This window comes from Acinonyx jubatus, chromosome D2 (assembly GCF_027475565.1).
Source record: "Acinonyx jubatus isolate Ajub_Pintada_27869175 chromosome D2, VMU_Ajub_asm_v1.0, whole genome shotgun sequence".
NCBI lineage: Eukaryota > Metazoa > Chordata > Mammalia > Carnivora > Felidae > Acinonyx > Acinonyx jubatus.
Genome location: NC_069393.1, coordinates 55,615,583 through 55,895,612, shown reverse-complemented (window position 1 = coordinate 55,895,612; position 280,030 = coordinate 55,615,583). Strand labels below are relative to the sequence as shown.

Below are 280,030 nucleotides of genomic sequence, written 5' to 3'. Positions count from 1 at the left end.
TCCACGTAGTTGCAAATGGCAAGATTTCACTCTTTTTGATTGCCAAGTAATACTCCATTGTATATATAAACCACATCTTCTTTATCCATTTATCCGTCAATGGACACTTGGGCTCTTTCCATACTTTGGCTATTGTTGATAGTGCTGCTATAAACATTAGGGTGCATGTGTCCCTTCGAAACAGCACACCTGTATCCCTTGGGTAAGTACCTAGTAATGCAATTGCTGGGTCATAGGGTAGTTCTATTTTTAGTTTTTTGAGGAACCTGCATACTGTTTTCCAGAGTGGCTGCACCAGTTTGCATTCCCACCAGCAGTGCAAAAGGGTTCCTCTCTCTCCACATCCTCGCCGACATCTGTTGTTGCCTGAGTTGTTAATATTAGCCATTCTGACAGGTGTAAGGGGGTATCTCATGGTGGTTTTGATTTGTATTTCCCTGATGATGAATGACGTTGAGCATTTTTTCATGTGTCAGTTGGCCATCTGGATGTCTTCTTTGGAGAGTATCTATTCATGTCTTTTAGCACATACTCTTTTACCATGTCTACTTCTACTTGAATGACTCACCATCACGTCTCTCAGGGTGCAGCTGCTGTCCAGGCAAACATTCCCTCAAGGAGAAGGAACTCAGGGGACAAATGGAAAGGAGAGAAAGAGCATCTTAGCACAAAGAGGGAAAGTTCCCCTCCGTTTAGTGACTTCCCGTCTCTGCCTTGTGTCTGTGGAAGATAACATTTGGCCCAGACCAAGATACAGGATCGATTGATCTGGCTCGGCACTACAGGTAACCTTGGCTCCTACAAGCCCCCAGCATGCCCTCCGGCTGAGCAAGGGGGATCAAGCTTCCCCTAAGTGATGACTGCAAATTGGCCGTGGATCTGGCGATGGGCCCCTTGTTGACTTCAGAATGTAAAACTCTTACAAGGATAAATAAGTCAGTGCCATATCATTACCTGATTTACAGTTGCCCGTTTCCGCAGAGCAGTAGGGAGCACTTCCTCTGAGGCACAATGGTGTAAAAACCCGAAGTGCATGTGAACCTCACCTGGTTAAGTCATTAGGTAACATGCCAGCCCCTCCTGCTCTCATGGCCCCTGGGTGATGGTGTCCGGAGTCCGGGTGAGAAGTGAGGTTTATAGCTCTGGGAGGAATTTAGGCGTCCTCGTCGGAGAGATGACAGATGTGGCTGGCCAAGCCACCTGCGGGCCTAGTGAATGTGCATTTTTCTCACACATGTTCTGTCTGCAAAGCATTGGACGATGCTGGGTTTTCCGTGGGATGCAGATATTACTTACCTCCATGGTAAAAGCAGAGATGAGACTTGTCGGAGCATAGGGCAGCATTCTGTGGGTGGTGGGGTAATGTGAAATAAAAAGGAACATGAAATGCAAATGAGAAGAAACTCAAATGGACAGCAAATCTGAAAAATATTTAACCTCACCAGGAATCAATGAAATGCAATTAAAACTAAACCATCATGTTTTACCTATAAAATTGAGAAAAATTATTGTAATAGAAAATTACTAGTGTGGGCAGAGAAGACACTCTCATAAATTGTTGGCAGCAGCATAAATTTGTATTCGATAATTGGATTCAAAAACGAGCATCTGGAAGTCAACCCATTTGGTGGGTTATTCAACCTCTTGTCACCTACCTTAAGGAAGGTATCAGAGATGCCCATAAGGGTTTAGGCGTAAGCACATTCACGCAGTGTTACTTGCAATGGCAAAATATCAGAAACAGCTTATATGTCCCAAAATAGAGAATTAGTTAAAAGAGTCATAATAATTGCATGTGATGGTATCCCTAATACATATGTATGTGTATGTATACATCTACATATAAGAGATGTATGTATAACATATATATCATACATATACCGACAGAGATACAGAGAGACTGGCAGATAGAAAGACAGAGATGGGGGTGGGGGGGCACCTGAGTGGCTCAGTTGGTTAAGCGTCTGACTTCAGCGCAGGTCATGATCTTCCAGTTCACGAGTTGGGGCCCCACGTCGGGCTCTGTGCTGACAGCTCAGAGCCTGGAACCTGCTTCAGATTCTGTATCTCCCTCTCTCCCTGCCCCTCCCCCACTCACACTCTGACTCTCTCTCTCTCTCTCAAAAATAAACATTTAAAAAATTTTAAAAATAATTAAAAAGAAAAAAAGAAAGATGGAGAAGAACAGAAAACAGAGAGACAGATGAGAAAGAACCAAGTACACCCAAATGTTAGCAATAACCTGAAGTCTTTCTGGCCACTTGGTGGCAGTTTGGAAAATGTTTCTTATTAGCTTCATACAACCTATCTCAGCTTAAGAACAAGCCCAGAATAAATGGATGGGGCTTTGACATTTTGTTTAAAATGATGAACCAGGCCGGATCTCAATGACTTGTGAATTACTTGTACATTGATGTATATTTATTGATCATAAATCAGGATTTCAGACATGGTCAGGGTCTGAGATTTTCTTAGTGGGAGGGTGGGGATCTCCCTCCCCTAAAGTGCCATTAACATCACAAAGGGGAAGGGCAGCGTGTTGTCAGTGTTTCAATAGTCCAGTAGAAACCCTGCGTTCTTGTAAGGAGACTACAGAGGTGAACCCAAACCTGGACTATCTTTGGCCTTATCTGAAATTACATCAGCTCTGTTAGGCAGGTTGTCAGATCAGCAGCTCAGTAGCTGGTTAGATATGTCCTTGACTAATAAGAGAACTGGAAGATGAATTAAATGATACTGAGCCAACAACATTTGCTTAGTAGCTTGGTAGGCAGAAATCTTCCAAAACAATGGGTCTCTTAAGAAAAAGTAATAACGTTGTCAGTAGTGAAAAAGTGCCAGAGCCAGACCTCCACTTTCTCCACAGTGCCAGTTGGCCTTTCCTCCTCTTTGATCTTCCAGCACCTCTGCAGGAAGTGTAGGTCTGGTCACATGCTGCTGTGCGTAAAGGGGCTAGAGATGCCTTCTTCATAGAGGGGAGGGGAGGATTATATATATAAACATAGCTCACCAAAATATGTGTGCCCTCCAATCCAGCAATCCAGTCCCTGGTATATATCCAACAGAAGTGCTGCGTATGTGTGTTCATTAAAGACCCACACTAAGCCACTCACAGTGGCACTATTTGTAACACCTCCAAACTGGAAACTACCTACATGCCCATCAACAGTAGATTGAATAAGTAAACTGTGCTATATCCACACAATGGGAGCCTATTCAACAATGAGAAATGAACAACCTAGAACCACATGCCACAATACTGTGTTGAGTCAAGAAAACCAGACACAAAATGGTACAGGCTGTGGGATACCGTTTATTAAATGTATAAAAACAAGGAAAAAAAGTAATCTGTGCTGTTAGAGATCCACCTTTGGGAGTGTTAGGGACTGGAAGGGAGACTGAGGAGGGCTCTGGGGTGCTGGTAATAGTCTGCTGTTTGGTTTGAGTGATGGTTACATGCATATGTTGTCTACAAAAAATTCATGGAGCTCTACACTTAGGATGTTACAGTTTTCTGTATGTATGTTATACTTGAATAGAAAGTTAAAAAGGAAACTAGCTTTTTTTTCCTGGAACAAAATGATATTACTTATTGGCATCATTACTGTAAAGCTCTTACTAACTGGCAAAGCCCTAGCTCTGAGTCTAGACTAGGATGAGAAGGTAAGAAAGGAAAAAAAGAGGGGAAAGAACAAGAAGGATGTGGTGGACAGACCCTCAAGTTGCCTCTACCCACGATCCCTACTTCCTGGTGTTCATGCCCTTGTGCGACCCCTCCAAGTGTGGGCAGGACCTGTGACTTGCTCCTAACCAACAGAATATGACAAAGGTGGTGGAATGTATGTGATTGTGTCACAAAAGATAATGATGCCCATCTTGCAGGAAGCTCTCTCTCCCTTGGTGGCTGTGGGGAAGCAGGGACCACATTGGGAATCCCTACATGGCAAGTAACTGAGGTGGTCTCTAGGATCTGAGAGCAGCCTCCAGCCAAAAGCTAACAACAACAACAACAAAATCCTTAAGCTCTCAGTCCTATAGTCTGAAGGAACTTAATGCTGCCAACAGCCATGTGAGCAGGGAAATGGATCCTTCCCCAGTTGAGTCTCCAGATGACAGTGCAGCCCTGGCCAATGCCTGGATGGCAGCCCTGTGAGACCATAAGCAGAGGATCCAACTATACCTGCCTGGAGTTCTGACCTATAAAAATTGTGAGATAATAAGTGGGTGTTGTTTTAAGTTTGTGGTAGTTAGTTATACAGCAGCATATAATATAAGAGAGGTCAAACAGCCAGATCTGGGTACAAAATGTAAGTGATGATACAAACTTAAGTTGTGGCCCTCGATTTCAAAATATTTCCATTTAAAATGATCCTGTGATATGGAAGTCTCTCAATGAGGCTAAGCCTGGACTCAGCCATCACTGAGGTCAACAGTCAGACACACCTGGGTTTGGATCCTGACTCTACTGACATTTGAACTTGGGAAAGTTTCTTTACTCTTCTGAGTCTCAGTTTCTTTTGATGAATGCGGATTGTGATATTTTGCATGGCACAGGCACACAACAATGACTAGTTTTCCTTCTTCCTTACAAAATGACATGTTGCCTCACTCAGAAGCAGAGTGTTCAGACAGGATGAGAGGCATTCTGGAGCATTCTGGGCCCACCTGAAGCAAAGGACTGAAATTAAAGCTACCACATGGAGAATTGCAACGAGATTTCCTTCGGTTTCAGGTTTGGAGATCCCTCAGAAAGAAGGCCCCCAAGTTAAGAGCTTCCGTTCTGAGACAGCACACACACACACACACACACACCCCTCTACAATAAACTACACCAACTCACACACACAGATCAATATGTCAGGGCAAGAGAGAAGGAAGCAGGCAGGGCAGATTGCCAAAGACAGAATCGGTGTGTGGGCTGTTGAGCTGTATTTCTGGTCCAATAAATCAATCTGCCTTGAAAGAGTTCCTCCGACTCCATGACTGTAATTGGAACTACCTTCCTCAGGGGCTGTTTGTTACGTTCAAGGTCAGGTGACAAGTACAGGTTTTCAGAGTCAGGCACAGTCAATCTTCACCTGCCTCTGGGAAGAGCTCTGCTCTATCTGGAGTATCAGCTAAAAATGAGTCCATCTGTGAGCTGTTGAAAACTTGGTAGAAATAGAATTGAGTTAGCCTCCGATTTCTCTCCTTATTTTATTTCTAAACTCACTTCAACATTCTCTCTAGGATGCCTCCGCTAAAACCAACATCTCCATTAATTTGCAATTTGTTGAATCTTGCTGTAGCAGAAGCATCTGGGCACCGGTCCCCCCCCAAAACAGAAAATACTAAGTGGTGCTGTTTATTGAGTCCTGAATGTGTCAGGCACTGCACCAACCATGCATTTCACATGCATTACTTCACTTAAAGCCACAACAAACCCAGGAGTCAGTTACACTAGCTGTCTGCACTCATAACTGAGGGCACAAGCCAATGACATTAACATGCTTACCTCAGGTCACAAAGCTGGGAGTTGACACAGTCAAGATTTGAACTGAGGTCTTTCTCACACCAAAAGTCATGTTCTAAGCAAGAAGCTACACTCTGGATCCAACTAGTAGACAACTGGTTATATTGTAATCAAGTCCCACTAATTGTTGACTGATTTATGTATAGGACTGTACATGAATGTGAAGCAATGATCCCTAGTCTCAAAGCATTTACACTCTAGTTGGGGGAGACAAAGAACACGCATATAAAGGATCATGAACATCTCCAGAGTGATGTGATTCTGCACAGAGCACACCAATGAAATGTGACAGAGAGACAGCTGCCTGTGAGCAGGTAGGCTCAGGGAGTGTTTCCTCCAGCAGAGGGGCTTGAGCTGAAGTGAGATTGCCCTGCACTTGGTGGGTGAGGAGGCTTGTTAAGCCAAAAGGATGAGGAGGGCATTCTGCTTCCTCCAGGGTGCTGTGTGGCAAAGGCAGGGGGGTGAGAATGGGCAGATACAGTGGCTGTGTTTCCACTGGAGAAGCCACGTAAACAAGCTGGGGAACACACAGTTGGCTGGGAAGAGGATCTGTGAAGAGCAATGATGGAAAGTAGGCGGGGCTGAAGGCTCAAGCTATTGGGAACCTTCATGTCTGGCTGAGGGCAGGCTTCGTTCTACAGACAACATGGAGTTTGTTTGAGAAGATGTTGGGGATTTTACACAAGTTGGAGAATGGCCAGTCCCTTAACTTGTTTAAGTGGCCACATTCACAGTGTTGGCAGAGACCATCCAAGGCAAGTATTGGGCTTCCCTCACCCCTTCTCTTGGCTCTCTCCTGAAGCACTCACGTGACCTGTTCAGAGATGGAAGTGAACCAGGAATGGAACATTGATCCCAGGAGGCTAGAACCAGTTTTTCAGACCATCACACCAGGCTGTGTGCCCCAGCCAGGAGCTTGGCATAGGGGGTGTCAGCAGGAAGCCAGCAGGGATTCTTCTGGTCTCTGTAGAAAGCCCTGTCACCAGCAGCCTCAGTGCCAAAGCCTCCTTGTTCACCCCCTGACACAAGAAATCTGTGAGATCCTGTCTATGCGACCCAGATTTGGGGAGCTTCAGTTGGCAGCCCCTGATTTTTTGTTAGAGGTGTTTGTAACATCTTGTAAGTAATGACCCCCAGCTGACCTGCATTTCATCAAGGTTCGGGGCAGGTGAAATCCCAACGGCTAGCTTTCCCCTGGAGCAGGGGAAGAGACTCATCTGCACCCTGCATGAACTGGAGCAGCCCATATTCGGAGCTGGGAAGAAGGTTAATAATAGTAAACAAACTTCCTTGAAGGGATGGCCTAAAGGGGAACTAGTTATTAAGAGGGGAAAAAAAAACCCAACACCACTGCTTTTATAGTAACTCTTCTCAGTCTATAATGAGAAAACCTCCCTTCTGTATAAACGACCCCCTAATGTGAGTCACCCCAAGACCCAACTCTTCGTCCAGGAAGCAGGAGTATAATGGCGCAGTCAGGTGTAAATTACAGGAGCCCGCCAGGGCAGGAAGCAGGGTGAGTTATAATAGTAGAGTAAATTAATTTCACATAAGTGGGATTAGCAGTTAAATAAATAGCAGCCCCACCACTAACCCTGTCTGGAATGCTGAGCGTCTGTCCTCTGCCAGGGGGCAGAAACCTTATGGCTGAGTAGGAATTAGGTCACAACATGGTCGCTACCCACTTTTAAGGACAACTCCTCTAGGAATGTAAGGCAGAAAAATGTTTGTGTTAGAACAGCATTCCAAGTTAAAAAAAGATGAGATGTGACCTGCCTCCATTGATGGTTCAGCCACCGCTCTTGGTGGCCCCGGTGCCCCATGAGTCATCAGAGACCTAAATGCAACCTGAGCAGTGGGGGAGGGATCACCCAGGATTTGGGGTAAATTGGGGGCAATGAGGTCTACGGATGGACCCATGAGGAGCTTCCGTTCTAGGCTGAGAACTTGTTGGTTTTATTTTTAAGTTGTCAACCTCCCGATGGCTTGCTTGGGCTTTTTAAAGCTTTGGCCCTCTCATAATTTGACAGTGACCTCTGTTCAGGTGAGTGGAGTGCCAGGGTTTGGGGGACCGCAGAGTCTGTGGGCTGTGGTGTGGACACCAGGGTTTGAGCTCATTCAGACGAAGGCAGGTGGGCTGGAATTTCAACACAGCCTCCTGATATACAAGGTAGGGTCAGTCATACTTCATGGAGCTGTTGTGAGGTCTAAATTACATTAAGTCAAAAGCAAAAGGCCTCTAATCCTAGTTCTGACATGCTGAAGAGGAACAGTAAATAAATGGCAGCTCTCCTTCCTCTTTTTCCCCATGATACAGTAGAGCCAAATAAGAAAGTCCATATTGGACACCATCCAAAGGAGACTGTATCAATGATGAAATCTTCCTAAGGTAGGGGAGAATTAACAATGCTTTAGGTAATTCTCAGTAAGGACCTCTAGGAATGTTTCATGAAGCTGTGATTCTTTCTCTGCATTTGCTTAGGACCTTGAACCAAGTCAAAGTGGACTCCCAGTGTTGGCTGCAGCAGGGAGGGGCATTATCATGAGTCTTTTACACAGCTTCGTAAACGTTTTTGACTATACCCACTTGGACGGAGCCAAAGATCACCAACACCCCACCTATTCCATGTCTCTTCTGAATTTGGCAAATTATGGGGATGGGGTTCAGGGGAAGGAGATGAGAATTGCAGAGGAACCAGATGAATCAGTGGTACTGAACTTGTTGAACATGCAACATTCGTGACTCATTTCCTATTTATGTGAGAAGAACCTGACATTTTCTACTTGATTATAAATGAATGCCCTCTGGCCTCAAAAATAGCCCTACTAATTTTACTCTACTAACCTGGAGTGTAAGATAAAAATTGTTAGAATAGCATAAATCTACAGACAAGCTAGACACCAATGAAGTGTCCCTAAATAATAGGGGAATAATCATGCCAGCCTGCCTAGATTTTCCTGGTTTTAGCACTGAAAGCTCTGCATCCCAGAAAAACCCTCTGTCCTGAGCAAATTGGGATGACTGGTCACTCTACCATACCAGCCAACTGTAAGGGATTATGTACATATCTCCGTTAGCAATACGGATATATGAGCCATGGCTTGCTGAGTTGCAATTCATTTATATACAATGTCTAGATAGTGGGCAATTTTATAGGCCAAAAATATCCACTCAGGGCAAACAAAAACCTGTCATCTGACTAAAATGGATAATGAAGGCACAAAATCAATAGTAATTTATAAATAAAAAGTATGAATAATAGCAACTGAAAGCCGCAACAGCTCATAACAACTGCTGAAAAACCAACTGAAAAGAATCCTTCCAAAAATTGGAGAAATTCCTATGCAAAGTAGAGGAGGAAAAACAAATTTGAGTCCTTAGTAAACTGTACAAACACTAATTTTAGTTTACGAATACCAAATTTTTGTGGGTTACTGGCAAATAGCCTTTAGTTCTATGTGAGGAGGAAAGTCCACGAAACATGTCTGTGAGTCACCTGTAGGAACCACAGAACAGATTTGCATTCTTGGATCAGTTCAAAGTTATCAGAATGACACGTAATTTCTACCAGGATATTTTGGCCAACACCTTGGAAGTCGCTGCTTCAGGCGCCTGGGTGGCTCAGCCGGTTAAGCGTCTGACTTCGGCTCAGGTCATGATCTCACGGTTCGTGAGTTTGGGTGCCACATAGGGCTCTGTGCTGACAGCTCAGAGCCTGGAGCCTGTTTCGGATTCTGTGTCTCCCTCTCTCTCTCTGCCCCTCCCCTGCTTGTGCTCTCTCTCAAAAAAATGAATAAACATAAAAAAAAATAAGAAAAAGAAAGTCACTGCTTTAGCTTGCTTAATAAATGAGAAAACCAAGGCCCAGACAAGTTAAATGACTTTTCCAAAGCTATAATTGTCATGAAGGCACACAAAAAAGATTTTCTGCATGTTATTGAGCTGTGTAAGGAAGGCAGAATTGTAGGATTTTTAGATACTTAGTCTGTCATATATGGTCATCTCTCCAGATGTATCTGAAATAGTGAAAAGATAAATTCAGTTGGCCTCCACAAGGATGTGTTGAAGCTCTCACTCCCAGTATCAGTAAATGCAACCTCCCTGGGATAGAGGGTCTTTGCAGACACATCAGGTGAAGATGAGGTCACTAGGTTGGGCCCTAATCCAATATGACTGGCGTCCTTATAAGAAGAGGGAAATTCACACACACATGCACACGCTCACGCGCACACGTACACGGGACCGTGCTATGAGAAGATGCGGACGCAAGAGGGAGGTGGAGCTCTGAGTCAGGCAGCCACAAACCGAGGAGCACCTGGGGCTACCAGACCCCAGAAGAGGACCCCAGAAGGATCCTCCCCTAGCGGCCTCTGAGCACTCATGGCCCTGCTGGCACCTTGATTTCAGACTTTGAGCCTCCATTCCAATGAGAGAATAAATCTCTGTTGTTTTAAGCTGTCTAATTTGTGAAATTTTGTGACAGCAGCCCAGGAAACCATTACAGGACCCCGAAGTGGCTCCCAGCTCCCAGGGACTGGGTATCTCCCTTCTCGCACCTCTCCTGGCAGCTGGTTGGGAACAAAAGAGAAGAGGCCGTCCTCATCAGCCTCTTTATTGTGTCCTTCCTGCCTGCCACAGCAGCATCAGAGAGCTTGGGGCCTCCCTACCCACTGAGTGGGCACACATCTCAATCACGGAGAGGGTGGCATAATGTCAGTGCCTGTATCTGGGCACTCGGGTGGGTGAGGAAACCCTGGTGGGCACCCCCTCCCTTCTCCATGAAGGCACTGTTCTGGCCACGTGCTTCCAGCGTGACCACTTGACATTTTCCTGTTCACACGCCATTTGACAAGGGCAAGAAATTTGATGAGCCATCCTGCCCTTCGCTGTTTTTCCTAGGACAAAAGCAAAGAGCTCATCAGATTACGGGGGGAGGGCTGCCACCTCGGAAACTGAGAAGTTTGCACATTATCTCGCTTTTTTGCCTAACATCTTTTTTAGATGCAACACGCAGACTTGGTTGGTTTACAAATTACTGTGCCCATAAACTTCCACCCAGAGAAGAGAGTAAGCTTCCCCAGGGTGGGGGTGGCACCAGCCAGTGAGGCTGATGGCTATAGTCACCAGATGCAGAGTATGATCCTAATTTTATCAAATAAATGCACTTAAATGTCTATCTGCATATGAAAGTATCTGGAAAGAAAACACCAAAATGTTATCTATCCAGGATAGAATTATGAATGTTTTTATTTTATTTGACTTTTATTTCTTTTCTAATATTGCTACATTAAACAACAAGGAATGATGTAAGAAAACTAGCCAAAGAAAAATTCACCCGTGATTACAGCTCTTGAGCACAAATACTATGAATATTCTGGTGCCTGATAGAAGAAAACTCCAAGAGTTATAATAACATAGCTGCATATGATATATAACACGAATCTTTTCTTCCTCCAGCAAGGTATAAAGAGAGCTTTTTTTCCAGCGAAGCACTTTTTTCCCTAGTTGGGATCATCCTGTGTTTACAAAACTGTGGTTTCACTTAAAGTCATAACAAGCATTTTCCCATGTTCTAAACCCTTCCATCCACAATAATCATAATATCTAATAGGTGCATAATAGTCGCATCAGATATACAAACCTTCATTTACCTGGGGTTTCCTTGTGTACGTGTGAACCTTCATCCAGTCTGATTTGCCATCATGGAATGGCAACTCCCCTTCTGCTAAAGATGAGATAGTTTGCAGAAATCGGTTGAGAGCCAAGATTCTCCTAAATGTCTGGCCCATACCACTGGCCCAAGGGAGGAGGGGTCTTGCTGTCCACCGCCTGCCTCCTGTGCTCCTGCCAACACTCGTGAGTTGGAGATCAGCCGAACTGGGTTGAGGTTTGGCCAATTTTTGGATTTAGGTCTGTTTTGCCCTGTGCCCTCCAGGTTGTGACCAGACACTCCTGCTATTTTTCACTTTGCTACTAACCTTGTGGGACTGAAAGCGATTTTTGATATCAGTTGATATTGAGTCACAAACATTATTTTTGCTACCAGGTCTCCACTTTCCTAATCTACCAGTGATATTTTCAGCTTGAATCCTTCCCTCCCTTCACTCACGTGGCATCCCTGTCTTTCTGCAAGGAGGCAAATATAGGGCATGTCACATCGCTCCTCATTCCTCTCCTGTGGCCAAATCACCAAATGGTCACCACATTCTTTCCAGCAAAGCCTGGCCATGGCACTGATTGGCATGGTGCCTGAGATACAAAACTATGTCGTGCCAGGACCCAATAATGTTTAGTGCCTCTTCTAGCGCTGATATTCTGTGAACCCGACCCAAATCTCTCCACTTTCACCTTTTTAATTTAAAATCTGAAATGTGTAGAATTGCAAACGGAAGGTATAGATCTTGACGCGAGGAATCTTGGTACAAGGAAGGGAGTCTCCCAGGACTGACCAGTGTGGGGCAGGAACAGCCTAGAAGCTCGAGTAAGAGGATCAGCAGCGCATAGATGATAAATCCAAACCAGGTGAAAATGGAAACACTTCCTTAACCGCTCTTGGCTGAGGATTTTCACCAATCCTTGGTGAGGTGTGACTGGAAATTAATATCAGAAGCCCGCTGTGTATCCATAGTTCACAGTATATAATTATACTTAAGTTTACTTAACAGTAAGCTGTCTATAATACTCCTTCCATAGTGTAGGTTCAGACAGTCACAAACAATTCTTTTGTTGTCTTTAGAAATTCTACAATAAAAACCTTAGTGGATATCATTATAATTATAAATCTGTACTGGAAGTTGGCCTAAGTGACTCTGGCAAACAAGATTCCAATTCCCAAAGTGAGGGGACCAGGTTAACAAACCCCTTTCCAGAATGCTGCTTTTGCTCTTCTTATTGCTTGCTTGCTTGCTTGATTGATTGATCGATTCATTTATTTGAGAGAGGAGAGAGAGAGAGAGAGAGAGAGAGAGCTTGCATGCAGGTGCGCACAAGCAGGGGAGAGGCAGGGCGAGAGGGAGAGACAGAATCTTAAGCAGGTGCCCAGCATGGAGCCTGACGTGGGGCTCGATCTCATGGCTGTGAGATCATGACCCGAGCCAAAATCAACAGTCAGACACTCAACTGACTGAACCACCCAGGTGCCCCCCTGAATGCTGCTTTTGATAAAGCTTAGTTCTGGCTGGGGGTGCTACATGGTGCAGCTTTGGAGGGCACATGTGTGTAGGCATTCTTTCATTTCACAAGCAGTTACTGACTCTTGCAATGGGGCACGCGCTGTACTAGGTTTCAGCAATACAGCACAAAATAAAAGAGTCCATAACCTCAAAAAGCCTCCTGGAAGTGCATAAGCAATAAAGAGATGAGAGGGAATAGGGTTTTAAGAAGAGAAGATCTGGAATAATCACTAAGGGACACGGATGAGGAAGACAGTGAGAAATTAGTAGAAGGCCTAATGTAAGACCAGGCCCATACTGGGACAGACTAGATCCCTGGAACCTGTATTAACACTTAGAATAAAGAGATGAGAGGGATTTCTTTTTGTTTCATGGTCCGGGAGCATAAATAGCATAAACAGTGAGGTTCTGGAGGATTTGGATGGTTTCGAACATCAAGACATCAGATGGCAAGCCCCTGTAGTTTGCGCAGATGGCTTGAAGTGGGCATGTGAGTGAAGACAGGAATTCGCATCCTCCCGGGCAGGGGAGGTGGAGCTATTAGCAGCCACGATTGAAGTGCCCATCTCGGAGCGCAACTGCAAGAAGGACAGCCAACAAGACGCAGGCAGGCAGGGAGCGCTCCATCGGGTCCCATCCTTGTGCCATCCCAACCTGCGAAGGCAAAGACGGCTGCCCGGAGGGACCCCACCTTTGTTAATGCTCAGCCTCAGGATCCTAATTGCCAGAAAGGGTTTAGCAGTTGGATTCTCAGTGAAGGAGACGGAGCTTAATCAGCTGCAAAATTGCTGGTAGAATCTAGAACCCCGCCCTCAGGCCATTTGGCCTTGGGGTGTGTGACAGAGGCTAGCAGAGCCTCAGCTATTCCCAATGCTTGAGGTTGAGAGCGATCAGAAAGTCCAAAAGATTGCATCCTCCAGACTCCCATCCCCCACCCTCAAACCTCCACTCGGGTCCTATGGCTTGCAGCCGCTTTTCCGGGGGTTTATCCCAAGCAGCCTGGCCTCACTTGACAACAATGAAAATTGTAACAATGCCTCCTTGTATCTGGATATAGCTCACAGCTTACAAACTTCTGACAATTTTTGGCTCATTTGAGAGAACAACGCAGAGTACACAATATTATTCCCCCATTTTAGAGCCGAACAAATTGAGGCTCAGAGAATAGGTGGGTATTTTCTCGGCACCTGACAGCTGGTGAATGGTGCTAAGACTTCCAGCCCAAGTCGCTTGACCATAAAGACCCCTGCAGTATGAGTGGTCTTTATGAGACAGTGTATCTACACAACCAATGAGAAGCTGCTGATTGGTCTTCAACCTTGTGGTTGAATCTTGTAAGATTTTTTTGGAGAGAAGGAGATATGCTCCCTCCCAGCAGTGAGGTTTGGAGTATGTGGGGCCCAGCTCATCTCTGCTAGAGAGAAGGAGATGGTAGCTATCCCAATGGCATGACTTAGAGTCAACCTGCAGAGCCTGCCCCAGCCCCAACTCGGTTTAGGGTGGCTAGAATCTTAGCTCCCCATACCTGGAACATTCTAGTGTAGTGGTCATCTGCTGTTTGGGCACTCAGCATCTTTCTTTTTCATTTGCTAATTGCATTTGGGGTTAGATGTCTCTCCCTCATGTGTGTCATCTCAGGTCTCTTGTCTTCCTGGCTTACAGGTACACATGAGGTCCCAGGACAACCAATCAGGCTCTCTCCTGGGATTTTGACAATTGCAGAGCAAAAGGGAAATAATTAGAGCAAATTTATTCCAGGGGCAGGGCCCCAAGGAAGCTATTAATTAGTTTCTCCTGCCCAGACCTTAGATCACTCTGGTTCTTGTCCTTTTTGAAGCCCTGCTCTCCTACATCCTACAGGATTCTGAGCCATCCGGTGGCCCTCCAACAAAAACCTTTCCCACCTAAGTCTCTGTGTCTTGCAACCAGAGAAGAATTGATGGCCTCCATCTTCCTTCTACTCCCCATGCCCTCTTTCTCCTCTATCTCCCTCTTGGGGGGAAGTAGAATCATATAAAGGAAAGGGCCTTAGAATCAAAGTGAAGAACTGAGTTCAAATCTAGACTCTGCCAAGACTTTGACTTACCAGCAAGGTAAAAGGGAGTTACAGGAGCACAGGGCACTATCAATGGTGTTTTTGTCAATAGATCGTGAGACATCGGGTCCATTAAAAATAGCTCCTAAGATAAGGAAGAATTCATAAAAGAATAAGGAAGGAATTCATAAAATAAGGAAGAATAAGGAAGGAATTCATAAAAGCTGAGGGTAAAACTGTTTATCCTGAGGGAAGAAGACGGAACTAGAGCAGGATCCACAGTCCTGCCTTGATCTGTAAGAGGATCTTTGTCCTAGACACTTTGCAAGAAAAAGAAGGCAGGTCCAGAAATAATTCTCTATGAAGAAGAGTAAACAAGCTGGCACCCTGGGCACCAACCAGACAACCACCCCTTTTCTCCCGGGGATAATAGAGGGCACTGAGTTTGTGAACATACTGAGGGTGGGTTCAGGTGAAGTCGGAAACTCCAGCTAGGTCGGGCTGGCTCCGAGTTGGGTGCCGTGTTTGGGACCGAACAACCCTTTCCTGTTGTGCATTTGTCTCCTGCCTCACACTGTGTGTAGAAAGAGGGGTCACTGGGGCTGTGTGCAGGCCTCCTGTGTTACCTAGAGGGATGCATTGGTCCCTGGGTGGTAATTAGCCTTCAGGGAGTCAGCAGGCTGCTGAAAGATCAGGGAGGACCTGACTCAGACTTTTGAAATGTGCAGGCAAAGCCCCAGGACATACTGGACTTGACCCTGCCTGTTTGGGTCACTGGCCACCATCATGCTCTGTGCTCTTCTCTGCCTTCTTCCATCTGAGTTCCTTTCCACTGAACTTGAAAGCGGCATTTAAAAGTTTTTTTTGGTCTTAGATGGTAATGAACTATTGACTTGGCCCCACGCAGCTTCTGACAGCCTTCAAGGCTGGAGCTTCTTAGGTGGGAATGACAGAAGTTCCACTGGTTTGTCCTGACCTGCTGGTCTTTTGTCCTCTGATCTGTTACTGGTTAGATGCGTGTGCCTAGGTGAGCACTACAGATTGGCCTACATCGATAGGCTTTCTGAGATTTTAGATCAGATGAGAACTATCTGAATTTGGCCATGAGTGTGGCCCATCTCGAGTCGCGTTTTTACCCTAGCACTTTCAAAATTGTTAAAATTCTGTGTGTGAAAATGCAGAGGTTTTGGTGACTGACCAGTGAGTCCTCCGAGAGCAAAGCCTGACGTTGAAGAGGGCAAGAAAGAAGAGGTATTCTTCTGATGCCCCCATTGCTGAGGCCATCAGCTCTGAACACTGGTCCCAAAGAACACATTGCTTCCCTTATCCCTCCTTCTTCTCTTCATCTACCATTGTGAGGGATAGAGAACCATGGGCACCAGTGGATGTCATTGCTAGTGACTAATGTCTGCCCAGAGACTGACTGTGCCCTCTTAGGTAAGGAGCAGGATCTACTTGGTAGCTCCATTGAGATATTTGATTTGGGTGGACCTCAGTGTTGTCTCAAGCATGTCCTTACTGTGATTAACTTATGTTTCTCTCTGAGGGGTAGGTTCCACCTAGCTCCCCGGCTACACATGTTTACATCTCTGCTCCCACATTTGCTAACTGCATGGGCAAGTGATTCAGTGTCTCCGAGTGAGCTTGCTCCTCCCTAAATGAGGGAGCCAGTGCTTCAGAGAGCGACGATGATTAAATAAGACAACAGGTAAAGCATCTGGCACAGTCCATGACATACAGTAGGTGCTTAATAAATGTTAATCCCCTTCCTGTGGTTGGTTGATGGTAGAAATAGCTACTTTGTTCCCTGACTTCAGTCCCCATGGAAGTGCCCTCCCCTTCTCAGGCTGGGCTTGGCCACGTGACTGTCTTTAGCCAGTGCGACAGTAGCAGATGGAACACAGAAACTTGAAGGGTGCTTGCATAGAGGGGCTTGCCTTCTTGCTGCTCCTGGAAGCCCCCTGCCACAACTCTGTGACCCACACTGTGCTGGCCCAGTGGAGGGGGAGAGACCACAGGGAGGGGATTGAGGTGGCCCCACCACTTGCTATCAGCTTTAGCTTGCACAGACAGAAGTCTTTAGATGATTTACTTCAAACTACCATTGATCTCCAAATGTGCAGTATTTTAGGGTTAGTCTCTTATTGGTCCCCCAGCTTTAGCTCATGTTGGAATTCTTTGGACAAGATGATTGACTTAATATTTGGATTTTTGTTCAGCTGTCTTGCATCTTGTAGATTTGCTTCTCAGATGCCTAAAAAAAATGGCAAAAATTAAAGTTTTGGAAAAGAAACTTTCTGAAAATTAAGCTAAATTCACTATCCAGACAAATCCACAGACCATGGAGAGGAAAGTGCCCTGATGTCCATTTGGCCAGGCAAACTCAGTAAGGGTCTAACCCAGGAGAGTTAGACTGGGCCAAGCAAGGCCATTGCCCAGGGCCGACAGGGCAGACAGGGCAGCCCTGGCCAGAGGTAGGTTCAGGGCACACATCCCAGTCACAGTGGTTCTGCTAGTGCTGATGGGGCAAGGAGGCCAGAAGCAGACAGTTGGGCCATAAGGTCACAGTCTGGGAAAATTCAAAATACGTGGGAAGTAAAGAGCCAAGAGGATCATATTAAATGGTTTTTAGGACAAGAACCATGTTTACTGTGAATGATTTGGAGGCTTCCCCAATTTCATCATCTTGGAGCAGTTGACTTTTGGTTTTTGAATTATCAGAGGCCCCCTCAAGGCTTGGCTGAATATGATTTTAGCAGATTAGTGAATGGGTGGGTACTAATGAAGCACCAACCATATCTCATGGTTGGGCTAGGCACTCTGAGGAATGTAAGAGCAGGCTAAACCCCCTGCCCTCAAATGGCTTTGCAAGGTCCCTTGGAAGCCATGCCAACCAGATCCAGAAAAGTATATTTAGAACAGTGAGTGCAGGAATAAATGGGAGTTGAATTGTTCTGTACTGATTTCTGAAGGAGAAAGGCTTAATTTAGACTGTAAGGAATGGCTATCATTTAACAACAAATAAACTTTTTGGCTTCCCATCAAGACAGGACAGTGTGAAAGAATGCCATGATTGATGAGTGAAGTCTGCACGAGCACAGGAATGGCATCTATTTACCATCTCTGACCTAGATGATATTTAAAGTCCCTTTGATCTTTGATGGTCCGTGACTAATGGCATGTGTTTTAAGATACAGCCATGGCACCGAGAATTCCTGATACTTAGGGTGGTCATGGGAGGGCAGAGACAGGGATTATACTTTTCTTGTCTAGATTTCTCACCCAGAAACCTGAGAAATTGGTTAGTCTAGTCTAGAATCTTCCCCATGGCAAACATGCTGGTCACTATAAACAGACAAACAAACAAACAAACAGCCAGAAATCTCAGAAAAAAATGGATGGAAAGAAAAGTAAGGGAATGATTAACATAAAATTCAGAATTACTGTCAAGAGGAGAGAGGGGAATTCCATTGGGGAATGCATACAAGAGTAATATTCTTCGTAATATTTTATTTTTAAAGCTGGCTGGTAAGTACTTGAGTGAATGGTATGCGAATATTTTTTGTATATATTCACTGAGTTTGCAACTATCACCACAAACAATTTTAGGACATTTTCATCACCTCCGAAAGAAAGCCCATTTCTCCCTAAGCCCCACAGCTCTAGACAACCAGTAATCTACTTTCTATCATGTGGATTTGCCTATTCTGGACATTTCACGTTAAGTGCAATCATGCAGTATGTGTTCTTTTGTGATTGGCTTCTTTCACTTAGCATAACATTTCAGAGGTCATCCTTGTGGCAGTGCATCAGTACTTTGTTCCTTTTTATTGCTGAATAACATTTCATTGTATGGATATACCACATTTTATGTATCCATTTATCAATTGGTAGACATTTGGGTTGTTTCCACTTTTTCACTATAATGAATAATGCTGCTATGAACATTCATGTACAAGTTTTTATGTCAACATATATTTACATTTCTCTTGGATATATGTCTAAGAGTGGAATTCCTTGGTCATATGGTAACTCTTTGTTTGCATTTTCCTCATGACTAGTGTTGAGCATCTCTTCATGAGTTTATTGACTGCATGTATATTTTCTTTGGAGAAATGTCTATTCATAGCCTTTGTTCATTTTTTAGTTGGGTTGTTTGACTTTTTATTATTGAATTGTTAAGAACTCTTTATATAGTCTAGGTACAAGATCCTTTTTTTTACGTTTATTTATTTTGAGAGAAAGAGACAGACAGACAGAGCATGACCGGGGTGGGGGGGAGGCAGAGAGAGGTGGAGATACAGAATCCGAAGTAGGCTCCAGGCTCTGAGCTGTCAGCACAGAGCCCAACGTGGTGCTCGAACTCATGAACTGTGAGATTATGACCTGAGCTGAAGTTGGACGCTTAACCAATTGAGCCACCCAGGCACCCCTACAAGATCCTTTTCAAATATAATTTATAAAAATTTCTCCCATTCTGTGTGTTTTGTGTTCATTTTCTTAATCTCAACAGATCAGACTTTGATCTTGAAGCACAAAAAGTTTTCATTTTGATGGTATCCAATTTATCTATTTTTTCTTTTGTTCTTTGTGCTTTGGTGTCATATTTAAGAAACCATTGCCTAATCCAAGATCGGACAGATTTTCTGTATGTTTTAAGAGTTTTATAGTTCTAGCTCTTCCATTTGGTCTTTGATTCATTTTGAGTAAATTTTTGCATATGGTGTGAGGTAAGGATCCAACTTCATTCATTTGCATGTAGACACATTGTATTTTATGACAATGTCAGAAGTGACTTATTTTTTTTCTGCCATAGTCTGTTGGCCATAAAGGCCAGTTCTGGTTACAATGTAGAAAGAGGCTATATTTCCTCCTCTGGTCATGAAGACCAAGAGAATCATTGGGCACCGTCTTGGAAGCTAATTACCACACTACAGACTTTTAATGTTTCTAAATCAGAGAAATCCCTTATATTACCTTTACTGAATAACAGAACAAGATTACAAAATATTCCCTCAGCTACAATTGATAACTATTTATTCCTCTGTTATTGATTTACTTTCTTGTATGTCCTGTTAATAAAATTTATCATTTCTTAAACAAATTACTTGGTCCCCTGCACACAGCCAATTTTCCTAGCCATTATTTCTAGTCCCCACTTATTGCTGGGTATTAGAAACAGGATTTTTTTGCTGATTTTACATATTTATTGATTTAAAAAAACCTAAGGAGAGAGAGGAGTTAAGTGACATGTCCCAGGTCACCCAGGAAGTGGTAGTCGAGTTCTAAAACCTTGGTTCATCAGACTTCAGAGTCCTTCCTTTCCCCTCCTCAACCATTGTCCAAAAAGCACCTGGGTATGCACATCAGGGCCGGGCCTCTCCTATTTCTCTGCTCCCTCCATGCACAACACGGTCATTCCACAATAACCTGTTCATTCTTAATATCAGTCTCCTTGAAACACTCAGAAATGAACACTGAGGAGCCATCAACATTAGTTTGTACTAGATCGAGCTGCAGAACTTGGGGAGTGGGGGCAATGGGGGGCGATGGGCCCTGTGGGGTCTGCTCTGTTTAGCCACAGTTCTTGTTGCAACAGCAGAACTCTAAGGTGTGGTGCCAAAATTCAAAATATAATCGAAGTACATTTTTATTTTCCTTTTATAATTTATTCTGAATAGCTGAACGCCTTAATAGTTATCTAAAGTGTATTTTCCTTTAAAAGCACACTTTAAAATGTTTCACAGCATCCAATATGATTTTATTGCATCTTGGAATCCAAATGTTTTCTAAAATTAATGTCTGGTTTTATGACTCAAGACTATCAGAAAATAAGCCTAGTTACATTCAAAAATTACATCACTGAATTCTTTTATGTGTTCCCATTCCAAAAGGAGGTGGGACAAGATTCTCTCCCTCCCTCCCTCCCTCCTTTCCTCCCCCACCCCCCCCTCCTGCCCCTGCATTTCAAAGAGAGTCTGAGAGTAACTGATGGGCATAGAGACAACAGAATATTTTTGGCCCCTGAAGAAATTTAAAACCACTCTCAAACATTAAGTTCCTTGTACCTTTTTGGGAAGATGAGATATTGCAATCTGGGGCTTTTTCACTGTTTAAGCATTTGCCATTAAAAAACAGCTGCTGTTTTTCTCCTTTAAAACACACACACCAAACCTCACAGCCAGGGGGTTCTCCCTGTGCTCCAGTCATTTCCATCCCACCTCCTAACCCCTGGGGATTTTATGTTTCTGAGACAGGCAACACATTGGAAATCTAATTCACCTAGCAAACTTCAGGCAGACATAGAGAAAGCAAACATCGCCATAAAAGTGGCTCATTTATTTTGCTGTATTTAGTTGCTTCGTAGCCCTCAGGTGGCTCTCAAGTCCCTCCAGGTCACAAAAACAAGTCTGTAGCTTTAGAGGGATGCCTGCAGCTCCAGCAGGCCTTATAAATGCAAACACAAAGGCCCCCTTGTTTGCAGGAGATAATCTGTGTGGCTGGAAGGCAGCAACTGGTTTAGGAAACTCCTAACTGGCCTTCCTGCCTCCAATCTCCCTACCTCTGCCCAGGCTGCACTCCACAGAGAGACCTTTCTGAAATGCCTAGCTCTTCTCTTCCCGGTTTAAAATCTCACTGATGGCAGGAAGGGAGACAACCAGGCTTTCTGAACCTCCTGAAGTAGTCTTGGAAAAAAACAAAGAATCAAACTTACCTCTGATAACATCTCTAGCTCTAACTCCCAATTTACAGGAAGCATGCGGATAAAGGCACATGTTTCATGACACCATTGGCCTGCAGCCCACAAAATCCAGATTATGGAAGACTCTACAGGACAAATGACCAGGTTTCGTCAACAGAAAATTGCAAGGGGGAAATAAAAAGAGATGAAAGGGGAACCTTTGAATTAAAGGGACTTTAAAAAGCTATCTACAAATTTTATATGAATTAAGTAAACTATTTTAAAAGGGAAGGGGGAGAAATGTGAACACCTGACTGGATATTTGATGATATTAAAGAAATATTGTTAAACATTTTAGATGACTTAAGAGTATTGTGGTTGTGTTTGGTTTTTTTAAGAGTCTTGGGGTGTCTGGGTGGCTCAGTCAGTTAAGGATCTGACTCTTGACTTTAGCTCGGGTCATGATCTCACGGTTTGTGGCGTTCAAGTCCCACATCAGCTCCATACTCACAGTGCAGAGCCTGCTTGGGATTCTCTCTCTCTCTCAAAATAAATAAACTTAAAAAAAGAGAGTGTTTATCTTTTAGAGACACATACTAAATATTTATAATCAAAACAATGTGATGTCCGAAATTAGCATCAAATTAATTCAGGAGGGGGAAAAGGGAGGTACAGTGGAAACTAGACTGACCACGAGCTGGACCTTGTTAAAGGTAGGATATTGAGTCCTTTATATTGTTCCCTCTACTTTTGGTATGTTTGGAAAACCTCTGTAATAAATAATATTTTTATTTTTTAATTAAAAAAAATTTAATGTTTATTTCTGAAGGAGAGAGAGACAGAGTGTGAGCAGGGGAGGAGCAGAGAGAAAGGGAGACACAGAATCCAAAGTAGGCTCCAGGCTCAGAGCTGTCAGCACAGAGCCCGACACAGGGCTCGAACTCACAAACTGTGAGATCATAACCTGAGCCGAAGTCGAATGCTTAACCGACTGAGCCACCCAGGCGCCCCTGTAATAAATAATATTTTTAAATGGGAGCAACGTTCTGATGGGTTCCCAGGGTCTATATCAGCAGTGATGCATCTCATTGAGACTCTGATGAAATGTATAGTTTCCACTCAAAAAAATGCATGCACACTCAGATATGTCCATACGGTTTGGGAGACCACAGACCCCTGTGATGCCACTTACACTTCTGGACTTCAGGATCAAGTATATTAACCAATGCCCTTTGTGGTCCGGCCCCAACTACCTCTTCAGCTTGGCCCCAACTGCCTTTCCAGCTTCTCTCCACCACCTGCCGCAGGCATTGCCCACACTCGCTCTTCCAGGCCTCTACTCCTGAGGTCCCCTCTGTCTGCAGCAGACCCTTTCCTAAGAAGGCCCACATCAAATCTCCCCTCCCCTGGAGTTCTCTGGACCAGCAGCACACCCACTGCCCTGGCCCCTGCCCTCTCCAGTGGGCAGCTCACTCACCAGCCCCATGTCCAGCCCTGTACTAGAAGCCTGGACTTACAGGTTTGTTCCTGTTATACCGTGAGGGCGAGTTCCCCCGGGGCCAATTCACCGTTTTCTTTTCTATGCTGAAAGCCCAGAGCTTTGCACACAGCCAATAAATGTTGGTTAAAATGAATTCAATGGAAAATTTAAAGCCCCAGGGTCAGGGGAGAGCTAATGGGATCTCACTAGCTCCAATACTACATGTCAAAGCAGGCGAATGAATAAAACGCTGAGCTCATTGCCGGCAGGTCTTGGTCACATTTGTCAGGTGAGAAGTCTGTGCCCCAGGGTGGCAGGGGTGGAAGGGGGACTTGGCCCAGTCCAGCACCCAGCAAGGCCTCAGCCCACAGGGAATCCACTCTTGGTCTCAGCTAAAAGGTGAAGCCTGCCAAAGCCTGGGGGCCCATGTGAGTCCCATATCTAGCACTTCATTCTATCCCCGGACAACCTGGAAAGAATGTGTCTGTGGGGTGAGGAAGGGGTCCTCCTGGACAAGGGGCAATCACGCTGCTACGGAAGGTGTGTGCTGGCCTAGAAGCCTGGTGCCTGTGCATTCACACCACCTGCCACCCTCCAGGTCTCATCCCTCCTGTACTTCTCGGCTGCAAATACATTCCCGAGTTAAGCCTCATTCACCCTTCAGGGTAAATAAGTGCAGTCTACTCGGCTGAAGTGAGATGGGGAACTTTGCACATTTGAGAGACAGTCTGAGACCCGAGGCTTCGGGAACTGCGAAAGCCAGACGCTGCGGAAGAAAGAGCTCAGAAGAGGAAGGGCCCAACCAGGAGAGGTGGGCAAATGTTAAGTCTAGGGCAGACTCGAAGAAACTAGTGAAACTAGTTTCACTAGTTAAAAGTAGGAAAGAAGCCACCAGGCCCCAGAGGAGCAAACCAGGGGCTCGGTCAGGAGCACACAGGGCCAATGACAAAGCCAAAAGGTAGACCCCGGGGGCTAAGCCCCCACTGCCCACCATTTGCCGGCTCTTGGTATTTCTTTTAAGAGGTTTAGCCTCTCCCACTTTCTAAAAGGCACCCCCGGGCTTGGAAAGATAGGAGAGGGCCAAAGGGGAATCGTGTGACTTTTCTGAGCCTGCATCGATGTGAACTAAGACTCTATCTGCCTTTCCAGGGACCTTGGTTGCCCTTCCTGCTCTGGAAAGGAAGGGCTTTCTTGAGTGAAGTACTGGGGAATAATCCCGGGCATGGCACCTGTTGTCTCAGGCGCTTTTCCCCGTCACCCTCTGAGGGAGGTAATGTCACTCCCATTTGATAGTTGAGAAAACTGAGATTCGGCAAGGCAACGGAGGGGTCAAGTCTGTTTCCGAGGAAACGTGGTTAGCAGGGATCAGAAGCCAGGTCTGATGTGCTTACGAGCCCAGGGTCTGTCACGACCATCCTCTTAGAGGCTCCGGTCTGCTTCAGGGAACATGCTTGTGCCTCAGTTTCCTCTATCAGCCGTCACCACTGATGGTAGTGCTGCTCGAACACCAGTCCCGGCATCGAATACAAGCTCTTGAAGATGTGACATGGTATGGAGCAGGGAAGTGACCACCAGGCTCACCCCAGGAGGTGAGTGTGGGCTTGGCCAGCCTTTGCTCTCTCTCCAGCTCCCCTCCCCTCTGGATGCTGAGACACCAGTTGCCTGGAGAAAGTTCCAGAGTCCTTCCTCTGTGTCCAGGGCTCCTGTGTCCCTGGGCAAGGTTTCTGATATGAAAATCCCTTCTTTCCCCTTCTGTCAGTAGCATCTTAGAGGGGACCCCCAAATTGTGTTGCAGCCGCAGTCCTGCCCACATTCTCTGACAGATCTGGAAATTGCTCTTCTTACCTTCTCATTATGTCATTAGGATGTGGTTGTGACTTGCCCCGTTTCTTCCTTCAAAGCTCCTCGCCTCATTCGCCTCCTCCCTCCTCCGGGACCTGAGGCAGGAAGTGCTGCCGGGAGAGCAGAGGCCTTTCCTCCCCCTCCTTTCTTGTCTGCAAGTCGTGAATTCTTACTATTTGTTCTCTCCTTTCTGCTTTAATCACGGACCTCCGCGGCCTGATGCACATACTTGCCATGTTTCCGCTTGGCTCTTTGAAGACTTTCCTGGGCTCTTCCTGAGCCTCCTAAAGCTGTTCTGTCCAGAGCTCATCCTGTGTGGGTTTCAGTTATTCCCTCTGTTGCGATTTTAACCCCTCTGCAGCAATTCCAGGCATCTGGAGCATCGCTCCTTTCTTCTCCCCCGGGAAAATGCCCCCAGGCTGCGGACCTCTGTTTCTCCATCTGTTGTGATAGCAATCTGAACTAAAATGTGGGAGGTGTCCAGCGTTCAAAGCCCGCTCCCTGCCCCAGGTGACCCTCCCAGCAGCCCCAAGCCTATTTCACAGCCGGGAAACAGGTTCAGAGACTGTCCGAGGTTGCTTGGCCCCCATGTGAGCCACTGTGGTGCCTGCATTTTGGAAGTGCCTGCTCCTTTTGCCTCATCAGTTGTGACCAGCAAGAGCCCAGGAATGTAAGATACATTGTTACTCTGGAAAGACCTAGTTGTGGACATGTGTGGATTTCTCAGATTGAAGTCCAAAAGCATTGTTCCGTGCCCACCCAAGCACCTGTGAGTGTTTCTGTATATGCTCAGCAACCATGAAAGGGGAGAATTGGGGTCACCTGCTTGTTACTCCTGCAAAGCCTGGGTGCTATCAGCCCTTCTTTGTCTCAAGTCTCTAGGCTTCAGGTGTCTTCTGCTTTGTGGGAGACAAATGAGAGGAAAAAATGGAGGTGAGAGCCCCTCCGTATCCTTGTGTGCCACCAACCTCCCCCCCCCCCCACCGCCAGTGGGGCCTCGTCCAGCAGCGCTCCCACATCCTTCCCACCTTCTCAAAATCTAGAGGTGTCTTCCCTGCAGAATGCATCAGCCCCTGCATTTTATGGTTACCACAGATAGAGTCTATGTGTTCCTTTCTGAACATTTTAAAGCACTTTATACCACGTGTGACTTGCACCTGAACATCCTCGATACCCTTGCCCCTGCCTGTCTACCTCCCCTCCCCTCCTGAGCCTCTACATCTTTCCTGATTGCCTGTAATTTCTGGACTTTAGCCCTAGCTCTTAACACCTGTAGAACTTACCAATGTTTTCAGTTCTTCTTTTTTTTCTTTTTAATGTTTACTTATTGCTGAGAGAGAGAGAGAGAGAGAGAGAGAGCAGGGGAGGGGCAGAGAGAGAGGGAGACATAGAATCCGAAGCAGGCTCCAGGTTCTCAGCTGTCAGCACAAAGCCCGACACGGGGCTTGAACTCACGAACTGCGAGATCATGTCCTGAGCTGAAGTCGGACGCTTAACCAACTGAGCCACCCAGGTGCCCCGGGTTTTAGGTTCTTCTTAACTGACGCTTTCCTTCTTGACTGCAACAGACGCGGGACATTTTCTCATCCTCGCTGTAGCTGAACTCCATGGCTTGAGCTACCACATCTTTCAGAGACAGGATTTCCATCCGGGCTGAGGTCATGAGCTTGGCCCATCCCCACAATCCAGAGCCTGTGGCAGCCAACAACAGCACCCGTCTTAGTCTGCTCTGGCTGCTGTAAGAAATTACCGTAGAGCGGGAGGCTTACACAAACATTTATCTCTCACGGTCTTGGAGCCTGGGAAGTTCAAGATCAAGATTTGGTGTCAGGTGAGGGCCCACTTCCTGGTTCATAAGAGGCCATCTTTTCACTGTATATCATCACATGATAGAAGGGGAGAGGGAGCTCTCTGGGGGTCTCTTTTATAAGGCCACTAATTCCAGTCATGAAGGCTCCCCCTGACCTAACCACCTCCCACAGACTCCATGTCCAAATACCATCACGTTGGGGATTAGGTCTCAACATATGAATTGGGGGGGCACACAGACATTGAGTCTTGGCAATACCTGCAATCTACCCTTGCTACCCTCTGGGGCCCTCTGTGCCACCCTCTGTGGGACTGGGGAGCGCCCAGCTCACACAGCGAGACAGTCCTTCCTGGCACGGGGTTCTCTCTGTATCACTCTCCCCCCAGTCCTGGGGCCTCCCTGAGAAGCCAGAACACATGGAGTGTCTGTCTCGTGGGCATGGGGCGGGGGTGGGGACTGCCCGTGGATGCATTGCTCGGAGACAGCTCCTGCAGAGATAGGATGAAGGCAAAACTCTCTGGGAGACAGTCACGTGCCCTCCACCAAGGGTCATGGTGATGACCGCCAAAGGAGAAAAGGAAAGCAGGGTCAGAAGACAGAGCTATGGAATCACAGGGTAAGGTAGTTCAGGAAATTAAATTGCAAAACTGATTCGCCTCAGGAAAACAAAAAAAAAGGAAACTATGTGAGGTGATGGATGTGTTAATTAACTTCATGGGGGGATCTTTTCATAATGCATACATCTATCAAATCATCACTTCGTACGCTTCAGTTATCTTACAATTGTATTTGCCAATTTTACCTCAATAAAGCTGGAAAAAAATAAAACAGACAGACAAATAACTAATAAAACTCTATTCATAGCTATTCCCACCCCACCTCTTCTTTACCTTTCTGGTTTGGTATTTTTTTTTTTTTTATCTTGAAATAACTATAGATTCCCAGGGAAGTTGCAAAATAGTACAAGGATGTACAAAACTTCATTTTGCAGATCTTTATTTCAAAAGAAAGCACAAAACTTTACCTAGTTTCCCCAAATTCTTACGTAATTATTGCACAATCTCCAAACCAGGAAACTGACATGAAGCCAGTGTGTGTCTATGGTTTGATGCCATTTCTCATGTGTGGGTTTGTGTAAACACCATCACAATCAAGATACAGAGCTATCCCATCTGTATGAAAAATAGAGCTTCCCTTCTAATGGGGTTCTAAACATGTTGCAGGTGCTATGCTAAGCAGAATCTCCTTTACTTCCTCTAACACCCTATATACCCAGAGAGAGCCTATAACTGTCTCCTGAATTATTAATTATGATAAAGAAAGCTGAAGCACAACATGAACACGTTTCTTACTGAGGGTCTCACCGCTAGTAAGGAGCAGGGAGAACGGACTCAAGTCGGGGTCTTCACGTCTCCATCGCGCAGCTAACCATTCAGTACCACCTCAGGGCATGGGTCTGGAGCCCCTTTAGCCTACACCCGTTGAGTACCAGGCTAGCCTGGACACTTTGAACATAGGGACTGAGGAGAATATCATCCTTGCATCTGCCTTGTCTGATCTCATCGCCAGAACTTGACACTCTTCTGGTTCACATCAGCAAACATTTAGTGGGGAAGATGGTTTGTGGCAGAAAATTGAGAGACAACATAATTTAAGGAGAAGTCTACCCTAAATGGAAGAAAGGATTTGTAACAGGACAGGATTAAGTAAGAAGAATGTCTTCTCCGGGTTAGCCAGGAAGGGCAAGCAGAGGTGGGAGCCGGAGGCTGAAACAGAAGAAGGGTGAGCCATGTAGCATCGGGTTGGAAGGGCACGGCCAAAACTCCTTGGGAGAGGGGTAGGAGAGCTGAAGCATCTGGAAGGTGTGCTCAGGCAGGGGCTACAGATACACAGTCCCGCAAATCTCCCTCTTTTCCCCACCACCGCAGCTGTGATGCTGTTCAGAGCAGACTCCAGGGTACTTGCCTCAGTTCCTGCCTCATTCCTACTCCATCCTGTAAAAGAACTTTCCACCTGCAGCCTCATTTGCCATGGAGATAGTGAAACTGGATGCTGTGTTTCACCCCCACTGGTTCCAACCAGACAAAACCAAAAAAGGACTGTGGACTGTGAGCAACCCCAGTGCGCTGTGCCCAAAGGAAGACCCTCCTCAACCGTGAAAAGTGATTCCTTTTAACTCATCTTGCACAGACTAATGGATTCATCATCATATATTTGATAGTATGGATTCATTGATTCATCACATATGGACTTATGGATTCAGAGTATGGGTTTATCACATATGGACTTACGGGGTAGATTACTCCACCTTATCCAGGCTGTAAGCTTTATTCTTCCATTAGCATATCTACAATGAAACTCCCTTTTCTAGGACATCAGCTCCCCAGACCATTTTCCACCCTGGAGCCACTCTGTGAATCTCTCCCCTTGTGTGAGTTCCCTCACAGAGCAAGCGGATTATCTCTCATTTAGTTGGTCACTGTTGTGGCCTCTGTTTCTCCTTTAACAATGTATTTCCCTCCTGCTCAGGCAATCACTTCAGAATATAAGGGGGATGATGATGTGTATTACAGAGAAATCTCAAATACGGTTTCTTTCTTTCTTCCCCCCAGCGTGGTTTCTTTACATCTGAAAGAAATGAGTTGTAACATATCATGCCTGATCATGACAACGTGGTTGAGAATGAATCAACTGCCACCATTTTTCCTGCAGGATGCATCACATTTTTTAAAGTCAGATGCAAGGATGTCTGAGACTCTAGGAAGTTAACTGTGGTCAGATTCTCTGTGTAGTCAGTGTGGCTGCTGGCAGAATGTCACTAATTTTGAAATGCCTTAAGGTGGTTTCCACTTGGCAAGCCAGATCACTGCTGTTTAGTGAGATGGTGCTTTTGGAAGTGGCTTGTTGTGGCCATCCACGCAGCCATTACTTACACGTAACCTCTTTCCCTTCTTTTTTTATGGCTCCAACATTTTATAGTTACATGGTAATCGCATTTTCTACTCCCTTCTCCACTAAGCTCAGCCCAGGCAGCGATATGTTTAAGAGCCTCCTCTCAGCACGAAGCAAGGATGCCTGAATTCTTAGCTGACAGCAGCTTGCAGACTTGGAAGTTTTCCCTCTGTTATCCTGGAGAATGTGGGCTTGTTTGAGGTCAGGATGCGGGAAGTATCTGTGTTGGCCAGACCTGCTGGGTCCCCGGGGAGCCATACTTCAACAGCAAGAAAAATGTATAGTTCTTGCTTAGTTGCGAGTCCAGATGTGCACACTCTGAAGAGACAGCACGCTGAGCAGTGTTCAAGGTGAACACTCAGGGCAGCTGCTGTTCAGAAGCAAGGCCTGTAATTCGGCACCACACACCCTCTCCTGCTGTTTGTCTGGAATTGATATTGTTGGTCAGGGTGTTTTGAGATAGGCTATAAATCTCTCCCTGCCTCTGACTGGATCTAGCAAACTACCCACACTCATGGGACAAGCAGGTAGGTTGGCCCCTCCGTGGGGTACCCCCAGCCGTCCTTCAAGAGGGTGGCCTCAGGGAATGAATTATGGCCCCGAGGCCATGATCATTACTTGGAAATTCTGCACATGGAATTGTTACCTATGCAGGGCCCAGAAGGGCAGAAGAACTTAAATGTTCCAGCAGATGGGTTGATTCACTTAGCTGCGATCCAGAAATTCTATGGAGAAGAACATGCGAAGTTCTTGGACGTGAATGTCAAGAGACCTAGGGGAGGCTGGTGTTGATGGGTGAGGACCACTCTTCCACCAATCCAAAAGGCAACTGATAAAACAGTGGGAACCTCAAGTTCAATGTCCAGAGGAGGCGGCCCTGGTGGGGACAGGTGGTTTCTGTTATGGCTGTTGTTTTTTGCTTCCGAGTGATCACACCATAGATGTTCTTGTCTCAAGATAAGAGCGTCTTCTTTTAAATCTAACATCATCTAGGATAAAGTTCTGCTGTGTCCCAGATACCCTACATAAGACTTCTCACTTAATTCTCATAATAGCCCTCTGTCACAGGTGTTGTGATCCATGTTTCCCAATGGCTACAGGGGCGTCTGGATGGCTCAGTCGGTTAAGCAGACAACTTCAGCTCAGGTCACGATCTCGTGGTTCATGGGTTCGAGTCCCACATCAGGCTCTGTGCTGATAGCTCAGAGCCTGGAGCATGACAGCTCAGAGCATGGAGCCTGCTTTGGATTCTGTGTCTCCCTCTCTCTCCCTGCCCCTCCCCTGCTCATGCTCTGTTTCTCTCGGTGTCTCAAAAATTGAATAACAGTGTTAAAAATTTTTTTGAAAAATAACCAATGGCTACAGTGAAGCTCGTAGAAAACAAAAGATTATGCCCAAGACCCCTCAGCTAGTAAGTGGCAGAACAGAGTTTCAATTCATCCATCCTTCTTGAAGTTACTTTACCTCTAAAAGGATGCATTAATCTGCTTGGTCTGCTATAACAAAATATCATAGACTAGATGGCTTAAACAACAGAGATTTATTTCCTCATAGTTCTGGAAGATGGGCAGTGCAATATCAAGGTTCTAGCCAATTCATTTACTGGTGGAGCCCCTCTTGCTGGCAAAGAGGGCTCCCTGCTGTGTCCTCCCTGCTGTGTCCTCACACCACAGAAACAGAGAGAGAGAGAGAGAGAGGGAGAGAGAGAGAGAAAGGGAGAGAGAGGGAGCAAGAGGGGAAGAGAGAGAGAGAAAGAGAGAGTGTGCACATGCTCTGGTGTCTCTTCTTATAAGGACACTAATCCTGTTGGATCAAGGTCCTACCCCATGACCTCATTCGACATCAGTCACTTCCTTATAGGCCCCATCTCCAAATACAGCCACACTGTGGGTTAGGACTTCAACATGTGAATTCATAACAGAGGGCTATCAATCCCTGCTTGATGGGAGTATGTTGAGGTCATGCGCGAAAAGCCCCCATGTCCAGCTGTCTTGCTTACACCTGTTCTAAGGAGAACAGGTGGAGAACTGTGCCTGGGAGGGTCTGCTGAGAGGGGTGGCTGAGAACTGGGGTTACTGGAGTAGAAGGCTAGACCCAGGCCACGCATCCCGGTGAGATGCATAAGTCTGGCCGGAGAAGGAGCACGTGAGCCGTGGGTCCCTCTGAGATGGTGTGGGTGGTCTGAGGTTCCCCAGGCGGGACTTGGGATTGGACATGGAAGAGATTCTCAAAGAAGCAAAATGGCAGAGGTCCCTCTTTCTTTCCCTCCTTCCCCTTTCTTTCCCTTTTCCCTATTATTTTATATGATTTATTTATTTTGGTCTTTGCCTCCAGGGTCTGACAGCTGGGATTAATTGGGGCCACGGAGACCATCTTCTACCTCGTCTAGTATCATAGCAACTCATTCACCTATAACATAAATGCCACAAGTTCATTCAACCTCTTCTTGAGTACCTCCCCTGACGAGAAACTCACCATCTCCTGAGCCAGCCCATTTTCAAATATTTGTAACTGAATCGAACTCCATCTCCCTGCAGGCCCAGGTTCTACCTGCTGGGGCAACACAAATGGTGTCAGCCCATTAGACGACATTCAGAACAAATCTCTCTACTCAAAATTCTTGGTTCCTCTACGTGTTCTTCATGCCCAGTGTTTCTACCCATATCTCCACCCCTAAGATGAACTGGCCAGTTTCTAAAATATATTTTATTTCTACACCAGTAGCAAGTTCTTTTTTTTTTTTTTTTTTAATTTTTTTTTTCAACGTTTATTTATTTGTTTTGGGACAGAGAGAGACAGAGCATGAACGGGGGAGGGGCAGAGAGAGAGGGAGACACAGAATCGGAAACAGGCTCCAGGCTCCGAGCCATCAGCCCAGAGCCTGACATGGGGCTCGAACTCACGGACTGCGAGATTGTGACCTGGCTGAAGTCCGACGCTTAACCGACTGCGCCACCCAGGCGCCCCTAGCAAGTTCTAATTAAACAAGCACACGTTCACCGGAATTAAGCCCATTTTAATCACTCCTTCCATCGCTTCCTTCTGGACCAGGGAGCTGCTGTTCGTACACTCGAAAACTACCTCATGAGCATCATCTATGTGCCCAGACTTCCCAAGACATCAGGACTACAGCTGAGTGACATGGTCAGAATTCCTGCTCTCCCAGAGCTTTGTGTCTAATAGAGGAGACAGATCAACAACTAAGAACGTGAGGTAGGAAATGCCACAAAATAATAACATTTTCCTTCATGGTCAAACTACAGTTTTCCAGTCTAGTGAACACATATCTTGAGCAAGGCACTTTGCTGATTATGAAACAAGTAACCTTGTGTGCAAGTACAGGGCTTTTTTTTTTGTTTTTTTTTTTTTTTGGTATAGGTTTCATACAGCTTTATGATTTTTCTTTAAAAATGTTTTAATGTTTGTTTATTTTTGAGAGAGAGAGAGAGAGACAGAGCACGAGTCAGGGAGGGGTAGAGAGAGGGGGAGACATAGAGACACAGAATCTGAAGCAGGCCCCAGCACAGAGCTCTTCGCAGGACTCGAGCTCTTGAACCGTGAGATCATGACCTGAGCTGAAGCGGTACACTTAACCAACTGAGCCACCCAGGCTCCCCTAGCTTTATGCTTTTGGAGCCTCACAAGAACCTGGTAAAGTAAACAAGAATGTGCACTATTTTGAGGATTAAGCCCATTTTGCAAAGGAGAAAACTGAGGCTTGTTTTAGCAGCAACCTGGCAACTGGCAAGGGCTTCCCAAGCTAGCTCTTCTTAGGGCATTAGCAGCACTGGATGTCAGTTTTTGACAAATGCATGCATTCATATATTTATTTGATGCCTTTCGTGGTTTAGAAGATGTCTCTTGCATCGCGCCATCATAATCAGCCTTTGTAGGAAGGACACTGATGTGGGGAGCCAGGAAGAGGCTTGCCTGGATCGGGGGACATCATCACAGAGCAGGGTCAGGAAGTGCAGGGTGAGACATCTGGGGAGGTCATGCGGCCACTGTTGGACAGCCAGGACTTTGGGGCCAGCGGGAGCCCTGGGGGGGGGGTTGGGGGGGGTCAGGCTGAGCCACAGGGGCTGCAGAAGGAGCAGAATGAAAGTCTCCTAACAATTGAGGAGGCGGCTGCATTTGGCAGTCTGCTAAATGAGGTGACAAAAAGTGCTTCTGGCTCCCTTGGCTGAGTCTCCACCTTCGCCTTAGCGGGTACTCTCAGCCCTTCCTTCCTCCTTGCACCCACTAACCACGGACAACTCCGAGCACAGTGCACTCATCTTTCTTCAGATTTCTCATTGTTAGTCTTTTAGGCTTAAAAACAAACAAACAAACAAACAACAACAACAATCCTACACAGGACATGTTTTATTCATTCTCTGATTGTTTCTTTAATCATTCTGCTGCGTAACTTCTCTGAGATGCACACGAGTATGGATATATATATCACCAACCCCTCGTGCTTGCGTGGAGTAGGCTAGACCAGGGCCCAGACAGGGAAGCTCTTGCCACAGAGACGGTGCACGGCTCCATCAAAGACATCTGGATAAAACAGGGGTGGCGGGGAGGGGGCTCTGCACAAGAAACCAGAGAAAATCGAAGGAAACCCTGACTTGCGCAGGAGGGAATGCAGGTGCTGGACTCCAGGGAGCAGAAGCCCCTCATCTTCTTCCCCACTCCCCCCCCCCAGGCTTGGCAGTGGGCTGCTGACTCTGTAGAAGGTCATCTTTTCTGAAACAGCTTGCCCCCCACCCCCCACCCCTGCCCGCCCCACGGCAGAGACTCAAAGGTAATTAGTACTCTTAGGAAGACAACAGCGTCTGCTCGCCCCTGAGTGAGCTCCTGAGCCACACTCTCCACGGTTAGACCTCTTTTTTCTATCGTGAGCAGCTTGATTTGTCCTTAAAATGACATGTGGGATGACAGTAAAATGTAAACCAGGGGGGTAAAGAACAAAGTAAAAATGTAAATCCGAGGAGTCCAATTCATACAACCTTTGATTGGTTCATGGCATTTGATGTGTTCTTTAATTAGACACGCGTGACTGAATCCCTGTGAGGCCATTTCCTTGTCTGCAACATGACGGGAGGTCAAATGATCCCTGAGATCTCCCCGAGCTCAGACATACCTGGTTCCCCTGATGAAGCTGCAAGAGAAATGAGAAAGCCGAGGAATGCTTGCAAAGAATTCTTCAAAAACGCTCGAGGTTTTCAAGTCTTGCTAATTTCGCCTGCTCTCATAATCGCACTTCCCAGTTTCCAGTGTTTTCACTTATATGAGCTCCCTCGTTAAGTCCTCATGGGGGCTGCACGCAGCCTCCCTTCACCGACGAAGATACGGCTCCGTGCATGGAATTAACTGAGTTGACCAAGGTGACGTGCATCCCAGAACCAGCACGGAAACCCAGGCTGTCTGACCTGGACGCCCTTGTTGTTCCTTGTCTGGGCTTGAACCTGCCACATCATCCTGCTTTGTTCACTTTATCTGTTCCTCATCTCGCACACTCTCAACGTTCGACCTTGACCCCAGCCTGTGGGTCATATTCATCCTCTGTCCACATGGGACTGGGCTTGTTCTCTTTTTATCACTTCTGGGCTCCCTTCATCACCACAATCCATAGTTAGCCTCGGACTGTGTTTTTTTGTTGTTGTTGTTGATCCGGGCAATACTCAGCTCAGACCTGGTGTGCAATGGTGTGACTGGTATCCATGAGAAAGGAATTCAAAGATACCGCACAAAAGAATTATGCACACACAGCAAGAGGGTCTTTCTGCCACATCTCCGAACAGGAAAATCAATTCAACAAATATTTATTGAGCACTTACTCTGTGCAAGGCATGGTCTGTATATTAAAAAGAAAAATGGTACAGCCTTGAGGTGGTGGAGAAAATAAAAACATGGTTCAACCAATTTGTAAATGTCTGAGAGACTACAGGGAACAAGGTAGGCTCCGTAAAGTGCTTGTCCAATCAGACTATCTCTATTTATTCCAAAATAAGAATAATGACATCTCGAAGGATATGTCATCCCTCTGGACAGCGGTATGACTTCTGTTCCAGAAACCAAACAACGAGCTACATCAAAAAGTGGCACTGTGCCTGGGGGAATGAGCCAGGTGATCAGAAGGCAGCCCAGGGAGGTGGCCGCGGGCAGGCACATGGCTGAGGGCAGCTCCCAGTGAAGTGGCTTCCAGGGTTGAAGGCAAAGCTTAGTTGGGAACACTTGCGCTGTTTGCTTCTCCTTGGCCAAGTTTCCAGGAGTCCCTTCCCCTTTCCACTTTTAGTACTCAATTTGGCTCCATGTGTATCTTACATGTTTGTTTCCTTATGGAAGGACCATTGTCCAGACCTTGGCACCGAGAACTCAGAGATTAACTCAAAGCTCCTAGGGTAGTACTTGACTGACCGAAATTGGAGACAAAGATGAAAGAAAGCAGATGGTGACTAGGCCCCTGAAGAATACCCCCCTTAGCAGTCAGGCTACAAAAATGTGCCTTCAGGGCATCACACGAAGTCATAGGACTGCAGGGACATGGGACACTGAAGTCCCCGACACCATTTCCAGAAGAGGGCACTGAGCTCAAAACTCAGCACTGGTCATCGTTCCCCATGCTGGCCGACCAGCAGGTGGTTGGGCTACTGCGCCCATTAGCACACTGTCTCTCAATGCTCATTTCCAAACTAACTTCCACTCTGTGATCATAGTGTCTGGCCCTCGGGGCCATAACGAACAAGCATAGCGCCTCCATTTTTCAGGGTCTGGGAATCTAACGTAAGATTAAGAGCTCCTCGACTGTAGGGACCAAATTAAACATTTGAGATCCTCTTACGATTATGAAAGAAAGACAGCTCCCTCTATAAAATTCGAACCACAGACTCTCCCTTCACCCCTTCCCTTAGGATAGCTGCTATGAATAGTTTGGTAGGTATGCTTCCAGACCTCTTGTTATGCATTTCCATTGATCAAGGGTGTGCTTTCCACTTTTAAAAAGCTCTCTCTGGCTGCAGGGTGGAGAATGGACTCCTGGAGGAGCCAGGAGCAAAAACAGGAAGACGAGGTGGAAAATAATGGCTGTCTCGGCAAATAGGGCAGCAAGGGGGGTGGAGCCAAGTGGGCAGATGCAGTGTATTTTGGGGAGGTAGAACCAGTAAATAATTGTTCAGTGACTCACTGAACCAATGTTTGAGGTGACCTTCCTTTTGCGGTGCTCCACTTTTGTCCACCTTCTCCCCGGCAACGGTCAGAAAACCAGAGAGCGTTAAAAATACATCCAAGCTTCCCCTCACCTGCCATCTAAACACTGTCCCTGGACAGCAGAGCAAACGATAGCGCAGGGAACGGCCACTGCTCATCGCACAGGCAACTTTTCCTTTCAAATCCCTATTTTTAAACACTGAGCTCTTACTAGAAAGTGACCTTCCAGCGTGTACGTATATTTAGTTCTTGATGGTTTCCAACCCCAGGCCAGAATTTGAAGAGGCCGGATATTTGGGAAAATCACCAACTCCTACCACCTTTTGAATTGCCCCAGATTTATCCGTGGGGTGTGAGCCTATTTGCAGATTTCTTTTCTCTTCCCACTTGTTTTTAAGTTGCTGAGTTGTCCCTATACATAGTCAGGGAAGAGGCTGGCTTTGCCACAAAAATAACCGCTTAGAGAAACAGAGCAATTTGGAATGAGCAAAAATAGATCTTTGCGGTAAACTTGAGTGTCTCATTTTCGGTATTGATTTCAGTGCCCTCTCGAGTGTGGTTTTCTGGAATCGCAGGTGGAGGCAGGTCCTGGCACCACCCTTGTTTATTTCCTGGTCCACACAACACACGGTGGCCCTCTGGTCACTTACATTTAGGATGTTGAAATAAACCCAGGGACCAGATTTATTTTCACGCGTGGTCAGAAAACCTGTAGGTGCCACGTTCATCATGGCCCCATGGATGTCTTACACTGTATTTCAGACACCACAGAACATCCCATTTTCTTTTACAAACGTGATTCTTACCACTAGGTGCTACCTGAATTCCTTTTGCTTTCGTGTTCACCGTGCAAGTGACTTTTGGAAATTAGTGGCATTGCTTTCAGAACAGTAGTTTTCAACCACACCACACCTCAGACCTAGGAATCCCTGGGGATGGGGTCTGGGCAAAGTGTAATGTGAAAAGGCGGCCTGGTTTGAGCCTTTTCAGTCCTACTGCTTTGGAACCATCTGCACTTGCATGCTACTGGGACACCGGGAACATCTGAGTAATCAAAATGCAAGTAGTAGAAACCCCAGGCCACGGCAAGTCTGTGCCTAGAAATCCTAACAGAGACCTTAAAGAAGCACTCCATGGACCTGCGTCTCTCACTGGGAAATACTTTGTCCACTATGTGTGGAAGAAAAGGACATCCCCCCAAAACAAATCAGTAACAGATAAGATGGATGAATCTCAAAATAATTATGTTGAGTAAGAGAAGCCAGACCCCCCCCCAAAAAAATAAATAAATAAGTGTATATAGTAGGATTCCATTTACAAAAATCCTAGAAAGTGAAAACTAATCTATTGTTACAGAAAGCAGATCTTCATTTGTTGGGGAACAAGGAGGGAGGAGGGTAGGGATTAGAAAAGGGCACAAGGAAACTTCTTGGGGTGATGGATATTTTCATTATCTTCATTGTGGTGATGATTTCATGAGTAGATACATATGTCAGAGTTCATCAGATTGTACCCTTGAAGTATGTGCAGTTTATTGTACATTTGTCGTACTTCAAAAAAGATGGAAAAAAGTAAGACTTCTCCAAAAGAATTAGATAGGCTATGCTGTTCTGTACTCTTGAGCCTTAGGAAGAACATCAGACTACAGGAATAGCTCATCTTCAGCACCATGCAGAGCCAGTGCCAAGCCTTTACATGCATTATCTCATTTAATCCTCATAACAGCCTTAGCAGGAAAAGCAGATGTAGAGACAATGAGTAGTTTGCTCAAATTCCTTCAGTGCATAAGCGATAGATCTGGAGTTGGGCTCATGTCAAAATGACTCCGCAGCCTAATCTCTTAAATCCAAAGAAGTATTTAGTCCTGGCTTTGCCGCTAAACAGCCAAATAACTGAGTTGGGAAGGTCCCCAAGCAAATATCCTTTTGAGGGCCTGAACACCCCTTAAGTGTATCTCTTTATAATCTCTTTATAATAAGAGATATTTCCCTTTGAGGGGGAGGATTCACCAAACTGTTTCCAAAATTAGTTAAAGCCTGCTTGTAAATCTTAAATAAAAAGCTAGCTGATGCCATTTACTATAAGTGCCAATGTGAATGTAAGAGTCACTATTTTGAAATGTAAAAATGCATTTGACTTTCCACTTCGTACTTTTAAAAAAATGGGTGGGTTACTGGGGCCCCTGAGCGACAGTCTCTCACAGCCACCTGTCAGGGCAGCTGAGATAACGGGCTGCCCACATGGTCAGTGCTGCTGATGCTAAACACAGGGAAGAGCTGCTCCTTGTCCATACCAGAGGAGAAAGTACAGAATCTTAGAGCTCTCAGCTCTTCTCCATATCCCGGTGCTCCATCCTGCCTGGAGGAGTTAAGAAGCTTTTCCTTCTCTTCACTGAGTCTTGGGCTTGTTGTGCCCACACCTCATAAGCCTGCAAATATCCAAGTCTCCGTTTTCCCCTGTTAGTAGGAAAAGAACCCGCTGCTAACTTCCCCCTAAAACTAAAATAGTAGCACTTCATCAGACAATGCCGTGACCTTGAGAAAGTCACTTCATTCTTCCCTGCACCAGTTCCTTCCGCTACAAGAAAAATAACAATTCATTAGTCAAAGACATCGGGCAAATCATCTAACCTCTCTGTGCCTCATTTTTCTCATCTGTGAAATGGGACTACACATAGTTGTCTCGTGTCATAGAGTCATTTGACTTATATAAGCGTTAAATGAAATACTGTAAGTAAAGTGCTCAGAACAGAACCCGATACATAATACACACCTGTTCAGCTGTGACTGAATTGTAGTAATGACATTCATTACTCTGCCAATTACAAAGAGCTTTAGGTGTTAATTTTATACCCATGTTTGCAGAGGAGGGACCCAGTATCCAAGAAAGTTAAGTACCTTGCTTAGTTAGTGAACGAAAACTAGAACTTGAGCCTGGAATTGGCCACCACCAACCCCCGCTGACTCTAGCATTAGGTGATTCTTCTTTTTGACACCAGCAATGTTAATTCTGTGATATCCTTCCTACAGGGTCTCCCAAATCCCACTTACAATTCTTGGATTGTCATGGGGGGTGAAGAGAGAGTGGGCAAAAGGATCCCCACTGTAGGACATCACCTCCTGTTGGCCAGGAAGCGGAGGTGAGAGTGGCAGGAGGGACCCCCAATGCCCCTGTTGGCAAGTCAGCTAAACCTCAGGAGCTTCCCTAGTTAACACTTTCCTTCTGCTCACGTGCAGTCCACCGCCTCCAGCAAAAGAGGTTAATTTTCCACTTGCAAAAGTATCTTCAGTGAGTGAGTCTGAAAACTTTCTTCTGATTTGAACTCTGAAGCTATTTGGAACCGGATGTAAAGCATCCCCAGTAATCTTGAATCAACAGCAATCCTGAAGGACACTCAGACACTTGATTTAGAAGCATCTTTGTGAACCAGACTAAAAATCTGGGATAGCAATGCCAAAGCTATAACTTCTGAATCTTCTTTATTTACTACTGCAAAATCCCAAACCTTATCTGTCAGTTCAGTGGTCTGGTTAAGAGGAACATTTCTCAGGGACAAAAATGTTGAACTGAGTTTGCCTTCAAAATTGAAAGAGGGAAAAACAGCTAGTGTGTGCTCATTGTCAGTGCCTTACTACTCAGAGTGTTGGCTTCCTGGTACCAAAAAAACAAACAAACAAACAAACAAACAAACAAAAAACCCAAAAAACAAAAAACAACCAGAAAGCCACTTGGCCTAATTTAAATAAAAAAGTTATGGAAAGAGTGAGGGGAATCTAAAGGTCACAGGGTTATATACTAATATCCATATTCTTTTTCTTAAAGAGTATATTCTTAGAGTTGCATACGCTTCGGGCCCCACAAAAGCCGGACTGTTCCTGTGCTCCATGCTTTGGTTCTCTGCAGAATGGCCTCCTCTTCTGGCCTACCTACCTGTGTGCGGTGTCTGAGGCGGCTGCCTGGGGCCAGAGTCTGTGTGCCATTCAGTACAAGGCCTGGGTACCTCTTCTGGAGTTACCGCTACCTTTAGCTCAAGTCCTGAGTGGAAAGGATCTCACCAGTTATTGGCCAACCAATGCCTTGACTTTCCCCCATCCAATCACTTGGAAGAGTGTAGGGGAGGGGAATCCACTGGTATAAAAATCCAACTGTTCTTTTAGCACAGCCTTTGAGTGAGGCGGATTCCCAGAGAAGATAGCCCCAGATTGTGTTAACCACAGTGGGAAGCAACCTATAGCGAAAGACCCTGAAGAAAATAATCGAAGTTTCAAGTTTGTCTTCTTCCTCTTCTTTCTTTTTCTTTCCTTTGTCTTCCCTTGGAGGTGGCAGTATAGCAGGGGCTGCAAGGCAGCAGGACCAAGGAGGTGGAGCATGGCCGAAGGGCAAGGAGGCTGCTATGGGCTGAGATGGTGGAGGCAAGGCTGGAAACTCAGAGGCTGCTGGCCTCATTGGGAGATGGGAGACATAAGGGGCAGTGAGTGGAAAAGTAAATATATTGAGGCTGATTGGAGCTCAGATTTTCACTGTTGGAGAAGGGATTTTCAAATAGGGAACAGAGAAAGACAGAAAGAATCCTGGGCTGTGGTTGGAAGTGTCGGTGTAAACTTGTGGTGGTAGAAAGAGAGAGACAGAGACAGAGAGAAAGAGATGATGGACAGAGATAGGTAAGCAAGCAAGTAAATCAGAAGAGGTGGCTCTTCTTTACCTTAAGATGTCAAACAGACAAAAGTAGAGGGGACAATGGCAATTATCACTGTTTGGCAGTGATTGTAGGGGTTGCTGGCAAAGTCATGAACAAATGCTAAGGCTGGGTAGAGGTTTCCTGAGGAATAAGATATTGGCATAACCTTAGACTATTTCCCCAACCATATTTTGTGATTGAAAACTACTTGTCAACCTCAGAGGGGGAAGTGGTGAGTTGACAGTAGAGAAATCTGGCAGGCACCACCTTGACCAGATAGAGGATTGAGGATTCATCCCAGCGATGTGAAGAATTGACCACAAGCCCCCTGATGAGATGCGCCCCCACCTTCATTTCTGTGCTTTCCCTGTTAAAACACATGGCTTGAGTCTGGGCACGAGGAAACATTGGAAAACCCCAATGAGAAATCCAAACTCTTTATAAACAGTCAAGGTCAAGAACAAGAGGAAAAGACGAAGAACTGTTCCATATTGAAAGGAAATAAATGTGATAAACAGAGGCAGCGTGTGATCTTGGATTTGGTCTTAAGCCAGACAAGAAAAGGAACCATTGCTGGAACAGTGGCAAATTCGGGATGAGACCTATGAGTCCGATGGTCCTGTGGCAGCAGTTAGCTCCTGATTTGGAGGATTTGTGGCTGTTACCGAGGAGAGTGTCCTTGATTTAGGGAAGTACACGCTGAAGTACTCAGGGGTATGAGGGATCATGTCTGCAACTTGTCCACAAATAGTTCAGGAAAAGAATGATGGTAATGAGTAGATACATGGAGACAGAGACGGTAGTGGAGCAATGGGGTAACACGTTAACAGATGGCGAATCTGGGTAAAGGCGTAATGAAGTATGTATTTACAGGTATATAAAGTATACAGAGAAGGCATCTAAAGGAAATTCCTGGTACTCTTCTTGCAATGTTCCTATAAGTTCGAAAGTACTGCAAATTATAAAAATGTGTTTAAAAAGCAACCGCGGCCTAAAATTTCTTTTTTTTTTTAATTTTTTTTTTTCAACGTTTATTTATTTTTGGGACAGAGAGAGACAGAGCATGAACGGGGGAGGGGCAGAGAGAGAGGGAGACACAGAATCGGAAACAGGCTCCAGGCTCTGAGCCATCAGCCCAGAGCCTGACGCGGGGCTCGAACTCCCAGACCGCGAGATCGTGACCTGACTGAAGTCGGACGCTTAACCGACTGCGCCACCCAGGCGCCCCCGCGGCCTAAAATTTCTATCCATGCCCTCAGACTCTTCACAAAAGGAAGGGAATGCGTCTTCACTGAGCTGAGCAGAGTCTCTTAAAAAGTGCTAGCCATTATCCACGTCAGTGAAGCGACTACATCCCCCTCTTCTGCTGACCACTGCAAAAAATGACAACAACAACAACAAAAAGCAAACTAAAATAAATTTTTAAATCTCTCCTGAGAATAAGTGAGAAACTGGTCCTGCTTTGGTAAGACAGTATGAAGTAACCCTTTGTTTACATACTCAAAAGCAAACAACTGATGCACGCTAAAAATAGAAAGCATTTAAAATTTTACAAGTGCCTCTTGTGGTGCGCCTAGGTGACTCAGTTGGTTAAGTGTCCGACTTTGGCTCAGGTTATGATCTCCCAGGTTCGTGAGTTCAAGCCCCGTGTCGGGCTCTGGAGCCTGCTTCGGATTCTGTGTCTCCCTTTCTCTCTCTGTCCCTCTGCTGCTTGTGCTCTGTCTCTTTCTCTCTCTCTCAAATGTAGATCAATATTAAAAACAAAAGTGCCTCCCTTTTGGGATGAGCACTGGGTGTTGTATGGAAACCAATTTGACAATAAATTTCATATTAAAAAAATTAAAATGTAATAATTAAAAAAAAAAAGTGCCTCTTGCAACAGTTGGAGCTGATCAGTGCTGAGCAATGTCATTGTCCTTAATATTTTCATCTACTTCCGTCCTGTTACAAACATTGACACCGAAGGAGACAGCGTGGTGGAACATAAGGACCTCACGCTTCGGAGTCAGACGTGGCTGGGCTCGAATTCAGACTCCACTTCTCAGCTGTATGTCTTCAGGCAGGTTGTTCAACCCTTCTGTACCTTGGTCTCTTCAACTGACTGTAGGGTGTGGATAAAAATAGCAGCTTCCTACGGTCATGGTGAGGCTTGACGAGACGTCATATTCCAAGCATTCTGCATTTGAAAGACCCTCACTAAATCCCTGTCTCCTCACTTTCTGTGAAACACAGAAAAACTTCAAGGCCCACCTGCATCCCTCGGCCATGCTTTGAGAACCACGTCCACAGAGAGGAGGCACTCTGTCAGCTTCATTTGCATCTCACACAGCCAGGACTCCTGTAGGCTGTGATCTCTTGCCTTCACCCGAATGACATTTTTTTCTGCCTGTCTTTATTTCAACCAAACATCCCTTCATCTCACAGCACAAAGTCCAGGCAACACTTCTGACATGCCCAAATTTATTCTTTTCCCTTGAAGACATTTCCCTTCACTCCTCATGGCTTATAAGCTATGGAGACCAAGAGGAAAAATGTTTGTCCATCGCAGCCTGTCTGCAGAGAGGAGCAGCACCATAAGAAATTGGACTGAGATGAATCTTCAAAGGGCCGAACTTAATAGCAAAAAGCCAAATAAATCTCAAGGAGTGGATACACAAGACCCAGGGCAGTGCTTTGGGTCCTTGTCTCTTAGAGGCTGGTTTATCTGGGAAAGAATGTGTCATCTTTTAAAAGCCAGCTTGATGTCAGGCCCAGCAATTGCTCTTGGTCTGTCCTCTCATCGTTTTTCACGCACCGTAGGGGGATGGCTCAGAAGCTGCTGGGTGGGGACAGGGCCTCATAACCATCTCGTGGCCGATCCCTTACCATCACATCAGTTGGGGTGAGAGAGGCAGGAGAGAAGGATGCACCCGCTGGGGTTTCAGGCTCTCACACGAATTGCTTCAAACCGAGTGGGGGACAGAAAGGAAAGGACCGTGTAGACAAATGGCCTAGAGATGCTCTGATTCTGTTCAGAGCCCACTTACTCTCCTGAAGTGGCGAAATTCTTCCAAATATGCTTCTTAAAGAGCATCCTGACACTAAGGAGATTCTTCTAGTTTTCCTCCAGAATATAGAACTATGAAACAGTACTGCTCTTTAAAAGTGCTTCTCCCCCTTTGTTCTCATTACCAAAGACATACATGAAATTTTAGTAAATATAGATAAGCCCAAAATAGGGGGAGGGAAAAGAAAGCAAAATAATCCATAATCTTACTGATATCAACATTTTTCTTTTTTCCCCCAAAATGAATGGTCCTGTGCCTGATCTTTTACAACCTCCATTTTTCATTGAACAAGAACCTGCAAAGCATTATCCCCTGCCATTAAAAGCCTTTCCAAGCTATTCTTTGTGGTAGTTGTTCTACGTTCCTCAGGGACGCAGTGTATTTAACTAAATCTCTAATGGTGAATATTTAGGTTGTTTCCACATTTTACTATATAGATAATGCTGTAAGCAATACTTTTACAGCTCAGTCTTCACGTGCAGCCATGATTATTTCACTAGAGTAAGTTCCCACAGACAAAATTAGCATAGCAATAGTAAGCACATTTTATTTTTTAAATGTCTATTTATTTTGAGAGAGAGAGAGAGAGAGAGAGAGCAAGCGGGGGAGGGGCAGAAAGAATCCCAAGCAGACTCTGCACCCACAGCCCAACACAGGGCTCAATCTCATGAACCATGAGATCATGACCTGAACCAAAATCCAGAGTCAGACACTTAACCAACTGAGCCACCCGGGCGCCCCTAGTATGCACGTTTTCAAAACTTTTGCAACGTGCTGCCAGTTTTCCTGCCCGAAAAGTTGTACCAGTGAAATAACACATTCTTACTTGCAGAAGATTGAAGCTGCCAGGGTCTTCCATCACTTTCTTTACCTCATTGCAGAATTACTGCATGTGATTTGTTTGCACAACTTGGAAAAGCGGGGTTAGGTTTAGTAGCTCGTGAGAGAAGTAGAAGCAGGGATGGAGAGCATGCTTTTCCTAAAAGTGCAGACGCCCACCTGCTTGAAAGAGCACTGTTGAAGCAAACGTGGTCTGTGGCTGGTGGTTCCCATCCACCACTAGGACCTCCAGAATCAGGATTTACAAAGCAAGCTTTCTCCTTCTCCCCCGCCCCCCCTCTCCCTTTTCTGTTTACAAAAGTTACACAAGCTCAATCCTAAAGATTTGGGGAGTAAAGCAAATTATTCGCAAAAGAATCCTCCAAGTTTCCACCACCCAAAGGTTAGCACCAAGAACATTCCAGCAGATTTCCTTTCAGTCGTTTGCCTTTGCGTGTATGCTTTACCTGCGTAAATGAAATAATACTGGTTTTATTCCGTGTTGTGGTCTGTTGTCACATTTTGTCCTTTACCAAGGGCTTTCCCTACCTCCCACCACTCAGGACACGGCCTTGCTTGTCTCTCACGCTTTCAGGGGTACAAGGGCAAGAGAGCGTCAATGGGGGAGCACTTTCTTAGCCCACTCCCAGGGGGAAAGCCACACATCTCCCTCAAGCCCTTGACCTCTGGCCTTGACCCTGGCCTTCTGGGCCTGCCTCTATAACAATCTGTAAGCCATTAGCAGGGGCTACATGAAATCTAGAAGGGTTCATCACTAAGACCTCAGCTTTTATCCAGGGTCAGTATAATAAACCACCATCTGAAGAGTGTTTCTGCATTTCCTGCAGAGGTCTTTGAAGAGAGTGTGTATTATGCGCCTCCCTGTCCTTATATTGAGATTCTCGTGATAAATTTGTGCTCACATTGAGTGTCAGGGAAAAGTTTGCCTCTCCTGACAAATGGCTCTACTTCCTTTCATCCAATAACTCATCATATCTCCCCTTTCGCTTTAGCTCAATTTAATGCGCAATTGCAGTAACTATCTTCTGCTAGGTTTCTGGTTTAATCATTTCCTCCCTTCATCCATATGACTTTGGATATTTCATCTCTAATCCCACTGTCCAGGGCCTATATTTTTAATTTCCAGTCATCTCAAATTTCTTTGGAAGTTGGTAGGAGCACTGGTCATAAATAAACAAATAAGAATCTTGACCTGTAGGTCATCTCTTTAAGGTCACATCTGCCTTAGTAATTAATAATTCCCTTCATTAACTCCAAGTTCCTTCCTGGTATTTCCAGGCAGCTGCACTCAGAGATATTATAAGATACAGTTGGGTACATTAGGCTCGAATGAGAGGAATTGGATTATGTTAGGAATAAATTATAATATGTTGGTGTCACTTAGTCATTTTCCTGTATAACTGAAGTCCTGGGAAGCCTCTCTGGTCAAATGCACTTCTTACTGTTGTGACAGTACATTATTTCCTTGCAAGGACGGTAGCCTGGACACTGCCGTGCCCTCCCACTTGGCGACTGTTGAAGTAAAATGCAAAGGGCCTTATTGGTGTGTGTCTCTCACTTTGGTGTATGTCACCGTGGTGCTTTCTCTATCTCCTAAACTCCCCCCATCAGGGCCCACCCTCTAAGTGGTAGACTAGAGACCACAGTGCTTTGCCCCTTCCCTGCAAATCCACCCTTACTCTGGCCTCCACACGGGCGAATGCCCTTCCCCATTGTTTGACGTCATGCTTGTCCCTCCCCGTCAGGCGGCTCGCTTTGGCCAATAGAATAGGGGCAGGAGTGACAGGGTACCACTTGCAAGCCAAGGCCTTAAGAGGCCTGGCAGTCTTCCACTTGCTCCCTGTGCTTCTGCCGTGGCTGTGAGAAGAGCTTTGGGAAACTGCTGCCCCTTCAGCCTGGGGTCCATATGAAGCAGAGCTTCCCCAGGTAACTTATAGACCCACGAGCAAAGTAAGTACTTATTGCTGTGTGCCACTGAGATGCTATTGTTGTTTGTTATGCACAAAAGCTGACTGATGCACTCTGTGACAGATCCTTCTGGGAAGATCTGGTTCTTTTCTTGCCCTTCTCCTTTGGCCTTGATTCTGGAGACCATTCGGTTGATCCCCAGGTGCCCCAGAAATTCGACTTAACTCTCACGTGCTGTCCCAACCTGTCTCAAGCACCCCAGCTGAGGCACGAGTCTCGAGCCCCCTGCTCATCCCATGGCTAGAATCTCTAGGACAGGCAGCTGTAGAACGTGTGCCTCTCTATCCCTGGAATTTGGGTCCTCGACACTAAAGATAGTTAACTGTTACCGAATGTGTGCTAACAACGCCAGAGGCCCTGCACTAAGTGCCTTCAGGTGTTAGGTCAGATACTCCTCAGATTTCTGTGTCAGGCATTAGCTTCCTGTCTGCTGTACGCATGAGGAGGCAGATGCACTCAAAGGAAAGGAACTTGCTCAAATCTCCTGGGAGATGGAGGGGGAGCTCAGACCCACCTCTGTGCTGCTGCAGAGCCCACATCACGCCGTCACCCTTTTAGCTGCCTAAATTGTGTGAATCACTCTGTGCCATCCCAGCCAGGCTGGCAGACAGGGCAATCTCGGTCCTGCCGGGCTCTCCCCGTCTCCACGCTCGGGACCTGAAGGCTGGCTGAGGGGCCGTGTCCTGGGACGGGTAGCTGCCATTCTCACCATTGCTCCCTCCCCCAACTCCAACCGCCCCCCACCCCGCAAGTGGTCTCCTACATGGGAGTCGTGACAGGAACCTGTGTAGGGCCTGCATAGGACCCTCTTGCTGTGTGCTGCTGAGCAGGAGCAAGGCCTTAGGGAGTGGAGGCTAGAGAAGCCAGAGGCAAGGGAAAGATGGATCATCAGGAAGGCTATCCAGAAGCTTCAAGGAGGTGTTCCACGTGGCTTGTGTGAAGGATCACACTTGCCCTTCCAAGTCAGTGCCTAAGCCCCCACTACAGCCCCTAAGCATAGAACCCCAGCGAGGTAGAGCTGGATAGGGCCCTGAAGAACTTTGGTTACAGAGGGGCAAACTGAGGCCCATTTCTTTACACTGCAGGATCTCACTCCTCACTTCCCAGCAGCATCGGCAAGAATTACACTGCCAAGGTAGCATGGTGGTCCCCTTATTAAGACTTATGAGGGGCGCCTGGGTGGCTTGGTCGGTTAAGCGTCCGACTTCGGCTCAGGTCATGATCTCACGGTCCGTGAGTTCGAGCCCTGCGTCAGGCTCTGTGCTGACAGCTCAGAGCCTGGAGCCTCTTTCAGATTCTGTGTCTCCCTCTCTCTCTGCCCCTCCCCTGTTCATGCTCTGTCTCTCTCTGTCTCAAAAATAAATAAACGTTTAAAAAAAATTAAAAAAAAAAAGACTTATGATAAACCTTTGTCTTTAACTTAATTTGAGATCATATCCCTTAATCCGAATTCTGCATCATGCTCATTACTGTTACTGTGATAATTCATTCAGCTGACACAGGAATGTGCCCGACTTCCACCAACCAGACCCTCTCTGGGCCCTACACGATCCAAGGTGCACATCTTGCTTCAGACACGCTTACAGATCTTTTGTTTAGGTGTATATATTTACATCATGAAAACCTGTCCCTCCCCCACTCCACAGCCCCAGGGACAGTTGAATTTGCCCCTCCCCAACGAAGTCTCTTGGGATGGGAATGTGTTTCTGAGCAGACATGTGCCAATGTCATCCTGAAGAGAAGGGGCTCCTGTCCCTTTCGCTTGTTTTCCAATTCCCACAAGTCCGCTTCCCACCTTGCAATGAGGTGTCTCCCCTGAGAGATGACGTTTTCTTCCTAAGAGACTAACTCCTTGGAATGGAGACCAAAGGAGGGCACTACTTGTGGTTGAGTGCTTCATCTATCTTTTATCAACCCCTGGGAGAAAAGAGGGTCAGTCACTGCATTCATATCTTTACCCTCGCCCCTGACATCTGTGCCTCCACAGTGATCTTAAGCACCCGAAATTCCTCTCAGGGAGGGAGGCCTGAGACCCACTCAGTAATGTCCCCAGAGGCCACCACTCAGCTGTCTCTCGGCTGGGAACACGTGTCCCCACTGTCCTTCGACAGGTCTGCCAGAGGTGACGGGCTTGCGGTCCTCCGGCTTTCGGAGCTGCCCAGTGCCTCTCTCACCCCTCCCCTGACAGGTGTAAATTGGCTCACAAATCCTGCAATTCGTTTAGCCCATGCTCCGCCGAGTTTCCTCGGCGATTTTCTGGTTTATTGCCCGTTGCCTGGTTGCTAAGATTCCTTGTAAATTGCATCGCCCTCTGCTCTGCTCTACCATTTGTCCAGGCTCCACATGGAAGCTGTTGTCCCGGCATGTGCCCTGCGCTGGCTGTGAATCGCTCTAAAGTCGAAACTCTGCTGCAGGCAGGCCGCCACCTGAATGGCAAGGAGGCGGCGCGGTGAGACAAAACCCCAAGGGCGCAGAGCTAATTTATGCCACCAGGCAGAACTCATCTTTCTTGCCTGTCTCATTCCGGAGGAGGAATCAATATATTGAGGTGGTGGGATCGCTCACTGCTCTTGAAATGTTTCTCGACGCCATCCCATCACACTCTAGGGACTGCAGATGACTGAAAGACAGACAGATGGCCCTCCACTGGCACTACAGAGACTGACAAGATGTGACTGGGAAGAGGCTGAAAGTACAGGCTCTCCTTAGATATTCTAGGTTCAGATGCAAGCTCTTTCACTTCCTGGCTGTGTGACCTTCAATAAGTTACTTAAGTTCTCTGTACTTTAATTGTTCTTCTGTAAAAGAGAAGTAACAAGAACACCTACTACATTGGATTGTTGTGAGGTTTAAATGAGATAATATTTGTAACTCCTACTCCCTGGCATGTAGTAAGTGCTCAATAAGTGTTAACCTATTATTGCTAATATCATCGACAACATCATCATCCTGGAGCAGCACGTTGGAAGCCAGTGAACATTGCACCCTTCATGTCCCTTCACCCAACTGATTTGTTCCAAGCTGCAACACCGTTATTCTGACGACTCCGTTGGCTCCATGTGTCTTGTTAGTTCTGTCCCTTGTCTGCCTTCCTTTCCAGCTTCCTCTGGTTGGCACGGTGGCTTCATATTTTCTTGCACCCTTTAATTGGAAGAAGCCAGCCACTCATCATAATGAAAAGAGGGGCTTTTGCCCCCACCTCTTCAGAGAAGAACTATAAATCACACATCACATTTCTGTAGATGCCATAGAGCTATATAAATTACAGGCAATGTTTTTCCAACATGTACATATGAGCCTTTATATAGATAAAATATTTATGTAGGTTCCTATAGAAAGGCTACTGTGCATTCTCCTGACACAGACCATTTCTCAAGGTGTTCTCAGCGGCCACCAGAGTCCAATGCTGGGGGCTTAGAAGCCACTTTTGGGGAGTTGTCACAGGAACTCAGAGGTGGAAGAACTCTCAGGAGTTACTGGACCCAAACTCTCGTCATGTCCGGGAGTCCCATTTCCAACAAACACTAGTCAAAGGATACTGCGGATCTCCATAGAGAGAACTTGTTTGTCGATGGGCAGCTCAAGATATTAGACAGTTTTTTTTTTAATTTTTTAAATGTGTATTTATTTTTGAGAGAGAGAGAGAGACAGAGAGCGAGTTGGGGAGAGGCAGAAAGAGAGAGAGAGACACACAGAATCCAAAACAGGCTCCAGGCTCCAGGCTCCGAGCTGACTGTCAGCACAGAGCCTGACATGCGGCTCAGACTCACTAGCCATGAGATCATGATCGGACGTTCAACCAACTGAGCCACCCAGGTGCCCCTAGACAGTTATTTCCTAAGTCGAACTGACATTTGTCCTCTCACAACTCCTCACCTCACACCCTCTTGGACAACATTGAAAAAGAACAGACCTTTTCAACACAACAGGCTTTTTAAATATTTGAGTCTCCCCTCCCATCTTTCCCTCGCCCTGTCTTCTCCAGGCTAAAGAAACTAAATTCTCTCAAGTATTCCAGGTCCAGCTTCTAGACTCTTCTCCGTCCTAGTCACTCCCCTCAACCACACACTGGGTGTGTGCACTAGCATTAATCTGCTCCTTAGAGTGAGGAGCCCAGCCTGGAATGCCGCCATCTAGATGTGGCCTGACCAGCCCAGTGGCTGTCACATCCCTTACTATGATACCATAAGGAATTCAGATTCGTTCTGTAAGTTAAGATTTGAATTGGCTTTTCAGCTGTAGCTTTGACAACTTAAACCTCGTCCGGTCTTTGTTCACCAAGACTGATACTCAGCCATGGCTCCCCTAACCTGCATTTGCAAAATTGATTTTTTTAACATAGAATTGGAACTTTATACATTTGTTCCTTGCAGTCTTTGGCTTTGCGTCTCCATTTCCTCGACCAAGCAGGGATGCATGCATAACGGGGATGGCCTCAACCACTCCAGCACTTAGAGAAGCAGGAATCTTTTTTTTCAATTTTTTTTAATGTTTATTTATTTTTGAGAGAGAGAGAGCACACAAGCAGGGGAGGAGCAGAGAGAGAGGGAGACACAGAATCTGAAGCGGGCTCCAGGCTCCGAGCTGTCAACACAGAGCCTGATGCAGGGCTCAAACCCACAAACCGTGATATCATGACCTGAGCCAAAGTCAGACACTGAACTGAGCCAGCCAGGTGCCGTGTGAAGCAGGAATCTTAACAGTGACCCTGCATCACTTATTTCTCCTTCCCCATCCTCTATCCTGGTGCTGTGTATGCAGTAGGTGCTCGGTAAGAGCTAATTCTGCATCTAACCTGTCATGTCACCCCCAAATCGCAAGCTCAGATATGTGACATATGTGAAAGATTTTGAATATTGCCAGGTACTGTAAAGATATCAGTTATTGTTAATGTTGCTCTTATTACAGTGACTGAATGTCTGTGGAAGTCAAGAGCCAAGGTTGTTTTCTCTGTCTCCATAGTGGCTGGAATGATGTCTTTCACACGGCAGGTCCTCCATAAAATTTGTCGGTTGAATTGAACTGCAGCAGCTTGCCCAGCATCTTAGATGTAGACTTAAAAGAAGAGAGTCTAAACCTGAAACAGAAGGTTCTAGCCAGGTTGTGACAGGAGTGATGAGGGTATAGGATTAAAAGGGGAAGAAACAAGAGAAATGGGGACCATACTGAGCTTGAAGGGGCTCATTTCCCGGGTTTCTACATTGGGTCAGCTATCACTGCACAAGCAGTCCATGGCTAAATGGCTTCAAAGCAACAAGCATTTATTATTGCTCATGAGACCGTGGGTCAGCTTGGCAGGTCAAAGCCAGGCTCGGCTGGCCTTGACTGAGCTCCATCATGCACCTGCAATCGCGGGTCAGCTGGAGTCCCCTCATGCACATGTCTGGCGGTTGACTGACTGTAGGCTGGGGTGATGGGGTGACTGGGTCGTGTGTGTCTCAGCATCCAACAAGCTAGCTCCCACTTATTCACTTGGCCCCTCAGCAGAGTTCTTTTTTTATTTTTAATGTTTATTTATTTTTGAGAGAGTGTGTGTGAGCAGGGGAGGGGCAGAGAGAGAGGGAGACACAGAATCTGAAGCCGGCTCCAGGCTCTGAGCTGTCAGCACAGAGCCTGACATGGGGCTGGAACTCACAGACTGTGAGATCGTGTCCTGAGCTGAAGTCGGACGCTTAATCAACTGAGCCACCCAAGCGCCCCATAGAGTTCTAAAGAAAAGGCAGAAATGCCCAAGATGTCTTGGGGCCTTGGTGCAGAACTGGCCACTGTCACTTCCACTGGCTAAAGTAAGTCACAAGGCTACCCCAAATTACAGAGTAAGGGTGGGGGAACCTCCACCTCTGCATGTGAGGAGCCGAGAAATTACATTGCAAAAGGTGCATATATAGGGAGGTATGAAGAATTTGGGACATTTTAATAATTTACCCCTTCCTTGCTTCCTTCCTTCAATCCTCTCTTCCTTCCTTCCTTCCTTCCTTCCTTCCTTCCTTCTTTCCTTCCTTCCTTCCTTCCTTCCTTCCATCTATACACATTGCCAGGATATTGACTATAGGACAGAACCATCCTAAGCGCTGGAGACATGGCTGGGAACGTCCATGTTAGTGCCATGAGCCCTAGACCTCAGAAAGGGCTTCCAATCTGAAGAAAGCCACCACTGAGGCAGATTAGGAGGAGGGCTGCCGATAGCCACAGAGTTGCTTCCATGGGCGTGAGCAGCCTCTGTCTTGCTCTGGCCACAGGAAGATGGTCCCCGTGCAGATGCTCCACTCACAGTCGTTTGCTCTTGTGACCAGGCTGAACCCTGATGCCCAGTCAGCATTGCTGCAGCTGCTGCCAGCATCCTGAACAATTTATGAATTCAGTCAGTCACCGTGAGTGTTGCCACACCGCATGTCAATCTAGCCCTGGCAAGGACATAAACAACCTGATGGGCCTCTTGAGGATTCGAGGAGCCTGGCTGCTAAGTTAGCTGCAGAGCTCTCCCAGGGTGACTCGGGACAAGGCGAAGACCGCCAGGCCGGGCGCAGCCTAGGATAGAAAGCCCTGTGCAGAGCTCTTGGCAGGGCACTATTATAGCTCAGTTTTATGAGCTCTTAAATCTCCACATTTACTAAAATGAGGGAGCCCGGCAGGAAGATTAAGCACTGTTGGGCTCTTTAAATCATCAGCACCAGCCATCCTGGGGGCTAGATTTGTTTTAGGCCCTGGCATGATCTCTGTGTCAAAGACCCAGGGAAATGAGCAGTAGTTAAGGGCTTGGACTCCTTGCCAAGTTCTGCCACTTACCAGCTGTATGACCTTGAGCAGGTGACAGAACATCTCTGCGCCTCAGTTTCCTCTTCTGTAGGTGGGGCTGTAAGCACTTGAAAGAGAATGCCTAGGAAGTTCAAGGGTGCTATTATGTGATGCAGTGACCCTGGGGACTTCTGGTAGCTTCCAGCCCCGGGAAGAACCCCTCTCTGCCCACCTCACTCCACCGTGACCTGGAATGCGGGAGGCCCAGGACTCACGCTTCTCTAGAAGCCCTCAACTCTTACTTAGCCAGTCAGAAAGAGATGCCCTGACTCAACCATGGATGGCCCCGGCCCTGGAATGCTCCCTAATCACTCAGAGTTGCCCTGGGGCCCAGGGTAGAGATAGCCACCGCTGCTTCATGCTCCAAACTTGCTGAGTGACTCTGGACAAGTCACTTAACTCTCTGAGCCTTATAATGCTCCCAGGGACTTTGGCAGAATAAATAGTGCATCAGGCTGAAAGTCCTTTAGAAACTGTAAATCTCTGTGTAATTCATTCATTCATTCAACAGTCACTGAACACCATGAACCAAGCTCTCTGCCAAGCTTTGGGTATGGAAAGAAGAGCGAGCCTCCCTCCTCACCAGGTGCTCAGCGCTGTGTGAACAAGCAGGCAGTTGGCAAACTCCTGTCATCAGGACAGGGTCTGGGGGAGCCTGGGGGACAGTAGCCGGTGTGCCTGGGTGTCAGGGAGCCTTCCCGGAGGAGGCAAGAACAGCTAAAGCATGACCACTCAAAGGGTTAAGCCAGGCCAAAGAGGCTGAGGGAGAGCAGCAGGGGAAGGACAGGAAGGATGAGGCTACCACGTGGAAGGTGACCGTGATGGGCAACTGCACGCTGACTGGTTGGGGCCTGGGGGAGCAGATAAGTGAGTTTACGGAGGGCCTTAAGGGGCGGGCTCAGGGGGCTGGATCCAACCTGAGGTCACGGGGTGTCCATCGGCATTGGCAGCAGCAGCAGCAGGGGCTCTTGGAGGCGCTAACTGTGCCCACACATGTCCTGAGCCAGCCTGTCCTGAGCGCTTACTACGCGCAGAGCACGGCGCTAGCACACGTCCCCTCCCGCGCAATCACCCTAAAGGTAGAGCCTTTATCTGCACTTTGCAGGTGAGGCAACTGTGATCCAGCCTGAGGCCACCCAGCGAATCAGAAGCAGAGCTGGCTCCAGACCCCGGCAGTGATGCGTGACTGCCTCTGGGGGGGACCACAGGTGGAGGGCGTCCCCGCCGCCGCCGCTCTCCCCAGGACCCTCAGAATGAGCGCCTCCTGGGGCAGCCCCTAACAGGGGCTTGCTCATCTACACCTGCTGCGCTTCTCACTCCCGCTCACGCATCTCCAGCTCTGAGAACAGGCACCACCTGATCCGAACTTAACCTCCCCCCGGGACCTAGCATGGAACCTGCCAGTAAACTCTGTCCCCAGAGAGGGCACTTTGAAATCCTCTTCATTAGACTCCTAATGTGGGAAATTAAAACTATGAGCTTGAAGCTTTTCAGGACAGCAAATAATATTTACGGTAATACTGTTTCAGAAGATCAAATATTTATAATAGGGTAGACTCCATCATGCTACCCGTCGTCTGAGCTTCTGGGGCTGCAGCAGCTGCATTATGGATGGGACCAGTCATTAAAACGCTTTCAAAACCATTTGTGCTCCCGAGTGCTCCTCTCCAAGGGGCAGGGCTTGGCCCAGTGCGAGGCCCAGGGCTCAGTGAGCCAGGGTTCCTTCCATAGTTACCAGTGACTGCAGCGGTGTCCGCCCTGTCCCCTCCTTCTCCGTCTAGGGGAATGCCTCTTGCTCAGGTTCTAGGTATCCCATGGTGACCTTTCCCACCATTACAGCCGATCCCGTAATTACCACCTTTCTTTCTGGATTCCCACCTAAGGGTTCGTTCCTCAAAGAGCAGACAGCATGTATTTTCAGCATGCTGTTTCCTTGGGGTCTAGCACAGAGCCTGACACATGGCAGGGGCTGAATTAATTATTACTAAAGGAGTACCATGCCCCAATCTCATAATTGTCTTTAAGAGCCTATGGTGGATCCATGAAAGAGGGATTTTGCTGAATCTTTTTTTTCTCTAGCTATGTTTTCTGCGTAAGTTTTCTTGTAAGATACTCCATTTTACAAGGCAGTATTTTTTTTTTTTTTGTCTGATTTACAGTCATTTCTTCCAGGTCCAGAGTGTATCCCTTGCCTACTGGTTCCCTTTTAACCAGTTTCTTCTTTCTCATCCTCATCTTATGATAATATTATTAAAAGAATTTTATTATTTTTTAAAAATGTTCATTTATTTATTTTGAGAGAGAGAGAGAGAGAGAGAGCAAGAGAGAGCACGAGCAGGGGAGAGGCAGATAAAGAAGGAGAGAGAGAATCCCAAGTAGGCTCCATACTGTCAGTGCAGAACCCAACGCAGGGCCGGGCTCAATCTCACAGACGGTGAGATCGTGACCTGAGCTGAAATCAAGAGTCAGATACTTAACCGACTGAGCCACCCAGGCACCCCAAAAGAATTTTATTATTTGTACAGTCTAATCATTCTTTTTCTTTCTCTGTCTTCTCATCCCAAATCATCACCCTCTTGGTCTTCTGGAAACTTTTCCAGCTGTCTCTGATTTGGGGATATCCAGTGACCAAGATGCAGGCCACCCTCCACTATGGCTAGTTCACTGCTGAGTTCACAGGTAGAACAATGTTTTCTGGCAGGAGGCCAAGCAACGTCCAGGCCTTTGCAGAATGTCTCCCTGTAAATAACTGCAGAGACTCCGCAGGGACCCCGGGTCCCTTTTCTGGGTGTTATTTGACAGCTCAGTAGGATGTAATTTAGGTCAGGGAGACAATGGTCCTGATCCCAGGATAGTCCCTTCCCCAGAGGGTACTTCCCAAGGCAACTGACCAAGAAGTGGGGTGTATGGACTCTGGAGCCTAAGGCCAACATCTGTGATATGTCCCTTTGCATGGACAGGTGGAGACAGATGAATGAAAGTGCAGCCAGGGAGTAATGGGGCTATGTTTGGCTAATGAAATGAAGCTGATTTTCTGGTTTTGCTCTGAAGGCCAAAAGAGGTCTTCAGGAGTGTCTCATATTAACCCTATTAGACATGAAGTCTAATGAGATACTTTTTGAAAATTTTAAATACCTTACATTTATCAGTTTGCCCGGACCTGTGATAGTTTCCACCTCCCCAAATACTGATGAATTAGTGACAAATGGCTTCTTTCAAACATCCTGCTTACTTATGTGTTCGATGATTTTACCCTTTATTATAGATCAGTGGTTCTCAAACTTGTCCATGTGGCTGAGCACCTGGAAGTTAAGGGCTTTTTGCGGAACACCATGAAATACTGATATATTTAATCCCATTATATGAGCCAGGAACAATTTTACTAGCAGAAAATATGACTACATTAATGTGTGCAATATAATATCACAACCACAAACACACGTGTCCCAAAAGAAAAAAAAGCTGCCAGGCTGAGATTGGCTGTGTGCACAATTTCTTTTTAGTATTTGCTCAGTATTGTTCATTCATGCTGTTATCTTCGGAGGCTGGCCCAGCAGGCCAACAGCAGTAAGTACCAAAGCCTTAAGAAGGGACTTGAGGATGGGGGTAAGACCGAGCAGGTGTGAACAGGAATCCAGTCCATGAGGGTCAGAAGGCCCCTTCCCGCCACCCTGACAGGGGGCTATGGTGTCTGCAGTGCCCCAGAGACTCCGGCAGCCCCTAGCCCTGAGGCTACTGAGATCTCTGGCTGAAGCCCTAGGTTCCAGGGTGAGTTGCCAGAGGCGGAGGCCGAACCCTTGCTATCTCGTGTACTTATACAACCTTAAGTTGCCTGGGCAAATCCCTCCCTTGTGACCAGGACAAGCCAGATAAGCGTAACTGGAAGGATGGAGAGGCAGGAAGTCACCACCTGACAACCCACGTCGTGCCGAAGAGGCTCCACCCGGATAGTCTAGGATGATCTCACCCCTGGCCTGAGCACATACCACCTGAGGAAGGTGAGAGGCTCTTGATTTTTATTCCCTTCTTCCCCACAACAGCCCCACCCTGTGCTCTGAGAGCCCCAATCTTTATGGATTCCGGTCTTCCACCAATGTCTTCACCACCTAGTTCTGAACCCCTCCTGTCAGTTTCCTAGGGCTTCTGTAACAAATGAACACAAACTTGGGGTCCTAAAACAGAAATTTATTTTCTCGTAGTTCTGAAGGCCAGACATCCAAAATCAGTATCACTGGGTCAAAATCAAGCAGGGCTGCACCCCCTCCAAAGGCTGTAGGAGAGAATCCTTGCCTCTTCCAGCTTCTGCTGGCTCCACGTGTTCTTGTGGTTGCGTGATTCCGTTCCCTGCTTCTGTCTTCTTCTTCTCCTCTTCTGTCTCTTATAGGGTTTGGGGTCCACCCAGATAATCCAGGATGATCTCATCTCAAGATCCTTAATTTGATCACAACTACAAAGACCCTTTTCCAAATAATGTCACATTCGTAAGTTCTGGCAATTAAGACATGAACATGTCTTTGAGAGTAGGGGCTCAATTCAGCTCCCTACACCCAAGACAAGATCACCCAAGATTATCAGCAGGGATGATGCTAGCTCACCCATACAGCCCTCCTCTGTGGATTCCCTTTCTCCCAGTCTGCTTCCCCATCCCACTCTTATCCTCAGTCTTAGCTTAGATTACTGTAGGATCTAGATCGTGCCTGGAGCCGATAGCAGCCACCCCAAGGAAGGAACAGTCCCACCAACAGGTAGACCTAAGAATTGCATTTGGCTTCTCTCCCATCTCATTCTGAGACCAGCACACTTGACCTTCTAGAAGGAAGTAGATTTTCCATACCGATTGCGATTTACCCCAAAATGAAAAATAAATTATTTGTTTAGTTTATCTTCTTAAAGCTAGCTCCTGAGATTTCCAGGGCCACTGGAAAGTCTCAGCCCCTCTGCCCCTGGGGAAATATTGTCCTTAAGACTGTGAAAATAATAAAGCAGGTGATGCTTGAGAACTGAGTTCCACCTCTGGGTGATTCTTCCAGGTGCAACACAATGGAAAGATGAAGCCTCTGCCAAGTCTAGACAGAACCCCGCCCAGAGGAATTCCACTAGGGCGGCGAGTGACGGTCCCCAACTTCACCCCTCCAATCCTGTTCTGCTTTGTTGCTTCTGAAATGCTTATCATCTGCCAGAGGATTATCATTTCATGTGCTGCTTGTCATCAGGCTGTTAAACTTCTTGCTCTCATATATCCATTTTGGCCATTTGGATTTTCCATCTCATTGTCTCTTATCTGCAATGCGGAATTGTGAAGAAGCTTCAGAAGCTCTTTCCAATCCCAACAGTTTTTCTTCTCCTTTCAAAAGGTGAAACTGAAGCAAGGTGGCGAGAGCCCCGGTCCTGGACCCCTCACACCCTCAGGGCTCAGGACGGAGGGATCGCTTGTGGAGGGACCCACCTCCGGCACGAAGCAAACAGCATGACCTCAGTGCATCTCAGAGAGCAGGGAGCAGGAAATTCTGACACTACTCCTAGGTGAACCTCAGCATCACTTCCTGGCCGAGTCGTTAGGAAATTATCTGGTGTGTGTGTGTGTGTGTGTGTGTGTGTGTGTATGTGTGTGTGTTTTTTTTTGTTTTGTTTTGTTTTGTTTTATGTCTTGTGTCTCACCAGACTGTGAACTCCCAAGGACAGAGATAATAATAGCACTAATAGCTACCATTTATTCAGCTCTTACTATGTGCCACGCACTGTTCTAAGCATTTAATGCACATGACCTCGTCTAATCCTCATTACAGCTCGGTGAGCTGGGTACTGCTGCTGTCTTCATTTTGGACATGAGGATGCTGATTTGCAGGGAGGTTAAGTGGCCCAGGGAAGGAGCTGGAGTTGGAATCCAGTCGGACCGACTCAAAACCTCTGTTTTTAACTCCCAGCACCAACCACAGTGCCTGTCACACAGTAGGCACTTAAGAATAAGTGATGAAAGGAGCAAGTGGAGACATGGATGCCTTCTCCCTGCTTCCCTGCTCTGCCCAGGCTCAGCACCTCCATCCCGTCAGCTCTTCTCAGCACAGAGCCCGCAGCCTGGCCTTTCCAGCCAGGCCTCAGATCTGTGCCTGGTTCCTGCTGAAGAACCCGGCCCCGTGCCTTCTGTGTTGCTGCCATGTGATTCCAGGGGGTGGGGAAGAGCTAGTCACAGCTCTGCACGGTGAAAATCCAGAAGACAAGAGGAGAGAGAAACCAAGGTTCTCTACTGAGACTATTGTGGGTGCGGCCATCACAGGTGTAAGACAGGTGATTGGGGTCGCCTCATCAACACATTTCCCCTTTCATGGTTACCCCCCACCTTTCCCTTGGTAGATCACCTGCCCCTGGCCTTGGCTGCTGAGGAAAGAGGCATAAAGTAGATGTGAGAGGCCTGGTCCCCAGGGTGCCCCCTGAGACCTGGTGTACCTGGATCTTTCCAGGAATCAGAGCCTCAGAGAGCAGAGGGCTCCTAAGGATGACCAAGATGTAGAGGGACAAGAGGGCCTTTGGAGCAGGCAGACTTGACGCTCCTTCCCAGCTGGGTGGCCCCAGAGAAGTCTCAGCATTCAAAGCTCGCATTTCTTCATCCGTAAACACAGGACAGTAACACCTTAATTATGAGGATTGATAAAATACAAATACGTAAAGGGCCTAGCTGGTTCTCTCCAGGCCTGGCCCAGGGACTGACCTGAGTCTTTCCCCTCTGGCCTCCGGTGGGTCTGAAACACAGCATTATATGAAATGGTGCTTCTGTGCACAGGCCCTAGGGCCAGATGTCATGCCTTAGGGCCTTTGCTCTGAAGCTTGCTGGCTGCATGACTTCACAATTTTTCTCTATGCCTCAGTTTCTCCTGCTGTAAAATGAGGTGTTCACTTTTCCCTCCTTCACAGTTGTGAGGGTAAAATGAAGCAAAGGGCTGGATAAATGTTCCTGTGACTAGTAATGTCACAACGGCAGTAGGGGTGGCATTTTCAGGATGACCCCAACCTCATCACCAGAAATAGTGCACTGTCTTCTGCAAGGACTAGAGTAAGAAGGGCCCTCCTCATTCTCTACTCCTCACTCTGGAGCACTGGACATCAAAGACCCTAGGAAAGAATCTGGAGCCCCTAGAACCCTGTGCCCTCCTTCAGAATATTCAGAGCCCCCGACACCCTCCACAGAACACTTCTGCCCTCGCAGAGATTCAGGGACTCAAGTTCAGGGCTCTGTAGAGAGCCAACAGGGCAAGAACCCAAGTTCCATGACATGTAACCATAAACTAGTTACTTAACCTCTCTGGGTCTCAGTTTCCTCATCTGTAAAGTGTGGGGAATCATAGTATCCAACCTCCTAGGGTTGAGGCTTAAATGAGATAATGCACGTAACCCATTTAGAACAGACCCTGACAAATCACGAGCCCTCGGTAGAGTCTGGCTCTAACCCTTTCTATTTGTACCGTGCTTTACGCTGGTTAGAAAACGTTTTCACATACAGTCTGTCCTTTTGACAATCTAATCGTAATGGCAGACCCCCGGAGCCTTCAAATTCAAGTGCTAGACGTTCCAAAGTAGGAATTATCCCTGTTGGACGAAGAACTCAAGGCTCAGAGAGAACACATGACAGGCCCAAGGCAGGGCCAAGCCTTATGACACCGGAGAGCATCTTCTTAATCGTGGTGCCAGGCTATTTCCCAACCAAGGAAAAAAATGTCACCACACCCATGGGGCCATTTAATATTGTTACAGCCCTGGGGATCTAAGTCACCTCTTTGCCCTGGATCTGCTGGGTAAACAGCTCGGCTACATGTCGCCTCTGAGAAGAGGCCACTGTTATAAGGCCAAAGCTTGGATGTTGACATGCTGCAAACAGCTGCCCACCCATTTTCATCCTGCAAATAAATGCCTGGAGTCTGGCCAGGGCCAGGGTGACCTCAGTATCGATGAAAGCAGAACCCTGTTGACAACCCGCACCCCAAGTTGGAGGCAAACGGCCCCTCCTCTGTTGTTTTCCAGTATCTTCTCCCTATTAAAATGCAGGCTGCGTCAATCCCCTGTTGGAAATTGTGCTTTTGCATATATAATGAAAGCCGTGACCGTTCTCATGTTCCCCAAACACCCATCTGCTGACCCGAAGGATCCCGTTAGCTAAAAGTCTCAAAGGCCTGAGTAATCCCTCAGTTTCAAAAGAGACCCCTTTAAGAAAGCAGCCAAAGGTAAAGCCAGGCATTTGCAGACACGTCTTCTGGAGGAGAGCAAAGAGTGACAAATACCAATAGCCCCAAACAGAGATCCTTCTAGTTTGTTCTAAAAGAAGAGAATGTGTTCATTAGCCTCCCAGCCCCACCATGGAGTTGCCCCAGGCCACCGTGTCCCAACGTGAGCTCCGTGGAATATTCCAAGGATGTGAATAAACAACCCACCGGGGGCAATAAGGCATTGAAAGAGGGGGTGCCATTGTCAAATAAGTTTGAGAGACTGGACTAAAGAAAGTTAAACTGGTGTCCTTCCTTCTCAAGCCTTTGAAAATGCTAATGGGGGTGAGCTGTAAGAGAAGGATCCAGAACGCAATGCTTCCCAAACATGTTTGACAAGCATCACCATCTCCCACCCCTGTGGCATGGAGCCACACAGTGTGGTGGTTCCAGAAATGCCCGGGGCCCCATCCCGAGAACTCCATAAAGGCAAAGCCCGCCTTCTTCATCGTTGCTTCCCTAAAGCACCTGGCACCACACCTGTCCTGCAGCGATAGCAATAAAAGTTGGTTGAATTTAATTGAATTCTAAAGCCCCTTTAATTCTAAAGCTGTTTGTCAGCGGCTTTGCAAGGTCTTTGTCCTTGGAATTCTAGCAACGGATTTTAATGCTCCCAAGTGTCCCTGAACACTCGGAGCAGGGTCTACTTTAGCCCCAATTAAATGCAGCTTAAATTCCTGCCCAGAATGTTACTGGCTTCCGAGAACTCTTCCCTGGTATACCCGGAGAAAAGCAATCGGCCACACGAGTTCCCAAGCCAGCTCCTCCTTTTCCTCGTGTGTAGCCTCGAGCAGGGCACACATTCCGCTTCTCATCTGAAAATGTAAACGTGATCACTTCCTAGGCTCACCTTGAGGATTTACCGAGAGAATGGAAGGGACGTACCCGGCAAACGGTGGGCCCTCCTATCTCTATATGAGGGCTTCCCAAAGTCTGAGTAAGTTACAGAGACAGGGGCAGCCTAAGAGGTTGGGCAAGATCCTTGCAGAGGGAAACACAGACCTTTGACAATTAGTACGAAAGCCAAGAAAGGGCTTGACAATGTGGACTCCACAAATGATGAAGGTGGACCTACCCCAGGGCCCCAGCCGTGAGTTCCCGGCTGAGGTAGCCCGGCTCACAGAGGTCCTTTGCTGGAAGGAAGGCATTTACACTGACTCAAAACCTCAGAATGCCTGGTACTTGGCCTGAGGTTTTAGCAAATAATTCATAACCCTCATCACCAAACCGGCTTCCCGCTCAGAGCACTTAAACGTACGCTGTGCAGTCATCAGCTTGGGGCGGGCAAAGAGGGACAGACACATCTGCCCCAGGGTCCCCACTTGGCCGCTTAGTAGCTGTGTGATCTGGGGCATGCTAAGGTCTTTGAGCCTCATTTTCCTTGCCTATGAAGTGGGAATCATGAGTGCCATCTCCTAAGAATGTTATTATACAGATAAAATGAGCTAGAGCAAAATGAAAAGACTTTTATAAACCGCGTAGTGTCCTGCATTTCAAAGAGAAGCTGTTTTGATGCTATTTCTTGGGAAAAGTCCCATGACATGCCCAGGGCATCCCATGTGTCACAGGGGCTGCCCCAGGCGAGGAGGCTCTTCTCTCTGCATCCTGCAGCAAAGCCAGTGCCACCCTTCGGGGACAGGTCGCCGGTGACCTCATCCCTGGAGATTTTGCTGACTTTCAGCCCAGCACTCCTACAACCTGGATGTGTTCCCTTCCTTCTTTAAATAAAAGTGACCTTTACTGAGCACATACTACAAGCTGAAGGTGGCACCGGGTGCTGTACATCATCGGGTCTTCGCACAGCCCAGTGATTTGTGAAAGAATATCTTCACATCACAATTAGGGAGACAAAGACTCGGAGACCACACTGGGGAGAGGGAAAGAGGCAAAGAAAGAGAAATGATCTGTTTTCAAGGCGGGTGTCAGTTACTACCTGGTCAATGAATGGAAATGATGAATCATCAGCCACTAAATAACTATTATAAGCATTAGGTAGCAACAAAAGAAAGTGATTGTGTAACGATTAAAAAAAAAAAAAAAACAACACCGAGAGCAAAATCCCAGGTACACCATGGCTCCAGCTGAGGAATTATACTCCTAGGCATGAGTAGTGGGCTTTTAGGTTGATTTCGACATGAATTAATCGCGTCTTGTAAGTAGGGAGCAGAGGGCACAGGTGTCCACGTCTGGGGAGCACAGTGAAGGTTAAGATTTCCCAGGTGGGACTAGAGGTGCTGGTGGCAGGAACCAGCATTTCCAGGTGAAGGGACTGACTGAGCAGAGATCTGGGGTTGGCCGGGTCCAGAGGGTTAAATAGAGCACAGAGCACGAGGAAGGAAATTGGGAGGATTGAGCAGAGACACCAGAGCATAGACGTGCTTCCCCATCCCTGGGTGTTTGCTTTGCTTTCCAGGCAGCAGAGAGCCGTGTTTCTGAGCATAATATGACACACGGAGCTGTCTCTCTTCCCCGGTGTAAAGAGGGTCCAAGGGTTACCCCCAGGGGGGTCTCTTGAAGAAAGAACTCCGCCAGCTCCCCTCTCTGAGGGTGGATTTGAACCCTCTGTCTCTCGCTAGGAGTCAAGACCCGGGATATACTTACCAGGGTCACTGGCAAGCTCCGTGGAGGTTAGCTACCCAAGGCCCAGCTTTTCTATGCTGGACTCCGAGGCCCGAGGGAGCCTGGTAGCAGAAACTGGTTCAGGGGCGGCCATAAGAGGGCAGGAGAGTGCTGGTAATGGGCCGTGTGCCGTGCAGGAGCCTCTGTGGCGTGCAGGCCTGACTTACAGTAGGAGGCCCTAGGAGCCCTGCAGGCTGGCAAAGAGTCAGGGGTGGAGTGGGGTGGGGAATGGGAAAGAGGGGGAGAAAGGAGGGGGGTAGGGCTAACACTGCTCCAGGAGGCAAACGCCATGATGAAGACTGGACTACGTCAGAGAGACTTGGGTCGGATTCCCAGCTGAACCACTTCCTGGCTGTATGAGCCTGGATGTGTTAATTGACCTCTCTGTGCCTCATTTCCTCTTTGGCAAATTAGGAAACGTTAATAGGGAAGTCAGTGAGGAAGAAGGTGCGGGGAAAGGGCGGCGTCAGGGTGGCCCAGTTGGTTAACCGTCCAATTCCTGATCTTGGCTCAGGTCATGATCTCAAGGTTTGAGAGATCGAGCCCCACTTTACGTTCTGACAGCGTGGAGCCTGCTTGGGATTCTCTCTCTCCCTCTCTCTCTGCCCTTCCCCCGCTTGCACTCTCTCTGCCTCCCTCAAAATAAATAAACATTTAAAAAAAGAAGAAGCACGGGGGTGGGGAGACAGTCCTGCATTGCTCCTAAGGCACTGGCCAATGCCTGTCTTACGTACAGGTGCATAGACGGAGGTTTGAATGCGGTCCGGGGTGGGGGTTTCTCTCACCTTTACTGGAAGAAAGTCCACTGGGGTCACTTGCCTGCAGACCCCCCCCCCCCCCCCGCAAGGGCCTCTCTCTGCTGCTGGACCACACTCCTTACCCTCTTCCCTTCCCTCACCCCTGTTACTTTCCCAAGCAACCCAAGCGAACTTGCCGCCACCCCAACCCCTGACTGCTGGGACCTGCCAGAATGTGCCTCCAAGTGTGAGGGTCCCTTCCAGGAATTCCTTCCAGCTTTAGGGCCCCAGATGTGACCTAAGAACCCTGCGTGGGCCACTTCCCCAGAGTAGACTGAGTCCAGAGTCTATGAGACACATGTACACACAGAGTCTCAGAGCACAGACCCCACAGAAAAAGGCTTCTCTGGGGAGCTGCCTGGATCAGTCAGGGCTCTAATCTCATTCCTTTTCTGTCTCCTACATGTCCCCACTTTTGTCCCTTTAGGATTTTGCTCCCCAAGCTGCAAAGCTAGGGAGGAGGGTGCCAGGTCCCCTGTCACCGACTGCCCCGAGGGATGCACACAGAGCAACATTGGAGAATGGAGGCAAAGGTCACTCTCCTTTGGGTTCCCAGCCCCCGACAGGGGCCTGCCAGTTTACCTTAATACATATTTGTGGACCACGGGTCATCAGATTATGTTCCTACCACCTGGTGACAACTGGGGACCGCTGGCTTCCTTGCCCTCACCCCAGATCACGCAAACAGAAGCAGCTGGTCCCAGGTTGCCTCCCCAGTAATCTCTAGGTCTTTGCAATTAGGGGGTCATGGGCCCCTTTGAGAATCAGTCAAAAGCAAAAGACCCTTCACCTGAAACTAACATAACATTGAACATGAACGATACTAAAAAAAAAAAAAAAAAAAAAAAGCCATAGACCCTTTTCCCCAGAAGAAGCCATCTGCCCATTCTTTTCTGCACACGTTTTTAGAGAACTTATGGATCCCCCAACCAAGGACCACTCATGGGCCCTTCTGGGCAAGACCCCCTGCCCCAGCTCCCGGGAGAGCTGCTCACCCTGAGAATCAGCAGATCAGGACTGGAAAGGACTCTGAGGACCAGAACAGACTTCGAACTTAAGCAAATGAGCTTACTTCTATGGGCCTCTGTTTTCCCATCTGTAAAATGGCGGCAATGATAATAGCTCTGCCCACCTTATCAAATTGTTTAAGGCCCACATGTGCTAGGGTGCAGGTCAGAAGCACAGTGGCTAATTCTTTTGGGGACAGCCTCCCTTCTAGGCCCTGAGGGGGTGCGTAACCTCGACCCTTCCAGAGCTAATGCTAGAGGCCCAGGCATCTTATCTAGGGCATAAAAGGAAGGACTGTATCCTCCACCCCAATTCTCTCATCCCTCAAGCTCTGTCTCCAAGAATGCCACGGGCCCCCCAGGCTAGAACCTTGGGCTTCTCCCTCTCCCCACCCCCCTGCAGCCACTCCATCACCCCTTAGACATCTCTCAATTCTGTCCTGCTCTCGCTCACTCTTTCATCTGGATGATTCCAACAGCCCCCTGTCCACAGCCTTGCCCCTCCAATCCCTTCCCAAAAAAGTATCAGGTTCTTCCTAAAACACCAAAATGATCGTGTCACTCCCCTGCTTATCCTCCTCCGTGGCTCCCATGGCCTCCAGGATAAAAACCACACAGCTTAACATGACCCACAAGGTCTAGCCCACCCCTCCGCTTACCTCTCATACTCTCCAAGGGCGTGGGGCTCCTGGATGTGTACTGCTCTTCCTAGATCCTCACCCCCAGCCCTGCCTTCTCTTCCCCATCTCCTCCCTGCCCTTCTCCAGCTCCCAGGTGCCCATCACCACTCCACCTGAACCTCACATGTTCTGTTGAGCCTTCCTGTCCCCTCTCGCCAGGGCCAGGTCAGGAGCCCCTGCCCGGTGCCCCTCTGCTTCTTCCGTCCCCCTGTCAAAGCACAGACCACTTTGGGTTTTAGTCACTCATTGCCCCACTCAGTCACCAGCTCCACAAGGACAGGGACCAAGCCAGAGCCATGGGAGCCCCAACCCTTAGCAGTACCTGGCCTGTGGTAGATAGATGCTCCAGAAAAGTGTGTTGAATGGGCACATGGATGGTTTATACAGGAATAGAAGCCATGGCCCACCCTGGAATGCTCAAAACTGCACTGTTTTTGCCCTCTTCTCTGCTCTCCTCTGCATGACCCATTCCTTTTCCTATAGAAAACCCTGATCTCAGCACTGAGCTGCGAAAAACCTTGGAAGCCAAGTGATTGACAAAATAAAAATAAGCAAGCTAACATTTGAATGCCCCAGGCACTCTGCTAAGCTCTTTACATGGGGACACTTGATGGAATCCTCAACAGCAGGCATATGAACTACTGTCCCAATTCACAGACTAGGATGCCAAGGCATGGAGAAGTTCAGGGGTTTTCCCAGGCCCTCCCAGCTGGCTCTCACATCCTGGCTGTCTGACCTGACAGCCCATGACTTATCCCTCCCCTCCACTGACTGGTCTTACCCAACCACCCCTAGGTCACGCAGCAGATTCGTAGGGATCTGGGATTGCAGCTCAGACCTCCCCTCTGGGCCCAGCTCCTCACCCCTGTCATTCTGCCTTCTCTGGGCATCCCTAAGCCCAGAGGATGCCACCTTTTGCCTCACCCCTAACTCCCTACTGCCTGTATACCCTGAGGTTCTCCCTGATAGCTGAGCTCCTGTACCAAGCCTGCGAGACCCCACAGGCATGCACACGAGGCCCCCGCTCCCTCCAGCTCTTGCCCCTGAGGCTGCAGCTGTCAGCAAGGAAGGCTCACCATGGAATGAACCCAGTTCTCCAGGGACTTGACTGGGACTGTTTCAGCTGCTGGGATCTCATCTCAAACCTCCCCCCGCCACCCCGCCACAAGCCCTGTTTCGAGTTGCATCCCTTCCCCCCTTCTTCGTGTGCCCTTTCCCTGAGCTAGAAGGCTTCAGAATACCCAGCGTAGAGGTTTCCCAACCAAGCCCTGGGATGGGGATGTGGGGTTCCTGGGGAGGTGCCTCCAGGATGGGGGACAGAGAGGGGCTCTGGGCCCCCTTCTCCACTGTTACTCGAGAGGTCCAGCTGTCAATCTGTTTCATGTTACAGAATTCCATGTATGCTTTCGTTTGAACAAAGGGTTCTTTCTGAGTGAGAGAAAGCCTTCAAGTCCAAAGTGGGATCAAACCGTCAGCAGGCTCTGCACTCCCTCCAAGCCTCGGTCTTCACATTAGTGCCGGCGAGACAGACTCCATCCTGTCTCCTGTTGTCACCTTGCAGATATTTATAGCATCACCGTGTCCACCAGAGAGCGTAATGGGCTTTTTAGGCTAAACCAATTAAACTCTCCTCCCGTAAGTCATGTCTCCTGGATGGCTTCTGCCGCCCTTCTCTGAACTTGTTCTATCTTCATTATCTCAGCTCTTTATGGCGGGGGGACGGCATGGCCCGGGAGTTCACACATGGGTTACTGGGGGATGTCTGCCTCTCTTTCCAGCCCCAGCTGCGTCCTTCTGCCCAGCAGCCCTTCTCGGTCCCTGGCCACGTGGATGTGCTACAGACCTGGGCAATGCTGTCCACCCCTTTGTAAAATGGGAAGCAGGAGATATGCAGAAGACACTTAAGAAGGGAACACTGACCTTTTCCTCCTTTCTCTCTTTGCTCCTTCTGATCTACAAATATCAAGCGTCTATGCTGTGGGCAATACAGCATAGGGGTGTTTGCCCTTGAGGGGCTGGCCCCTCAAGACTGCTGCATGCAAAGCTGATTGAGTTCCGGGATGGGCCCCCAAGCCCTATGGTCTGGTGGAAGCTGGAGCGAAGCATTTCCCAAGGGTTGATTGTGAGCCCAAGGACTCATGAAGCTAGTGTAAGGGATCTAGGAGCTTAAAGGCAATGATATTATGTTCCCGTTTGTTGACCAAGTCAAAAATAAAATATTTGCTTTTTTAAATGGGATGGCACGAGTGCTCTGAAGGCTTGCCAGGAGAGGGCACCCCTGACTCAGCTGAGATCAGGGAAGCTTGCCCATGACTCAATCCCCAGCTCGTTGGCTCATCACATAGCTGACCACCGAGAACCATCCTGGTGGTTTTCACCATCATGCAGTATTAAATTCTTTCTATGTTTAGTCATAATCAGCTTAATTTACACCCAGTATGGACCATTGGTTTAAGACAAGAAGCATAAGGAACATTGAGATGGAAATATGATACCAAGTTAATGAGGAACATAAAAAACAGAATAATTCTCAAAAATTTCCCACTACTCCATAAACCATTGTTAAAAAGGGCAAACACACCGTGGCAATTATAGCCAATTTGGCTTTTTTTATTTATTAAGAATAATGATGATCCACTCCTGTAATGTGTTTTTGAAAAGCGCTTACAGACAGCAGTTTTGAGCTTTCTCTTTAGTCTCAATATGCAATGGAAGTGAACCCTTTACTTTTAAAAAAAGCAAGTTGATTTTTCAAAACAAAAATTTCAGTAACAAAAGCTTACAGCTTTTTATGCTGCAACTTATAATTACAACTTGCATTTTAAAATATATTTGGTCTCTAAATGAAACATGAAATTACAGTTTTGTCAACAAATCACCTTTTTGCATAATTAACTTAAAGCAAATTAAACGTTATTTATCACCTACTCAATGGGAAAATGCACAAATTCATTTTTAAACATTATGGATACAATTAAAGAGTGATTAAAATAAACTTTATAGTACAACCTTTAATAATACCCCGATCTAAAACTATATTATTACATTTTTAAAAAATCACTCTTTTACATACCACAGAAAAATTACAGAATTTTTTTTAACGTTTATTTATTTTTGAGACAGAGAGAGACAGAGCATGAATGGGGGAGGGGCAGAGAGAGAGGGAGACACAGAATCGGAAGCAGGCTCCAGGCTCTGAGCCATTAGCCCAAAGCCTGACACGGGGCTCGAACCCACGGACTGCGAAATCGTGACCTGAGCTGAAGTCGGACGCTTAACCGACTGAGCCACCCAGGCGCCCCCAGAATTATTTTTAAAAATTCATTAATGTTGTCCTCTAAATCTTTCCAGCTTTTTTCTTCCTGGGTTCCATGATAGATTTGCATTTGCAGGCCCCCTGTAGTTAGATAAGGTTGTATGCCTCCTTCTGGCCAATGAGTTAGGAGTAGAAGTTCCTAGACCCTCCAAAGTTCCTTTTCCCTCTGGCACAGTGACTGGCAACATTTGAGATGGTGGGTATTCCATCATTTGGGCTCCCCAGGCCACGATGATGAGCACAGCACTCTTATTGTCCCGTAATGGACACGTTGACTGAGTAAGAAATAAAACTGTTTTAAACCACTGAGATTTGGAGCCTGTTTGTTATTGTATCTTACCCAAGCCTATCTTGACTGATATAATTCACACGTGGGAATATGTGAGATCATCTATCACTTCATTCCTAGATAATATCACTAGGAATAATAGTACCATGAGTCAAGCTTGGGCCTTGGGGAAAAACATACCTGTGTCTGAATCCTGTGGCTTGGGCAAGTTACTTTACTTCTCTGAACTTAGTTTCCTCATCTTTAAATTTCTGCATAATACCTACCTCAACTGGCTATTAAAAAGATTAGAAATAACATATAGAAAAGGTCTTGCACCAAGTCTAATATATAGACACTTCAGAAATAGAAGCCTTTATAGATACGTCAGTAAACTTCTTTTATCTTCCCAGCATCTCTTGTCTGTGCCCCTTTCCTGTAGCAAACTACTTCTCTCCCTCTCTGATCATGTGATTCCAATGAGACCACCAATCACAGTGGCTTGTGTCCTGGCTGAGAGGACAAGCATGCAACCAAGTCCTCATCAATCTTCTTCTCCATTCACAGTGATGGGTCAAAGGGCCACCCATTTGCCTGGGCATGTGACCCAAGCAGGGCCAATCAGGACTCTTCCATGGGATTTGCAATAAGGACGGTGAGAGAAAGGTTTCATCCTCCATAGAGAGTGACCAATGATGTCATAAGCCTGGAGTTGACAGCAATATTATTTCCTACTGCAAGGATAAAATTCTTCAATGAAAGAGAATGAGGTCCCTGTGTAGAGAGAAGAGCCAAGAGAGGCAGTGATTGGGGGGAGGGGGGAGGAGGGAGAAAAAAAGAGAGATAGGAAAGGAGGGAAGGACGGAGAAGGGGGGGTGGAGAGAGAGACAGAGAGAGATGAGTTCTCATCATAGTTGTGCCCTGGATCCATCAGCCTTGTCTGATGCTAGCAAATACCTCTTTATTCTTGGTTATATGAGTCAATAAATTCCTCATGGGTTAAGCTAGTTTGTGTTGAGTTTCTGCTGTTTGCAATCCAAAGCATCTTGATGAGTTGAGACATGCACTCATAACACATAAGATGTACACACACAACCATAGCACAATCCAAGCAGAATGTAATAAGCAACACAGAAAACATACCAGAGGTGAGCAAAAACACAGGGAAGAGAGCAGTCGAGTCTAACTGGCTGAAGCAGGTGATGATCAGGAAGGGCTTCCTGAGGGAGGTAGCATTTCAAGCAAAACCTCCAAGAAGGGTAACCTGTCAATGGGTGTTGTATTTATTTATTTTACCTTTTTAAAAAATGAGAACATACATCCTCTCCCCCACCTCATCTCTTTCATACCTGGACAATAAATCTAGAAGATGATGTGAATTCTCCCTACTTTCCTGTGATCAAAGATGAAATTAGTGTTAAGGAAAACATGTAGAAAGTTTCCAGAGAGATTTTTCTTAAGCTCTGCAGTTTCTCCACATCTCCCACTACCCCGAATACTAATCAGGTATCAGCAAAGAAACAGGTACTGAGGATATACAGGTAAACAAGGTTGACACACCTCCCAACCTCATACAGCTGATAGTCCACTGGGAGAGGGTGAGGGACAAGAGGCAAGACATCACAAATGTTGGTGAGAGCCATGAGACAGCTCAGCAAGGGGGGATGAGAAATAATGGGGGTAGAGGGTGCGGCATCCATCTTACATAAGATATCCAAAGCCTTTCTAAGGAAAGCCCCTCATTTTCCTTCAGAAAAGGAGACAGTAGGGGCACCTGAGTGGCTCAGTCGGTTAAATGTCCGACTTTGGCTCGGGTCATGATCTCATGGTCTGTGAGTTCGAGCCCCATGTGGGGCTCTGTGCTGACAGCTCGGAGCCTGGAGCCTGCTTCGGATTCTGTGTCTCCCTCTCTCTCTCTGCCCTTCCCCCCACTCATGTTGTGTGTGTGTCTCTCTTTCAAATATAAATAATAAAACATTTTTTAAAAAAAAGAAAAAAGAAAAGGAGACAGTCACAAATGAAAGGAAGCTCATCCAGCAAAGGGACCAGTGTGTTCAGAGGCTCAGCGGTGGGAGGAGTAGAATGTTAGGAGAATTGGAAGAAGAGCAATGTGGATGTGGCGTGATAAGGACAAGGAGGCTGGAGGGGATGAAGCCAGTGAGACGGCCAAGGACTCAGTCTCATGGTCTGGACAGCCATGGAAAGAATTGGGGCTTATTTTATAGGTGTAGAAAATGCCTACAAAGTTTCAAGCTGAGAGATGACCAGATCTCTCCCATCCCCATCACTTCAAGCCCAAATCCTAACTTTTGCCCCGTCAGCCCCACGTGGAAGGATCTGAGGACCTCACTCACCTATTTCCTCCAAGCTCCTCCTGGAAGCCCCGTGTCTATCCTGGTGACCAGCCCCCATTGTCCTGGTGTGTAAGCTCCAGACTTGATTACTTGCCCTGCAGACCATTTTCTCTGAGACTGGGGCCTCTCTGTTCACATCACTTCTCCTGAGCTGGAGTATCTCAAAGTATCATCCTAGAGCATCTGAATCAGAATCTCCCAAGGAACTTGTGCAAAACCAACTCCCAAGAGAGGCTGATTGAGCAGACCTGGTTTGTAGAAGCTTCCGAAGGCTTCAGAAGAATATCCTAGTATGTGGTGGGGTCTCTTTCTCCTGGCATGCCTCCCCAGGACTGACTCTGCTTGCTGGTTCTCCTGCTTCGCCTTCTTTCTGGGCACCCAAACATAGACCACCTGCCCAAGGTTCCCCCAGCTTCCCAGACTCTGGGTAGCCAAGGCCCATCTGCCAGGCCCATACCCCAAGTTATTTCTTGTGGGATGTCGTCCTGAATGCTGGACATCTGTCTGAACCACCAACACCTATCACGGAGTCCTCCTCCCCAGGGCCCCTGGTTGGTCAACTTTTCATCCCTTGCTGCTTGGGATCCACAAGCCCCATAGGCAGATCTACCTCCCACCCTGGCTCATGGCTAAACACATGGGTTTTATGGTTGGACAGGCCCGAGTTTGAATCCTGGCATTGCTAAGGACCAGCTGGGTGGCTTTAGGCGAGTTTCTCTCGCTTTCAGTTTCAGTCTCTCGACTGGGAAATGAAGCTAACAGTGACTATCTTATCCTTTTGCTATGAAAAGTAAATGAAATAATACATTTAGCAGTCCCCAGGATATAGCCAGCACTCAATAAATGTTAGCTACTGTTGCTATTATTACCATGCTTACTATTATTATTCCTGGCTAGGTATGATTTGCTTAACAACCAAGTTACCGTTCTTTTAAATGATGATAGAAGTCTCCCTCCTGACATAAGCTTCTTCTCCCTGCTGTCCCTCCCTGAATGAGGACACTGGCCCGGGTGCTGTCACATGGTGTTTCAGGAGATAGGAAATGGCAGGAAGTGATTCCCTCCCAGGAACCAGTTGTCCCTTCCCCCAGGGGGGAGCACATGGCCTGTGCTGAATTTTTGGGATGAAGATGGTTTGAGCCCTTGTCCCCTCTTCCCATTTCTGCTGCCCTGGCTAAAATCTATTTTTATCAGCTTTGTACTCCCCTGAGCTGAGATATTTGGCTGCAGGGAACAGCTTCTCCAGGGGAAAAAAAAACTCACATAACCTCTAAGCCTCTCTCTAAAATCAATTGCAAGAGTGGTTCTGCTGCTCCGGCACCTTTGTGTGCTCCAGCTGGGAGACCAGCTGTCTGGATGCTGGGGCTGAGGAGCTGGGCTGAGGCATGCAGCCCCCGGATGGGACAGGAATGCGTTTTCTTCCAACACAACTGTCTGGGGTGGCCTGAGAGCTCCAGGTTCCAGGGACCAGGCCAAAGTGGACACAAACCCACATGTGGACCACCTCCTTTCCTGGCACCTATGGGCCATGTCAGGAAGTGAGCTGCCCAGAACCACACCTATTAGAGTTGGCAAGGGCCGCAGAAATCCTCTCTTGAGGCCTCTCCATTGAACAGCTGGGGAGCTAAGGCCGGAGAAGGAAGGTGCTCTCTGAGCCCTCCGTGAGGCGAAGCCACGGCTCCTGGCCTCACAGTGACCTCCCTGGGGGACTCACTGACGAGGCTGCTCAGCCAGGTCATCTGTTGCCTAGAGTAACAGCCACATCTGGCTGCACCAGCGCCCCTCTCCAGCCATCTGGTTGGCCCCTGGTCCACTCTGTTTACTGCCAGCATCGCCTTCCTGTTTGTTTTCTTATGGGAAGAGCCAGAGGGGCCAGGCAGGGCCACAGCTATTAAACAACCTTTCTGAAGAGCAGACTGTTATTCCAGCAGCTCTGGAATGTCTAGAAGGATGAAATGGAACTAACTGCTATTTGCAAAGATGGGGAGTGAACTGGACCTGGCTTCAGCCCTGTGTATATTATGAGGTCAGAGTTCTTAATACCACATCCAAGATTTCAAAGCACGTGTGCGTCATTTTCACACCCTCCCAATGCCCCTGAGAGGTTAAGATCAATGGACTTTACAGCCACCACAGTCTATAATGATCAGTTTGAGAATCAATCAGTTAACGGAGCAGCCTGGTCTCTGGCTCTCACTCTTCCCATCTTGAATGGAAGGTTTGGAAACCACTTTAGTTTCATGTTTCCAGGCCAGGCACAACCGACAGAATGAGATTTACTCTATGTGAGATGCAGAAAGTACCTCAAAATCTGTGGGGTTTCCAAAGAGAGGGCCACTCCAGTCTACACAGCATCTTTGTGCAAAGCAGACAAAAGTTCTCCTGCACAACTCATTTTGCTTCCAGTTGTTAAAAAAAAAAAAAACTGTTGTGATATATTGATTTTGTTATCACAAGATACCTGATTGCCAGGAAATGGTCATAATTCATTTACAAACCTGCAATGTACACGTCATGAAGGGAGCCACTACAGTTGCGTGATGCATCACCTGCATGGCGGTGTGCAGTGGCCTGGGGCAATGGCTCAGCACTGCCTCTTACCTCAGACCCTTCCAAAATGGCCCCTTTGAGGCCTTTGATTCTCTTTTTCCATTCCCTAAACAGCTGGCTCAGCCTGGGATGGACAGCTTGTGGTGACCCGTAAACTCAGTGAACAGATTGAGGGGGTCCTATGCTAGACCCTAAGTGCCTCCTCCACCCTCCCCACACAAGGAAATGGCCAGCGGCCCCAAGGCAGAGGTAGGAGCTCAGGCCAACATCTGCTTGGAACAGGAAGAGTGGGTCAGGAGGCCGGGAGCTGTTCTGGTATTGAAGGGGTGGTAGGGTATAGAGTGCCAGGCCAGCACAGGGGAATGTAAGGAGAGCAATAAATGGGGTCCAAAGCTAAATGCATCCAACAGCATTGAGACTCTACCCCCAGGGCCTTTCTCTAAGTAGGGAAAGGAATATCCTAATTTTTCCAGATGGAGAACATGAGAGGGGAGAGTAGATTCCTAGGTATGATTCTCCCGCACACACTGAGGGCAGAACTATCATACTCCGAAATACTCCCCACCAAAATTTCTCCAATCAGGAGGAGAAGAGATAAGTCAGACCCTGGGGGCGTGGGGGGGGGGTGTTAAATTTATCTCTACCTTCCTTTCAAAACCAGAAAGAAGGCTTGGCTCCCACTTCCCCTCACTCACCCCACCCCGCCCTCCATCTGAGCCTTCACCCTTGTCACTGCCTCTGGGCTCATTATCTGCCCACTGATATTCAGAACGATTTCATTAACGTCATCACAAATGCAGTCATGAAGAACGTATTAAGGAAGTTGGAACCAGCCAATGCTTCCCACAAAAAACCAACTTAAAAACCAAGCAAAAGATCCATTTACAGTGTCAAAGAAAACCCCAAATGCATATGGTTGAAGAAATATTGTTGCTTTGGTCGATGCAAAGGGTGCTGCCAGAGAAGCTGCAAGAAAATTATTAATATCTATTTTTGGGAAACGTGGATTAAAAATAAACAGCCGTAGTTGAGGGCAGACATGTGACGATGGAGTGAATGTGAAAGGCAAGTGCAAGGATGTTCAGTCACAAATTTTGAGCCTGAATGATCAAGCTTTATTTGTTCTCTGTATGGCTCATAATTTTAACCTTTTATTATGCAAAGCAGCCAGTTTGGTCTTACATTGCCAAAGGAAGCTTGGCATGATTAACAGATCACATTTGTCAATCACTTCATCTATGAAAAGGTGGGCTGGCTTGAAAGAGATGTTTTAAGTTATTTTCAACTCTTTGGACATGGAGACTTGGGCACCCTAAGTCAGCATTCTTGCCCAAAAGCTGATGAGAGAAAAATTTATGGTGGGGAAGGAGGGTACAGAGGATGGTCGAAGATAATCCCTGGGATCCCAGGGAGGAAACCCTCCCTGCATGCCAGTGAACAGCCTTCAGCATCCAGAGGTTCAGGGTAGGGGTTGGGCTGCCGTTTTCCTTGCTCCTTAGGAGCTCTCCAGGGTCCTGGACAACCTCTGCCTGAAACTGTCTGACCCACTGGACCCTCAGGCCATGAGTTGGGCTGTAGCCTCTGCCTTCCTGGCTTTTGCCCTCCAGATACCAGCTACACCTAATATGAACATCTGGCCAGTGTCCGCATTCTCGTCAGTCTTACATGCCATGAAAAAGCAGGATGGTGAGTTGAAAGAAGCTAGATTTTCTAGTCAGACATGGTTTTGAATCTCAGTTCTACCACTCATTATGTGAGTTGAAAAAGTTAACTCTTCTCCTTGAGCTTCAACTCTCCTTTCTGTAAAATTAGATAATAACACTTGCCTTCTAGGGTTGTAAAATTTTTAAAAGTTGGTGAGTAGAAAATACTTACCTTGTGTCTGACATAAAGCAGGTCTCAATAACGAATGCATTCCATTACTATGCATATTACCTCCAACAGTGTTCATATGCTGCTTTAGCAACCTATCAATCCCTGGATTGGTGACCCTATTACCTGTTCATGAGTTAGGACCCAGTGGTGCAAGCAACAGAAAATAGGCATGGGCTTATGTACAAAAAAAGAAAGGGGGGGGGGGGCGTGCATTACAAGAACATGGTAGTATCTAATGACAGCCAAGAGCCTGAGTGCACCACACCTCCATAGGGTTGTAAACTGGGAGTGGTTGTAAACTGGGAGGTCACTAGGGACCTCACCATCTCCCATCTCTGCTCCCCTCTGGCATCTCCTTATTTCTTCTATAGGCAACTGTCTCTGTTCTCCCATCCACTTGGCAGAAAATGCACTCTAGTGTTCATGAGTATTCACTTCGTACACTGGTTCCATTTTCTCAGTTCTGATTCCTGTTTGTTGGAATAGAAAATAAGATTGGGCCTATTTGGAATGACCCTTGATTCAAACAAGTCAGACTAGGGGGAGGTCACCCAGCAGGAGCATGGCTACTGGTCTGGGAGGGCCCTTCCCAGGAGAGACAGAGTGAACGTATATCCAATGTTGTCACTTGGGTTTCCAATACAAACCACCTTCAGTTATTGGTTGGTTTATAAAGCTGCTAAATTGTTTTATGATAGATGATAGATTAGATACAGAGAGATGATATAGATGACATAGATATAGATATAGACACAGACACAGATATAGGTATAGGTACAGATATAGATAGATAGGGTTTTGGAAATGATAGAGACAAAGGGATGTCAGTCTCATATTTTTAAAATGTGTTTTTCTTTTCATCAGACTCACAAAGAATAAAAACCTAAAGGTTTTTCCAGAGGGAAACTTACCAATGCTATTCAATAACTTTCACTATGTGGGGCCATGGTGGGAAATATTGAAGATATAAGCTTTGCCTAGAAGCCCCCAAAGACATGCCATCCTGGTCCCTGGCAGGGGAAGATGTCAGAGTGACCAGGCCTCTTGATTTCTCTGTCTGTGTACCAGAGGCCACATGACCCCGAAAGAGATACTCCTGGCCAAGAAGACCTGCCATACATAAAACTGAACCTAGAATCTGTGTCCATACAGCCTGTTCTAGGATAAATGTTCAGCCTCAAAACGCTGAACTGCATAACCTCATTCTCCATGCTCTTCAGACCCTTCTCTGCACCCTTTTTTCCTACCAGTATCTATTAACAACCTTGCAGCAGCCTCTGTTCTCTCTATCTAGGCAGTGCTTCTCAATTTAGCTGACTATTAGAATCATGTAGAGAGTGTTTAAAATGTGGAGATCCTTAGACCACCCCCTCCCTTCCCAGGGACTGTTTTGAAAGCTGGGATTAGGGTTGTTGGGGGGGGGGGATGAGGAGGAACTTATTTTTAAACAGCTTCCACCGTGATTTGGATTTAAATCAGACTTGAGAGCCCTGAACTAGGGTAAACAAGTCTCCTAGCACAAACATAAGTTGAGGCTCTATTATGCTATGCCCGGGGGGTAAAGGCTTTAGATATGATTTCTAAGAACTTCGTTTGCTTCAATCCTCAAAAGGAAATGATGGTTTTCCTTCGTGCTACACTAGCAAGCTCGCCAGAGTGCAATGCCTTGGGGAGCACCCCAGGTTGATCAACAGAACGATTGCTTCTCTATCGTGAAAGGTGATGCCTCAAAGTCCCCAAAACCCTGCAATTGGAGAACAGTGCTTTAGTGAAAAACAGCTACATGAATGCCTGTGGGGCAGGGACTGGCCTGTGATGACAGGGACATACTCCACACTGAGCCACTGCTTACATAATCCAACAGCCAGGAGTAATAACTAAGGGTCAGTTGGTAATGGGAAAGTGAGAGCCCCCAGCCCAGCTAAGAAGGACAGAAAGGCTTTAAGATTGGATAAGAGAGGGCAGTTAGGATCAGCAGAGAATCAGAGCAGCTAGACCACAAGTAGAGAATATGGAAGAGCTTAAGGGGACAGGGAAGCTTGGAGAAAACTCAGGGCTAAATCAGAGGAAACAGAGAACTAGACAGAAAACACTAACTTCTCGGGAAGTCTAAGAGAGAAGGGTATTGGGCAGAAACAAGCTGACCACAGCTGCCTACAGAGACTTGTAGACTGAGTAATTTGGGGGAGAAATTTCAGAAGAGCTGGGAGCTCTCCAGAGGCAGAGAACTTGGCCTTAACCAAAATTTGCCTCTAATAAGCTGTGAGACCTCGGACAAGCTGCTGAGCCTCTCCAGGTCTTGGTTTTTCCATCAGTAAAATGACAGAGTGGGAGTAGTGGAACGCCAGGTCCTATTCTAGCTCTGAGACTGGGTGACGTTGTCACTGAGTGGGGGACGACTCAACCCAAGCTGTGCTGTGAGCTGGCATGTCCCCCTCACCCCAGGCTGGGCCCTGTGGGGATGCCACCACACTGAGGGTACCGCCCCTAATGACCAACAGTGGGCACCAAGGGAGGGTGGCATCCTGTGAGGGAGCCATGGACATCGGGAGCCCCAAGGGGTGTCACAGACATTTGGGGAGCAGAGGAGTCTCAAGCATAAGGAGACCTGAAGCCAGACCAACATTCCCATCATGGGCTTCTCCCCATAGCCCCACCTCAAGGATCTCAAGGAACCCTGCAAAGAGGGCTCACTACTTCTAACGACAGAAGGGAAACCGTAGGGGCATCTGGGTGGCTCAGTCGGTTGAGTGTCTGACTTCAGCTCAGGACATGATCTCACAGTTTGTGGGTTCAAGCCCCGCATTGGGTTCTGTGCTGACAGCTTGGAGCCTGGACCCCGCTTCAGATTCTGTGTCTTCCTCATTCTCTCTGCCCCTCCCCCGCTCTCTCTCTCTCTCTGTCTCTCTCAGAAATAAATAAACATTAAAAAAAGAAGAAGAAGAAGAAGAAGAAGGGAAACCCTAACTTTGCTCAGGATCGGGTTATGCAGGCCAACCCAGGCATCAGGGTTTTTGCTTTGGGCTGGAACAGCCCCATCACAGCGTGGTAACTGGCTACACTGGCAACCACCCATGCCTTTGGTGGATAAAAAACAGATATAGAATTACAAGTTCCTCGTGCAGTCTGTTTGGCATCTGTGGGGTCTGCATCAGTCAGTGTCTGGTGGGGAAAACAGAAACCACAGAAGTTATTTTAGCAGAGAGAATTGAATCTAGAGAATTGGTTAAAGCCGTATTGGATGAGGAAACAGAGTGAGAGTGACTACAGATGCAGCCATCGCCCCCAGGGCAGGAGCGAAGGGACAGCCAGGGTCACCAGAATGTGGGAGCCTGGAAAGGGGGCTGCGTCAGGACGAGCTGGGGGCCAGATATCTGTTGCCCGACTGATGTGTCTGAGCAGGCACTGGGAGGTTCATTCTAGAAGTGTGCCAGAAAGTCTAGAAACTGGAACTAACTTCTGCTGCCAAGATGCAGAACTTTCGTTTGGGAGAGGTTCACAGGAACCAGAAGCAAATCCGGAAGGAGCAAGTCCCAGTTCCCTCCTCCTCTTGCCTTCTTGTCTCGAAGAACCTACCAGTGACTGGCTGGCAAACGGAACATGTGGTTTGCAGAGGCACAGCTGAGGCACCACAAAGCTGAATGTCCAAGAATGGCACTGGGCTGAGCAACCATGTGGAGCCGTCTTTGTGGCAGCCGTGGGTCCACGGCACGAGGGGCAGAATTCAGGAGGCCAGGGGGGCAGTGTGAAAACTCAGCTAAGGCTTGCTTTGATGTGATGCTTAGGGGCCCAGGGAACTGCTGGGGCCCTGGTGGCTGGGTTTGGGGCGAGACCCAAGCCTCAGATGGCAGTGGTGCCTCAGTAACTCAGGGCTGAACAACCCCATCCTAGAGATAGGAACCGGAAAGGGCTGGCTTGCAGCCTCATCCCCTTCAGTCTCCACACTTGTTCCTCTGGGGGAAGCGGGAACAGACCCGGAGGAACTAACTCCTCCCTGCAGATGTGGGTGAGAAAGGAGCATCCCTCACCCCCAGGGAAAATCGTGTCCTGGGAAACGCCCCCGGGGCAGGGGGCGGGAGCGGGGGGGGGGGGGGGTGGTGGCAAGGCTTCCGCCTCCACCAGATACTGCCCGTGCGGAGTCAAACCCACTCATCTCTGGAAGGCGAGGTCCTAGAGAGGTGGCAGTGTGTGGGAGGCACGGGTAAAACTTTGAGTTGGCCCTTTTTGACCGTAGGAGTGCCGAGTCTGGGAAGACCTGCCTGTGTAGAGTAGGTGCAGAAATGTAGCCCAGAGGAGTGGCCACACTCTGTCCCTCAGCCTTTACCACTCCGGTGTGGTGGCCGGACCTCCCACCACCAGCACCACCAGCCTGCTCCCCCCAAGTACCAGCAGGGAAGGAATCGGCGGCCCTCGCAATGCCTGCTGGGGTGTGAGCTCCCAGTTCCCTTGCTCCCAGGTGTGCTGACGCTGAGGTGCCTGTCCCCACTGTGTCCGGCAGAATTAGAACCCCCTCCTGCCTCCCGTGCCTCCCTGTCCCACCCCGACAGCAGTGTTGCCTGAGGTCACCTCCTGGGCCTCATCATCCACATCTGGGGGACTAAGACACCCAGCAAAAGGTGAAAAGGAGACGGCCTCATGCTCAGAGAGGAGCTGGCCCCACTAGAGGACCAGCCAGGGGCGATGCATGGGCTCCGGCCTTGCCCTCTGCAGGTGGCCCCAGAAGCCCCCGCAGGAAGTGCCCACAGCCAGGCTGCCCTTTGGAGTCTGGCCTGACACTCAGGCTTGAGGTTTCTCTGAGTGAGGCTGTGGCTGGGCTTCAGTTGGTCTGTTTTCCCCGAGACTCCGTCACACCCATATCTACAAGACACCCTGGGCTTTGAGCTCCGAGCATACTTTTGAAAAGGGAACATCTGGGTCAGACAGTCACCATCCGAGCAAGGTTTCAAAGGACTTTCCATTCCCCAAGCCCTTCCCTTTGAACCTGGCCAAAACTTTCCTCCCGGGCTGATATTCCTTCCTCAGAATGATAGCCCGAAGGTGAAAAATGCAGGGCAGCGCTCACCGCAAGCGGGTGGAGTTGTTTTTGAGTCTGATGAGTAAGCGAGGAAAAGTACTGGCAGCTGAGGCTGGCAGCCCAGTCCTGCCTGAGATGGCCCGGCTCAGTGCCAAGGGCTTGCCAGCTGCTCATGCCACGAACTGCTGCTCAGAGAACTCCCCTCTGGGAACCACAACTGGTTAAAGTCACCACCCTGGCCCTTTCTCCCTGTGCCTCCCGATATGACCCTCTGGTGCTCGGACCATCCACAGAACTCCAGCTCAGAATCGCGACCCAGCCCAGACAGGGCCGGAGGGCAGTGCCAGCATTTGCACCACCGCCCTGGGTCTCTTCCCTGCATCCATGCCCACGTGCCCTGGGCTCCTGGCTCAGTTGGCCAATTCAGGCTAATTCCATTTGGGGGGGGACTTTTCCCAGTGGCAGGTGGAGTGACTGCACGTTGTTCTCTCTAAGTATGTGTGTGATTTGGGGCATGGGAGCCGAGGGTGGCCTTTCTTTCTCTGGGACCCTAGGGAGGGAGCATAACTCAAAGGAATAACCACATGGAGGTCACATCTCTGTCCCCCACAGCCATCTGCTGCTCCCAACATCCAGAGGGAAAAGGGCTTTGGAGCCTCTTGGCCAGTCCCAGAGGAGCCCAGAGAGAGCCCTGGAGCCTGCCGGTCCCACCAGCCCAACCCCATGGGGGAAGGAGGCGGACAATTGGTGTGGACACTCCTTAGAGAGTCGAGGGAAGTGCCACCAATAGACAGACCCGCTGACAGACCGGGGTCTGGAGCAGGGCTGTCCTGCTGGTTTGGAGAGCTAAAGGTGGGGTCCCGCAGAATGGACCCCAGAACCCCCTTCTTCCCCGTGAAGTCCCTCTTTCTGGTACAGTCAGAGCTAGATGTGTTCCAGCACAGAAGGGTGCACAGTAACACGTGGATAGATTCATGTCCACCACAGTCAGGACGCAGGACGGTTCCATCGCCCCCAAAACTCATGCTGCCCCTTTGTAGATTTACTCTCCCCCCACCATAACCCCCGGCAACCACTGACCTCCTGCCGAGGTGGAGAGGGAAACCCAATGAGCCGAAACAGAAACGAAGTCCTGCGATGAATTCTATGGTGGGTCATTCCCCAAAACACCAGGTGTGCATAAGGTCAAGAGCACCTCAGGTGGGGGCTTCAGGTGGACGCAGAGGAACAAGAGCATCAGCAAGGAAAGACTGGCCTTCATCACAGGAGAACTGAGTCTTAGCCTGGACTTAGCTGTGTGCCTGTCGGCAGGCTTCTTAACTTCTCTGAACCTCAATTTACTGGGATTGATGCTTGCAGGTTTGACAAGGGTGTTTCGATTGTGAGGTGGTCAGGTCTAAATCAAGGCTTAGGCCCCGAGTGTGCCCACCTCCCAGCCATGCTGGAAGAGAGACCCTCTCTCGAAATATGGTAGAAAAGTTACTTTGTAGCCGTGCAAAATCTGTGCTGCCCAGCTAAGCAGGGTCTGGTGGCGGGTGATGGCAGGAGAACAGTTCTTGGACATAAGGGCCAGGGAACAGATCTGATCCACAGGAGAGAACTCCCCTCTGGTGAAAGTGGTGAGTAAATTTGAACTTTCTCTCTGGACCGCCCCTGTACCTCTGTTCTTCCTCACTTCCCTAAATTTGGACCTCCAGAATCTAACCCTCTACCCCCCAGCTCAATGGCAGGGAGATCTCCAGAGCAGATGGTCTGGAGATTAGGCTTTGAACCAGGAGGCCTACTTCAAGGCTAAGCCACTTTTTGGCTGGCTGGCCACGGACAAGCCCCTCGACTTTGCTGGCCTCGCTTTCCTCATCTGTAAGTGGGGGTGATAACAGCGCCTCCGTTGTGGGACTGTCCTGAGTGTCCAATGAGGCGACACCTGTACAACCCTTAGTGAGGGCCTGGCATGTTTTCGGGAAAGTCAGTTTGTTTGTTGCTCGGTTGTTGTTATCGTTTTTTTAAACTTCAAGGAAGGATGCTGGACCCCAGTTCCCTAAACTCTCTCCCAGCTCTGGTGTTGATTAAAACAGAGTGAGCCCTGCTTCATCTTTCTGGAAATCTAAAGTTATGCAGAACTGATTTCTGGGATATGAGGGCTACCCTGAAAGAAGGGCCAGGTCTAGCCTAGTTTTCACCACTGAATCCAGACTGACTTCAACATCCGTATTATTGATTGTGGACTGGAAATTCTCGAACTCCTCATCGCTGGTGGAAGGAGTCAGGTCAAGGGCTCTTGGAGGCTGACCAACGAGCCAGAGGAAGCCTGGGGTCCCGATCTCACCTGCAGACATCTGTCACTCACGCCCCCTTGGGCTCACAATCTCCAAACTCGTGTTTTAAGTCATGGAGGTTTTTTTTCTGGACTTGGCCACACGCAGGGAGGGGACATTCAACCCTCCCTCAACTCGTAAATGTACAAACAGACTCCATTTTGCCTCACAGGTACCTGAAAACTGCATAATAAAATGTATCGTTGTAAAGCAGCCCACATTTTCCCAGAGGCCCAGGGTTGTAATTGGTGACTACTGGTCTGATCAGTGGTGACTTAACAGCAAATTTATACCCCCAACAATGTCATAAAAGCAAATACTGTATGTCTCCATAATCACTTACGATATTCCAGCTATGCTCCAAGTCCTATAAAATGGGCATAAATGTACTGAACACTTTATTACATGAAGGGAACCAATGGCCTATATGCAATATATGTGCAGCTATAAAAAATACAACCATGTCATAAATTTGAACTAAAACCAATATTCCAGACTTAATGGACATCAATTACATATTTAATTAATGCCAGTTTTCCCCACTTGCTTTGAATTCCAAATGAATTTGAGAAGGATGATTTGGGCAGCTCAGATCACTTTTGAAAACTGCCCAGGGAAGTCTGAGTCCCTCGACATGTGAAGGTCCTAGAGGAAGAAGCGGCATTGAGTGTGAGTGAGTGAGTGCGTGAGACAGAGAGGTGGTTGTTAAGAAGGGCGTTGGGGCACCTGGGTGGCTCAGTTGGTTAAGTGTCCCACTCTTGATTTCGGCTCAGGTCATGATCTCATGGTTCACGAGATCAAGCCCTGCATAGGGCTCTGTGCTGATAGCTCTGAGCCTGCTTGGGATTCTCTCTCCCTCTCTCTCTGTCCCTCCCTGCCCCCCTGCAACATAAATAAATAAGTTAATTAATTAATTAAAATAAATAAATAAATAAATAAATAAATAAAGTAAAAGAATGGTGTTAATCCCACAGAAGAGCCAAAGGGCTACCCCACACTACATGCCTGCAGCCTCACCCTGCCCCCCAAAAGAGAAGCTGCCCTGCCCGGTCACCCTGCAAGGCTGGTGGCCAAGCTGCTTGAACCAGCTGGGAGTCTCCGCTAAGTGCCACGCAGGAGCCTGTTGGAGACGCCTTCCCGCCCGGTTTGTATCCCTCTGGATAACTACCTGCTCCTCAAACCCCACCACAGCTTGCTCCTCCGTGAGACCCCCTCAGATGACGCCTGCTGCAAGTCTCCCCTCCGGCCTTCATGCTCCCCAAACACTCGTACATCCCCCTCCTGTCGGGTCCCTTGCTCCAGGTAGTGCTACAGCCAGCAGCCTGCACATGTCCTAATCCGGGGCCACTTCGGTACCGCTACTGTGACCAGCAAGAGGATTCTGAACGACTCGGGTGCCTTCTCCCCTCTTTTCTTCACAAGCTCCCTGCGTGATGTAAAGCTTGCTGCGTCTTCTCCACAAGTCAAGAGGACACCTCGTAGCTGATGGCTAGAACTAGCTGTGCAGAGGCCTCCGAATGTCTGAAACAGGACATAATACCTGTCCCGGTCCCAGCCTCCATGTTCTCTAATTCAGCAAATGACAGCCTAGCCCTTCCTCTGACCCAGCTACAGGCCCCTGAAGCCCTCCACCTTTCAGCAGCTGCTGAGGGTGCTCAGCTGTGGGTTCTGACGGCTTTCACCCTGCTGGGTCAGCTTCACCCAGGCGCTGGGCTAACCCACAACACAACCATCATCAAATGACGAGGCGCTCACTCCCTGATGGCAGTATTCTCGCCTTCAGGTGCATGGGAGTCATTCAGCAGGGCGTTTGTTGAGACTGAATGGTGGGCCAGCCGGAATTCCTGATTCAGAAGGTCTGGGGTGGAGCCTGATAACTGACATTTCTAGTAAGTTCCCAGGTGATGTTGAAGCTGCTGGTCTGGGGAACACACTTTGAGAACTGCTGCCTCACAGGGTTTGGAACTGGTTCCTGCTGCCCTAGTTTTGGGTGAGATGAGCCTGAGGGAAGTCCCTAGTTACTTCACGTCCACTGCCAAGTCTTACTCCTTTCTTTTTGCAGCTGGTTTTATGCAGCTGACAGGGAAGGTTCCCAGCAGGGCTGGTGGCTGGTCACCTGGCTGCCGAGCTAAGGGTGGGAGGGAAGCTTTGCAGAGTTGTGACTGGATTTGCTTCAAGGGGCCACCGGCATCGGAGTCACCATAGCTTGAATCCCCTCTCGTCCCTGGCACAGGCTACCTATCCCCTTTATTTCAGTGCTTTGTGTCCTTTGGAGGGTCACCGTCCACTTTGCAAATCTGATGAAAGCAATGGGTTCCTGTCCCTAGAAAAACATATATACAGACAATTTTGCATGCAAGTTGGGGGAACATCACAGATGCCCCCCAAAGCCCACCAAGGATCTCAGATTGAGGGCCCTGCTCTAACTCAGTGATCCTCAACCTTAACCGTGCAAGGTCACCTGGGAATCTAAAAATACAGATGCCCAGAAATACCCATAACCACCACCACCTCAGAGATTTTGATGCAATAGGTCTGGGGTAGTATGGAGGCTTGAGTCTTTTTTAACATGCGGCCAAATTGAAACCACTGCAACCTGCCTCCTTCCTTTTGACCAGCCCCTCTTCCCTTTTCCACACTGCCTAGACCCTTCTCAAGGCCCTTCTGCTTAGTGAGGTCCCAGGCCAGTCCTTAGCCCCTATTGCTTGCCTTGATGAATATGGGTGGATGGGATGGCTTGGTGTCTGTCCAGGGTCATCTCTCTTCAATTATCATCCTCACAAGGGTTCATGGTCAATCTCTAGGCTGTAGCTGTGTCTTCTCTGAGAGGGCATCTGGCGCAGATAACCCCATCCTTCCCACCTGGGAATAGCTGTATGCCCCATTAACTGGGCATCTCCTTCCCACTTAGATTCAGATCAGCGATAGAAGGAGCTGCTATTCTGTCCTGTCTTCAGAAACAATTAAGATGAAAAAGTGTCTCAAGCAACCACATGGAAAGGTCGACTTGAGCACAGGGTGTTCACACGCCTATGAGAATCACAATGTCAGGGGTAACATCCCAGGAGGGTACTTTAAGACTTCCAAGACTCAGCACTCCATAATCAATACCTGGAGACAGCATAGGCGATTGTAAATTGATTAAATGAAGTGCTTAAAAAGAACAATCACAATCTAATTATCACTCATGGCTGACTCGAGGTATACTCTAAAGTTGTAAAGCACCATCTGTGGTTTCTCCCTACTGCTTCTGAGGAACTAAGCAGGAAGAGGTAGAGGTTGGGGGTGGGGAATCGGGGGAGAGGAGGAACAGTGAACCAGCTCTTGTCCCTTGCCTAGGCAGCTGGGGTTTCTGTTTACCCAGCGTCATTTCCCCTTTGTGGTACCAGCACCTCATGTTCCCTTAGAGGACCTAGGCCCCCACATTCCTTGATATCTTGGTTGCACTGCCAAACTTCCCCCTTTCCACCTCCACCCTTTTGCCCCTTAGCATTATCTGCTCCAGTCAGACCTTCTCTGTTGGAATTTCTACTGGAGCGACATGAGCTGAGACCATTTCACTGGCAGCAATTGTAATCAACTGCCCTTTAGTTCTGGCTAATAACCAGGTCCCCTGCACTATTAGCCTGTTACCAGCCTGGATTATTCAGCTTTTCCTGTATCCTTGCAATAAATTCCGTTATTTTTTTTAATTAGCCAAAGTTTGTGTCTATTGTTTCTAAGCGACACAAGCTAACCATGTGACCCAAAAGGGTCCTACTAGGAAAGGTCCAAGGGGTGAGAGATAAGAGGCTGTATCCTGTGTCTTCTACCAGAGCAGGGTGGGGACAAGCAAGCCACCCCAGAGCTAGCCTGAGTGTAGGCACCATGCAGGTCAAGGCCACAGTGAGTGGGTACAAATCCTGTAGGTATGGCCAAGTTCAGCCATTGACTCAGCAATGGGGCAGCTGCTCCATCTTTGCAGTGTTTGGTCCTCTTACAGCAAAAGTTTCCACCTGTGGCTGGTGTTATGGTTTCCTGAAGTTGCCATAACAAATTGCTACAAACTATGTGACTTAAAACAACAGAAATACATTCTCTCAAAAGAGGTCTGACATCAAGGTGTTGGTAAGGCCATGATCCCTCTGAAGGCTCCAGGGGAGAGTCATTCCTTGCTTCTTCCAGATTCTGTTAGTTCCAGAAGTTTCCTGACTTGTAGCCATATAATTTCAGTCTCCAATTTCATTTTTACCTGGACTTCTTTCCTGTATTCATGTGTCTCAAATCTCCCTCTCCTTTCTCTTATAAAGATATTAGTCATTGGATCCGGGGCTACCCTAAATCTAAGATGCTCTCATTTCTATGTCCTTAATTGCATCTGCAAAGACCCTTTTTCCAAATAAGTTCACACTCATAGATTCTGGGAGTTAGGACTTGGACATATTGCATTTGGGGCCACTATTCAACCTGCCACAGCTGGTATCTGGGAATGGAATCCAGTCCATGCCTACCCCCACCTTGCATCAAAAAGCAGGTTGTATGCCATGGGAGAGTCAACACTAGAAGAAGTCTGGTTGACTAAGAGGCCAGTAAAGTTAGAATCAGGTTAGGAGCAACTTTGGCACAATAGTCAGGGGTATGTCACAGAGTAAAATATACTATAGATCAAAGATTCCATACTCACTGCAAGAGAATATAGCAGATGCGTTTTTCTGCACCATTCCACATCCCCATAGGCAACCTCCACGATATAGAAATCAGAGAAAGAGGTGGTAAATAAATGCCCTACACATAAAAAGACTGTGAAAGGTGGAGAGAAGAAGGCAAACTAGCTAAGGACCCTGGGACCCAAGGAACAACATGATGGTGAGTTCCCTGAGGTTTGTTGTTGTTGTTGTTGTTGTTGTTGTTGTTATTGTTGTTGTTATTGTTTTGTTTTGTTTTGTTTTTTGCCTCAAACATCCCAGACTTGTTATTGAAGAAGCCAGCAACCTGGCAGCACCAACAGACACAGACCACAAAGGCCCCAGCAAAAGCCTACTCTCTCTAGCCAAAGGATCAGGAAGCCTATCTAGACAGAAAACTTTTAGACAATGACTGCTCTACTGCAGCAAGTACCATAGGAAAAAAAAAGAACTGTGGCATCATTCCCCCACAACCTGAGAAACACACACACACTAGCAAAAGCCAAGTAGAGAGTCTAGATTTCCACCCTTACCTGGTTGTAACAAGACATCTAATCCCCACCCGCATGTAGGGTGGAATAATAGAAGGTTGAATAAGGACCTGGGACTTGCATCTATACTGAGTATGTGTATGTTTAAAAAGTTTCAGAAAAAAGAAAAGAAGAAAGAAAGAAAATATAAAGAAAGCCAAAAGAAAATTTTAGAACATAAAAATACAATAAACAAAATTTAAAATCTCAATGGGTTAACTCAAGAACAAAATGGAGAGGACAGAGGAAAGAATCAGTGTATTCAAGGATAGAAAAATAGAAATGACCTAATCTGAAAAACAATAAAGAAAATAGAATTAAAGAAAGAAGAGGAGTGAACAAAGCCTCAGGGAACTGCAGGACTATAACATAAGATCTAATATACATCATTCATGTCACTGGAATCTTAGAAGAGGAGGAAAATGAGGGCAGGACTGAAAAAGTACTTGAAGAAGTAATGTTCCAAACTTAGCAGAATGCGTAAACCTATAAATTCAAGAAAATGAACAAACTCCAAATGGGATAAACCCAAACAAACTCATGCTGAGGCACATCATAGTCAAACTTCTGAAAACTAAAACAGAAAAATCTTGAAAGCAGTGAAAGAAAAATGACTATACTTATAAGGGAAAAATAGTTTGAATGACAGTAGATTTATCATCAGAAACTAAGGAGGCCAGAAATAAATGGTATATTTTCAAGAAAGAAAAGAAATGAAAGAAAAGAACTGTCAAGATAGAATTTTATATCCAGCAAGAAAAATTCTTCATGAATGAAGGGGTTAGTCAAGGCCTTCTCAGATGAAGAAAAACTAAGAATCTGTTGTCAGGAGGTCTATCCTAAAAGAACAGCTAACAATTTTCTAAACAGGGAAATGATAAAAAAGAAAGCATTTGACACATCAGGAGGGAAGAAGGAAAAACAAAAATAAAAAGATGGGTAAATACCCATTTTCTTCTGTTCGTGAGTTTCCTAAATTATGTTTGACAGTTGAAGCAAAAGTTATAACACTGTCTGCTATGGTTGTAAATTTACATAAAGGAAATATTTAAGACAACTGTATTGTAAGTGGAAAAGGGGAAAGAGACGTAAAGGGAGATAAGGTTTCTACAGTTCACTCTAACTGGGAAAATGGCAATACCAGTAGACTTAAAAATTAGATATGTTTCATGTAATATCTCAAGCAACACTAAAAAATGCTACACAAAGAGATACTTTCAAAAACACTACAGATTAATCAAAATGGAGTTCTAAAAAAATGTTCAGGTAGCAACAGGAAAGCAGGGAACAGAAAAGGGAAAAACAAACAAAAAACCCCAGACCAAACATAAAACAAAACAAAAACAAAACCCCCCAAAAACAGAACAGAACAACAGACTTATGCACTGATATATCAATAATTGCATTAAATGTAAATGGTATAAATACACCAATTAAAAGGCAGAGATTGACAGAATGGCTTTAAAAATATGACTCAACTTATTTTGTCTACAAGAAACTCATTTCAAATATAATGATATAGGTAGTTGGAAGGAAAGGGTAGGAAAAAAGATATCACTCAAGAATTAATCAAAAGAAAGCAGGGGTAGCTATATTAATAACAGATAAGGTACAGTGTAGAGCAAAGATAATGACCAGAAACAGAGAGGGACATTATATAATAATAAAAGGGCCAATTCACCAAAAAGACCAATCCTAAGTATGTATGTACAAACAACAGAGCTGCATATATGTTAAGGAAAACCTAAAAGAAAAAAAACAGATAAATCTACAATTATAGTTGGTGACTTCCACATTCCTTTTTTGACAATTGATAGAACAACCAGACAGAAAATCAGTAGGATATAGAATCAACACCACCATCAGCCAACAGAATCTAATTGACATTTATAGAACACTCTACCGAATAACAGCAGGATACACATTCTTTTCAAGTGTCCTTGGAACACATACCAAGATATACCATATCCTGGGCCACAAAACAGACCTCAACAAATTTTTTAAAAATTAAATCATACAGAGTGTTATCTGACCATCATAGAAACAAATAGAAATCAATAACAGAAATATAACTGGAAAATCACCAAATACTTGGAAATTAAACAACACACTTCTAAAAAACTCATGGATTCATGGGTCACTTTCTCAAGTGAAAAAAATACCTTGAACTAAATAAAAATGAAAATATAACAAAATTCATGAGACAGAAATCAAGCAGTGCTAAGAGGAAAATTTATAGCACTAATGCTTACATTAGAAAAGAGGAAAAGTCTCAAATCAATAATATACCTCAAGAACCTAGGAAAAGAACAAAATAAACACAAATCAGAGGAAGGAAATAATATGGATAAGAGCAGAAAATGAAAACAGAAAAACTATAAAGAAAATCAATGAAACAAAAAGTTGATTCTTTCAAAAGATCAATAAAATTGACAATCTTCTGGCAAGAAAAAGACAAAGAAAAAGAGAGAGAATACACAAATTACCAATAGCAGGAATAAGGCAGGATTATAACACCCTGCACACATCAAAAGGATAAGAGAATACTGTGAACAACACTACACACGTAACTCTGACAACACAGATGAATTGGACCTACAGGTAACATCATATTCAATGGTTAAAGGGTAAAAAACTGAATGCTTTTCCCGTAAGATTGGAAATAAGACAAAAATATTCATACTTACCCTTCTCTTCATCTTTACACTGGAGTTCCAACAAAATGCAATAGGACCAGAAAAAGAAAGAAAAGGCATACAGATTGTAAAGGATGAAATAAAACTGTCTCTATTCACAGATGACGTATTTTTCTATGTAGAAAATGCCAAGGAATATATAAGGTATTAGAATTGAGTTTAGCAATTTCACAGGATACAAGGTCAATGTGTTAAAAATGGTCTCATTTAAAAATGATATTAATTTTTATATAGTAGTGATGATCAGTTGAAAATTTAAAATGTTTATGTGCCATTTGTAATATCATCAAAATGTGGAATACTTAGGCATAAATCCAACAACCATATGTCATATGCGAGATCTGTAGGCCAAAAACTACAAATTATTAATTAAAGAAATCAAAGAAAAGTAGAGAACTATATTGTGGTCATGTATTAGAAGGCAATCTTAAAATATCACTTCTCAAACTGATGTATAAATTCAGTGCAATTCCAATTAAAATTCTGGCAGGCTTTTTTGCAGAAATTGGCAAGCTGATTCTAAAATGTACATAGAAAGGCAAAGGAACTAGAATAAACCAAAGCAATTTTGAAAAAGAACAAAGTTGGAGGACTCATACTCTCTGATATAAGACTTACTATAAAGCTGTAATAATCAGCATAGTGTGTTACTGGTGAAAAGGTAGGCCATAGGCCAGTGAAACATACCAGAGTTCAGGTGACACAGCACAGAAACATGGGAGAGGGGGTGCGGGGGGTGGGAGGCATTCTCCTCACTCTTGAGGGAAGGTAGCACCATTCTGGGCCTTGAAAGGTGTCAACTTTAGAAGCATCAAGGGCTAGCCCCTCTGGCTTGGAGCTCAGCATTTTTCCCAGTGAGAACTAGCCACAAATACCTGAAAAGTTTTCAAAGAAGTTCTCAGGTAATGGACATCAATGGCGGGGTGGGGAGAGTGCAAAGCCGGAGTGGAAGACTAAGGAAGATGCTGCAGTCTAACCCTAGTTTATAGCCTGGTTTATTATGAGCACATGTTGGCCACCTGCTGGAAATTTCTAGTTGCAGACTGGGTGAGAATTTGGTTGGGGGCAGGGACAAGAACTGTCTGTAAATAAGAACAAATGCTGGAAGTGCTACCTAAATAATAGAGACAAGAATCTAGAAAATGTGACTTTTACCGTTGGTATGACCCCAGTAGCATGCAGATTGGGAAATTTGGGTTATGTTTACTTTTCTAGGTTTCCCAAAGTGGCTACATAAATAACAGGCGCTCAATAAACACTTGTGGAACAAACAAATAAATGAATGATCTTGTCTATACAAACAGATTCCACTGGCTGATGTAATTCATATAATGATATAAATATAATTCATAACTTATGTGACTTACATTGAGGGTAGGAACTGGGTTTTTAACTCTCTGCGTCCTCAACAAGCCTAGCAAAGTGTTCTCTGTACAAATATGATGGACCCGTGCCCGATATTTAGTACAAGATAACACCCCAACTTGAATGAGACGCATTCACGTATTAGCTCTGGTTCACTAATCCCTGCCAAAGGCACGAGGCGTTACACCAAGTTCCCATCACACCACCTCACCAGAGCGACAGTAATTCAGAGTGCTGGTGGGCAGAAGCTTATGCTCATTAATTGGTAATTAGGAGAGGAAATTATTTCCCCTAAGAAGTTAAGTTTCTGCTGATATCTTGGTGGAATATTCCTTCTCTCCCACTTTGTTTACTGGCACTCAATGCTAAAAGGAGACATAGCTTATCTACATTTTTTCCTGGGTAGTTCAGTCACACTTTAGAGGTCAAGCTGTCCTAAGAAAAGTGATTTTCAGTTAATGGTTAGGAAATGAAGCTTTTCTTGTCCTTTCTGGGCAGTTTCCCTTGTGAACAAATTAACAACCTTGCAGCTTCTTAACTTTTTTTTAGCCACTGGCGTGTCCAGACTGGTCTAGGAGGAAGAATTGTTCCTAACTCAAGATATACTATGAATTATGAAAGCCAGGACCAGCTCCAGGAGGAAGGAGGGGGCCTCTGGCACAAGCTCTAGGTCCCTTCCGCCTGCCCGGAGCTGATGGGCATCAATGACACCTGTTGGCCAACTGGTCTCCCGGAAGATCTCAGATTTCAGGCTGATGGTCACAATGGCGTAGATGTTTGTGGTATGGAAATGACAGTGAAATTCCTGTCATCCAGGAAGATCCTACCAGAATCTAGAGGTTGGCCTGACCACCTCTTCCTGGCCCACATGGGTAGGGCCCCTGAGGACAATAATGAGGAATCCCTCCACCACCACCCCAGTGATGTTCTCCTTGGGGACGCAGAGGTCCTTGTAGAACTCTGCGTAGGACAGAAGATATGGCCCTCCCACCCTACCGTGAAAGGATGTAGAAGACTGTGACCCCCCAGGGCTCAGCCCATCATATGTGGAGGAGTGTCCTCATAATACGAGAGGACCCCAAGAGGGCTGAGCCCACCAGGCACATCAGGGACTCTAAGGAAAAAGGCATCCACCACAGGGCTCTAGACTCTGTCAGTGCAAACATTTTCCAAGCATATAGTCTAGAGAGGCGGTTCTTGAATATTAACAGGCATTAGAATTATCTGGAAGACATGTTGAAACACAGATGCTGGGGCCTCATCCCCAGAGTTTCTGGTCTGAGGTGGAGCCTGAAAACTGGCATTTCTAACAGGTTCCCAGGAGATGCTGGTGCTGCTGGTCTAGGACCACAAAGAACCGCTGGGCTAAAGTGTGAGATTGCCAGACCAGCCTCTTGCTCTGTCTACTGTTGTCTGAATAGGCCCATCAATAAGCCCTGTCTTCCGGTGGGGCTTGTCCTTCTCCCCTGCAGCCCCAATCCTCACTTCTGGTGTGGTCTTTGATGCCAATGTCTCCCCATCTCACCTCCAGGCCTCTGGCCCTGGTCTCGGCTCAGCTCCTGCTTCATCCAGGGATTTCCCTTGACCTCTATCCTGGCAGGTTCCCACCGTCACCTCCCCTGGCAGGCCAGGTCAAGGGAATTCTCCACCCAGACAGCTCCTTGCTGCCTCCCCTCGTTCCTGGAAGATGAACATCGGTTACATGAAAATTAACCCTTTGGAGCCTGTCAGTCCCAGCCTTGAAGGATCTTACATTCTAGCCAGAGGGAGAGGACCATTCCTCACAAAGAACCTTGAAAATATTTGTAAAGTTCTAAATCAACAAACCGGATGCAAGAGAATACAAAACTGTTCAGGTCACGTGTACCTCTCTTTAATCAATAGCTCTGTTCCTGAACTCATATTTCCCACTGACTGCCTCAGTTAATTCCAAAGTAATTCACGAATGGTTGATCCGGGGCTAGAAGTGGCTCCTAACCCTCGTTTTGGCTCTGCCCCCAAATGGTCAATGATCTTCCTAAAGAAGCTAAGGAGAGGCGAGACCCTGGGCTAGCAGAGATGCTGTGCAGGCCTCGAGGTTTCCAGGCCACCCCACTGAGGCCCTGTTGCCCTCATCTGCCACAAGACACTGGGGGAAGTAATGCAGTGACTGTATTCATTGTTTCTAAAGATCCAGGAAAACAGCGTGGAATAAGAAATGTTTTTTAATTTAACTCGTCTGGTGTTGCCTGAGGAAAAAAAGGGGTTCAATTACAGGCGGGTGAGAAGGGCAGCCCACAGAATTCTGTGAGATTCTGAAGGGGCCTGGGAGGCTTCAGGGCCGCAGCTCTGAGTCTTCATTCCGTCTCATTTCTCCCAGAACTTATGACTTTAATTTACCTGAACAGAAACACGTCCAGGCGCTGTGCCCGTGTTAGCTGCTGGAACAGGCCAAGTGAGGGTATGCAGGGAAGAGGGGCAATGAGAGGGGACCGGGGAAGGGCTGGCGGGGGGGTGGGGGGCGGTGGGGGTAGTTTGGACAGGCACACGTGGCTGAGAGCGGGAGGTGGGGAGAGAAAGGGAGAAGGGTGAACAGGGTGCGGGAGGTCCTGGAGGGGGGAGGGACCTGATGATGGGGAGAACACTGGTGGTGACCCTTCTCAGGTGAGGGCTTCGCTATACCAAGAGGGCTAATATAGTGAGAGACAGAGGCAGGAGTCGAAACAGGCTAGGGGGCAGAGGGGAGTGGTAAACTCTTGGTAGCAAATTTGAGCTGGGGATCCCAGAGACAAAGGCAGAAAGTGGAGAGTCTAAGTCAGGTTCTCTTTCTTTCCACAGCTTACAGATTATTTAAGATCCTCCCTGTCCGCCCCCAGAATACCCCTTCCCAGACCCTCCACCACCACTCCCGCCCCCAGCAAAGGTATGATTCTGTGAAGTGTTAAATACCAGCTCGAGAGGTCACCACCAAAGATCAAGATTCCTACAGCCTGGCTCTAATCAGTGCCCCCCACCCCTGCCCCTGCTCAGAAGGCCTCAGTGCCCCCCACCTGCCGAGGTGAGGCCCCACCTGGCTCTGGGGCTGCATGACCCACAGCTCTCTAAACACCACAAGAGTGACTAGACATCCCACGTCCACCCTGAGGCCCACCTCTAAACCACATTCCCATTTCCATGTGGCACCTCCTGGTCCCATACACACAGCTGTCCTCAGACCTGGGCAAGCACTCCCTGCTCTGGTCTTCCACGTATCAGAGGGCATCCGTGTGGCTCTTGTCGAATCACACACCTCCAGACAGGACACAGAGTTTCCAGGGCCAAGGGGATATGCCCACTGGAGCCTCCACCCCATTTCCTAACCCATGCTCCAGAAATTCCCTGTCCAAGAGGCCAAGGCTGCTTCCAGCCCTTCCTCCAGAGTGCAGACCAAACTTCTAGGCTGTGCACCGCGGCTCAGGGCGGCCAAAGGGCAACGGCTGTGGAGGTCTGGACAGAGCCTGGTGTGTGCGTGTTCCCGTCACAGCAGAGGGTCCCTTGCTGTGTGGGATGGAGCAGAGGTGGGAGAGGAAGGGGGTGGGCCACATCGGGGCTCAGGGACAGGGGTAGATGCTCCCCATAATAATATGTTCCACACCAAACTCTAGGGGGTAGAAAGATCTGGATTCAAGATCTTTCCAAAAGTGTTATTTGTCAAAGCAGGAAGATAGACCATTTTTTATTTAATAAGGAGTTAGTTTGATTTTTAACTCCGAGACATGTGATAGGAGGCCCCCTTTTACTCATGCCCAGGCCCTGCAAATGCTGAGGTGGGCCTGCCCAACTCCAAATGTTATCAAGTAGTAACAGTTTTTCTGAAGCTTTCAGAGGAACAGTGTGGGGGAAGGTGACATTGCATATCACAAAGCAAAACTTCATAAAATATCTCTTTAATCAGCTCTGTCTTCCTCCAAATTTCCTCTCCCCATAGCAGCCAGCTCATCACTCTCTCTCCCCAGGAACCATCTCCCAGGCCAGCCTCTCTCTTGGCAGCACACCCCTGCTAGATCCACGTCCTCACTTCCCCACCCCCAAGCTTCTCAAAATCTCAGCTCTCACCTCTTCCCTTGGAACAAAAGCCCTGCACCTGGTTAAACAGCCCTCAGCAAAGGAAGTCTGTCCTGTGTCGAAATGGTCAGTGCCCTTCCATGTGCCCTGCCTTCTGCATCCCAGTCTACTGTCCATCATCACCATGTCTGTGAGTCAGCTCCCACCAGATTAGTGCACAACCGAGGGCACAGACTGTATCTGCTTCAGCTCTAAGACTCTCCCAGCACCTGATACTTGGAGAGCATTCATGTAAACTTTCATAGGCAAATTAGTAGAGGAGCTGGGATACAGCGAGGCCTAAAGACAGGTAGAATATAAGAAATGAAGTCAAAAGGGGAAAGGAGGAAAGGGAAAAGGAGGAAGAAAAGTGGATTCTCCATATCCTGTGGGCAACAGTGAGCCACTGAGGATTCTTGAGCTAAGGCACGACAAGATCAGTCTGCTCAGTAATCACTGAAGTCAGGGACAGCCAAGATGCAGGAAGAGAGGAGAGCAGTTTGGCCCTTGGATGTCAGAGGGCCAGGGTACAAAGGCAGCACAAATGGATGCAGAAGGCTGTACCCTGGACTGGGCGAAAGAACTTGCCTGAGGCCACACAGTTCAGACAGTCAGAACAAGAATTCAGGTCCCGCCATTCCCAAACTGTACAGTTTCTGCCATACTGAGTGTCAAAGGAGGTGGGGCCAGACCGAGTCTCAAGGGCCACCGAGGAGGAAAGCTTGTCCAGCAGCCATGGCCCTGGGTACACTTGTCAGGTTCCCCCCGGGCTGCTGGGAACATCCCAGGTCACAGCTCTCTGCAAGAGATTTTGGGCTTCCCATTTGGCAGGAAAGCACAGGCCCTTATTTGGGTGGGTTTGAGGAATATCCCGTGGGGAAGAGACTCCTCTTAGCTACTGTTCAGCCTCTCAGCTCCTCACCCTGGGAGGGGCGGGCAGATGGTGATGCTTATGCCCTGGGCCCTGGGGGCCTGGGGGAGGGCAGATGGGGTAACTTCTGACATCCCGTGCTCCATGGCTTCCAAAGCTTTACTCATGACTATCCCACTTTTCTACCTCTCTACTTAGTGAATTTGCACAGTGATAGAGACAGACCCACAATCAGCCAAGGCACTTCTTCCATGAAGCCTTCAATCCTCAAACTTCCCCACTTGGTACCCAGGGCACAGAGCTAACTGTATGTCTGCTACAATTTACCACTTGCTACCCTCTGCAGATAAGGACTGTGTGGTTCTGGCCAAATCACTTAACCTCTCTGTGCCCAGTTTCATCATCTGTAAAGGAGGGCGATGAAAGTGTTGTCCATAGGGATTTTAAGAGGATTCAGTGAGATGATAGAGTAACTGCTCTGCACCTATTAGTTGTTCTGATGATGACAATGCCTCATCTGTTGGTTGATTGTCTCCCCCCCCCCCCCGGCCCCTGCCCCTGCAAATTCCCTGAGGACAGGGATCATATCTGCTTGTTTGTGCCCACACACACACTGCCCAGTCTAGCTCAAGGACCAGCACGAGGCAGGCCCACTTACTCAATCTGCCAGCATATAGTGAGTGCTTGCTATGCACTGAGCCATGTGACAGAATCTAGGTTTAGAGATATATAAGAAATTCCAGGGCCCCCAGAGTTGAGGCAGACACAGACCTGTATATCAAGAGGTTCTTGGCTCTGGCTGAGGCTGTGAGTACAGTCAGGCACGAAGGAGGAAGCAGGCAGTCTCCATCAAGTCAAAGTTTATTGAGATGAACTGAATTGTCCCATTTGACCCCCACAGCAATCAAATTTAAGGGAGAGGAGATAGCCACTCAGCTGTGAAAATCCCACCACCAGCAAGCCATAGGGTTGGGCCTGGGACCAAGCCCGTTACTTGTCAATAAGAGAGCCTCACAGTGACCCCCCCTGGGAGATTCCTCCTTTTACTGCTCCCTAGCCTCAGCTTCTGCCCAGAATCTTGTAGGTCAACGGACTTCCGGGCAACACATCCATTCACTCCCTGGGCTCTAGCCCGGGCCAGCCGCGGGGCCTCCAGGGTATTTTTAGTTCTGGGCAGCCAGGCCTGGGCGGGTGATTGACAGCAGGTGGAGCCCACGTTTTCCGATCCCTCTATGTTGTTCCTGGCTCAGCATGAGAGGTGGCTGGGCATGAGGAGGGGGCTGAGGCATACCTGGCACCCCAGCCCACAGCTGCCTCATTGTCCCCAGGGGTGGGGCTGGGCTGCTGCTGCCACTGACCCAAAGCTGGGAGCATTCTTTCCTGTTGATTCATGCAGGGAATGCTTTGGGCCCTGTTGGGGCGGGGCAGGGGCACTGGGGGGACATCTGGGACGTGGGCGGCCAGGGGTGGACAGTAGTCCTCTAGCAGCCAGGTCAGTGTGACCTGGCTGTCACCCAGGGATGAGAAAGGTCCACCTTGCTATCCTAGCCCCTATCACATTCTGCCTTGTGGTCGTGTTTGTTTACAGGTCTGCCTCCCCTACCAGACGGGGAAGCCCCCTCCCACCCCAGCAGTGTCTAGCACCCAAACACCCTGTCTAGCAAGGAGGAGAAAATCGATAAAGATCTGCTGAATGAGGCTTTGGAAGGACACTCAGACAAGGTTGGGGGAAGGGCGGGTACCAGGCTGTACTGATCTGGACCTAGGGAGGAAGCTAGGAGGCTGGAACTCTCTGCCCATTTTATAGATGGTGGCACTGAGGCACTGGGAGGGACCAGGACTAAGGGAAAGAATTTGGAGGAAAGAGGCTGGGATTCAGGTGCCTGGGAGCTCAATTAAGGTGATGGAACTCCCCTCTTTCAGCCTTTTTTACTTTTGTCTTATTCTATAGTTTCCTGCTCGCCATGGGGCGCGCGCGCGCGCGCGCGCGCACACACACACACACACACACACACACCACTTACCCTCCAGCTATGGGCCTGTCAAGGGCCAGGACTTGCCTCATTCAACTCTGTAAGGAGTTGTAGAGGAGGATTTAAGTTCTCCCAATTACTGTTTATAACTGGGGGGAGCAGGTCTTGTCTCTTGGGGCTCAGCGTTCACAACTGTACAATGGGCAGAACAGAGACCTAGTGTCCACGAAATACTCCATAAATCTAAAGGGACCAGGGCAAAGGAGTGGACCTGTTACTCCAGACACCACACCATCCGGAGCTCCCTTGAACTGAGCGCCCCTCTCCCTCGCTGGCCGCCCCCCACCAAGGGAGTCTAGTGGTCCCTATGACAGTGAGGCACTCCCTTGTGAAGGATACTGTGCTCTGGGCACTGACACCTCCTGCGACTCACTAAATGGGGGATTCTGGGGGGCAGGCATGTCACTCGGCTTTGCAGAGGAGGAAACTGCGCCTGGGACAGGGGCTCCCGAGGCCACAGGCACCCCCAGGCAAACGCAGCGCGCTGGTGCCGCGCCGCCGGTCTCTCGCGGGGACTCTGATCCTCCCACAGTCTCTCCTGCTGCAGCGCGCCAGCTTCCTCCAGGGGAAACAGTTGAGCCCTCCCGCCCACCCCCCCCCCCCCCCGCCCCGCTGCCCCCTGCAATTTCATGACCCCAGGACTTCCCGGGCCAGAGGCGTGTGAACGCCCGCTGCGCGCTGGCCCGCGGCCCGGCGGGGGGCGGGGGGCGCAGAGCCAAGGGGCCGACAGGGCCGGGCTCCCGCGTCGACAGGGCCGCCCGGGGGCGGGGCCTGTGGGGCCTCCTCCGCGGGCGGCCGGGTGGGGGGCGCCCGCGGGCAGCAGCCGGATAAAAAGGCCCCAGGGCGCCCAGGGAGGCCCGTAAGCGCTGCTCGGCCGCGGAGTCCGGCCCCAGCCCCAGCCCGACCGTCCGTGCTCCAGCTGGTGAGCCCCCCCCCCCGCCCGTCCCCCCACCCTGCGCCTGGCCCCTGGCCCCGGGTCTGTCTCTTGCCGTCCTGTCCCACTTCTGTCTCTCTGTGGGGCTTCAAGCTTCTGAGGGTTCCTGAAGGCTGGGGTCTGGGAGGGATAGGGGTCCCATGGACAGTTGGCCTAGTCCCCTAGTAGCTCACCAACCTGCTTCCAGTGGAAGTGACCAAATTAGGGAGCTTGGCCCAAGGCCCGCCCGGGGTGGTGCGCCCTGGCCTGGGGTGCTTGCGTGTCTTGTTTGTGAACACGCTGAGTATAACCATTTCTCTGCCCTCTCACCCAGGAAGGAGGCAGGGGAAGGGGCAAGGTGGGTTCCCATGTCATTCCTGTGACTTGGGGGACAAAGAGGCAGGGTGGAGCGAGTCTCTTCAACTAAATAAACCAGAGCTGGCTATGCTAGAGGGTGGGGAGGCAGAGGATGAGGGTGGGCAGAGGGCTTTGACTGCCACACGGCCTGGGCCTGGATGGTAGAGCTCAGAGCCATTTGCTGGCACTGCTTCAGGTCACCGTAATCAGTGATCCCAGGGAGGGACCCCATCCCCAAAAGCCAGAGAGAAGGGCTTCAAGTGACCCTGAGGCTGGTGCCCATGAGGGCAGCACCCACCCCATGCTCTCTCCAGAACACCCTTGAGCATTTCCAGCCCATCCTAGAGGGGCCAGGTCAGGCCAGGTGCCAGAGTCCCCTGGTAGCACCTGGAGCAGGTGCCTTTCCGCTTCAAGCTTCAAGCTGGCAAGGTCCTGGATCTGTCACTTGGTTGCACTCAGTGCTGGCACCAACCCCAGTGCCCTCACACCACGGCTGGGCCATCAATCAGCCAGCACCAGGGTGGAATTTCATTCATCTCCCTGCCTCCCTTTCTCCTTCCCCTCCTCCTCCGGCATCCATCTCTCTTGTGGCTGAGAGCCTGGCTTCTGGAGCCTGGCTTCCTGGGTTTGAATCCCACTGAGCAAGTTATTTAGCTTCTCTGGGCCTCAGCTTCGCATCTATAAAGTAGAGACAAGTATTCCATGGATAGTTTTAAATGTACTCTAATAATTAATTATTATTATTAACCGCCCGCCACCACTACCACCACCTTCCTACCCTGTGCCCTTCTCCTTCACTTGCGAAAAGAACTGCCACTTTTGAGGCTGTTTCCTTCTCTGAGGGAGGCTTCCCAGCCTGGTCATGTTCCCTATGCTGGGCACTGGAGGAAGAGTTCCGGGGAGACACTGTGGAGGCTGGCTGTGGAGATAGGGAGCAAACACCTAGAGTGCTAGGAAGGTGAGGGCCCGGGAGGGCTCCATGGAGGGGCAGCATTTGAGCTGGGTGTTGGAACTGAACAATCAGGGACAGAGGGAAGGGTATTCCAAATAGAAGGGGCAGTGAGAGCAGAGGCTTGGGATGTGGAAGCAGAGAATGGAAGCGTATGTTTGGAGAATGGTGAGAAGGCAAGTTTGGGGTGAGCAGAAACTACAGGGGGCCCTGCAGTGGCGGGAAGGCTGGGAGGAGGGACTCTCAGTTCCTGCTTCGGCCCCATCTACCCCCCTGGGAGCTCTCCTGGCAGCAAGCCTCACCCCACCCCCATCCCTGGGTCCTGCAGCAGAAGCCTGTCCCCACCTCCAGGCAGGCCCGTTGGTGAGGAGGGAGCCTACCGGCCCTGGACTATGCTCAGCCTCCAGTAAGCTCTCCATGGTGCTGTGGGACATCAGCCACAAGCCACACAGCAGACCTGCCTGGCCCACCCATTGGCCCATCACTAGCAGGACCCCTGGTGCTACACCCTCATTTTATAGGTGTTGCATCTGAGTCCCAGAGAGAGGGAAGCCCCTAACTCAAGTCACATAGCCATTTGGTGGCAGAGTGAGGGCTCCCAGGGGATGGGGGCAAGGGCAGGGGGCGGGGTCATCTCTCAGGTCCGCCCCAGTGGGTCCTATCAGCTGGAGGGCCCTGAACCCAGTCCTTCTCACCTTCTCACCATCTGTGGAAGGTCCCTACCCACAGTGACTTGGTTTTGGCTCAGTCCCTAGCTGTCCACCTCCTCCTTAGGGGTGCTCAGAGGAGGCAATGGCACACCCCAAGCAGCAGAGAGCAGGCTGCTCATGGTGACAGTGGGTTGGGAGCCCCACAGGCCCCAGAGTGAGGAGTCACATGAAGAAAACAGTGTTTGTGTCTGGAAAGGAAGTGCAGGAGGGATCCCGGTGGGAAGAGACTTAGTGGTGAAGATGGAGAGGAGATAATACCCCGCCCCAGGGAGGGGAGCAAGGAGAACCTGGGCTCCGAGGGAAAAGGGGCACATCTGGAGAATGTCACAAAGAAGGGTACTGGGAACTTGCTGATGACTTAGGGTGTAGCCTCCATTCCTTTATCCAAGAGGGGCTGCGACCAAGCCAGACCAATGGTTCTATAGTGGCTGTTACAGTTACTGTTGATAATAGTTACCTGTCAATGGAGAGCTTCTCTTCTGAGGGTTTAACATGTATTCATCATTCATTTAATCTGTACAAGAATCCCACGAGGTAGGTGCTATTTACGATCCCCATTTTACAGAAGCAAAACTGTGGCACTGAGAAATTAAATCACTTGCCCGAGACGACCCAGAAACTAATTGTTGGAAGTGGAATGTGAACCCAGGTGGTCTGACTCCTGGTCTGTACGTGTACACGCTGTGCAGTGTCATCCATGCGGCCGTGATATTTCCTGGTGTCACCTACATACATAGCTGGCACTTATCTGGGCACTGGGGGCACCGTCCCCACGGAGCATCCTTCCTGAGCCCATCTAGTACACTCCTAGGAGCCCCCTCCACCCAGCTCTGGGCTCACCAAAGCAGGAGGATCAGTGGCTGAAGGGGGAGGGGTTGTGTGCAGGAAGGAGCAAGGACTGACTCCCAGCCAGACTACCAGTCTGTGGGGACAGGAGTGGCGCGGGCCCTGTGAGGCCCTCCCTGCTGAGACTGACCGGCTATGCAGTCTCCTAGTGGCAGCGGTGGCCGTGGAAGAGGGGGTCTCCCCAGAACGAGCTCTCTCAAGACTCAAGCACTGAACAGGGAGTCAAGGACCCAACGTTCTCCACCCTGTTCCAGGCCAGCCTCAACCCCTCACCAGCTGCAGAGCCTGGCGGTGGAGGAGCCTCAGCACTGGTGGCTGTGGACACTCTGGCAGCCCTAACCAGCTCTACGCTTTCCCCTTTGCTCCTCCCCTACCCTGTTCCCGGGACCCAGGCTGCTAATGTATGAGGGGGAGAAGGCCAGCCCTTAACCTCAGCCCCCTCTAGGGACCCAAAGAGCACCTGATGTGACTACAGGAACCCTGTCTCTGGTGTGTGCTCACTGCCTCAAACCCTCCCGTGGCCCTTCACTTCCTACAGAATGAAGAGCAACCCTGTCGTGGTGCCCAAGGCCCTTGCTTATCTGGCCCCAGCCTGTGCCTCCACTCTTGCCCCCTCCAGGCCTCCAATACTACAGTACCGGGGAAAGAGAGGACGCTTTCTGCTCTTGCCCTCTTTCCTCTTTTACCCCCTCTTCTGTCTACCTGCAATACCCCTTTCCCCACAGAGGGAGAACTCTTATTCAGCCAACAAGGCCCTGATTAAGTATCCCCTCTCTGAGAGCCTTCCCTGCTTCCCCTTCTCTGAGCTTCATGAGAGCAGGGGGTAAGTGTTTGATGTCTTCTCTTCTGTGTCCTGGCATCTGGCCTAATAATTGGCCTGAGGCAAGTATTCCAAAAATGTTTGTTGAATCAGTGAATCACGTGTCTAGATGCACCCAGAGCTTGAGGATATCATAGACTATCTTAGCTAGAGGAAGTATTAGACAATTTTTGGCTTAGTTTTGTCACTTTAGTAATAAGGAATTAGGACCTGGAGAATTTGAGACACCTGCTTAAGCCATACAGCAAATGAGTGGTAGAGGCCTGGATCCCCCTCACATGACTGTTTCCCCTCTAGCATTCCATGTGCCTTCCATGGTGAGGGTGGCCAGGGTGCAAGAGTCGTGCCCCTGGGGTAGCTATTCTGGACCTGAGGGCACCCTGGGGACTCCCCTATGACTCAAAGGGTAGGCCACCCCTTCTACCAACATATAGGACTGTATCGAGAACAGCTAGTTACTGAGTGCTGTGTGGTAGGTTTGTGCTAAGCACTTTACCTACAGTGTTTAACACTCTCAACACTGAGACAAGGATTATTATCCCCACTTTACAGATGAGGAAATTGAGACTCAGTAAGGTTAAACTTCCTCAAGGTCACATGGACAGTGAACAGTGGGTTTAGACCAAGTTGCCTAATCTCAGAGCCCAGACTCCACCGATGCCACAACACACACATGTACACATGCGCACACACACTTGGAGGGGCCCTGCCGTCTTTTGTCCCTGACAGCCAGCAGAAGAGGCCTAGGTCAGGGGTAGAGGTGGTGATCACTGTCAGGGGTAGAGGTGGTGATCACTGTCACGTTTACTCATTCCTCAGGTGCCTTGGCCCCAGCTGCCCTTGAAGTCACCACGATGTGGTCCCTACCAGCTGCCCTCTCCCTGCTCATGCTGCTCCTGCTCCTGCTCCAGGCCCCTCCTTGCAGGCTACAGTCACTGGGCACCACGAAGCTACGGCTGGTGGGCCCAGGGAGCAGGCCAGAGGAGGGCCGCCTGGAGGTGCTGTACCAGGGCCAGTGGGGCACTGTGTGTGACGATGACTTCGCTCTCCAGGAGGCCACGGTGGCCTGCCGCCAACTGGGCTTTGAAACAGCCTTGACCTGGGCCCACAGTGCCAAGTATGGCCAAGGGGAGGGTGAGTGCCTGGTGCTGCCCAGCAGGAAGACAAGGAGATGATAGTGGGTTTCTCTCAAAGGCTGAGCATCCTGAGGCTTCAACAGACTCCTGCCCATCCTTTAATACCCAGCTCAAATGACCTCGTCCATGAGGTATTTCCTGAGTGCCCTGGCTGCACGAGACCCTTGCTCCGACCCTCCCACTCTCACCTACAGTGAGGTCACCACCACCACCACCCTACTCCATTCTTACAGAGTGATTGGCACACAGTAGGTGCTCAGCAAATGTTGCTGAGTGAACAAATGGATGGATGAATGGGTGGACAGATCTAATCACTAAACCTACCTGGCATTTTCCAAAAACAGATTCTACAGGACCTGCTGCCAAAAGGAGGCAGCAAGTAGGGTTGTAGATACCAAGATCCCAGGAGAACCAACTCCCCTCCCCCACTTCTACTCAGGCTCTGGAAGAAGACAGTTGATAACTGTGGGGTCCTATGAAGGAGGCACAACCCGTGACTTACTTCTCTGTCCCTAAGCATCACCTGTCTCCTGCCCACAGGACCCATCTGGCTGGACAATGTGCGCTGTATGGGCACAGAGAGCTCCCTGGACCAGTGCATGTCCAATGGCTGGGGTGTCAGTGACTGCAGTCACTCGGAGGACATTGGGGTGGTGTGTCACCCCCAGCGCCAGCGTGGCTATCTTTCTGAGAGGGTCTCCAATGCCCTTGGACCCCAGGTGAGGAGGCTGTTCAGGCCCTGGCCAGAGCCAAGTGTTGGGTCACGGGATGGGTGATGAACCTGGAGGAAGAGGGAAGGGAAAAGCAGCAGAGTGGGCTGACAAGCGTCCCTGGAGCCCCACGTCATGTTGGCGGCCCAGAACAGGTGCATAGACAGAGGGCCTAGCTTACAGCAGGGCAGGCTGGGGGTTCAGGCTGGGCCTGTTGGGGATCGCTGAAGCTACTCCCCACAAGGGAGGCAGCAGGGGTGAGGGGCTGCCTCACACACAAGGCCCGGCCACAATTGCTGCCTCTTCCCGGCACAAACAACCTCGAGCTAAAAACAGCTCAAGCCAAACAACAGGAGCAGGCAGGGCAGGTCCTGGCTCCTACCCTCCAACTGCCAGGCAGCCCCAGTCTAAGGACAGCTGGCCCTGACCCACAAATGCAGCAGGCCAGGGTGGGGTGGTCCCCATGGTCTGAGTCACCCCAGGGCCAGGGCGGGGGTCCCATGGGCCAAAGATCCTGCTGGGAGTCTCAAACAGCTGGTCCATGCCCATCCTCAGCTCTGCCCAGGGTAACACAGAGAAGGCCCCTCTGTGCCCAGCGGAAGCCTCCCAAACTCCAAGGGGCCTGACCCTGATCCCAGGGGGAGCACAGACCTGCCTGGTTCTCTCTAGAGTTGAGGAGAGGACCGTAGATAAACCAAGGTTCTCTTGTGCTATGTGGCTTCGACAGATGACCTCATCTCTGGGCCTCTGTTTCCTGGTCTGTCCATTGAGAGCCTGGATGGAGTGATCTCTAAGTGCTCTGAGCCCCGGCTCTCCCATGTGAAGACCTTGTAGCAGGCTCAGTGGGTGCAGAAATCCTGGGGCCCACAGTGACTCTGTACCCTGCAGGGCCGGCGGCTGGAGGAGGTGCGGCTCAAGCCCATTCTCGCCAGCACCAAGCGGCATAGCCTGGTGACCGAGGGAGCAGTGGAGGTGAGGTACGAGGGACATTGGCGGCAGGTGTGTGACCAGGGCTGGACCAGGAACAACAGCAAGGTGGTGTGTGGGATGCTGGGCTTCCCCAGCGAGGCACCTGTCAACAGTCACTACTACAGGTAGGAGGACAGTTGGACGGAGAGCTGCGGGGGTCAGGGGGCTGTGGGGCGGTGGCCGAGTGCGTGCACCCACGTGTGAGCATATGTGTGTGCGTCTGTGCGTGAGAGAGACACGTATGAGTACGTGTGCGTGGCTGTGACATGTGGGACCTTGCAGAGTTCAGGGAGTTGGGCAGGGTGGCGTCTGTGGCAGGACACGGCCGTGGGTGTGGGGCTGGGAGGGAAACAGTCCCAGCTGGACTTCCGGGCCTCTCAGAATAATGAGAGGGAGTATGAGGATGAACTTGGAGACCCTGGGAAGAACCTCGAAACAGAAAAACACTCTACTTGCTAATCGTATGAAAAGAATTGACCGTAGTACAGAAAGCTTCCCAGATGAAAACAACTGAACGCAAACCTGTGTCCCTGCTTAAAAACTGGGCTTGACTGAAGATACTTACGGTGGTGCCCACAAGTATACACAGCCTGAGCTCTGGTCTCCGCTCTGCCAACTCCACGCTGTGGGCCCTCTGTAGGGCCCCCGGGGCCTCGATGAGCCAATCCGCAGGGAATTTCCTCCACTCTGATCTGAGCCAGCCTTTGACTGCTTTGCGTGTGAGCAGGACATGGGGTGGGGCAGCATTTGGGAGAGGAAACATAAAAATACTCTGTCAAAAACGTGACAGAACTGTCACAAGATTGTATCAGCCTCTAAATGGTACCAGCTCTGTGCTAGTGAAAACTAGATGTGTTTCTCGTCAAGGGCAAAAGCCCCCACCCTGCATCCGAGTGGTCGCCCCCTTGCACACCTCCAGTTGGTTTGGTGGCTCTGTCCTGTGTCTCTGTCTTACCTGGGCCCGCTCCCAAAGACCAGGCACGCGTGGCTCCGTCCCTGGGGATGACTGGGATGAGAGCCCCTGACTCCCTACTGCCTGGTAATTGCACCTCTAGGCCTGGCTGACTGGCCCAGCACCCATGAGGAGGAGGGCAGCCCTGATTATAGCCTCTGAGTGGGCAGCCCCCACCACCAAGGTCTCCAGCTTGCACCCGCCCCCCAGGACCTCTCCCCTTTTCTCAGGGTGCTCCCTCAAGTCTCCCCTTCATCTGCATGTGGGGAGAGGGCGAGCTGGGGGCTGCCCACTCAGGGGCGGTCCAGTGCCGAAGAAACCCCCGTTGGGGACTAGTCAAGGTACCTTGCTGGGCCCCGCTTTTCTCCCTGGGAAATGGAGATCATCGGTGTCTGCGCAGAGACCCCGTGTCAGGGCTGAAGCTCAGCATTGACATAATGCGGCCAAGTTTACAGACAGAGTTCCAGTGCAAACCCAAGAACAGTTCTGAGGAGCCAGGGCCCAGGGGGTCTCCTGCACCCACTCCATCCCCACCTGTTTTCTCCCACCTAGGAAAGTCTGGAATTTGAAGATGAAGGACCCCAAGTCTAGGTGAGGAGCAGCATCCTTAGGGGAGGGTGCAGAGGGGTGTGGCATGAAGGGGAGGGCGTGTCCCTTTCCTCCGCAGTGCCTTGGCCTCCCTGACTCCTGAGCTCCCTCAACCCCTCCCCACCCTCAGTCTCCCTTGTCTTCCAGGCTGAAGAGCCTGACACAGAAGAATTCCTTCTGGATCCACCAGGTCAACTGCCTGGGGACAGAGCCCCACATGGCCAACTGCCAGGTGCAGGTGGCTCCAGCACGGGGCAAGCTGCGGCCAGCCTGCCCGGGTGGCATGCACGCTGTGGTCAGCTGTGTGGCAGGGCCCCGCTTCCGCCCTGCGAAGGCAAAGCCTGGGCGCAAGGAATCCTGGGCAGAGGTGGGTTGGGCTGGGTCTGAGCAGGAACCGGTGGGGAGGGGCTCTCCAGGACAGGCTGGAGGGGAGGGGGGGGAGGAGAGGGGAGGGGAGGCCCGCCCCCACCGAGGAGGCATTGGTGCAGACTGGGAGGAGGACACAGCATGGTAGAAACTTGGGATTTATTTAAAAGGAACCATTTATATCCCGACCATAAATGGAAAGCTGACATCACTTGTCATGAATAGAAGGCAACCATAAAAACAGTAATTACATCGTAGCTAACACCCATTTGAGGCCCGAAGGTATTGAACCTGAGCCTGGCCCTTTGTTATAAAAAGCAATGCCTAAGTGCCGGTGAGGTGTTACAGACATGGCGGCCCCACAGTGGGATGGCCTCCTCCATGAAACAGGAGGGACCGGAGGAGTAACTTCCCCAATGTGTGAGTCAGCTTAATTAATGCCATGCCCCTGCGCAGCTCTCAAATCATCTCATACACCCCTTTGGGAAGCATCGATCTAGTTCAGCCCCAAAGAACAGGGAAGAAGCCAGGGCTGGACAAAAGGAAGGAACACCCCCCCGCGCGCCCCCGCCCCCCAGAGATCAGGAAGGCTTGAGAAGCCCAAGAACCCCAACTCCTAAGGTTCCCTTGTTACTACTACTGCCAGTGTGGTGGTTCTTTGTCATGAAGAAAGAGCACTTGAGAAAAATGGCTTATGGGAGGTAATATCTCTGAGCTGTCAGAGGTGGGACTGGAGCTCCCTGTCATGGGCTCGCCCAGCTTGAAGGGGCCCGGCCCAGGCCCCCTGCCATGGCTCAGCCCCTGCCCGCTGCCCCCTCCTCAGCCTGCCCTGAAGCTAGTTTTCTCGCAGCAGGAGCCGAAGGTGCGCCTCCGCTCTGGGGCCCAGGTGGGGGAAGGCCGGGTGGAGGTGCTCAGGAACCACCAGTGGGGTACCGTCTGTGACCACGGATGGAACCTCATCTCCGCCAGCATTGTGTGTCGTCAGCTTGGCTTTGGCTCTGCTCGGGAGGCCCTCTTTGGGGCGCAGCTGGGCCAAGGTAGGTGAGGAGGCCTGGGGTGGGGCGGGAGGATTTGGATGTGCCATGGCTCCATCCCTTGGTGTCCAGGGCCCAGGACAGGAAGGTCTCCCTGTCTATGGAGGGGAAACCACAGGTGTGGGGTTACAGAGATGGGGCCTTGCACAGCACCTTTCCCTCTCCCCCGTAGGACTGGGGCCCATCCACCTGAGTGAGGTGCGCTGCAGGGGGTATGAGCGGACCCTCACTGACTGCCCCTCCCTGGAAGGGTCCCAGAATGGTTGTCAACATGAGAATGATGCCGCCGTCAGGTGCAACGTCCCTAACATGGGCTTCCAGAATCAGGTGAGCTCAGACTTGGGCATGACCTCAGGCTGGGGGGCTAGGAAGCCCTGAGAGAGAGCTCCAGGATACATCAAACCAGTGGGCACTTTCTCAGAGCCAGTCTGTAAAGCCCTCTCCTCGAAGTCCCCTGGCCTGGCCCACATCCCCTCAGAGATGTCCGATGGTGGCGGGCACCCTTGAGGCAGATACGCTGTCCCACCACAGCCTCTCAGGCCCCCGGTGAGGCTGCGAACGAAGGTGGCTAGGACAGAGGGCCGCAGGACTGTCAGTGCTGGGAGAGGCACTGGCAAGGCTGCGTGGGAAGGTCAGAGTTCAAGGGCCCTGCAGACGTGGATGGTGGACAAGTTGATCGCTCGTGTCTCTGATCGTGGCTTTCTTCTGTAAATTGGGGTTAATTATCTCACAGGGTTATTGTGAATGGGACAATAGATATGAAAGCCCTTTGCCATTGGCAAAGCCATCACTAATGGTAGAATTTCAGGTAAGAGGAGCACAAAAACCAGAGCAGGTGAGGCACCTGGAGTCAGGTGTCCCTTTTGGGCAGGGACATCAGACACTAGCAAAACGTCCCCAAGGAACAGAGGAGATGAACCCAGAGGAGTGTCGTGCCCAGGGCTGCACAGCAAGCTAGGCCGGGCAGATCCAGGCTGGCTGTCCTGAGCCCTCTCCTCCCGAGGCCACTGTACTCCTCACACACCTGTGACCCTTGCAGGTGCGCCTGGCCGGTGGGCGCAGCCCTGAGGAGGGTGTGGTGGAGGTGCAGGTAGAGGTGAATGGAGTCCAGCGCTGGGGGGCCGTGTGCAGCGATCACTGGGGGCTCAGCGAAGCCATGGTGGCCTGCCGACAGCTCGGCCTGGGTTTTGCCAGCCACGCGATCAAGGTAGGTTCCTGTTGTGCTTCCCAACGTCCTGTGCTACAAGTGCTAACCCTTCTCGCATTCATTCAGTGATGAATTTTTGAGTGAAACTGGGGGGCCGATAGAATGCTGGGCACCAGGGACAGTGTGGAGAACAAGACGTGGCCCCTGCTTCATGGGACAGTCAGTAAAGTGAGGAAGGCGGTCACCGGAAAACATTCACATAACAGACACATACTTTTGTATGTTGTCTGTAGGAAAGATGACTGGAAGTTACCGGGAGAAGGTGGGGTGGGGATAAACAGCCCACGCAGAGACCCGGTGGCCCATGGAGGCTTGCCCCCATTGGGGAAATCAGGGACCAGGGCCGGAGTGGGGCTATCAAGGGCCAGTGGTGTGATATGTGAGGGAGGTGGCAGGCAAATCGTGAAGTCTGCAGTGCACGTTTCTCGAAAATCTCTTCTGTGCTGTGTGGCACACTGTTGGGGTGGAGATCAGCATGGATATAGGAAACCTAACATGGCAATAGCCCAGCCGAGAAGTCACGCTGGTGTGGCCCAGGCTAGTGGCCGTCCTGGGGGAAATTCAGAGAGATTCGAGAGGCGCCAAGGAAAGAAAATCACGAGGCCGGGTCGCGGCTGCGATGCTACCTCGTCCTCCATTGGGCCCGCCTGGCCGGTGGGGCTGCCGGGCATTCCTCACTTAGAGAACTGGGGCCAACCCTACCCACAGCCGTCCACCCAGGGCGACACGAGGCACAGTTGGAGAAACGGGGCAGGCCACCTGAGTGGGACAGGGGACAGGGCCCCCTCTCCAATAGCTAAGGGCAGCCGTGTGGAACAGGGTGGGGGCAAGGCCAATGGCGGAAGAATCTTCCTGCCTCAGTGCAACGGAAGAAACTTCTGCTCTCGGAGGGGTGCACAGTAGCAGGGAGCGTCCCATCCCTGAAGACTTCTGAGCCGAGGCCAGACACAGCTGGGCAGGGGTGGTCCGACAGGGCTCTAGAGCACGAGCATCAGAGGAGAGGCTTCCAAAGCACCCCTCGGCCTGAACCAGGGGCTGCTGGCTGTTTTCTCAGGACACCTGGTACTGGCAGGGGACGCCGGGGGCCGGAGAGGTGGTGATGAGCGGCGTGCGCTGCTCAGGCACAGAGCTTGCCCTGCAGCAGTGCTCGCGGCACGGGCCGGTGCACTGCTCCCACGGCGCGGGGCGCTTCTCAGCCGGAGTTTCCTGCACAGACAGTGAGTAAAGTCCACGGCGCCGGTGGGACAGTTTGGTGAGCCCGCACCTCCCATTCTCCAGGAGGGCCCGAGAGCTGGTCCCAGCCCCAACCCTGGAAGGGTGGGGGGTAGGAGGGCAGGACTTGGAGCACCGGCTCTGCCATTACCAGCTGTGTGTGGCCAAGTCCCCTGTCACGTGAGGATCCAGCCCTGCCCTGCCCAGCTCGTGGAGTTATTGTGAGGATTAAAACAGAGAATATGAGAAAACCCCAGGATACCCAACAGTGATTTTTAATTTTCCTGTCGTGACCGTTAAAAAAAAAATGAAACAGGATAGAAAACGAGAGAATGTGTCACACTTAGTAAGGGCAGTCATCCTGGGATTATGTACGTGTGTGCTGGGCCACAGCGTAAAATGTATTTCGTAGTGCAGCTTGTAGTAAGAAGAGTCTGAAAGCTGTTGTACGGGGAATGCAACTGTGAGGAGCGTGCACGGCCTAAGGCTCTGCTGTGTGTCCTCCCCCGGAGCAGTGGGGTTGGCCCAACAGGCCCAAGCCTGTTCTGAGGCATCGGTCCACCCCCGACACCCAGATTCTCGGGGCGGCAGCGTCTGTTTGACATCTGCCAACCAGGCCGATGCCAAGATAACTGTGGCCAGTCCAAAGGCTCAAGCTGGCACCAACGCGTGCAACTACTTGACTTTCTTCCCGGCCAAACTTGCATGCCAAGACAGCCTTGACCTTTGTCAGTGAGCTCTGGGGCTTCCTCTCTGTCCAGTGCACCCTCGCCTGCAATCATGTGGCACCAGAGTGGGCCATCCCGGCACTAAGGCTCACAGCACGTTGGGGGCCTGCTCCCCAGTGTCTCCCCATCCTGGGAACCCTGCACCCCCTCCCTGGTCTACTGCCTGGTGAATGCTTTGGACACGTCACAACAGCTGAGCACAGACAGGCGACCTGCTGCCTGTGGGACCATCCCTATCTCTCCTCCGTGGTTTTTCTCACTCCTTTTTTCCCTTTACCCTCTCTCCTTCTCGGTCTCTCTGAAAGCTCTCCTTCTTTCCCTCAGGAGCACAAGGGTCTGTCAGTGGGCATAGCCTGGCTTTCTCCAAAACACAGCACAGGAATTTCAGGAGCATTTAGTGACAGTACAGGCATCATCTGGCAACCCAGCCAGTTCCTGCTATCACCCTCCGTCCCCAACACCCCCCCCCCCCCCGCCCCGCACTGAAATAAACCAGCAGCCCCGTCTCACCAGCCTCAGCACCTAGGCTCCGCCAGGGGATGCCTCTACCAAAAATCTAAACTGTAACCCAGCTTTTCCAAGAGCAAGCACTGAGAATGGGCAACTCTTCTCTCTTGATGTTACATGGTAAAAGCTGCAGCTCTCCACATTTCTGTACAGGGAACATGTGTTTTCCAAGGGCGGGGGGTGGGGTGGGTAAGAGCCCCTGTGACAGGAAGGGAACAGGAGAGGCACTGAGCAGCCTTTCGAGCAACGGGGACTTTTATGCACAGAGGAGCACCAGAAATGTCCACGATGCCTCCGAGGAGAGAGCACGGGATGGCCTGGTATGAATACCCAGGATAGCAATCCTGTTAGAACAGGAGCTCTGGAGGAGGCACAGGCCTAGAACTTCAGCGGAATGGACCAGAATGGCAGAGCTCAGGAGCAGGCCCAGAGATGAACCTTTCTGACCCTTCCTGCCAGTTCCTTGAAGGAACTGAGACCCAGAGGGAGTGACTGAGCTGAGGACACCAAGCTGGAGGCAGCGGGGCTGAGGAGGGACTGTGAGCCAGGCTACACAAAGGCCCCCGGGAGCTGAGAAGCACCTGACAAAAGAAAGACTAGCTTACATCCACTGCGTGCTTACCCGACAATGACCTAAGCACGTTCCAGGTATTGGCACGATTGGCGTTATTATTATCCCTCTCTCATGGATGAGGAAGATGAGAGACAAAAGGTGAAGCAAGTCACAGAGCTACTTAATGGTGCAGTCAGAAATTAAGCAGGATTTGAACCCAGGCAGCCTGGCTCCAAAGCCATCATGCTTAACAGTGACACTGTACCTGCTTCCCAGGCCAAGGCAATAGATCGTTCCTCTATTGCTAGAACTCCCCAGTCTTAACTCTTAAACCTCCCTACTCTTCTGGGTAGAGCTCCACTTTTCTGGGAGCTCCTCCAAGAGCTTGGTTTGGGGGCATGCCTGTCTCCCTATGCCCAAGAGCAAACTGGCCGCCTTCCTACCTTTTGCACGGCGTTGTGCCTCCTGTGGCCCCAGGTGCTCCGGACCTTGTGATGAATGCCCAGTTGGTGCAGGAGACGGCTTACTTGGAGGACCGCCCGCTCAGCCAGCTGTACTGTGCCCACGAAGAGAACTGCCTGTCCCAGTCTGCCGACCTCATGGACTGGCCCTACGGGCACCGGCGCCTCTTGCGCTTTTCCTCACAGATCTACAACCTGGGCCGGGCTGACTTCCGTCCCAAGACAGGCCGCCACAGCTGGATTTGGCACCAATGCCACAGGTTAGCGCCTGCTCCTGCCTTGGCTCTGGAGGGACAAAAAGCAGAGTCCAGGAACCAAACCAGTCTGGTCTTTCCCTGACCCCACTCACTTTCCCGGAGGGGTGTGCACTCTGGGTTAAGAGCCTTCCTTCCTAGACACCTTACTGGCTTTGCCTCCAGGAGCCACTAGGGAGCCCCAGGAGCATCGACCGGCCCTGCCAGCCGGTCACTCCCTTGCCTGTCCTGGATGTACCCCAGTTGATGGCGCTCAAAGGGTGCGTTTCCCCAGGAACGGCCAGGGGAGCAGTCATTGCCGGCTGAGCTGGTCTCTGTTGGAATATTGGATAATTTCTCTACATTGGACTTTGGGCCTTGTCTTTGAAAACCACATTAAGGTGGGGACTCCGAGAAACCTGGAGACCCAAAATAGACATCCCATCCAGGATGCTAGCTCTGCAGAAAAAGTTTGCTGGTTTCTGCCACAGCAGAGCAAGGCCCCCAAAGAAAAGTGTGAACACTGTACTAAAAGGAGACAATGGGCATTCTTTCCTGTCAGGAGTCTCCAGCCCACACAGGACAGACGATGCCTGTAACAAAGGCAGAATGGAAAAATGGTATTTTCTTGTTCAGGACACAGCAGGGTGGGGAAAGCTGAGTGGAAGGGGCAGCGACTTTGGGACTTGGCCTTACTGAGATAATGAGCACCTTTCCCTGCAGCATGAACACAGTTGTCATTAGAACTGGATTGGAAACAATGGTAGCAATTTCGTCCCAGGCTCACAGGGAGGAGTGAGCCCTGCTCCTCAGCGGCTGGACTCCTAGGCTGGTCCCTCGAAGTGTCCCTTCCTGCCGCCTCTGATCAGGCCTGGTAGCCAGGCACCAGCCTCCCGGAGGCTACCAGGACAGCACTTACCCCCCTCACCTGGGTTAACGCCCTAGAGGGTGGGGGCAGCTGTGCCTTGCTGCCTGGTGGGGATGACGGGAAAGTAGACCCTGGGTCCCACTAATCTTGGGTTGGAAAGGGAGAAGGGCACTGACCTGCCAGCTCCTCCAGAGAGGACCCTCTCCTCTTGTTCTCAAGCTCACAGCTCTTTCCCTTCCGCAGGCACTACCACAGCATTGAGGTCTTCACCCACTATGACCTACTCACTCTCAATGGCTCCAAGGTGGCTGAGGGGCACAAGGCCAGCTTCTGCCTGGAGGACACAAATTGCCCCACAGGTATATGGTTTCCTGTCAGCATCTCCTCCTTGTGTTCTACTCCTCAGCCCCTTCAGGGTGAGGCTCCCTTCTGCCCTCAGATGAAGTCACCTCAGACACCTGGAGACTCTGGCCTGGCAACAGTCAGCACTCCAGGCAATTTAGAAAGATCGGTTTCTTACCTTCTGACATCTTAGGTGGAAGGTCCACTGCCTCTGCATTCCCAACGCACTTCGTACCGCTTCTAAATACTTAACACTATTTTGGATAGTAGTTGCAGGGCTATTTCACTTGGGCTAAGTTCTTTGAGGGCACAGATCGTCAGATTCCTACTTGCCTACCCACAGTTCCCAGCCCTTAAGGACAGCATGGCAAACACTGGCTCTTCAAAGGGTTGGACGATGTATCCTTAGCATGTAGGGCTGGAACCTTCCAACCGTATATCCTAGGCCAACAGCCAACAGGAATTTCCACTAGAGCATCCAAAGAAATAATCTGCCATAGATGGAGGTTTGCTAGAGCTGGGTTCATGGTTAGGAGGAAATCTGGCTCTGATAGTCATGCAAGTTATGTAACGGAATCACAGGTCCCTAATCTGATTGCACTTGAATGGTACGAATGGCATGAGGATTAAACAGCAACTTGAGCAGAATGCTTGGTCCTGAGCACCTATCACTGCCTCACTAACCGTCAGCGCCATTCCTCACAGGACTACAGAAGCGCTATGCGTGTGCCAACTTTGGGGAGCAGGGAGTGACTGTCGGCTGCTGGGACACCTACCGGCATGACATTGATTGCCAGTGGGTGGACATCACAGATGTGGGCCCTGGGAATTATATCTTCCAGGTAAGGGGGTTTGGGGATTCCCCACAGGAACTCCATTTCCTGCACATATTCCAGAAGTTTCCTGAGGTCAAATGAAGGAAGAGAGTCTCACAAATAGGGCCTCCGACAGGCCTGGCACTTGAAGGAGCTCTGCTATGGGGAAAGAACACTGAATGAGGATCCAGAGGATCCTAGGTTTGAGTCTTGATTTAATGGATAATGTCAAATAGGAACAAGAGTGCCGGCCTTCTGGGTGACTGTAAGGACGAATGAAGTGAAGAACAGAAATACCCTTTGTGAGATGACAGGAAATATAAAGGATTATTCCAGCCACTGCCAACTTCAGAAGCCACATCACCTGCTTTCAACTGTCCCCCTCTCACTCCAGGTGGTTGTGAACCCCAAATACGAGGTGGCAGAGTCTGATTTCTCTAACAACATGATGCGGTGCCGCTGCAAGTATGACGGGCACCGGGTCTGGCTGCACAACTGCCACACAGGTAAGTGCGAGCCTGTGTGGGGCCGGTATCTGTGGGCTCAGGGAGCCAGGGGAGGCTGTGTGCATGTCTGTGTGTGACTGGACTGGGCGTGCAGAAGGTCAGGGATGGAACAGAGAGGAGTTTCCTTTGACGTCTTCCCAGGTAAATTTCTAGATCCAGCTGGTCCCACCAGCAGCCTCACCCAGTAACTACTTCTGTGTCCCTCTTTGTCCTTAAGGTGGCGTGGATTATAAACTCCGTCCCCCATCTATCCGGGGGTCTTTTCTCTTACTTCAAGTCAAGATTTCTCTTTGCCAGGCCTGTTATTGTTCACTCCCCCATTCACATGGTCTTTCTTAGCTGTCCCCACCTTAAGCTGAATGCCTCACGGGCAAAAGTGGAAGTCTGCCAGCTGGGTTGCTGTCCCCAGCTGTGAGCACAGCATAGGCCACAGGGAACAGGGCTCAGCACACTTGCAGGTTTGGTAGAATTGGACAGAGGAAGATGCAATGATTCAGTGGGGGACAGAGTGAGGAGGTGGTTGCTCCCCTGGTCTGTAAAGGAAAGTAGCAATCCATCTTCAAGTTATGAAATGCCTATATTTGCTATGGGGTGTTTGCATTCACACCTTTGCACATATGGGGTAAGGTGGGGCAAGACTGGTTTATTCAGTCAGCAAACATTTAAGACCCACTTCTGTGTTGAACACTATGCCAGGCACTAGTTAAATAAATAGAAGTAAAACGTGGAGCTCAGTGGTGAACAGGGTAAGCAGGCATGCAAATGGATAACCCTAATACGGAGTACTCCAAATCAATATGAACCAATGCTGAGCAAGCATGGAGAGAAAGCAACGACCTGGGGGTGAACAAGTTTTCCCAGAGAAAGTGACATTTGAGCTGGGTTTCAAAAGGAGGGGCAGAAGTCAGGGAAGAAAGGAAGAACTGGAGAAAAAGCATAGGATTTGGCCTCGTTGGATTTGGGGACAAGGCTTCATTGGGATCTAAATCCAAGTCCAGGGGCGCCTGGGTGGCTCAGTCGGTTGAGCGCCCAACTTTGGCTCAGGTCATGATCTCGCGGTTTGTGAGTTCGAGCCCTGCGTTGAGCTCTGTGCTGACAGCTCAGAGCCTGGAGCCTGCTTCAAATTCTGTGTCCCCCCCCCCCCCTCCACCCCACCCCTGCTTGTGCTCTGTCTCTTTCAAAACTGAATAAACATTAAAAAAATTGAGTCTAAGTCCACCAGTTTCTGTAGAGCTGTAAGACTGAAGGAAAATCTCAACCACAAAAACGTTTTCTTTGTTTTAAAATGGAGCTATATACTTCAAACCCGCTAAAGCTCTTTGCGGGCAGGGTTATGATGGTTCTTGCTAAGAGAACGACTATCCTGTGGGCTTCTGGGAACCACTGACAAATTTCAGTCAAGGGGAGCAAAAAGATCAGATTTATGTTTTCAAAAGGTGAGTCTAGCAACAGATGGAAGACAGTAAGAGGAAATAGTCCAAGTATTTGAAATTGTGTGACTGGGTCGATTTTGCTGCCATTAAAGGAGACAGGGACGTGAGAGACATTGGAACTGGAACCTCAGACTGCACAGTGGAGAGCAGGCTGCGGGGGGTCCAGGCGGTGAGGGAGGAAAGAAAAATAGTGCTCTTCTGGCCACTGTGAGGGTCCCTGCAGAAAGCTAGGGCAAACCAGGTAAGAGTACAAAGGTATTTCATGAAAGGACTATTTATATAGTGTGTGAATAGGACGAAAGAATTAGATGTGAATAGGTCTAAGGAAATGAGAGGATAGCAACAGTGGAAAACTGTTAACACCTTTTGGCTTGAAGGGGCACCGGAAGGAGCCAGGAGAAAGCTCGAGCTTGGGGTCAGGGGGAGCTGATGAGGCCATCACCACAGAGAAGAAATACCCCAGCCTCCCCCACCTGCCATCTGCCGATCTCCTGCTTTTGCTCCCCACTGACCTAAATCAGAGACCAGAGGCTCAGGGGGCCAGGGTGAGGCAATTTCCAGGGGCCAATTCTGTAGAGCACAAAAAAATACAAAAAGGGTAGAGAAGGAATCTGGGGATGGAGGGAGGGCAAAAAAGAATAACCAGCACAACCCTTTCCACTCAGTAGCCTATTCTTTCTTATGTCCATGAAACTACGCGTCAGGGTCTCTTTCTACAAAATGGATTGGTGTTTGTGCCCATGAGTGACCTAATGTAAAGGGTGAGCAGCGCAGAATGTGTGTGTGTGTGTGTGTGTGTGTGTGTGTGTGTGTGTGTGTGTGTGTGTGAGTGAATGAGTGAGTGAAGCTGTTAGGGAGGGGATGAGAGCACGGTAGGGTTGGCTACTTACCTGTTCTTCTTTGGTCCACAGGAGATTCTTACCGAGCTAATGCAGAGCTCTCCCTGGAGCAGGAGCAGCGTCTCAGGAACAACCTCATTTGAGGCCATCACTGCACACTTCCGGCTGCTGCCCACACACCAGATACCTCAGCTTATTGGAGCCATGCCCTTCACAGAGCCCTAACTCAGAAGGAAAGGGGCCAGTGCCAAGTGGTACCAAGAACTGCTCAGGAAGCCCTTTGATGGCAAGATCATCAAACGAAATGGTACTGCTCCCTCAGGATGACTCTGGGCCTGTCCCGTAAAGGCCTTTGGTCTACGGTCTGTGGCCTCTAGGCTTTGTTCAGATGAGCTGCTCTTCCACAAGGAGACCCCATCTTTCCCGGATCTTGCCCCAGTGTTCTTGGCTCAGGAGTAATCAGTTCCTTAGAGATGGGCTGTGACCCAACCCCCCATTTAAACAGTGCTTTGCAAAAGTCTTGGAGTAGAGGACGAAGGACAGAAATACACAGGAGGCAGGATTAGCTCTGCTAGAAGCTCAAAGCAACACAACTTGTGTCAAAGTCACAACTGGCAGAGAAGTTGATGAATTGAGTCACTTGTTTGATCTGCGCTCATTTAGAACTCACCTGTCATTCTAAGAGTCTGCTCTAGTGCCTTTAGCTTTATCCTACTGCACATATGGGTGTTTCTAATATCCTGGAAGCTTAGGCCTCAGGCATCCCCTTATCTCCTGATGGGCCAACACCACCAATTACTGAGTGCTTGAGAAGGGGCAGGACTTGCACAAGTGGCCAGATAGGGTCTTCCTACAGAGCAGCAAGAGAAGTCCAAGCAGAAAGGCTGCTGCGATAACATGGACCCCAGCCCCTGCCAGGGCCTCTGCCAAGGAGAAAATATGCCATACACCTGGCAGGCAATCCAATCTCCCTCAAGATCACTGTGCATCTCAGGACTTGCCTCAATTTCAGGTCTCAACCAAGTTTCTGGAGTGAACTTTGCATGGAATAAGTTAGACACACGTTAAGAGATGATCCTTACAGGTCTGATGCCCTAGTGCCAATAAAGGTTGCTCAGTATGGACAGCTACAAAGACAAGACTGGCTATATAGCTCTTTGGGGTCCCTAGCCCATGAAATCTAACCTTTTCCACTCTTGCTGAGCTGGTGACTAGTACATGTGGGGCACACATACTACTCACAACAGTCCCACCACACTTCTCTGAAATCAGCCTTTGATGTTAGCAGACTATAGTCTGCTTCCCAATTCTCTCCCCAGGCTCAGGGCTGAAACGTGGGCTGGAAAGGTTAAGGGACAAAAGGGAGGAGGCAAGAAGGAAAAGCCCAAGGACTGTAAACTTTTACAACTGAGGCTGCAAAGCTGAAATGAACAGTAGCAGATGGGGCAGATTTACAACAGTACACCCCTCCCCACAGCATGTGAGCTATCCCCTCCCTCCTTACGGGGTAAAAAGGGACATGATCTTGAGCTATCCTCTCTGAATACAAAGAAGTGCTTTCTTTCCCCTTCTCTTCTACCTTCTCCACTCCTTCATCAGGCAAAGGGAGCATTATATCTTGGCATGGCAGTTTAGGTAAACAAGGGAAGGACTGATTTCCTGTTGGATCCAGCAAACCTCTCCCAAACAGTAAAAACATTATACTCGCACATGCAGCTAATGGTCTGTGAAAGAATGTGCAGCTCGTGGGGGAGCGTGTGGCGGCTGATGACTAGACTCAGGCAGGGAGGTACCCACCGCTTCTTCCTGCATCCAGTTTCCGAGAGGGCCAGAAGAAGCGGGCCAGGCAGCCAGCCACTGGCTCCGGTCTCAGTCTTGTTGGCCACATCACACACTTGATAGGTGCAGCCCGTTCTAATTCTTGGAAAAAGCTATACAAGGGCTGTGCTGTTACACCACCGAGTTGAAAGGGAAGGACATGGGAAGACTGGTGGCTGGCATGGCTTGTAACTAGATGAGGAATGTTAACAGAATACCAACCACCAAATTCCAGACAGAACCAAAAATGTCAGAAGACTTTCACCCCGGCATTCTGTAGTCTGAGAAGCTGAAGTGCCAGGAACCTCGGCTTACTAATTAGAAGCCTAATTTATTTCTATTCCACCAAGACCTTCACTCTATGGGGAGCATGTTAGGACTCCAAGGGGATGTACATTTCTACTACAGATACCAGGTGACACTGGGATTTAGTCATTTAACATGTATGAAGCAACAAAAACACCTAGCAGAGTACATTCATAGTCTTCTGGAATATCTAACAAAGGAGCCAGGGGCAGCTACAGGGTGCTGTCCAGTTGGCTCAGCTTGTGAAGGCATATGGATGGGGCCAAGGATGTGGTTTCCATCTGCACAAGCTCAGTGTAGTCCACGCTGGGCCGTGGCAGGTCCTCTTACCTCCACCCGTACACATCAATGGAAAATACACCTAAAAAGCACACTCTCAGGGCGCCTGGGTGGCTTGTCCAACTTCGACTCAGGTCACGATCTCACAGTTCGTGAGTTCGAGCCCCACATCAGGCTCTCTGCTGTCAGCACAGAGCCCACTTTGGATCCTTCCTTCCTTAGAAGGAAGTTCTGTCCCCCTATCTCTCTGCCCCTCCCTCCCTTGCGCATGCTTGCTCTCTGTCTCTCTCTCAAGAAAAGAACAGCACGTTCTCTACTAATGGTGGAAGCAGCAACACTTCATAGCTTTAGGTACCGGCTAAACACAAATCCCTTCTGTGGGTCTAATTATAAGGATAAGTCTGAAAGTTAGAGGTGGCTGATCGCAAGCTGGAAAAAAGCATACGCTACTAGCCACTTAGTAGACAGCATTAGAATGACAACAGTACCTTAAAAGCTAAGAGTAATTAAGAAAACTGGGTAATAAACATGCAGCTCTACATTACCAACGCCATTAAAAGCCAAAATGCTATTAGAAAAGGGAAGACGAGTAATAGGGACAATCATCTTTTTTACTGCCCAAGGTCACTCTTAGCCTTGAAGAATCAAAACAGAGCAAAGGTGTACCTCAGAAGTGTACCATTCAGTATGAAGCCTGGCTACGATTCCCTGCCTTTCCTTTCCAGTGTAGCCATGCTGTTCGAACAGACCTGTCTATCTTAAAGAAGTCTGTTGTGTGAAGACAGAGAGCACAAGCCCTGTGGCTACAAGTCAGAGAAGTGCACTGGACCAGATACTAGGACAGAGGATCAAGAGGTTTTATTTAATCCTCTCAACTTGAAAGGGAGGCCCTGAATAGGAACAAGGGACACTTTCAGAACTGACCAAGAATGAGAAAAACAATGCTGAGGAGCTGCAAGAAGCCTCTAAGACCAGAATAGCAGCAGGGATAGTTGGGTCAGGGCTAAGACCCAAGGCCAGTGTCATCTGAGGAACATTTGAACAGAGCCCCCACTCTAACATGTTCTAGGCAGTGCTAATAATCCATCACTGTCATGGGCACCACACACAAATATGAGGCTGCCGCCCTCAACGAAAGCACGATGGGACACTGTCTTGCTAGCTCAACCTATTAAAGTCTAGCACTCCCAGTTCTTCAGTGCAGAACTTCCTTCCAAAAACAATGAGCGCAGGTATGAGATGGATAAAGCCTGAATTGGCGGCTCAGGCTTGTCAGTGTCCTTTAGGAAATTTCTCACTGCCCAGAGGTGTTTGTTTTATTCTGGCAACTCTTCACTGTAATGGATCATCTGGTGTTGCTTGCCAGGTGCCTCTGGCACAGGCTGAGAAGATGATACCAAGAACATGCTGTGTGCCAGAAGCCTTCTGCAGAATGTCAGGTTTGACAGAAATGGGAGAAGGCAAGAGGCTCGGGTGGGCATGCCCAGGGAGGGCAAGAAGGGGAGGGGAGCTACCACACACCCATCCCGAGAGAGGCATTTTTGTAGTATACTCAGGCAGAGAGATAGAGGACCAGCAGTCTACTCAGTGTGGCTCAATAAAGCCAACAGATCCACTGAACCCAGGCACAACTTTATAGGGATGAAGATACGAGGAGAGCTGTTCCCCAGTTTTTTTGTGGGAATGACAAAAGTGACAAATAGCAGTGATGTAGGTCATAGACTGAGCTTTAATGTCTCCCTCTCACAACACGGTAGTACTTTCAGCGGGGACTAGCACACGGCTCCCAAGGCTGGCTTTCTAGAGGGCTGAAGCAGGCATGCCCTTGGCTGCTGTGCAGCTGGAGCAGCCCCAGGCGCCCGGCCCAGTACAAACTCTGGAGCTCAAACACCTACATCTGCTGCAGCTCACCAGCTCCAGAGTTCTGGAATTGACAGTGTGGATTCGGTGAGTACCAAGTACTTCAAACACTGTTCCCTCCGCCACCCCTTGGCTCTGTGAGGCCCGAAAGAACACCCTACCTTTTTAGGGCCAGAATGGCCCATCATGGCAGGTTTGAATCCTCTGTTTTGTATCTGCTTCAGACATCTTAGACACATGAGCCATGGTAACAGTGGGGCTTGCCACGCCCAGAGGACTCTTGGAAGTCATATCCAAATTGCCACAAGTCAGCTTCCTAGCTGATGGCTCCTTTCTATGCCCAACACAGTATGGCAATTCCAAATGACTGCAATTAGAAGCAAAGACGGACAGGAGTCCACCTTCTTTCTAGACCCAGTCAGTGCTCGCCTCAATGGCTTTATCTCGTTCTTTCATGAACATGCACTTCTGCATGTACACAGAACTCTAGGAGGATCCTCCTATCCGAAGACTATGGAATTAATTTCTGAATTCATGGAACTATCCATTTCCTTAAGTGATGTTCAAACTGCAGACTGGTCTCTGCCTTCCCAGACATCTTCCCGTTGCTTGGCTTCCAGTCGCTTTCTCTCTGTAAGTAAGGACAGTATGAAAAGTGGAAGTATGCTCCATATAACCAGTGACTTTCCTTTAATCCAAATTATAAGCAAACTTCAGTCATGAGACAGGAGAATTTCCTGGTCTTCTCTTACCTGACTCCAAGAGTTAATATCTTTAACTTTCCAAGTGCGTTATAAGTGGAAGCAATGTTATTAGTACTATATAATAAAAAAGAAAGATCTGGGGCTAACAGAAATAAAAAGTATGTGGAGTAAGTCAGAACCTAGCAGGACCAGACTCCAGTCTTGCTGATAATGTATTTATTTTCATTCTATTTCTCAACTGTGTTAGTGCTTCAATATAATTGCCTGTTCTTCCCACTTCACTGATCTTTAAAAATATTTCAATAGGGATGAAGAATAGGTTTGAATATTCTTCTTCTGTCTTCTTGCTCAAATAGAAATGGTGGCCACTGGGCTCTAGCTGGATCTCCCTACTACAGTCTTACAGAAAAAAAATTTTCAGAGGCAAATCAAATTTCAGTATTTTTAGAGCATTTTCAAGAGCCTACCTTCCGTAACACACAATTCCAACATGGGAAAACAACCACATATAATGGAGGGAAATAAAGAATTATTTCTAAAAACAAAACAAAACAAAACAAAAAAATCAGAAATCTGGGCAATCCATCTTCAATTTTTAACAGAGAAGCTGGGTTTCCATTTAATACTTTGACCAAGACCTGAGATAATACAGACCACACATGATTTGGTGACCCGAGCACTTCATTAGGTGCCACAATACCAGTTCTAATTTCATGGCTAGTCATTTACCATAAAATATAGATGATAAGCCTAAGTGCTTCCTCTCAAGGGCTATTATTTCAAATAAAGTCTGTAAAACATTTTGCAAGTCATGAACCAGGGGAATTACCATAGAAATCAAGGTGAGTTTAGAGTTAACACTTGCTATTTTGACATACCTTTCCAAATCAGCAGAATCCCTTACAAAATTCCTTTACTGAATATATTTGACTGTACTTTAAGGGCAAAGAACTTGGTCAGGAAGCTGACTGGCATTTGGAAATGTGAGATAGAGAAATTCACTGCTATTTGGGCACCACCTTGTGGCATTATCTGAATATAACAGTAAAGTTATAACAGACAAAAAAAAAAAAAAAAAAGAGGGTCAGCAAATTCCAAACTGAAGGCTAATTAATTCAGTGCCTTGTGACTTGGCTTTAAGACAGGCTTCAATTGGGATTGGGATTCTCCAGGGAGACCGCGCTAAGGATAATTGGCTTGTCTAAAGGATTCCAGGGTTTCTTAGGAAAGCACTGTGGTTCTGATTCTCATAAACAGGGTAAAGTTATTAGAAGGGGATCTAAAGGCAAAAGCAATGTTGGACGAAAGCAATCAAAAATTGGTTCTGGATTCCTAGAAAACTGAAGAAACCAGAAAAGTGAACTACTAGAACTCAAATTTTTCAATAAGCTCAGAAATTTAAATCAGAGTGACTATCTGGGAAGTTTAACAAAAGAAATCCAGGTGTAGTAGAAAAATAAACCACTCACCACAATTCGCAACTCTAAACTCAAAGCACTTCGGAAAAGTTGGTTTTTTTTAAACTTGTTTTTTTTTTTTAAAGTTTAGGGCCAAAATTCATTTGGTAGTAAATATAACCTGAAAAGATAAAAGGCTGCTTATGGTCTTACCTATGCCATTTAATGGAACAATCATACACTTGGTGGCAGAAATACTGTCAGTGTGTCTGATTTTGGTGTTATGAAATATATATTAAGATAACGATATTATCTTTCTAAAATTGAATACAGTTCAGAATACTAAAACATTTCCCACCCTAATGTTTTATAATAAAAGATTATGGATCTCTACTGCCGAATACATGTAAAATAATATATGAGGAAACTCTGGTGGTTAACCAGTGAAGGCTGGGAGACAGACTGAGAAGCACAAAGAAATAGTAACAATGTGAGGCATACATTTAGTAATTCAGAACCTGAATAGAGAAATACTTTTTAAAGAGGAAATGGAAGCTTGGAGGGGTTAAGTGACTTGGCTAAGGTTACATATCAGTGAAAAACTAAAGGTGGAACTCAGGCCTTTAATTCTTAAACCAGCATACTTTCTACTGTCCTGACATATAAATATATCTACAAAGAAAAGGGGAAAATGAAAAACAAAAAAGAGAAAGGAGGGGTGCCTGGGTGGCTCCGTTGGTTAAGCATCCAACTCTAGATTTCAGCTCAGATCATGATTTCATGGTCGTGAGATGGAGCCCCACGTCAGGTTTCACACTGGGTGTGGAGCTTGTTTGAGATTCCCTCTCTCCCCGCCTCTCTCCACCCCTCCCGTGCTTGCTCTCAAAAAAGAGAGACAGAGAGAGACAGAGAGAGAGAGAAAGGAAAGCAGATAATACCTGATAGACTGCCTGCAAGGACCTCCTATATTAACCTGACAGACTGCATGAGAAGAGCTCCTATTACCTTTACCTTTAACAATTAGAAAACAGTAAACTAAGTAAAGAGAAAGCCCAACAGCAGCCATAAGGGCAAGGAACTAAAGGCAGAATAGAAGAATTTGTATGAAATGATTAACTTAAAGTGTGCATGTAAGCTGTCCCTAAAGACTTTCATTTCCCAGTATAATAAATAAATTGCATAAATGATTTTATTAAATTAGTTGACTGAATCACTACTTACCACTCAGGGAATGGAAAGGGATAAAGATTAAAAAAGAGCCAATACAGTGTCATCTCAAAAGAAAACAAAGAAAAGGAATGTAAATTAAAACGTTCAAAATCTACTTCTATGCCTAAGAAAATAATGGAGAAAAATCATCACAAAACTCCCTACAGAGGAATAATCAACACGCAGACTTGAAGCACAAGTCTGGTCAAACTAATCTAATTGCCTTCTTTTATGGATTGACAGACCTGATAGATTAAGGTGAAATAATACAAGTGACCTCTTAATTTTAGCAAGGTTTTAGATTTTAGGCTTACCAACTATTTATATAATCATTAATATACCAGGAAAGATAGTCTGGACCACATAAGTGTTTAAGGGGAGCATTTAACTCTGGAGAGTAGAATGTCCATCAATGTATTAAGTGTCAACACAAAGAACTATGTGTTCTTTATTTAGCAATAGTTGGTAAACTGGTCAGTTAATCCTAGGGTTAATTAACATTTTCATCTGATACTGGCCTGTGATATAAGAATATTAAACAGCAAGTAACAGCAAAAATATGGGTAAATACTGCATCTCAGAGAAAAAGATCACATTAAGATGAAAAGAGAAATGTGATCGGAAATGAAGGGAATTTCACATTAGGAAAGAAAAGACACCAAGAAAATGCCACACGACCTAGATTATGAGTCAGCAATGCAGCAGAGCCATTGAAGGCAGAATAATGGAGTGCCTAAAAAGAATTTCAAAAGGTAGCAGTTGTAATTAAATTTTTTTAGTACAGTTGACTAAGTATTCTATAGGGATGATTTTACTTTTAAGTTCTCAGTGATTTTAATTAAGCAAACTAGGGGATCAAATGATTGTTTACTTACTCTGCCTTTCAGGCCTGTGACCCAAAAGATGCCTTTTAGAACCAGTCAATTAAGCACCTACCCCCAAGAGTAAATGGAAATAAGAAACAGAATTATAGCAAGCTTTGAAAATGAGAGAGTAGCTTATTCTGAGATGTAATGATATCTTCTATCTCCAATTTTAGGTGGGAATCAAGTGTTTTGATAAGTGAAACATGGGGAAATTTTACATATACTCCTGAATCTGGTCTTAAAAATGTAGTTTTATTATTTCATGTGAATCACTGGTTTAAAACATGATTAAGTCAAATACAAAGGATGGAGGATGATCTATCCTTTGATTTCCCACTCTTAGTGCAGCTCTGATCTGTTATGCACTCTGTCAGACTGACAAACCTCTTCTCCATATTCTAAGACTATGAACTTTTAAAAAGCTCTTATCCTCCAGATATACACATGATTTGCTTAAAATGATTTGGGTACTTCTTTTTTCTTGATTCTTCCCAGAGTAGCTTTGTTTTCTGAATCTAATTTTTAATTAAGGACTAAGACACAGACTTCTCACTAGAAGGGTAAGAAGACCAAAGTAGAGTGAGGAAACTTAGCAGGAAGTATTTAAACCTCAAAATCACAAATCCCAAATTCATTAATTACAAGGTTTTCATAGGAAGTGTTCAACTCTGGGCTTTATAAAGAAAAACATAAAGGATTTGAAATAGTTCAGAGTAGAATCATGAATGAAATAAGATTTATGAAGAAAAAGTGACCAATGTCACTCATGTATTCAGTCAATGCACATTGAGTATTTTTTTATGAACCAGACACTATGCCAGACAGGAGAACTCTTCAAGTGGGTGGGTAGAGAAATCCTAGCTATTCTATCGTACTGCTTATGAGAGTACCTATATCAGGATGGTACACAGATTTCAATTTCCATGCTAAATTCTGATCAATTGGCAATGGTCAAGTCAAAAGTCACAAAAAAGAGTGCCGTAACTGATTAGCACTGTTTGTCATGGATAATGGATGGGGAGCAACAGTACAAATTACATAGGTGTCATTACTGTCTCATTATAATGAATATTAATTTGCTAAGAGTCACATAAATAATAGTATCCTGAATTTGTAAAGCACCTTTCTAAACATTTTTACACGTTACCTTAGGTTATGCTCAAAAAATTCTCCAGGGTAAATTAGGCATTAGTTTTGCTTTGTTGGAAACTGGTGCACAGAAAGGTGTAAGAGACATGCCCATGGCAACACAGCTAATGTTAATGGCAAAAACCCTCTTACAGCCCAAATTCCCTTATTCCTAAATAATCTGCCTTTGATCTTTAAAAATTAGAAGAGAATGGTGTCCACATATATTCCCTATTTCTAACAAGGAAAAGAGAAGAGGAAACTGGCTTAAACTGTTGTACAGGTATAAGTTAGACCTAAGGAAGAATTTTTTGACAGTGAAAGCTGCTAACTATTGGAACAAATAACTAAGAAACGAGTGCTGATGAAAATGTGGAGAAACAGGAACCCTCGGGCACTGCTGGTGGGAATGCAAGCTGGTGCAGTCACTAAGCAAAACAGTGTGGAGGTTTCTCAAAACATAAAAAACAGAACTACCATATGATCCAGTAATCACATAACTGGGTATTTATCCAAAGAATACAAAAATACTAATTTGAAAGGACACATGTGCCCCTATGTTTATTGTAGCATTATTTACAATAGCCAAATTATGGAAGCAGCCCAAATGCCCACTGATAGATGAACAGATAAAGAAGAGGTGACACGCACGCACACACACACACACACACACACACACACACACACACTGGAGTATTATACAGACATTAAAAAAAGAATGAAATCTTGCCATTTGCCATTTGCAACAACATGGATAGAGCTAGGGAGTGTAATGCTAAGCAATATGATTATGAAATGCTAAGCATAAAAAAATATGATTTTTCACTCATGTGGAATTTAAGAAACAAATGAACAAAGGAAAAAACCAAGACAAACCAAAAAACTCCTAACTATAGAGAACAAACTGATGGTTACCGGAGGGGAGGTGGGTGGGAGGGATGTGAAATAGGGGATGCAGGTTAAGAGTACACATATCTTGATGAGCACTGAGTAATGTATAGAATTGTTGAATGACTATATTGTACACCTGAAACTAATTTAACACTGTATATTAACTATACTGGAATTTTTAAAAAGTCTTCCAAATTGAAGTGAGAAGAGAAACAACTGCTGAAAAAATTATTTTCTTCTTTACTCAAGGTAGATATCCTCACTAGACTAAGTCTTAAGTAGAGGAACAAAATTTTGCCGTCTTTCTAATTCTCCCAAGTAGGAGCATAATGCATAATTTATACAGGGCAGGTGCTTAGTGAATGTCAAATGTTGTTTTTGGAGTGTTATAGAAAATTTAAAATAAAAAAAGTAATGACAAAAAATGTGCACTGAGATCTGTGCTAGACTCATAATATTGCTACTATTACTAAAAACAGCAGCAGCTAACATATATCACATACTTATTACAGACCTATAGAAACAGGACAGAGTGCATTTCTATAGGTTCTGAAGATGACTAAGCATCTTCTGTGGATTATCTCACTTCATGTCCATTTTATGAATGAGGAAACAGAGGCCTCCAGAGAATAAGTAATCTGCTCAAGGTCACACAGCCAGTAAATTGTAGAGCTTATGGGTAGACGCAGGCAGTCAGATTCCAGAATCTATTATGTTATCCACCAAGCTGTACTGATCCCTCACCCCTCCAGTGGAAAAAGGTCTGGAGCAAAAATATCTGTTCTGTTGAATACCTAAACAGTACTTTTCATTTCCAGAGAGAAAAAGTCTTTAAGTGAGAAGTCTTGGGCTCCATGCAGGCAGGTACAAGAATATCTGCTGAATGCATAAAGAAGTCAGAAAGAGATATATCAGGAATTTTCCATATGCGTTTTCTCAGATATGAAGAATGGGAGAGCTCTGAAGCATAATAAAGGAAGAATCTTCTATAATCTGTACAGCCTCAGCACCAATGGATGAGAGGAACTTATCACAATGAGTCTCTATTCACAAATCAAGGCCTTCTTTCAAAAAGTTAAGTAACAGGGTACTCAGCCAATAGTCTCATTTTTAACTGCATCACTGAAATGTCCTCTGTATAAGGGGACATTTAAAACAAACACTTCAAATGAAGCTATATGCTAATGTGCTTACAGAAAAACAGAGGGGAATACTCAAGATGACATCTGTGCAAGACTATTGCTGCAGTACCTGTGGAAATACAGGTAATATTACATGCGTAGGGTAGGGAAACATAACACACTGCAAAAAGAGCCACATCTTCCCTTATAGATACCACAGTTATTACCCTCTTGCGATTTTCTGAGATAATTGTGGTTATCACAGAGAAAACACTTTCCTCAGAGATAACCATTAATAAAGGGTTAAGGACATTGCACATTCTGCTTTACTCTAGTTCTGTTATTGCCGTGTATAAAAACTACCTATAGTCCGTAAAAGGCCCTTGAGTGAACATGCATTGGAAAAATCAAAACTGCCTCATTATAATCATTAAGGTTTCAAAAAATTAGTTGGGTTCAACTCTGAAACTCTAGCACCTGCCATGACACACTCTGTCACTGGTTATCTGGCCAGTGCAGCTGAGAGTCCGCAAGCCGCCTGCTATCACCAAAGCAGAGTGGACAGGAAGTATTAATGGCCTTGTTAGACCGGCAATAAACAAGGAGTTTGAAACTTCAATTCGTTTAATGGAAAAATGAAGTTACTTTTTGGTAAGTGGAATTTTCAGAATAAATTGCCTTCACAGATCCTACAGATCGTGGGCTAAGGCAATGAGACTGTTTAAAGCCTGGAAGGTTGATAAAAAGTACTTAAGTGTAAAGCCAGAATCCCAGGCCTTTACATTTAAGTCAACAGCCTGTAAGGAGGGAAGAGAGAAATTTTAACTTCAACTCCAAACTACAGGGAAAGAAAAACCCTGCTGTGGATCAGTGGAAATATTTTCTAAGAACTCGTAGGTACTGCAAAATAATCAGAAGATAGGTTAATCCATATGTACTCTAAGGGAGCCACTCAGAGCTGCCTTTAAAGGAAAAAATACCTCCTACAGTTATCATCATCCGTGTCAGTCGATGGCTTTTCCTTAATTTGTCTTCTACCTACAGTCTAAACCATTAGATAATATCATGGCAATCAAGGTCCAATAAAACCACAGCAAATGTTTTCTGTCTGAAAGACTACTATGTCTTTACAGGAAAAATTTGCTCAGAGTTTGGAGCAACAACTAGAGTGAAAGCCATGGATGATGAGCTGAGAAGACCGAACCTATCTCTTAGAAAACCACAGTAGAAACATGGATTAGGATGCCTGGTGTATGGAACAGGAAGAGAAATCCTGAAATGTCTCCACCCTAAATATAAGGCATGAAAACAATTTCAATACACTTGGGAGGCTTCCAGGAAATGGAAATGACAAAAGGGAAAGGGCTCTGTTCCTTTTTTTTTTTTTTTTTTTTTTTTTTTTACCACATGTCTTATAGTGAGCTCTAGAGAACTAGAGAAGAACACCATCACTTCAACTCACCTCGGGCCTCCTGCAGTTTCTTGAGCTCTGCTTCCCTTTCTGTTTTGCTCTGTTTACTTCGAACCCCAAGGGCACTGATGACTAACCTTCTGGCTAGGGCTGCTGAAGTCTCAGGACGCTCCTTTGCTGGCTGGAGGAACTCTGAATGGGAGAAACAGAGGGGGCAGGAGGAAGTAAGGAAGAGAAGGCACTCTAGTGCCAAGTGATTTAACTCCATAATTAACATATAAAATAGACTAACAAGGGCTGCATCAGCAGTAATTAATATGGGCCAATAGATGATCATCAGAGGAAACTAAAATGGCAAAGCACAAACAATCCTGGCTTCATTATCTGTATTAATACAATTTCTACAGTGACTCAAACAGCTCAACAGTGAGGTAAACCAGATAAGGATGTCAACAACAACAAAAAAACGGTTGCTGCGTTGCTTGGCCAGATCTCCCACTCTCTCCAACTGGCTACTCAAATGCCATATTTCCAACATAACCTTTTCTATTTTCTCTTTAAGAACATACTACCTTAAACACTAAAAAATAAAGTGATAGGTCTTTAGAATTCTAGATGAGGAGTAAGTGCTGGAGAAAATAATAATACACTACCAACAAGAAAAGCCCCTGAGATTATAGGCTCACCGGCATAAGCTCTAGCTTTGGCCTTGGCTGCTCTTGTGGCCTGTGACAATGGCCTGATTTTCACCATGGTATGTTTACTACCCAGAGCATCACGAGCTGCAAAGAAGAATAATGTAAGGAAGTAGACGACATGAAGAAGAGTGATACAGAGGAAAATTTAAGGCTAGTTCTCAGAAAGTTATTTCCTAGATGTCTAGATGTTATGCTTTTTTTTTTTTTTCCCACGGCAAGCTTTACAAAATCCATTAACAAGTCGGCAAGTGATTATTTTAGATCAGGGATCAGCAAACTATGGTTTTGCGACCAAATCAAGCCAACCACCTATTTTTGTAACATTTTACTGAAACAGAGCCATTCCTATTCATTTGAATACTGTTTAGGGATGCTTTCTTATTACAACAGAATTAAGTAGTGACAGAGACCTTACACCCTAAATATTTACTATGTGGTCCTTTAGAGAGTAAGTCTGCAGATCCCTATTCTAAGTGGTTCGGACAGGATCCAACATCTCTCATTTCTCTGAATGCTTCTGCATCACATCAATCATAAAGCTAACGATGTAATTCAAAAGGCCCCCTCACATATTCAGAAAGTAGGTATTATGTAGTGAGAGTTATTACTTCCAGGGAGAGATTTCTCACTGGAAAGGTTAAAGGGCTATTTCGAATTCATTCGTCTGAGGGAAAAACATCACAAAAATTTTAAGATTCAGTCACACTGGTTTCTTAAATTTCTACTTACAGTCTGCTTATGTATTATCCGAACTGACCATTATACAGCATGTAACCTTGGAAGGAGTTGGCTCTCATTCCAAACACCACTGGATTAAGGTGAAAAGGAAGAGAGGGAGCACATGGGTACCAAAGCACTATGCCTCAAAAACCTGCTTCTGCCATTCACCTATAACCGGCTGAATAAAATGCCAGTTGGCTACAATACAAGGGAAATAAGAACAAGTAGCAGGAGAAAAGGGACAATGAGAAAAGACTACCACAATCCACTGGGCGAATACCTGTAATTGGACTGGAGAATACTCCTAGGGCGTGTGTATCATCCACCCATTTAATATCAAATCCTTTCTTTCTGCAACAAAAGAACACAATTTTATTTCTTAAAATAAAATTTACTTTTATGAAACAGCTTTCAAATAGAGTCTCATAAAGCATTTCATGATGAGATAAACACTCAACGAGCACAGGTGGAATGGGGATAATGACACAAAAAACAGCTTGGAGGACAGAAGAAGCCACTGAATTTTAAAAGCAATAATACCATCATAAAGAACTACCTGGGAGTATTTTATGTTCCCAGCCATTTTATAGACATCAACTAATTAATCCTCACATGTCCCTTGGGGAGGTAAAGTATTTATCGCACTATTTACAAGAGATGTTCTTGTGGGCACAGAACAAGAAGAGGTGAAAAGAGAAAGTAGAGGAGGGGTAGAAGAATACTGGAAGAGGAGGGAGGCAGGGAAGGTCACCTGGATTTAATGCAAATGTAGACTCACGGAGAGACAGAGAGGGAGAGGGAAACAGGTCATTCAAAGCAAGAAACAAACAAAAAATCCCAAAGACAAAAAAAAGTAAGTAATAGAGAAAAAAAGACAACTCTAATCAGAGAGACCGACTAATCTTTCTAGTTGTAAAAGAAAGTATGAAGGGGAAAAAAGGAAAGAATTGTGGCAAAGTCAGAAAAATTCAGGATAAAAGAAATCAAGCTCAGAGAAACGTCAGACAGGATTAGACAGAATCAAAAGAAAGACCACGAAGTACTAAAAAACACCTTTATTTTGGAGCAGAGCTATTAGTGCGCATAATGACTATCAAAATGATGACATTATTTTTCTCAGCTAGGAACTTAAAACGGCTCATAGGTTCAACGGTTCTACAGAAAGGGTACAGGGTTAAGGATCAGATGCATAAGGACTCAGGGTTCTGCCATGTTGAGACCTTGGGCAGATTTAACTTCTCTTGAAGCTAGGTCTGCTCATCTGTAGAATGGGCATAGTACCTTCCAGTTATTGTAAAAATGGAAATGAGATCATCTATGACAAGACAAAGAGCACGGTGTTGAGCACTTACGGGCATTTAATAAATGAATGTTGCTCATTATTTTTTATGACTAATAGCAATATTCATCAGGAATATTATTAATATTGATAAAGATAGTGACTAAAATACAAAGTTGATTCAGGTATTTGACTCTCAAGACGTTATTATAGGCTTTTGTACCATGACCTTGACTTTATTTTTATAAAGCACTATAAAGAAAGGAAAAAGACAACAGCTAAAATATCTTCCTTCAGATGAGAAAAAAAAATTCCTTTGAGGAAAAAAGGAATGAAGGAGGCTTCAAGGTTAGTTAGAGAATTTCCCGAATGTAAGGGTAAGTTTGACCATGGCATAAAATGACCACAGGGGTTGGAGACTAAAAAAGTTCAATAGCACAAGAGTCTATATAATAATAGTTTACAAAAAGGTTAGCAAAAGACCTTAGATGGGTTCTGGAGAGCCTTTTAGACTGGAATTTTATAATCCTTTAAAATGCTTCTCCTCTTTTGGGACTGTTTTTAAGTTTGAGAGAAAAATGGACTTGCAGGTAAGATTAGGGAGAAATATAGCAAAGGGAAATTAATAATTCATAAGAATTAACTAGCCTTCAGGAAATTCTAGACATCAACAAAACTAATCCTTGGTTTTAAAAATCATCATTACTAGTAACAATCTAAGGTAGTTCTAATTTGGGATTTAATCTCACTGACTGCTTTTTAAAATCTATTAGGCACTTTATGTGCAACAGGCCCTGATACAGGGTCTTAATATAATGCTAATGAATTAGACTGAGCAAACCTATAAATTTAGCGTACGGTGTATAGGAAGATTAAATGTCCTCCATGATCCAGTCACCCCCTTATTTCTTTTAGTTATAGAACTGATACTCGCCCCCCATTCAAATTTAGGTGAGGTACATGGCTGCTAGCTAGTTCTATCTGTTCTAGAACTTTGTAAAAAAAAATAGGGTTCTTGTTTTTGTACATAGAATTTCACTGAATACAATCATGCTCATTTGTATTGTCTGTGGCTGCTTTTGTGCAATGATGGCAGAGTTGCCTAAAATATTTCCTATCTGACCCTTTAAGAAAAAGTGGGGAGCTAAACCCTAACTGATACAGAATCTTAAAAATTCAAGATACATATGAATTGAGTATTTTTTCAGAGAGAAAGAGAGAGAGAGCATGAGCACGCATGAGTAGGAGAGGGGCAGAGGGAGGAGAGAGAATCTTAAGCAGGCTCCATACCCAGTGTGGTACCGGACATGGGACTCGATCTCACAACTACAAGATTATGACCTGAGCCGAGATCAAGAGTCGGACACTTAATGGACTGAGCCACCCAGGCGCCCCAAATTTTAAATTTAAATTAATTTTAAATTAAATTAAAAATGAACTAAGTCCATTGTCCGATGCTACAAATTTAAAAATTGTAGCATCGGACAACGGACTTACCCGGACTTAGTTCATTTTTAATTCTCAGGATTAGAATGTTAAAGTATAATCCTTGTTGGTATTGACTTCTTCAAGATCCTAAAGATCTTTCTCTTAATAACTTTCTTTCTGGATTGTTTCTTTACCCCTGAAACTTATTTTCTTCTTATAAGCTAAAGATACAGAGGTACACTTCTGATTCTTTTACCTTGTCCTATATATGTATAAACTATATACATAACTAGAGTTAGTGCAACTGTTTTCAAACCCACTTATATCAGTTTTTATTTATATTTTCACTACATAATTTAATAAAATTTAAACAACGAAATGAGTGTCAAAAAGAAGAATTGTTGTGTCTATAAAAACTTAACTGAATGCTTTGGAAGACTAGAGAATGGTGAAGTCACTAAAAAAATCCAAGAACAATGACCAATTATGCTTGGGCAAACAGCTATAAAAGACAAACATTTTAACCTATAAGGAATATGCACTCAGATGACTCTAAAGGTACATTAAAGTTCTTGTTCTACTTCAGTTGATATGTTATGAGATAACATTTAGGAACTCTTTTATCAATAGACCAATAACTTAAAAGAAATAAAAGGCTTTGGCACCACATCAAAGACTGGCAAGTGTTTATATGTGTTGTTAAAATAAACTGAGACATATAACAATCATTTCTTACCATTCTCCACTTGACTATTTCTATCTCAGTGGTCAGAATAACCTCAAATCAATAATTTAATTTATAGTGCTGCTGAATTGTTAGGGCCCTTGGTGCTTAGAAGAAGAAAATGCATATCCTTTCAGGAGAAATCCTCTTCTTCTACTGTAGACTCCAATTCCCATAAATAAAATTCCAAGGAAAAGAGTTGGCTCACAGTAAGAAAAGTAACTAAGCCTCCAAAAAAGCCAAGGCACTACAAGTAAGAATTTGCAGAAGCAGAACTAAAAAGATGTCAGGTAAAGGAATTACCAGACACAGACCACAGAAGGTTTATGTTTAATATACTTGAAGAAATTTTTTTAAATCTTGAAAATATTTTAGAATAAAAGAAACTAAAAAATGACCATGCAGATTTTAAAGAGAAATGGATAATTTTGAAAAAAAGAAAAACATAAAATGAAATTTAAACATTCAATGGACAGAATTAACAGAAAATTAAACACAGCTAAAGAAAAAATTAGTGAACTGGAAATAAGAGCTAAAGAAACTACTTAGAATATAACAGAGACAAACATGGAAAACATAAAGGAGGTAACATGAGGATTAAATGAGAAGGTCGAATATATATTTTCTTGGCATCTTAGAGAAAGTAAAAGAGAGACTGGCACAGAGGCCATTATCTCTATCTGAAGAGATAATGTGGGTGTTCTCCAAAACCAATGAAAAATACTTACCGATTTAAGAAGCTCAAATAATCTCAAGAATTAAAAACAAAAGAAACAAAAGAACAAAAAAACCAACCCAACCAAACAAAAAAGCAAAGCCCCATCACACTACAACGCACAATACCAAAGACAAAGAGAAATCCCTAAGAGCATCCAAAGAGAAAAGACAGATTACATTCAGAAGCAACAGTTGTGAACTTTTAGCTGGCTTCTTATTCTCCACAGAGAAAGACGGGAAACAGTAGAATAAATCTACATGTTTCTGAGAGAAAAATGACTGTCAACCTAGAATTCTACACCTAGCAAAAATGTCTGAAAAATGAAGTTGAAACAATGCCATTAAAAGACAACAAAAAATCCAACTGAGTTTGTTAACAGCAATTTGTTACTAAATTAAATACTAAGGAAATATGTTCCATGCAGGAAGAAAAATATTTCAGATGGAAGATATACGAGATGCAAGATGTATAGATAAAGAACACAGAACGTGGATAAATCTGAATGCTAAATATATAAAATAGAAACGTCAAATGGAGTTTAAAAATAAAATTAAGAGAATAGTCACAATAGCATATTAGTTGGGGGTGGCGAAAAGGGAGGAAATAGAATTGGGAAATGGAGTTAAAAGCTCTTATCATGTTTGGAAAGAGTGTAAAAATATTAACTTTAGCCACTGGTAAGTTAAGCATGCATTTTGTAATTTCTAAAGTAACCACCAAAGAATAGAAACAAAGTATCATTTCCAAACAAAACAGAATGAGAAAAAAATACCTCATCAATCCAAAAGAAGGCAAGAAAGAAGAAAAAAAAGATGAAACAAGTAAACACAAAAAAAGATGGCAGGCATACATCCAAATATATCAATAGTTATAATAAATATAAATGGACTAAATGCACCATGAAGACATTCAGAAGTCATCACTGAGGACATTCTTAAATGCTAACATGGGGTCTAGAACGACTTTGGCATTTTTAAAGAACTCAGAAGACTGGCTTGATACAGAAGATTTCTAACCAACTTGGTAAAGACAATAAACAAAACTGATGCTAAAGTAAACAACAAGTAATGCAAACTAAAGAGATGATTTTTCAGAAGACATTTTAAGAAAACTTCATCCCACCTTCCCAAACATGCCCAACCATTTGCATGTACTTACTGATAACTGCAGAAAACCCGCAGGAGGTCTTCAGTACGAAATTCTTGGGGGAAGTCATAAATTTCTATGACATGTGGAAATTCACAATCACTGAGGTCAATATCAGAAACTTCATGGTTGTAATAATCAAATCTAGGTTCCTGGATGCTTTCTCTATTCTTCAAATTCCCTGATAACTAGGGAAGAAGCAGCATATAAGTAGCTGTTACATCAAGCTAGAACATTATAAAATATACTATCATATATAAATACTCCTCCCTGTCTCCATATTCCAATTCTTTAACCTTTAGCACTGTCTCTGCACTAATGCTGTTCACGAATACAATAATGGCCAGGGGTCTATCATCCAGTTTATATTAACGTGTGGAATATTTTAAAAGATGCTGAAACTCCAACAAAGATAGGCAATACATGAAGCTTCACTTGCATCTATCAACCAGAGTGTGAGAAAATGTAGAATGATTAATGTGGTGAGTTACAAATGGTACATCTTGGAAAACGAATTTCAGAAAATGGCTGAAGAGATGAATTAATAACATTTGTTTTATCTGGGCTTATTGATCAGGCTCATCTCATAGTTTCTTTTATGAAAGTGAACAAAACAGAAATTTAAAAAAATGAAAACATTTTGTTAGTCCACCTTTTGCTGAATGTAGCCTACAAAGGAAATTTGTTAAGACAAATGTTAACTGGTAGAATTATAGGGTCTCTAGCACGATGGCTACCTACAGGAATTCCCACATAGCAGATTAGTACAAGAATTTAACAGTAATGGAAAATACTTAAAATTCTACTATCCCATAAGAAAACCGAAGGCTATTATCTACTGCACACCAGAGGCAGAAGGGAAGGGGGGAAAATGTAAAGTGGCAGCAAAGCTGTAACAGTCATTTTGTCATTCACCTGTTACAAAACCTAGTTGCCAGTACTGACCACCCAAAGCCTTCAGACCTGAGGGTGTCTTCTCTCTGTTAATCAAAAGTCCAACTAGATCCCTTCAAAGCCTTTCCTTCATTTATACTGTGCCTCACTGCCCATCAAATGAGGAAATGAGAACTTGCAATGCCAAGGACACCTCTCCTTTCCTTGCAGAAATGAAAAAAGACTCAAGAATTTTATTTGGGAGGGAGGAGAGACAGAAGGTGACTTAGGTAAAATCAACAAAAATATTTATTGTTGTGCCTCTAGTTCCTTTTCTCCATGAAGCTTTAGTTTCATCTAAAAAAACAAAACAAAACAAAACAAAAACAAAAAAACCAAAAAACTAGGAATAACAGCAGCACCTATACCTCACAGATAGGTGTGTGGATCAAATGAGATGATTTGTAAGTGCTCAGCACCCTAAGCATAATACTTATATGATACCTAAGTATTCAATGAATTCAACCTACTTATGCAAATTTTAACTAAGTGCTGAATCTATTACAGGATAAGCACCATGTTATTTCCACTCTGTTTAGGATACAGGAAGCAAGAAGAGAATATTCCTTCCACCATAACAATGAGAAAAGACTAAGTGATCTATAAAATCATAACTATTCTTGAATTCACCAGACAGCTGAGTATGTAAGACAACCAAAAATACCCAGAAAGCCACAGAGTAACAAGTTCCTCCAAGGAAAAACAGGACACAGAAACCGTTTTGCCTCTGGCACGGCATGGAAAGAAGTGGGCACCAAGAAATCAGCTGAACTTAAAAATCTTAAAAGCCTAAAGTGGGCTGGTCTATCATTTTAAAATAACTCAGAGCCCCAGACACCAGGAAGGTCTGCAAACATTTCCAAGTGCATCCTTATGCCAGTGCCACACCACTGTCTTGATTACTGTAGTTTTATAATAGGTCTTTGAAATCAGAAAGTTTGAGTGTTCCTATTTTGTTCTTCCTTTTCAAAATCATTTTGGCTATTCTGGGTCCCTTGGATTTCCATATAAATTTGAAGATCAGCTTGTCAATTTCTGCCAAAAGAAAGAAAAAAAAAAAAAAGGACAGCTGGGATTTGTTGAATATGTAGGTCAATTTGAGAAGTACCTCAACAATATTAAGAAAAGATGAATATGGGATACTTTCCATTTATTCAGACCTTCCAACAGTGTTTTGTAGTTTTTGGAATACATGTTTTATATACTTCTTTTGTTAAATTTATTCTTAAATAGTATTTAAATGCAATTGAAAATGGAATTTTCTTAGTTTCATTTTTGGATTTCTGGCATTGACTTTTTGAGTTACTTAGCAAAAAACAAAACCACTGCATGGCTGTGCATTTATAAACTGGGGCTATATAATGCGTTGTGAGAGGTAAATAATGCATGACTACAAAACACCTAGGAATTATAAATTCTAAGAAATGATTACAAAGAGGAAGGAAAAGAGGCAAGATGGTCTAGCAGGAACATTATGATTATGGTCCTTTGCTCTAACCTAGTCAGCAAAATTGAACTATATACTTATATCCCATTTCTGAGGTAACTATTAACTGTTTTGGCTTCTGGGACTGGTTAAATGCAAAGTGTTAGTAATAACAAAACATACGATTCTTATTCTGTATTTTGTAGTAATAGATCTAAAGCCTACAAGTTATATACTCCTGACTAGTTTTTCCTATCAGACACCACTGTTATCAGGGATTCCTGACTTTGCCAAAGAGGAGGAAGAACTTAATTTCATTTCCCCATGGTACTGACACTGGTGAGATCTACTGGTAACACATATTTTGAGGGGGTATGGTGGTCGGTAGGAGGTCATAATGTTAACAGCACTTTCTTTCTTGAGTATCTCAGCAAAACAGGATAGGGAGACTTGACAGAGTACGAGAGAGAGGAATATGTTTCAACGAAGGGAAGGAAACGTCTAAGGGAGAACAATATGGAATGAAATGAGGATCAGAGCAAGACTGTGAAGGGAAGTGAGGGGATTAGACAAGGCGATATAGACAGCTTTAAGGAAAGGCTCTAAAATTTCATGCATGAATTATGTAGATACATCCGCAGAAGACCCACACTGTCCAACACAGTAGCTGCCAGCCACACGTAGCCACTGAGTGCTTGAAAACTGTGGCTACTCCAAATTGGATGGGTTTTATGTATAAAATATACACCAAATTTCAAAGACTTAATACAAAAAAAGTAAAATATCCCATTAATAATTTCTTATATTGATGACGTGTTGACATGATATTCCTGATTAAAAATACATTATTAATTTCAACTCTTTCTTTTTACTTTTCTGCATGTGACTACTAGAAAATTTTTAATTATAGTAAGGTTCATATTTATAGCTTACGTCATATTTCTATTATAGACAAGTGAAACATTTACTCTAAGAGAGTCACGTGTACTGAAGCAATACCAACTATACTGTCAATGTGAAGCCTTCATATTGTAAAACCTGCATATATTTTTTTTTTCTTTTTGATGGCTATGTACACTTTGACAGAGCAACAATAGAGAGAAGAGGTTTTGAATTTGATTCATTCTGATCTATTAGACCAACGGAAAGTTTGCAAACAGCTCAGAGCAAACAATTTTGAGTTATGAATCACAAACATTTTAGGATTTTTACCAGTGGTCTGTCTTGTTTATTTATAAAGCATAACATAAATCTGAGTTATTCCTTCATATGCATAACCAGCTTCCACAAAACCATTCAGCTAAATTAAAATTATCTTCCTCAAAGTGAGGGTTTTAAGACTCTTATTGCCTAGCAGTCCGGTCTTGAAAACAGGTCTATAAAACAGTACCTGACCGGCTATGACTTAGTTGCCCTGGTATCTATCTGTAGAGAAAAAGGGTGAGGAGAGTAGAAGGTCAATTAGGCATGGATCATTGAGCTTTTTATTTTTTGTTGTTTCTTGTTTGATCCTTGGTTCTTCAATATACAAAAAGAAAAACAAAAAGTTCTAAAGTCACAAGCCAACTACGTGTGACAAAAAATAAAAATATGCTACGTTATTTTGGAATAAATTCATATTTATATCTCTGTCAGATGAGCATGTCAGACAGGCTATTATCATCCTGATTACAAAGAGGGAGGACTGCATCACAGAGAGACTAAAGGATATCCCTAAGATTACAAATCAAATTACTGACAGAGTTTGAGTCATAACTCACGTCTCCTGACTGGTAGCAGAGTATTCCTTCCATAACATGGTGAAAAGGTCTTACAGTGAACACAATCAGAAACAGTGCTGTATTTGTGTTCAGGACAATGAATTCTGTCTGATTAAGCATCTGTGGATATAAGCTATTCTAAGAAGAAGGAAGGGAAGGGTGAAAGGGAAAAGGAAGGAGTGAGGAAGGGAGGATCAATGACAAAGCTGAAAATTCAGGGTTGATTTTTCTTTTCTTTCTCTTTAAAAAGTAGATTTATTTATTTTGAGAGAGACAGAGACAGCACAAGTGGGGGAGGGTCAGAGAGAGAGGAGAAAGAGAATCCCAAGCAGGCTCCACACTCCCAGCACAGAGACTGACATGGGGCTTGAACCCAGGAAACTGTGAGATCGTGACCTGAGCTGAAACCCAGGCGCCCCCAGGGTTGATTTTTCTAGTGGTATATTCTAGATAGCATATAGAGCATAGATTAAACTTTCCAAAACACTGCTTTCATCATGCCATTCCTTTGATCAAAACTCTTCAGTGGCTGTACTTAAAGCTCCCATAATTTGGCCCCAACCTACCTGTGGTAGGCTGGATAATGTCCTCTCAAGGACATCCGTGTCCTAATTCCCTTAACCTGTGATTATGATACATGCCAAAGGAGAATTAAGGCAGCAGAGAGAATTAAGGTTGTTAATCAGATGACTTTAAATTAGGGAGATTATCTTGGATTATCTGGGTGGACCCAGTTATAATCACAGGGGTCCTTAAAAGCAGGAAGAGCCCAGAGAAGAGACAGTGAGTCAGAGAGATGAGATATTAGAAAGACTCAACTGACCTTTGCTGGCTTTAAAAGTGGGCCAAAGAATGTGGGCAGCCTCCAGAAGTTAAAAAAGGCAAGAGAACAGGTACTCCCCTATGGCCTCTGGAAAGGAATACAACCCTGCCAACACCTTAATTAATTAGCCCAGGGAGACCCACTTTGGACTTCCAACCTCCAGAACTGTAAGATAATAGATTTGTGTTGTTTTAAGATACTAGTTTGTGCTGGGGCACCTGAGTGGCTCAGTTGGTTAAGCGACCAACTCTTGATTTTGGCTCAGGTCATGATCTCAAGGTTTGGAATTTAGTTCGTGAGTTTGAGCCCAGTGAGGAGGAGCCTTATAAGATCCTCTGTCTCCCTCTCTCTGTCCCTCCTGTACGCACACATGCACTTGCAAACTCTCTCTCAAAAATACATAAATGTTAAAAAAAAAGACACTAGTTTGTGGTAATTTATTACCACAGCAATAGTAAACTATAGTAAACTAATAGTAAACTAATACAATAGTTTTAACAATAGTTAACAATACTTTAACAATAGTAAACTAATACACAATCTAATATGCTACATTCCAACCAAAGAGTAATACTCACTATGCCTAAACAGATCTTACTTCCTCCTGTCTAGTGCTTTGGTCATATTATTTTGCAAGTGCTGGCTGACATCTGTTGGTCTGCATGTCTCAAAATATGACACCATTCTCCAAGGACATACTCAAATACCACCTCTTCTATGATTCCTCCCCTACACATCCAAAAGCATGTATAATCTGACCCTTCCTCTACATTTCTACAGCATTTATCTCCGCTGCACTACTTCTGTAATACTTGTTACATGACACTTTATGTTACAGCTGGACCTACCTCTTCCTCCAAACTTACCCTGACCACCTAACTGCCCCTCCAACAAACATTTAATGAATGCTTAAACATACATTAGAAAAAGAACTTCAAATTCAATATGTAATAAAATTTTAAGATGAATAAAGTGTTATCAGAAGGTAGAAGAGAACTTTGCTAACTCTTCTTCACTGCCCAAGTAATTAAAACACAGACAAGGCAGACAAAGTTGCCATCAGTATAAGTGTGCAAAGGCACACAAGGAGTGTAGTAGTCACCAAATAGTCCTGTGTGGGTACACTGAATAATGTCAGGACTTGGGGGGAGTGTTATGGGCTTAACTGTCTTGCCCAAATTCATATGTTAAAGTGCTAACAACTGGATCCTTAGAATAGGACTGTATTTGGAGATAAGGCTTTCAGAGGTTAATGAAGTTAAAGTAACAACATCATTAGGGTGGGCTCTAAAATAAGTGGTGTCTTTGTAAGAGGGACAGTGGTCACAGACACAGAAAGAAGACCGTGTGAAGACACAGGGACAAGTAGGCCAGCTACAAACCAAGGAGAGGCCTCAGAAGAAACTAACCCTGCTGACACCTTCATCTGTACCATTAACCCCTAGTATTGCAAGGGTTATTACTATGCTACAGTTGGTTTAGAGCACTGGAGTATAGCAGCCTTGGCCAACTACTACACAGTATAAGGCTGGAGAGAAAGGCTGGAGTTCCAGTTGCCTCATCAACATCTGGATTCTATAGTCCAACTATAAGGGACATATCATATTTATCCTGATAGTCCCCTATTGCACATATTATCATGCACAAACTTGGCATTCAATAAATATTTGTGGAACGAATAAAATGCACATGCCTCAAGTTAATTACTTTGTCCAAATGCATGATTAACAGGACTAACTCTATACAGAACCCTCACCAATAAGGATTTGATTTACGCAACATATATTTTTTAAAGGATTCTGGATGGCATTCTGAAATTTGAAAAAAAAAATTGACACTGTTTTCTTTCCCTTTACCAATAAATTTTAATTTCTCTGCTTACATAAATTATGCAGAAAATCCAAATAAATAAATTATAGGGGCGCCTGGGTGGCGCAGTCGGTTAAGTGACCAACTTCAGCTCAAGTCATGATCTCACAGTTTGTGGGTTTGAGGGAACCCCTCATCAGGCTCTGTGCTGACAGCTGGGAGCCTGAAGCCTGCTTCAGACCCTGTGTCTCCTCTCTTGGCTCGTGCTCTGTCTCTCAAAAATGAAGAAATATTAAAAAAAAAAAAAAAAAAAAAAGAAAGAAAAATAAATAAATGAAAATTATAAAAAAAAATTTCAAAACAGATCATCTCAACTTCTGATAGTGACAAATTCAGCACCGAAGTATGGGAACATTCTGTATTTTTTACAGGCTATTTTCACATCCTAGAATGCCTGGTCTGTTTTGGGTCCTTCCTCTCCTTTAAGACCTAGCTTCAATCTTTATCTCCTCTTAAAGCTTTCCTTATTGACTCCAGTTTAGTGGTCTCTCCCTTCCCTATACTACTACGTCGTAACACTTGGCAGTTGGATACACAGTAAAACCTTGGTTTGCGAGCATAATTTGTTCCGGAAACATGCTTATAATCCAAAGCACTTATATATCAAAGCAAATTTCAAGAACAAATGGCTTGATTGTGATCATGTGATGTTCGGCATCACATACTACTCATACTGCAAGACATCGCTCGTTTTATCAAGTTAAAATTTATTAGAAATGTTTGCTCATCTTGTGGAACACTCACAGAACAAGTTACTCACAATCCAAGGTTTTACTATATACCACGTTTCATCAATTCTAAGACACCTATTTTTTTCACACTTTAACACTTCTGACATAAGGATGCATCTTATAATCATGCATATTGTAGAAAATGCTTGCCTGCATATGCAAAAGCATCAAAGTACCAGTACCAAAACCAGCAGAAAGGGTGGTCAGCAGTGTGGAAGAAAATCTGGATATAGGAAGTGCTCTAAATAAATGCAAACAAGGCTTAAGAATCCAGCAACAAGGGGCACCTGGGTGGCTCAGTCGGTTAAGCATCCGACTTCAGCTCAGGTCATGATCTCGCGGTCTGTGAGTTCGAGCCCCGCGTCGGGCTCTGGGCTGATGGCTCAGAGCGTGGAGCCTGCTTCGGATTCTGTGTCTCCCTCTCTCTCTGCCCCTCCCCCGTTCATGCTCTGTCTCTGTCTCAAAAATAAATAAACGTTAAAAAAAATTAAAAAAGAAAAAAGAATCCAGCAACAATGATTTTTGCTTCTTTTATGTATTCTTTTAAGAAATGTTGCACCATCAAAGTTCTTGATGGCACAGAACATGATACAGGATGGAAAGGCGTCCTATCAATGACTGAATCAAGGAATTATTACAAAGAGTTGCACTATAAACATGAGTTTTAGGAAAACTTTAGCCAATTTCTTTCACCTACATTCTCTTTATGTAAGAAATGATATAGGATAAAAATTTGCATCTAATTAAGTCTAACAGAGTTCTTTGTAAAATAAAAATTCTAAAGGGTAAGGGTTGTGTGAAAGTTTAGTGACACATAAAATGATGACGTATTTCACAATCGATGGCTTTTTCAAATCAATGAAGAGAGACAGTGCAAGTGGGGGAGAGGGAGAGAAAGAATCCCAAGCAGTGCTGTCAGCGCAGAGCGTGACAAGGGGCTCGAATCCACCAACTGTGAGATCATGACCTGAGCTGAAGTCCAGAGTTAGATGCCTAACCGACTGAGCCACCCAGGTACCTTTAGAATTGACTGCATGGATTAATTCTGTAGATAATGTAATCACGTTATACAACCAACTTATGGTAAAGTCTTTGTTGTCCTTGTCCCTGTAACTTGATACCCCATATTTAAATTTGTTATAGATATAACTATAGTTTAAGGTGGTTTATTATGTTTAATTAAAAGTACCCACAGCTCTGTGCTGAGAGTGTGGAGCCTGCTTGGGATTCTCTCTCTCTCCCTCTCTGCCCCTCCCCCACTCACTCTCTTAAAATAAATAAAAAAACTTAAAAAAAAAAAAGAATTAATCCACATAGTCAATTCTCAATTACACAGGTTAGGTTATTCAAGTTCTTTGTTTTTGTTTTTCTCTTCCACTTATATCTTGTGGCTACTTAACTGCTTCTAATTCACTTTCTGTTGAACAAAATCAATTTAAAATGTCATTATTTACTATAAACCTTGATAAATTAAAAGATTTGGCTGGAGAATAGGCTTAAGCTATAAACAAAAAGTAAGATTTTGAATTATCTGGATCTAATTCTATTTAAGGTATTCTAGGATCACAGAAAACAGAGTAATAGCCAAGAAATTTTTCACGGTGCTCTATAGTACTATGAATAAACCAAAAGCTAGAATTAAAATGTTTTACTCATCTGACTTATCTTTGGCAAACAGGGAAATAACACTATTTAAAAAAATAAAAAGTATTCCAAGTTTTTTCAAATTTCTCATGACCTAAGTTCAAAAACATCCATAAGGAGTTTCCTAAAAAGATACTACCATTATAGTATTATAGCATAAATATTTATATGCTATGCTGTATAAATTACAGCTTCTAGCCCTCTTTTATACTATTTTGGGCTTGAGTTCTTTTCAATAGAAGGATAAATTTAGACTTTTAAACTCTAACATTTTACACAGTAAGTATAAGAATAGATAATGTCTCCGATGAAATTCCATACCCGCAAATAAGACTTCTAATGTATCTAGGCTGTGCCCCTACTGACTTACCAAGAAACCAAAGCCATAAAGGCAAACTTTGGCTTCATTAAATTTCCAACAAGAATGGCTCAAATGTCCTCCCCATCTAAGGTGCCATCTAAAGACTTCTCTAGAATAGGTGTTAAGTAATATCTCAATACCTCTGATTATCATCGGTGGGAGAAAGCCATGTCCATAGCTTTGGATTAAGGCATAATTAAAGAGAAGAAAGGGAGGAAGTGAACAAGGAAGCAGAAAAGGAAAAGGGCAAAAGGAAATAAGAAAAAAGCTACCGTAATGAGACATGTATAGTGCCCCAGCAATTGGTTCAGATGATCATTTACTGACCTCAGGGCCAGAGGGTAAATCTGAGAACTCTAGTTCCCTCCCACAGATGGTGATGTAGGACATAGGAATATATGGGCAGAGACCAAGTGAACATCCTGAACCAATATGGGCCTGGTTCCTGTTCTGATAGTACAGAGGTTAACATGGCAGACTGATGATGGAGCTCTTGAGAAGACGCTATACAGTCCCCTGAAAACATTAAATTTATAGTCAAGAGAAACACTGAGAAGGCAGGGAGACATCTGTATCTCCTCCTTTTCCCAGCATCACTGAAATGACTAGATTGAGAGATGTCACTGATGAACTAGAATGATCTAAGACCAGACTACCCAGGAACAGGAAACTGCTAGAGGTTTGAACCTTCCCAAACTACCGGTGACAGCTAACCTCAGTGACAATGGCTGTCCACAAGACCCAGGAAAAATTGTAAAATAGATAAAGTTAGCATTTATTGCCATTCCACTTGTTTGATTTCTCTAGTCCCTGATCTACTTTTCCTTATGTTCCCTTTAGCTACCTAAGATCCTACATCATACCCATACCAATTCTCCCAAATAAAATGTTTTCTTTGCTTATTACTTTAGAGAGTATTAGTCCTGGCTTATCTGTCCCTACCAGGTAATACATATGTACTTCTGACCTTCAAACTTCAGACTCAGAACCACTGCTTTAAGAAATGAGTCAGTCTTGTTCTGGGCAGGCAATATAATAGTACGACCCATCATCTGAAGGATCAGAAGCACAGTGTTTGTGCATTAAGCCTAGTATCCAGTATTCCTGGGCATCCTCTTGGCTTTTCCTCAACAATCTCAGTTTTTGGTCAATTCATACAAAAGATCTTCTGCACAGGTTGCTGACTAGCACTTAAATTCCCTCTGTCCCAAATCTAGGCATTATTGCAAATTTATACCTCCCTACACCCCAACCCCAAATTCATAACAAAACAGTCTGAATTTAAATATATTTTGACTGCTGGCTACTCACTTCAGCAGCCAGGCCTATAGAAGGGTCCCCTTTTTCCTCCAGCACTCCTTCCCAAAGCCCAGCAACAGAGTATCTAGCATGCCTTACAAGCAATTTTTGATACAAATGATTATATTAAATCAAAGCATAGATGAGTTTAATTCTCCTAAAAATATGTTTCTATCCTTAACCAAACTTTTAACACAAATAAATTTTCAATTTGGGGATACAGTTATTGTTTCTTTTCACTCTAGTTCTCTTTGCCAACCCTACCATTTCCCCTCCCTGCTATCGTCGCTCAACAGGGAATGAACTAAATGGAACAAACATTAGGAGGAGTCATATCACTATTCCTACCCCATCTGCCCCAACCATACCCCACATATGGCATCTCATGGAGCTCACTAACATGAAAGCACTGCCAAGGACAGAGTAGGGCACACCAGAATCTCTGAAGCTTCAGACAAGAATCCCTCCTTGTACTGACAACAGAGGCCTAGAACTGTTTACCTCTCATTAGTTTTGAAAAAGCATCGGGAATTAAACTGCTGTTGATGCAAATGCAGATTCAGAGGAAAAAAATACTATGCAACAAACCCAATGGAGCTCAGAAGGGAGATTTTTCATTTTAGGAGTTGTTTGGTTTAGAAATAAACAAACTGTTAGCAATGGTATCGTCTTAATGTCCCCTCTTTCTGTATGAACCAGAGATCTAGTCATCATCCACTAGTGGACTGAACAATAAACGGAATATATAATTCAACCAGATTATTCACTGGATGTCCCAAGTGACTGCATTCGAAAATACAGCATCTGGAATCCTCACTCAGGCAGTCAAGAACATGTTAATTCAGATGTCTTATTTTTTTTTAATGTTCATTTATTTACTTTGAGAGAGAAAGAGAGTATGAGCACAAGCCAGGGAGAGGCAAAGAGAGAATCCCAAGGAGGCTCTGCGCTGTTAGCACAGAGCTTGATGCAGGGCTCGATCTCACAGACCATGAGATCATGACCTGAGCTGGATTCAAGAGTCGGATGCTTAACCAACTGAGCCACCCAAGTGCCCCTAATTCAGACGTTTTAATAAAAATATTAAACATAAGTCTGTCAAAATGATTTGCAACTAATAATAAAAGATACTGTGAAAATAAAAACTAAAATAGTGAGGAAGTATAAAGTATATGGGAACCTTGTACTTTTTTCACTCCATTTTTTTCTGAAAAGCTAAAACTGCTCAAAAAAAGAGAGTCTATCAATTTTAAAAAAATAGAAAAATATAAATTAGGAACATAAGAACAATCTCTGAAGTGGGGCTTCAAATCTTGTTTAATTCTATGGCTTCAGCAACATGAACCAGTGTCAACCAGGTTAGCCCTCAAGGGTCTAATCCTTTGTTGAAGCCACTGTCTAGATCACCCATCAGACAATCAATTTAGGACATCTCTTATATGGGTGTTTTATATTAATTATTCTTTAGATTATTATGTGATAATCACATGGTTACATGCTCTCTCTCCAAATATAAGAAACTTCAGATAAAGCTGAGAAAAAAGCTGGCATGTAACCCAGTGCCTTTAAAATGGTAGTGATAACTATATCTAGCTATTTACAACCTATAGTTTATCAAACTCTAGGTACTTAAACTTTGCATTTAACTGCAAAGTGATGAACTACCAACTATTAATGAAGTCCCTAGGGGGTGGAATATGAAGGACTTTCCTCCCTTTGTACTTCATATAATTTGCTTTTAGTGGTTGGATTATGAATTTTTCCTTTCGCTTTTAGGTTCCCTACTTAAACACAGACCGCATCTTTGCAAAAGTCTATAGGGAGAAGGAGTGTATAAACGTGAGTCTACACACAAAAGAAGACAGTCTGGGAATGGGTGGTGTCCCTTTACTCTTCTTTTTTCCATGGTTATATATTGTTAGTAGCCTTCTGTAACAAAAGGAGACTCCTACCTAAACCAAGGCCAGAAATGACCAGTGTCGAATTAAGGCCAGAAATGGCCAGTGAAGGGACCAGATGCCACACTCTATCAATATCTATATTATGTTGCTGGGTTAACCCTCCTACCAAACAACAGATCTGCAGATCAGTACGGGAGGCAGCAGGAGCTATGAAAGTTTTATCCAGACAACAGTAATTCTTGTGTTCTTATACCAAGATCTCAAAGGGTTAAAAGAAGTCATGCCAACATTTTTTTTAAAATCAATTACCAATGTAAATTTCTGAGCATTCCAAACCATGATCTTTAGAGACTCATCAAGAATTGTAGTTCCAGGAGTTCAGTAATGACCCATCTATGCTTTCTACCCACTCAGGCAGTTTTAGAAGTTCAAATGTCACAGGAAACTGCTTCACATGCCAATGGCTGTCACACCCTGCTCTACAGCATACCTCCCTGACTATTAGAAGTATTAGACATACCTCCATGTGTAGCCACTGTCAACAAAGAAACAGGCCCACTGGGAAAAGAGCCAAAAATTATTGGTTGGAAAGTTTTCAAGAGACAGACACTCTGATTTGACCTTTAATAAAGTATGTTTAGAGCAATATAAATAATAAATTAAGAGTAATAGTCACTAAAAGGCTATTAACATTATTGAATTTGTGACATCTTTTAATAACATTATTATTACATCTCCTAAAACTCAAAGCACAGGAGATCATAGTTTGGAGTTGGATCTGCTACCAACATTCTCAATCTACCTCCTTCCTTCTTGCTCTCTTCAACCCTTATCCCTCAATGCAGACCTCACTCCCTACCAAGCACCAACCCAGTGTGTGATATCCAAACACAACACCCAGGCACTGGCTGTCCAGCTTAAAACACTACATACTCCTTTCTCTAGCCATTCCAAGCTTCAGGTCATACAAGTATCATCTTTGGCTATATTACGATGCTCCTCAAAACACTGAGTGGTTGCCTACTTTCTTCTGCACCTATTCCAAACAGTGTTAAGATCTGAAAAACAGACTTGCACACCTGAACCCTCTTGCCCCGTTATAAAAGCTGTATCCCTAAGCTACCATACAGAATCCAAGTTCCAGCAGCAATCAAGTTTTGAAAGCCCCTGGTGTCCACCCTAAAAAAGCACAGAGCTCCAACTCTGCCCTATCATCTACATCCATTCAATAAATATTTATTTACTAAGCCTCATTATGTGTAAAGGGCTCTTGCCATACCTTTCTTTTGTAGGAAGCTATTCCTTCTCTCCTGTGCACATGTGTGCTCTCTGCTCCCTCAGATAATCTCTCTGAACATGGAGACCTTCCAATGCTTGAATCCTTTTTGTTTTTATTTTTATTTATTTATTTTGAGAAAGAGAGAGAGAGAGAGAGCACGAGAAGTGGAGGGGCAGAGAGAGAGAGAGAGAAAGAGAGAGAGAGACAGACAGAGAATCCCAAGGAGGCTCCACACTGTCAGTGAGGAGCCTGATGCGGGGCTCAAACACACAAACTGTGAGATCATGACTTGAGCTGAAATCAAGAGTCAGATGCTTAACCAACTGAGCCCCACAGGAGCCCCCAATGCTTGGATCCTTAATAACTTCTCTATATTCCACCTCACTTCCCACATTACTAGTATTTATTAACCTAATTTGTGTCTAAAACTTCTGTTTTTCTTCTAGTTATGTGTGGACAGCCATCTCTAGTTATCACACTCACATTCTGATAAACATTCAAGTGTATGTTACTACCTTTTCAGCAATGGTTCTCACTTTGTATGCATCAGAGTCACCTGAAAAACACAAATATACACACTACTGGGCTAAATAAAGAGTTTGCATTTCTAACAAGTTCCAGGTGATACTCGTACTTTGGGAAGCCCTGCCTTTGAGAATCTGATGAAAAACTGCACGTACATATAAAATTTTGTATGCAATTTCAAGGGGTTCATGGATGCCATCTGTAGTTATTTTCTGTTCTGTATTTCTTTCTAAGGAATATTTAGGACAGGACATAGTGCTTCCTGACTTGACCATAGGAAGTGCTACCTGTGGTACATGTGCACATGCAAACACCTAAGAATGAAGAGGAACTGCTTGGTATTGGAAAGTCAGCTCTGTCCAATGGGCTACACCCTCTTCATTCTCACATGTGTCTTCACATGCATGTGACCGTTTTTCTGTACTTAGGGTTTAATTCTGAGAAACAAAAGAACCAATCACTTCATATTTAAAAGGTTCTCTGGAATCACTCAAACAAAACTATGTTATAGGTAACAACATGGTCTGGTAGAAAGAACATGAACATTAGATTAAAAGAGAACTAAATGGAAACCCTGATTCTGCCTTTCCTAAAGGTCTGACCACTAAGCTTCAATTTCCTCATTTATAAAATTGGTGATTTCATTGGGAAATTATTTTTTCTCCTTCCAGACACTCCTATAAGGAATGAAAGGGGAAGTGGTTTTACTATTTAACACCAATGATTCTTATTTATGGCAAGGAATTTAAATACTGGATCGAGTGAATGTCTAAATTAGGAAAATAAAAAGATGAAACTAAATAATTTCTAAAATGACTTCTAACCCAACATGTTGTATTTATGAACTCTTGACTAGCCAGCATGTCATTATTTACTCATACTTTACATGTACTCAACAATCATTTATTCTGCAACGCAGCATAAACTACTTAAGAAACGATCATACCTTTCCTTATTTTACCCTTCCCTTCTCTACTTCCTTCCCTCCAGTGTCTGACAACATCCCAACATTTCCTAGAAAAATACGATAAATGTGAATAATAAATTACTCTCCTCCCCTCAGATAGGCCTGGGTAAAATACATCTTGTCAATGCAGAAAATCCCTTTTGAAGAAGTTTCCCTCTTTATTTCCTCAACAGACAGTCAGAATCTGTTAAACTCATCTTTAATCTATTCAGTAAGATCTCTCACAACTTGGTTATAATAGATACTCAATTTGGTATGTTTTACTTTGTAAAGACCTATCAGACATTCTTTTCTCAATCTACAGTCCTGTTTGTTTTTTGCAGGAACCCTTACATTGAATGTAACATGAGTGAATGTATGAATGTACACAAATGTCCATCAAAATTACCCCCCCAAACACCAGGCTCTATGAATCTATAAATTATGTAAGCATCGAGTAACTTCCACTGAACAGACCTCTTGTAGAAGACGTGGATCCAAGCAGTCACCATCATCATTAAACAGAGACTCCCAGCTGTCCTCAGTACTTCCCTCCACATGAGATGTTTCCGTTGCTTTCGGTTCCATAGATGTTTCCATAGATACAGATTCCGTATCAGGAAAGGATACACCAAACTCTATATTCTCTGAGTTATCTTCCTCTTTTGTTTCGAACTCTTCGGCAGTTTTTAGTTCATGCAATGCCTTTGTTATATCACCCGTACAATCTACATCAATGCCCAAGGCACTGTCTGAAAGTACTTTTGTCCCATTTAACATACTGAGTTCACAGTCCAAAAAAGTGCTACAATTACTACCAGCAATCTTCTTTATAGGTAAGGAGGAAGCACAATCTGACAAGCTCTCTATCAACTTTCCTGTTGACTCTGTGAAACTAGATGAAATACTCTCAGCATAAATATCTGAGCAAGCAGTCAGGCTGCTGAAATTTTCTATGTCGTTCCCACTCCCAGCTACATGAAGAGGGGCTGTATCTGCACTCATTTCTAAATATTTTGAGAAACTATTTGTGTTGCTACAGGCCTCACCAGCTGTTCTAACTGCAGCTACACAAGGGCTGCCCACAGTTATCTGATCAGACAGGACATCTGTAATGTCCATCTTACATGCCTTATGGGTAATGTCACCTACACTCTTCGGCCCATTATCTAGATCTGTTTCATGAGCAAGGAGAGCTGTATCAGAAGGTTCATACCTTATACACAAGTCATCAGCAGTACTGTCATTCTTCTCATACTCTCTAATCAGTGTTGGATCAAAAATGCCATTTATACTCTCTAATTTGCTAACTATGGTCATTTTATGAGAGATGTGACCCAAAGTCTCAGGAATGGAATCTATACCTCTCTGAGCCAAGATGATATCTGTACTGTTGGCTGTATCACCAACATTCTCAGCTTCAAAGTCTACACAAGTTTGATCAGTGACACCATCCGCACTTCCAGGAACAGAAATGGCAGTGATGCCTCCATTGCCGAGAGTCAACATTCCACACGATGTTTGCATACTTTCTGGTACAGTTTCAGAATCAGAACTTAGTTTTACTGCCACAGTCTTACTCTCAGGTTTCAATACAGAATTAAAAACTCCAGGAAACTGGGATAGTATCTCCACCACCTTGACATCAGTTTCAATTCTGTTTTCCAAATCTCTGCCTTTGAACGTTTTGCCACTTAGTTTGTGCCTACTGAAATCACAGAATTCCATATTTTGGAATGGTTTGTTTAGAACCTGGGCCTCACCCACTTCTGAACAAGACTGAGATAGAAGCAACTTCCCAGGTCCTATCACATTTGTGGTTTCGACCTCCAAACACTCCACCTTCTTTGGTTCAACGTGTCTTTGTAAAGGTGCACTAGGTAGCATCCCAGGATTTGGGACACTTTGCTGATGTCCTTGGGATAATGCTTCTTTAGATTCTGTGGTTCCCCTCCTAACACAAACCCTATCTTTCTTTCTTTCTTGAAGGCATGTGTCTTTTCTTAATTTTGTTGAAAACTTCTTTCCTTCCCTATGGTTGTGTTCCTTATCATCAGGATTAATGCTTAGTGTCTGAGTCTCAGATTTGCCTCTAAAGATCTCCTTTTGGAAGAGACCATCTTCTTTTTGTTCTTCTTTCACCACAGAGTTAGGTGGACCACAGCTTTTTTCTTCATCACCTGACTTAAGCAGCACTATACCCCTTCGAGCTTTCGGTATATAAAGTGCCATGTCAGGCCTTCTGGCTCGAACTCTGCATCTCTCTGCTGCTTGCTGCATGGCACCACCTCAATCTGCAAGAAGACAGAATAAATCAATTACCAAAAATGAAGTACAACATGCTGAACCAAGAGATTCTTTGAAGGCTAGGTAGAGGGCCTACTAACCCATCCTATAGAAACCCTCAAGTTAAAACAAAGTAAAACCTGCCATAAAATAATTAATGTAATAAGTTATGCCACTAAGGAAAGTAAATTCCAAAATAACTCATGAGCTCATGAATTTTATTCATGTAACTCTCTTTCTTCATATGCCCCAAACCCTTTACTTCTACATCTGAAGTCCTCTCTACTTTTTTAACAAGTAGCCCTGACTTGGCTAAATTAAAAGATTATCAGAAAAGTGACTGCCAGCTATTAAGTACTCATGAAACACTATCTCCCTATTCCTGGGGCCCAGAATTTACACTGAAGAGTATATTCAAGGAGGACCTCTAAAAACACATTTGCTTAACATAAATGTATCCACATAAATATGATTTTTAAAAGTAACTTGAATGGAGGCTAGAAAATGAGACAACTAATCCAGGACTAACTTCTAGAACCTGTTGCTCTTGAACTATGATTTTTGGGAGAATAGGTAGTGGGAAAAAGAACATCATTATTCTAATACTATTTAATCAAATGACCTGTCATAAATTTTTCTTCCAGCAGTAATAAAATGGGTCTGGACAGGATGAAGAAGACTGGAGACCAAGAAATGTGATGCAACAACTCACATTTAGTAACTTCTTGAGAAACTCACCACAATTGGCCAATGGAAATTAAAAAAATGAAAAAACTTAACAAATGGTTAAATAAGGCTTTATCTACCATCAACAAAATACAAGAAAATGAGCTAGATGACTTCATATTGAGTTTTTAATCTTCAAAATTATACCATGAAGTATTACTGTATCCATAGCAAAAAGAATAAGGAGGTACATCACAAAGAAACACCCATATACACTCAGAAGCATTCACTGTTAAGATTTCACCACACACATTACAAAGAAAATAGATAATACTAGGGAAACTATTTCCAGATCCCTCAATTCTCACCTGCTCCAGAATACCTTCTCAGTGAAGAAGCTCTGCTCTCATGGCACAGGCTGTTTTCTTTGCAGCCCAGGTATTTACCGTGGCCCTGAGCATCAAATGTTCCCATAAATCCTCTCATTCCTTTTCTCTTTTGAGGTCTTAATTATCATCTAACCTACAACTCATGGTAGATTTTCTTTCTAGCTTTCCAATTGTGGACGAATAGGACTTTAACATTTAGACATGCCAGAATTTTTCAAAAATGCCTACTTTACAAAGACAGAAGTACTAACATTTTTTTAACTGGGAGCCCATAGACAGTGTATCTTGATCTCAGTTAACAAAGCATCTGACAATATATGTCATGATGAACTCTTGCATTATAAGATGGAAAATGTGGGCTACTTAATAGAACTAGAAGGTGGACTTGCAGCAAAAGGTAGTAATAGGCAGAAATGAATTTAGAGAGGATTATTTAAAGATAATCTGTGTCCCCACAGGCCTTTGAAATTCAACATTTTAAACAATAATTTGAATATAAACAATAAACAATGAGTGCTTATCAAATCTGCAACTGATACAAAATCAGTATGGTTAATAAATGCCCAAAATGATAAAATTACAATTTAGTATCATTTCTCCAATCTGGAATGCTGTGCTGAAGTAATACGAATAAATACAAAGATCTGCTTTGATTAAAAAATCAAACACCACAGACCAACTGATTTGTGTGTGATTGCACAAAAAAAGAATTAAATTTCATCTGTAAAGTCAATAAACCTCAAAAGGTAGTGATGTGGATGTTTACAAAAGCAACACAATCTTAGATTGTACAGCTCAGAAAATATACCACCCAAAATATGGTTAAAGGAATTAAAGGTTACTTCTTGCCTAAAGAGGTCTAACTGGAAACATCCAAACTACCTTTAAACCTGAAGAGCTAGTTGCTCTACAGAAGAGATAAATGTTCTCTTCTATGATTCTATGCTTCTCCAGAAGTCAGTACCAGAACCAATTGGTAGAAATTAAAGAAGAAGTTTAGCTCCATATATAGAACTTTCCAACACTATTAATCAGGTAATGAGCTCCGTGTCTACAGTCTGGATGACTGACTGATACACTAGAGAAAGAATTTCTATCTGTAGGTAAGTCAGGATTTAAGTATTCTTCAGACTTGAAATTCTATGATTCTATTTTTCTCTTCCACAATAGATATGTATCAAAGGCTTCAAATTTAAAATTATTTTGTGCTACTGCTAATGACTTTTAAAACATAATTTTCCTTTTTTAAGTTAATGCCCACATGTCATGATACGATTTCCTAAAGCTGAAAACAGTATAAGAAATTTATACCACCCACTTCTTACCAGAACACCAAACACAATTAGGCCATGACCAGCAACGCGCTGGTAAATGTTTAGCAACCAGCTTTCCACTGTAATTCAGAGGACTGGTTGATATTTTCACTTGCATCAATGATGTCAACAATGTGAGTAACTTCTTTGCTGAAGTGAATAATCATTTCTGAAATGCAAAATATATTCTCAATTTTTGAGCTATGTACAATGTAATAGATAAAGACCTGACACTTTAAGTTTGCATTATTAGCATTTTCTCCATCACTTTACATATAGACAAGCAATAAACAATAAATCAAGCCCCGATTTATGGCATTTGCTTAACTCTGTGATGTAAATATTCCTACCATAGCTAATTCCAAGCTATCGATGTAACTTCACTGAAAATGGAATTGGGGAAAGACACGCAGTAACACACCATGATACAGTAGCTCAACCTAAAGGTTCGATATTCATAAATAACTTCAAGAACATAAATCATAGTAAAATAATTAGGAAGTGAACTTTAAATATTGATTACCTTTTTTAATGCCACTTATTTAATAATAAGCTATGTAATTTAATTCTTAATGATGGCTGTGTTACCAGTTTGCAAAATTCCTAAAACTTTAACAATCAGCTCTCAGACCAGTAGGAGATTCTCCAATACACCACTGGCTAGAACAATTCTTTCATAATTTCTCACAGACAGAGAAAAAAAGAGGAGCATCCCCATCTTGTGGACCTTTAAGATAATATCAAATCAGTTTAAAGCCCTGTTATGTTTTTTGTGAACTTTTTTTGCAACTGTAGGCATGAAAGGCCTTTAACAAGGGGAGAAGGGATGCCTGGCATACACAAGTTTTTAAATCTGTCTTAGATTAAAAAATTCCTACCCAGATATTTACTAACAGCACTTGATGTTTTCTTTCGCTCTTTAATATGGTTTTAACTTTTTTACAATATTCTAAATGCTTTTTATTGGTCCAGTTTTCTTCTTAGCAGGCAGGTTATTTGGGGTGTACTTTGCAATTTATTCTGGAATGGCCATCAGCATGCAATTACATTGCAGAGAATTATATTTTCTGAAGGAGATAAAAACTTAAGATTCCTTTGTGATGGTGGGCAGTTAACTGCTAATATACACCTTTCAGATATTTTAGGCCAAATCATTTTTTTTCTATCCTATACTTCTGAAGACTAGGTTCATTTGTGAGAACCTGTCCAACTGCTTCTAAAGTTTCAAATATTTCTTGAGAGAAAATAATCAGTAACTTCCTCTAAGTACCTCTCTGTCCCATCTTCATGATAGGTAAACTAGCATAGAACAAATCAGGCTTTTACAATTTTTATAACAGAATTTTAATGCTGTTGGCCCACATTCGGTATATAAAACATATGGATCCTTCTTCAATCAACAATAGAGAATACTGGCACTTAAGGCACTCACTGGATAATTCAACCATGAACTGATTTGATCCAGTACTTACCAATGGCTCACTAGAGACAGAGGATATTTGAGAGAAACTGCCTAATGGGCATGTTAACTGTTCATTCTTCAAGAACAAATTAAGCACTACCACTTTGTTCATTAGAATGCATCATAACAACAGCATATATCTGGTCTTTTTACTTGGAAATAATTTCAAATTTACAGATAAGTTACAAAAGCAAAAATACTACAAACAGCACCCTGCAATCCTTTACCCAGATTTATGTTATTTTTACTCCATTTGCTTTATCATTTGCAATCGTACACGTTTCCACTCTTTACACACACACACAAATATTTGTTCTAAACCTTTTGAGGGCAAATTACAGACATCATGGCCCTTTATCCCTAAATACTTCAGAGTATATTTCCTATAAATTGGCATATTTTCTTTGATAATTTTAATACAGTTATCATGTCAGCAAATTTAACATGGATACTTTTATCAAATCAAACATACATATTCCAATTTTGTCAGCTGACCCACTAAAGACCTTTTAGTATATTTCCCTCTCCAATACTGGATCCGGTTTACAATCAGGTACTGCATTTAGTTACGTCTCTTTAGCCTCCTACTTTCTAGAATGTTTTCACAGACTTTCATGGTCTTTTAGGACACTGACAATTTGGAACACTGTTCCTTCTCCCACCCTTTTTTTTAATAGAACATCCCCCAGTTAGGGTTTATCTAGTGTTTCCTCATGATTGGATTGAGGTTATACATTCTCAGCCTGAATAGTACATAGATGGTCATGTGTCCTTCTCAGAGCCTCACATCTGGAGGCACATGATTCCCATCTGTCCTTCAATGGTGACTTTAGCTTTGAGTACCTGGTCACGGTACTGTCCAATTTCTCTACTGTATAATTACTGTGTATTGTCTCCCTTGCAACTAAAAGCAGTCTGTGGAGTAACACTTCAAGAGCATACAAATATCCTACTCCTCATCAAAATTTCCCCTAGATTTAGCATCCACTAACAAGTCTAATCTGACCCAATCTTTAGTATGATGGTTGCAAAATGATCTTCCAACTCTGCAAGTTCCTTCACGTTTACCGGTAAATCCTTAGCATTTTTCTGAAAGCAAAAGTAAACTATGTATCTTCACTCACTACAAAAGCTAAGATTAGATTTTCTAAGTTAAAAATCTTGATTTTCACAGCTGGTGGATACAGGAAATGTCCACTTGCAAAACATTTTCTAACTTTTGCAAACCAAAGTTGAAAGTAATTACCATCTTATCCCATCTCCCATGTATAAAATAGAAGGGAAAACAGCATGTCTCTCAAAGTTACACAGTCCCTTTATCACGTATAGCAAATATGTCCCTTTCTGCTCTTTTCCAGAAAACACAGAATCAAGTCTGGTGTACAAATACAATGAATGATTAATCCATCCCAGACGTCTGGTAACATTTATTTCTCTATCCCTTTGGGGAATCTCAAAATCCTTTGGGAAGAAGGCAAGGCACAATTAATGTATGTTAATAAACAGGAAGAGGATCTTCTCTGTATCATTTCCATATCATTAATTTCTGCCTTCATCTCTCATCTCAATCTCTTCCTTCAATTTTCTTTAGGATAATGCCATTTTTCTTTGATTAACTTCCTGAGCTAGTGACTTAATTAGCTATATTCTAAAGTTTTTGTTGTTGCTGTTATTACTTTTGCATGACAAAAATTTTCAAGCACGTATTAGAAAATATTTATAATGACTCTCAAATACCCATTACTCAGCTTCAAATCAGAGCCACTGTTTCTTCATGTTATCTGTGCATATATTCCCACCCTCACTGGATTATTTTAAAGTCCCAAATATTATTTCATTCTATCCTTAAGTACCTCAGTATCTGTCTTTAGAAGACTGACTTCTTTTTTTTTAACAAACCATACACACCTTAAAAAAAAAGAGAGAGAAATAATTCCTTAAATCATTATATATCCAGTGCTCAACTTCTGAGGCCAACTTTTTTTTTTTTTTTGAACACTTGATTTGTTAAAATCAGGATCCCAAAAGATCTACACACTGGTCTTTTAATTTATAGGTGCTAATCAAACTGTTTGTTTTCCTATCTTGCCATTCGTTTGTTAAAGAAACTTGGTTATTTGTCCTATAGAATTTCTCACATTCTGTGGAGTTTGCTGACTGCATTCTTGTAGTATTGTCCAATAAACTCTTATAAATCATCTCTGTACTTCCTAAAAAGTGGTGATCTAGAGGCTTGATAGGATTTGGGTTTAATTTTTTTTAAAGCAAGAATATGTCTAAATCCAACTATGCACTTCCTATTACATCACATCAGAGAGCTATAATGTCTGATTGTCTCCTCTTTGTAACGTTAACAGTGATTACACACATACTCAAATGATAACCTTACTTATTGTCTGTCTGCTTAATTAATCATGGGTGTTACATGTGTGTGTGTTCATTAAATCATGTTTATTAAAGTATTGTTCAAATCGTATCTTATTGTCTGTTTGCTTAATTAATCATTGGAGTGTATTTGTGAAATACCTATATTTGTGGAATTATTGGTTTGAGTCTGTATATTTTTATACTTTTATATAATTTTCTGATGTTACCTGATACTTACATTGAAAATTATTCTATTTTCCTGATAAACTGTTACTCTTAACCATTATGCAGCAATCTCTTCTCTTGCTGAATTTGGGGGCAGGGGTGCTAGAGTCTATGTTGTCTAAAAGTAATTTAACTATGGCAGCTTTCATTTCTTGTCCTTTTACTTTCAACTTGTGTTACCATGCTTTAGATGTATCTCTTGCAAACAGCATACAACTGAACTGTGTATTCTTTACCTATTCTGTCAATGTCAGTCTTTTAATTGTCAAATTTAGAGCATTTATATTACAATTATAGATATATCTGGAAATACTTCTACCTTTTTATTTTGTGCTTCCTTTCCATTTATCCTACTTTTGTAGTTTTCTTATTTCCCTACTTTAAGATTGACCAAGTTGTTTGTTTGTTTTCCTACTGTTCAAAAGGCTCCATACTCTTATTTCTAGTCTGTTAGCATTTTAAAATGAGTGCTTCTCTCAATACCTAAAGTAACTGTATCTGTATCTTATTTGTATCTGTCTCCTAAACAACTGTACAGGTGTTTTTATTTCACAATATCTTCTATACGTACTTGTAGTTTTTGTCTGAAAATATCTTTCCACTGCTCCCATCCTTTAACAGATTTGACTTCTGTTGTTACTATTAGGAAATCTGTTGTCAGTCTGTCACTGCTTTGTAGGTAATCTCTTTCTTCTCTGGTGATTCTCTTGATATTCTCTTAGGTACCTGGTGTTCAAGTGTCTACTATGTGTTTTAAGTGTGTGTTTAGTATTATTTTTCTACTAGAACACCACTGTGCTTCTTGAATTTGAGTATTTTATCTCTGAGTCTTTTACCAATTCTATTCATTCAGGGCAATACCTTCAGATTCACCTTCCACATCACTAGTTTTTTCTTCAAATTTGCATATTCTGCATTTTATCCTATCAGTTTTTAAATTTTAATGAATAAGGTTTTATTATATAAGTCCTATTTACCCCCACCCTCCCCTGATCTCCCTGGTCTTAGGCTTTTTTAATAGTTGTGTTGATATTGTTCTGATACTTGTTTTCTTTTTACCTTTAATCATTTTTAACACTTCCATTTTATTTTTTAATGTTTATTATTACAATTGTGGCATTTACTTTTGTATTAGTTTTATACTTCAATTTTTATTATAATATTAAATATTTATTATGTAATAGTTCTACTTTCTGAAATTCTTGAGGATTTAATTCTGATGTGTCTTGGCATGATTCTTCTTCTTCTTCTTCTTCTTCGGTAATTTTGGGTGGGTGGTGAGCTCAACCTCAGTGGGGCTTTATCATAGTGGGAATTTCATTCAGCCAGACTGTAAGTGTTCTTTTATGAACTGGTTCTACATTAATGTCTATTCTTAAGAGTTATAATTTTACTGAACAGTCCAGAAAAATCTATGTATGAAACACAAACCACATGGAGGTAAAACAGTAGCTACAAAATCTCAGAACACTTTTTCCCTGGGTTCACTCAGAACCCAGGTGAAAATAGACAAGCTTCCTTATTTTCTTTCTGTAACACTGAGTAATTTTTTTCCTAGTACATCCTCTGAGTGGGATACAACTCTTTGTGAAGTTAAGGCTTTAGGAAGTGAACCCAGTTTCTAACTCATCTCTCCCAGGCCCAATGCCTCCTCTCCTCTATTTCCCACACGGTTATTATAATCTAAGCTTCTTAGTTATCAAGAACAGCAACATTAGCAAAATAAAAAATAAACAAAAACTGCAAACAATCTAAACAGGGGTAATTCCTTAAAATTATGGCCCATCCATACAATGAATCTATATCCAAAACATAATACTAAGTTAAAAAAAGAAAATTATAATTCAATCTTCTTTTTTTTTTGCACGTGTGTGTGTGTGTGTGTGTGTGTGCATGTACATGAGTGAGCAGCCAATATGGGCTGGTTTCCTGGGTTAGAATCCCAGCTCCACACTTCATTAGCCCTTACCTTAGACAAATAACTTTACTGGGGCAAAAGTTACCATTGTAAGCCTCAGTTTACTCAAAGCATAATAACAGGCTTATTTCATAGGCACACTGAACAGGTTAAATAAAATGATACATGAATACAAATTTTCCAGTCATGGTAAAGTCTCAATAAAAGCTATTATTTAAACAGGCAGTTCAGTTCCTTAAGTTACAAGTTTGCAGAGAGAATCAAAAGCCCTTATAATAAAATAATATTCAAATGTGCCTTGACCACCTATAAGATCCATTTCTACTTAACACTAACAGCTACTGCAACTATGTATCCTGGTTTTGCCTATCTACCTCTTACTAACAGTCTAATGTTTTAAACATCCAAAAATACAAACTAAACACAATGCAACTCAATTGTAAAGTGAAAATACAAATCTTGAAAAGAGTGTAGGATTTCATGAAGTCTATGAAAATAGTGCTGAAGGAAGTACTCATTCCACAGCAAAACCCTTGGGGAATGTAGATCTGGCTGAATCAAACCAGTAACAACTGAAAAAAGGGAATGCATCAAGGATGATGACAGAATAAAAAACAAGAAAGGAAACGTCAAAGGATTACGAAAAATCCCTTGAGAAACTGCTAAAGCTCTCAATAGTTTTCCTAAAACTGATGCACTGGTCTAGTCTGTATGATAAATACTAAGAAAGTCAAACAAAGTGAAGGATGCTATCAGACTATCACACAATTTTAGTGGAAAAATTATACCAATGTATCATTCCTTCTTAATTGAGAATTAGCACAGCCATAATTAAAACCCAAATTTTATTAAATATGTGGTAGAATAAATGTTTTTATTTCAGAAAATTGTCCCAAACAAATCTTTTATTTATTACTAAGAAGCTTTAGTCTTCATTTTAAATAGGTCCACTTTAAGAGGTATTTCCCAAGTATCAGTTTCCTCACTTTAAGAATTTCTCATAAATGTATATTCCTAAGAACAGATAGGATATCGTCCTTTGAAAACAGTGGTTTACACCTCAGAGAATAGAAAATGAAAGATGAAAAAGAATTAAGGATTACTTAACTATCTTTTTATACATACTCTCTGTATTGTTTGAAGTTTGTTACAATAAATGTAGTATTTTTTGTAATTAAAAACAAAATCCCTAAAATTTAAAGATATGCTATCATTTTTGTATAAGAGGTCAGTACCATAAATTGCTGTAGGAGAAAGAAAAGGCAATGAAAATTGATAAACAGACCTTTATTGGACAAAAGTACTGTAAGTAGGAAAATGATGAATGGAGAAAAGAGCGGCCTCTTTAATATACCTGACAGTATAATCAAACACATAGTACATAAATTACTTGATGTTGGAAAGATACCCTCAAATGTTGCAAAATGCTGAGCAACTTCTACCTTTTGGTCTAGGAATGATCTAGAACAACACTGTTCAATACATAGCCACCAGCGACATGTAGCTATTGAGCATTTGAAAAGTGACCAGACTAAACTGAGATGTGCTGTGCATGTAAAATAAACCCTGGATTTCAAAGACCCGGTACACCAAAAATATAAATAAATAGACAAACAAAAATAAAATGTCTCATTAATATTTTTAAATTTATACATGTTGAAGTGATACTATTTTGAATACAATGGGTTAAATAAAAAACGTTAATTTCATCTGTTTTTGTAGTCTTAAATGCCACTATCAGAGAATTTAAAAATTTTTTTTTCAACGTTTTCTATTTATTTTTGGGACAGAGAGAGACAGAGCATGAACGGGGGAGGGGCAGAGAGAGAGGGAGACACAGAATCGGAAACAGGCTCCAGGCTCCGAGCCATCAGCCCAGAGCCTGACGCGGGGCTCGAACTCACAGACCGCGAGATCGTGACCTGGCTGATGTCGGACGCTTAACCGACTGTGCCACCCAGGCGCCCCAACAGAGAATTTAAAATTACATATGTGGCTCCCATTTGTGGTCTACGATACATGTGTAATGTGATAGTGCTGGTCTAAGATTTTGCCATATCCTTAACACCACAAGAACAAACACAGTGTGCTTTTCCTCTTATATATTGCCTGTTCCAGAATTTTCCACTTTCAACAACAAGGAAATATACTAAACCAAGAAATCAACTAAAATATAAATGTGTAGATAAGCTTATCTCTGACACAGACAAAAACACTTTAATGTTTCGTAAGTTCATGATGATAAAAAAAAAGCATCAAAATAAGTCTACTTAGATTTCATAAATTAGAAAATAAAACTGATTAAAAAACATAACTGTAGTAGAAGTTATCCTCAACTCAAATTTAAGAGCATTTTTTCATGTATGTTTAAAACTGTCAAGGGCCTACATTTTGAATCATTTCTTTGCATATTAATAAAACAACTTCCTTTGTTTTACTATTCTGTCAAGAGCATTCTTATTCTCATTGGTCTACTTGCAAACTGGCAAAACTAAGAGATGCCAACATCCTTCAGTTCAGCATCATATATGTCCATTTGTAAGAAATAAAAAATATCTTAGAAGTTTAATAACGTTTATAATTAAATGTAATATACAAAATATATTAAGTGACACAAGTAAACTAACAGACTTCTGAGCACTAAAATTATTATATACTGTACTTTTAAATTCTAGCCATCCTCTCAGATTCACTGCTCCTCCCTCCCCAGTTTCACAGCTGGGGGAATGGTATCACTGTCAACCCAGTTGTTCACACCAGCAACCTGGAAGTCATTATTCCTGACATTTCAATCAATTACCAAGCCCTGTTCATTCTACTTCTATGCTGCTTCCAGTAATTTTCTAAAACACAAATTAGATTTGGTCATTTCCTTGTTCAAAATTCCTCAGTGGTTCTTTATCACAAACTTTAAAGTATCTTGCATAGCGTATTTGGCCCTAGGTGATCTAACTCCCCTGCCACCCCTAAAACTACCTACGTGCCGAATTTCATCTCCAGCCACTCCTAATTTCGGACTTTGTATTTCATCAGTTCCAACTCCTAGCAGTACCAGAATCATGCCCAGCTGCCTTCCCACACCTCTGTGACTTACGACATACTACCTTCTCTGTTAGATGCTTGCCTGATGGCCTCCTACCTGTCCTTCAACTCTCACCTTAAAGGTTACCTCCTCTGTAACTTTGTCACTGACTCTCCCTGATATGCTCTGGTACTATCCGTAAGTTCCCACTATATACCTTTACATATACCTTCATTAAAACAATTATCATATTGCTTTACAGTTTTGTGTTTGCATATCTGGCTCTCTTCTGAACAGTAAGTTCCTTCAGTGTAGGGTTAGTATCTTTTTATCTTTGTATCTACAATGCTACAGCACTACATCTGACTCTAAATAAATACCTGGTTCAATCATGACAAGTGAGACTTCTCAACAGATGATACACCCCTAACCTCCCCAAATGAATTGGGGCTCCATTCATTTATTCATTCCACAAACATTTACTGAATACCTGTTATGTACCGAGTCCCATCGTAGGCACTGAGAACACAACAATGAAACAAAGCAAAGTCTTTGGCCTCATGGACCTTACACCGTAATGATGGAGACAAAAAATAAACATTTAAACACATAATGTCTGATAGCGATAAATGTGATGAAGTAATATGAAGCAGGGACAGAGACACAGAGTGATGGGGTGTGTTGCTGTTTTAGAAGAGAAAACTATACGGTAAAGCAGGGGGTACCACTCTGGGGAGTCAATACCTGAGGTGAACTGAGTCACACAAATTATCCGGGGAAAAGAGAATGTTAGGAAAAAGAAGAGCAAGTGCAAAAAGCTCTACGGCAAGACAAGCCTGAAACATTCAAGGAATAACAGGAAAACAGGTTTGGTAACAACAGGGTAAGAAGGGGCACTATGAGACAGCTAAGGGCCAGAACAAGTATGGGCCTGCAGGCCAAGGGAATGTGGGATTTATTTTGAATGTTTTGAGAAATCACTAGGTTTCAGCAAGAGGACATGACCTGACTTACCTTTGCTAAAGATCACTCTGGCAAAAATGTGAGGAACTGCCTACAAATGGTAAGAGCAGAAGAAGGAAAATCTGTAAAGAAGTCTAAGAACCTGGGCAACTGGGTGGCTCAGTCGGTTGAGCGTCTGGCTTTGGCTCAGGTCATGATCTCACGGTTTGTGAGTTTGAGCCCCGCATTGGGCTGTGTACTGACAGCTCAGAGCCTGGAGACTGTTTCAGATTCTGTGTCTCCCTCTCTCTCTGCTCCTCCCCTGCTCGTTCTCGTTCTCTCTCGCTCGCTCTCAAAAATAAACATTGAAAAAAAATTTTTTAAAAAGAAGTCTAAGAACTATGAGGTATGCAGCATGTCTACTTCAAGAGGAGGTCACAAGAGTAGCCAGATTAATGATATACACTGAAGGCAAAGCTAACAAAAACTTGGTGGGATTACTATATGGGGCGTGAAGGGAAGAGGAGTCACTTGGGAGAGTTTTGGTCTCATCAACCTGGGTGAAGACAGTTACATTTACTAAGATAGGGAAGACTGGGGGAAGAAACAGGAAAAGAGGAATCAAGAGTTGTGATTTGGGCATTTTAAATTTGAACGCTTGTTGGACATCTTGTGCAGTTGCTAAGGAAGCAATCAGAAATACAAGTCTAAAGCTCAGGGAGGTGCAAGAATTGGGAGACAAAATTTTAGGAGTCATCATCATAAAGATTCAAGCCAAGGAACAGAGTAAGACCACCTAGGCAGTAACAGAGAAAGAGGCCAGAGGGATTGAGCCATCTACAACCTTTAGATGTCAGGAAGAGGAGATGTGGCCAGCAAAGGAGAATGAAGAAGAAAACAGGAAGAACAGAAGCATGTTGTATCCCAGAAACCAAGTGAAGATAATATTTTAAAAGGCAAGAGCAGTCATCTGTATTAAACGCTGAAAGGTCAAGTAGGAAGAACTGAGAATCTTCAGCTGGACTTGGCAGGAAAGAGGTTGTTGGTGACACTGCAAAGGTTTCAGTTGAGTTGAAGAGATAAATACCTTCTGGAATGGGTTAGGGAACAAATACAAGGTAAGAAACAATGATCCAACAACAGGAAAGGAGAAACCAATTATGGTGAGCAGGATGGGTAGTCAATTGTAGTAAAGCCACATTTACAATAATTTTCAAATTCTGGAGCAAAAAATTAGCAACTATAAGATTAGAAAATCTATCAATACTTCCTCTGTCATTGTTAGAAACGCAAGGGTAGTGTTAAGTAGAATGTGATATTCTGAAGTGCTCAATTATTCACCTCAGGATAGTTAAGATACCTTGAGCCTTGGTATTTCTACAAAGATCAAGTTCACATATTCAACATCTTTCCTAAAAGTTACTTGTACCAAATCTATAAAGAACTAATCAAATTCAACACCCAAAAAACAAATAATCCAGGGAAGAAATAGGCAAAAGACATAAACAGTTTTTGAAAGAAGACATCCAGATGGCCAACCGACACATGAAAAAATGCTCAACATCACTCATCATCAGGGAAATACAAATCAAAACCACAGTGAGATACCACCTCACACCTGTCAGAATGGCTAAAATTAACAACTCAGGAAACAACAGATGTTGGTGAGGATGTGGAGAAAGGGGAACACTTTTGCACCATTGATGGTAATGCAAACTGGTGCAGCCACTCTGGAAAACAGTATGGAGGTTCCTCAAAAAATTGAAAATAGAACTACCCCACGACCCAGCAACTGCACTACTAGAATTTATCCAAGGGATACAAAAATGCTGATTCAAAGGGGCACATGCACCCCAATGTTTACAGCAGCACTATCAACAATAGCCAAATTATGGAAAGAGCCCAAATGTCCATCAACTGACAAATGGATAAAGAAGTGGTATAAAAATATAATACATATATATTATACTTATATACACATATTATGTATATATATACTATATATATACATTATACACACACACAAACACACACACACAATGGAATATGAACTGGTGATGAAAAAGAATGAAATCTTATTATTTCCAACAACATGGATGGAACCAGAGTGTATTATGCTAAGCGAAAATAAGCCAGAGAAAGATAAATACTTCACTCATATGTGGCATTTAAGAACAAAACAGATGAACACAGGGGAAGGGAAGGAAAAATAAGATAAAAAGAGAGAGGGACGCAAACCATAAGAGACTCTTAAATATAGGGAACAAACTGAGGGTTGCTGGAAGGGTGCTGGGTGGGGGATGGACCAGAAGGGCGATGGGCATTAAGAAGAACACTTGTTGGGATGAGCACTGGGTGTTATAGGTAAGTGATGAATTACTTAATTCTACTCCTGAAATCATTATTACACTGTATGTTAACTAACTTGGATTTAAATAAAATTTAAAAATAAATAAAAGTTCAGCAATAAAGTAAAAACAAAAAAAGTTACCTGTACCTTAGCAAAGTTCAGGATTCATTAAAGTCTGTACAAAATCAGTTCTTCAGTCATTTGAATTCAGTCACAAACATATAAATTCTACTTCTTCAGCAATGGGCATATATAACTTTGCAGTACTGGATGATGATCTTGGGAATGTAGCAGTTAGTATTCATTTATAAACTTTTATAGACTGTTCAGTGTTCTGATAACAAAACTAGATTACAAAGTTCTTTATCTAGGTCACTCTGGGCTACTACCTGCAGAATGAAGTCTCTAAGTAAAAGAAAAAAAAAAAGGGGATTTCTTTAAACAGGTTACTTTTTTGAAGATAATAGATGGCTCAAAGGTCTGTGATAGAAGAAAATCTCATTTTAAGAAAAAATTTAATAAAGTATAAAGCTAACTAAAAAAGTAAGGTGTTTTTTTGTATTTTCCTTAATGCAAAAGCATTATAAAATAAACCTACAAATAAAAAAGCTGTATCCTCACCTTAGTCACTATTAACATACTGCTGCATATTTTTCTAGACCTAAAAGTTTTTAAAAAGCGTTGTGATTGAGACTTATCTGCTATGAGCACAGATTCCTGTTAGACTTGCTAAGCCAGTTTTCTTCCAATTTTTTCCTGTACTCCAGTTCAAGACCTTTCACATCATGACACAGTACAGATTCACATACATAGATGAGACTGACAAAAAGTCCCATATTAATATCTTTACTATTTGCACTGATCTTATTTTTTTGAATCTATTTTATTTTACTTTAATGAAAACAATTTAGATTCTTATAACTTAAAATCAATTTATTCACTAAGTTGTTTTACTGACTGAATTTGTAGAATATTATTCTAAACAGCATAATCATGTCAGAAATTTCCACAGCAGGCATAGAAAACATTCTCTATGTCAAATGATGGGGATTTTTTGTTGTAGAGCAAGCTAAAACGGAAAGTAAAACGAGTAAAACATCAGAAGGTTATACCACCTTACAGGTGTTTAGCAAAATAATAAAATTGGGACTATACCTAATCTTTCCACACTTTTAAGGTCCTCTATTTCCATGGTTGAGCACATTTCCACAAATGAAAAACCAAGAAATGTCCTTCTGCAAAAGAGATTCACTTTAAAATATGCTTGACCTAAACACAACACAGAGGCACTTGTGTGTGATATAATAACATAAAAAATTATACTTGGACAGCAGAGAAATGGTTTCATATTTAAAAACTATAAAATCTGCTAATGAACCACAACTGATGCTGCTGTAGTTTTCTTAACGCATCCTTCCGTAAATGCACTTGCACTAGTTAATACAATGACATATTTTATACTTGAAAACACAAAATAATTCCTACATCCACTTGAAGGTTTATTCTCACTTCTGGTTTGAATACCGGGCTTACAAAATATAGGTTGCATTTCAAATTAACAGAATAAAGACAGTAATTTGTGACATTAGTACCTACAGTTGAAGCGATTACTCTACACCTTCTTTTAACATACCTGGACTGAAAAAGTGAGTTTCCAACCAAGTAGACACTCATTCAGGGCACCTTACATAGACCTTACTCAAAGGTATGCAGGAAACAGATTCATTAATGGAAAGCATTATCTAAACTGCTAAACTGGCCGTGTATATATAAAGTAACACAGAAAGGCCTTATTCATTGTGAAAGGCTGTTCTCAGCCCACACACAACACAACTATATTGTGACCTCCAGATAACTGTTTTTTAGTACAGTACACCTGTTTTTATTGTTTCTGTCTCTTCTCCACCTGTCACTTCTTGCCACTCTAATCATTTTTCTTTCTTTCAATATAATGAGTGCTATAAATTCCATTGTTCAAAGTATATACAAAATAAGAATAAAAGTTCTAAGTAAGGATCGGAGATGCCTCTTATTTGAGCAAAGTGTACGAACTTTAATATGTGAACTTTATGATGCCTATTTTGGCCCCTGATCAGATATTATTTGCTTATTTGACGATATGCATAATAGTAACATCCTCACTCAACCCTCCCAAAAACCTTACAAAGCAGTATTATTACAAATCCAAATTTACAGATGAGAAAACCCAGCCAAGGGGATGTTAATTAATATATCGAAGGCCAAAGAACTAGAATGTGGCTGATTCTAATCTAGATTATCTGACTCCAGTGTGTGTGCTCCTAACTCTCTTGGCAATATGCTTTGCTGCCTTATGACAATATAAAAAACCCAGTGTGTTTAGTACCCTCCACTTTAATATCTTTGACAAGTCCCTGGGGAAAAAAAATCATTGGGGATAACTGCATCGATTAGCTGATGTCTAGGAGATCAGAAGCCTTAACTACCTCCTTTCACTATTTCAAAAGCTGCTCCAAAAAACAAAATTGAGTCATGGAAGTGAAAAGTCAGAGGAGCACCAGTGGATCGACAAAGCTGACCAGGAAGTTGTCAGGGGTCTAGCCTTGTCTGAAATTACACTGTGCCTGTTCTACAGGGAGTCCAAATCCAAGACTCTCCATTACCCTTTGAAGATCTACTTGCCAAGGATGACTGTTCTTTTTAAGATGCAGCCCTAAATGATCTCTCTGAATGCCTGCTGCACGTTGCAAATTTCAATAAACATTCCCTGAGTAAATGTGGGGTAGGTATTTTCTGCTCCCTGCTGCCATACCAAACTATTATTAGTTCACCTGACTCTCAACGATACTTTGAGCTCCTTGAAAGCAAGAAATGCCTTATCAATGTTAGATCCTCAGTGCCCAGCACCATTCCTGGCAATGGATGGCATTCAATAAATGACAGGTAAATAAATGCGTAGAACAATAAACGTTCCTAACACAAAGTAGTATTAATCCGGATGTTTCTCCTTAATTTGAGACTCTGAATACGTGAAAGTATGTGCACTCTCAATGAGAGTTAAGAATTCTTTATCATTGTGCTATTTTTAAATTCAATTCATTAGCTAATTTCCTACTAAACAGACCTTTCACCTATCTTAACTTGTATATGACACATGCACATTTCTATTTACAGAAAGAGATCTTATATGCAAACTAACAGTGAGAGCAAAATTAAACCAGAGCCAGGTTAAAGGCCTATCCTCCAAACCCAGTTCATTCCTGCATACCACCATGTACTACTACCACCATCAAAGGAATGATGCCCTCTATTTTGTAAGTATTACTCATTTTTACAGTTAACATACAGATTATTCCAATTATGAGAAACACTAAAAAGCACTAAGACTATGAATGTTTCTGAGATTACAAAAACCTTCTAATATGTTGGGTTTAAAGAACTATACATGGCAACATAATTTAAATTTGTGCTGCACAAAAGTCAATGAATGAAGTACTATGCTAAGTGTTCATATATATTATCTCATTTAACAATCATAAACAAGTTCTTGAGGTATGTACAACTATTACCATTTCACAAATAAAGCCACTAAGACTTAAGGTTGCACATCTAGCTAGTAAGTATTGGAGCTAGAATTGAAACCTTGCTTTGACTGATATTCAAGCACTTAAATAACTGCTCAAAACTCTGCACCCCATAGCACATCCTCATCAAAACAGCTCTGAATCTTCTGAATCCCACTGCCTATTAACATTGTGATAACACACCGTATTATTTTTAACTTCATCATTCTGAGAAGTAAAATAAGGAAAATTGTTTACCTTCATGAGCTCTACACATACCTTCCTATCTTAACCAGTGAAATCTTGAATCATATAGGGGCTGTTTATCACTAACTTCCCCTTTTCTAAAACTTAAGACTTTGCTGCTCCAATACCATGAAAACACTGTTGGCATCCACTGTGTTCTGTATAAAATTTGCCACAACTGTTGGTAGTAAAGGTCACTACCTTGGTGACACTGGAGTCTTAGAAGACTTGACCTCTCTAATGCTAGTTCTAAAGGTTTTTGTAGTATTTACCACACTAAATGTTGAGTAAAAACATCTGGGAAAAACAAGGAAATTACGTGATTAAATATAGTAAATTTCTCTCTGCATGGAACAGCTCTTTCAGAAGATCGATTATACACTATTTTTGTTCCAAAAAAGCAAGGAAGCCAGTTTGCAGATTTTATTTGTTTAGGTGCCAACAGGCTAAACATTAACATTGAAGAAATCAAACTGTCTTCTGGTTTTCTCAATTCTCAAAAACAATCGGGGAAAAGAACTAACTTTATTCACCATAGCTTACACAGTTTCCTTTTCTCCTTTTCTTCTTTTCTAACTGACTTCCACCCACAGCCTCAATGAATTTTGAATCATGGGCCATGAATGGTGGTATTTATTAAAGTAAACCAAGTATCTTTTCTTCCTGCTTTCTCTCTTAGGGAAAAAGAAAATCTGAAGGTTCTGCAGAAACATACCAAGACTTCTACTGGATATACCTCAAAAGTCTTCTCTATCGATATTCAATCACTTGACAAGTTTCACTGATCTTTACACCTGAGTATCTCTTTAATCTGTCTGGTTTTCCCCATCCCTGAAGATACTCTAGGTTAAACTCACTCACACAAATGCCTAGACTATTATAAAAACCCACTTAACCAGTCTCTCTGTGTTGCTTCCTTTCCATTCATTCTTCACCTTGCATCAAGAATGACCCTTACAATTAGCTGCTCAGGCATCCCCCTCCCTAAAACCTTTCAATGACTTCCCATCATTTTTTTTTTTAATTAAAAAAAAAAACTTTAATGTTTATTTTTGAGAGAGACACAGAACGTGAGCAGGGAAGGGGTCCAGAGAGCGATGGAGACACAGAATCCGAAGCAGGTTCCAGGCTCTGAGCTGTGAGCACAGAGCCCGATGCAGGACTTGAACCCACAAGCTGTGAGATGATGATCTGAGCTGAAGTCGGATGCTTAACCAACTGAGCCACTCAGGTGTGCCCCCCCCCCCCCATCATTCTTATGATAAAATCAACTTTTAAACATGGCTTAGAAGACTTTTATTTTAATATCTGAGAGGGAGAGAGCGCGCACATATGCGTATGAACATGGGAGAGGGGCAGAGAGAGAATCCCAAGCAGGCTCCACACTGTAGCACAGAGCAATAAGTGGGGCTTGATCCCAAGAACCAAGAGATCATGAGCTGCACTGAAACAAGAGTTGGACACTTAACAGGCTAAGCCACCCAAATGCCCCTTTACAAGACACTTTAACCTGGCTCCCAATGAGTTTCTCTTAACTTTTGTCACTTCTGTCCTTATATGCCATACAGCCACATCAAACTTCTTTCGAGATTCTTGAACTCTCCACACTATTCGTTTGGGGGGTGGGGGCAGGGTTCATCTTAGTCTCTACACAATCTCTTCCCTCTACCTAGTCTACTTCCCTGCAGCCTAACCAACTTTGCCTAATTTCTATGTAATCTTTAGGCCTCTATTCATTGTTGTTTCCTTGAGAGCTTTACTTAATCATTTTAGATTAGACCTTTGCCATACACCACTCCTGTTACAGCTCTTATATTTGATTACAATTACTTCTTTAGTTGTCTGGTCTTTACCACTGCACTGTATGTTCATTATAGAAGGAATTACGTCTCCTTGTCCATCACTGTATCCCCCCACACTTAGTACAGTGCCTGAACATATAGCACAGAATCAAAAAAAATTTTTTTGTTTGGGTAAAATGAATGAATGAAAGAACAAACAAAAATAACAATCTGGGGGGTAGAAATTGAAAAGGACAGATTTAAATGGTATTCTGATCAACAAAAGAATCCCATGTCAAAATCACATCCTTAAATAAACAGAACTTCTGAACACTGATTATGATGTAGAAAGATGGAGAATGTCATTTCCATCTTAACACAAACAAACAAAGGTGGAAAATGTGCACAATCACAAATTTTCTTGAGCTCATCAGAGAAGCAAGATCAGAGAAGCAAGTTGGGACAAGCAACTAACCCAAAATCTAAGGAGAGAAGACAGGGTCCTCAAGAAGAGATGGAACATGAATGCTTCCTTAGCTGTAGTAAACAATGGACACCATAAAAGCCAGTATGAAGAACTCAGTTAAAATGTTTTAAAAATTGCTAAAGGCCAAATGTGGACTGAGAGAAGACAGAACCCTTAGCAAACACAGAAACGAGGTGAACTCTCACCCCCTCACAGAATCTTTTCCCACAGACTTCAGAGGCTCAAAAGAAAGACTAAGGACTAAGCAAGAGACAGAGAAGTCTAAATCCAGCCTTGTGGTGCAGACTTGGGAGAAAGAAATAAGAGTTCATGGGGGAAAAGTACCTAGATCCTTCTTGCCTATCTCCCCTACATGAAAGAAATTAAGTAAGGCTGGGGAAAGGAAGCAAATCCTGTTGCCCTGAGACAGCAGGTGAAGGCCCACTGCAGGTAGGTAAAATAAACAAAACAAGAAGTGAACAAAACAAAAACACCTCTACCCCTCAAATCGAGGCAAGGTTACTGAAAAAGCCCCACTCGTGAGATCAGGGGAAAGTATCTACTCAAAACTGAGACTGAACCAAACCACCAAAAATGCCGTAACGTTTTTGTTATAACAAGACATAACAACAACAGGCTAATAAAACTCCTCTTCCCATAACAACAGACTAATAAAACCGTCAGCAAGCTAGGAACAAAAGTGAATTTCCTCACCTTGATAAAGGGTATCCACAAAAAACAAAAATGAATAGCTGATTAAAACATATACCTTGCATCACTCTTGATGGTGAAAAATCAACTGCTTTCCTCTTAAAATCAAAAAATAGGTAAAGGGGGCACCTGGGTGGCTCAGTCGGCTAAGCGTCTGACTTCGGCTCAGGTCATGATCTCGTGGTTTGTGAGTTTGAGCCCCGCGTCAGGCTCTGTGCTGACAGCTCAGAGCCTGGATCCTATTTCAGATTCTGTGTCTCCCTCTCTCTCTCTGACCCTCCCCCATTCATGCTCTGTCTCTCTCTGTCTCAAAAGTAAATAAACGTTAAAAAAAAAAAAATTAAAAAAAAAATAGGTAAGGATGATCATTCTCACCACTTCTACTCAACAGCGAAATTGAAGGTTCTAGCCAATGCAATAAGGCAAGCAAAAAAAAAGAAGTCTTTCCAGACTGGAAAGAAAGAAAATTGTCTTTGCAGATATAACCTTCTACAATTAAAATCCTACAGAATTTACAACAATGTTACTAGAACTAATAAGTGAGTTTAGCAAAGTAACAGGATACAAGTAGTAGTTCTATATGCTATCAATGAACAAATAAAAATTAAAAATGTAAAGAGTACCATTTACAACAGCACTCAAAAACATGAGATACTTAAGTATAAATCTAACAAAATATATGTAGAATCTATGCTGAAAACTGTAAGACATTGATAAAAGAAAGCAAAGAATATCTAAATAAAGTTCATGAACAGGAAAACTCAATATTAAGATGTCAATTCTCTCCAAACTATCTTTGCATTTCAATCAGAATCTCAGAAGGAATTTTATAGAAATTAACAAGCTCATTCTAAAACAAATAACAGAGTGGCAAAGACACTAGAATAGCCCAAATAATTGTGAAAAAGAACAAAGTTAAGGCAACTTACACCACCCTTATTTCAAACTTACTATAAAGTACAGTAATTAAACCAGTGTGGTATTGGAGAAAGGGTAAATATACAGACCAACAGAATGGGGGGGGGGGGGGATCCAGAAACAGACCCACATGTATATGATCAATTGATTTTCAACAAAGGTACAAAGGAAATTCAATGGTAAAAGGAGAGTCTGTCCAATAAATGGTGCTAAAACAATTAAAATTTCCTATTGATAACAAGAAGATAATTTCTATCCATACCTCACACCACATACAAAACTAACTCAAATGAATCACAGACCTAAATATAAAACCTAAAATTGTAACACTACTAGAAGAAAACATAGGAGATAATCTTTTTGACTTTGGGTTAAGCAAAGATTTATTAGATACAACACCAAAAATACGATCCATAAATAAGAAAAAAATGTTTAAATCAATAAACTGGACTTCAGCAAATTTAACTTCTGTTCTTCAAAGACACTGTGAAGAGAATGAAAAGACAAATCACTGACTGGGAGAAAATATTTGCAAAATGACTATCTGATAAAGACCTTTATCCAGAATACACAACAGACACACAAAACTCAATATCCTATAACAATGTGAACAATACTTCACCAAAGAAGATATAAAAATGGCAAATAGGCACACCACAAAATGCTCAACATCATTTATTACTAGGGAAATACAATTCTGTTTATAAGACATTCTGAAAAAGGCAAAACTTGAGGGACAGAAAATATACCAATAGGTGCCAAAAGCTCAAGTTCAGATGAGGGGCTGATTACAAAAGGGCATGATGGAACTCTTCCATCATATATTTGGAATGATGGAACTCTTCTGTATCTTAATTGTGTGGGAGTTACAGGACTACATGCTTTTGTCAAAATTCATACAATATACTCTAAGAAAAGTAAATTTTCTTATGGCATGTAAAATTATATCTTAATTTTATTAAAGAAAAAAAAAATCACATCCCCTAGAAATTCATACCAAAATATAGATGACAGCACTGTCTCTTTAATTTCTATTCTTGGCTTTAAGAAGTCAGTGAGTAATTAGCACAACCTTAATGAAGTTATATTAGTAAGACTAAAGATCAATTTGTTTCTTAAAACTTGAGGCTACAGTCTTTCCTAATTTAATTCTGCAGTCATTACTTAAAACTTCCACTGACTTACTCAACTTAGCATGAGTAAAGATTGTAAAAATTAGTCTCCTTTGTCAACTCTATTATCGACTCTCTATATATAACCAAACCAGACAATCTATGCATTGCATTCAGGAAGATATACTGAACTATACATATTTTTAAATTTTTTTTAATGTTTATGTATTTTTTGAAGGAGAGACAGAACGTGAGCAGGGGAGGGGCAGAGAGAGAGGGAAACACAGAATATGAATCAGGCTCTAGGATCTGAGCTGTCAGCAGAGAGCTTGATGTGGGGCTCAAACTCATGGGAGCTGTGAGATCATGACCCGAGCCGAAGTCAGATGCTTAACTGACTGAGACACCCAGGTGCCCCATTGAACTATATTTTTCATCTGGATAGTTTTGTTCCGAACAACTTTAGAAACGAGGACACAGAGAATATTCTAAGATACTCTGATAATTCCAAACAATGTTATGTACATCAATATATAATACTTTTTTACTAAAACACACCTTTTTTTTTTTTTTTTTTTTTTCAAAATCCCTTGCTCAAAACCTTAGTGACTCACTAGAGTTTACAAGATATAAATTCATCTTAACTGGCATTCAAGGTTCTACACAATATGGTGTCACTCTACCGTTCTAATCATATTTCTATTACCTCAGACACACAGCCTCCATTCTACACTGGATAGCCTCACGATCTGTTCACGCCGATTTCTGAAATGCTCTCTTTGAACTGCCTCAGTTTAAAAGTACCTCCAAGTCACTATTCCTTCAAAAGACTTATCTCAAGTCCAGTGTTTCCCTTTAACTATTTGAAGACACATTGACTTCACCTATCTGTGAATTCATGTGCATTCATACCTATGGTATTCATGACATTATATACTACCTTATATTCTTCTTTACATGTTTCACTTACGACTGTCACCTCTGTAACAGAGGTTCCTGAGGGCAAATGCTATTTTTCACATGCTTCTTCTATCTCCAGGAACACAAGTACTCAATAAATATTCCAAGAAAAAAATTAATGTGGAAGTTAAAGTAATTTTAAATCATTTTAAATTTAAATTAATTAATTGTAAATTAATTTAAAATACTTAACTTCCCAGAAAAGCTTATTTTAAAGCTTGAGAAACTGAAGCCCAGGGCACTAGACTTTGCTCCCCAAGCTCTATGCTGCATCACACCTCCGTAGTTCCAGGGTTGAATGAAGTGCCCAACACATGGAAAATACTCAATATTCAAGTATTTTACTAAATTTCATTTTCTAAGGCCAAAGTAAGAACCGAAACCCTGGAGTTCTATCCCAATTCTCCAAAGATTATATTATATTAGTGCCTTGAAATGTTCTCTAATTTCTCATATGTGTTCACAGATTCTCCCTAAATAGACTATGAAAATCACGAAAATCAAAACTCTACTTTCTCCTCCCTTTAAAGCTCACAGAGCAACTACCACAGTGTTGAGCACATGCAGAGTAGGTGGGCAATATTTCTATTAGATTTCTTTAAACATATATGAGCTGCAACATAAAGGCAGCTCATATATACTTTTCTGCCCCATGTAAAAACATATTAGTTACTCTTCCTACTGGGAAGATTTATTTTTCATCATCTTTGGCAAAAATTCTAGAATGCTATCTGCCAGGTCCATTGCCCCAATAAATATGCATCCCCAAGCAATTATGGAGATAGATAGCTTATGGGGAGGGGGCACTCTTTGGTCAGGTCCCAGTGCTGGCCTGTGGTTAGGGGGAAGGGAAAGTGGGGGGAGGGGTGTGGCCCCATGATTAATCACTGCCCACTCTGCTTAGAGGTATTTATCACAGCCCGCTGTCAGGTAAATCACTGGAAAAACACCTCTTCAGTAATTAATGTGAAGTGACGGATGGACAGCCCCTGGGCCCATTAATCAGGAACATCAGCAGCCTACTGAGATTATGAATGTCAGGATGCATAAACTGCTGGTGGATCAATAGGCCCAGGAATTCATCCAAGGCTCTCATTTCCGAGGCATCTCCGGTACATCAGACTCCCTTGACCCCTCCCCCAATCTGAAATGAAAAGCAAGGCTTCAGAACAAAGAGCAGGAACTGAGGTCTGAAGTGACCACTGCGAGAAAACAGGCAAGGAAGCTGGCCATGGTAGGAAAGGTACCAGAACAGGCAACATGAGCACACAGCTATACCCACAGTCCTGCCTTACAATGGTTTGATGGACTTAACAATTTTTCAACTTTACAACAGTGCAAACACATACGCACCGAGTAGAAACCATACTTTGCATTTTGATCTTTTCTGGGCTAGCACAATGCGGTACAATACTTTCTAGTGATGCCGGGCAGGAGCAGTGAGCCACAGCTCCCAACCAACCACGCCATCACACGGATAAACAACTGGTATACTTGCAACCACCCTGCACCCAAATAACCACTCTGTTTTCCCTTTCGGTACAGTATTCAATAAATTACATGAGATATTCAACACCTTATTATGTTCAACACTTCATTATAAAATAGGCTTTGTGTTAAACGATTTGCCCAACTACAGGCTAATACAAATAGGGACATTTAAATCAGGCCATACTAAGCTATGATGTTCAGTAAGTAACGTATATTAAACATATTTTCAACTTTCGATATTTTCAACTCAGGATGGGTTTATTGGGACATAACCCCATCATAAGTCACGGAAGATCTGTACCGACCAAGAGGCTCTTAGAAGGCTCAGTGCCCTGGAAAAGCAGGGGAATCAGGAAGACAACAGTTAATATTCAATTACTCAGAACCTGACTAACCATTTTATGGGCAATCCAGCTCCTTGCTTCTAGTCTTTTACCCATTTTCCTGTCCATATTTTCTTTTCTTTTCTTCATATCAACACCACTAATGCAGAGAGAAGTAAGAGAAAGAAAATTCAATTTCTGCTACCTAATAACCTAGGTACTAATTTCAGCTTAATAGGAAAAAGAATTTGTATGAAATAAAATCATTGAATTATCCTTCAATTTAATTTAGACTTATCCCTCATTACCATGACAAACTGGGAATTGCCAGAAGCACCCAGTGTTTTCCAAAGGTGGTCGTCCTGATTCATTAGCAGTTACAGAGCATTCCACCAATATAAGATACAGGTTAAAGGTTACACTGTGGTGGGATTCCAGCAAAATGAAATCAGGTCTTAACTCTGTTTCTTCTCCAAGTCAAACAAAAAACTCTCCATCAAAAGGACTGTTCAACTTATAAAACAGTATGGAGATGAAAATTACTATTTGCTGGTCATCCCAAGTTTATCAAATTTTGTATGTGAAGTATGACTGGGCTCTGGCCTCATACTGAACACATTCTAGGCTTTGCACTGACGGGAATGAGACTGCACTTGCTGCCACATCCCGCCAAACCCCAGTGCTGTGCTTTGTGGTCAGACTCAGGCCAGGGCTGCAATTGTTGGTCAGAAAGTGTCTCAGAGTTACGGCTGCCTGTTCCGCTAAATCTCATTTCATCCTACTGATGGATGGATGGACAGATGGCTGCTTGGTGAAAGCAGCATTATCAGGCAGCTTCTATGGAGCCTCCGAATGATGGATAGCCCTCTTTCTACTTTCTCCAAACCACCATCGATCCAAGCCATATTTCAGCGGTCAGAAGCCCAGTAATATTAAGACACACAATCAGGTTAAGTTACTTGCAGTGTAAACCTCTAGAACAGAAATTGTAACACCTCTGCTTTGCTGTCATGAACTGGGCTAAAAATGTTACAGTTTCATTCTTTCTAGCTGCTAACCCAATGAATTCCAACAGCTCAAAGCCCAAAGGGAACAGCTGGGCTCCATTCCTAAGAGCACTCTGAAAGCTAGCTTGCCTGCCAAATTTTTTACTAGCCAGTTCTGTGTAATGAATTCCGCAGTATTAGTGAGCAGATCTGTGAATATGTGTATCCAGCTGAATGTAAAGCCATCAGAACCATACAAACCATGAAGAGTTTGTCAGTGACATAATCACTAGCCTCAAATGTGTGGAGCTGTGGATATACCAAGCAGACCCTGTCTACCAACACCAAGGATGGTGCTTAAACCCTGGACAGGTTAAAATTTTGGCTTTTGCTCATAATCTTAAAATTCTCTTTCTATCCCGTCTGCCTTGCTGGCTTCACTCTCTCGTGTAAGTACTAATCCTTGCCTGTTTTCAAGCACACTCCTGTATCCATTTGCTCTGTCTCCTTCTAGACACTCATCTGAACTAGTCTATTTGGGCCCCATGCCCCCTTTGTTCCTTCCACATTATCCAGTGCTCTCAGACAGCAACTCAGACTCATATAACTGGACATATAAGTATCAAAGTTATTTCCACTTGTGTGACTGGAAGAAATGGACTCTGACTCCAGCTTTTTGATATAGTTTCCCTCTGTGATATAGATGTCCTCTTTTTTCAAGCTCACTTATCCCCAAATGACTTCTCCTATGAATGCTTCGTTATCAACTATACCCCAAATCAGGTTGGCCTGGCGCCTAGTATGGCCCCTTTCGATTGATTTGTTGCACCCTGAGTCTGCAGTCTAGAGAATTTGTTTTTATTTGTTTGTGGGGTTATAAAAATGTCTCAGTAGAGTGTTGTTCTTCTTGCTCTTATGGTAGCTAACTTTAATCCTTTAATATTTATGCCTTAACAGCACCTATACTTCTGTTCCTTGCCAAAAAAAAAAAAAAATGATAGACTATTTTTACAAGATACTACTTAATTATAATGCTGTATCAAAAATACCACTGCCCTTCACATAAACATTAAAGAATCTTTACAGAATCTCAGAATTACATTACCGAAAAGGATTGCGTAAGTCAGAATTCAAGATCTTAATTTTCCAAATAAGGAAACTAAGGATCCGAGGTTGTGATGGCCATGGCTAAATAGATATTAAGTGACAAAGAATGGCTGGAATCTAGGTTTTAATTAAAAGTGCTGTGCTCATTCTATTTTTCAGACATTTCATTTTCATTTTTATGATTTCAGAGAGAGTGGAGATAAATAGGGTTGAGTGTCATTTGTGTGTGTGCCCGGTGTATTTTGGGGGAAGGTGACCACAAATTAAAATTTGGTCACCCACACTCTTGCGCCTCCCATGAAAACTGCCCACAGGTCATCCGAGAGCCACTCGTTATCTTGGAGAACAAAATTAAATGAATCCCTGACAACTATAAACCTCTACTCTTTTCCCTTCTTTATGTACTTGTCCCAGTCCTATCTAGAAGGTTGAAAATAACAAAAGCAGAAAGATATTCAATCCAACTAGAATCAGAAAAGCAAGAAGCTCCATAACTTACTTAAACTAAATGGATAGAAGAGTAATGTGACCTCGTTTGCAAGGATGCTACATTCTTGTCAAATACATAGCACAAGTTGACTGACTGGACTTTACCGTCTGTCTGATGGCCAAAATGTGTCATTGCTCTATTTCCTGATTGCCAAACCACCTCCATACATAGCCCAAAAGCTTAGAGCTGAAAAAGACCTTTGAAAATCAGGTGGTATCACCTCATTTTAAAGATGAGAATACTGGTATGCCTGAGTGGCTCAGTCGGTTAAGCATCCAACTCTTGATCTGCTCAGTTCATGATCTCACGGTTCATGTGATCCAGCCCAGTGTCAGGCGCTGTGTCAACAGTTCAGAGCTTGCTTGGGATTCTCTCTCTCCCTGTCTCTCTCTGTCACTCCCCTATTTGCTCTTTGTCTCTCTCAAAATAAATATACATGAAAAGAAATTTTTTGAAGGAAAAGGAAGAAAGGGAAGAGGAAGGAAGGAAGGAAGGAAGGAAGGAAGGAAGGAAGGAAGGAAGGAAGGAAGGGAGGAAGAAAGACAGAGAGATAAGGAACTGGTTGAGGAATTTATCTGAGACTTACAGTTATTTGAGTAGGAACTGAGACAAGAAACCAGGTCTCCTATCAACTAAAACTAGTAGTTTTATCACCATAGTTGCCTTACCCAGTTTTTCAGTCAGTATAAGTTCTGGATATACCAGCTGGACAAACTTTAATCAGTAAGTTAATTGTGCTGCAAAAATAATCACATAATGCAGACCAAAACCAAATACATTATCCATACCAATGCTCATTTCTATTAGTATAAGATGATGAGAAAGACTTTCCATCCCATTCCCACAAAAATGTGCCTCTTACACTGGGCAAGATCTCTATTACAACTATTCTTAACACCAGACACACATTTCTCTTACCAATTTTGAAAAAGGCACTTCCTCAGAAAAGATGGCTTAAGTGAATAATAAGAAATGACAATACTTTGAACTCTTATTTTATTCCTATAAACTCCCTAAGTTCATAGGTTGTTCTATTTGCATTAACCAAGTACATTTTAAAATAATTTTTTATATTCATTTGCAAAGCTATCTTAAGTCAACATAATAACGATCCTTTCCTTTCATGAAAAAAGTCTTTTTACAGAGCTTCTATTTGGTTAAGATCTATTAAGCCATGTCTAAGAGAACAATGACATATTCTTCACAATCTGCTGCTATGAACCGTATCTAATTATGTTTTCTGTTGCATGAAAGTTTAGGCCCTACAAGCAAAACCGAAGAAGTGGTAGAGTAGTACCAAAAGTAGTAGCAGAGGAAGAAAAACCCAGCTACCACTTAATGAGTGTTTGCCATGTGACAAGGACTATGCTAAATGTTTCATTTATATATATGTGTGTGTGTATGAAAGATCTCACTTGATTCCAACTATAATACTATGAAGTAGTTATTATTATCCCAATTTTACAGATGAGAAATCTGAAGCTTAAGTAACTTAAGATCACACAGTTTTGAGTGTCAGTTAAGACTTCAAAGTCCCTGCATTTAACTGCTACAATTCACTGCTTGACATTCAGCAGGATGGTGTCTCACAATAATGTATTAATTTCATAAATATTCACAATTTGCTTAGAATGTATAAATACAAAGCAACCAGAGTTCAAAGACCGCTGCAGTAAAACAGTAAAACCAACAAGGGTAAGAATGAAAGAACTTTAATGCTTTCATGGCATGCCTATTTCCAATAACCTTCCAGACTTAAAAGTGCTGACAATAATAATTCACTATAGTCTCTGAAACTTCCTCATTCACCTTGCCTCACCCTCAAAACCATATGGTGAAGAACCTCACCAGGTGTCAGGAGAGAAACTCCCTCTCTTCTATTCCCCATAAGAATAATCGCTATACGTCTTCCTACCAACTCCCCCAACCATTTGAAAACATTATCCTTCTCTACATACTTCCCTTTCTCCAGAGACACATGTGAACATGGGAATAGCAACCAGTGAAACTGGTAACACAATTCTTAGACTGGAGGAAGCTTCAAAGCAGAATGTAGAGTGCACTTCAAATTTGAGTTTCCAAACAGAAGAAACTGGTACATCAAATCCCTTGTAGAAGATGGTATTTTCAGATGTCATCTTACACAGAATATAACAGTTACAGTATTTTAGTATTAGTCTTTAGTATAAATCTGGAGATTTACAGCCTCTGCGTCTCTGCATGCAATTGGACAAGAATATGGTTTGCATAAATGAAGAAACATTCCATGAGAAATCTGAGTATTAAGACAATGAAAGATATAGGATGCATGATTCCAGCAGGATCCTGGGGGTGCCAAAATACATAAACAAATGATGGCATGAAAAGGTTTTTCTCACAACTAAACACAATTCATGTCCTCAAGTTATTTTACACTCCAGTGACTATGGTCACCATGCATCGGCACCAACTGATTTCACGCTTTATAGGCTGGGAAACAGTCCGTAGCTTAGCCTCTTTCACACTCCACTAACATGGTATCCCGGTAGTTCACCTACTTAACTATTCCCAGTTTAATGTTAGTGCACCTATTACTGACCAACTCAAAAGGCAGTAATATAGACCAAAGTTGAAATATAACTGAACACAACAGCAATATAACATGTAATTGAAAGGTGGAGAGAAAGCTCTGCTTCTTATTCCACATATATACCTGGTGGCAGGGGGGAGAGAGAAGGAAAAACTCCCTCCTAAAACGTATGTCCCTTACCAGACATCTGGAGGTTGGTCTGTTATTTCTAGACTTATTAGAAATTAGTTCCTCTACTGACCTATCTGGATTTCATCCCTAACATCCTACAGTTGACAACAGAGTTGAAATTGACAACGCTTTGAGGGCTGTACCTCAAACATGACATGCATTAACCTTGATCTTTCTTTCCCTTTAGGATTTACAGACTAAAGCTAATAAACCACACAGTAAATTTTCAAAGTAGAAGCAACCAGACTTAATCTGTGCTGAGTGTTATATATGTTATCTCATTTTTTAAATTATTTATTTATTTTAAGAGAGCAAGAGAGAAGAGCAGGGGAAGGGCAGAGAGAGAGGGAAAGACAAAGAATCCCAAGCAGGCTCCACACTGTCAATGCAAAGCCCGATGTGGGGCTCGATCTGAGCCGAAATCAAGAGTCAGACGCTTAACCAACTGAGCCACCCAGGTGCCTCTATATTATCTCATTTGATCCCAACTACAAACTAAGAGGTAGCTAGGTATCTTAATTTTGCAGATGAGAAATCTGAAACTTAAATTACTTAAAATCACACAGCTTCCAAGCGTTGGTTAGGATTGCAAAGTCCCTGAACTAGTGTACTAGACTAGAATATAGGCCTCCTAAAAAATGGGGTAAAACAGACAGCAGAGAAAAGCTTGAAAAAAACAAAAAAAGTGCAATAGCAATAGGAGAACAATTGTAAAGGAGGTGGAATCCCTATGTTAGAGATATAGTTACAAATCTGTGTTTCTCTCCCCCTCCTTGAAGCTATGCTAGCAAGCGTGAAGGCCAAATGTGGCTGGTGAGAAACTGAGAAACTAAAGCAAGTTACACTTCAAAGTAGGCAAAGAAAACATTAGATAATTAACAAATAAGAGCTTCTCTTATATGCAGATTGAAAGCTTACTAATTAAAGATTCAAGAAAAAATACTGTAATTAACTTAGAATATAATCTCTTCAGAGCAATGTTCCTTTAAAAATCAGGAAGCCTGTAGAGAGCACTACAGAAGGCTTTTCCAAGAAGTACGATGTACTGAACAAACATGGCTCAGGTACTAAAACTGCAATTCTAATCTATTTTTCTTATGATACAAAAAGAAAGATAAATGTTAAAGACTGGTAAAAGCTAACAATAGGTAATGGCATTTTCTTGGAGTCAAATATTTTTTAAGTGCAGATACTGTACTGATACAGATACTATGTTGGGACAGTACAGATTATAAAGACTACAATAATATAACATGGTTTGAACCACATGAATAGTGTAGCCTCCCCTTTAAGTTGTCCCCATCTAATTGGGAAGATAAAATATTTTTTTTCAAATTATCATTTTAGGGGCACCTGGGTGACTCAGTCAGTTAAGCATCTGACTCTTGGTTTCAGCTCGGGCCATGCATGATCTCACAGTGGTGAGACTGAGCCCCCATCAGACTCTGTGCTGGGCATGGAGCCTGCCTAAGATTCTCTCTCTCCCTCTTCCTTTTCCCCTTCCCTGCTCACACACGAGCACACACTCTCAAAAAAAAAAAAAATGTTTTAAAATAATATTTGATAGCTAAGTAAAGAGAAAAGCAGTAAATGATAAAAACCCAGAGAGATATCAGTAAGGGCCTAGAATGGTTGAAGATGTAATAAAATAGGTGGAACTGGAGTTAGGCCTTTATAAGCTGGTATAGAGAAAGAGAATTGAAGGGAGACACTGCAAGAAGATTGAACAATATGAAGACGCAGTAAGTCAGAAAGTGATATTTTGGAGACACTTACAGAAACTAGTCTAGCTAGAGCCAAAGGCTGAACCATAGTGAACCATAACTTGCCCCACATTAAAGTCTATTCCACAACCCAGAAATATTCAGAAACCCATGTACTGATGTCTGATGAAGACTGCCATGGCTGGCCAAGTGGTTCTAAACAACACTCGTTGATGGTATGCGTACGTAAGATCTAATATATAAATAAATAACAGGATATATATTCGTCTGAGATAAAGGCCCAGTCATTTGGGGATCTCGATATGGTAACTGGCCTTCCTACCATTACAATAATTCCTGGAAAAGATAAGCCCCATCCCTATCACCCTGACTTTTATAGTCTCATTTCCTGGTAGGAAGTGATATTTCTAGTCTCTTCAAAATGTTTAAATCTATCCAATCCACACTCTCATCAACAGAACATGCAGCCTTACAGTTTTTTTTTTTAATTTTTTTTAACGTTTGTTTATTATTGAGAGACAGAGAGACACAGAGCGTGAGCAGGGGAGGGGTAGAGAGAGAGGGAGACACACAATCCGAAGCAGGTTCCAGGCTCTGAGCTGCCAGCACAGAGCCCGACGCGGGGCTCGAACTCACAGGCTGTGAGATCATGACCTGAGCCAAAGTCAGTCACCCAACTGAGCCACCCAGACGCCCCATAGCCTTACAGTTTTGATGACAGAATGAAACACTGACACCTTGAAAGGAAAAGTGAAATACACAATTTTCTACTCCACCAAACCCCTCCGCCTCACACACAACCTCTGGCTGTTCACTTCACAATCGTTTCAGTAGTACCAACAAGAATAGCTTCCATTCCAACTGCCCACAGAACCAGAGTTGCCCTGCTCTTCTCTCATTTCTTCCCCTCCCACCTCCTCTGTAACTTACACACAACCACCTCACTCTGCTGGCCGTCTTCCCCAACTGCTGCCCAACGATTCACAGGCCCTCACAGATTGTCAGCACTGCGTTCAGGGACTTGAGAAGTACTCTTGTGGGACAGCGCAGTGTGTTAGTACACCATTTTCCCGGACACAATGTCACTCTTTATAGCCAGTTGCAAATTAGTTTCTTCTTAAAAAAAATAATACTCCTAATAAGACAGGTACAAGGAGATTTTAAATAACCAAGATTAAAACTCATTTTGGTTTGCTCTAAGATTGGGGCCATTTCAGACTCATGCACAATGAAATCTCATGCCTCTACTCATAGCAGCCATATACCCCCTCTAGGAATATCAGAAGTACGCTTTCTGATGCTAACAAAAGCAAAGACACCACCAAAAAAGATATCATAGGAGAATCTTCTTTCCCCTTTTTTCTGTAGCTATAGTCCTCATCCTTAGATTCCATTTGAGAATACTTTAAGCTCTGAACGTCAATATTTACTTCTCATTATTTTTGTGTAAAACCATATAAAAGAAAATTCTTCAAGTCACCAGTATCATTTCATTATAGTTTCCAATTTTTTGCCACAGGCTTCAGCAGCACCCAAGTACAATTATCTTCTAACATTTGCTATGACTGACCCTCTTATTGCCACTAAAGACTTCACCCTACGTATCAGCTACCCAGTTAACACTGGCAAAACATTAGAAACAAGCTGGAACAGACTGAAAAGACCGTAATATGAAATAATTAAAATGAGTAATTTGAGTAATATGAGTAATATGAAGTAATATGAAATAATTAAATAAATAAATATAGAAATAATTAATACAGAGTAATATGAAATAATTAAAATCAGTTTCACTAGCTATCTCATTATTTTTCATTTCTAATTTCTTTCATAGCATTATTCACTCTGCTTCTTTATGCTTTACTGAAGATATAATCTTCCTGAGTCAGTTCTTCACACCTCTATAATAACATAGCTTCTTCACTGCTCCATATATGAACGAGAGGGAAGTTCTAGAGCTTGAAAGGATGTCAATTCTCTGTTCCTACAGTGGAAGAGACTAAACAAAGCAAAACCAGTATCCCAGCTTTGAGAACTAATTCTAATATTTAACCAGCCCCTGTACTCTCTACAGCAAACACCAAAATTAAGAACAGTGAATAGAAGAAAATCTTTAAGAGACCCTCAGTCCTTCAGGAAACTGCCACTCTCAAACTTGTTTTAAATGAGTTACAATTAAAATGACACTAAAAGAAACAAAATATAAGCAAATAAATATTTAGAGTAAATAAACGATAGTTCTATAAAATACGCACAAGTATAGTCAACTGACTTACCAAATAAATGACATTTATTTTTTGAATAATAAAACTCTAGAACATGCAGACAGATTTTATCTGAAGGCAAATGGTACAAAAGTTTCCTTCTGATAAACAGCAGTCTCACCTGGAAAATAATAAAAGTTATTTTTATAAAAATATGTAATTACTACTTTGACACTAGTCTATGCTCTTAACTTTCATTATCTCATTTCGCAAATGCTAAGAGTTTAACACATTTACCTACCATAGAATGTGCAATGAAAATAAACACAAACAGATGAAAATACTTTTTAGTAGCTCATCAACCAAACAGAATAAGAAAATGTCATCTTTTCTCATTCTCAGTCCTGTGAGAACTAGTCTGAGGGGGCAGAAATGCCTATCAATTGCCTTCAAAAAAAAGAGAAAGTGGGGCACCTGGGTGGCTTAGTCGGTTAAGTGTCCAACTGCAGCTCAGGTCATGACCTCACGGTCCATGAGCTCAAGCCCCACATCGGGCTCTGTGCTGACAGCTCAGAGCCTGGAGCCTGCTTCAGATTCTGTGTCTCCCTCTCTCTCTGCCCCTCTCCTGCTCAGGCTATGTCTCTCTCTCAAAAATGAATAAATGTTAAAAAAAAAAAAATTTTTTTTTAAAGAAAAAAACCAAAATAATACAAATGATGAAAACCACAAAAAGATGCTCAACTTCTAGTCATAACTACAGTTCTACCTTACAGGATGGCATATGGTGGATGCTCAATAAGAATATGCCAGATGGTTGGATGGATGGATAAAAAATAAACCTCATCAGCTAGCAAAGAAAAAATAAATCATATCAGTTACCAAAGAAATGCAAAATAAATATATAAATACACAGTACTTTTGTTTGCCCATCAAACTGACAGACTTAAAGAGCAATAAGGTCCTATTTTGGTAAATGTAGACAGGAGAATTCACACATTGTTGATGGAGGTATACCTTTTAATAACGTATAAAGCATTTTAACAATATTTCAGAATCTTTTACATATCAAAGAGGCTTAGGACCAGGCAATTCTTCAAATACTTTATCATAAGGTAATAACTGACCTCTACCATAAAACTTCTCCCAAAACTATTTATAATAGTGAAAAATTATAAACAACTTTAACGTCCACCTATATGGGTAAGGTTAAATAAATTATGGTATATCTAAGCTATACAAAAATAGTCATTAGAAAGAATAATGTAGCTCTATAAAAACCGATACAAAGATCTACAAATATATTGAGTTTTTTAAAAATGGAAAATTTAACAAGTGTACGAAACCAATATAAAAACTTTGCAACATTCCTGAGTAGATGTGAACAAATGGAAAGCTTGTTTCCTTGTTCTCAGATAAAAAAAAAAAACTCAACATTACTCAACATCATAAAGACGTCAGTTCTCCCTCAAGTAATTTATGAATTTAACGTAATCCCAATAAAAATCCCATTTTGAACATACTTTCTTCTAGAGATAGACAGCTGACACTAAAGTTCAACAGAAAAATAAAGATGTAACATGACACATTAAAAATGTTAAAAGCTATCCCTTGATATACTACAAAGCCTCTATAATTAAAACAGCGTGATAATGGTACAGGAATAGACAGATCAGTGCAAAAGAGTAGAAAGTCCAGAAATAAACTCAATGGAAACTTAATGTATGCTAAACATGACATCTCAAAACACTGGGGCAAAACTGTACTTTTTAAAGAAAAAATATACTGGGATGACTAGTTAGCATTTGGAAGATTATTAAATTTGTATAATATTCACTAAAAAAAAAAACTCTAAACGAAGCAGGGATCCAAATGTAACAACTAAAACGTGTAAATTCTTCTCTACCTTGGGGAAAGAGAAAGGTATTCCAATTACAACCCAAAATTCAGATGCAACAAAAGACTGAAACATTGAACTAGATAAATGCCTAAAAACAGACACACACATGCACGCACACACACACACACACACATAACCAAAAAACAACTGACAAACTGGGAGAAAATACCTGTAACATATAGAACTTAAAATAGCTAGCATCCCTAAAAAAAAAGAACTCAGAAAAATTGAGGGAGAAAAAAATCTAATAGAGAAATAAATAAAAAGATACAAAACAATTAACAAACACAAAAAAGATATTTAAATGACCTTTATACATATGAACAGATGTTCAACCTCACTACTAACAAAAGAAATAAACATTAAAACTATATGGAGATACCACTTCTTACCTTTAAGGTTAGCAAAAATTAAGAAGTATAACAACACTCTGATGGTTATGGGAAAACAAACACTCTCACATACTGCTGGTGAGAATTCAAATTTATACAACCCCCACAGAAGGGGATACAGCAATATTTAAGAAATTTACACGTGCTTCTAAACTTTTGACCCAAACCTACCATTTTAGGAATTCACCCAAAGATAGATTTCCAACATACAAAAATATATATGACCAGGTTAGCCACTGTAGCACTGTTTGTAAATGCAAAATATTGGAAACATCATAAAAGAATGGTTAACATCCTCACAACACAGTAGTGATACACAACTGTCAGAGGGAGGAAAAGACAGACGGAGAGAGGGTGAGTCTATAAATTGATATGGAATGGGTTCCAAAATATGTTGTGTTAAATGAAAAAACCAAGCACAAAAGTTTTCTATAGTATATATCTTCTGTGTAAAAAAGAAGAAATCAGAAAATATACATGTATCTCATCATTCCCGGAGGGAAAACACACAGTAAGGATAATTCAGAAAATGATGAAACTGGTTATCTACAGAGTGGGGTAGAAACCGGTGGAAAGGAGGGAAAAAAAAAGGGGGAACACTGCTCTGAGTATACATTTTTTTGTACAATTCTTACTTTTGGAACCATGTTAACGTTTCACATATTCCAAAATAAGGAAGATCAGTTAGGATGGGGAGAAAAACTCAGAATGAAAATAAACTCAGAACTGTATTTCAGGGGCGCCTGGCTGGCTCAGTCGGGTAAGCGTCTGACTTCGGCTCAGGTCATGATCTCACGTTTCGTGAGTTCAAGCCCCACATTGGGCTCTGTGCTAACAGCTCAGAGCCTGGAGCCTGCTTCAGATTCTGTGTCTCCCTTGCTCTCTGCCCCTCCCCCACTCATGCTCTGTCTCTGTCTCTCAAAAATAAATAAAGATTAAAAAATTAAAAAAAAAACTGAACTGTATTTCAAATGACTAACATAACCATGTGAGGATGGGAAGAATGCTAGGAAGAGAAAACAAATCCAAGTAACTTTTAAACATGGTTTTTAGATCAGCACTGTCCAACAGAAACATGATGAGAATCACATATGTAATTTAGTATTTCTGATAGCCACATTTCAATAAAATAGGTGGAATTAACTTTATTAATATATCTTATCCAATATATCTAAAATATTTCAGTATATAATCAACATAAAAATATTACTAAAATACTAATAAGATCTTTTACCTTCCTTAGTTTATACTAAATTTACAAAATCCAGTGTATACTTTACACTTACAAAACAATTCATGTGTAGTGGCTACCTTATTGGACACTGGAGATTTAGAGTATATACCTTTAGGCTAAAGAAAAACCTATCAACAAATACTGAACTCTGCTCAGGTGTCTTTTAAATAGTGGTATGAGTTAGCAATTCTTAAGTTTATTCTAAGATTGAGCCAATAAGTAAAAATATGAATAACAGGGCTAGATTTTTCCCTGTTGGAAGAGGGAGTTCTAAATACAGAATAAAGGAAGGACAGAATATAAACCCTGTAGTACTGGGTTGGAATCAGAGGTTATCAGTATAAACTCACTGCTTTCAGTAGACAGATGAAGATGTACTGAGTGTGTGTGGACGGACACACACTTACACCACAACACAACTGCTTCCACGTGCCTGCTGAGAGGGCCTAGAGCAATGAGGGCATCTAGGGTCCAGATCACGGCTTTTAAAACTATTCTCTACCAAAAGCAACCAGAGCTCCTTAAAGAAATAACTCATTCCAGGGCTCAGGCTGGGAAAGTGCAAGATGAGCCTACATTTTGTTGCAGTAAAAAGTGAGGCAGTGCTCAAAGAATGAGTAGGGTAAGCCAAAGGGAGATAGGAATCGGCTTGAAGGGACAGCAAGGCCAAAAGGGGAACAGCATCAAAATAAATAATTATGAAATAAAGTATTATTATAAATAAGTGTAGAAGAAATGGTAGATTTACATATTCTGTATGTTGAATTTCTAAATCTACTATTTTGGAACCATCATGAAAATGATTCAGGCAGAAATCACCAATCAATATTAAAATTGGTGAGTAAAAGTTCAAGAAGTGGGGTGCCTGGGTGGCTCAGTCGGTTGAGCGTCCGACTTTGGCTCAGGTCATGATCTCGCAGTCCGTGAGTTCGAGCCCCGTATCAGGCTCTGGGCCAACAGCTCAGAACCTGGAGCCTGCTTCTGATTCTGTGTCTCCCTCTCTCTCTGCCCCTCCCCCACTCATGCTCTCACTCACTCTCAAAAATAAATAAATGTTAAAAAAAAAATTTAAAAAAAAGTTCAAGAAGTAACATCTATAAAGTCTCAAAGTGTTTTCTCAAAGGTATTTGAAAATTAGAAACAAAATGTGAATACTTAACCCCACTGAACTATATACCTAAAAATGGCTAACCTGGTAAATTTTATATTATGTATATTTTACCAACAAAACTACAAAAGGAAAAATAGTAACTACATGGGAAAACCTGGCAGACAGTACCATTTAAAACACTTAAAAAAAAAATCTTTTTTTTTAAAGGTATAAATCAGCAAGGATGGATTTTTAATGAAGTGATCTAAGATCACATTACCAGTAATTCAACATCCTACACCACCTGACATGATGTCCTGAGAAGCATAACATTATTTCTACAGTACTCCTGCCAAAAATGGATAGTCTGAATCCAATCATGAGAAAACATCAGATAAACCCAAGTTAGGGACATTCTACAAAATAACTGGCCTGCACTCTTCAAAAATGTCAATGTCATGAAAAAAAAATACAGACTGAGGAAATGCTCCAGATTAAAGGAAACTAAAGAGATACGACAACTGAATGCACTCCATGATCCAGAATTTTCTTTTGCCATGAAAGCACATTATTGGGACAAGGGCTGAAATTTGAACAAGCCTGCAGATTACACAATAATATTAAATCAATGTTAATTTCCTGATCTTCACAACTATACTTTGGTTACATAAAAGAATAACTTTATTTTTAGAAAATGCACTCTCAAGTATTTAGGTATACAGGGAAATAGGTCAGCACCTTACTGTCAAACAGTTCAAGAAATATTTAGATAGTATGTATATGGAAACACAGAAAGAGAGAGAGAGAGAGGGAGGGAGGGAGAAGGAGGATAAATAAGAGGAGGGGAGGAAAAGTAGGAAAAAAAGAGGAGAAAGGGAGGAAGGGAGAGGAAGAGAAAAAGGAAAAGTAGTAAAGTGTTAATGTTTGAGGTATCTGAGTAAATTTTTTGTAGATTCTTGTAAGTTTTCTGCAGTCTGAAATAATGTCAACATAAATTAAACGCCCCTCAAAAAAGAAAAAGATGTTAGCACAGTACCTGGCACATAATCTGCAGTCAAATGAATAGCAGCTGTTAGATGTTAGTATGGACTCTAGATTCTACACAAAAAATTCTCTTGACGTAACAGATATACACATTTATGGTGGGAAAAAATGGGGAGAGAAGCAAAATAATACATATAATATGTTCCATTTAAACATCCTCACACAAATACACGTAAATGCACGGGAAAGACTAGAAAATATATACTAAATGGTTAATAGTGGTTAGCACTGGGTTGAGGAATCAAAGTGATTCTTATTTTCTTCCTCATACTTACCAGTGTTTGCTAGCTTTCTTACAATGAAGATGAATCATTTTTATGTTTTTTTCTAAAAATTACTTACAGAAATTAAAAGGATAGCCTGCAATCAAGGAAGGCATCGCATCCTTCATTTTCTATAACAATACCGTCTTTGCAGACCCATATTTAATTATTGTTTTTGAGCACCATATTGTTACTTGCCTTCATTTATTAAAATTATAATGATCATGTAGTATCCCTCTGATAGGGAAAAACTATGCTATAAGATGGCTGGACAGGACTGATAGGGGAATTCCAGTCCCCGCCCGAAGACTCCCCTTCCGAGTTCTTCCTCCTACCCCACTTGCAGCGTGCACCAAATTATTACTAATGTGGAAGTAACAGACTATAAATTGTCCCCCATTCTTGCGCTCGGGTCTCAGACCTCTGGAGAATGATCTCCTCTGAGCCTGCCTGTGTGAAACAAACCTCTTGCCTTCCAAGATCTCTGAGCGCCGCTTGGTTCTTCCATTGGGTGATCCAGACCAGGTTCTCTAACATTTGGTTCCCTGACGGGGAAACCCAACTGCACTGGCCCATTGTTGTCACCGGTTGGGGAAAATGAAGAGGCGGTGAGTAATCTCAATGGAGAAGGCGCGCCCTGCCTGATATTCGGCACTCTCCTGCTTGGTCACCTCAGGCCAGCCCCGCTCCGCTGTTCCCACCAGACTCGAGGAGACTTGGTAGGTGAGGATCTGGACCCAACGTCAGACACCTGTAAGGCCTGGGGCCCCTGACCCAGTCAGACCCACCCATCAGGTTGGAAGGGGAGCCTGATCACCTCCCAGAGACCTTTCAGAGGTTTCACAGGTAGGGATTCCCAGGGAGGGAATGTATTAACCTCTGGTCTGAGTGTGTGAGTGAATGTGCAGCCCAATCTGGTCCTTCAGTTAGGACTTAATCTGTGGCTCCACGGGCAGGCACCCTTAAGGTCCCCAAAAGCCCACGGAGTCTGAGTGGGTCCGTCAGATTCCGTAGTGAACACCATACAGTCTATGGCGGCATCAGAATAGTTTCCGAGTGTAAGTCACAAAGCTGAGACCACTACGGCTAAGTGTCACCTAAGTTCCTTTGGGACACGGACAGACGGGCATCTGACTGGTCTCCTCATTTCAGGGGGCACCCCTATCCCTCTGTCTTTGTGACTCCGTCTCATGGGAACATTATGAGGTCAGGACAGAGCACACCCACAGTTCTTGAGACTATGATCAAGAACTTCAAGAAGGAGCTTTTGGGAGACAATGGAATTAAGACGACCCCCGGCAAGTTAAGGCCCCTATGTGAGTTGGAACAGCCCACTTTTGGTGTAGGATGGCCCTCACAGGGAACCTTAGATGTCCCAACAGTCTGCTGTGTCTGGCGTGTTGTCACCAGAGACCCAGGTCACCCAGATCAGTTCCCATATATCGACTCCTAGTTAGAGACTGCCCAAACCCTTCCCCCTTGGGTGTGATTTACCTGCAACGAACAGGGACAGGCTAGGGTACAGAAGTCCCCACTTCCACAAATTCTCGCCAGTGATCTGGCAGAAGAACCAGTCTTGCCCCTGCCATATGCTCCCCTGAGACCATCAGCACCTAACCCCCTGGTTCCCGATACTCTGCCACCTTTGGTCTCCCACCACCTCCAGACTCGGCAGATCCTCTCTCCCCCAGAACCAGCGGCCAGATTGTGCCCTTGGCCAGGCGCAGGCGCTCTCCAGATGCCAGTACGAGAGACGCGGGAACCTGAGAGACACGATGAAAACAAAACCCTCCAGCCTGGCAGCTCCATGATGCATTACCAGCCTTTCCCACTACTGATCTCCTCAATTGGAACCTTAACACACCATCATATTCCAAAAAACCACAAACCTAATGGAGTCCCTCTTTCAGACCCACTGACCAACTTGGTAAGATTGCCAACAGCTGCTCCACACTTTAACACTGAAGAGAGACAGAGAATTATGAGAGGAGCTCAGCAATACCTTGAAGAACATACACCAGGCAGGGTTGTCGATCCTGGCACCTGAGCTAGGACAGCCACATCTGAAGAACGCCCTACATGGGACTTCACTACAGAAGAAGGACAAGTCCACAACCGCAGGTACCAAGAGACTCCCCTCTGGGGTATCTGAGCAGGGGCTAAGAAGACCATGAATATGACCAAGATACCGTCAATCACCCAGCAGCAAGGGGAATCCCCAGGGATTATTATGAGAGGCTATGCAAGGCTTACCGCATTTACACCCCGTTGGATCCCGAGGCACAAGAAAGCCAACAGATGGTAAACACCTCTTTTTGTGGCCCAAGCTGCCCCAGATATCAGAAGGAAGCTCCAAAACCTCGAGGGCTTCACTGGAATGAACATCACCCAGTTGATCGAGGTTGCTAACAAGGTCTACATGAACAGGAAGGTCACTGCTGAGAGAGAAGCCGAAAAAAAGATGAGAAAAAAGGTCAGCCTCCTTGCTGCTGCTCTGAAGGAAAAGGACAACAAAAGGACAAGGAAGGTCCAGCTGCCAAAAGGGGGGAAGCCCAGAGCCTCCTCAGCAAGGGATCAATGTGTCTACCGCAAGGAGAAAGGACATTGGAAAATAAGGAGGTAGACACAGCTCCCTCCCTTACTATGGCCATGACATATGGCCCTTACTATGGCCCTATGGTGTCTGACAACTCCAGCCCTCCACCCAGATACACTAAAAAAGAAAATAAATGGGTTGAGGTCAAAGGGGCCACCCAGACCAAGAAAGGATGGTGGAAACTGCCAGATGGACGCATCTTCGTCCCAGCAACAATGGGAGGGCATCTAGTCAGCAAATACCATCAACTCACCCATCTAGGAAAAACTGCATTAGAGGCCCTCCTCAAAAAACAATATTACATCAGTCTGCTGCCCGTGTTGTGTCAGACAATAAGCAAACAATGTGTGACTTGTGCCAAGAATAATGCCTGATCCATGCCACGACTCCCACCAGGAGTCCAAATAGGAGCTACCCCCTTTGAGGACCTTGAAATAGACTTCACAGATGTCCAACTAAGCCGAGGACTTAGATACCTCCTAGTGATAGTCTGTACATACTCTGGATGGGTCAAAGCCTTCCCAACCAGGACGGAATGGAGCCAGGAAGTAGCTAGAGTCCTCCTGAAAGAAACTGTCCCCCGGTTTGGCTTACCAGCCACAATCCACAGCGATAACAGCCCTGCGTTCATGGTGGACATTATACAAACTTTAACCAACTACCTCAACATCACCTGGACTGCTACTGGCCTCAAAGCTCAGGGAAAGTAGAGCGGATGAATCGCACCCTCAATGGAACCTTAGCCAAGTTCTGTCAGGAAACAGACCTCTCATGGCCGGACCTATTGCCCCTGGACCTCCTGCGTGTCCGTTGCACACCAGAAACTCAAGGTTTCTCCCCTTTTGAATTAATATATGGAAGGCCCTTCCATGTCTAAAGAGCCTCCCAGGGGACCTACACCAAATAGGGGATAAGGGAATAAGAGAACAACTTCAAGCTTTAGAGGCTACCCTAAATGAGTTACAACGATATACCACAGATAGGGCCCCAATCTCTTTAGGATCCCCTGTACACCCCTTCTCACCAGGGGACTTGGTCTGGGTCAAAGACTGGAAAAAAGACCCTCTCAAACCACAGTGGACCGGGCCTCATACCATTACTGTGACCTCCCTACTGCCCTCAAGGTCACGGACATCACTCCATGGGACCACCACTCCAGAGTCAAGAGGGCCAAACCTGAGGAGCCCCAGACTTGGAAGACTGACCCAAGTCTGACAAAACCGCTCAAAGTGACCTTCTGGAGAGTCCTACATTCTTAGGATCTTCAGCCCTACTCAAACCACACCCAGGAAGCTGGCTGGTCTACAAACGGCAGAAGCTTGCGGAATCACCAGTCCAATAAAATAAATAGACCGTCCTTACTCCTTGCCATCAGATTGGCAGAGGTTGCCCCAGAAAGCTGGGAAAACATCGAGAGGTTCCTGTTCGCACTCACCTTCCTCTTACTGACTGCCTCTAATCTGGACCCCATTCATAAACCTTCAGTCTTAAGGCCCAGTATAAATGAGCAGTGTTACCACCCTAGGGACAAGAATAGCCACGGGGATAGGGACTGGCCACGGGGATAGGAGGCACAGGCTCTTCTGTGGAACGATATCATAAACTGTCCCGAGAACTCAATGAAGACATGGAACGAGTGGCTGACTCCCTAGTGTCCTTGCAGGGCCAAATAAGTTCCCTGGCAGGAGTTGCCCTCCAGAACAGATGGGCACTTGACCTCCTCACTGCCAAGAAAGGGGGCACCTGCATCTTCCTCGGAGAAGAATGCTGTTACTTTATAAACCAGTCAGGAATAGTCACAACCAAAGTCAGGGAATTACGGGAAAGGACCACCCCGTAATAAATGAAGATGATGCCCTCTAACACAGCCTAGATAGTAAAGTGTTTTTTGTTGTTTTTTTTTTAAGATATAAAACAACAAGGGTGGAAAAAGGAGAAAAAAGTAACAAAACTTTGGAAGCTGGAACACATGCAAATATTTACAGCAGATCCTGGGGAGTGAAATCCCAATCCAGCAGTATAGAATGCTGAGACCCAACCCAATTTATAGCCAGAAACCTACACAAGGATCAGGAACGGACAGCACCGCCTCTGGAATTGGAAGTGAAATGGAGAAAGGGCACGGAGTGAAAGCTGTCTGAGGAGCAGTTAGATCCTTAGATCTCTTCTGCTCCCTGAAAAAAGACTTGAGGTTATCTCTGCAGAATGTAAAAAGGGATGATCTCTGGTTTAGGGGCTAACTGGAAGTGCAGAGGTCTTTAAAACAGTGATGAAGTGCACATGGTTGAAAGCTAAGATCTACCCTTCCCCACTCCCATTCCCACACACTAGCTGCAAAAAAAAAAGAAAAGAAAAGGCAAATTGTTGTAAATTAGAAGGGCGTCCAAATACCTACAAATACCTAGTACTACATAAAAACAGGCAAAGACCTACACCAAGGCACATCACTATTAAATTTCGGAATACTGGGGACAAAGCAGAGATTGAACAAGTTTCCAATGAGTAGATCCAAACAAATGAAGAGGACTCAAATTTGCTGAGGACTTCTCAATAGCAACAGAGGACAAGGAGAAATAATTATGCCTTCAAAATTCCAAAGAAAAATATTCCCAATCTAGAATTTTACACTCACACAAACTAGATTTACCAAATGTGAGGACAGAAAGAAAAGACACTCTGACATGGAAAGGCTTAAAAATTACCTCCCATATAATAAATACACTTTCTTAGAAAATCACCAGAGGACTAAGAATTTAAAGTTCTAACAAATTTAGGAAAAGACGGATTGTTCCCAGCCAGGGTAAGCTGCCAAGAGAATCAGTTTCAAATCCATTCAATTGATAAGGACAACTTAACCCAAAAGGCACTCTTTTAGGCCAAACAATCAGGGACAGATTCACTCCAATAAACACTCCCGCCTGAGGGCCAACAAATGAACTACAATGTCACCCTAGTAACCATGCATCCACAGATGACGTTAACCTACTTCCACCTCTTAAAATCTTCCAATCCCTGAACTCCACACTCCCAAAAACCACTATGTATGATTAACACTCTGCTTTGTTCAAGATTTGCCTGATCAGATATCCTAGATAGTGGGATCATCACCCTGACACCAAATGAAGAAATAAATCCCAACAAAGAAAGGCATGGATATGGAAAACAGGATATTCAATACAAAAAAGAAGTGAAGGAATATTGGTGAATGGGATTCCAGGATGCTAACTGCACCAGAAGTAGAAGGCAACCAATCCAGACTGAAGCTCTAGGACAGAGCCAGGCATGTTGAAGGCTGTCGTCCCCATGTTCTCTGCCACAGTAGCATCTTTCAAATCCAACACAACTACCAGAGGATGTGCTCTACCTAAGCAAGAGGGTAAATGAGGAATAAGGAAGGTTAAGAGTTACAATACTGGGAATCTAAATTGAAAAGGAAAGAAAAGTCTAAGAATAACAAAGGGAAATCTTCCCCAGAAATGAGCTGTGAAGCAGGCCCAGATAGTAGGTGTAGACAGGAGGACAATGAAGGTCTCTAGAAGAGAAGTTGCCAAAAAAGGAAGAAAATTAGAACACATTACTGTGACTGACCTTATGGAAAACTGCACTGAGAGGCTACTATTTCAAGACACTATCAGCAAATAAAATTTGCACAGGCACAGTAACGTAAACATAAGATTAACTATTTCATTTAACCAGATATTGTAATATAACTAAATTGGGAAGGTAGAGAAGGAATAGCAGTGGTGATGGTGGTTGAAAAACAGTACAGAGGCATGTGGGTGTCTCAGTCACTTAAACAGAGACTTTAGCTTAGGTCATGATCTCATGGTTCATGAGTTCGAGCCCCACATTGGGCTCTGTGCTGACAGCTCAGAGCCTGGAGCCTGCTTCGGATTCTGTGTCTCCCTCTTTCTCTGCCCCTCCCCACTCACACTCTGCCCCTCTCTCTCTCTCTCTCTCTCAAAAATAAACATTAAAATATTTTTTTAAAAAAGAACAGTAAAACTTTCTCTATCTTAATAGAAACTTAACATATAATGAAAAAATTGGTGAATCAAAAGACAGCACTACACATATATTATTTGGAAATATGGATACATAAATGCCAGAAGAAGAGCTGAAAGTGGTTACCTTTAGGGAAGAAACTAGAAAGCATGGGGATTCACTATGTTTTGTTATAAATTCAGTTTTTACTATTTGACTTTTAAAGCTTGTCTATTTTAAACTATATGTCTGTTGATAGAATACAAAAAACAGCAACTGACGAATTTCTTATCTTAAATGTATTGTTCATCATTTAAAAAAATATATAAATAAAATATTTTCAATTGAAAGGAGTAAAAAAAAAAAAAAATCCTAAGGAAAAAGGTCTCCCTTTTTGTTGGGAGACCTTCACATTTTTTCCTAGTACTGAAAGAACACAAACATACAAAATACAGAAGCTTTAAAAATAAAAAAAATTTAAGGCAAATAATTACCACTTGAGTGGACAAAATTCAGTAATTGTAATACCAGGAAGATTGTAGGTCTGATCTTACTTACAAATTCATTAATGATCAGGAGAGTGCAAATAACACATTTAATTAAATTTGTTCATTTATCTATTTGGGGAAGTACGATTAACAGCAGTGAGAGAGAGAGTAGTAACATAAAAGGACAGAGACGAATTAAAACATTGCCCAAAACAACCAAATTGGAGAGTGAATGGAAAGCTAAGTAAAATTAGGGGCTAAAGACAACAAAAGAGAGGTATCAGAGGCTTATTTGCCATCATTTTACGGCACACTGTGGCAACGTGGAGTAATTTCAGCCAATGCCAATGTTGAGGAGATACATAAAACACACACATTATGTATACGTATGTTTGTACACACACAAGCATACATATACGTACATACACATAATTTTTTCCTTATGAGAGACTGATAATCCTAATTAAACAAGGATCTGTGGGGCACCCGGGTGGCTCAGTCAGTTAAGTGTCCAACCCTTGATTTTGGCTCAGGCTGTGTTCTCACAGTGGTGAGATCAAGTTCCGCAGTGAACCTGGAGCTTGCTTTTGATTCTCTCTCTCTCTCTCTCTCTCTCTCTCTCCCCCCTGCCCCCATCCCCATCCCCCACTCTGGCATGAGTGCATGCTCTCTCTCAAAATAAATAAACTTAAAAAAAAACAAACAAGGATTTGTAAAGGATTATACCCTAAAAACAAAGTACTGTTAACGCAATCTGACAAGAGTGGTTTTATATTCATAATTTTTATAAGTACAGAAACTCTATCAAGGATTACCAATAATGACAAACTGTCCTAAAGACAATTAATTCTGTTGTCTACCTTGTATTCTTCATCTAGTCACACTTGGATTATCCTGATTGTTCCTGTTCTTTATTCCCAGGCACTGACCACTCAGAATAGTCTACATTTACCCATCTCTCCAGCAGAAAGGTGTCGCTATGTGACTAATTTTCACCAATAGAATATGAGCAAAAGTGGTACGTGTAACTTTCATAAGTATCCTTAAAGGGAAGGAGATGTGTTCTTTTCTTCCTCCTTTCTGATGGATGGAATGTGAATGAAACAGCTGGAGCTCCAGTAACTATCTTAGACTATAAAGTGACTTCAGAAAAGAACAGAATCCATGCAGAGAAGTGCAACAACATGACACCATGACAGACAGACCATACCAGCCCTAGACTACTTTGGGAATTCCTGACGTTGAGCGAAATACACTTCTATGATGTTTAAATCTCTGCTATTTGGTTGCAACCAAATCTAATCCTAATTAGTATAACCGCTATGCTAAGGCACACTCTTTGCTTTGTTTCTCTAAACATTCTCCTGCCGCTCCTTTATTGGGAGTATTCCTCAATACTCTATTGCTGGTCTTTTCCACTCTTCTCCCACTGGGTTCTAGGCCAACATTCTAAAATAACATCTCGATGTGTCAGATCTTTGAGCTCTAGTTTTATCTCCAGCTGCCTATCATTCCACTCGTATGTGACATAATTAAACAGGAATACAAGTGATTTTTAAAACGCACACATTAAATAAAGTAGTGGTGGTAGCAACAGCAGTAGCTATTGTGAGGGTAATAAGTAGCTAATATTTACTGAGCTCTTAATATTTATTAGGCACAGTTCTAAGTCTAAGAGCTAATCCTCACAACAATCCTATGAAGCAGGAAGTATTGGGCCATATCCATTTTAAAAATGAGGAAACTGAGACCCAGACATGTTAAGTAACTTGCTCAAAACATACAACTAGTGTATCAAAGAGATCATTCAAACCTAGGCTGTCTAGAACCCACCCTCCTAACCAATGTACACTAGTACTTTATTCTAAGGATGCTATCACAGCTTAAGACTTTTTAAGTTGTCTTCAGCAACCACATGACAGTCATTTAAATATCCACCATGATAATAAGTTTTATGCCTCTGCAGAATCATTTTTAGAAACTGTCAAATATCACTTAGAAATAAGTAATTAAGATGAGTGATCAAGCTAGAAAATACTCTCTTGAAAACAAAGGATATGATCATCAAGCAACGAGACTGGTTTTCTTGTATTGACTCTACTGTTTCTGAAAGCAGTTTCAAAAGACAAATTCCAAAGAATACTTATTTGCTAAAATAAATGTATGGCCTCAAAAACAAATACTTTAAAAGTGAGACCTTTCATTTTTACGTTCTTTAGTTTTAAAGCACCAGATTTTTTTTTTAACTAGCACTCAAATGATCTAAAACCTAAAATTTATATTAGCACTTGAACTCATTATCTTTCTCCCTAGGCCTATCTGAGCTCTTTTCCCAATGTCACTATCAATGACACTACAATATACCTGCTAGGTCAGGCTCAAAACTTTGAGATATTCTGATTCTTTCAGCTTTTCCAACCCCATATTTACTGTTCCTCCTCCACGAGAGCTATCATGTTTTCTGTTTCCACATTACCCCACTACTGCTGTATTGAAATACTCCCCAGCCACTCTCAACTAGAGGTTAGCCCACAAAGCTGCCAGGACAACCCTTCTCACTGTTTTTATCATACGACTTTCCCTGGTATTCAGGGAAATACTTGCCCTGGTATTCAGATTGGGAATGGGAAAGCCAGAATTTGAACCCATTTCCTAGGTTCCCACTCAAAGTGAATACAAATTTAAAGATCACTGCCCAGAATGTAATTCATGCTAGTTCCAGAAACTGCCAGACACTACTCATAAACATGTTACCTTTCTTTAAAAAAATCAGGATACAAAATTTATATACAATAGCAAGAGATCCCAATTTAAGTGCCTCTGTATTACATTAATAGGCATACATAGGAAGGAAATAATCTTAAATGTTAATAGTTACTTCCAGATGGTGAAAATATGGATATATTTTCCAAATCCTCTATAATGAGCACATATTGAATTTATAATAAGAAATACTTAAAAATTAAAACTATATGACATTATGAAGTCAAGGATAAATTCCTTGACATTGAACTCAAGTGTCAGAAGCAAAGAAAAGTTTCAGGCTACCCAAGGAAATAAACAAGAAGCACAGTACAAAAAAGAAACACTACAGCAGTAAGTGAAAGAAAAGCAACGTCACATTAACAACAATGGTCGCAGAAACCAAGAGCTACATGGCTCCTGGGGCTTGTTGACTCCAGTACTTAATAAATCATTGGTTCTTACACTAGAAGAGTCAAGAGGCCTAAAAGGTCACTGGAAATTCTGAATGTATTGAAAGATGGTCACATTGAGACTGCAACTGTTATTTGGGATAGTTGTAGAGAATTACACACCACATAAACAAATCAAGACTACTAATTTTCCTTCTGGGTAGTCTCCTAAAATGAAAATGTGAAATGAAAGCACAAAAGTTCTGAATAGATTCATAGGATAAAAAAACTTAGGACCACTAAATAGGCTATAAATTCATCTTTTCCTGGCACTAGTTTTTTTAATTCCAGTCCAACATCCCTTACCCAAAACACCTGGGGCCAGAGAGGCTTCACAATTCACGAACTTTTTTTATATTTTACAAAGGTTAATATGGTACATATTCCATATGTTACAAAATATTCCAACTAGGGCTTCGGGCAAAACTCTAATTAAACACATTAATACTTCTATGGGAAAAGTATAAATCACTATACTATGTAAAATAAAGACTACAAGTAGCCTGACATCAGTGCAGACTGAATTTTGCTGCCAACACAGTTTGCCACAAACTTCTTAAAGACTTCCCATTCTCGTAACAGTTTGAATTTAGGAAACATGGATAAGAAATTATGGACCTGAAACTGGTTACATCTAAGAGGTGGAATTATGCATGGATTTTATTTGTTTCTTTCCTGATATTCCACATATTCAACAGTGAACATGTACCATATTATTTACAAAACAATACTTGAAATTTAAAAAGGGATGTGAAAAAGCCCAAATACAGATACTGACCAACTTGCAAACTGGGTTAAAAAAAGAAGTAAGATCTTGTTCAGATTTCAAAAGCCAAAAAAGTAACTTAAAATAGCTCTGAGTTTAAAAGTTTTTACAAGTTTAGTATAAGTATTTAAAATAAATGAATAAAAATGCTATCAACAGTGGGGGAAATCCTTACTAAGATTCAACAGGAAATTTATGAACTGAAATTCAAAATGTGATAATTGTATTAACTCATTTGTAACTTACTATTTTTCAGTTCAACTAAGTGCTTGTGACAGACTGTCTTTCCCAAAGATGGCACCTATCTCCTGTCCCCAGCCTTTCTTACAATGTGACTTTGACACTTCTCCCGTGAGAAGTGGGTTCAGTGTAACTGCTATTTTTGACTCTGGCAAGTTTATGTCACTATGTAACTTTCACGAGTAGGTCCCAAAAGGCAATACAGTTTCCACGTGGTTCTTTTAGGATGCTCATTCTTAGGAAACAGTCACCACCTTGCTCTCAAGAAGCTCCACTGGTCTATGTGGAGAAACTGTAGGCAGGTGTTCTGTGGGACAGCCACATTAGCCCCCAGACATGAATGCTGACACCTCCAGGAGCCGGCAGGTCACCACCAGCTTTTAATTATAAGTCTTTCCACCTAAAGGTCAGGTAAGCCATCTCCTCACTACCTTGTCTGAATTCAGACAAAATCCACAGCATAATAAAATGGGTATTTTACACCGCTAAGTTTTGGAGTGGCTTGCTACACAAAAAGCTAACCAGAAAAAGCGCCCTTTCCTTGTTCAGTAGCTCCATTCATATGAAACCTATACACGTACGTGCACACATACACTCTAATATCAAGCTTTTCTCAACACTGAAGGTCTAATCTGCCAATGAGAAATTGGACAGACCTGTTTAAATAAGACAGTTTCCAATTGGGAACTCAACAATTCATGTCAAATATATTCTGAGTAACTGATACATGTAGAACACTTTGCTAGATGTTTAAAACACAAAGGTAAATAACATACAGTTATTAATCTAATCTAGAATGGGAGGAAATAAAAACAAGTATACAAATAGTTTATAGAAGTATTTAAGTGCCAAAACTGGTACATAAAGTTAATTCCACCACAGTTAATTTATAAAATCATTTGGACTCATAAAAAGCTTTTTGATTTCTTTAGGAAAGTAGAAGAGCTTTGCAGATGCCTAGAAAAAAAGACTAAAAAAACATATGAAAAATGTGGCCTTCGTTACGTGCTTATATTATGAGGCTGTTTTTTGTTGTTTTAATTCTTTATTTCCCAAGTTTTCTACAGCAACCATGTACCAGATTTATTAAGAAAAAAAATTTGGGGTGGGGGGGGCACCTGGGTGGCTCAGTCAGTTAAGCATCCGACTTGGGCTCTGGTCATAATCTCTGGGTTCGCAAGTTCCAGTCCCCAGACCAGCTCTGTGCGCAGCTCAGAGCCTAGAGGCTGCTTCGGATTCTAAGTCTCCCTCTCTCTCTCTGCCCCTCACCTGCTTTGCACTCGGTCTCTTTCTCTCTCTCTCAAAAACAAACATTAAAAAAAATTTTTTTAATTAAAAAAAACATTTAAAAAATTTTTAATTTTTTTTAATGTTTATTTTTCTGGGAGACACAGCCTGAGCAGGGGAGGAGCAGGGAGAGAGGGTGACACAGAATCTGAAGCAGGCTCCAGGCTCTGAGCTGTCAGCACAGAGCCCGACGTGGGGTTTGAACTCAGGAACCCTGAGATCATAACCTCAGCCCAAGTCAGACGCTTAACAGACTGAGCCACCCAGGTGCCTCGGAAAAAAATGTTTTTTATTTATTTTGAGAGAGAGAGAGAGAAAGAGCAGCATGAGCAGGGGAGGGACGGAGAGAGAGAATCCCAAGCAGGCTCTGTGCTGACAGCACACGGAGCCCAATGTGGAACTTGATATCACAAACCATGAGATTATGACCTGGGCCAAAATCAAGAGTTGGATGCTTTTTTTTTTTTTTTTTAATTTTTTTTTAACATTTATTTATTTTTGAGACAGGGAGAGACAGAGCATGAACGGGGGAGGGTCAGAGAGAGAGGGAGACACAGAATTTGAAACGAGCTTCAGGCTCTGAGCTGTCAGCACAGAGCCCCGACGTGGGGCTCGAACTCACGGACCGCGAGATCATGACCTGAGCCGAAGTCGGCCGCTTAACCGACTGAGCCACCCAGGTGCCCCAAGAGTTGGATGCTTAACTGACTGAGCCACCCAGGCACTCCAAAAGAAAACAATAGTTTTATTTAATTTTTTAAAAATGTGTTTTAAATACACTATGAAGAGAGTCAAGCAAGAGGTTAATAGATCTGTAACAGAAGCTATTCTGGTGTCAGCATGCCAAATATACAAAATAAATTTAGAATTTAAGGAGAATTTTCAGTAGAATAAAAACTGCATAAACATGTTACTTGTTTGCTATTAATATCTACTTTTCTTCCCTTTCCTTGCTAATTACAAATATTTAGAAGGTCTCCTCAGGTAACAGAAAACAACTACCTCAATAAGCTCTCCATCTCCTGGTCATGCCCTCCCAGATCCCTCCGGCATTCTGTCTCCCTCTCTGCATCTATCATTTCTAAGGTGGCCCTTCTCTCTACATCTCTAATTACTGTTCTAACTCTGCCTCAGACTGTCTCTCTCAGTGTTTCTGACTTCCCGTCTCTAGATGACCCTCATTCTCTGCCTATTGTGTGTGTTCTTCTTTCTGTTTCCCTCCAGTGCGTATGTCTGTGTGTGTGTGCGTGGTTAGGTGTTTGTGTTACTCTCATGGACTCTGCCTTTTGGTCAGTTTCTTCCCCATAGCTACCTACCCCATTTCCAAAACATTTCTGTTACCTTTTCCCTCTAATCTTGATAAACTAGCAGGAATGGTATTATTATCCCTATTTTATAGATGATAAGAAAACACATACTGGACTACTGATATAAATTTGAGAGTTTAGGATTTATATCCAAGTGCTTTTCTTCTTTAATACTCTTCTGGTATTCCATGGCAAAAAAAAAAAAAAAAACCAACGTGAAACAGCCCAACTGCAAGCCAGTATTAACACTACATGTATTCTTTCCTAAGAAGCAAATCTCCTATTAAGGAGTGCCACATACCTTTTGCCTCTGTTTTTGCCTCTGTACCAAGTAAAATGGTCAGGAGCTGTCAGAAATCTATACCATTATATTAACAGGTTAACAGTGTTATTTGGGAATCTCACAATACTAGACACCAGACCTGCTGTTTCCAACAGTGCTTCTCTATTTTTATCCCTAGTCTGGAAACAACCATGTTTGACATTAAAAAAAAAAAAAAAAAAAAGATATAAGAGGGACAACAAATGTTAATAAAACTGAAGAGTGAATCTGAAGAATGGAAAGCTATATAGAAAGCTAGCATGAGACAAGTGAAAAATGCACACCACAGACTGGAAGCAACTGGTCTATGTTTTATTGAGAGAGTAGAAAACCCTCTTCAAATGCAGGCTTACAGCTTGCTGAGCAACACCCTATAACTTCTCTTCTATCTAAAGCTCTGTCAACTGGAATCTTTCCGTAATTCAATAAACTCTTATGACTTACCCAGACTTCATCCATCCTGCTGGGCTCATCAACAAGGAACTCTAAATGTTTTCTCCACTAGCTAAGAGCACATTTTCTGATGGGTGGCATAGAAGTAGGGTTCTCTTTCAAGCTACCAATAGCCTAGTTCCATTTCTTTCCACTTCTATAAGTGGGAAGTCTGCAACAAATACAGTTCAACAAAGAAGAAATGTCTAAATTATAACTCAGGTTAATGATTGTCAAAGATCACCCTGCAGGTCCCCAATTTTATACAGAGTGTGAGGGCTAGTCTTATATTTATACAGGTTTATCATTAAAAATCTATACTTTTATTCTAGCACTAGTTCACTTAATTCTATTATGTCTAATGAGTCCATAAGTACTGAATCGACAATATACCAGTTTTATCATTCATTCTGGTGAGCTATTTTGTGAATGGTTAGTCTACGGAGCTAATGAGGACAGGGTCACAGATTGGAAAATCTTGGCCAATTAGCTTTGCTGTGTTTCATGGGTTGATGGTTACAGTCAACAACCTTAACCTTGGCTAACAGAAACAAAACAAAACAAAACACACTGATCATGTGAAGTATTAGAGGAATGAATTATAAATGTTTGACCAAAATCAATGATTATCATAAAAATATAATAATAAAATTTTTTAAAGTAATGCTAACATAATCTACCTTTTGCTAAGCCTGGTTAGTACGTGCCTAGTTCAAAAAATCTCTCATCTTTTCAGTCATGCAAGATTGGTTATTATTATCCCTGTTTTACAGACGATAAGAAAATGAACTCAGAATGATAATATGAACCAAAGTCGTAACCTATTAAGTGGTGGAGCCTGAATTCAAACTTTGATTTGACTCCAAAGCTTAGGTTATTTCCACAATACCATATAGTTTCTCAACAGCATGCCTTAGGGACATACGACAATCAACAAAATGTTCTTACTCAGAACTATTCAGCACAGACATTACTGAGCATATCCACTAAGTACACTTAGATGCTAAAGCTGAGAATGAGTTTACCTTCCAAAACTTCTTTAAGCAAAACAGCAAAGATTCTTGTTAAGAACACAAGCATTTAAGACAAAGGAAAAAATAATACATTATAGCATACAAAGTAATTTTTAATGGAAATGACTATTGTCATAGCTTTGTATAAAAGTCTATAGTGAAAAAATAGTTATCTTGCAGATTCATAACTGGAAGAATGAAATTACCAGGGCAGAGCCAGAGGATACCACATTAAAACAGAGTAAAGGAAACATTTCCTAAAAATCTGAGTCTGCAGGTATCATGTAGTCAAAATTCATTTGTAGGAAATAAAAATAAATATTTTCAATTCTTAACCCTAAGATTTTGCTTTGACCAACAGGTCAATTTTCTCTATTAGACTATCCTTCTTGGTTTCTCTCAACTCTCACTCCTTGCAAATGTGTACACCAATGTCACTAAGAGTTTTACCTTAATAAAAAATGAGGTCACCAAGCTCTCTGGAACCTACCCACTAAGCTAACTAACTTTTGGAGTCAAACAGTGTGACTTAAAAAAAAAAACAACAAGGCAGGAATGAGGGGAAGGACCAAAAAATGGCTCTATAAAACTATGTCCTAGTCAATAGTCAATAACTAAGTCATAAACACAGATAATTGTTCTACTACAAGCTACAATGTGCAGACAGAAAACAGCATCCTTACTGCAGGTTACAAATGAAGCACCAAAGCACATCCCAAACAACAATCTTTTCACAATAGCATTTTAGAAACCTCTAAAAGTGAAAAATAGCCTAATATAATCTTTATATAAAATACAATTGCTAAGAAACACACTGCTGAATGAGAACTTCTATTTACAGTATTTTGGGGAAAAAAAAGAATCTCAAGAAAATACATTATCTAAATTATCATTTTTTGATCATCATAGTCAACAATTACAAAAGTAACAAAGCAATGAGCACTTACTCTATGCACTACTAAGTTTCTTATATTAACATCTCATTTAATCCTTATGAACACCTTGCAAGATAAATGTTATTGTATCTATCCTAGAAACGAGTAATCAGGCTCAGGGGGGTCAACTAATTTGCCAAAAGTCATAAAGTAAGTCACAACACCAGGATTTGAACGCAATGTGTTCAACTTTGTACATTGGACTAATTCACTGTACCGCCATCCTGTTTTTCTGAACCACATTTAAGCATTTTCCAACCGATGATATCAGTATAAATACAAGTTAGGATTACCTTATTACTACACCTCCAAACCCTTATATTGATTGTAAAATCCCATTCTCTACAAGGGGAAAAATAAGACAAAAAAGCTACCTGCTTAGAGTCTCAGATCTTAACTGCCAGAACACTGGAATATGGGCTATTTATATTCTGAATTCTAACTATGAGGAAACAGACCTCTAGCATACATACCTAGGACAGATGAAGATGACCCCAGTATTTCAGCTACTGTGCACACAAGGTCAGTGGAACTGTGTTAGAATTAGAGCTAGACTTAGCACCAGAAGTATCTTAAAGGGGGTAAAAAAAAAAAATACAAGACCTGCTGGAGACAGGCATCAGTTTAGCACAACTGATGAACAGAAAGTGCTGAGATCCTTGTACTTTTGTGGTGATGGAAGGTTATAACTGAGCAAAATGGGTTGACAGGCGAGTGTGTTGGGGGTAGGGAAGTGTCCTAACTCTGGGAGACCTTAATTTGCACATGAAGTTTAAAACGGACTCCACAGGTGACAGGGCCTTCAAGTCACCTCTTCAAGAGGTACATGGCTTAACGTTTGCACGGCTTGTATTCGTTTCCAAAGTCACTTCCCCTTATTTATTAAATCATTTGCTTTTCACAAAGAGCATGGTCATGTTTATAATCGAGTTTCAAAGACATGAACGTGGTTTTAAAATTCAACTGACCTAGACTGGAGACAGGAGGATAAAGTTATATCTGATACATGCTTTCTCCCACGTATCACATATTATCCGCTGACGCCCACAACACTGGAAGGCAGGCAGGCCAAAGACTAGTAGCCCCATTTTTCAGATCTAGAAACCGAGGCTGCGGAAAACGGGTTACAAAAGATCACAAGTCCAGCAAGTGACAGACCTGAGACTCGTCTCAGGACATTAGTCTCCAAACCCTGTGCTTCTTTCCTTTCTCAACTGTGAGAGGCGGCTTTATTGAGTAAAGAAAACTTTTAATAATCGGACTTGGGGGTTTCCGAGGGCCGCCCAACAAACCAGGAAGTACATCCTCCCGTTCAGACAGCTCACTCCCAGCTCATGCCCATAGCCCGGGGCTCCTGGACAGCCGAGCGGACTCCCTCAAAATGCTCGCAGCCCGGACATCGCCAGCAGCCCCGGGGTCTTCTCGGGGCGGCCTCTGAGGCCCACAGCCCCGTTGACCCCTGGGGGGATCGCCACGGACCCGCTCAGTACCTGTTGAAACCCGGGAAAGCAATGTCCTCTCCGCAGAGAGTATTTGGGAAGAGGCCCCAAAGCGGGCGCTCAGCCTCTAGGACAGCAAAAGGGCCTCGGGAGGATCCCTGCAACCCAGGGCCCGCAGGGGTCGAAGGGCGGCAGCTTCCCAGTAACCTCCGCCCCAGACGGAGACCCGCCCCGTGAGTCACGTGAGGGGAAAAAATACCGGTAACTAACAAAAAGAGAAAGGAAGTCTTGTCCAAAGTGTGTGGGGAGAAGTGGAGCGACCAGCCCCAGCTAAGGGTGTAGAGGCAGGAAAGGACAGGGACGTGGGGCTACTCGTTACCGGGCGTGCCGTCGCTCTCCGTTCCGCCACCTCCTCGAAGCTCTTGCTCTTCCGCTCGCGCCGCTGGGGCGCGCGCCAGGCCTCGACTCCTCCCCCCACCCGCGCCGCGGGGCCTTCTGGGGGCTGTAGTCCCTCCAGGCCGGGGCTGCGTAGGCTGCCTCCCGGTCACGTGGGGGGAGGGCTGGCAGAGCTGCAAGGGGGAGAAGGGGTTTGCGCTTCCGTCTGCTCAACCCTCTGGGCTTCGCTTTAGCTGTAAACGTGCTCAGACGTCCTCCCGTCCCGCTCTTACACCATCCCGCCTTTTCCGTTAACGGCCAAGTTTTTTTGAAAAAGGCAATATAATCCATCGTCTCCACTTCCTCCTTCGTGCTCTGCCCTGCAGGTTCTGCTCCCGAAGAAAATGGCAATGTGGCCATCATTATCTTAATTGCCAAACTCACGTGAGGAATTTCCAGGTCTTCTAACTTAACCTTTAGACGCCATTTGAGGCTGTTGGACATTCTTTATCATTTATTTTCTATGTCACTCTCTGGATTTTCTTTCTTCCTCTCACGCCATCCTTCTCAGTCTCCTTCAAGAATTCTTTTTCTAACCCATCTCTTAACTATTAGTAGTGTTCTCCAGAGTTCCTGGCAATGAAGTGAAAGGTGCGGGCCGAGAAACCTGAGCTTCCTTCCCAACGTCATAAACAACCCCTTTTCATCCATGTCCCACAGGCATCTCAAATGTAGCAATTTGTAAAGCAAACCACCCATCCCCTATTGACTAATATTCACTCCAACTTCCAACCTACATTTCTCCTTCTCTTGCTTCCTCTTCCACTCATGCTCACACAGTCACCAAATTTTGTAGAGTCTATCTCCCAAGTATCTCTTGACTCTGCTCTCTCCTCACGACCACTGCCAGGGATTTAACTCAGACCTGCATTATTTCTTGCATTGGCTTCCTTACTGGTCTCAGCACCTCAGCACCTCTAGTCCTCCCTACTGCTATCTGGCCCAGTTATGCAAATAGCAAATTTAATCATGTCACACTTTTGGTAATATCCCCTAGAGGATCCACTTGATTGAATTTGGGAAGAGGTAGGGAGGTGAATCCCTTCCGTAGCTTTTATAAAAGGAGAATGCCAGCCACACTACTCCCCGCCCTCCCTATCCTGTATTGTGGTTGGGAGGTTCAAAGAAAGCAGACTTATAACAGATCTTATTTTAGGGTAGATGCGCATAGGCAAACTTCAAAGGTTCCCCAGGTGATTGAATCACTTAACAAGGGTGTTTTTTATTGACTACACCAGGCATAGTTCTGGGTACTGAGAAAATACTAGTAAATAAGACAGTCCCTGCCCTTGTGGAGTTTACATTCTCTTGGAAGAGACAGATTTTAATCAAATGATTACATACCAAAAACAAAACCAACAATAATAACAACAAAAAACACAATTACCAGCTGCGATAAGAATTGTACAGGAAAAACAATCAGTCCTTTTCCCTTTCTTTCTGACACCTGCTCCAGCCCAGGGTGGGAATCCTCAGCCTATCAAACAAAACCTGTCAGGAGCTAATCTCCTTCCATTCCCTCCCACATACATCTAGATTTACCAGACTGCCTGATCACACTTGCTCGCTCACCTTTGCAAAAGCTGTCCCTCTGTTTGGAAAACCCTTTCCCTTCTCCCTGTGCTAACTTCTACCCTGTCTAATTCTCCTCTGTTGGACTAACAGCAAACCCAACAGAACACCAGCCACATGGAAGGATTTTCTGAGGATTGAACGGAGTCAGCTGATAACTCTTAGGCAAACAGGGGAGCCAGGAACAGTTGAATGTGGGCTACTGGGAGCAGGGCTATGTTAGCCAATTTAGAGGCACAGGGCCTGAGCCAACACCCATCCTTCAAAACACAGATCACGTGTCACCTCTTCCAGGAAGTGTTTGCCGAGTTCCTGGGTATTCATTGCATCCATGCCAACCTCTCTTCCAGTGAAACACTACACCCAGATCACACCAGGTTTGAAGAGCCATCTGTTAAATATTCCAGAATTTTCCAAGTCAGTTTCTAAAGCATTGGAAGCTTGAAATCAGCAGTGATGGGAGTATTTACACCACCATGGAAATAAGCAAATGACAAATGAGGGCCTTTGGGTTTTGTTTTGTTTTGTTTTCCTTTTTGGAGAGCCGGTTTGCCAGCACATCACTGCCTTTATCATCTCATGCATCTCTACATTGTATCGTGGTGATTACTCCCCTATTACATGAATCCCTTGTAACAGCTTCACTTAGCAAATTTTTATTGTTATTTATTACTATGCACCAGAAACTAGCAAGATGCTGAAGGGATGGGTATACAGTGGAGAACAAAAAAGCCTGGTCCCCACTGTGAAGAAGCCTGCAATCTAGCAGATTAGACAGAAAATAAACAAAGACCTCTACATTTACAAATTGAGCTGGGCTGCTTTGTGACAAAACATCCTGGCAATGAATGGTAGTGGACAGAGAATACTACACTACTTTAACAAGGTGGTCCAGGGACGCCTCTCTGAGGAGACGATCTTTCTACTGGGCACCAAAGGGTTAGAAAGAGATGGTCAAGGGGAAAAGTGTTCCAACCAAAGGAATCAGGCTATACACAAGAGAGGTAGGCTGTTTGAAGGACAGAATGGTCAGTTTTACTGGGATGGTGTAATGATTAATTGTATTTGTCAACTTGACTGGGCCACAGGGTGCCTAGATTAAACATTATTTCCGGTTGTGTCTTCAAGGATGTTTCTGGTGAGATTAGCATTTGTTGGACTCAGTAGATTATTCCCTTCTTCAGTGTGGTCAGGCATCATCCCATCTACTAAATCCCTGAATAAAACAAAAATCTGGGGAAGGGAGGATTCATTCCCTCCTTGCCTGTCCGTTGAACTGAGGCCTTGGTCAGTTGGTCTTCACCTGCCCTTGGACTGGGATTCACACCATTAGCTCCCCTGGTTCTCAGGCCTTTGGACTCAGACTAGAATTACACCAGCCGCTTTCCTGGGTCTCCAGCTTGCAGAGGGCAGATTGTGAGACTTCTCAGTCTCTACAATCACAGGAACCAGGTCCTCACAATATAAAAAATACATAAACCTCTTCTATATATACGTATAAGTGTACATATACATAAAAAACATTAGTAGGAGATCTATATCTCCTGTTTACATACACATATTTCCATAAATAGGAAATACAGATACAGATGATAGATAGTTAGATAGATGGATATCCTATTGGTTCCTAATTCTCTGGAGAACCCTGACTAATTGTGGGTTGAGTGATCCAGACTACAAGATGAGGTCATTGGAACCAGGTATGCATAGCCTTGAGGCCACAGTGAGGACCCTGGGTTAAATTATAAACACAAAAAGGTTCAAACAAGGGGATGATATTAGCCGATTCATGTTTTGATACAATCACTCTTCGTTTTGTTTGGAGGCCCACAATAGAAGTGGGAGCCCACTTGTTGCTATAGTCTAGGTGAGAAATCATGAAATGAAATGCTGGCAGTCAAACGAAATGGGTGGATTGGACAGCTATCTTGCAGACTGAGTCAACAGGATTTGCCGATGGATTGAATGTAGGGGACAATGGGCTGGTGAAGAGAAGCGAGGACCCAGGGACAGAGATTGCTCATATTCATCTCCATATCCTCAACCTCTAGAATGGGCCTGGTTCGTAGCAGGTGTTCAATAACCGCGTGTTGAGCAATTTTATCCATTCTACATGCTAAGCTCTGTGCCCTATCAATGTCACATTGCTGTGTACAGGGCCTCTCTAGCCCATATAGTAACTTTGTGAAAATTAGAAAAAAAAAAAAAAAAAAAGGTGCCCCTTCCTACAGGTGCACATAGCCCATCACCAGGGTGTACAAATTGATGAACCTGCAGTATATGTTTCAGCCCCCACTTGCTTTCTCAGCTGGCACCCTTGTGGTATGTGTAGTCTGCACAACCACATACAGCATCTCTGGCTTAACAATCCTGGGAGCTGGTTTTGTGGCATTAAGCCCAGTATTCTTGGACAGAACTTAGGGTGGAGAGAAAGAAAGCTGCCTGCCTGGGGTCACTGGAGCTGCTGCTGTGACTGAGATTCAAACCTTTGCCCTCTGAATCCCTGTGGGCTCTTTAGCCTTGGAGCCACATTGTCTCTCCCAAATCACTCAGCCCATCAATAAAAGGCTAAATTCAAAATGGTGACTTTGCTTCCTTCAGTTTCTCGTGTGTCTCAGTTACTATTGTTAGACTGTTACACGTTTACATAGTATCCAATATGTGCTCAGTGCCTCACAAAATACAATAAAGGAACATGAAACCAAAGGGTCTTGATTTTTTTATGGACAGAATAAATAAGGAATGGCTGGTTTAAAGGGCCCTTAGCTCTTGGATTAAAATGCACTGTGGTATATTGGTTTAAGGTGATACCGTAAACAATACAGAAAAAAAAAATGCCTGTGTGCAAGCTGTTTCTCCTTTGCGCCCAGGACCAGGAGTGGGAGGATACCGGAGCAGCTGGCTTCAGAAATGCAAACTAGGGAGAAGGTCAAGGACCTAAGGAAGAGAAGGAAACACCCGGAGAGGAGAAAAGGATTGTCCCTTTAGTAAATAACAGCACTTAATATATAACAAGTGCTTAACGTGTGCCAGAAGATGTGCTAAGCCCTTTACGTGTCCGATGTGAGTCAAATCTTCACACAACCCGACAAGATACCTTCTATTATTACTGTTAGGCAGGAAGCTAGGCATGAGTGACAGGAGGATGGACCTTAGATGTCCTGATGGCGGGCCCCAACCTAGGGGCAGCCCAAGGACCACCCCATTCCACCCCTCTAGCAGTTGGTTGGGGTTACAGCACCTTGGCAGAGGAAGAGTTAAGTTTGTTGGGCTCCTTGCACTTGTGCAGAAACAGCAGCCTTGTTCTTATTTGACCTCTGTCTCTAGAATAGAAATAATGTTGTGGTTTCCTACACCCTGCAGGTATTTTGAGTGCATCTTGGGAAAGGACATGCACGGTTGGCTAATTATTACATAATCCAGGCCTGTCACTCAGATGTTGCCACCCTAGGACCCACCCTCCCCAAAATATTGATATAAGCCCACACCTCGGAGTTCCTAGGGGCCTCTGTCTCTCCTGACTGGCCCACTCCCCCCTTGAAGTGTACTTGAATAAAACTTGGCTCTGCTTTACCTTCATTTCACTGTCCTGTAATTCTTTCCAGTGGCAGCAAAAAGAACCGAGGCTTCTTTCCTTTTCCATCTAACTCTGGGGAACAGCACCATCATCTTACACTGGAGGAAGCTGAGGCCCAAAGCTATGCAGCTAATATGTGACAAATCTGAGGTTTAAACCAAGACAGTCTGGCTCTTGAGTATGAGCTCTCCACCACTAAATTACACTGCCTCTCATACGGATGTTCCTGATGCCAGGTCCCTCGTGTCAGTAGCATGACCCTCTGAAGTCCTCGGATATCTGGTTCTCAAACCCAGCGATTCCCTGTTGCCTGTCTGCTCAACATTCAGGGCATGGTCATCTCCAGCCGAGCAGTCCATTTGGACAGTTTGAACAAAGCATATGTGAGAAAAATTCTGCTGGGGGTACTGTGAAATGTATCCTCCCAAGATCCTCCCAAGATAATACCATCATTACTCATATGATATGAAAGATAGGAGAGAAAATGTTCTCAGGAGAGAGGGAGTAAATTAGTCTATCCCTTGGAAACGTGGGCCTGATTGGTACCTCCTAACGTCTGAATTCTTTCCTTTGGTGACTTTCAGCCAATAAGTACAGAAGGACCCGAATGTTACTGGGGTTTTGGGTACTTGGATCTTGCCCTCATGACTGGTATCAGTAAATGCTACTACTATCTGGAAATATATGGATATGAAGCATCAAGTGGAGCAAGGATGAGACTTTTTAGGTAAATAGGAGGGCATGGTGTCAACAAACAGCCCCCACTTCATTCATGAAGAAGAGCAGAATAGCAAACACTGATGTGCAGCAGGGACTCCAAACCCCAAAGCCTAAGTTAGGAGCCCAGAAAACTCTCCCTCAACTCTTCAGCTCTGATCGAAGCCACCTTACAAAAGGTACGGATGGCAGCAGTTATTGTTTTGGTTGCCTCTCTAGGCTGTGATGTCACAGCATCTGATGCTATTATCCAACTGTGGCTGTGCCAGCGTGTGCACACACACACACACACACACACACGCACACAACCTCACAATTAGCTTTCTAGCACCAGGGCTATTCTATCTGCCCCCTGATCTCAAGGTTTGTATGGCTAAACTATTCAATGCCATAGTGCCCACTTGGAGGGAAGGGCTTGGTGACAGCATGCTCATTCTGATTTGAGAACAAGTTGACTACTTAGAGCTATAACTGAGGAATAGTCTAGTAAATCTGGCCCTTAGAATTTCTACCGTTATACAATATATAACCTTAGATGATTCACTGTACCTCAGTTTCCTCATCTGCGAAATGGAGACCCAACAAAGCTACTACCTCATTGGGTAGTGAGGATTAAGTCATAAAAGGGATGGGAAATGGTTTGGGCTAAACAAGGAGAGGGGCATACGCGTTACACAAAGTTGTGCTCATAAGAGACAGAGATGAGTAGGGAACAAATAGATTTTTTTAATTTCAAAGCTAATTCTTTTTTCCCTTAAGAGAGTGGTAGAGGCAAAGCATCCCTTCTTCTATTTCCTTCCCAGTCCCAGACTATTTTCCCATTGCCCCATATCACTCAAAAAAACTGTAATTCCTTATTGATAGCACCCAGGACAGTGCCTTACATATATAGTAAAAACTTGATAGTATTTGTTACACAAATAATCTTTTCTATTCAACAACAGAACATCAAGGATTTGGCTAGGCATGTCACAAAGAATTGCATTCTCAGGGATATCCTAGAATTCAAAATCCAATCCTCTATCTAGGGCAGCAGGGCTCAAAACTGGCCCAATTAAGAAGCCCAACTCTGGGCAGACAGAACTTCTTGTTACTCTCCAAACATCCACATTATTTCACACCTCTCTCCCTTTGCCCATGCTGGCCCCTCTGCCGGAAATGCCCATTCTCTCTTCCTCCACCTCCATCAGGATCCAACTCACATCACCTCCACAAAACTTCTCTGGTCCGAGTCACTTCTGCACCCTCCCCCAGTGAGCTCTCATAGTCCTTGGTCATAATGCTCCCCACCAAATCATAATTAAAGTTTGTCTCTATCCCATGAGAGTGAGTACCTTAATCAAGCACGGTGGATGTCACACGGGTCCCACACTACTTCATTGGATGAACTGGTTTTCTCTGTCCTTTAAGGCTGGGAGTAGAAAGCCAAGGGTAAAACCAGACAAAATCAAGTGACCAACAAATTCAGCTCACACTCCCGTTCCTCGAGAACACTTTAGCTGACAACCTCCTGCCCCCAATTCCTTTACCTCCAGAAATAATCTTGCAAAGCATATGATGAATTGCCTGGGAGTAAGCAGAACTTCTCAAAGAGTAATTCTCCTTAACTAGGTCCCTATTACCCACCCTCAGGCTGGTTTGTCGTAGTTAAAGATTTCTGAAGTGGAATATCCTGGGTTTAAATCCTAACTTTAGCAATTACTAGCTGTGCAACTTTAAGCAAGTTACTTAATCTTTCTGTGCCCCAGTTTGGAGATGCACACAGTGATAATAATAGTAGTGACATCACAGGAGGTGGACAGAGGGTGTGGGAACTAAATGATATGCACCCAGCTTTGGGCACATAAAAAGGGCTCCATAAGCAGTAGCTGGTTTGTAAGCAGTCTAGTCTTAAAGATGACAACCCCATTCTATTTAAACCTTCAGAAGGCTGGGTTTGTTCCAGGACATCCTGGGCAGGGAGGGGGTGTTGGGGCCACTCTGGAGTTCTGTCTGGAGGCTGAGACAACTGGTGTCATCGACCTTTGGTTCTAATCTGGATCCATCACTCATCAACCATGGCCCTAGCCTGAGTAGCTTCACTTCCCAAAGCCTGAGGTCCCCAGTAGGGCCAGCAGTACTGAGCTGTCTCACAAGGGGGTGCTGAAAAGATCAATTCATGTTAGCAAAGTGCTTTGGAAATGTAACATGCTAAATATTAATGGGTCTCTCTGAATGTCGGGAAATGTGCAATCTGAACTCTGCTCAGGGCAAGCTGAAGGTGGGGAGAGCAATTCTGGGCAGCTGATTGCCACATCCTTGGTCTAACTGGGAGGTGGTGCTGAGGAAGGAGTGAGTACAGCGAGCATCTGGAGGCTGGGCAGGGCTGTGGGATGGCAACTCTGGAAGGAAGGATGTTCTGAGGAAGCAACCAATTACAAATAGACAGAAACCTAGGGTACGTTTGGGGCAAACCCAGAAAAGCCTTCGGGCTTTCCTTACAAAAAGCAAACACAAGCTCACTGCTTGCTCTTCTCTCTCTCACTCTCCAGTTTGGGAGAGGACGGCACTGTGAGGACGTCAGCCATCTGAGTTCTTATCGTGCTCTCAACCTCCAAACCCCATGGGTAGGGTGATAAATAGGAGTTTCTTTTTACCTTAGCCAGAACTCTCAATCTGAAATCTTTAGTGGAATCAGACATCAGGCTCTCTCTGCCTGTGCCATCGCCAAACAGCTCTGGCCTTAGGACACTGCTCCACTGTCTCCTCTTCCAGGAAGACTTCTTGGACCCAACCAGGTTGAGCTGAGAGCTCCTCGCTGGGGCTTGGGTATGGCCTGTGCTTCCTCCTACAAGTGCAGCTTACAGTGCAGTGCCCTGACGCTGTCAGAACCCTGCCTACCACCTCTTGCCACCATCATCTCTTACACGCCCATGGCTTCCGGCTGCCTATGGCCACGTATGTGCTCTGCCAGAGGGCAAAGCGAGCCAGAAGGGGGGAGTTAATGGACAAATACTCCAGATTCTCACCCTCAGATGGGATGACACTGAAACAGCTTCTGCACTAGCTCTGAGAAATCCCAAAGTGACTGAGCCCCAATCATTCGCAGCCATAACCTGCTCATCAACACACCCTGTCCTGGCTTCCTTTCCTTCCTTGTCTCAGCTGCTCACTCCTCTCCTGGTACTTCCAGGGATCCCCGCCGGGGACTGCTTCTGGGGCACCCAACTGGGTACACTGCACTTACACCACTCTGTGAGCGTTACCTGTTTGTACCTCTCTTGCTCACTAGACATAAGTGACTTAAGGGAAGAGACTGGTCTGCTTCCTCTTTCTATCCTCAATGTTTTGCACTCTGCCTGGAACAGAAGTGCTCAGTAAATATTTGTTGAGCGAATGAATGAATGAATGAATGGGTCAAGTATTGGGTCAAAGGATAATATTAATAATATTACCTGGTGCTTACTAAGCTCTTCCCTCACTATTCTCAATATGAGGTCAGAAACAAGGAATTCTGTCCCAGGGCTTAGAAGGAAAACAAATACCTGTAATAACTGAACTGACCAGATGTGGCCAAACCTTGCTTACACACCCTCATGGTTAGCTTACATCCCAGGCAGGCTGCTCTGGGAATTTATCACATGGGGTATGACAGCAGCTCCTGCTGTATGTAACAGCAAATGCTTCTTCCTCCTCATGCCAATTCCTCAGGCCTCCTCTCTTTTTTCTGTTCTTCACATTAAAAAAAAAAAAAAACTGGCTGGCTATTTTTCATGAATTTTCTGCAGTGTTGCCTTTCTTCCTCACTTTTTTTACTTTCTCAGTGCTAAAAGAAAGGAAAGAACATGAATCTGTAAGAATAGTATTAAAAAAGCTGAAGCTAGAGAAGGAGCCAGTTGTCCAGGAAAAGCTAAAAGGAGCCAAAAGGACACAATAGCTCTGTTTGGAGGAGAACAGTAAGAAAAGGCTGAACTCACTGGTGGTGGAAAATATGGAATGTACAGGTAACAGAGACGAGGAAGTTGAGCTATTCCTTGTTAGTTTTTTCCCCACCTTTCCAGTATTTATGAAGGTATTCAAACAAACTAGAAATCATATGATGATCAATACAAGAATGTATAGAATCCAAACAGAAAGAAAGCCCCTAAACAATTTACAGCAGGGTCACATCACACAAATTCAACTATTGGCGTTTGGGGAAAGAGAAACAAAGAGAGAGAAAATGAGCAAGCAATTACAATTCAAATAGTCTAGCACATTCTGCCTGTCTTTCCACTCACTGAGATTATGTTCCAGTTTGAACATGAGATGGGAGATAATAAAATAATTGTTGATATTAACTGGAATACTATGTGCCAAGTTGCTGGTCTAAGGACCTTATATACATTAATGAACTTTGTCCCCAGTACAACCCTATGAGGTTATATGAAGTTATAAGCATTATAATTTCATATTATATGAAATGGGATATTCTATTATGCCATTTTACAGATGAAGAAACTAATTCAGGTTGAATAACTTGCCTATAGTCATATAGCAATAAGTAAGTGATGGAACCGGGATTCAAAAAGAGACAGTCTGGCTCGAGCACTCACAAAGGCCTCCTATAGGAAAAGCACAAAACCAGATGAGAGTGATTTGGATATTCCGAGATCCATGTTTTTTCATACTGCAGGGCTCCTAATGCAGACAAACCGATTCCTTGGGTGCACAACTAAAGAATCAGTGATTTGTTGCAATGCCAAGGATATTAAAGGAAACTTCCAATGATATGTCACTTTTAGCTTTCTATGCTGACTTGAGAATGTAACCCTCATGCTGGATGTGAATTCTCTGTGGATGCAATTTGCCTAGGTGCCTAGGCCTAGGTGGAAATCTCCCAGACAGCTGAAAGAATTTGCAGATCTCAGAGCCACAGTTATAATCTTTGAGAAATCCTGAAAAGTAGGACATACCACACTATTTCAAATGAGAAACTATTTGGGCTCATTTTCAAAGAGATTGTACTTGTTTCTAGAAACTGTAATCAAGTACACAGGATGTTAATATCAACTGCTGCTAGTTTTTTAGAGTAAGTTATCAAGAAGGTTAACTCATTCGCTCACTCCACCAATATTTATTTGCTACCTGTTACATGTCAGGCCCTATTTGTTGCACTAGGGAAAAGACAGGAACAAAACAGACCCATGTCTTCCTATAGCTTCTATTCCACTAGGAGATTGTTAATTAATAAATAAACATGGGGCACCTGGGTGGCTCAATCAGGTAAGGGACCAACTCTTGGTTTCAGCTCAGGTCCTGATCTCACAGTTCATGAGTTTGAGCCCTGCGTCAGGCTCTGTGCTGACAATGCAGAGCCTGCTTGGGATTCTCTCTCTGCCCATCCCCACTCATGCTGTCTCTGTCTCTCTCAAAATAAATAAATAAACGTTAACAAATAAATAAACAAACAAACATAATTTCAGGTAGTAATAAATGTTATTCAGGAAATAAGGCAGGGTGGAAGGATGGCGGGAGGTATGTTTTAAATCTCTCAGCACAACTGGCAATGGAACAGAGACTGAACGAAGTGAGGAGACAAGCCACAGGGAGGCCTGAGGGAATGCACACAGCTGAGAGCCCCCTAAGACAGGAACCCGGGGGTTTAAGGGACAGCAAGGAGGTCAGTGTGACCAGAGCAGAAAAGTGGAAGAGGTCACATGGGCAGTGAAAGGTGGCCTGGCGCCCAGCCATGCCGGGTCCTACAGGTCACTGTGAGGACCTCAGCCTGACTTCTGAGCATGACAGGAAGCCATGGATGGTTTTGAGCAGGACAGTAATGCCATCTGATTTGGTTTTTGAAGAGATAACTCTGGCTGTTGTGTAGACACAAGAACAAGGTATCTCTGCTCTCTTTGCTGGAAGTAACATTTCCTTTGTACATCCACAATATTTAGCCCATGCTTGTTAGCCTTGGTTTTTGTGATTTCTGGGTGTGTGTCTTCCCCTACCCCCACAAGAGTGGCATTTCCTTGGAGAGAAAAATCTAAGTTTACTTGTCCTTGTCCTTTGGCCTTGACTGCCCCCCCCACCCCTGGAGCACTCAGGTCCACTGGCACACGTACACCCATGCACACACAATGCCTAGAATATTGCTGAGCAAATGAAACCCTCAATAACTCTGAAAAATGACTAACAGGACAAGGAGGCAGGTTTCAACTGAAAAGGAGGAACTCTTGAACAGAGGAGTCAAAAAAATGGAATGGCCTGCCTTCAAAGATCACAGTTTTCTCTTAGAGAAGATACTCAAGACCTCTGCCGTGTGTAGGGCATGGTGTAGCCTGGCAATTGAATCATCAGATGGGTGATCATGCTTTTTAAGCATCTTCAGAAATCTGAGCTTTTATAATTGTAAGAATAATTGTTAAATCCTGAAAATTAACAGGAGTTGGTCCATGTAAGAGTCTGCATGATTCACCCCAAACAAGTTGTGCTTGGAGACACCTTGATGTGCCTTGTCAACTTCGCGAACTCCTTTTCGTCGATCAAGCCTTTACCTAAATGTCCCTCTGTGCTGGCTTGTATTCTGTGTGTATTCTGGGCACCACAATTTGAGAGGAAAGTAGACAAATTAGGGCATGACCACAGGAGGTTAACCAGAGAGTGAAGGGTCTGAAAACCAAATTCTGTAAGAAACAGCTAGAAGCACTTAGATTTCCTCTAGGGAAAACAAACTAACAACAACAACAAAACAAAACAAAACAAAACAAAACAAAACAAAACAAAACAAAAAAACAACACTAAGGAGGGAGGGAGGAGGTACAGAAGGCACAGACATCTGTAGGTAGTGAAAGGGCTCTCATGTAACAGGGCAGAACCATACTGCGTGCTCTTCATAAGGCAGGCGTAAGGTCAATGGGAAGAATTAAAAGAAGGCAGATTTCTGTCCTGCTTAAAGAAGCCCCTTCTCAACACCTAACCAAGGCCTTTCCTGCAGTAGGAACAGTGTGTTTTAATTGAATGGGAGGTTTAACAGTTCAAGCTATTCAACACCCAAATAGTCTCACAAAGCCTCTAGAGCAGCTTCCAGAGAGCTGTAGCAGGGACACCTACTGATGTTAGACTGAATTAAATCAGGAGAGGTAGAAAGCTTTTGCATTAAGTCCAGCCATGAATGTTTGGCTGTGGCTGCCTGAAACACTAGTGAGAACATTCTGAGTCTACATCTCTGCTCAGCAAGCATGTGGATGTCAATGGGCAATGTCTGCTGTAGAGAAGTAGGGAATGGCAGCAAGAATTCCAGCCATAAGAGCAAAGGGCTCTTTCGACCCTTCAATTGTATGTTCCTCTGTCGCTATATGCTTGTGTATTGGGTCCTCGGTGGCCCGAGTACAAATGCAAGTATGAAATTCAATAAAGTGTCTTCCAGTCTCCCAAATGGGTACACATGGTTGTATTCTGCAAAGTCAGCATGAAGCCCCCATCCATGAGCTCCATGGCTTTCAGATCTGCTCAGAGACCTGGGGCAGGTGGCATTGATTCTGTTTGTTTCCGTAGAAAGAACAGTATTGATCTACCGCACCGTGAAACCTGCTCCTGGGTCGCCTGGTTCCAACAAGCAATTCCCTTGTCTTTGGCAGCCATTTCAAAGTCCCCTAGACACTCTACTTCTATTTGGCTCAGCCTCCAGCTAACAGTCTCCTCGTGCTGGGCACCACCAAGCCGCCCCCAGTTTCGTCAGTACGTAAAACTACTATTTTTCCACCTTCCAACAAAGCCACATCGAACACCTGCCTCTTCAGTGCCAGGAAGGGCACCGAGCACGTGGCGTATGGTTGGCTCCAAACTTCAGTCTCATGTAGATAACAGATAAACAGATAAGTCACCAAGTCTGACGTAGGCAACTCTGGCAAACAAAAGTGAAACTGTGGCTGGGCGATGGCAGAGGAGGGAGGCCATGCTCTGCCAGAGGAGAGGGCTGGGGTGGCCAGCTGCTGCTGGGAGTGCCTTGATGGAGGCTCCGAAGAGGAGGGAGGTGGGTCTAGGAGAATGAGTAAAGAGCTCTCCTAAAGTAATTAGTTCAATGTTACAGTTTGGAAGTCATCTCGAACGACCTGACAAGAGTTCCAAAGATTGGTCAACAAAGTGTGAAATCAGGGCCAGGGCTGGACGTGTTGTGAGGAAGATAAAGTTTGGCATTTCCCTTCCTCCTGGATCCTCTCTGCCTCCAACCTGGACACACTTCTTCAGGCCCAGGAAACCATCCCTTCCTCTACCTCAGCCTACACCAGAAGAGGGCGCTCTGAGGCCTCACGCGATGTTGAAGGTCCCCTTCAAACACAGGGCTTGCCCACTAGGGCTGTGCTTGGGCCCCACCTCAGGTGAATGTTGCCGAACTCCAGAACACTCAGGCTCCCATCAGAACTGATCTTCCCCACCATGTTCCTGGCAGCATTATTCGCAATAACCAAAAAGTAGAAGCAACCAAGAGCACACCAAATGTGGTATAAACACATGGAATATTATATATTCATATAAACATATATAATGTTATAGTGGAATGTTAACAAACCTTAAAAAGGAAGGAAAATCTGACACACGCTACATGAGAGACCCTTGAGGACATATGCTAAGTGAAATAAGTCAATCCCAAAAGGACAAATACTGTACGATTTCCCTTACGTGAGTAGTCAGAGTCATAGAAACAAAGTAGAATGGTGGTTGCCAGGGCTGAGGTGGGGCGGGGGTGGGGGGTGGGGAGGGAGAATAGAAAGTTGTTGTTTAATGTTTACAGAGGTTCAGTTTTGCAAGACAAAAAAGTTCTGGAGATTGGTTACACCACAGTGGGAATGTACCATATTGCTACTGAACTACATGCTTAAAATGGATAATATGGTAAACTTTATGCTTTGTGTATTTTACCGCAATTCAACGTTTTTTAAATTATAAATACAAAATGAAACCAAAAAAGTTGCAAAACTCCCCCAATCTTCCCATGGTGGGATCCTCCAGAACTGAGCACAAGCTTCTGGAGGGAGCTGGCCTCACATCTCACTGTCTCTGATCCTGTGATCTCTGCCAAGAGAGATGCTAGTTCAGCCAACAAACTGATCGTTCAAAATGGACGATAACAGGACAATGTGATACTTCTCCCAGATAGTGCACCGTAACTGGAATCTTCTGGAAATCATTCCTGGAAGCCAAGGGTCATATGGAGCAGAGAACACTTAGGAGCTGCAGTAGTCCTTGCAGAGAGAGGTTTGGGGGACCTCACTGGACTGGAAGCTCTGTGAGAGAAAGCTGGTCTTTTCATCACTGTTGTCAAAATTCAGGAGGAAAAAAAATAGAATTAAAACCAACGAATCACCAAAGTAGTGATTAGTAAAAGTTGGTTGTGCACATACCAAAAAGTCACTTTGCAAACTGGGAGCGCTCAAACCAAAACATGGAATGGGGCTCAGGGGAATTTCATTATAAAGCAGCATATATGGTGAGAAAGCAGTGACTGCTTATTCTTCACAGCGATTAATTATAATATTAGAATTTTCTTACATGATAGGGAGTTGGTCAGTGGTTACCTCACATCAACCTTGGGAAACAGTTTAAATTTTGCCTATAATTTTCAGAGGCATAAGCAAGAAATGACCCAGGTCAAGCTCGTCTTGGAAAATAAACTAAATTAAGCCCAGTTTGTATGACTGAAGTGGTGTTGTCTGCTTAGGGAGTTTTCAAAGCTGGTCTCCATTCAATTTTTATTTTAACATTTCTTCCCTTTTGGTCACGCTCTCAGGCAGCTGACCAACCCGTGGAATGCTGTCCTCGCTTACCACTGCTGATGTAGCCAGGTCGAAAAGTCACACCTTCAGTGTTCCCACTGAGTTGTCAGGACAGAGGGCCACGCAGTCACTGTCTTCATTATTTGTGGTTGTTTTTGATTTCGTCCCGTTCTCTGAATCTGATGGATACCATTTGGCATTTGAGTGGCTGCCGGCAGGCATCTAAAACCCTCACGAGTATATCACGCGCCAGAGAGGTTAAGATGATGACTGTAAGAATAACAGCCAAGGATTGAGAAATTCCCCAGAGTAGAGATTCCCCAAAAGCGCCAAGGTTTAACCAGTTATAGAACGCAAACAGGTTATAATTTTTTTAAGTTATTTACATAAGCACAAAACGATATGCTAGTAAACACGCATCCTCAGGACTACTCAGGACAGCATGAACATGAGGGTGTTTCCTTTCAGGAGGTGCTGTTGTTGGTGACCTTCCAATTAAGTTAGACCTCTACATGATGTGAGCAATCAGGTGACTTAATGAGAGGCATTTCTACAGAAACATAAGAAAAACAAAGGTTAATAGTTTGGGAAAATGATAAATTCAGCTTCTGAGTTTGGATCACAGCCAGTTGAGAAGATGTCTAGATGTCGGGTTCTAAGCATCTTCCGGTGGAGCGAGGGCAGGCAGCGGCAATCCGACAAGTTTTTCTGGTTTGCAGTGTGAATGTCTCTGGTGATCTTTCTGAGTGGCCACGCAGCCACAGGCATGAAAATTGTCCACACGTGAGCTGTTGCAGTGGTTTCCCTGAAGTTTACATCACATTGTCCAGCTTCAGCTTGCATGGCTTTGGAAAAGGGTTTCATAGTGATTCCAAGTCCAAAGAATGGGAGCAGATTGGAAATGTTTGTTTGGAGAGTTCTAGCCAAATATTAGAGGAAACTGGAAGAATTCATAATCCTGTCCAGCTTATAGCTAGAAAACAAAACCTCAAAGACAATTAGCAGCAATCAAATCTGATATCCACAAAGGCACGTTACTGAAACATAATTTTTCTCTCTATAATCATCCCCATTTCTACCAAAGATAGCCATAGTAAGGCTAATTTGTTTGCAAATGAACTCTAGTTTCAATAAATTTGGCCTGATTATTTACTTAAGTGCAGCAAGAATAGTGACTGAACGTAGAGGCCCTTCTAAATCTGCTTTGCTGGAACTTTTCATAGGAAATCTCGGATTGGACTTTCAAAAGCTTCGCAAGGCTTGGAAGCCAAGCCAAGGACTTGTCCAATTGTGTCTTGTAACAAGGAGAATAGATTCTTACTGAAGTTATGCAAATACATATACTGTCATTAAAAAAAGAATATTTAGGGGCGCCTGGGTGGCGCAGTCGGTTAAGCGTCCGACTTCAGCCAGGTCACGATCTCGAGGTCCGGGAGTTCGAGCCCCGCGTCAGGCTCTGGGCTGATGGCTCAGAGCCTGGAGCCTGTTTCCGATTCTGTGTCTCCCTCTCTCTCTGCCCCTCCCCCGTTCATGCTCTGTCTCTCTCTGTCCCAAAAATAAATAAACGCTGAAAAAAAATAAAAAAAATAAAGAATATTTAAAAAGAGTTTCAGAATTCTGGAGGGATCAGAGAAGGAGAAAAACAGAAATGTTTCAACCTTCGTTGCAAAAATACACTTTATCAAATTGCTATAAGGTATAGACAGCTTAAAGAGAGGAGGGAAAATGTCCTTTAAATCGGGAAACACTATATTAAAGAACTAGCATAATACCTGAGGAGGGCACTTGTCGGGATGAGCACTAGGTGTTGTATATAAGCGAGGCACCACAGGACTCTACCCCAAAAACCAAGAGCACACTTTACACACTGTATGTGAGCCAATTTGACAATAAATTATATTTAAAAAAAAAGAACTAGAATGTTTGGAATGAAGTCATAAAAATTATAATCATGTTCATCAGTTCATTCAACGTTATACAATTAACTCTCATTTTTGCCTCATCTTGGGGTCAGCAGCTTTATGAATCAATCTGTTTTCCATAAAAGTTTTAGAAATTCTTACCAAGTTTAGTGTTATGATCTTAAAGTTATCAAAAACCTACGTTTTAGAATACTCCTCAGGGGCTTTTCCATGGATCTTTTTGAACATGAAGCATTTTTGCAGGGACACTTTGCAAAAGCCTCAGAGAAAAGCTGTCTGTATATGGCAAAAGACTTAAAAATGGCCATGGTGAAAGATCTGATGAGAGTTCACATATACACACACACACCAAAAGGATGTAATTGGCAACTAAATTTGGTTGTTTTTGTGATGTACAATATTTTAAGATAGTAGCTGGAATTATGATTAAAAACATTATACTAGGATATGTCAGATTTTTAAGAATTTCATACGAATATAGGGGTGCCTGGGTGGCTCAGTTGGTTAAGCATCCAACTCTTGATTTTGGCTCAGGTAGGTGATGATCTCATGGGTCATGGGATTGAGCCCCACGTTGTGCTCCATGCTGACAGCATAGATCCTGCTTGGGGCTTTCTCTCTCCCTTTCTCTCTGCCCCTCCCCCCATAAATAAAATTTTTAAAAACGCTTAAAATTTTTTTTCATACAAACATATATCTAAAGAAAGTTTGGCATCACTTCCTATTTGACAATGCTTCTCATGCAATTTAACATACACAAAAAGTTACATGGTTGTAAAAAACAGTTCTTTTGACAGAGAAGACTAATTTTTCTTAAGTAATCGAAAACCTGATAAAGACAAAACATAGTCTTTGTTTTCTAGGCAGATGACATTAAAGGTGAACAAACTTTGCTTACAATTTTTTTTTATTAAGAGCAGACAATCGAAAAGTTTGTGATTTTAACAAAGAGAAAATCAATTCTGATTTTTCACCAGTGTACTTTTTTTTTTACAGTTTATTTATTTATTTATTTTGGAGAGATGGAGGGGCAGAGAGAGAGGGGGAGAGAAAGAGGATTTCCCAGCAGGCTCCACACTGTCAGCACAGTGGAGCCTGATGCAGGGCTCAAACTCACCAACTGGGAGATCATGACCTGAGCCGAAATCAAGAGGAGGAGACACCCTGGTGCCCCTACCAGTGTACTTGAGATATTAAAATTCTCCTTTTCTTTTTAACTCAAATCTTTTCCAATCCTATTTGACTACACCTAAAATTCCTTTCTCAATGTTCTTTTTCCATAAACCATCTGTAACTTTCTATATTCATTCAGCTTTTCCCCTGTCTTTTCCCTTCTTATTCTAGAACAAACATTTTACTTTAGGACAAAAGTACTCTGTTTAAAAAAAAAAAAATTCCTATGTCCTCCATATCTTTCCTTACCCAAAACAGAACAAACAAATAAACAAAACATATTCTATTTTCCTTACCTATTTGCCTATATAGTCATTTTCTTTCACCCTTATCTCTAGTGGTTTTAATTACTTATATTATTAGAACTCTTAATTATGAGAACCCTTAGTTCCTAGTGAACACTAAGAAGTAAGCAATTGTGGACTGGCAAATTTATAAATACATCTCATAATCTGTGGGAGTATATTTTCTTCAGAGTAAATTTTTCAATGTGGCACAAAACATGTTTATTAATGGGCCCCAATAGCTTTTGTCTCTATGTAAAAGAAATTTTCAAGCTAAAAGTAGATAAACTTATATTTAGCATTTAATGTTTATCATCTTTGGAAATAATTTAGATATTTAATGAATATTCATTATTTAGTTTAACTTAGTATGAACATTCACTTTATTTACATCCATTTAAATTACTTGTTTTCAACAATTATTCTTTAATTACATATTAAACAGCTAACCATCACCTTAAGTTATTTTTCTTATTGACGAATTTTTTTAGTGTTTATTTATTTTTGAGACAGAGAGAGCACCAAAGAGGGAGGGGCAGAGAGAGGCAGGGGACAGAGGATCTGAAGCGGCCTCTGCACTGACAGCAGGGAGCCTGATGTGGGACTCAAACTCAGGAACTGTAAGTTCACAACCTGAGCCAAAGTCCAAAGTTCAACCGACTGAGCCACCCAGGAGCCCCTTTCTTGTTTGCAAATTTTGAAGACACGCCTGCTTTTATTAAACCAACAAATTCAAACTAGCTTTTATTTATCAAACATCCCAGATTGTGTGAACTTAAAAAACATTTAGGTTTGGGGTATTTGGGTGGCTCAGTCAAAGTATCAGACTCTTGATTTCAGCTCAGGTCACAATCTCATGGGTTGTGAGATCCAGCCCCGTGTTGGGCTCTGCGCTGACAGTGAGGAGCCTGTTAGGGATTCTCTCTCTCCCTCTCTCTGCCCCTCCTTTCTGCTCTCTCTCTCTCTCTACCTCTCTCAAAATAAATAAACTGAAAAAAAATTTTTTTTAGGTTACTTTCTATATTTCTGAGACTATGTTTGATGTATATAAATGCTTGATTTTCTTGAAGTCAATTAAATGGAGCTCTTTACAAATTAATTTTTGCAATACCATCCAGAAGTAGGAAAATATCACATATCTATAATATATATACATGGACATACATCAACATACAAACAGATCTCATAGCTGTTGTTATAAAAATTTTTTAACCATGTCTCAGATAAAAAACTTAAAAGAATAATTATATTCAAATTACATTTCTGGCAGAGGGACTAAGTTAAGGCTATTTATTCCAATGGCCAAAGAGTTTTCACTAAAGATTTTTTACTTGCATGCTGTCAAGACCCACTTAGAGCTGTTTGTGGAGTCATTTAATCTTTTAGAAGCTTCTGCAAACCAATCGAAGAATGCATTTCATTGTCTCTGAGAGGTTTGGAATCTCTCTTTTAAGGATGCCCTTTAAGATAAACTTATCTAAGTTAAAGTTTCTCCAAAGTGGTCACTACAGTTCCAAAAGTTCACCCATTTTCCAAAAAGGCACAAGATTTTGGTTCATAGACCACGTGGAACCCGTCTTTACCTTTAGGTTTCCTAAAATGTCTTAACTATGAAGGGTCCTAGTTTTCAACAGCAGTTCCAAAACACAGAGAGTCACGTGCCCCCACCCTTTTAAACAGAATAGGGTGACTTACCAAGATACTTCCACAAATAAAATCACAATATAGTCCGAGAGCTCCAAACACAAAGAAAGTGGAGCTTGGATCCAAGAGAGACTGACCCTCAAATACTGGGGTCGGCAAGAAAGCAGGGGGCTCGGCGGACTCTGCGGGCACCGGCACCTGTTTGCTCACCGGCCTCCGAGTCATCAGGCGTCTTCTCTGAATTCAACTTCTCACACCATGAAATGTCAAAAGTTCAGAAATAACAGCAGCAATACCGATGACTCACCAAAGTAGTCATTAGTAGAAGTTGAGTGTGCACACACCAAAAAAGGCAGTTTGCAAACTGGGAGCACTCAAGCCAAAACATGCAATGGGGCTCAGAGGTCTATTGTTAGAAAGCACATCTACAGTGAGAAAGCGGTCACTGCTTATTCTTTGCAATGATTGGTTATAATGTTAGAATTTCCTTACATGATAGGGAATTGGTCAGCGGTCACCTCATAACAACCTTGGGAAGCAGCTTCAGTTTTGCTTATAGTTTTCAGAGGCATTACCACGCAATGACCCAGGTCAAGTTAGTCTCACAAAATAAGCTAAATTAAGCTTTGTTTTTATGACCAAACTGCTTTTGTCTGTTGAGGGAATTTTCAAAGCTGGTCTCCATTTGTTTTTTATTTTAACACTGCTTTACCCCAGACCTTGGCCCTGAGCCTGGGGCTTAGAGACACTCAAAATGGTTTTATTTTCCCCAATAACAGTGAATGAAGCTGGGCCTCTTGGATAACACAAAGCAGGCAGTTTTAAGCATCAAGCACCTTATGGGAAAGGATGTATTTTCTACTTGTTCATGAAACAAGTTTTGTCTGCTGACATCCCTTCCTTTAGACGGACTGTGTCTCCCTCATTCCTGCGGTTCGTCAACCACTGCATCCTTCACCATGGGCCACAGGGGTGGGCATATGACTCTGGTTGAGTCAACTATAGCAGTACATCCTTTGGACCCACTGTCTGGTCCGTATGCGGGTACAGGACCCAAGCAGGGTCAATAAGAATCCTTCCATGGGATCTGCATGCAGATGCAAAGATAGGTTGTGAGTCCTTTTGGCTCATAAGAAGGAGTCATCCTTCCCACCAACTAGACAGATCCGGCCTCAGAAGGAAGCCACAGAAGCAGGGCCCGGAGCTGGAGAAAAGGAGATAGCATGCCAACTTCGGTATTTTAACCCCTGGATGCAGCAGTGCTTAAACCCAGACCCACTCTAGAACATTTCATTTATGGGAGTCGATAAATTCTTTTTTTTTTTTTTTCCTTTAAGCTTGTTTGAGTTGGGCTTATAGACCTTGCAGCAAAGAATCCTGACAAACACAGTCTGTTCATTTCAGTTTGTATGTTTCCCATATGTATTTCACCTTATCACATTGACTATTTTTAAGAGCCCACAAAATGTATTCTGCACATCTTTGTACGCAGGGCACCAAGACCCAGCATACAAATCAGGAGGGAAAGATTTAGAAAAGCCTGTGTTTGTCCTAAGGGACATTCTAATACAAGTGAAGGGTTAGGAGAAGGAAAGAATTTCATTTAACCAGTATTTTTAAATTATCTGCTATGTACCAGATGTTTCCACAAGTAATTGTAGTTCATCATCCCCAACCCTAAAAATAAGGTAGTCATATATGTACTTTACAGATAAAATCATAGTTCAGAGAGGTTAAACAACTTGCCCGAACTACCCAGCTATTAAGAGATAGAGAAAGCTTTCAGACTCAGGCCTCTAATTCCAAGCTCAGTGGCCTTGCCACGGCACAAGCCTGCCTCTTAGACAGGAGATAAGACAAGCTCAGTGCCAGGATAAGGAAAATAGAGGAATTCATTCATTGATCCTGTCAAAAAATTCTTATTCGGTGTCTGTTATTCACTAATGTCTGTGAAAATCCTTATTAAACCAGGATATACTACATACATGCAAAATATTATCAACATGTGCAAGTCCCCACACTAGACACTATAGAAGGGGGGAATACAAATGAATAAAGCAGCCTTTTGCTCAGGGGCATACGATAAAGTAGACCTAGAAACACCGCATGGCAAAGTATGATTAATGGCATAAGACAGGTTCAAAGTGCTTTGAGAGTTCTGAGCAGGAAATGTTCACAACTGATTGAGGGAGCCGGAAAGACTTCATCAAAAAAAAAGTGTATTAGGTAAGTGCAAATGAATGTAGTGCTAATGATGTGTTTACCCAGATGCCAATGGGATTTTGGAAAGAATGGGAAATAAAAATGAAAAAGAAAAAGCAGAAGGAAGGAAGGAGAGAGAGAGAAAGGAGGGAGGGTGGGAGGGAAAGTGGAGGGAGGGAAGATGGGGGAGGGGAAGGGAAGAGAAGGGAAGAAAGGAAAAGGAGAAAAGAAAGGGAGAGACACAAGGAGGGAGGAGAAAGGAGGTGAGCAAGCATACGGGCATGCAGGGGCAGCATGGCCGCGGGGCTGTGGCCTAGGTAGCAGGCCACGGAATGGGTGTTCTAACCTTTTGTTCCACAGACACTTTGTTAGCGCAAGCAGGCCTCTGGATTACTCACTCATCCATTTTACTTATCACTGCAAAATAATTTAAATTATTACTTAATCCGGTAACCCCCACATCTTAGATCAGAAGAAACCTTGTGATTGCAAAACTCTAGAGGTTTTTAACTTGAGTGGGAATAAGAATCACTGGGGGAGCTTGCTCAAATGCAGACTGCTAGGCCTTCTCTCCAAAGATTCATTTTCAATAGTACTAGTTTGAGTCTAGGGAATTTTTTTTTTAATCTAAATCCAAGTCAGTTAACATATAGTATAATAATGGTTTCAGGAGAAGAATTTAGTGATTCATTACTTATATATAACACCCAGTGCTCATCCCAACAAGTGCCCTCCTTAATGCGCATCACCCATTTAGCCCATCACCCCACCCAACACCCCTCCAGCAATCCTCAGTTTGTTCTCTGTATTTAAGAGTCTCTTGTGGTTTGTCTCCCTCTCTGTTTTTATCTTATTTTTCCTTCCTCTCCCCTATGCTATCTGTTTTGTTTCTTAAATTCCACGTATGAGGGAAATCATATGGTATTTGTCTTTCTCTGACTGACTTATTTCGCCTAGCACAATACATTCTAGTTCCACCCACATTGTCGCAAATGGCAAGATTTCATTTTTTGATTGCCCAGTAATATTCCATTGTATAATATACCACATCTTCTTTATCCATTCGTCAGTTGATGGACATTTGGACTCTTTCCATAATTTGGCTATTGTTGATAGTGCTGCTATAAACATTGGGATGCATTGTGCCCCTTCAAGTCAGCATTTTTGTGTCCTTTGGATAAATGCTAGAAGCGCGATTGCTGGGTCGTAGGGTAGTTCTATTTTTAATTTTTGAGGAATCTCCATACTGTTTTCCAGAGTGGCTGCACCAGTTTGCATTCCTACCAGCAGTGCAAAAGTGTTCCCCTTTGTCCACATCCTTGTCAATATCTGCTGTTTCCTGAGTTGTTTATTCTGACAGGTATGAGGTAGTAACTCATTGTGGTTTTGATTCGTATTTGCTTGATGACGAGTGATGTTGATCTTTTCATGTGTCTGTGCCATCTGGATGAACAGGTGTCTGTTCATGTCTTTTGTCCATTTCTTCCCTGGATTATTTGGTTTTTGGGTGTTGAGTTTGAGAAATTCTTTATAGATCGCGAATACTAACGCTTTATCCAATATGTCATTTGCAAATATCTTCTCCCATTTTATCCATTGCATTTTAATCTTGTTGGTTGTTTCCTTTGCTGTGTAGAAGCTTTTTATCTTGATGAGGTCCCAATACTTCATTTTGTTTTTGTTTCCCTTGCCTCTGGAGACATGTCTAGTAAGAAGTTGCTCTGGCCAAGGTCAAAGAGCTTTTTGCCTGTTTTCTCCTCTAGTATTTTGATGGTTTCCTGTCTCACATTTAGGTCTTTCATTCATGTTGAATATATTTTTGTGTATGGTATAAGAAAGTGGTCCAGTTTCATTCTTAAAATAGTCACTTAGGTGAATCTGATGCAAGTGCTCTGAGGCCCGCATTTCGAGAAACACTGAAGCCTAACTCTATTGTCTCACAGGTAAAGGAGTCCCAGAGAGGGAACAAGTCAAAAGACTTGTTCAAGGTCACACAGCTAGATTAGTGAAAGATCTAGGCCCAGAACTCAGGTCTATGGACTCCTAGTCCATTGTTGTTGTTGTTGTTGTTTCCCCCACTAGCATTACTAGCTATACACCTCAGGCTTTGCCCTACATATTGATAATGTAGAAAGGTAGATCAGCCCTCAGCTTCCAGGAACATCCATATGGACCATGCTCTGAGAATCAGGGTTCTGAAGCACCCCAGGGTGCAAGATTTCTAAGCTTGCTACCCAGATTCAAGTGTTAACTCACAAATAGTTAGCACTAAATAAATATTGGTTTACTTGATAACTCGCTAGCTGGAATACAATAAACAAAAAGAAAACAGGACGTTTCAGTGAATCTACAGGTAAAAGAATAAGACCTCTTCTCAGGCACCTTCTTACAGCATCTCCTCTCCATAAGGTTACCCTTGATTCAAGCTAATGTAATGAGTATTTATTTAAGCAACTTCTATTTTCAAGGCCCTATGCCTTGTGCTTAAGAGATACAAGAGTAAAAATCTACTTGTCTAATTGGATGAGTGCCACAAAAGTGACGCATTGTAGGGGTTCAAAAAAGAAATATTTACCTATTCAGGGAAATCAGACTATACCCTAGTGAGATGTGTTTTGAGACGAGTCTTAAAGAATAAGCAGTATTTCATTGGGTGAAATATGAAGGAAAGGTGATCCAGGTGGGACCAGCAAGATGTGAAAGAAATAATAAATAGCTCACTTTGGCAGTAGCTTGGGAACCAATGAGAAAGTAATGGGATTATAAGATCAGAAAGATCAGGAAAGACCCTGCAGTGGAAGACTTACAGATTTAGGATGCAAAGTTTGGCCTAAATCTGAAGCATTAAGAAATCATTGAAAATGTTTGATTGCTTTGATGTTTTAGGGAGATGTTTCTGACAAAGGTGTTGTGTAGGGGGGTCAGAAGGTGGGAGAGCCAGGAGGCAGGAACATCACCCGGGAAGATAGTCAACTTGAGAGAGAAGTAATGAAGGCGAGGACGCGACCAAAGGCAAAAGTGACCATAACAGTTGATTGTCTGTGGTAGGAAAAGGACAGGAGCATATGGATGACCCTGAAGTTTCAAAGTTGGACAACTGAATAATCAGACATGGGGAAGAAGAGAAGTAAAGTTGATTTGGCTTGGGTAATGGTGAAAACGTTGGTGTTAAATGCTAAGATGACAGCTTCCTAGACACATACAACTACTTACCAAAAAGCTGGCCATGCTGGAGTTGGAGATGAGGAGACAGGGGTTAGCTAGGGATGTAGAGGAATCATCCACAAAGATGTGATCATGGAAGCTGCTAGGATGGGTGAGAGCAATGAGATAAAAAAGTATAAAGGGAGAATAGCGAAGAGGGCTATAATGGTTACAAGTTTCAACTGCAAGTAACAGAAAGCCCTAAGCATTATGATTTAAACAATCCAAGGAATTTATTGACTCATGTAACTGAAAAATCCTAGCTTCTGACCACCGCACACAATCAGGGATCTGGATCCACCAGGCTTCAGTTCTCTCAACTCTGATCTAGTCTGTGTTTTGACTTCATCTTCGTACTAGATTGCCTCAAGGTTGTAAGATGGTGGCCAACAGCAATTAGCAATCAGATTTATATGCTTTATCATTTATACCCAAGAGGAGAGAAAGAACTGGCTTCCCTCAGCTATGAAACAAAAGTCTTGAGCTTTGCTCTCACCCAATCACCATAGGTCACATGTAAATGTCACATGTTGATTGCTCTGGTCTTCTTTCCCTTGAACTATCACTGCGGTAGGAGGAATTGGCTTATACTCATGGCCTTAGGTCAGTCATCGCTTACCACTACAGCTGGATGTGGGATGAATTCCACCCAATTCTCCTGGCTGCCATAGAGTGGGATGTAGAGATAATTTAAAGTTCACTAAAAGGTCCAAGAACAGATTCTTCTCGAGGTATAACGTTGGTAGGAGAGAAGGAGCTCTAAGGAAATTGCACTGCCACGGAACCCCAGACAGGAGATAATTTCACAACAGTCAACAAGGTGGTGGGGATGATGACTGACAAAAAATCATTTGCTCGGGTGACTAAGAAAATTATTGGTAACCTTGAGATGGCCGCTTCAGCTGTGCGTTGGTCATCAGTGAAAGAACAAAAGGCTGAGAAGGAAGTGGCAAGTGAGAAGGTGATGTGGAGATCATTCCCTCAGAATGATGGATTGTGACAGAAGAAGAGAATAGTTCGGGAGAGAAGGAAAAATTGCTTGTGGCTTTTAGGAAAAGGGAGATGGGGTATTTGCAGGCTTTGGAGAAAAAGCAAGAGGGACAGATGATGCAAGAGTGGAAAGGCAGGTGCAGCATGGTTTTGAAGAGACGGAAAGGAACAAGGTCAACCATGCAGGCAGTGAGGTTTGTTTGGAGAGGAAATTTGGCACCTCTTCCTCAGAGATTGGCCTCAGAGGGGAGCCAGGGTGAAAATAGCAGGAAGTTGAGGAAACTCAGGGACACACGCCTATAAAATCACCTCTGGAGGGTGAGGGTGGCTGGATGCCGCAGGCAGGCCCAGAAGATTTGGAACAACCTGCAGGAATTCATTAGGAGGCTACAAAAATAGGAATAAAAAGACTGGAGAATTACGAACTAGTAGTCTTCCTGGAGACCAGTCTGGCACCTTGCGACAAAAGCCATAAAAGTGTTTCTAGCCTTTGACCCAATAATCTCTCTTCTGGGAGTATATACCATGAAAACAACTGAAAAGGAAATATAAGCTATTTGCAAAAAGATGTTTATTCCTGCCTTGTTGATAATAGGAGAATCCTGGAAACCATCCAAATGCTCCACGATTGGGGAATGGTTAAGTAAACTATGGAACGTTAATACGATGGAATATTATATAACCATTTCCAATGATAAATAGCAGTTCTTGTCAACACATGAGAAAGCGTACACAGAAAAATGTTAGGCGAACAAGGTAGAGTATGAAATAGGACGGATACGTTGATTTCTACCCCCAGAAATGATGCTAACACAATGCTGTGGTTCATGAAAGGTCACTGAATTACGTAAACAGTTGGTGTGAGGAGGTGAAGAGATTTATTTTCCCCCTTTATAAAATGGCTCAAATACACATTTTTTAAAAAGCTGTCAAGCAGCTGGAGCTAGTCAGCGTGCATTCGTAGTGATGCTGATCTGCAGGGCTCCCGGGCAATCTCCTTCTGCAGAGAAAGGAAGAGTGAGAGCCATCCAAAGCCAAAGTCTGGTAAGGTGGTAGGTCAGGAAGGCAGGGGGGAGAAACCGAGGCAAGAGATGACCAAGTTCTTTGCTAAATAGCTCCTTATGGTGCAGGCTTTGTAGGGAGGTGAGCAAAGACAGAAGAGATAAGGGCACTCAGGCAGTGGAGGGCAGGGGAGAGACTGAAGACCCCTGGAGGGGGTGGGTTATGCTAATGGAAGTGAGTAGGGGGGAGCTTTGGTGTCCTTGGGTGGCATGACAGAACTGGGGGCCATGGGATGATGAGAAGAACGGACTGAGGTGTGGTTGAGGGGGAGGGTGGAAAGAGGTTCCTGGAGTAAAAGAGCTAGAAGGTCAGCGGTGTTAGATAAACAGGTTTGGAATGAACCAAAAATTATTATAAACATAATGGTCATCCATTCATTTATTCACCCAACACTTACTGAGCTTTAGCCACGTGCCAGGCTCTGTGGTAGGCACTAGGGAACCAACAGTGAACAAAACAGTGTGATTTACTGCACCTAGACCGCACCCTGCAGGGTGGCCCTGAACCACTTTTCCTCTCTACTGCAGGTCCTACTATCTGATTGGCATTTAGTTACTTTTGGTTAAGAGAATATAGAGGAGGGAAGGCCATCAGGGCCCACTGACCTGCCCTAGAGCAGTTGGAGACTTGCTACCCCTAGGAGGTGGGCACAGCAGAGATGGAGAGTCAGAATTGGAGAGGAGAGGAGAGGAGACACCATCCTTTCTAGAACCAGAGGGAGTGACACGAAGATTGAATGCAGGGATACATGAAGATAGAGAGTGGCATATCTGGGAATGCATGCCTAGAAGTTCTCAGTGTCTTCCATGAAGTCATTCATTTTACCATTTACTGGGCATCTACGTGGGTGCACAGGTCTGGACTGGGGATTGTGGGGTCTGTAGAGATGAAAAAACTCCCTACTATTCTCAGAACACTCATAAAGCTGTAAAATCAGAGTTGGTCTTGAAAACTGGGGCTTAGGAAGAGAGGAGGCACTCCTGAATCCTCCAGTGAAGGAAGAAGCTGTGACAAGTGCCCAGGACTCTGTCCCCCTCCAGAGTTACCTGAAACCTGGGGCCGGGAGCGAGAACACTGCCCTGTACAGGTTTTCCAGGCCTTAGCCAGAGGCTACAGGAACACAGGGGTGGGATGCTGCAGGGAGAGGAGCTGAGATGCTGGCTGCATAGCAGGGCTGGGGAGGGAAAGTGAAGGCAGTTGAGTGATGGGGACTGGTTCCGGGAAGGTGACAAAGATCCTTCTCTAGGGCCTTGCCTTGTCTGGGGAAGAATAGACAAAGGCCTTCAGAGCAAGCGGTATGATGTCCTGGAGGCAGAGAAAGCCTGAGCACAGAGGGCCGGATTGATGGGATCTGGCTTGGGAGCTAGACATGAGCACAGTCCCTCTGCCAGTCCACCTAAGAGACTACTGGCACCAGAGGGTGCAGTCATTTAGTCAGTCAACAAACATTTACTGAGCTCAGACAGTCCTGGCTTCTATTTCTTACTCTGCCATCTACTAACCCCGTGTCCTTGGACAGGTCCCTCTACTTCTCCAAGTCTCAACAATGTATATGAAGGACATTCAGAATGCTGAATAAGCCATCAGTACATGCTAGCTAGTATTTTTATTAAGAACTATGTCTAGTTCCATAAGGGATACAGAGAGGAGCAAGATACAACCCACCCCTCCCTTCCTGCTAGAACTTCCTGTAATGAAGAGAGACAGATATAAACAAGGGATTACAAACAACTAGACTATAGTGCAGTAATTGTTAAAACAGTAGCATGCCTGCTATGGGAGCCTGGAGGAAGAAATAATTAGTTCTGCCTGGAGAGGTCAGGGAAGGCTTCCCAGAGGAGGAGACATTTGAGCTGGGCCACAAAGCGGATCACCTGGCAGATTACAGGCAGAGCAACTGCCTTGAGCAAAAGCAGGCAGGCATGCAAGGCAGCGTGGGTTTGGGGAATAGTGACTAGCACTCCTAAAGAGCAGTCTGGCAGGGAGAGGTGGGCAGAGAGCTGGAGGGCCGCTTGGGGCCATGACCGGAAGAGCCTTGGGCTCAGGGCCTGGGCTAAGGTGTGGAGATGGCCTCCTGCCGCAGTGGGCAATTTCTGAGGTTTTGTCAGCAAGGGAGTGAGATGTCTCTGGTGGGACGGGGGGAGGGGGCGCAGGGGGTGGGGAACAGAAGGAAGAAGTTGAGAGCAGGTGCAGAGACGCCAGCAGGAGCCTGAGGCTCAGCTCAGATCCTGCCCCCTGCCGCCACGCTCCAGCACTCCCCCAAACATTTCTCCGTTTCTCGCTTGGGGATCCCATCGCTGTACCCATAGCAGCCAGGCCACCCACACATTCCCTGCAGCAGGCGACAGGTTCCCCTTGCGAATACAGTGCCAAGAACCACAGGTCCAGAGTCCCTCTCCTGCCATTCTGGGGGTGCTCTGTGAGGCCCACACCAGTTTGGGGACCGTCGGGAGGCAGCCTTGGACTCTTTCACAGGAAGAGTAAAAGGACATTCCCCACCTGTTAAGTTGATTTTCCTTTTCAAAAAGAGAGAGCTTTGCTGATGAAGAGCGATAAGTGTCTTTCACTGGTGAGGAAAGGATTTTAATAATGTCTGCTGATGACTCTTGCCCTGCTCCACCGAGATACAGAGACTCATTCTTCTTTCCTTTAATAACCCGGCTTGACTGCACCGGGAGGGAGCCAGCTCCGGCCTCTCCCTTTTCCTCACCCCAGGGACACACAGCTCTGCGCCCCCAGCTCCTCCGTCCCTCAGTCTCCTTCTCTTTCCTTCTACCAGATTCCACTTCCCTTTTCTTCCTTCCTCTGCCTCTCATTTGTCTGAGAGAGTCAGGAGGCTGCGAGACACCTTATTAACAAGGAACTTGCTCCAAAGAGATAAATGAGCTGGCCAGTAGGGTAGTGAGCTCCCCGTCACTTCGGTCCTGATCACATTGGCTGGAGTTCTTGCCAAGGAGATTCGTGTTCGCAGATACAATGCGGTTCTCAGACACCAGCGTCTTCAGGAATCACCTGTGGAGCTTATTAAAAACATAGTTCCAAGCCCTGCCCCCGAGTTTCTGCTCTCCGGTCTGCAAAGGGCCAAAGAATTGCAGTTTCCATAAGCCCCTCAGGAGACCAGGGCAGGAGGCCATTGGCCAGTTTTTGAGAAACTTGGGTGAGCCTGGACACGTTGCTGCCTCAGACTTGCCTGCTAACCCAAGCTAACGGCCTTTCCTCCAACGCCACCTGTTTGCCGCCGTCCCCGTAAGTCCTGACCCGTTTTGGTGGTCTGGGAGCTCCAACCGTATGGTAGGTTAAACTTGGTTTTGTAATCGCAGTAGCTAATGGTGATTGAACACATGTGTGTAAGGAATCTGGGTAAGCACTTTGTACGCCACTCATCTGACCCCCCCGGCTGTGCCGTGAGCACTCCCTCTACTGCCCAGGGCTCCAGGGTGGTCAGGCAGAGCAGGCGCTGTGGCCCCAGCCCCTAACCTAAGCCCGCTCCATGTGGCGCACGGCACAAGCCCGCTGGAGAGGGGCTAAGGAGAGGAAACATTTGGGGAAAACTGCGATGGAAACTTCTTTTCCCATAGGAAGTGAGAAGGAAAACGTTCCTCAAGAGAAGAAAGCTAGTTTTCCCGTTGTTTCCCTTCACCGATCTTCCCGTGGGAGGCCGATAGCCCAAATAAGTCCCTCTCCCCCTGTACCCCACGACCCCGGAACCCAATTCCCACCCCACCCCGTCTGCCACTGTTCTCCCAGGTTCTCGGGTCTGTAGCATGGAGATTCCACTCGAAGCCCTCTGTCCGTCAACCCTCGCCCTCAACCCTGGCGGCCCCCGCCACAGCCCCTCTGGCTTCACCCCTTGGTTCCTCTCTGGCCTCACGCCCGCCCCCACTACCACCACCACTCCATGCCTGGAAGACTTCTTTCATTATCCTCCTGGCTGGAATTCAGTCCTCCCGCTCTCCAGTATTCTAGGGTGGCAGAGTCAGTTACATCTTCCTAAACTCGTCGCTGTCATCTTGCATTACCTTGCTTAACCATCTGCATTGGCTGTGCATTGTCTTCCACACAGAGCCCAAGTCCCCGGCCGCCCCAACTCACGGCTCCCTGCTTCAGCGGGGTGAATCCTCTTTTCCCGCAGGTCCGACAGGTTTATGGTCTCCTCTCCAGCCACAGGCCTTTGCTTCCGGCCCCTAGACATGCCCCACCCCATTTTCTCGAATCCCAACCCTCCCTCCTTCAGCAGCCCAGCTCCAAGCTCCTCACCCCCAGAGCCTCCTCTGGCTGAGTCTACCTTCCTTTGCTGTTAATTCCCTGATCCGCGGTGTGCAGGCTAGCTCTCACACTTATTTATTTGTTGTCTTAGAGTTGTGCTGAGGTCGTTTCAGGTCTGTGTGTTTTTCTCTCCCCAGCCAGATGCTGTTGGTGTTTAAGAACAATAACCAGACCACCTTGTTCTTCAGCACCCCCTCCCCCACAACACAGGGAACGGCTTTAGTAACTTTGCATCAAATTGAAACAATTCCTAAATGACCATCCCTTTAATTACAATGAATGACTCTGAAGTCCAAAGCCAGTGGAGTGTGTGCTTTGTGTGGATGGAAACGATCAGATGATATAATGGGGACAAAGAACACGGTACTAACAGGTAGAATGCCTGCTTCATAGGCGCACATTTTCTCCGGAGCAGCTGTATGATCCAGGACAAGTTACTCCACGCCTCTGTGCTGAGGAGTCAGGCCAGACGTTTTGTGAGACCCTTTCCAGCTCACGTGCTCTGATCTGTGCTGACCCAACCACCATGTCTCCTAGCCAACGATCAAGGACACGTGCGTCTCTCTGGACTTTCCTTTACTTACACGTGAAATGCAAACTAAGGTGATGGCAACTAATTTATAGAGTTGTTGTAAGGATTAAATGCAACAGTTCAGCTCTTGGCCTAGAGCCTGGGCCCATAGAAAGTGATAATAAATGGTAGCTATTATTACGTCACTTGGCCAGGGTTAGGAGAGTGGGATATGCTCACGGGAGAAAAGAAGATGGTCCCCTAGGGTTCTGATCCAAGTAGGAAGTCCCAGTGTCCATGAAGCCATCTGAGCTCTGAAGAGGTCTGGCTGGGGCACTGCCCAGTGGCCTTGCAGGGGCTGGAATGCCAACTGTCCCATTAATGACAGCACTGCTGGCAGTTGGGGTGACCCTGTTGTATATCCCATCGATTTTCCCATTACCCTTTAGTGCTGTGTATTAAAGGCTTTGCAGATCCACTCTGTTACTTTCTTTCTTTATTATCTCCAGGGCAGGCCCAACTGCTTGGGAGGCTAAATTGCCTGGATGCAGTAAACCTCTCCTGAGGGTGAGACACCCCTTCTCGGGCACAGCTTGGAAGCCAGGAGCCATGGAGTCCTTCCTGGCTCTCTCCTCGAGTTGTGCACACACTGAGCAGGACCCTGCAGGGAACACAGACTGTGCACTTGGGGCCCACACACAGGCCACTGCTGACTGCAGGAGGAGATACCGGTGGAAACAGGTCCCCACCTCTCTGCTGGACATTTTCTCTGGTCTCCCCCAATCTCAGTCTGCTCTTGGGGAGTAACTGCCTTTGTTTGATGCTCCCCTCCCATGTTCCTCACCTTGCTTCCTCTCGGCCCCTTCGGTCACTGGCCCATCCCACGATCTATCCTCCAGCTCTGCCTCCCGGAGGTCTCTTTGTTTAGTGATTCCATTTAGTATTCTAGTTCCCCCTACATTTTCAGCCTCGCAAAAGAAGCTTTATTCTGAACTTAGGTTTGCCTTGATTTTCTTATTTGTGAAATGGGACTATGGGTCCTCTCATCGGGACCAAGGGGAGATGGAATCCATATGGTTCTCTGAGCAAGAGAGACCAGGAGACAAACACTGCTATTATTTTTGAGGTGGGACCAAAGATAATGAGGTTGCTATTTCATACTACAATCATCTATGCAAATTAATTTTCTCTCATTCACCTTGAAAAGCAAAACAGCAGTTCAAAGATGTACATGCAACCCGTCCATGCTCGGCTGGCATCCACATCAGCACGTCTGCACCCTCTGAGGGCAGGTTGGAGTTTTGGATACGATTGATCAGAATGAAGTCCAGTGAACAAATTAAATGATCAAACGGAATATTATTCTCCTCCCTTGAAATCATATAAAGTAAAGAAATGACTCCATTGTTAAATTGGTACTGAGGGAGTTTTTTAGAACTCAGCGAGGAGTTCTAAAACGTTCTTTGGAGTAAGTGTTGCTTCCCAAGGTGACAGTTTTGAGGGGAAATGCACTTACATGATTAAGTTTTGATCTACTGGTATATTAAACAGAAACTTGTTTGGTGGCAGGTGAAAGGCATCTCCTTAAAGGGAAGAATAATTTATTGTCTCAGGGATTGAAACACCCGCAGTTAGGTTCTCTTTCAGGCATGGTTGCATCCAGGGGCTGAAATAATATATTCAGGACCTGGTCTTTCTTGATTTCTCAGTCCTTTTCCTGTGCTTTCTTTTTACTCTCAAGCAGGCCTTGCAAACATGGTGGCCCCCAGCTGCTTAATCTTCAAATCCAGTGGAAAAGAGAGATCCACTTTCCTGGCAGTTCCCAAAAAAGCCTCAGGATGGACCCTCATTGGCCTGGCTTGTGTGATGCCCTTCCCTGAACAATCACCATGGCCAAGGGGATAGAATTCCCTGAGTGACCAGGCCTGGGTCAAATGTGCTTTCTTGAAACCAGATTTATCCCACATGGACCAAGCGTGGGAAAGGGGTGTCTCCAGAGAGGAAAACAGAGCAAGTGCTTGCTTGGCAGACAAAAACAGCAGACAGGCACTGTGGCTTTTGTTTTTTTTGTTTTTGTTTTTGTTTTTTTTGTTTTTTTTTTTTGGTGGGTTTCATAGTTGCTGTATTAAAGTGATGGAATCGTAAAAGATTTTCTTTTAAAATAGTATTTTATTCTTGTATTACAGTTAATAAAATAAATAGAAATACAGATGTCCCTCAAAAGCAATTTATTCTTAAGGGGAAAGAAAAGAAACTGCTTCGTTCATTTCTGGTTGCATTTTATGGTGTCCTTGCACTGAAGTGTAAGGGCATTTGTCTGGAGAGGTTTTCAGGAAGGTCTAACCAGTTAGCATGGATATATTCTCATTTGTTCTCCTCTTTATGCAACATCTGGCTGGCATGTTGGGCAACACTCTCTGGTTATAGAATAGAATTAAGGTTTTTAAACTCTCTTTAGAAGTAGAACCCTTTTTGCAAATACCATCTCCTTAACTTGTCAGACAGATGACGATAGGGCTGCTCTGGTGGACCTGGGGTAGGAAACCCAAATCCCATCCCCTAAGCGTTCTCCTTCTCCTGTTCTCACCTTTCCCTCAGCTTCTGATTCATGACTGCAGAATTCTGAGGCTCCAGGAAATGCAATTTGAAAACCACTGGAATATAGCAAAGGAACTAGCTCTCTAGAACAAAGTCTGGAGCTTTGGCTTCAGCACCGTAGATGGGAGATGCACAGAGCATTTATTAAACACTTACTGTTTAGATGCGATGCCTTCTTTGTGTCATTTAATGCCTATGACAACCCCATGAGGAAGGAATTCTTATCCCTTTTTACAGGTGGGAAGATTGAGGCTCAGAATATCACAAAGCTGACCAGGTTTCAAAGCCTGTCCTTCTGATTCCAACTGCCCCACGCCTGCTTGGATATTCACGGAGAATCTCCTGTATGCCGGGTGCCATACTAGGCGCTTTGATACAGATTATTTCATTTGATCTTTTCAAAGCCCTTTCCCTGAGGGAAAGAATCCAGATCACAAAGGGCACATATTGTATGATTTTATATAAATTTCAAAAATACATCTACCCAATCTATAACTATAGACCTCAGAAATAGTATTTACCCTTGGGGGAGCAGGGAGGGAGTGGGTGGGAGTGACTGACTGGGAAGGAGACTGACGGAGCCTGGCGGGGTGCTGGCAGTACTTTGAATCTTGGTCTGGGTGATGGTTGCACAGGTGCACATATATTTAAAAATCCTCCGAGCTGTATACTTAACATTTATGTGATTTATTATATGTGAGTTAAACCTCAGTTTTAAAATTAAAACAGCACATTTTTTTAAAGTATCATTGTACATACAGAGAAACAATGGTTCGGGAAGGTAACTTGTCTAGGGTCCCCCTGTCAGGTTGGAATCATCCAAGGACAGTGTGATGCAATCTTCCTGCCATGTGGGCTCACCTAGGGCACGTTTGGCAACCTTTGGGGGGGGGGGGGGAAGCAGAAATATGCATAGACTGTCATCCAGGAAGGGCTGTGTGCTGCTCAAGATGGTGGTCAGTCACTTCAGATACTCAGGGCCATGTCCTTACCCCCACCCTGTGCCATCCCCACTGCACCCCTATCCTCTTCACTGTGTGGCTTTGGTTTGACGGGGCCTTAGCTCTCTCTGGTGTTTCTGTGTTGGCCTGATGGCTATGCAGGCCCTCCCTGGGGATAAGGACAGAGCACTGGGCAAGGCGTGGGCTCAGAGCCAGGAAGAGCGTAGGTGGTGAGTGGGTGAGGGAAGGAAAGCCAGGCCGTCCCGAATGCCATCAGGGATGCTCTGTCTCCTGCCAGAAGGCTGGGCCTCTGCTCCCTCTCACACTCAGAGCCTCCGGGGTCAGTCTCCACGTCCCCAGAGAGACCTTCAGGCATCACTTCTGTCTATTCAAACCCTGCCTGGGTTCTTTGCCTCTTCACTTACACTATAAAAGCGGCTTCTATTTTTAGGTTCCATTGTAAGGGAGACCCTGGGATTCAGGCCAGGGATCCAGGGAGCTGGGAAACCACAGTCCCAGGGGCCGGATCAACTGTATGACTGAGTGGATAAAATGGCAGCAGCCTTGGCATCAACTAGGTATAGATCTAAGTCTGGTGGTGAATCCCTGGAAAGCCCTGAGCGAGCCCCTGGATCCATGGATCGGAGGTGCTGGACGAGGACCACGCTCAGAGTGAAAGGCCTGCCTCCCTCCCCTCCCCTCCCCCTCAGTTCCATCCCCTAAGAAGCTTTAGGGACAATCAACCCTAACACAAATCTGGCCACATCTTTCCCTTAAAACTCTGAAGTGCCTCCCCTCGCATTCGGCAGCTAAGGAGAACCATCAGTGGGTTTTTAAGGAAGGAAATAAGTGCTACACTAGTGTTGGGCATCTCAGCCAAGTCTTGAAGGATATGTAGCATTTTAGTAAGTGACCAGAAAACCCACAAAGGGGACTCAGGAGCTTTGAGTAAGACAGGTTGCCACTGTCAGCGCCAGGCAAGGATATTAGACTTCGCGCACAGGCACTGACAACTAGTGACAAACTTTTTTGAAAAGAAGAATAATCTGGCAATGGTGTTTCCAAAAAAAAAAAAAAAAAATTGTTCTGTGTAAGAAGATCCGGAGAGAAAATATGCTGGTGGTAGGAAGATCATTTATTTAACCATTCAACCAGCATTTATTGAGCACCTATTATGTGCCAGACACTATGCTGGGTCCTGAGGAAACAGGGTCAAACAAAGAAAATATGGATCTTGCCCTCCTGGGCTTTGTCATCAACAGAAAGGAAAAATACTGAGCAGGAAACTCTCAGTGTGACACATGATATGAAGGAGAAGTCCAGGAGTGGTAAGAGTGCTCATCAGGGAAATGTCGTCCCGTCTGGGGCAGTTGTGATGGTTCAGCTGAGACCCAATGGGTGGGGACAGGAGGGGCGGGGAGAGGGGAGAAGGATTCCAGGCAGAGGGAACACGCATAAAAGGTCTCTGCAGCCAGAAAGAGGAACGGGACACTTTTGGAAGTTTTTAAAAAGTTGAACATGGCTCAAGTTCAGGATGGGGAGGAATCCTGGTAGATGAGGCTAGAGAGGAGAGGGGTGGGTGCGGCTGGGGAGGTTTGAACCCGCGGTCCTGTGGGAAAGTCCACCTGCCATTTTATTTTAATTTTTTATTAAAAAAATTTTTTTTTTAACATGTATTTATTTTTGAGACAGAGAGAGAGAGAGAGAGAGAGAGAGGATGAACAGGGGAGGGTCAGAGAAAGAGGGAGACACAGAATCTGAAACAGGCTCCAGGCTCTGAGATGTCAGCACAGAGCCCAACGCAGCGCTCGAACCCATGGACCGTGAGATCATGACCTGAGCCGAAGTCAGATGCTTAACCGACTGAGCCACCCAGGCACCCCCACCTGTCATTTTAAAGATTACTTTGGTTCCAGGAGAGTGGGTGGGATTGGGCCACAAGAGGGATACAGGCCCTCCATTTAGGCGGTCACTGTGATGCCAGGAGAGAGATGATGGAGGCTATGGTTGGGGACTGGAGAGGAGTGGAGGGATTCCAGGTCCTTGTGGAGATAGACTCAGCAGGACCTGGTAGGGAGGGAGAGGGAGCCATCAGGGAGGGCTCCAGCATTCCCGGATTTGAAGTGACCACACACAACAGTGGAAGTCTCTTTCCCCTTTGGTCCCTCCTGACCACTAAATTGTGCGTTCCAAGCTCTGCCCTTTAACTGAATCAAAAGCTCCAGGGCAAAGCTAGGTCTCGCTTTGCCCTGGACAACGTCTATCCTAGGACGTTCCAGGTACAAGATGCTCAGTAAATCGCTGCTAAATAAATGAATGATAACCACTAAGGAAATATCTGAATTGATCCCAACTGTGGCTGACCGTGGCCAGACGTGGCTTTTCCCCTTTCTCTTCTCCACTCCCCACTAGTGACAGGCAGAGCCCAGGGGCAACGGGCAGGAGTGGCTTGTGGGCGCGGTGCCACCTGGAATACTTAAAACATGAATTGCGAGTCAAGTGGCCCCTCTCACAGTTAATCGATGGCAGCATATCCTGATCGCTTTCATTATTATTATTTTCTTATGCATGTGTGATCGGGAGATTTATTGTTGAGGCTACAGAGGCAAAATCAATTATTCATGTTATAAATTAGAAAATGATTTATGTCTACAGGAGACGGGGCCTCAGCGAGCCGAGCCCATTACAGATAAGCTTTGCTGAAAGGACCAAGATTTATCTGTAAACTTCACAAATTGCAGCTCGCCAATCCAGTCCTGTCCCCAACCCCTCCCCCAGGGCACCCATCCCTCTTCCTGAGTCATTCTGTCTTCCTCTGTCGTCCGCCATCCCTTGACTCCTATTTCCTCTCCCTGCTTCCCACTGACTCCTTGTTCTTCTTTCCTGTTTTTTACCTTTGACAAATTCCCCATTGCTTGCTCATATCTCTTTTGGGGGAAGACACTCCTGAAGCTTCTCAATAAACTTTCTGGTCTGGGTACGGCCCGCCCTGTCCAGGAAAGAGTCACAGACAGGGGAAGAATCCTCTTGATTCATCTGCAAACCTGTTGAGAGGACTGAGTCACATCTCGCACAGCAGATGACTCCTGCCTCCGGTGAAAACACAACCATTATCCAGCATCTGCAACTGTCTTTCTCTCGGGTCCCTCCCAGGGGACATGGTGATGAAGAGCAACGCGAGGCTGTGGAAGGCCACGGGCTTTGGAGTCAAATGGACAGGGAGTTGAATCCTAGCTGTGCTGCCAACAGTGTGACTTTGGGCAAGTCATACTCTCTGAGCCTCAGTGTCCTCATCCGCAAAATGGGTTTCCAGCACCGGCTCTCCCTCCTGGGACTGTTGAAGAAGTGATGGGGACGGCAGCCCCAGCACTGGGCTCGGCACAAAGGGAGTGCCCCCAAGATGTGAGTGTATTTGGGTGGACGAGAGACTGCAAGTGGAATATCCCTCTTCCTGCTTCTCACTTTTCCGTCAAACATCAGTGCCTAAACTCAAAGAGAAATTGATCCATCGTTGGGGTCGCGGGGGGCCCTGTGAGTAAGGGCGAAGTATGTGCTGATGATGACCACTTCCAGTACAGGCATCGGGCACACAGGGACGAGGGCTCTGCCCCAGGAGTCGGGAAAGCAAGGTTACAGACTTGCTGTCTCATGAACCTGTGACCACAGGTCCCATTACTCTCTGGGTCTCCTTTCCCCCACCTGTTGGATGTGGATGACAATACCTGCCCTGCTGCCTCAGAGGTTTTGGTATCAAAGGAAAGGAAGGCTCTAGAGTTGTTTGGAAAACCTGGAACCCCTCAACAGTCTTGACAAATCACAACACTTTCTAGCATTCTTACTGGGTGACATTATAGGAGAAAATCAGCAAAAAAGACTTTTGGGTCAGTTGGAGGGCAACTGCAGGAGAAATGTGCTTAAGAAGAATTAGTCTTTCTCTCTCTCTCATATATATATGAGAGACAGAGAGGATCCCAAGCAGGCTCCATGCTCAGTGCAGAGCCCAACAAGGGGCTTGATCCCACAAGCCCTGCCCTGAAGAGGCACCTGGGTAGCTCAGTCAGTTGAGCGTCTGAGTCTTGATTTTGGCTCAGGTCATGATCCCAGTGTCCTGGGTTCAAGCCCCATGTCAGGCTCCACATTGAATGTGGAACCTGCTTAAGATTCTCCCTCTCTCACCCTCTCCCTTTTTTATGCATGTTCTCTCTCTCGCTCTCTCAAAAAGAAAGAAAGAAAGAAAGAAAGAAAGAAAGAAAGAAAGAAAGAAAGAAAGAAAGAAAGAAAAGAACACTAAAAAGAAGAAGAATCAGTCTCTTCAATGGGTGGGTAAATGCACCTAGAATGCCCTGAAGTAGCCACAGAGCCCCCTGAGGAATCATCACACTGCACCAGGGGCTGTGGTGATCCTACCAGCCCAATGATGCCTGAGCCCCTGGCCCTGACAGACTCCCAGATTCCCAGATCCAAGGCTTTACCCTTTTGAGTGCTCACAATGTGCCAGGCACAGCAGCTGCCCTCTGGAAGCCTACAGTCTAATGGAGGAGGCATACATGAACAAATGACACACATGTAAACCTATGAATTGCAAACTGCAAGAGAATTCTATGATGAGGACATACAGGGAGCTGTGAGATCCAGGGAGGGGGTCTAGCTCCAGTCTGGGAGTCAGGCAAGTCCCCTACAAAGAACTGGTCTAAGCCAAGACCAGAAGAACCAAAGGGCAAACAGGGGTATGGAGGGGAAAGGGACAGGTAGGACAGACTGCCCCCCTCAGGGAGCATAGCAAGGAGTTAAAGGAAAGAGAGCAGGCCAGTGTGACTGGAGTGTAGTGAGTCAGGAGGTGGGTAATTGGGGGGAGGGGGAGGCAGGCATGGGTCAACTTTGGAGAGAATCCAAAACTGCCTCCAGCTAGCTCCCCAGCTAACACCGAGCCTGCTTTTGAGTGATTGTCTAATTGAAGTTCAGGAGCCTGATCCCAGGGGCATAGTCCTGGCCTGGGAAACTTAGCCACATCCTCTTCCAAAGGGCTGGAACCCTGGGATCTGCCAAGGTTCCTCCTTCAAGAGATCTCATGTTAAAAGATAGAGCTCCTCTCTCTATTCCGTGGAAGATCACCAGAGACTAGGCCGCAGTCTCCCTGAGGAAGTTCCAGAGTCCACTTAGCACCACCCCAGAGCCCTGGACTCTTTCTCCAAATTCATGGGCCCCTGGCCCTGTGGGTCCTGAGGACTGAAAGTAATTTTTCTCACCTCCCATGGCTCTTTCTTTACGTCCCTATACCTGGTCTTTAAACTGATGGGAACGCCCTGTGCCCAGTAAGACAGCCTCTACACCTCCTGCCCTAGCCCAGGCAAGGACCACATCCCTCAGAGCCAGCCTTGAGTGCCACTAGGGACACATGGGTCTTCTAATGCCTCTCCTACTGTTGACCAAGCAGCCTCGGACTCACCTCAGCTCTAAAAATATTCTCACTAGATTCAACTTTAATTCTTTCATCTGATTCTCCAAGGAATGGTGTTCAGCTGTTTCTTTAGAGTACCAGATAATTCCCCCCTGAAATCCCACCAATTTTAGAGCCCAGATCAGATGATCTCACTCTCTATCTCCAAATCCCAGTGGCTCCCCATTGGCCATGTCTATAATGAGGTTCAAAGTCATTAACATGGCAGAGAAGCTCCTTGAAGTGGGGCCCCACATGCCCACCATGTCCCCAGCACTATCTGTTCCCAGCTTTACAGGACCACTTGCCACGCAGTGTCCTTCATCCCTTTCACATGCCATCTCTCACCATCAAAATCCTGCTTGTGCATCACAGCCCAGTTCAAACATTGCCTCTCAGGAGGCCCCTGCAGGGATGGAGACAGCATAGTGCAGTAGAGAGATCCCAGGGCTTGAATCTTGTTGAATCTTGGCTTCTCTACTTAATAGCGGTGTCCCCTCACTCAAGACCTAATCTCTTTGGGCCTCAGTTTCTCCATATCTTAGATAGAAGTAGACCATTTCCCTCCCAGGTAACAGTAGTCCATGTTTTGGGGCAAGAGCTTGGGGCCTAAATCCAGCTAAGGCGACAGATGAAAACTCGAAAAAAGGCAAAGAGATAGGGAGCAGCATTTTAGAAGCCATTTCTAGGCCTTTTAGGGGCCACAGAGCACTCTTGGAACAGGGCTAATCACTAACGTGAAGCTGAGAGGAAGCCTGTGAAAAAGCATCATAAGGGTTAGATTGCTGTACTCATCATAGTCATCAGCTCTGGATTATCAAAGAAGGACATTGGGGACTTTGGAGGGAGTGGAGGTGTCAGAAGCACTCATGGCAGGAGCTAGCAGCTGCCCCTGGGACACCAACCAGCTTGGATCGGGATGGGAACTTCAGCTCCCGCTGGAGAGGAAAGTGCAGGCGGTTGATGAACTAGCTTTGGCAACGCTTGGTTACCTTGTCCTGCCAATAAAGTCACCAGGATTGAAAAATGAAACCAACTCCCTCCCTTGCCCTTGTCCTCGGGTGTTCTATGTGTCTGAGCTCTGTCCTTTCTGTTGCCAAATTACCTTTGCTCCCCTTGCTCTGAAAAGCTGGTGGTGAAATCACTCTAACCCCCCCCCCCATCCCATCATGTAGGTAATACAGCAACACTGCCTCCCTCATCATGTAGGTAATACAGCAACACTGGATGTGTTAAGCATGTGGATGGTGCTGGAACTGAAGGTGGCTGGATTCACAGGGGAGGAGAGAAGGGTCTGAAGGGAAAGGACCATCTGGACTCTCACCTTAGGTGAGAAACTACCCATGAGGCTTCATCTAAAGTCTACAGGGAATCAACAAAAGTGTTTATTCACACCAGTTTGGAATCAGGTAGGCCTGGAATGGAATATGGGTTCTGCTACTTAGGAGCTGTGTGATCTTGGGAAAGTTGACTTAAGCTCTCTAGGCCTCAGTGTGCTCACCTGAAAAATGGGGGAATAATGTCTACCTTCATGAGTTGTAAGGCTTAAATGAAGTTACAGGTGTAATTTAATGCCTGATTATAAGTGGTTATTGTAAGTAATAGCCATTATTATTATTAACCTTCCCAGCTGAAACTTCCAGCTTTCTCTCAGAACCATGTGATAGGGCCAGGAATTAAAGTAAAGCAGACTGGGGAAAAAGAAGCTAAGACTGACATTAGGATGGTGATTAAGGCTCAGAGGAAAATAGGTTTGGGTGGGGAGAGACATTGCCCAAGAACTTGAGAGCCCAGCCTCAAATTCCCTTTGGCAAGCCCTCTATTGGGCGGAGGGGGGCGGTGAGCATAGGAATAGAGCAGCCAGCATTTACCTCTCCCCTCCCTAGCCTACACAGGGCACAGATAGGGTCTTGAAAACACTCTAGGTGAGGAACCAGGCTGGTATAACTATAACTGGGCCTGAGTTTCTCCTCTTTAGAAATTAGCTCTCTATGCCTCTGTGCAGGAAAAAAAACTGGTACAAATATAATAAATGCTTAATAAATTTTTGTTGAAAGGAAGGGAGATGGATGGTAGGGAGGGTGTGAGAGAAGAAAGGAGGAGGAAAAGAAAGGCAGACTCTAAAGAAGGAAGCCAGTGAGAGCAGTATGGGGGCCGGGCTCACACCTGCTCCCTGTCTGGGAACCTGTGAGGTAGCAGTCTGCATCTGGTCAGCCCCGCTGTCTCAGAAGCTGAGCTGTGTATGTTATAGTCTGATCACTTCCCCTGCTGCTCAGAGGCCTGCAGCTGGTCCACAATCCCTTTGTGCAGGTCCTGGCAAGCTTGTGGTCCCCTCACCTCCAGCCCCAGGCTCAGGCTGGGCAGCATAGGTAGGAGCTAAGAACTCCCAGGCCACTTGCTGCCTCCCTCCTCCTCTGACCCCACGGATCTTTTCAGCTTCCATCCCAGCTCCTTGCCTTGCTTCACTGACCAAGCAGCTCATCAGCGCACTGCCCCTCGGGCTCCGGAGCCTCCACGCCTTTGCGGCATTGGCCTGTCACCCTTCAGAGAGAGTGGCATTGTCTGAAACCTCCCACATCCTCCTGCTGACTTGTAACTGCCTCTTCCTTTGCCTCCCCATTACTGACTCTCCTCCCTCTTACCACAGTAGCTTCTCTCATCCTCTGGATGGTGGCCCCACTGCCTTTGGAATTAAATCAGAGTATCTGGTTCTGTCCAATGTGGGCACTCAGACATCCAGGGTCATCTTAGGAGGACTCCCTCCTCTGAGCCACCTCCAAACTTGATCACATCCTTGGTCCAAAACATTTTTCCCTCCCCTTGCTACCCCACCATTCTCCTCCTGCCAAAGTCTACAGATGATGCTGTAAGTCCCTACACTTAACTTACCTCTTCCAGTATAGACTGCACATAAGGCTCATAAGGCCACCTCCTCCGGAAGCCTTCCCAGAGCTCAACCATCAGAATCAATCACCAGTGCTTTGCCTACAACAGTTCTCAGCAAAAGTCGCAAGCTTCCTGCATGAGACTAGGTCATGTGTCTGCCTCCCTACCACACCCCTACCTTTATAAACCCCACCCCTAATTTTATAAACAGGAGCCTTATTCATCTCTGCATCCCTGGGACCTAGCTCGCTGCTTAAAATAATGTATGTTGAGTTGCCTGAATGGTGGGCACTTCTGGATTGTCTGCTTTATCAGGCCCTTGGCTCCCTCAGAAGATGAAAACTCGTACTGTTAAGAAGGACATCGCTTCAGGTTCACAGTCCCCCAGGGACGGAGCAATGGCCTGGTAATTTTCCTGTCCAGAGCTGTGGCCTCCAGCGCACACAGCGAATGGCCTCTATGTGCGCAATTCCCATCTGTCATCACACCGCCATACTGGGACCATTGTCTACCGCCACATTGATTTCTACTAGGACCCCCAGATCTTTTTTCATCCATGCACATATATAGCCTCATAGTACTTCCCCTACCTCCACACATACCTTTTCACTTATATAGGTTTTTTTTTCCTTTTTGCATAAAAACATAATTTTGATCCATTTGTCTGTATAATTCCCAGGAAATAACCAATTGGGGCCAGTATTCATCTTCATCCTTTTCCCAATTTCTGTTTTCCTCCTACATGACAACTTCAGGTTAAAAACAGCAGGCATTTTTGCATCTTCAGATTCACTCCTTCCACATAGCCAAGGAGTCAGTTCATTCTTGGGAATGTTTCCAGATTCATCCCTCCTCTCCCATTTTTAGAGCTGTCACTGTCATGATCTGGTCCTCAACACCTCATACCCAAGGACAGCTCTACTGGAATGCTAGAGCAGAAAGCGACATTAGAAATCATAATCCAAATTCCTCATTTTAGAGATGGGGAAACCGAGGTTCAGATGTGAACTGCCTAGTATCATGATGAGAGAGAGCAAATGCCCCATGAGGACAGGCTCCATGTCCGCCATATTCAGCTCTATACTCCCAGCACCTGGCAGAGTGGCACATAGCATTGGACCCAATAAGTACAAGCCTTGACCAACAGAATCAGGCTCAGAGCTGGGTCTTCTGCCTCTCACCCCAGGGCGCTGTCCTCCCTGCCTGTGCCGTTGCCACCTGGTTCATCCCCCAGCTGCCAGCCCATCCTAGCCGCCAACCTAAACTATGCTTCAACATCCAACAAATGCTTCCTTTGACAGGCAATCCTCCTGCCTCCAAACTTACCATGGATCCCTATTCACTGACTTGTCATGAAACACACTTTCCCTCCCTTCTCAAATCATAGGGGCACTTATGTTTTTCTTTCAGAGGAAAAGATCGAATAGTACATATTGTTGAGGGAGATAGAAAGACAAGAATAGGCTTCAACTCCAAAATTTATGAAAATCCAGACCTGGTCTCTGGGCAACAGGACCCCAGGCCGGGAGATGATGAACTGTTCAAACTGGCCCGATGAAGATGAGGAGAGGGACAGAAGGGAGTACAGGGCCAGGCGAGGCAAGGTAGAGAAGCCAAAACTAAAGGAATCTTTGCTTTGTCTAGGGGAAGCAGAGCTCAGCAGCCAGGCTCTGTCCCCTAGCTGGTAAGCTCTGCCCCTGGGGCTTATCAAGTAGAGAGGTCAGAGCATGCTCAGTCTTCAGAATGGAGACGAGAAGTCTTCACACAAATTGATGTCTCGGCTGAGTGTTCCTTGTCTTGGGGTCGAGAGCTACAACGCCAAAGGGAAGACCACCACAGAGCATCTGTTGTCTTTATCCAACATCCAAGACTGGTCCTCTCCCTCCGCATTCACCTGCTCTCTGGCTGCCAGAACAAAGTATCACCAACTGGGGGTCTCAAATAACAGAAATATATTTTCTCACAGTCTTGGAGCAGAAGTCTGAGATCAAGGTGTCAGCAAGGTTGGTTTCTTCTGAGGTTTCTCTCCTTGGCTTGTGGATGGCCATCTTCTCCCTGTGTCTTCACGTGGTTGTTCTTTTGTGCTCACACATGTCTGTGCTTGAATTTTCTCTTCTTATAAGGACACAAGTCATTTGGATTAGGATCCACCCTAATGACCTCATTTTAGCTTAGTTATCTCTTCAAAGATTTTGTCTCCAAATTCAATCACATTAGGGTCATTAGGACTTCAACATATGAATTTGGGAAGAGAGATGGAATTCAGCCCATAACACCCTCTCAGAGGAGTCCAGGGTAGATGAGGTCTGCACAGGACCTACATGGCTTCTTTGTGACATATGTCCATGGGTAGGAGAGACTTGAAAGTAAACACCAGCTGATAAATGCCTGTGGGTTTGGGGGTTTCCAGTTAAAGACCTTTGAAAGAGCACTACCTCTGAGCACTACCTCTTGTGGCAGCAGTAAACAGGTTCTGAGCATTCAGTGTTTTTATCACAGTCCCAAAAAAGGCAAACCCAGCCTAGGTAAGGGATATCCATAAGTCTACCTGGGCAGAACCAGGCTGTGAGTGAGAATCAGCTTGTCCTATTGGCAAATGGGCTGTGGGACCCCAGACAGAATAGAACTCTTGATGATGAGGGTTGGGAGCCAGATAAGCAGCTCACTCAGCAGGACCAAGATGGTGGGAAATAGGGTAAGACAGCATAGTTAAATATCTTGGGAATGGATGCCGGGTATAGACTAGTTGTGTTAATAGCTCCAGTTAATGGCCTTGCTGAATTATACCCTCTACCCTATAATTTTTTAGTCCTGCTCACCTTGACTCTGGACTTGGCCAAGTAGCTTGCTTTGGTCAATAAAATGTTAGCAAACATGTGTGTGAGCAGAAACTTAAAAGGTGCTTGTGTGTTTGCATTCCCTGTACAACTGGGCTCCTTGGCTGTGCACTTCTGCCATACCACGAGAGTATGTTTGGGCTAACCTGGTGGACATTTGACAGAGAGCTGAGTCATTTCAAATATCCCAGTCATCCAAGATCAGCCAACAGCAAGCCAACCTCCCCACAAATGTGGAAGGATGCAACCATTACAGGGAAACCTCCTAGATGAACACTATCCCACAGCAAGCTAAATGAATGCTTATTGTTTTAAGCTTCTGGATATTGGAGTGGTTAGACAGCATTATTGTAGCAAGTTCAAGAGACAAAGCAAGACAGGCAGCATCCAAACACCAGACAACAGCCAGTGATCCAGAAACCCTTGGATCTGAGAGAGTCTGACAATTTGAGACCCTAAAAACACAGACTGGCAGAAGACTGGAAGCCAGAGCAACAGCAAGACTTGAGCCCTGATGTCAAGGAAGATTCCTCCTCACATTGTATCCCCAATCCTCCCCAAGTCCTGACCTTCACCTGCCTTCCGTCAGGGTTATTTAGGCATTTGCCTAATCCCCCCCTATTAAATATTTTGGCTTATCCCTCATGTGCCTCCCCTTCTTTCCATCTCCCAAAGGGGCTGGAAAAACACACTTGCCAGGAGCCAGAAGCCTGACTCTTCTTATACTGAGTGACCTTGGGCATCTCACTCCCCATCACTGATACTCAGTTTAATTTTCTGTCAAGTGAGGGGTGGGGCCAGATGACATCTCGGGTCCCTCCAGCATTGACATTTTAGGGTTCCCTGTTGCTGGTGATCCCAGATCTCTAGTTTCTTCCTTTCACCTTCCACCCTCCAGTTGTTTTCTTTGCCTTCTTGTCTGTATGCAGTTTGTTCCAGCTACCCGAAAAATAAAGTACTGAAAACCTATGCATTTCTGGTGCCATCTATTATCAGCGTTCCCTCATCATCTATTAGGAAGAAACATTTCCCCTTATCTTTCTCTTGTTCCTAGTGTATTTTAAAGAATGTTTTTCTATTTCCTTTTATGTGTTTTGCAGGTTGCATCTCATTTCTTTCTTTGATTTTTCTCTTCTCACACCTATAAATTCTGGCTATTTCTTTGTTCTCTTCTTGGGCAATTGGGCCAAGCTTCCTGTTTTTGCCTTTCCAACTGGCAGATCTGTTCCCTCTGCAGGTTTTTGTCTAACCAATGAGATTTCTCCTTATCACTTACCAATCCTGTTTGAGTTGGAGTTTTTTTCATAGGCCTTTAATTCATTCTGTATGCTGGAGAGCTGGTTGGTAGTCACAGCTCTGAAACTTAACTGAGTGACCTTGGGCAGGTCCCTTAGCATCTCAGAGCCTCAGTTTCTTCACCTGTAAAATAGGGAAGTAATAGCAGCCCTTACTACCTGCCAGAGTTATTATGAGGCTCTCAGAAGAAGAAGGTAAAAGTCTTTGGCAAACTGCAAAGAATGATGGTATAAAGACAAGAGTCATTATTTTTGTGGACAAGTGATCTTCTGCCTTATAAAGGTGAGCTCTTCATGCAAAACCAGGAACCAGAGCTACTTTTTGTCCCAAAGAGCCCAATAATCAGGGATTGCTCACCTTTCCTGAACCCTGTTTCCCACAGCCTCCATACTTCCTTCTCAGAAGACAAGATAATCTAGGGAGCCCCTGGCCTAACTACCTGGGACTGTGTGTTTATACTACAGGGCTCCAGAATATTTAACATTTTTCTGCATCCAGTTTGATTCCTTATCATCTTTTTTCTGGTTCTTTAGTTAGGTCCTCCCTCACTTTAGGTGATACCATTTGAGCCATCACCTCATCATCTATTCCCTCTGTGTGTGCCCTTCTCCCCCCACCCCCTGCAACAAGTAAAACCATGAGACTCATGTTGATCTGTCAGAGTATGTGAACATGACCTAAGGAGGGCTAATCAGAATCTTATCTGTGATCAGCTTATGGAAATTGGGAGAGAGAGGGTACTTTTCTGCTGGTGTTGCTAATCAGATAGGGAGTGATTCCTGGCAGCCATCTTGTCATCACATGATGACAGCCTGTCTCCAGAATAAAGCAAAGCAGAGAATGAAAGCTGGAGGGAGGGGCATAGTCAGGATGACATCATGTGATAAACATCCCACATTCTTTCCTCCCCCCTGGCCCCATCCCCCACAAGATTCAGCATCAGAAGCTGGATCTACACCTAAATTTCCTAGTCTTCTGAGCTACTTACCTATCTTTTTAATTAGGCTTGTTTGAGTTGTAGAAATTATCATCTTACTGAAAGATTTCTGCCTAATATACCTCATATATCTCAAATAGTTCTGGAGTCTCTTCGCTCCCCTTCGCCACCAGTTGGTGCTGTCACATGGCTAAGATGGCAAAGAGACAGACACTTAGAGGAAAAAGGGAAGCAGACAAGTTGGTCTTTCCCTCATCAGTTCACACAAACTCTGTACAGACTAGAAAGTTCCTTCCTCACATGGTGGCCTTAGGGGGTGATCATGAGGGTTTATAAAGACTCCAGGTTTTAGGTGGAAACAGACATGGGCCTTGATCTTGCTCCTGTTTATAAGCCATGTTGTTTGGGATCCATACCCTCTCCCGACTCCTGTCTTACAAGCCTATTTAGAAAGAATGTATGTACACATCCAGGCTTATAGTAGACACTCAATAAATGTTACCTATTATAAAAAGTTTCCTAATCCTTCTGAATTCAACTTTCTAAACTGAAATGGTCTTTCTTTTGTGTTTCTTTTCCTGTTTTCTTGGAAACCTTTGTTGTGATGGTTTTTGGCCATTTCCTCTAAGGTTATCTTGAACTTTAAAATACTCAAAGACTTCTTCTTCCCTACTGTACCTGGATGCTGCCTGCATGAAATAAGCCCTCAGTGAATGTTTGTGGGATGAATGAGTTCGTGAATGCTGAATTGAAAAGTGCATTCACCTCATTAGAGCTCTACTTTCAGCACCATGGAGCTGTCCGCAGTACTCTCTGGAATCAGGGAGTCCAGTCAGAATTTAAAACTTAAATATGGATTGTCTAGCAGACTTCTTTAACTATTTCAAATGTATTATCTGGTGTCTCAAACCTGGAGGTAGGCTCCTTGGTAAGAGGAAACTCTCCATATGTTTTATTTTTTTCCTTATTCATTCATCCAACAAAATTTGATGCAAGTTCCTGTGCTAGGGAGATATCTATTGCCTTCAAAGAGCCTATAGACTCCCAAAAGTAAACTTATAAAAACAAAAACTTTCCTCTAAAAATTTATAGAAACATGATGTCTGATCCATGGGTATAAAAACAGAATCACATGACATTAATGGTGGAAGAAAAACCTTCAAAGTCATTAAATACCCCACTCTCAGCACCTTATCCCACTTTCCCAACTACAATTTATTCATACACACAAAAACGAGTGACCAGTGACTTTTCCAAGGCCACACTTCTGGTTGGTTATTTGTTTTTCCAACAAAAAGATGTTTTCATGCACCTATATTCAAGTATTAAAAGGTTTCCATCTTTGGAATTCTGAAGAGCAACCCAAAGTTCTTCATAATTTCTGCTCTGGTCAAGTGCCCTCTGGTACCCTTGTCATGGGTCTACATTGCTCCCTTCCACACCATCTTCTGCATGAGTTTGCCTTGCTTTGTGTTCGAGGCCACACCACAGCTCTTTCCCTTTTTCATGTATTTCTTGCTCTCAGAGTAGTCTGGCTGCAGAGCTGGCCCAGAATTTCAGTCATACACATCACATCATGGTCACCAACACCAGGAACCCCTCCATGGGAGGATGCCTCTAGGAAGTCAGAATCTCCCTGCCAGAATGCTCTGTCCTCTTCCCCATCACCTTTGGATACAAAATTGTTTACCATACTTCTTTTCCTTGCATAAACCAGAAAAACTCCTTCATCTTCCTACAATTCATGCCATTAAGTAGAGGTTATTATTCAGACATGGGACATTAATTTGACCCTCAAAAAGGGAGGCAGTAATCACCTAGTAGGGCCAGAAAAAACAAGAACCTGTGTATGATCTTCAATATCTTTTCAGACCATCCCTTACACATTTCTAATCTCCCACTCTACCAGCCCGAGGCTAGTATGCTTAGAGTCTTTTTATTTTTTTTAATGTTTGTTTATTTTTGATACACAGAGAGACAGAGCATGAACAGGGGAGGGTCGGAGAGAGAGAGAGAGAGAGAGAGAGAGAATCTGAAGCAGGCTCCAGGCTCTGAGCTGTCAGCACAGAGGCCGACGCGGGGCTCGAACTCACAGACCATGAGATCATGACCTGAGCCAAAGTTGGAAGCTAGACAGACTGAGCCACCCAGGTGTTCCCCCCCCCTGCTTTTTTTAGAGTCCTTTTATATGGATATATTGCCCCTGCCTAAACTCTACCCATATCTGGCAGGGGCTTCCAGAGGGAGAACTGTGCTTGGAGGGAGGAGAGCAGAGGAGAAAAGAAGTACTTGTATGTTTGTTAGCTTATTGCTAGCTCTTTCCACACCCTCCAGATCGTAAGCTCCATGAGGACAGAAACCAAGTCTATTTTGTTCACATTGTTTACCCAGTACCTGGCACATAGCAAGTATTAAATGAATACTTGTTGAATGAAAAAATAACCACCAAAGAAGAGAACTAGAGGGACAAGCAGAGGAGAGGCACTTCCTGTACACATGTCTCTGTCTTGTGGCTAATGGAATGGGATGGATGAGAGGGCAGCCTGTCCTCAGAGGCTTGTCCAAAGGGCCTTTGTGCTCCCTCCCCTCACCAAAGGGCCAGGGTTGCTTTCCATGATTTCTGATCCAGAGCTGACATTAGTCCTCAGAGGAAGACACAACGGGCAGCTGACTCTCTCTCCTTATCTTTGTTCAATCATCTGTAACTCTGACAGATGGCAGCTAGGAAGGGCTGCACGTGAAAAGGGGCAGAGGCACTGAAAAGACGAAGGAAGAGAGAAAGGAGCTGCCTCTGGAGTTTCAGATTCAGGTCACTTCTGAGTTCCAAATAGACAAGATGGACAGGCTTTTTTGTTGTTGTTGTTTGTCTACCAATACAGGCTGAGAGACATGGATCTGGAGACATGGAGACATGGGTTTTTTGGGCCAGTCTGTAACACTGTGTGAGCAAGGCATTGCAGACAATATTCCTAAGGGAGAGGCCAGGATGCCAGAAGTTATCTCAGCTTCTTTAGAAATTCCCACAAGTGCTGTAGGCTCTGAAGGTCTTGGCTTGACAATCTAAGCCTCCATTATTTGACCTTCATACTACTTTACCACCGTCCCCCCGGCCCATTACACTCCTTCTATGCTTCAGGGCATTTTCTTCATGGCCTGTATAATTTTTCAGGGAATTTGATTAGCAACTTCTAGAATTCATACAGAGGAGTCAATGAGCAAGAATAGCCATAAAATATTTTTTAAAAAGAACTAAGAGAGGGGTTTGTACTATCAGATGTCAAGACATATTACAAAGCTATATGAATTTAAATAATGTGGTACTGGCTCAGGTACAGAGAAAGAAGACAATGAAACAGAACAGAATCCAGAAAGACACCCAAATAATCAAGAGAATCTTATATAAGAAAAAGATGCTGTAATCAATTAGTAGAGAAAGGATTAACAGTTCATTAAATGGTAAATGGTGTGGGAACAATTAGTCATCCATATGGAAGAAAATTAAGTAGATCCCTACCTCACGTCACATAAAATATATTCCAGATACATTACAACTTTTATACACCCTCTGTCCTACTGCTTATATTTCCTTAAACATGGATTTCTTTAAATATGCACTTCCACATCTTTCTACTTTTGTTTATATTGTTCCCTCCGTGTAGAATATTACAAATTCTAACTCTGCTCCCTCTCTCCTCCAAACAACTTTGCTTTGAAGGCCCATATTGAAGCCCTTCATGGTTTCCCCCATTGGATTGGAAGCTCCCCCAAGAGAGGAGCTGTATCATACTTCTATATACCTATCCTTAAAATCTAGAAACATTCCTTGTAAGAATAAGGAGTTCTGTAAATAGTAACTAATGATAGCGATTATGGTGATGATTGTGGTGATGGTGATGGTGGTGATGACTAAGAAGCTTAACCAGATACTCTGGGAAACATGTTGGATGACTCATGGTTTGCAAACAAAATGATCTTCATCAAGCTTCCAATCAGAGTGAGAGTCAGGACTCCAAATTCCTTCTCTGATATCTATCTATTAATTCTTGATCTGGAATTCAAAACTAAAAATTATGCTTGTTCATTCATCTATTGATATACACTTGAATTGTTTCCATATCTTGGTTGTTGTAAATAATGCTGCAATAAACATATGGGGTGCATATGTTTTCTTTGATTTAGTGTTTTGTTTTCTTTGGGTAAATATCCAGTAGTGGAATTATTGGATCATATTATATTTCTATTTTTAATTTTTTGAGGAACCTCCACACTGTTTTCCACAGTGGCTGTACCAATTTACATTCCCACCAAGAGTGCAAGAAGATTCCTTTTTCTCCACATCCTTGCCAACACACCTGAAACTAATGTAACGTTGTGTGTCAACTATACTCAAATTTGTAAAAATGATACTTGTCAGCCAAGGCCATCCAAGATCTTTTTTTTTAAATTGAAGTATAGTTGGCATACAATGTTACATTAGCTTCAGGTATACAAAATAGTGTTCCAAAAATTCTATACATTACTCAATGCTCGCCATGTATGGTGTATGGTGTAGTCACCATCCAAGATCATTGATGGCCCATACTTAAGAAAGTGAAAATGCCACTATTTGGAAATAAGTAGTAAAATCATAGGAATCAATTTTTAGAAACTAATCAATTAATTAAAAAGCATTTATTGAGCTTTTCTTCTGTGCCAGGATCTATAGAAGATACAAAGAGCTAAATTCAAAGTAACCAGTTACAAAAGATATACAATAGTACATGCCAAATTCTAGTTCTGTAATTAAAAACATGTGTTTGAAACCAGAACTATGTGGGTCTTAATCCTGACTCTGCCACTTGCTATCTTTATGGGCTTGAGCTGATTATTTTACTTCTCTAAGCCTATGCTTTCTCATCTATAAAATGGACATTATATAAGTATCTATTTTATAAGTTGTCATGAGACTCAAATGGAATGTATGTAAAGCACTTAGTGCTTAGCATCATGACAGACATATAGGAAATTCTCAATATATGCTATCAATACTTCTTGTTGTTGTTCTAGAACAGCAGTTTTCAATCTGTGGGCAATAGACCCTAGTAGGGGGTCTATATTATAGAAGAACCCCAAGTCTGCATGACAACTAAGAAAAAGGTATAGAATTGATAAATAATATACCTCTCACACATGTATGTCACTATTTTTCAAATGGATATAAATGTTGCTGTAATGAAAAAAAAAACTGATCTAAAATAAGAAAGGAATATCATTGTTCACTTTATCACTTCATTTTTTTCCCAACTCTAAGCTACCGCTAATCCAAAGACAGTGAGAAAGTTTTGCTTCCTTTTCCTTGGGAAACCCAGAAACATGTTCAAGAGTGGTAGGCAAAGGACTTTAAAAGACCTTTCTATGCACAAGAGTTTGGAAAGAATTTCCCAAATTTAGAGATTTGAGCTAGAGGTTACGTATCCCTCTCACTACCTTCCCTTATGTCTGTAATTGCTCACAGATGGGAACCAAATGACCAGGATCCTTCCTGATATCAATGCTCAGCACGGGGTGACTGTACCACCGCTAATCCTCCAGTTTTCCTATAACTGTCATTACAGAAAAGAAGAAAAGCCCCAGGCAGAAGCGGGTCCACCTGAGGAGGGTGCTGGTGAATAGAGACCCAAGGAAAGGTTAAAAGGCTACTTCTTAATAGAGCACAAGGGATTTGGAATTGTGAAAGGCAACATTAAGATTGATTTCCCTGCAAAGTGCCTTTTTCGTAAATGCTATCTTTGGGTGTTTAAGTGGATAATCTTTATTTTCAGGAACTTTTCTGAGGGAATTGGACTTGAATCTTTTAAATGCTGAAGTTTCATTTATTGAAACCCCCATTGGTCTCTGATGGCCCAATATTTTAGTCTTCTCTAACATTATTGCCAACTTTAGATCTCCCAACTGACAAATCCAGGCACATACTGGAAGGTATGGCTGAGAGGGTGTGCATAAAGAGCAGGGGTCAGGTCAAAAAGACTATAAGCATCTCACATAGCAAGACCCAGACACAGAGGCCAAGTGCTCAGCCTTCCCAGCAGAGACACATAGAGACAGAGAGAGAGAGGTGGGGGCAGGGGTGGAGGGTAGGGGATGATGAAGGGTTTTGCTTTATCAGTTTCCAGAATTACAGAATCAATAAGCCACTGAAGCTCAGAGAGGGAAGACTCCTTACCAAAGCCAAGGAATGAAGGTCTGGAAGAGCTGGAATTAGAATCCAGGCCTTCTGGCTCATCGGTGACACTCTCTGAATCTGCCACATAGCCCTTTCCCACAGTGACACCATGGAGAGGGAGATCTAAGATACAGGAACCCCAAGAGCCAAAGATGGGAAAAGAAGTCTATGCTGACTCACTTTTTGCCATGCAGCTTCTAATTGGTGCCAGAGGAAGGATTTGGCAGAATCATAGAATGGAGAAGCACGGAAAATGAACAAAATTTTCTACGGAATGTGATTAGAAATTCTAAACAGGATGACCATTGATTTCTGGTGTCTACCCTCAGTAACATCGGAGACCTAGGCTCACTCAATTTCCAGCCTACGTCAGCCATTGAGACACCTTCCCCTGTTTCTGTTCAGGAGAACTGCTTCCAGAGACAGAGACTTAAGAACAGACTCAAGGAGTCTGACAGTGGAATAAAGGTGGCCCCTGACTCAGCAGTATTTGGACATCAGGTGTTCTGAGCTCATCTGAAAGGTAACATGGTCTCTTCTGGTCAGTGGATGGGAACGACAAGCAGTTTGGTTTACTCTGGAAGTAAATGCAAGTAAACTTTGGTTTACTCTGGAAGAGATGACACCTGGGCAGGGGCTACTGTCTTGCCCCCTCTGAAAGGAGTTGACCTCTCTATCAAATGTGAAACCACAGGTATTCACTCCTGTCTCCAAAATCCATCCAGTTACCTCCCATCTGCCACTTTTGACCTCTGGGTAGGTAGGCATTCTTGCCTTCCCTGGCTTTCCAAGCTCCATTTTGTTCTGAGTCTCTGGATGGTAACATCAACACCCACCCACTCCTTGTTGGTGATCATTGGGTATCTTTCCTGGATCAACTTCCACTCTATTCCTCATACTCCATTCTTATATTTCTTGCCAAGCCCCTTACACAACGGCCCAGAAAAAAAGACATCTATTCAGCCTGCTTCTGTGGGATAGACCACCTTCTTGTTCAGGACCACCTTGCTTAAAGTGCACTCTTTCGGCTCCTTTCTCTTTAGCCGCTACAGTTCAGTACTGAAGTTCTACTGTGCCAGATACCAAAGATGCAAAGATAAATGAGACGACAATCCCTTCTTTCAGGAAGTTCACAATTTGTTGGGAGAGAAAGAGCAGTAAGCAAGCAAAACATATCAGTCAAAATTCAGTTTTACGTGACAAGCTTAGGGAAGAAGAAGGAGGAAGAGGAGGAGGGGAGGAAGAAGAAGAAGCAGGGGGAGAAAAAGAAGGAGAAAGAGGAGGAGAAGGAGGAGAAGAAGAAAAATAAGGAGGAGGAGGAGAAGGAAGAAGAAGAAGAAGAAGAAGAAGAGAGGAGGAAGAGAAGAAGAGGGGGAGAAAGGAGAAAGGCAAGGGGGTTGAAAGATGAATTTATTAATTCGTTGTAACATATACCTTAAAAACTTAAGGGTAATAACTTCAGGCATAACTTGATCCAGGACTTCTAAAGATGTCCTGAGGAATGTGTCCCTTTCCTCTCTCCACTCTGCTTTCCTGTCTCTACTGTTTTCCTCTGCCTTTATTCTCAGGCTCTGTCTGCATTATGTCCTCCACCCCTATCCAGATGCTCCAGCCTTACACCCCACTAACTCAGCAACCCTAAAGAATATAACTCTGTCCCAAAAACTGCACACAAGTCTAGAAACGGCTTTCTATTGGCTTGATTCAAGTCACATGCCTATTTGTGAACCAATTACAGTGGCCGAGGGAATGCAATGCTCCACCTGGCTAAGCCTAGCTCACATGCCTGTGAAATTCCATGGACTAAGATTAGAACAGGGATAATTTCCCAAAGAAAAATCGGGATCCTGTGTCTAGAAAAAAAGATGTTGGGCAGGCAAAAGCAACAAGTACCCACTCCACAACGAAAACATACTGTCTTCTCACCTGTACTCCCCCAGCCTTTCCAGGCCATCAGCTGACTAGCTTGACACCTAGGATGGCTGAGCTGTTACTGTGCACCTGTGTGGTCACATGTCACCACTTTCTCATCACATTTGTATACCATTGTTCTTCATTGAAAGGCCCAATGCCACACCCTCTACCAGTGACCGAATGTGGAAAATCACAGTCATCGAAGCGAAAGAGGGGTGGGGAGACTTTGGGAAAGAACAGCCTTTGATGTTCCTCTCAAAAACCAGGCCCCATCAGCATCTTTTCCTTTGATCCTCAAAGAGCTGACCGGGGTTAATGCCACACTCTACTTGTATGTAACACTACTTTAATTGCACCATTTAAAGGCAAACACTGCTGTTTGTACAATAAAGACTCAAGTTTTTCATCACAGGGTGTTTGTGTATTGTGTGCATGCCTCGGTTTATTTCAAGCACAAACAGCCCAGCTTGAATCATTAAAAGACTTCATTTGCCAATATACACATATAACCCCTCTGTCTTCCAGCTACCTCCACTCACCCTCAAGACTTTGAAAGCATTCTGCCACCACTCTTGCTAGGCTGCCTAGAACAGGGTTAAACTCTGCGCCATGTTGAAAGAAAACCTATAGGTTAGCTAACTAAGCTATTTGGCTTACATCAATTGTCCCAACTGCCACAACATTGGCAGGGTCCTGCCAAGGAATGACTCAACATTGTCAAGAATTCAGGAGCAGCTAAAAAAGAAATAGAGGTCTACTTTCCAGCCAAGGATGATTCGCTCAACCTAGAAAATAATGTGCTGGCCATAAAAGTAATGGGCTAAAAGCACAATGTGTTTGAGGCCATGCTCTTCCCCACCACTGAACTGGAGTACCTGAGACTTTGATAAGCAGGAGGCTAGATGAGTCCCAAGACCATCATGAGTCTGTCTGTGTCTGCATCCTGGGCTCTTCCTCGGGGATAATGTCAAAGAACCACCTTCCTTAGGTAGTGCCATAGAATTGAAAACTTCCAAGTTTAGAGATCAGACATACCTGAGTTTAAGTCTTGGCCACGCCACTTACTTGCTCTGCAACTTTGGGCAAGCCTCAGTCTTAATATTGTAAAATAGAGAGGATAATACCAACCTCCCAGATGGCTGTGATGACTTAACAAATATTTACGGAGTACCTACCTACTCAGCTCAGACTCTGGGGATATAGCAGCGAACCAGATATGTGGTACCTGCCATCATAGAGCTCTAATTATATAAGCCATACAATAGTGTATGCAAAGTAATTCCCCATTGGAAATGCAGGTTGTTAGTTATGATGGAGACCTAGGAATTCCAAAATCTCACTGCTATTTGGGGGAAGGAAAGTGATGGAGGGAGGCAGCAGGAAAGGGCCCCATGGGGAAGTGGGCTGAGCTAACATTCTCCCTCAACAAAGAAATGTTTGTTGACAAACCATTAGTGAGTGCTGACTTTTAAATAGGAAAAGTAGTCTTCAAGGCTTAGTCGGAGTAATCAGAACTCTCTCAAGCTTAAAGCAATCCTGACAGTGGTAGATTGCTGTCCTCACTCCACCCATGAGGGACCTACAGCTCAGAGAGGTTAGGTGCCTTGCTTAAGCTCACACAGCTGGTAAGAGAAGGAGCTGGGAGCAGTACCTGAGTCTGTCCGGTGCCAAACCCCCTGGTATTACACCCTGGGCCATAGAACCTACATCTGCATGAGAGGAATGTGAAGCTCTCACACTCTGAAGGACACAGCCTTTTCCCTGAGGTCCACACAGCTGCTAGCGATACTGAGCCCAAATACTGAGCCCAGATACCCTGAACAGTAGTCACTCTTCTATTCATGCAACAAATATTCATTAAGTGTCAGGCACTGTTTTGGCTTTGGGGAAACAACACTGAACAAGATGGACAAAAACCCCTGCCCTCATAAAACTTATATCATAGTGAGGGTGAGAGACAGTTAAAGAAAGGGGGGTGGAACTATATGATATGTTAGATAGTGATAAGAACGAGGGAGAAAAATGAAGCACGGAAGGAGGCGAGGGGATGTTGGACAGAAAGTTGCAATTCTAGACGGGGCAGCCAGGGAAGGCCTTGTAAAGAAGGCAGAAGTGAAAGTAAGCCCTGTAGATACGTAGGGGAAGACTAAAGGAAGAGGAAGAATCCATCGAAGGATAGAATCATCTGTGACTTGGTTTTAGGCAGGCCAAAACAGATAGGGTCATGGTGGCCATGAGAATGTGCCTGGCAGACCACCATCTGCAGGGACAGGATTGACCAAGGCTCCCAGTGCCGGGCTCTACAATGCATCTCCCAGTTGACAGCAAGGCCCTGCTTCCCCTGGGCTGCTCCCCATCAATGACTGAGCAGAGCAGGGATGCTATGGTTGGCTCATGCCCAGGCGATATCAGATCCCTTAGACAGCCAGCCCAGGCTCAGAATACTCCGAGAGCCTTGGTGAATGTTCTTTATACTGCAGGACAGTCAGGCACACCCAACCTTCCCTCCTGCACTCCGGGTCAGACTTACATTGCTTCTTCTGGCTGTTTTTAGCTCCTTCTCCATTTTCTCTCACACAGGTACTGCCCCCCGATAAAACCGATACTCCCTTAAACCTGTCTTGGCCTCTGCTTCTTGGAGAGCCCACACTAACATAGGGTGGAGGTAAATAAGAAAGAAGGAAAAAAAAAGAGGCAGAAGAGACAAGGAAAAGAAAGAAGAGAAAAAGAAAGAAAAGGGAAGAGAGAAAAAAAGAAAAGAAAAGGCCTAGGTTTCCAGTAGGTTGTGCTCACTGAGCTCATCTTAAGTTATCTTGGGCTGAAGGGTCCCTGCTCCGCAAACTCATCCTTTTATAGGCTTTTGTACTTTCTCTTCTGGGTTTGTTTGGGTAATTTACTAGTGGAGTTCCTTTTAAGTAAACAGGCACAACAAAAGCTCCAGTGCTGTTGCAGCTGACCTAAGGGGGACTGTGCTCATCCACACCCTGACACACACACACACGGCAGAAGCCTTGATGACAGTGGCAAGGGTGAGGGGGATCAGAGGCCAGATGTGGCGGTGGCAGCAGCCAGCCTGGTGGGAGGCTGAGGAAGACATTAGCGCTGGAGGCCATCACAGGATACGAGCGGGGAGGGAGGAGCAGGGCAGCCGGGAGTACCTCTCCCATCTCTCAGACCCCAGTTTCGGAGATGTTGGGGGGCGGTGGTTGATGTGTGGGTATTTCTGGGGACATGAAAATCCTTTGCAGGGATCAGCAAGGTCCGTTCTAGGCTCAATGACTTCAGTTTCCCTATTGGTTTTAAAGGCAAGTAAGTCATTTCCGGCTGTTCTGCAAACATCAGCTCCAATCGATAGCATGGAATCGTTTCTTTGCCCCATTTGTTTTCAACAGCCTGCCACTGGCAGTCCCCCACGCTGACTTTCTCCAGTGGCAGCTGTGTTCTCTGTGCTCTCGGGGCTCCCTGTCGGTGTACGACAGAGGTCCCCAGCCGAGCAGC

At 44.3% G+C, this 280,030-nt stretch overlaps 2 protein-coding genes across 16 annotated transcripts; one reads left to right on the top strand and one right to left on the bottom strand.

Annotated features, from left to right (window-relative positions):
* The first annotated feature begins 106,722 nt into the window (after positions 1-106,722).
* On the top strand, positions 106,723-122,466 carry LOXL4 (lysyl oxidase like 4). 2 transcript variants are annotated; one of them, XM_027062795.2, is made up of 14 exons: positions 106,723-107,002; positions 107,545-107,723; positions 108,603-108,808; positions 110,188-110,226; positions 110,371-110,590; positions 111,443-111,626; positions 111,796-111,950; positions 112,663-112,830; positions 113,885-114,047; positions 116,308-116,551; positions 117,636-117,751; positions 118,440-118,576; positions 118,944-119,055; positions 121,400-122,466. In XM_027062795.2, the coding sequence occupies exons 1-14, from the start codon at positions 106,723-106,725 to the stop codon at positions 121,468-121,470; spliced, it is 2,274 nt and encodes a 757-aa protein (XP_026918596.2). In that variant the 3' UTR covers positions 121,471-122,466. The 2 variants fall into 2 exon arrangements, with proteins under 2 accessions (XP_026918596.2, XP_026918594.2); XM_027062793.2 differs by having other exon boundaries at positions 111,440-111,626.
* On the bottom strand, positions 115,441-218,702 carry R3HCC1L (R3H domain and coiled-coil containing 1 like). 14 transcript variants are annotated; one of them, XR_008292271.1, is made up of 10 exons: positions 217,226-218,564; positions 214,817-214,976; positions 194,341-194,449; positions 157,005-158,821; positions 141,043-141,218; positions 136,016-136,086; positions 135,004-135,099; positions 134,369-134,509; positions 125,752-126,221; positions 115,441-116,576 (listed from the first exon to the last, which is right to left on the bottom strand). XR_008292271.1 is itself a non-coding variant. In XM_053207521.1 (10 exons), exons 5-10 carry the CDS (start codon positions 158,805-158,807, stop codon positions 126,154-126,156), a joined length of 2,355 nt encoding a protein of 784 aa, XP_053063496.1. In that variant the 5' UTR covers positions 158,808-158,821; positions 194,341-194,449; positions 195,040-195,115; positions 214,817-214,976; positions 217,226-218,564; the 3' UTR covers positions 125,442-126,153. The 14 variants fall into 14 exon arrangements, 13 of the variants coding, with proteins under 13 accessions (XP_053063496.1, XP_026918590.1, XP_026918586.1 ...); XM_053207521.1 differs by lacking the exon at positions 115,441-116,576 and adding an exon at positions 195,040-195,115 and having other exon boundaries at positions 125,442-126,221; XM_027062789.2 differs by lacking the exons at positions 115,441-116,576; positions 217,226-218,564 and adding an exon at positions 218,571-218,671 and having other exon boundaries at positions 125,442-126,221.
* Between the last annotated feature and the right edge of the window lie 61,328 nt (positions 218,703-280,030).

Coding starts and splice junctions, on each gene's coding strand:
- R3HCC1L (XM_015062984.3), bottom strand. CDS start 158,807: ATGCAGCAAGCAGCAGAGAGATGCAGAGTTCGAGCCAGAAGGCCTGAC. Junction 134,510..135,003: donor CAAAGCTAGAGCTTATGCCG/GTGAGCCTATAA, acceptor TCTCCCATTCAG/AGTTCCTCCAGCCAGCAAAG. Junction 126,222..134,368: donor GAAACTGCAGGAGGCCCGAG/GTGAGTTGAAGT, acceptor CCTTACTTACAG/AGAGAAAGCGACTGGAAGCC.
- LOXL4 (XM_027062793.2), top strand. CDS start 106,723: ATGTGGTCCCTACCAGCTGCCCTCTCCCTGCTCATGCTGCTCCTGCTC. Junction 112,831..113,884: donor TTGCCAGCCACGCGATCAAG/GTAGGTTCCTGT, acceptor CTGTTTTCTCAG/GACACCTGGTACTGGCAGGG. Junction 119,056..121,399: donor GCTGCACAACTGCCACACAG/GTAAGTGCGAGC, acceptor TTTGGTCCACAG/GAGATTCTTACCGAGCTAAT.